Consider the following 288,358-nt stretch of genomic DNA (forward strand, 5'->3'; position numbering starts at 1 on the left):
CAGATGTGATGATGTTCCTTCGAGAGGAAGGTTTTGGACTAGTTCAGTGTTGTCTCTGATTTTTCTGATGAGAAGAATTCCCCAGGATACTTGTGAAAAACAAAAGTCTCTGGGCTCTGTCCTTGACCCCCTGAGTTAGAATCTTCAGGGAGGGGTCTGGGCAGCTGGATTTTCATCAGTGTTTCATGATGCGTTGTATTACGTGTTAGGTGATGTCTGTCTCAGGGAAGAGTGAGAAACACTGGTCTACATTCATGCTACTCAGTGTGGCCTGGGGACCAGCAGTGGTGGCACGAGCACCGGCATCACCTGGGAGCTTGCTAGCAATGCAGGATCTCAGGCCGCACGGCAGACCTGCTGAGTCGAAACGGCGTTTGAAAGGTCCCCGTGCACAGTGCAGTTGGAGAAGCACTGTTCTAGATGACCCTTCTGGTCACTCCCAACTCTAAGTAATTTGGCATGAAGATAGCTCTGAGTCTCTAGAAAATCCTTTTTGTGATAGACCTCTTTGAAAAGTAAAACTTTAGTCAAGGAACACCAGGGCTTTTAACGAACTGACTGAGGCAGAGGCTGAGCCAGGCCTAGAGGAGGCTCGTGGGCGGGAAGAGAGGAGAATGCCCTTGAGGTGGGAAAGGAAGCCAACGCTTACACGAGCCTGGCTTTGTTTGTGAACAGAATGAGGGAGCAGTGAACTCCGTCTTGAACAGATACAGTAGTTGAAGCTTATGATTTAATGGGAAAGATAAGACGTAACTGTAAAAAGATGACTGTCACTTGTTAATCCAACACGTATTCATGGGATGCTAAGTCTGTGCCAAAGTGGGCAAGGCACTTGGGATAACGCAGTGAAGAGCCAGAAACTCTGCCTGACTTCACAGAGCTTCAAGTCTGGTGGGGGAGATGGACGTAAAATCAATGGTCCCACAAATCGCTGGGACAAGGGCGAGGTGACTGAGGCACTTGCCTTGGGTGCATAGTTTAAAGGGGGCACCAAAAAACTCTGTTATCAACGCAGTATTTTAAAAAAATCAAAATTAATGCAAAAATCTATGATGAATAAAATATCAAAATTTTATATAAAGACAGGATTGGTATTACTGATTTTTCATTTTGTTCTTGGCTCCACATGGCATATAATTTTACCAGAAGAATTAAAAGATGTTAAGAATGTATCTAGCAGGGGGAGCTGATATAAACTTGTGTGGGCGGGATAATCCTTGGGAGATTATCCCTGAAGCAATAACGTCTAAACTGGGACCGGAAGCATGGGAAGAAGCTGGGAGAAGAGGAGGAGGGGTAAGCAACAGAATGGGCAAAGCCCAGAGGCAGGGGAGAGCTTTGCACTTTTGAAGGAACTGCAAGATGGCCCCTGTGTCTAGACCCACGCTTCTCAAACTTAGCGCCTATTAGAATTACCTGGAAAGCTTTTAGGTCTCAATAGGCAGGCCTTGCCCCAGACCAAGTAAATGAAAACCTCTAGGGATGGGGCCAAGATAGGTGGTTTTTAAACCTTCTGCAGCAGTTTTAATGTGCAGGCTGGGTGGGCACCTGGTGGAAAATGAACGATGTGGTGGAGGAGGGAGAAGTTGCGGGAGACTTGACTGAGGGCCTTGGGCTTTCTCCAAAGAGCATTGGGAAGTTATTTGAAGGGCTTTAAGCAGGAAAATGACATGATCTGACTCTTTTTTTTTTTTTCAAGATTGCTTTGGCTGCTGTGATGAGAATGGACTGAAAGAGATGGATGCAGCGGGAAGAGTTAGAAAGTGATGGAAACATCCAGGTAAGAGAGAAAGGTGGCTTGGGATAGGATGATGGCAGCAGAGGTGGAGAGATGTAGAAACCTTTAAGAAATATGGGTAGAATTCATGGGATTTGGTGATTGACTGTGAGAGGCCAAAGGGGAGGAAACAGTATGGATGACCCCCAGCGCCTGGCATCGGCAGTTGGCGGGTGGTGATGACATTCGTGAGCTATAGAACGGGGAGCACGGCCGGGGGAGCAGGCTCGGGGTGCAGGGAGGGTGTGGTTGGTTCAGTTTTGAACATTCTGAGGTTGCGAGGCAGCAAAAGGGAAACGGTGGAATGGACAATTGGATATATGGGAGTGCAGCTCAGGGGAGAACGCACAGGGGAGCTATACCGTGGGACTGGTTGGCCCATATGGGTCATAAATAAAGCCATGGGAGGGGGTGAGATTGCTTAAAGAGAGAGAACCGAGTGAGCAGAGAAGGAGGCCTAGGCCGTGCGACTGCCAATCTTGAAAGTTTGAGTAGAGGGCAAGGAGCAGAGAGGGGACCGAGAGGTAGGAGGACAATCAGCAGGGCACGAATCACTGAGGCCCAGAGAGTGGCAGGGAGCAGCACTGACGTCGCAGCCAGCATTCAGAGGAGAGGAAGATCCCTGTGGGCTGGACTGAGCTCCGAAACAACTGGTGAAAATAACCAGGCCTGGATACATAAACAAGACTGAGTTAGGCAGGGAGGGAGGGGGAAATTCTGGAGGAGACAGGAAGAGGAAGGAGGTTTGAGAAAAGGCAGAGATGGGAAGGAATGAGGTGCGTTGGGGGCCGTTCATCATGTACAGGTCATTGGGATTCTAGAAGTGTGTCGTACGAGATAAGGTCAGCAGGCAGACGGTGACTTTCGGGTTTGACTTCTTTGGTCTTCCTCTTGCTTGTCTCTTTATTTCCCATCCCTCTGACTCCCCTCTAATCCAGGCTCTGTGGAGAGCAGGCATTGCACTGGGCAGCCTGGCTTCTTGCTTTGCCATCCAGACATGTGTAACTGCAATCAAAGCTTTCACGATATGTGCGGTACCATCATCCAGGTGACCGCTTAGGACAGTCAGCTCTGCTGTGGAGGACTGTGGAGGATCGGGCATTCATTTTAGCATTGAACAGCGTACTTGTTTCCTTTGCTCCGACTCCACGCACCTCAAAGTGCCCAGCTGCAGTGTCATCGACGCTCCATTTCTTTCCTTGTGCTCTCTTATAAGTAAAATCACAAATAGGCTTTTGCCTAAAGACAAGATGCTAGTGTTATCTTTCCGGAGTGGGCTCGTAAATACAGATTTTTTGGAAAGAGGTGCATATAATCAGTGCACGAGCCAGCATTCTGCATGTGCAATGAACAGATGTGGCTGCATTATTCAGTTTCCCTATTTGACTTCCCTACAAAGATGTACTTCAGAAAATGTGACGTCGATGAACACATCTTCCCAAGTGAAAATAACCCGAGCCAAGAGGAGTTCCAAATGTTCCAGTTAACCATTTGTCGTGTCGGTTGCTTATGGAGTCTCTGCATTTTATGATGTACTGTGTCACTTCAAGTTTTCCTACTAAAGATGAAATAATTTCTAATTATATTTTGTGGGAAACCATATTAGTATTGAAACGCTAATATTACATTATAGTAGAAAAATGTTGGTTTTAACTCTGCCCTTTATTTTCTTGTTTCCTTCGTATTGCAAGATGTGACGTTTGTACCAAAAGTGAGTGCATAAAATATATATGCACAGTTTAAAGAATGGTTATAAAAGTGAACACCTGTGCAACCACCACCCAGAGTGAGAAGTAGAGTCTGGCTGGCACCTGGAACTCTGGAAGCGTGCGCTTCCTCCTTCCTAAAGTTACCGCAGCGTCACTGGTGTGCTAGTGATTTTACTGCTTTTATTTAGAATTTCACCACCTATTTATCCATCCCTAATGACGTAGTTTGGTTTGGCTTGTATCATACTATATATATTTTGTGTGTCTTTGTGCAAATGCACAAACCCATGAGTGCCTCCTTAAATTTTGCCCCTAGAAGCCTCGCCGCCTTCCTCGATAGTCAGCCCTGTTCTCATTGTGTGTGTAGTTTGGTTTACCTTTTTCGCTGCAGTTTAACAACCTCGAGTAAGAATATACCACAGTTCATTTGTGCATCGTCCTGGTGGCCAGTGGGCTGTTTCTGGTTGTAATGATTTCAAGGCTGATAGGAATATTCTTTTCCATGTCTTTGGTATAGATGGTCATAGACTGTCTAGGGTATACAGCAAAGAGTGTTTTCATCCTGTTTTTTAAAAGTGATATTTTAAATTCCTTCTGGATAGTTAGTGATGGAACATGCCAATCCAATGCAAACATGATTTTATTGTAAATCTTAGTGCTTTAGACATAATGGAATATGTCGTTCATTTTAACATCTATCATTTCTAGACACACACTGAAGGTGTGGTCGGATACATCTGCAGGTGAGATGGGCATTCAGGACAGAATGCAACGTTGACCCAGCCATTCTTCCTCCCTGTGCCCTGCCCCACACCCCCATATCCTTTAGTTTCATGGATCTTTCCAAGGGAAATAAAAGTGAATCATGCAAGATAATCTTAAATTAATTTAGTCAGAGGCAGACCTCTCTTCAGGATTTTTGTGTTCGCCAGTCCTGCTTTACCCTGCTCTGGGGAAGAGCATGTGAATTATGAACTGCAGGGAGCTGAGCCAATATGAGTGTCAGGTTAGGTGGTTAAATGTGCACAGCATTTAACTTCTCTGAATGAGTTGAAACACATATGCAAGTGATAACACATCTCGTATTTCCCTCACGTGTTTGTGGTAGAATTTGTTGGTCGAAATATCATTATTTCATGTGTTGGACACTGTAAGATTTAATATCTAACTCTTTGAGACAGAATTCTAAGTTTTCCATTAGCTTTTGTTGCAAGCATTAGCAAAAGAGGAAAATTGTAAACAGTAATTGAATTATTAAAATGACCAACTGTCCAGCTTTCATTTATCATTAGTAGCTTTAGAAAAATTCTACTTCTATTTGTTTGGGTCAGTGAAATAATTGTACAATTTATATGATGGCAACTAACAGTTTAAGTAGAATTTTTCCTCTTTTAGTAGCTGAATTGTTCTTAAAGGGTGTGTACTTTGGGACACATAACCATGACTAATTGGAACTTCACTGTTTTGAAGTGCTAGTTATGTAATAAAGAAGTACTTTTCCAGCATGGTTCAAAAAACTGATCAGAAGGAACTAGCAAAGAAATATGGGAAATCTGACTTAATTGTAAAAGACATTTTAAATTAGAACAACGGGTTTAAAGTGGCTCTTACATTTGTACTTATTTGCATATATTACCATTCAGTCAGACATAAAATTGGGGAATTTTTGGTTAAACTAATATTTGAGTATTGTTACATAATATAGTTTTTAAAAGCTTAGTTTATAATAGTGAAATGTAATCTCCCTATAAATCTAAACTTCATGCAAGATTCTTTATATAACTTTGGTTTCCAAATAAGACAGCCATTTCAGATAAGGAATAAGATCATTTATTCTTTGCACTGGGTCTTCATTAAAGCTCATCTGTTCTTTCGCTTCAGTTTTTTAGAGCTTATTTCACATCTCACAAAGGTTTTCTCCTGGGTTGGGTGAAGCTGTAGATCATCCACGTTTTCTGGGCAAAATGTCGTTCTGAACAGAGAACATAAAGCAAACACAGCGTTAAGTTTTTAGATGGAGCTTACTGAAGTGTTTCATCCTTTGTCAAATACTCAATTGATGTAATGCATGCTATGTTTTTTTAAAAATTAGATTCTTATGTTTGCAAATATTTTCGTAACTTCTGAGTAAAACAAAACCCAAGTCAGTGAAAGCAGTCAGGGGAAGGCTTCCTGGAGCTGCGCTCTGGCGGGGGAGGGGGGGGTCGGGGTCCAGTTCTGTAAGAACCCGAAGTCCCATAGGCAGTCCTCCTTGGTTCTCCCTTGAAACAGCTCCTGGAAGGTTTGAGGGTAACTGTTGTTCGCATTCACTCCATCGCCCGGACTCCAGGGCAAACACTCCCAGTTCCTTCACTATTCCTCACGGGCGGGCTTCTCTCTCTAGCCTTCCTTCTTTGGACACACTCCAATTTGTCAATGCTGTTCTTAAAGGTCCCTGGGCCGGAGGCCACTATCACTAGCCTCTGCCTAGCATAGCCTGGTAAGCCCTGCTCCTTCCTCTTATAGGTGCAGACGCTGTCCAGCCAAAGAGGGCATCACAATTGTTTTGGGTCTCTCTTGGAAACCAACTGTGAGACCGCTTTGACCATTAGCTTGGCCTGAGACACTATTTTGTGTTACTAACTTCAGTCTCATCTATTAGGAAAAAAATTAGCAGTAGTCAGAGAGAATTCTAGTTTATGGCTTCCTTTTTCTTTGAATTGCATCTCGGCCAAGTCTTTACTAAATCAGGCTTTTAAAATTAAAATAGTGTATAAGTCAGACAGAGAAAGACAAATACTGCATGGTATCACTTATATATGAAAGCTAAAAAAAAAAGTCAAACGCATAAAAAGAGTAGAAAAGTGGTTGCCAGGACTGGAAATAGGGAGAGGTTGGTAAAAGGGTACAAACTTTCAGCTATAAGATGAATAAGGTCTGAGGATCTAATGTAAACCACAGTGACTAGTTGATAACACTGAATTGTATAATTGAGATTTACTAAGAGAGCAGAACTTAAATGTTCTTGCAAAAAAAGAAGATAAGCATGTGAGGTAATGGATGTGTTAATTAACTAGAGGGGGGGATCCTTTCACAGTGTATGTGTATATCAAATCACAATGATGTACACTTTAAATATCTTACATTTTATTTGTCTGTTATACCTCAACAAAGCTGAAATAAAAAGTATTATGAGTAATTTTTCAAAGCATTCTTGAAAAATGCAAATAGTAAAGAAATAAATGAAGTCAAATATGTAAGATTCTCTCCACCATCACCATTCACCAGTATCACTCCCCTCCCTGCTTTCATTTGGTTTGGTTTACGTCTTTCCAGACCCATTCCTATGCATTTACATATCTATCAATGTTCATATGCAAACGTGAAGATGTTTTTATAGAAATAGAATTATACTGGATGTATTTTTCTAAAATTTTTCCTTGTTATCAAATAATGTACTTGGAGACCTGTTCATATCAGTACATATAAATCTATTTCATTCTTTTTCACCTGCTGCATGACGTTCCATTGTGTGGGTATACTACAATGCATTTAGCCATTTTCCTATTGATGGACATTGAGATTTTCCCAATGGTTTACTATTGACAAAAAATGTTGAAATAGGTAAACAGTTAGCCATTGATGATTACGTAGCTAGTAACTGAAGTTTTTTTTCCCTTTTTTGCAATTACCGATTATAGCTTTTAGCTGTTTAACCCGCCCATTGTAAACTGTGCTGTTTAGGCAATACGCTGTCTGACTCCCACTGGGTTCCTATAGATAACATCTCCCTGGCACCTGGGTCACCATGGTAATGGGTGTTTGAGCTGTTTTTTCAGGACTTAGGACCCCGTTGTCCAGTTCAGGCCAGTTGAGACCACCAACCCATCAACTGGGCCTCGCAGATGCCCAATAAGTGACCTTTTGACGTCAAGAGGCTAAAAACTCCACCCTCAGGTCATGTTAAGGCCGCCATTTTGTGAACATGTGTCCTGTGAAGAGGCATGAAGTCTGACTATGCTTGCGCAGATTATCAGTTACCTCACCTCTCCTCACCTCCAATAATCTATCTCCACACTTCAGACCACCTTGCTCCCTACCCCATAAATATCCCCAAGTCCCCAGTTTCGGGGAGGCAGATTTGGGCCTTGTTCTCCTGTTTCCTCGCTTGGCTGCCTTGTGATTAAAAACCCTTTCTCTGCTGCAATCTTGTTGTCTTGGTATTTGGCTTTCTGGGCGATGGGCAAAAACGAGCCTGGTTCAGTAACAGTATTGCAACAAACACTTCTTTACATATATATTCTTTGTGGATATTTTGAGTATTCCTCCCAAATAGACACTAGAAGTAAAATTCTGGGCCAAAGTATTATATATGTCTAAAATTTTGATAATATAAGCTCCACGAGACCAAAAGCTTTGTCTCTTCTGTTCACAGCTGTGTACCTGGTGCCCACGACAGTGCCTGGCCTGAGGTATGTGCTCACTCTGTGTTAGCTGTTGAATGAAATTCCCCTGCAGAAGCTGTGTAATTCACATTCCCACAAATAGTTTATGAGAATGCCCATTTCTCCACACCTTTGCCAGCTCTGGATGTTATCTGTCTTTTAATTCCTGACAAACTAATGAGCAACCAGTGATAATTTCATTGATTTTGTTTTGCATTTATATAATTACTGTGGAAATCGAACATCTTCTCATTATGTTTAGCCAATCGGTTTTCCTCCTAAAAGGCCAATATGTTCTGCTATAGGACCAATATTTTCTGGTCTTCCTCTTCACTCTGCCACAAAACCTCTCATCCCTGACTTTCTGCCTTTGGGAAAGAAAATCACCCTCAATGAATTCCTCCCATGGAGGCACAGAGCAAGTTATTCAACTAATTGTTTTCCTTGTAGTTAGTTAGAAAGATTAAGAGCACAAGGTTTAGGGTTCACATCCTGGCTCTGGGATTTTGGTTTGTAGAAGGTACTTAAAAATAGGTATTTGTTATTAGTCTCCTGAGATACGTATTATAATCCCCATTCGTTTCTGAAGAACTGAGTCTCAGAAAGGTGCAGTTATTCTCTGAGGCTACATAGGTGGTAAGCAGTAAGGTCAAAATTTGAGTTTAGGACTGGACGATGCAGTAGTCACTGGTTTTTGCCTACATATTGCTTTGCTTGCTGCCTAGCTCTCTGGGAACGCCTCTTGGCCTCTGCAAAGCCCATTGCACCACAGACCCACCACCAACAACCTGAGCTGATGTCTTTCCTCTTAGGCTTCCTAGACCATGCAAGACTAGACCCTCACTATTCAAAGTGGGGTCCGCAGACCAGCAGCATCAGCAGCACCTGGAGCTTGTTGGAAATGCGGAATCTGAGGCCCCACCCCAACCTACTGAAGCAGAACCTATATTTTGACATGATTCCCAGATGATTCTTGTGCACACTGAGGTTTGAGAAGCTCTGGATGGAGCAGATCTTTAGTAAAATTAATGCATCTTGTTTTCCTAATTAGGTCCTGGATTTTCTCAATGCTAAAGGCCACATCTCAGATTTTTTTTGGTATCCCCCAATGGTGCCTGGTACTGTGAAGACACAGAGGAGGCACAGGGCACTTACAACTTAAAAATCTATAGGTCCCATAGCCCCTCCCCTCTTTTCAGCATGTAGCTCCTACAGCCTCAAGGAAGGGTTTGATGCTCATATATATTAAGGGCCAGCACTGCAACTCTGCTGGATTAGATTAAGGAAAATCAGATTAATGGTGCCAAGACTAACGAGGGAAGGAGCTGTTGGAAATAATCAATGCAAAGGCAACAAACGGGCAATGAGTCAGACCAAGTTGAGTCCAATGTGGGCCCGGACAATCATTAGCAATGTCCCCAAGCTGTGTCACTTCTGTCAGCCTCAGGTCTCTAATCTGTGCAGCCAATAGGGCCCGTTTCAGAGGGCCATTGGGAAGATGATGTGGGATTAATGTTCCAGAGCACGTAGTTCAGTGCCCAGTGCAGTAGGAGCTCTGTAAGAGCCATTCCCTTCCCTCTCCTCTTTCCTTCTTCAGAACCATGTGGGTAAGCACCAGTGGAGAGGTAGCATTGCATTTTATACAGCCTTTCAGGTCAAGTCACATAGAATTGTCATGGTGAACAGCCACAAAAACAGAGGAATTGCTCTCTAGCTGAGAGAAGGCGGGGAGGGTGGTGCTCAGAAGTAGAGCTGCTCTAAGGGGCCAAAAAGTCATGCGAGAATAGCTAAGTGTGTACAAGGAGAGAAGCAGTTTAATTTTCTCAAATTGATCACGTGGAGAAACTGTTGGCAGACTGCAGAGTATGCTCTTAGTAATTGCCGGGGTTTTGTATCCCGGCGAGATAAAATCTCAGAGTGCGGTTGTATAAGGGACTCAGGGGGCATAAATCTGCCATGGGCCTGCTCTTGGCAGTGGAACCCGAGGGGTGAGGGAGGAGTGCAGCTCAGAGGTGAGAGGCCTGCTGTTTTCCATCTCTACTGGGGACAAGCAAGAGAGATAAATGGGCTTCCCAACAAAGGAAGGTGGGAGAGGAGAGACAAGTTTCCTGAATACAGGGGGGAGGAGAGAGGAAAGGATCTGGGGAAGGATGGAGTTCACCTTTCATGGAGAACTGCAGAACTATAGAAAATCATGGTTGCCATGGCAAAAGATGCTGGGCATCCTTTTGCTCTGCCGAGAAGACAGAAGGAGCAGCTGGACCATCCTTTCTTTCCTTTACTCCCTACCCCGCCTCAACCCCTTATTGTCCCTGGGGACTTTGGGGCCAAGGGAGATGTTAAATCACACAGGGCAGGACTTCTTAAGGGTAATCCATTGGTCCACATCAAGATTTCTCAGGGCTCTTATTAACAAGTGTGTGCCCTGGGTCCTTCACAGACCACAATGAATCAGAAACACTGCAGGTGGGTCTGGAATTCTGCACATTTAATAAGCTCCCCAGTGATTCTTTGGTACTCTAAGGTTTGAAAGTCACCCTCACAGAGTGAGATTTTGAGATTGCGATCTGTTAAAAGCATTTCTCTGGGTAAACAACAACAACAAAATGTCACATCCAGGTCCTTGCCACTCAAAGTGTGGTCCTAGGACCAGCAGCACTGACATCACCTGGTGATCCACCTGCATGCCGAAGTTTGGAAAGCACTGGGCTAGTGAGGTGGTTCTCAAACTCCGGAGGCAGGTAGTTGTTAACTACGGGCAGTGGGAAGAGGCTAGCCTGGGAATCAGAAGACCTGGGTGCAAATATTGGTCCTTTCACCTATGGCTGTGTGAACTTGGATGGTCGTTGCACCTTTCCCGGCATCTTTATGCCATCATTAGGATGTAATAATGTCTACTTCATAAGAGACATGCAAGCATTAAATTGTGAAAGTGCTGGCACATGTAGATGTTAGGAGGAGGTTGAATCAGCACTCACCTTTGCTGGGTTTCTCCTGACATAACTCTGATGCTCTTTGGAACAAGGCCTGAGTAGTGGGGCTCTCTGCCCCATGGGATGATGATCTGGACCGTGTTCCAGACGTTGGTCCATACTGCGCTGTTGTCCCACTTGAACTTGATCATGACCAACTCACCGATATCCAAATCCAGTGTGAGGAGAAAGGAATAGGTTTTATTACTAGTAATGCCTTCGCCCCTTGAAGATAGAAAGGAAACCAGACACAGTTTATTTATTTGTACCAGCAAAGTGATGCTGAGGTACGTTCAGGATGCATTAGGTTGCCTGAGTGACTTGGGACGGTGTTTTCTGCTGCATTTCCCAAACTGGTGTTGGACAGACTATTAATCGAGATAGCAATAAGTGTGCTGGGATAAAAAGGATTTTCTAGACCAATACTATTGGGAACACCATACTACTTTCTGTGTCAGCATGTTAAAAAGGCTCCGAGAGGTCTGTAATAATGAATCTACTTAACTTTGTTTAGCTCAGGCATCCTGGTTCCTAGGTTAACAGACAGGAAAACTGCCCCCAAAGAGACAGCGGGGATTTGGCAATGGCCTCTGAGCAGTTCAGCTATCCGTAGTTTGGTTAACACAGTAGAGCCACCCCATGGTTTTCTTTCCCCAGGAATGCTTTTCTTTCTCCCCATGTGAACAGAAACTTCTATTAAAACAACAAAGTATAACAGCGATAGAAAACCACATATAAAAAGGATGCACCAATCTGGGGCAAGATTTAAACACAGATCCTTAGGTATCATTATCAGCTTTACTCACTAATCTCTAAGACATTAAAATGTCCCAACTTTGACAGAGCAGCTCGCTGCCCTTTCCACTATTTAGAACAATCCCCTGGGGAGAGATCTGAGACAGTGTTATCCAGGGGTAACGCTGGATTTAGAGAGACAGATGGATGGAGGTTTCCCTTGTGCGGCTTGTCATAGCTCTTCCCGCAGAATGTTGTAAAGAATCATTTGGAATCCACCAGTCCCCCTGGGGCAGGGGCAGCCTAAGGATAGGGTCCCCTCAACCTCTGGTGCACAGCACCAGCGAATACTTGCTGAATGATTGAGTGGGTGTGACGATCAGAGATCCTCACCTGGGAAGGCGAGGACTGTCCCTGGAGTGGGTGGATGGCTAGTGTCACTTCGCAGGGAGAGCCCATGCTCAGGGTCGAGATGCTGAGAGAAAGCAGCCAATGGGCCTTTTCTGGCCAGTGAAGCTGGGGAGCCTCTGAGAGAGGCGTGTTGTGAGCAGGTGTGTAACAGGGCGAAGGACAGATGGGGAGGGCTGGCAGTGCAGGCTGATTGAGATGGGAAATTTGTGCCAAGTTGAACGATTCCAGTTTTATTTCTGGGTTATGGGTTTCAGAACTCACTGGAAAGGCGCTCAGGGCCTTCCTGTGGACACCTGCTCCAGCCCTCCCCACTCCTCCCTGCTTGGTTCTTCCTACACTGTGGACACGGATGGGGCCACTGGCCCATCACATACACAGGCAGTGCCAACATAAAGCAACCAGAGGGACTGGATGAGGCTGAGGAGGGAAGATGAGGCACAGGACCTGGGTGGATGTCCCCTCTGGCAGGGTGTCTGGGGCAGTCATAAGGGACTGAGAGAGTAAGTTGTGTCTGGCCTGACCCTTAAAAAGTACAGAGTCTATCCCGACCCTTTGAGAAAATTAAGCGTGTCACCATCATAGACAGGGCTGCACCTTGTACTCACAGAGTGATGGGCACTTTCTGCATTTCCTCTTTCGTGCCGAGGAGTGACATGGTAAAAGTTGGTTTTCCTGGTGTCTCCATTTGGTTGATGAACTGGATCTTGAACTGGTAATGATAGGCTAGAGGGGGGTGGGGTGGGAGGGAGAGAGAGAGAATTTAAGCAGGGGTTTTTAATTAAAAATCTCATATTTTTACAATTTAAAAATGCAGGGAGAAAAGTCTGGATGGATAGATATCCTAATTTTTTTCTCCCCTAGGTGGTGGGATGATGAATGCTTTTTATTTTCTTCTTTCTCCTTCACTGTATTTCCTAAACGTCTACACAGGACTCATATTGTGTCTGTAATATAATAATATTATCCAATAAAAGAAGGCAGAATAGGAGCAGAATCTGTCTGGTGTTCGCACCAATTTCTGGATGCAGTCCTGTTGGACTCTTCCATATATTTGGCAAGGGTCCCCTTTCATGAATCAGAAGATAGATGCCCTTTAGGCACCTGACAAAGGCAAGAGAACGCACCGCCATGTTTGTTGACTTTTGCCTCTGTTGGATGGGCTCAGTTTCAGGGTGAGGCAGAGCTCCAGCTAAGTATATGTCCTATTGACCACATCCCTATATTCTGGGACAGGTCCTGGGAAACCAGCTCTGTGGGGTTCAACGAGCACCTTTTCCAATGGAAATAAGACAATGTTAATTCTAGAACTCAGGTCTAAAAGTTTTCCATCTTATCAAATGTCCAGAATGTCCTTCTAATGGGTCGTTTGGAGGAGGGTAACATTTTATTCTTCTTTGCCTAGATACTGTCTATATTTAATTAATAAAAGCGAATGACTTACTATTAGGTACTGTTAAACACTTTACGTTGCATCATCTCATTTATTCATCATCATAACCCTACAAGGGAGGTATTGTTATTATCATCCCCATTTTATTTTATTTTTTAAAGACTGGCACCTGAGCTAACAACTTGCCAATCTTTTTTTTTTTGCTTTTTCTCCCCAAATCCCTCCAGTAGATAGTTGTATATTTTTAGTTGTGGGTCCTTCTAGTTGTGGCATGTGGGATGCCGCCTGAACATGGCCCAACGAGTGGTGCTGTGTCTGTGCCCAGGATCCGAACTGGTGAAACCCTGGGCTGCCGAAGCAGAGCGCATGAACTTAACCACTCGGCCACGAGGCTGGTCCCATCACCATTTTATAAATAAGAAAACCAGGGCTCAGATAGGTAAAGTGACTTGCTCAAGGTCACATAGCAAAGTCTATGCTCTTAGCCTGGACCTATTGCTGAGACTCCTAAGATGGCCTTGGCGTAGCCTGCACTGTCACACCAACCAGCCGTGGGGCTGTTTTCAAAATTATTCCACCTCATTCCATGATGGCTGATGGCTGCTTAGACTTCTTTCTGTTGCTGTCTCCATATTCTCTAAGTACCTGTACTGTTTTACCATCTAGATTGCAATCGGGTTTAATGGCGTGTCAATTCCATTTGATTGGTAGGACTTTCTAGAGCCCTATGTTGAGACGGTGTCTGAGACCATGTCCAGGCTCTTGGGAAGATTGCTGTCTCTTGGGCAAAGGATAGGGGATTTATGGCGCACTTGCTGTGTATCTGCCTTTCCTGTTCTAGAGAAGGATTAATCCACTAATCCTGATACAGTACCTTGCATGTAGTAGGTACTTAAACATTTGTGGGATGAATGAACTGACTATTTGCTTGGGAGTTTCAGGATGTGTATTAACACTTAGCAAGATGAAAATTACCTCTGAGAATTCAAAACCTGAGTTTCAAGTTTTGTTGGGGAAGAATTCCTACTGGAAATCACAGATCATGTAACTAGCCACTTGATCATCCACCCCACACACCCAGCGTGTGGCAATTTATCATCTTCGTGAATCAATCTATTAACTCCCGAATGGTGTATTTCCACTGGAGGTTAGTAGCTGCCCACTAACCTAGCAGCAGCTGTTGCTAACGGAGTGTTGCCAGCACCCCAGCTGCAGTGTCCTGGTATGCCTGTATTGCTGGGTTTCCGGATTATTTACACAGCCCTATATTTTGGCCTAAACAGTCTTCCCATTTGGGTTTCATGGTGGATTTGCTCCGGTGCCCTGTACATACCAGGTGCTCAAACCCTCCAGCCTGGAATAAAGTAGTTTGATGCTCTCAAGACTATGAGACTGTGGGTGAGAAATAAGAGAGGGGCTGTGGGCCCAAATCCAAGGAAGTGTCCCTAAATCCTTAGGTGGCAGTGGTGGAAAGAGGGACTCTGGCTTATCATCCCAGAAGCCTCTGGAGAGGCCTTACACCATTCGGGGTCTGTCTAGGGAACTCCGTAACAAGCGAACAGTGTTAAAAGTTGGACTGAGACAAAAAGGAAAGGACCTCCCGAAGACACAGGCCATCATTAGAGGGGGGTGGCTAAGATGTGGACAGGATGAGGGGGAGGACTGGCCTCTGGTTAACCCCCTCATAAGGAGGCGGGCCATCTTCCAGAGTACGCAAGGAATGCTCAGAGCAACCATTTTAATCCCGTTTAATACGCATTAATTGGAAGTCGACCCAAATGATGTTCGGCCCAGGGCTAAAAGCTGTTGGGGATAAATGAGTAAAAGAACGTGATTGTTGGTATGCATGATAATAACCCAAGCTAATATTTGTTTTGTTTACCTGTGCCAGGTGTTTTGCATCTGTTATCTCATTTGATCCTTACAACAGGTGATACTAGTACTATCTCATTTTAGAGACGAGGAAACTGAAGCACAGAGAGGTTAAGTGACTTTTCCAGGATCACACAGCTAGTAAGTAGCATAGCTGGGATGTAAGCCCAGGCCACCTGGCTCTAGAACTTGTGTTTTTAAATGTCTATACCTGGGACCAATAGCTTTACATACCCTAAGGAAAGCGCTGAAGGGTGGAAAGAGATTTAAGTTCATAAATGTCATAACAGAATTATTTCATTAAAAATAAATCAGAAAAGCCCTAAATATTCACTAATAGAGGAATGACAATGGACTGGTACCGACAATTATGACAGCTACCACTTAGCTCTTCATGACGTCCTAGACGCTGAGCTAATCGTTTCATATAATTATCTCATTTCTCTTTACAGCAGCTTTGGAAGATGTTTAAACTTTATCCTCCCTCTGCATCATTTTACAAACGAAGAAGCTGAAGCTCAGGAAAGTTCAGTCACTTGTCCACTGTCACGCAGCTGAGAGCTGGCGGAGCTGCAATGAGACGGCAGTCTGCTGATTCCCAGTTCGTAGTCCCAACCATGTGATTTACTCGTAGGAAGTCACTAAGGATATTTTGGGAACAATTTCAATGCTTATGAAAGAAGTGGGGAAAAAAATCCCCAAACAACAAACAGGATACAAATTGTATCTCTAACATGAGACTAACCCTGATAAAACAATGCACGGAACGAGGGGCATTCACAAAAATATGAGCAGTGCTCTTTGGAGAGGGGAGACAGGTAATTTTTATTCTCTTCTTTATGCTTTTCTGCAAGTTCCACATTTTCTACAATAAGCATGTATTCTAATTAGAATCTTACCAGAAAAAGAAAAAGCTTTGAAAAGTGTTAAGAAAGAAAATAAGAGAACCAGAATTCCATCTCTTTGAGATCCTACTATGCACCAGCCTGCATACTAAGTATTTTACGTATGTTGCGTACATTTTGGTCCTCATAACAAGACGAAAGAAGGATAACACGCTGGTTAGACTCCATTTGGTACACCCACTCCTGCTTTCCCCATCCACTCCCTGCCCAGCTCTGAGCCCCAGGATGTGACCCCACGGCCTGCCTCTCCTGGGCTCCCTTGCCGGATGGTATCTGGTTGGGACCGACCACCGGGGAGCCGCTGGCAGGAGGTCAGGGCAGAGCAGAGAGAGGTCAGGGTGTTCTCCTCTGCTCCCTCTGGCTTTGGGGCCCGACCTGGAGTAACCCCGCTGTGAATAGCTGCTGTCAGCGGCCTCTCCCCTGCAGCTCCAGTTCTCCAGGCCTCTTCCCTCCCCTGCGGGCCTGGTGTTAGATTGGGGTGCGTCCACACCCTATGATGGTTTCCTTAATACCGCCACTTCTGTAAGGAGTCCTGCCTGCTCTCTTCAGCTGACCTGGGCGAGTGGAATCCTGTTTTCTGCTGAGACCTAGACAGATACGGTGTCAATTATCCTGGTGAATTACAGACAAGGAGGCAGAGATTTGGACATGGGTCCAAGGTCACCAGATAGTTAGAAGTAGAGCAGAATTCGAACTCCGGTGTCTGATTCCAAATGACCTTTCCCTCTTTCTCCTGGGGTTCTGGTTCTAGCAAGCTGAATCCACCCTTTGAAAGCAAATGGCAACTGCTCAGCCCCGAAGAGAAGCTGCGGCCCAAACCTGCCTGGAATGAAGCCACCAAGACAGAGTGCCTGCGGCTCCCACCCGCTGACATCCATCCTGGTCTATCACTTCTCCTGTCTGTGCCCTGAATGTGGAGCCCCTGAGCAGGGATGAATGTTTCACGTCCCTGTCCTGGAGATGGGTTTTTGTCTTCCTTTGTTCTTACATTGTGAGGAGGAGGAGATCGATTGCCGTGTCTCAGATGTCATGGTTCCAGGATTCTGGGGCAAGGTGCTTGCAGAAAACCCGGGGTCGGCTGACATGATGGCAAAGGGCCCCCTAGCTCTCACATCTTAGGAATGAGAATGATCTGTCCCCCTCGCAGTGTCTCCCTTGGGTGGGACCTGTGCAGGGGGTCTGAACCTCGAAAGGTGTGTAAACTGTGAGGGGCCTGAGTGAACTCACAAAAGGTGCCTGGACTGTGGAGGAAGCCCGGAGGTGAGGGCGCAGGGCTGCCGAACTCAGAGCATGTTAATAGTGTGGGGCATCCCATATTACCTGAACTAGGAAAGTGACTTTTTTGGAGAAATCTTGAAAGAAAATTATTTTTTTAAAACAGGAAAGGGCCTTTTGTACTGAGAATTAATTATTCTTCTTTTGGAGCTTTGTGTTTTTCTTGAAAAAAAAGAAAAAAAAAGACAAGTTGCCATCATTCCCTACTCCCCCTCACCCCGCCAGGACAACGATGCTGTTACAAAGATTAAGGGGAAAAGTGTGAGTAATTTTGTCCACTTTATCTTATGACATGTTTAATGAGGATTTTAAAAAATGATTTAGGGAAAATGCTTTTGATCCTGTGACTGCAGAGAAGGCAGCACAACACATTCCTCAGTCCAGGCAGGAGAAATGATTTCAGGTCTGAAAGAAACAATGCACGAGAGAGCGCGTTAACCCTGAGTGAGACCTTGCAAACGCCACCTGAGCAGAGATGTCCCCCTCTGGAGAGCCTCCTCACCAGGCAGTCCTCCTGGGGTTCAGATCCCCAAAAACCCTGGAATCTAATCTCGTGTGGTCCCCACTGGTGGCACTTTAAAAAAAAACAAATTTCTTTTCACAAGGCAGCCACTGTGAGCATCAGGTTGTGGAATTTATGAAGAGAGTATTTTGTTTCTTTTTTTTTTGCCTCCTGGGAAAAGTCATTCTGAATCGTTAGATATTGGCTCTGGGAGATACCATGACTCTTTGCAAACATCACAGGGGCCCCAGGATGGTGAGTTCAGGGGGTTACTGTGCTGCGGGCCTGGCTGAATTGACTCAGAGCAGGCTCAAGGGAGGAAAGAAAGGGGTGAGGGTTTGCAAGCATAGGTTTGTGTGCACGGACGTGCTCACGCTGGTGGGCACGTGTGGGCTTAACAGTACCGCCCCATTAATGTGGTGCCCCATGTCACGAGACTGACTGCTTGCCTCAATGGGTAGTTGCCCCTTCTGCTAGGGAGAGAGATCGAGGAGTGTGTGAGTGTGTGTGTGTGTGTGTGAAGGCCAAGGGGTATTGTGTTGCGTGTGTGTGTGTGAGGGTAAGGAGTATGTGTGTGTGAGATGAAGTGAGTGTCTGAGTGTGTAAGGAGAGGCATGTGTGAGTATGTGAGGGGGAAGGAGTGTGTGTGTGTGCTGAGTAAGGAGAAGTGTTTGTATGCGCGTATGTGAAGGCCAAGGAATGTTGTCTTGTGTGTGAAGAGTAAGGAGTGAGTGCGTGTGTGTCAGTTCGTGTGAGGGGTGAGGAGGGTTGTGTGTGTGTGTGAGTGTGTAAGAGGGAAGGAGTATGTGTATGTGTGTGTGAGGAGTAAGGAGAAGTGTTTGTGTGTGCAAGTGGAGGCCAAGGAATGTTGTTTTGTGTGTGAAGAGCGAGGAGTTAGTGTGTGTGAGTGTGAGGGGTAAGAAGAATGTGTGTGTGAATGTGAGGGGGAAGGAGAGGAGATGTGTGTGTGTGTGTGTGAGGGGGGAGGAGAGGTGTGTGTGTGTGTGAGTGTGTGAGGGGGGAGGAGAGGTGTGTGTGTGTGTGAGTGTGTGAGGGGGGAGGAGAGGTGTGTGTGTGTGTGAGTGTGTGAGGGGGGAGGAGAGGTGTGTGTGTGTGTGAGTGTGTGAGGGGGAGGAGAGGTGTGTGTGTGTGTGAGTGTGTGAGGGGAAAGGAGAGGGGTGTGTGTGTGTGAGGGGGAAGGAGAGAGGTGTGTGTGTGTGTGTGTGTATGTGAGGAGGAAGGAGAGGTGTGTGTGTGTGTGAGTGTGTGAGGGGGAGGAGAGGTGTGTGTGTGTGTGAGTGTGTGAGGGGAAAGGAGAGGGGTGTGTGTGTGTGAGTGTATGTGAGGAGGAAGGAGAGGTGTGTGTGTGTGAGTGTGTGAGGGGGAGGAGAGGTGTGTGTGTGTGTGAGTGTGTGAGGGGGAGGAGAGGTGTGTGTGTGTGTGTGAGTGTGTGAGGGGGGAGGAGAGGTGTGTGTGTGTGTGAGGGGGAAGGAGAGGGGTGTGTGTGTGTATGTGAGGAGGAAGGAGAGGTGTGTGTGTGTGTGAGTGTGTGAGGGGAAAGGAGAGGGGTGTGTGTGTGTGTGAGTGTGTGAGGGGGAGGAGAGGTGTGTGTGTGTGTGAGTGTGTGAGGGGAAAGGAGAGGGGTGTGTGTGTGTGTGTGTATGTGAGGAGGAAGGAGAGGTGTGTGTGTGTGTGAGTGTGTGAGGGGGGAGGAGAGGTGTGTGTGTGTGTGAGGGGGAAGGAGAGGGGTGTGTGTGTGTATGTGAGGAGGAAGGAGAGGTGTGTGTGTGTGTGAGTGTGTGAGGGGGAGGAGAGGTGTGTGTGTGTGTGAGGGGGAAGGAGAGGTGTGTGTGTGTGTGAGGGGGGAGGAGAGGTGTGTGTGTGTGTGAGTGTGTGAGGGGGAGGAGAGGGGTGTGTGTGTGTGTGTGTATGTGAGGAGGAAGGAGAGGTGTGTGTGTGTGTGTGAGTGTGTGAGGGGGGAGGAGAGGTGTGTGTGTGTGTGAGGGGGAAGGAGAGGTGTGTGTGTGTGTGAGGGGGGAGGAGAGGTGTGTGTGTGTGTGAGTGTGTGAGGGGGAGGAGAGGGGTGTGTGTGTGTGTGTGTATGTGAGGAGGAAGGAGAGGTGTGTGTGTGTGTGAGTGTGTGAGGGGGAGGAGAGGTGTGTGTGTGTGTGAGTGTGTGAGGGGGAGGAGAGGTGTGTGTGTGTGTGTGAGTGTGTGAGGGGGAGGAGAGGTGTGTGTGTGTGTGTGTGAGTGTGTGAGGGGGAGGAGAGGTGTGTGTGTGTGTGAGTGTGTGAGGGGGAAGGAGAGGTGTGCTGACTGGCATCCTGCTCCCAGCTGTTTGTGCCGGGGGTGGTCCGTGTGGGACGCAATCAGAGCCCTCAACTGAGAGATGGGAGCGCTAGGTTGGAGTCCAGCAGCTTCCACCACGTGGTCATGAGCCGTTTCTGAGGCTCAATTTCCTCATCTGTAAAAGGGGCATTAAGAGCTCTCCCACAGGGTTGTTGTGAGGATGTGACAAGATGCTATATGTAAAAGCGCCTGGCTTCTAGAAGGTGTCGACTCGGGGACACCTATTCCCTTCCTACCTGCTGGGCTTACCAGGCACAGTTCTGAGCCCCACTCGTGGGGGCCAGTTTTAGTGGTTCCCCCCACACAATCACTTTGTGGTGATGGCTGAAGAAACAGGCCCACATAGGTTTTGTCGCTAGGTCAAGGCCACATAAGTGGTTGGCAGCAAAGCCAAATTCTGGACACTCCCTATCCCAATCCCAAGCCTGTGCTCTCTCTACTATACCTACTGCTTCTTCTGGAAGCCTCCTTGGAAATCAGTGAAAACCTTCCAAAGAAGTAGCTGAGAAAAGCCATAAACAGACAAGGCTCCCCAAGTCACAGATGGACTGGTCATGCCACTAACCAGAAGAAGAGAGTGTGCTAACCAGCTGGAGTAGCAACAAAAGCAAGTCCCAGGGCTGGAGGATGCCCAGAGGGCAGAGAGACAGGGCAGGCCGGGGAGGACGGGGAAAAGAGGAGAGTCCGAAAGGGGGGGACCTACCACCACAAGCAGCCTTGGAGAGGAGGGGACCACAGACAGCTGGTGACAGGAGTGAACAGGCCTGGATCCTACCCGCAAGAGGCCATGTGGAGTGAAGGGAGCCAGGGCAGTGGAATTGGAGAGACCTGGGGTCAAACACTGCATTTGCCACTCACAAACTGTGTGACTTAGGGAAGATGATTTAACCTCTCTGAATCTCATTTATTGGAAAATTAAGCATAATCAATTTCCCCCATCTCTGTTTCTCTCTCTCTGAGTTGCCGTGAGGGTTAAATGATAAATGAGGTCCTTTGTGCCACACATCCAGTATGGTGCGTGGTAGAGGAAGGCCCCATATTGCCACTTCTCTCCCCTCCACCCAGTTACCTCATCCGACTGTTATGAGGCTTAATTAGATAAGGAGCTTGCTAAACTGCACTTACTCAATACAGATTCGTGTCCCTGCCCTCTCTCAAGAAAACGGGCTCCCAAACGGGTGAAGGTTCCTCCTGAGAGAGTGAGAAGGGAAGTGGGCGATGAATCGCCTCCTTTCACTCAGCAAATGTTTCCTCATTCTCTCCTGCTACTGCTGGACTCTCCCAGGGTTTACAGAGTTCTGGCGGACAAGCTTTGAAGAAAATAGATCCTTTGATGGTTTTGTCGAAATATCTTGGGAACCAGAGGAGTGAGGGCCAAGCCAGTGATTCTTTGTGAAACGAAAATCAGGAGGCGATGTTTATCTTGCCCAGCCAGGCCCTGCACTAAAATATATAGTACAATTAGACATCCCTGAAAAATATGGAGTGCGGCTTCTCCGTAACCAGAGCTGGGCAAGTCTGTTCTTCTACGAATCTGCAAGTATTCATCTAAGGCTGGAGGTGCCAGTGAAACAGGCTTCGGGGGCCCACGTCAGAGACGATCATGGCCATGGTGGATGGAGAAGGGTGTAGTTACGGGGCCTAGATTAAAGGCTTCACACCAGCACCATCAATAGAACTTTCTGTGATGTTGGAAATGATCTATTTCTGTGCTCTCTGATATGGCAGCCATGTATATGAGCACTTGAAAGGTGGCCAGCGTGACTGAGGAATCAAATTTTTGATTTTATTTAGTTTTAAGTAATTTAAATAGCCACATATGGTTAGTGGTTACCATATTGTGCGACGTAGCATTGTGCACATTGCAACATCCCATGAGCAGCCCCTTCTGAACAGGCCGAGTCTCACCTGGGCATAATTTCCAGTGATACCCAGGGCAACTTGGTGTGACCACAGGGTGCTACTCCCCACCAGTGAGCGACCTTAGGCCAAGCAGTTCAGGCCTTGGCTCACAGGAAGGACCGAGGCAGCCCTGGGGAGAATTTGGAGGGCCCAGAGAAGGGAGGGTGCAGTGTAGGCCGCTGTCCATCACTGGAACCCGTCAGGGGCTGGAGGCCTGGGCAGTTTCAGGCGGTCCTGCCTCAGAGCCTCCCTATCACTGGCCACGTAGGTCCCATCCTCATCTGACGTCCCTGGAGCGAGAGGAGTAGTTGATAACAAAGATCCAAGTATTGTCTCCAGGGGACACACTGCCTGTCTTCCCGGGACACACAGAGCACATACTTTGTGCCAGGGGGTTGGTTTCCACTGAGCCCCCTGAGGGAGGGACTGCCTACTCTGGCTCAGTTTATGCTTGAAGAAGAAGTGAAGGGATGAGCACATTGGTTTTGGTAGCTGCTGGGTGAGATAATGCTGTCCTTTGGTCTCCTTCACAGGAAAGAGGTCCCTGTGAGTTTGTTACCTAGGGAAGTCCCTAAAACATTCTCCATGTCCAATGCTTTGTTTTTTTTTAAGCAAAGGCTTTTTTTTTTAAAGATTGGCCCTGAGCTAACATCTGTTGCCAATCTTCCTGTTTCTTTTTTTTTCCTCCTTCTCCCCAAAGCCCTCCAGTACATAGTTGTATGTTCTAGTTGTGGGTCCTTCTAGTTGTGGTATGTGGGATGCCACCTCATCATGGCTTGATGAATGGTGCTGGGTCCATGCCAAGGATCCAAACCAGTGAAACCCTGGGCCGCTGAAGCAGAGCTGGAGGACTTACCCACTCAGCCACGGGGCCAGCCATGCTAACGCTTTGTTTTTAAGTTGTACTTGCTTATAGGAACCAAAACAGAACATTCCCAGATGGCCAAACCACAGAACTGGTCCAAACCAGAAAGGTCCAAGACGGCCATGGGGTGCCATGGGCAAAAGGAAATGTGTGCAAAAGGTGCTGTGTGCAAGCAGGGAAGATCTACGCATGCCCCAAATGTCCCCACCCCAAGGGATGACGCAGACACCCTCCCCGTTCCCATCTGGTAAGAACTCTGCTCACCTTCCCCTGGTGGAGGTGTTTTACAGCATGAGCTTTGTCTCCTTCAGTCATTGGTGAATGAATGAAGTTTCTGCTCTGCTATTCCGAACCCATCTTGTTCTACTGGCATGAGTGGCTCCAGGGAAAAGGATCCACTTGTGGGTCACCGACATCTTAGGGGTGAGTAACAAGCTCATGCCAGCAGCATGTGGTGGTTGGCCACCTGGGGTCCTTGGCAAAAGGGAGCGGCTCAGCCTGGCTTGTGCCAACTGCTCTTCCTTCTCTTGATGCTCGCCTCCCTCCCCCATCTGTAAGCCACTAGCAGATGTCCTGGGATGGACCAAGCCCCTCACTTCAGACGCACAGCCCAGCCCTGGAAGGGGACTAATGACCTCCTTTCTTTCCAGCTGATCTCAAGGAGAGAGCAAAACTTTCGCTCTCACCCCTGACAAATAAAAATGGCAAGCAATAGATATATTGGAGAATATGAGGAAGCCATTTGGTATAAACCTAATTCGGCCTGACCTTGTCTTTCCAAAAGGGCCTGACCGTGGCTGTTGAGCATGCATTGCATATCTGCTTTAGACATTCCCTATGGCAAGAGCAAAGGCCCTTGAGATAAAGGTGCAACCTCCCTCCCCCTCCCAACTTTGGCGTCTCCTTAAGGATTAAGCATCTTTCCTTAGGCTAGAAACTGATTGCTGCACTCACCTGTGACCGCCCAGCTCAAGACAATAGACTTGCCTCCTGCTACGCCCATCAAGATAGCAGACCCACTACCTGCTGTGTCCATCAAGCGCTGTGCTGACAGGCAATCTTGTGACTATTGTGGGAGGGACATTTCAATCATATGTGAAACACCCTGTTTGGGGGTATATAACCACTCTGTGCACCCCACTTCTTCAGTGCCCTTTCTTCCTTTGGGGAGAAAGGCCCCGGGCCATGGTCCTCAGATTTCAGCTCAGAATAAACTCACCCAAATTTTCATTTATAGATTGGTTATGGATTATTTTTGTCGACACCCCCCTCTCTCCCTTACCCCTACAAACAGACCAGGGCAGTTATTGAGGTAAAAAATCACTCAAAAAATTTTTGTGTCCCAGGGCAAATGATTTCCCCCATCTGGGCCTCGGTTTCCCCATCTGTGAGCTGGTGGGGTTGAACGGTCTCTTGAAAAGCTAACATTCCAGGATTAAATTAGATCCAGTGAAATGTGATTATCTGAGAGGCTTAATCACTCTGGGTGCCTTTGCCATTTAAAAGAGGAGCTGGTTAACCCAAAGGTGTCTAATTGGCAGCCTGCGGTGGGGGAGCTCCCTTAAGCAGGGGACCCTCCCAATTCCCTCACCTGCTGCAGGATGCTAGGGCTCCTCCGTCCCTAAGGGACAGACAGCGGAGGGGACCCTCTGGCCCCCAGGTGGGAGAGATCCTGCCCTCACTCCAACTGCTCTCAGAAGCTATCAGCATCCCACAAGGCGTTTCTGTTATTCCTGGGCCTCAGAGAAGGGAAGTCTGGCTGGAGAGCAAAAGTTCAGATGAACAGAGGAATCTTGAGCCCCCAAAAAGAAGTCTCCTGGGAGCTTGCCCTTGTGAGTGTGATATTAAAAGGAACGCTGACTGGGAGTTGGGAGGACCTGGGTTCTAGGCCTCCTTCCAGGCTGCGTGGCCCAGGGCAGCTCACCCCACTCAAGTTTTGCTTTCCTTCTCTAAAATGGGGATCATAACAGCCCTGCCGACCTTGCTTGGCTGTCGTGGGAACAACAAGGAGCCCGTGGCTGCATCTGATGTTTTGTATAAAAGGCTGTGCCCACGCCACGTGGTGGTGAGGGTGTGCTCACCTTCTGCACCTGCAGATATCTGCCCGGTAATAATGGAGCAGCTCAGCAGCCAGCTCCTCCCAGCGCCGTGAGCAGGGGCTGTGAAGCAGGAAGATGCTAAATCATGCACGGGCTGGTTTCAGGATTAGGCAGAAATGTTAATGGCAACAGATGTCGGCTTGTTCCCTCCAGGAGGATTGAGGCTTCAGTGGAGTGTTTCTGTGCTGGCTTCAGCCCAAGACCTAGCCACAGCCCTTTCTCTGACCTCCGGTTCAACCCAGAGAGGCTGGTTTCTGCCCTGAGGTTAAGGGTATGACCGGGGAAATGCTGGCAGCTGAACTTCAGCTTGGGAGGGCCTCAACTGGACAATGATATCCTGGAAGATCAGCTGATTCAAACTTTAGGGGAAGTGAAGAGCTGCAACTGTAGCCTGAAGCCCTGTGTTTTCATGGCCGTGAGCAGAGATGAACACAGCAGGTTCTAGTCTCGGGGAGGGAGACGCCTCCAGGTCTCTGTACAATGAGACCTGGGTGGTAGATGTCACCGCTCAGGGCTTTCCGGATCTAACGTCCTAAGGGACTATGAAAATAGACGAAGAGAGGCGGACCCGAGGACTGTTCCAGAAAGTATCAAGTTTTCTCCTTCTAGCATTTGGCAGCAAGGTGGCCACATTCTTGGGAAAAGAGAGGGACTGTGTCAACATCCTCGGAATCTGGGCAGTTTCAGAAACACTAAAATAGCAGAGCCGAAGTCGCTCCAGGAAAAGGCTTCGGGGAGCTTCTGGACCTTCAGACCGGTGGCTGCACGCTGCCCTTCTGAAGGCTCAGGGCCACCCACACTCACCTTTGAACGGGGCCTGGGCTCGCGTCACGAGGAAGAGCTTCCTGCTCTTCTTGCCTCTGTGCTCCTGGCGGACGTGGTAGCCCAGCGTGTTGCAGCGGCCCTTCCTGCAGCTCAGGCACAGGCCCTGGCTGAAGCTGTCCATGTCACTGCACAGGTAGGCTGTGCTCTGCATGCTGGGGTGCAGCAAGGAGTCGATGAAGAGGTGCACCGACCGCACGTGGGCGCATTTGATGGTCTTGGTGATGGCTGGAATACAGGCCAAGAAGGACATTATCCCCCCTTAATCCAAAGTACGCTCAACTCCAAGGGTCGTCTTATTTCTCAGTAGCAGCACATTAGCAAGGAGGGGTGCGGTTGCTGAGAGTGACCCACCAACAACAGTGGGGTGTAACCACGGACACAAAACTACGGGAAGAGTAGATCCCTCTCAGTGATGTAGTGAGAGGCATAGCCCCAGGCACCACGGGGCTCCTGGGGGCTCCCCGCCATTACACTGTGTTATCATAGGTGTTTTCACAGGAACCCCAAGTCGCTAAGAAAATATCGAATTATTTCAGAAAGCAGGACAGTGTAATTCACTTTAGAAATATTTGTATTTCAAATGGTTAAAAGTGCACACGTGCTTAGTGCTTTGGGGATAAGTGAGCTGGAACAGGCTGGTGTGGCATGCCTCTTTTCTTGGTAAAGTTAGGTAAATGAGGGCCGAGGCACTCCTGGGGCTCAGCTAATGGTCAAGTGCGAGCTGAGGCCTCTCCCTCAATGTCCACCTTCTGACCCAAAGCAGCTGTTGCATCCCCTGGGTCACAGGCCTGTAAAGCCAGCCTGGGGTTGGCTTCTAGAAGGACACACTCCAGTGACCAGGTTGGAATGGGCCTACCCCAAAGCAGCAAGCTTAGGAGGTTTATCTATGATGGATTTTTTTTTTTAACTCTCCAAATATTAACCTAATCTTTAGTAAATTATTCTCAAGGAATGTTGAGGAACCACCACAAGATATGTAAAGTAGCTAATGTGAATGCAGAGCACAGGTAACTTTGCCAAAAGCTATTTCCCCAAGTGTCTGAAGGCTGAACGCCAAGACTAGACAGTCCAGTTCTTGGTCTGCGTTTGCTGAGCACCTGCTGTGAGGCAGGGACCGTGCTGAGGGCCTCCACCCGACCCCTCCCTGAACCTTCACCCCGCTCCTTGAGGCAGCTGCCCGAAATGAGAAAACCGGGCCTCAAAGACATTCCCTAACTCACTCACGCTCACCTTGCTAGAGGGGGTGAGGGTTGACAAAAATGGCAAGCAATAGGATATATTGGAGAATATGAGGAAGCCATTTGGTATAAACCTAATTCGGCCTGACCTTGTCTTTCCAAAAGGGCCTGACCGTGGCTGTTGAGCATGCATTGTATATCTGCTTTAGATATTCCCTATGGCAAGAACAAAGGCCCTTGAGATAAAGGTGCAACTTCCCTCCCCCTCCCAAACGTTGGCATCTCCTTAAGGATTAAGTATCTTTCCTTAGGCTAGGAACTGATTGCTGCGCTCACCTGTGGCCACCCAGCTCGAGACAATAGGCTTGCCTCCTGCTACGCCCTCTGAGATAGCAGACCCACTACCTACTGTGTCCATCATGCGCTGTGCCGACAGGGCAATCTTGTGACTATTGTGGGAGGGACATTTCAATCATATGTGAAACACCCTGTTTGGGGGTATATAACCACTCTGTGTACCCCACTTCTTCGGTGCCCTTTCTTCCTTTGGGAAGAAAGGCCCCGGGCCATGGTCCTCAGATTTCAGCTCAGAATAAGCTTACCCAAATTTTCATTTATAGATTGGTTATGGATTATTTTCATCGACAGGGTGGTAGAGCAGTTACCAAGTTACCTTCTGTTCTGGTGTGGTTGGGAGAACCATCCCAGAATGGGATCACTCTTAAAATTAAGGTTGAAGAAAACTGAGAAAAACCACACCAAATTTGGGCAAGCTAAATAAATATATTTGGTTCTGTCACTTTGAAGTTTAGTCCAAAAGAGCCAATAGCACTAATTGGTCAGAGATGCATTTATCAGGCAACTAGTTACTGAACACCATCCCAGAGGTCTGTGTCGAGCTTTGGGAGGGTGTAGATCGCGGGGGAGAGCTGGATGGTCAGCCAGGAACTGCTGGTGACCAGAGGGGCGATGACTCGAGGGGGATGTAAGGAATTATAAGGGAAGTTCCCAGAAGGCTCTCTCAGGCGTGGGTGGGTGGAAAGCTGGGAGTCCAGCCAAAGTGAGAGAATGTCGAGTGTGAAGGTCATTCTGCTACAGGAGAGGGGAAGGTGGTGACGTAATCACAAGAGAGTATTCTCAGCTCGTTTTGGACGGTTGGGGTGAGAAGGTGGTGTGCACGGGTGGGGGTCTCCAGCTGGCATAGAGTAAGTTGGCATGTTTCAATCAGGATGATATTTTATAATAATGAGAAATGTGGAATGCCTGTGGGACATATGGATTTTGCTGACATTTTTCTTCCTTAATCCTGTGCATGTTATCAATGTGCACTGTTAATGGTTCGGTTTTAGGATTTGAGAGAGAAGTGGGATCCGAACCCAGATAAAGCCACATTTGGTTTCTGCTCTGAGATGAAGGAAGTCCCAAGAACATATTTAGTGCTGAACTTCGAATTGGAAGAATCTCAGTAACGTCCTGTAGGATCAGCTGATTAAGCCTCACAGGGGCGGAAGTGTTAGTCCCACTCTTGTGAGACCAAGGATCGAGAAGCCATCATCTATTAAGTGGATCCTCATGTGGTCCAGAAGGAAGCTTCTGGAGAAGGGGGAATAACCACAGGCATCAGGACTCAACTGGCTTGTATCCGGGAAAGACTTTGCTTTGGGACAGCGGGTGGAGATAAGAAGTGGAGGTTCCTGGTGGGGCCCCTGCTCGTCCTCAGAGCTTGGCTCCAATGACCACTGCCTGTTAAGAGGAGGGGCCTGTCAGGGGAACACCAGCCCTTCCCCACTCCCACAAACCCTCTCTCTCTGAGCAGACTTGGTGACCCTACGCCCTGGGCCCCCACCCTTGCCAAACTCTTCCCAGAATCCTGCGGAGCTGGTAGAGTCCACTGGATCCAGAGGCTCCATGCAAGTGTGGGGAGTGTAAGCCCTTGGAGGCTACTGCTCTTGGCCATGTCGTCTTTCTTACCATTTAAGCCGTACTTGGCGATATCTTTGTAGAGCTCCAGGAAGTGGCAGCCAGGCTGGAAGGTGCCCCCATTGGGGTAGAAGTCATAGTGTGCAATGGGCTGTTTGATGCCCACACTCAGGCCCATGTGCTCCCGGGTGAAGGTGTGAATGGCGTCCACAAAGTTGGCATCATCTGGTGAAAGACGTTCGCTGGGGGCAGTGCCCTCAAACAAGGGCCCTGCGGCATCCAGTGCTAACAGGAAAGCAAGGACAAGCGTTAGGTGGGAGAAGGGGAGGGGGAAAAATGCGCCTTCCAGCTTTTCGATGCTGTTACACATTCATGAGCTAGCAGGAAGAAGAAAATCCTAGGGCATAATCTTTCTCTAGAAAATCTCGCTGTAACCTTTTTGGAGTAAAACCACAGTAATTCATGGTGCTGAAAATTAGACACAGGCTGGGTGTTATCTATGGGGAAAAGAGGTTTGCAGGAACTATCCAGTGGTAGAAACAAGGTTATGAGGATACGCTTGATTTATTCAAGCAAATCAATTTTAAATACCTCTCAAGCTACTTTCAAGAGCATCTGTTTGCATACAAAAAACCCCACTGTGCTTATTGTAAGTAGCTCTAACCTACCCATCAAAGAAAGACTTTGTTTGCCTGCATCTTGTCAATAATTTCCCTTAACAAGCTAGCTTTTCTCCTACACTAATGTCATTTTATGGGAATGTCCAGAACAGCCTTGGGACATCACTGTTCCCAGGTGAAAGTGTTGTGAGCAAATAAGACCGCTCAAATCTCTGGTCCTTAAGTGACACGTGTGTCTGCATGAGACAAGTGGCCGCTCCTGGCCCACTGTAGTCGGGGAGTATTTATGCACTCCAGATTTTTTTCCCTCTGTCTTTCTTCCTTTACCGTCTCTGGAGGATGCTTTGATGTTCATGTCAGCCCTGGCTTCCATCCCCGTTGGGGCAAAGGAATTGACAGGGGGCCATGAAAACGTCTGTTCTCCAGCCCTCACCCATAGGTACAAATGAAAGATGTCCTGGTGTGACTTACATTCGTTTCTTCATCAGGCTGACTACAAGATGACAACAGAGTAATTAGCCATCCCGCTGCCTCTGACGTGTATGGGCCTGGCTAATAATGCCTGATGTGGCCCACGACACCAGCCACCGTGGAGAGGGTCCTGGGCCTGAGGCTGCCTCTCTGTGATTCTGGCTCAGCCTCCTAGGCCTGGTTCCTTGGTGATGGGCCTCACTGGCCTTCTGTGGAAGGTCTGCTCACTCCCAGGCTATTGAGGGTAAAGTCACAGGGGTGGGGGCACAAATACTGTGGACCAGGCCTCCCCTGTCACCAGCAAGATGAAAACAAATAAGGTTGAGGAAGTGAGTTCTCAAGATGGCGAATTTATCTTATTTAAATGTCTGCCATTATCTTATCTTTTTCACATTAAAACAAATTTCTTCTTCTGTGAAGTAATGGCAATAGTAAACAGTAGATGCCAAAAATGTTCTTAATTGGTAAAATAAAAGGTCACAACAATGTTGTTCATCTTAAATTCCCTTTGAATTGTTTCAGCCTGTGAAATATTGTGTTAGCCTGCTGGATCTTGACGGTTAAGTAGGAGTTGGTAGGCAGACGAGTGCTGGGTGGATGAGTGGGTAAGGTATTCCAGGCGATGGGAACACTGCACGCCCAGGCCCAGAAGTGCAAGAGGCTATGGCGTGTTTGTAAAGTGGAGAAAAATCTAGTGCCCTGGAAGAGCACTAGAACGACAGGAAGGGAAGAGCAGGAGAAGCTGGAGAGCTCTGAGGACACTACCCTGAGAAGGGCCTTGCCTGCACATGCTGAGTTTTATCCTGTGGGTGTCAGTGGACCTTGGGGACTTGGCTGGGCAACAGTCTGATCAGGTGTATTCTTCCAAACCTAATTCCGGGGCAGCACGGGGACGAGGCTGGTGTCAAGGACACCGGGGAGGAAAGGCCTTCCTGCACATCTCCAGCTCTTCCTGGGTATCCGGGGCCATTTCCGAATTGGTGTAGAGCTCCCTCCCTCCATCCAGAGGGGTTCCAGAGTAAGACCCACGTGTTTCACAAATGTGGAAACTGAGGCACAAACATGGCTGATGTTACCGCAAATTTAGGGTTGTGCTTCTTTAACTCACTCACATTGGTTTTTTAAATCATAGGTTGAAAAGTAAACTCTTTCCTGCTACAAAGCATATGGAAAATCTACTTTTTAGGTTCTATGTGGCGGGACTATGAAGGGCATTTGTTGGAGGAAAGGCAATAGGAATCGAGGCTGCGATTTGCTCTGAATTCTCTCGGAAGAGCAGTCTATGGCAGCCGTCATGCTTGAGATAGCGCTACAAGTCCTCCTCTGAAGACCAATATGGCGCAAAGGAAGCTGGGGGTGTTAACCATGAGACTAATGGAAAAGCAGGTCCTCGCTCTGCGCCCCCATGCAGAGGTGGAGACTACAGTGGTTAGTTACCAGGCGAGGTTACCTGTTATTCTCCCAATCTTGTGCTTTCCGCCCATGTAATTGCCAGCGAAGCCTGAGACGTGCGCGCCCAGGCTGTACCCAATTAGATGAACGTTGCTTGGAGAGAATTGAGCAGATTCCTGGAAGACAGCAGCGAGATGGTTACAGGAGGAGAAGAGCTGCCCGGATTAAAGCCTTTTGTGGGTCCAGCTTGTTCTGGGCTCCCACCCTGTTCTTTGCGCCCCATGGCAAATGAGGTGCTTAATTCACACTCCAGACCCAAACTGGTTTCTCCCCTTGCTGACTCTGTCCTCCTAGAGAAGTGACCCTCCTTTCAGGCTCAGCTACCTGGGATCCTGCTTGACTTCACCTGAACATGAGTGCCCCACAGAAGTGATCCTGTGGTTCATGTGGGGTTGGATGGTTTACGGAGTGTGTCCCTTAGGACATCCAAGGGGGAGAGCATAAGAGGAACAATGGATGGCATAGGGAGATAAGATGGTTCTACAAAATAGGGGTTCAAGCGAGGCATCTGAGAGAGCCCCTGCGTCTGGTCTCCGTCCCTGCCTTCCCATCCCTGTGAGCTTAGCAGAAGTGGTTCTCTGGTCTGTGTTCCTGTTGGAGACCAGCTTCATCCACTCAGTCTTAGAGGAAGGGAGGCTGGGCAGGTCTTACCTCCAGCCACCGGAGAAGAGCTGCGACCTCTTGGCCCACAAGGCGGCTTTTGCGGATGGCGATGGTATACTGCTGGTGGGCCAGGGTGATCCAGTCTGCCAGCACCACATTCACTGGCTGGACCAGCGGAGACTTCAGCGCGTCCACCATCTGCCAGATCCAGTTTTCCAGGAGGCCATCGAACTGTAGGTGGGCCCAAAGGGAAGTCAGCTTCACCAGGAGGGGATGGAGGGGGCTGGTTTCCTCTTTCTTTCTATTCACCCCTTTTTCTTCTCCAACTCTTGGCTGATGCTGGATCTTTCTCTCCAAGAGAAAGGGCTTAAGATGGTTTTTCAACCTTGGCACTATTGACATTTGGGGCCATATGCTTATTTGTTGTGGGGCCCGTCCTTTGCACTGTGGGATGTGTAGCAGCATCTCTGGCCTCTACCCACTAGAAGCCAGCAGGACTCCCCCCACCCCTCCAAGTTGGGAAACCAAAAATGTCTCCAGACTTTGCCAAATGTCCCCTGGGAGCTACCACCAGCCGCCAACTTAGAACCATTGTCTTAACATTTTCCTATTTTAGGACTTTCCAATTCTGAAAACAGTGGAAAAGTCTGTGTAAATCAGGTCCTGAAAGCTGCTGATCCTTTGAGGGTCGGCTCCAGCACCATCTCCTCTGGAAAGCCTGCTCTGCCCCCTCTGCATCCCCCTGCGTTTGCTCTCCTCTCAGCCCTGCGTTCTGCTGGCTTTAGAGGGATGAGCACCCTGAGCTGGAACACAGCAGGAGCTCAATAAATGTTGATGGAGCATTGTCCTGTGTATGCACCTTATTTGAGAACCGTTTACACGGCACACCTGATGGGTTCGCAGAGCAAAGACATTTGTGCTGTGTCTTGAAGGATTAACAGGCATTCACTTAGAAGAATGAGGGGGGCAGGTGAATATGCTGGTGGTGGGGGGTCTAGGGCCTTCCAGGAAGAAGGCAGAGCAAGTGTAGAGGCACAGAATCACAAAAGGGCAGTATGACCTATCTGGGGAGAGGAGAAACGCGGTGCAGTTGAAGACTAGACCACAGCCGTGAAGCTGTCATTCTGGGCAAGATGCATTCATTTGATAAACATTTGCCCAGTGCCTTCTGTGTGGGTGCGGCATCTTGGATTCAAATGCAGACTCTTCCAGTTACTAGCTGAGTGACCTTGGGCAAGTTATTTCACTTTTCTGTGCCCAGTCTCCTCATCTGGAAAGTGAGGGTAATACCTCCAGGATGGTTGTGAAGACGGGATCCGTTAATAGAGGTAAAGCTCTTAGAACAGTGCTTGGGGCCCAGTAAGGACTCAGAAATGTTGGTTATTGCAGCTACTCTCGTCGTCGTTGTTATTGCTAGTAATAGTAGATATGTTCCAGTCTGGACAGGCTTTTGAGAATGAAGAGCTCATTCTTGTAAAAGGACCCTGCTATCTATCCAGGCTGCATTTGTAAATGAGATATTTATTCAATCATTAATTCAGTTAGCAAATATTTTAGGAACACTTAATATATGACGGATACCGTCCCACAGGAGAAGAGGGGAAAGGACCCTCTAGGCAGGAGGCACAGCCTCAGCTGAGGCCAAGGGGAGAGGACTTACATAGTAGGTGGAAGGAGCTACAAGCAGGGGTGAGGGGGAGGAAGAGAGTAGCGGGGGCAGGGGGAATGGGGAGGAGGCAGAAGAAGGTCAGGGGAGGCAGTGTGAGGTGGGGGGAGGCAGGGGAAATGGGGGGGAGGCAGAGGGAGGTGGGGGGGGGCAGGCTGCCCTGCCGCACTGCCAACCTCTCTGACTTCCCTCAGCTCGGGTCCTCACCTGGAGTCATGTCCGGAGTCCGCAGCCCTACCCGTCCAGAGCTCTCCTCCAGAAGCAGTCCCTCCTGCCCACCGTTCTCCCTTTTTCTGGTAGGGGAACGTCCCTTTGGCTAAAGCAGCTGAAGGATAGACTGCTCTTCCCTCACAGTGACTGGCCTCCGTCTAATCCATCCACCCCACTGGGTCCACGGGAGAGCTCTCCAAGTCTGATCTTTAGTTCCCTTTAAAACGGATTTCATCTTCTCAGGGCCCTGCCCTCTGCCTCCTCTTCCATGGTTTTCTTAAGGAAATGCAGATGGAGCTCCTATAGGGCTAGAGAGCTGCAGTGAGGAGACTGCCGCGTGAAGCCCGCTGCGGGATGGGCCCAGTCAACCCACCCTGATGAGGGCTCAGTGAAGCGGAGTCTGAGAGCGTGGGCTTTGGAGCACGAGGATTCTGGTTCTGGATGTCTGTCCACTGAGGGTTGTGTGACTGAGGTAGCTGCTTGACCTCTCTGAGCTGCAGTTTCCTTATCTGAGAGATGAGACTAACTCAACCATCCTCATAAGGAGGTGTGAGGATTGAATAGGCTGATGTGTAAAGGGCCTCAATCTATGTTAGGTCCATTCTCTAGGGCTAGGAAAGCCCCCACCGCCTTCACTGCCAACCCTGTGGGGTGGTGGGACCCCTTTAAATCCTAGGGGGAAGCTGCTGGCAGCCTGCAGGAGCCTCTGTGCTTTTCTGGGATGGCAATATCAGGCACCCCACCTGGCGGCTGCACCCACGTGGCATCACGTGGCTCCCCACTACCCGACACGTCCAGGCCTGGGGTCTGTTCTGTTCCTGCGGAGGCTCTGAGGCCGCACGCAGCAGGCTCTCCCTGAACGCGTGTGGAAGGAGTGGTGGGTGGGTGGGCCCACTGGCCTCTCGAGGGCAGGATGGAGGGGAGTTTCTAGTCTTTTTCAGCTAGATGGCAGAGAAAGGTTTCCAAGTCACAAAATAGATCCCAAATCTCTGGGGGTTTCAAATCGTGAACCAAGCTTTAAATGGACTGAAAACCAGGGAGGCAGAATTCCCTCTTGGAGAGAAGTCCTCACTTAGTTTGACTCCAATTATTGCCCACAATACTCTTTCTCCCTTTCTTCCATAATAGTAGAATTTCTAGTGTCTCTACAAGGTTACACTTTCTCTAAGATGCTACACATCTCAGCCACCTTTCCATCTCGTGTGGCCAATGGATGTAACTGGAAGCATCTCACAGATGCTTCTAAGAGGATAACCTAAAAAAACTCTTTGATACCAAAAGCCATTGAATTGCACACTTTCCATGGGTGAATTGTATGATATGTGAATTATATCTCAAGCTGTTTAAAAAAACTCTACTGTTTGACTCTTATGTGTACATCCGTTACTTCATTGTGCCCTCTGGAATGAAGATGTGATGGCTAGTGCTCTAGCTGCCATCTTGGACTATGAGGATGAGGGCCACACTCAAAGTATGGCAGAGCAGCGAGCTGGAGATGAGTTGGGTCCTTGAGGACTTCATTGATCAAAGCTGTTTATCCAGATCTGGGTTACATATCTCTGGACTATTGTGTGAAATGGAAGCAAACTTCTGTTTTATTTGAACCACTGCCAATTTGAGTTTCTGTTATTTGCAGCTGAATTTAGCTCTTACAGATAAAACATTTCAATGGGAGACTGTTTTCTGGCTTCCCACCTCCTCTTGTGAAACAGCCAGATTCACCTGCACAGGCGGCATTCCCTGTGGGCCCTCACGCACCGTGTGACCTCCTGGAGCCACATTTGATTATCTGAAACATGGGGATAGTTCTACTTTCCCTGCCCTGCTTACTCAGGGAATTGAGACAATCCATGAGATCACGTGTGGGAAGCACTTGGAAAATCAGAATATGCTTTACAAATATTAAGCATGAAGTTGTTATCGCCGGCTCCCTATCTTTTTATTACAATTGAGCACACTAGGGAGAAAAAAGGAAAATATGAAAGCAGAGTGAGAAGAGGCGCGTCAGCGTTTCCTACCGACCAGCCGTGGATTATCATCACCAGGGGCAGGGAGGCATTGAAGCCACACTGCTGTAACGTGTCCACGTGATGGAGCTGAAGCCGACAGCCCTTATCGGTTTTGTCTTCAAAGAGCAGGAATCTGGTCTCTGTCTCCTGCAACGTTTCCCCTGTTTCAACGGCGTGAGATCTTCCAAATGGCTCTGGAAGATAAGGTTGGCCACAGTGCTTACCCTGGCGTCTGTTCCACCTCTGCCAGCTCCGGGAGAGCCCAAAGCTTTCTAAGCGCACCAGCCAATGGGGTTTCCGTCAGGTGCTGGAAGTAGATATGAGCCGCAGCTCCGGGGAACCCAAAAGAGCATGTCCAGCAGAATGGCCATTTGTCTCCTTGGAGATGATGGAGGGCGACCCAGGAGGACCCAACACAGGGGTGGAGGGGGCCAGATCCTCCATCCTGCCGTCCCAGTGGCTCTAGTGTCAGCCACCCAGGCCCTGGAGCAGCTCTAGGACAGCAGGAATATGGGAGAGGCCATTGGGACTGAGGCTCAGAGAGGATAAGTACTTCACCCTAAATCACACTGCCGTTAAGTGGTAGTCAGGATTTGAACCCAGGTCTCTGTGATTCCAATTCTCGACATCCCTATGCTACAGCGAGCGTGAAGAGAGTGCCTTAGTTAGATGACTCTATGCATTCGCTCATGTAGCTCCACCTGTTCTCACTTGCAGATGCATTATATGATGGAGCCAGGTAGGGTTGGGGTGGGAGGATCACAAAGGAGCTGGTAGATTTCACATCATGGGGTGAGGGGCACCCAGGGAGGTCTTTTCAGGCAAAATGCTGCTGATCCTGGCCTTGAAGGATGAGCAAGGGCTTGTGTGCATGTGCATGTGGGTGGGTGGGGGAGGGAGTAGGGTTTTCTGAGTTTAGGGAACAGCAGAGTGAGGGCTCGGAGGCATGGGGTACTTGTAGGCATAAGGAGGCAGGAGACAAGGCTGGGCAGCCAGAGTGTGGGGTCCCTGGGATGCCTGAGGAGTCTGGACTTGATGCTGTAGATGATAGGATGCTGCTAAGGAGCTTTTCAGCAGAAAAGGATAAACGAATATCCATTCGGAATCTTTCAAAGACTCTGGGAAAGTGGGGTAGAGAGAGGAAGACTGTTTTTAAGATTTCACCTCCAGTTGCTGTTCCGAAAGACCTCCTAGCCTCCTTTTTAGGGGAACCTCACCCTGGCCCTGAGCCAGTTTAAAATGGGGGTCAGCAGTCACTCAACTCCGCAAGGCAGCCCCACAGCTGTCAAGGCCACTGTGTCGGCCGAAGGCAGACACCTCTGCTTGGGGGCTGGGTGAAGCCTGTGTTCTCAGGGCTGTGGCATTCCAAGACGGGTGACACCTTTTCTGCCGAGAGTAGGGCTCAGGCCAAGGGCTGGAGGAGGCTGTTCTCCCCGTCCCTTCCGGCTGAGGGTGGGCTCTCCTGTGGCTGAGGGGCAGACACCAGGCCATACCAGCGTTTCTCGTCGGTGAGCTCAATTCAGCCCAATTACCAAGGACCCTGGTCATTCTTTCTGAGCATAAAGTCACTCAAGCTTCTCAAATAATAAGTCTCGGGCTTTTGGTTTCAGGGGACAGCAGGACAGAGAGATGATGGACCTAGAGGTCTTAATGAAACCAATTTTCCTGCCCAAAGGTGATTAATTCAAAAGGTTATGAATTCCCAGCAAAGGGCAATGATTTTTCACTACGATGACAGCATGAAACGCATCATATTTTATTAAAAGGAGATGTGAGCGAGAAGCCGAATAACTTCTCTGAGATAATGAAGAGACTGTATCTGCTGCTCAGTCTGGCTTTCCCAAGCTTAGAGCCTCGCTAAGCTTGTCCTTGTCCCTGGAGGTGTGCTCCCTGCTCAGGGTCCCCATTCCAGTGAGGGCACTGCCCTCCCGGTCTTCTGAGTCAGAAGCTGGGGCGTCACCTTGCACCCCTACACCAGCCTTCCCATCAGTGCAAAGCTTCAGGTTCCCAAATATCCCGCGAAGCCAGCGCCCTAGTTCAGACGCACACTGATCCTTGCTTGGTCTATTCCAACAGCCTCCTGACAGGTCTCTCTCTGGTTAGTCTTGCCATCTTCTCTCACGCTGCTGCTCAAAGAATCTTTCTAGAACAGAAATGACTATTATACCCATTAGTGACTTTAAGTTTCTTGGTACTACAACCAAGGCTACCATGTGAATCATAACCCCTCATTTCCCCAGCTCCCCCCCCTTCATTCTTGTGCTACCCCAGACTGCCGACAGTTCCCCAAAATGCATTTCACACCCCTGCGCCTTTGCGTGCTCGCTTCCCGCTCTGTCTCTGCTGCTCCCTGGTGAACTCTGGAGCAGCTGTTAAAACGGAACCCACACGTCACACCCTCCAGGAAGCCTTCTCATCTAGCCAGAGAGAATACTTCCTCTTGCTGCCAGCACTGCACTGGGTCGCTGGTCCTAATGTACTTGTCATGTGGCCTGGTAACTTATTTGTTTAGGGATGCGGTCTTTCCTCCGCCAGGCTTGTGAACTCGTGGAGGACAGTGCTGGGAGTTGTCTGGTCAACGCTTAGTGAGCGATGTGGGATTCTGTGAGACCCAGGTCTCAGATCAAAGGCCAACTTTTGATCCGTCAGTCATTTATGCTTTGGAGCTAAATGTAACTCATTTTCTTTTATTCGGTGACTGAATAGCTGCATCTTCCTTCATTTCAGGATAGCTGACTCGAATGCTAAGAGGACTGTATGAAAATAAGATGGGGATAGAAATAGTACCTGTCTCATGAAGTTGTTACAAGGATTAAATAAGATGATATTTGTAAAGAACTTAAGACCATGCCAGCCACGTCATTAGCACCTATGTAAGAGTGTGCTGTTAAAATAAGTATGGGTTGGAGCATCCGGCATCTTGCATTTTTGATTTGTGAAATCCTTTCTTTCTGTGAAAATTCATCCCAGTCGCCCTCCCGGGACCAATTCTGTCTGATATATATTTACTCTGCATTTAGCTGGAAGAATAAGCTCTGGCCCTGGTGCCGAGGGCCTCAAGTCTGTTGGGGACAGTCCTATGGCGAAAGAGGTGTCGGAGGGAAAGGCCCACAGGCAACTGAGCTGAACTGGGCCCTCCCTTTTCTCCTGGGCTTGGCTTTCTTTCAGCATGTGTATGAGCGAGGAAGTTGCATATACACATATTCATTTATTCATTTATTTCCTTAATGAATACTTATTATGCATCTATTATTATATTGTGCCCTGGGCCCTGGCTGAGTACCAGTTGGGGGCAATTAGGGCATGATCTCTGTTTTTCAGGATTTCCCAGTCCAGTGGGAGAGGCCAGCATGAGAATCAGCCGTTGCCTGTGGTTGCTGTACATGCTGCAATGGAGGGACACGCAGGGTAGGAGCTCCAGGGAAGACGCCAAGAGAAGATGAGCCATCAGCTGAGTCTAGAAGGATGAAAGATTCTTTAGGAGCTCACATCTAAGGGAAATTGTTGAAGAAAGTGGGGCTCTGGTGCCTAAACAAATAGGATTTAGTGGAGAACATGAACACTGAAGGGCTGCGTGGGGAAGAAGGGTTAGAATTCTTCGTGCAACTCCAGGAGGTGGAAACACACTCAATGGATGAGCACGACATGAAGACAGTTTTTGACTTTACATAGTTTCACAAAAATTGACAGTTGAAGAAATTGAGACAAAGAGAAAACATAGCCAATAAAACAACAAAGATAGAAATGTTAATAGATTAGCACCCTAAAATGCACACTATGTGATCACATGAGGTTGCTGAAGATGGGCCACAGATTTTGTTCTGAGCTTCCTAGTGGCCAAGTCAAAGAGGGAAATAGGAACAGTTATAGGATTCCTGGTGTCCAGTTGCTCACGCTTTCCCGGTCCTAAGCCCGAGATGGTTCCCCTATGGGTTGTTGTAAAAAGAGGCCACTGGGTGAGGCAGTGGCCATTGTCTCAAACACCATTCCTACAAAATACACAGTAGCAAGTTTTATGTGGTTGGCTCTGAGAGAGCTCTGCAGGCCTCAATGGAAGCAGCAACCACAGCGCCAAACAGCATTTAAGCCACAGCAAGTCTCTTCAAGGCTCTTCGCTGTAACCCAGCAGCCGTCCCTGCGAGCGAGGGAGTCAGGGGCCACCGCAGGTCACATTTTGGATGGAAGGAGCAGAGCACCAGAGCCGGAGTGTCTGAGCCTCCGTGGGAGCGGGGTCTGCCCCCTTCACGAAACACACAGAATACTGGAGCATGCTCACTCGAGCCCTGGCTTCACAGACTCCCTGCTGTCGCCCTTAGCATACGTGTACCCAGATCTCCTTCCCGAGCTTGAGCCCCGCACATGGCCGGCTCTGGACTGGGCATCTCTACCCAGGAGTCCTTTTGGCATTGCAAACCCGGTGAGGCCCAACTGAATTTATCATCTTTCCTCTTGACCCATTCTTTTTCTTTCTTTCTATATTTCCTACGGTGGCTTGTAAAACCATCATTCATCCATGCTGCTGCTCAAGCTAGAAAGCTTCGAGCTGTCCTGGAGTGCCCTCTCTGTCCCCTTGGTGACCTACCACGGTCCCTAAATACTATGGACTCACCTTCAGGATCATCTTCTCTGCCCCCTGCCACTGGCCTGGTCTAGGACCTCATGTTTTTTATTTTAGTTTTGGTATTATAATAGATTCTCTTATCTGTTTTACATTTTGTCTATTTGTAGATTAACCACGTTCATTGTATATATACAGTCTGAAAAATGCAGATATAAATAAGGAATCTCATTCCTCAGAGAAAAACCACAAGTCATATTTGGGGTATCTCCTTCTAGCCTTTTCTGATGGAGATATTTGTTCTGTAGATATTTACTTGGAGTGGCCATAATTGAGATTGTATTATGTGAACGGCTTTATATCCCTCTTCACCTGACATGATAATTTTCTTTTAGCATTAAAAATTCTTCAAAAAATGTGTTTTTGAAGAGTGGCAGAGTTGGTTTACTTATTCTGTTATTGTTGAATATTTAGGTTGTTTCTAGATTTCTTTTTTTCCTATTACAAACTATGCTCTGATGACCATCTTTACATACGAATCTTTGTCTGAATCTGTGAGTAGTTTCTTAGTATAGATTCCCAAAAGTAGAATCTTTGGTTCCTTAGGTGTGATATTATTAATATTTCTTTATATATGCATATGTATCTAATTTTTCTTTTTGATGAGGAAGATTGGCCCTGAGTAACATCTGTTGCCAATCTTCCTCTTTTTGCTTGAGGAAGATTGTCTCTGAGCTAACATCTGTGGCCATCTTCCTCCGTTTTGTATGTGGGATGCCGCCACAGCATTGCTTGAGGAGTGGTGTGTAGGTCCACATCTGGGATCCGAACCTGCGAACCCCAGGCTGCCAAAGCCAAACATACTAACTTAACCACTAGGTCACCCTGCCAGCCCCTCTAAATTGATTTTTAGCACTTTTTAAGCTAAGATTTATTGAATGCTCTCTCTGTGCCAGGCGCTTTTCTAACAGTCTTATTTATGTTAACTCATTTAAACCTCACAACAGCTCTGTGAGTAAGTTGTGAGAAAACCCAAGGATTTGGTTATGAGAGAGGAAATTTCTTCCAATTGTATTAGTTAAGAGCAGCTCCTTTCCAGGTGTGTCTTTTGAAAGTGTCATTTTCTCATGGCTTAGAAGAGCTAAAGACACACCAGTGATAAGAATCTGGGGATGAGGCTGTGGTTTCAAGGGGGAGAATTGTAAGCAGTCAAGTCCTCTGAGAGAGTTGGCTCCTGCAACTGGAGAGAGAGCAGACAGGCTGGGGAGGCTTGGGGTTGTCCCCTGCGTGACAGCAAGTTCCAGGGGCAGCGAAACGTCCTCAGAATTAGTCAGAAGTTGAAGCCGGGTGCAGCCATTACATTTCTAATAATAGATTCCTTGCAGCAAGTGATTCTCCATTTCTAAGTCAGCCCCCAGGTTTGAGGGTTCCTAATATTTCATTCATTCACAAATTATTTCATTTTCTTTTGGGTGAGGACATCATTAAGTGGGTGACTGCAGGCGACTGAGCTGGCACAGGAGGGAACAAGGATTCTGCAGTAGGAGGCCCCCGTGGGAGGCAGGACCTGTCTTCTGCCCGTGATGCCTGGGCTGGGTGCTTCTGCTCAGTCCGTGTTTGTGGAGCACTTCCCCTGTGTTGGCTGGTGCTGAGGACAGAAGTACATATGACAGGAGCCACAGGTGTTAAAATGCCCCTCACAGAGTTGTTTGTGAACTATCTTCACGTTCACTATGTTAGTTGTTAACATGCGTGTGTGTGTGTGTGTGTGTGTGTGTGTGTGTGTGTGTGATTTCACTTTGTTAACATGCTCTGCTGAAAATATTCCCAGACCTGGGACTTGTGGGAGGGGTCCTCTGGAAGACGATAATTTCATGATTACCCTGAAAATCTTCCAGGCCATGTCCTCTGCTCAGCATGGACAAACCTATGAGATAAACGTAGCCACAGCTCTGTCCCTGGCTGCTGTGGTCAGGCCTATTTATGATTTGTACATGGGCAACACTGACTTCAGAATTTCTAGGATGACACCCTGTTGGAAAAACTTGAATGAGAATTTAGTTGCTGCTGGGCCTGTATAGAGTCAGCTCTTGGCTGTTGGTGATCTTTGGTGAGAAGCAGATTCTGCCCAAGGCCATGGTGAGGAACGCTTCCCCCATTCCCGCCATCTTGAATTCTGCCCTGACCTGGACATCCCACCCTCCAATTTACTTATTATCTTGAAAATATTTCTCTGCCTCAGTTTCTCAATTTGGATGATATAGTTACTAATCTTTGTAACATCCTCCAGCTCTTGTGACCCGCCAGCATCGCTGCACTATAATATTGAACCTAGATGACCCAAGGCATAAATCCCTTGTAAGGAGGAAGCGAGGTGCTTTATAAAGCTGTGGTAACTTTTCAGGTTTTTAGGACATTGTTTTGAACCTGGCAGAAATTCCTACATTTGTCTTGAATGGATTTATTTTATAGCTGTTCTTTAAAAAAGCTTTGGAACCCAGAGCTACTGGGGTACTTTATTACATTTTGGGGTTGCTATCTCCCATCCCCTTTTGTATTCCTGTTTCACCTGTTCTTTTTTGTTTGCTTTTTGCTCTTCACCATTTTGTTGCCAAATAAGACGATAAGATAAGGGATGCAAGGAAAGTTATTTTCACAAGTCTGATTTATTCTGTTTCCTTTGCCTATTTTGTCCTGATTTTGTAGCTACCCTGTAACGTGAATCTATGAGTTCTCCTTTTGTGGATTCCAGGGAAGCAAGTAACTAGAGGGTGTGTTTTCTTGCTGGAAAGTTTTGTTTTTTCTTCCAAACTTTCTTCTTAGGCTGTACTCCCTGGAAACTCTGACTAAAATCAGAATGATATATTTTTCTTTCAAGAAATCTGATTATGAAAGAGTATGCCATTCAGAAAAGCTTTCCATTTGTATTGGAATACTCTGGGGAAAATGGGGCTTACTTTCCTAAAGTGATTCCAAGGTCATGGGCACATTCTGCCCCAGAAAGGTTCAAGGTAGGGTGACCAACTGTCTTGTCAAATCAGGATGAGCTGGCCACTCTAGTTCAAGGACAGTTGAGTGAATAAGTAGAGAGAGAAGAGATGATAAAATTGCCCTCCCTATTGATGACCATTCTTGAATGAGAATTTAGTTGCTGCTGGGCCTGTATAGAGTCAGCTCTTGGCTGTTGGTGATCTTTGGTGAGAAGCAGATTCTGCCCAAGGCCATGGTGAGGAACGCTTCCCCCATTCCCGCCATCTTGAATTCTTGAGAGTTTTCATCCAACATCCAATGTGTGACATCCCTTCCTGCCCGGTCTTTCCCTTGTGGTTCCCTGGCGCCACCTGCTCTGCTATCTTCCTCTATTTGCCTAGTTAACATCATTCTTTCTCCAATTTTAAACTCAATCTTCCTTTCCTCAGGGAAATTTTCTCTGAATTTCCTGACTTGGTCACATCTCCCTATTATTTGCTCTCTTAGGTATTTTCACAGGTGTAATTTTCTATTTGAATAGTCATTACATAAATTCTATCTCCCCTGTTTGGTGGCAAGCTCCACGAAAGCAGGAGCTAGGGCTAGTTTTGCTCACATTGAGACTTTAGTCAGTAGAACAAGGGGCTGTAAGTGCAGTGGTTAGGCACCCAGAGCAGGAGCTGTGTGGATTGGGTTTGAAGTCCATTTCCATCACTTACTACCTGTGGGACCTTGGGCAAGTTACTTAACCTCTATGTACCTCAATTTTCTCATCGTATCATCTGTAAGATGGACATAATAATAATACTTACCTTAGAGAATTGTTGTGAGTTAGCATTGATAAAATTCTGTAACAGTGTCAGGATTGTAGCATGTGTTATATAACAAATGCTCACTATTATGACAGTTTGTCATAAAAAATATTAGTTGGAGGGATGAAAATTGTGTTGAAGTGGATCACAGACCTAAATTTAGAAGCAAAACCATAAAAATTCTAGAAGAAAATTTTTATGACACGGGGAGGGCAAAGATTTTTTTTAGGACACTAAGAGCACAAAACATGAAAGAAAAAAATTGATAAATGAAATACATCTGCTGTTTGAAAGACCCCATTGAGTAAATGAAAAGCCAAGCCAGATGGGGAGAAAATATTCAAAATACATGTATCTGATAAAGGAATTTTATCTAGAATATATATAGAACACATAATAAGAATAAAAGACGAAAACCTCAATTATAAAATAGGCAAGAGATTTGAACAGCTACGTCTTAGAAGAAGATATACAAATAAAACTCAAGCATGTGAAAAGATGCTCAACATCGTTATTCATGAAAGAGATGCAAACTTAAACCACAACGAGATACCCCCTCTCCCTCTCTAAAATGATTAAAATTAAAAACACTGACAACACCAAGTGCTGATGAGGATGTGGAGCAACTAGAACTCTTCATGGCGGGATTGCTGGTGGGGTTGCAAGATACTGCAGCTGCTCTGGAAAACCTTTTGGCAATTTCTTATAGAGGCAAATGTACATGTACTATGAGAATCAGCAATTTTGAGCCTAGGAGTTTATACAGGAGAAATTAAATCATATGTCCACACAAAAATGCAGATGCCCACAGCAGCTTTATTCATAATAGCCCCAAACTAGCGACAACCCAAATACCTATCACCTGGTAAACAGATAAACTGTGGTGTATCCATGGACTATAACACAACAGAATGCTACTCAGCAATAGAAAGGAACAAATTTCTGATACATGCAACAGCATGGATGAATCTAAAATGCATTACCCTAGGGGGGCTGGCCCCGTGGCCGAGTGGTTAAGTTCCCGCGCTCCGCTGCAGGCGGCCCAGTGTTTCGTTGGTTCGAATCCTGGGCACGGACATGGCACTGCTCATCAGACCACCCCGAGGCAGCGTCCCACATGCCACAACTAGAAGAACCCACAACGAAGAATACACAACTATGTACTGGGGGGCTTTGGGGAGAAAAAGGAAAAAATAAAATCTTTAAAAAAAAAATAAATAAATAAAATGCATTACCCTAATTGCAAGAGGCCCCACTTAAAAGCTTGCATACTGTGTGATTCCACTTATATGACATTCTGGAAAAGGCAAAACTATAGTGGCAGAGAGCAGATTAGTAGTTTCTTGGGGCGAGGGGATGAAAGGGCAAAAGGGAAATTTTTATTTTCCTCCTCTTCTCCTCAAAGGCCTCCAGTACGCAGTTGTATATTCTGGTTGTAGGTCCTTCTGGTTGTGCTGTGTGGGGTGCTGCCTCAGCATGGTCTGATGAATGGTGCCATGTCCACATCTAGGATCCAAACCAGTGAAACCCTGGGCCATTGAAGCGGAGCATGCAAACTTAACCACTTGGCCATGGGGCCAGCCCCAAAAGGTAGATTTTTGAGGGAATGGAATGTTCTATATGTTTGATGGTAATGGTTCCCTAGGTGTACACTTAAAAAAAATTGTTGAAGAAATGAACTACAGCCGCTGTGGTTTCTCCACATCACAAAGGGCCGGGGCCAGGGCACTGTCAGCTGCACAGCAGGCTTTCTGCGTCAGTTACGAGTGCGGGACTAGGCTGGTCTGAGAGGAAAGGATGTTTCTAAGTCCTCTGGGAGTTGGGGTCAGTTGGCAGGAAGAGCTCCAGCCCTGACTTTGAGCCAAATGAGCAGATCAGTCTGGGATGGGTGCAGCCCTCCAGGACCTCAGGGAGACTTGGCATACTTGGAAAGCCCTTCCAGGTTCCTTTGGGCTGGGGATGACCAGAGATACCTAGGGGTCATCCTTGGGAAAGCAAATCATCTGGTTAGAGAGAGTTAGAGATGAAAGGGTCTTGGAGACCTTGCAGTGTCGCGGTGGCCAGCCTGTATACTGCCTGCATTTAATTCTCTCTCTGTGCATCTCAAACAACATGCAATTATTGAGGAGTAACGCATTTTCCTTTTCTTATTAAGTAAGGATATAGATAACACCACCAATCTACTCTTCCAATCCTCTGGAGAGAATCAGCATTCCCAAACCATGTAGATATAATTCCAGCGAAAAGCAGACACTCGACATGTGGTTGTCTTGTGAGGTACAATATCCCTTTACAATTTGTTTGAAAATGGCTCTGTGATGCCCTTCTCCCACCCCCAACCATTGCTCCCTAAGGACCAGAGACCTCTTACTGATAATAATGATCTAGTCCAACTTCCTTATTTTACAGATGAAACAGGACCCAAAAAGACCAACTGACATGTCCCAAACCATGCATTAGTTAACAGCAGAATCAAAAGAACTCAGCTCTTCTGACACTCCAGCCAGCATCTTCCTACTCTGCCAGAGGAGAGGGGCCCCCTCCCACATCCTTGCTGTGTTTTGGGACTCTGTTCCCATCACTGGCATAAAGCTCAGAGGACTCACATTCCGTGCCTTATGCAGGCTGATCTTGCCAACTAAGGCCCCTGGTTATCAAAGAGGAAACGTGTCTTGAAAATGTGCTGGGGCACCGCATTGCCTCCTTCCTAGGAGTAACATGGAAGCTCTGGCCGGGGTCTTTCTTCATGGGGACACGCCAGCCCCTATCCTCTCCCAGTCAGGGAGCTAAGCATCCCTTCTCTTTCTCATCTCCCCTTGGGGAGACCTCGCATTACCTTTTTGTTGAGTTTAGGCTTTCACAAACGGTAGTAACATATGTTCAATTCAAGTGGCTTCTGCTTTCAGCCCTGAAAACACCTCTAAACTAAGGAACGGTGGGGGGGAGGCAATTTAATTCAAAATAATATCTCAATAAATTATTCTGCCATGTAAAGACGAGGAAGCTGATGCTCAGAGAGGCAAACTCACTTACCTAAGCTCACACAGCTAGTTAGGGACAAGGGGGAGATTTGAGTGCAGGGCTCTGCCCCCAGCTCAGCCTCTTCCCACGATACCCTACCTCTTCAGTGGAGACTTGGGCGGTCTCTTCTAGACTGGCTCTGCTTCTGTCCACTACTGATGGTCATACAGGTGGTAAACGTCTGTCAGGTGTTTGCCGTGTGCCAGACTCTGCTAAGCCTTGTACATCCTTTGTCTTACTTTGTGCCTGCTCAGGTCTGCAATGCCTCGTCTACCCTCTTGTTCTCCACCCCACAGCAAGGGCAGATCCAGGATGGCTCTCCAAACAGACCTTGGGCCCGTAGCTTCAATGGAAAAAGAGAACACAAACGCTTCTTGTCTAATTTGGCTTCCCAATGGCACAGCTTAGGTGCTGGTATTGGGGTGGGGATGCTCCCTTCACTCGGTTATTCCCTTATCTACTCATTCATTCCTCTCTCTACCACTACTTCCTGAGTTCCTACTCTGTGCCAGGCATTTCCCCACAAATGAAATTCGGCTTCAGCTAAACTGTTTCTGGAGCAAGCATCAGATTTTCTTTTTTTATTCTTTTAAAAATGTATTTGTTGCATGAAAGTGGAGTGACAGCAGAAAACAACATTTTAAAAAATGTACTCGCATTCTCATCATCCTAATGGATTGACTTTTTATTTCCCTGTGTTTGTATTCTGTATCCAGAAGCAAATATATTTTTCACGTAGCCGTGCAGATATAATTGCTTTTTACTTTTTAAATTTCACATTATGTGATAAACCTCTCCCCATATTCCTATAGTGTTCATACTCATCATTTTTAAAGGCTGAGTAATATTCCACTGAGGGACTGTTTTGTAGTTTATGTATCTATTTCCCTCTCTGGGACAAGCAGTATCTTTCCAATTTTTCACCTTTGTAAACAGAGATGCAATGAACTTCATTCAGGGAGCCTTTCCTTTCCAAGAATTATTTCCACTAGTATGAATTACCTAGTGTGGGATTACTTGGTTAAAGGGTGAGATCATCTTAATGACATGAGGGCTGAAGGAATTTTACAAGGTGTCAGCCACAGGGTGTCGGCCACAATTATTATCAACCCAGGGAACCCCGTAAGACCCTAAACATTCTCATCCACGGTGACGATGGGGTGCTGGGGAGCAGGTCGATCTGGTGAGGCAGGTTGGAAGGCTGTTTACAGGGCTATTACTCACCTTTTGCTGGTAACTCGGAATACCTTATTTTGCCCAATCCTTGTAATACCCCTGTGAGTAGGTGCTAACCCAAAAGGAAACTGGGTCCCAGACAGGATAAGTGTCTTGATCAAAGTCACACAGAAGGTAGTTGAGTTGAGCCTCACACTGTGAGCGACTCCCTAGCAGTCCAGGAAATTAAAGTCACTCACTGGGACAGACCCACAAACCTCCTTTGCCAGGCCTTCAGCACCCCACAGGAGGCTCACTGACCACGAGGTCATTGAAATCAGTCTCCTCACAACTGCACTCCCATGGGTCTGGAGTGTGGCTGTGTTGAATTGCATTTATGTGGTGACTTAGAAGACAGCCCAGAGCCTGAAGGGAAGGCATTTCACATGAGCCAAGCAGCCGAACACGTTCTTTTTTGGGTCCGCTGCATCTGCTTTCATAGACAGTGTGGCTTTGGAACTATTTCACTCATAGTTAGCTACAGGTGGACTACGTGTGATTGTGTGATGGTAGATCTCCATGAGGTTCTAGTTTCTTGTTAACTCATCCTGGTTGACCCTGAGCAAGTCATTTAACTTACTAGGTGTCAGTTTCCTCGTCTGGAAAATAAGGAATTTGGACCCGCCAGCTCTGAGGTCTCCATGGTGGTACAATGAGATGTCCTTGGCTCCTTGAGTTCCAGAACTGTCTTTCCCCCAAACCAACTGGGCCTCAGTTTCCACCTCTGGAAAACCAAGAGGTCGAGAGAAGATCCCAGGGTCTCTCCAGTTCTGAGATGTGTGATTCCCAATACTGTCCCATCTCTGACTTTCAATAAATAAAAGATGCCAGAGAGAATGTTCTCCAGGCCAGAGTTAATCAAGCAAAAAGAATGAGAGTCAGAGCAGCTGTGACCTGGGGCCTCCTGGTTCTGTTCCTGCAGAACTCTCCCCTCTCCTCTGCTGGAATCGGATGCTTTGCAAAGATAAACACTTGCAGCATGAGAAAGGCATTACGCATTAACTTGGGCAAATAGCCCCAAGGGTAGTCTTCAAGGTAAAGGTAAACTGTGGGTGGGGAATGTGAGCTGGAGCATTGGGCCACGATCTCTAGGGGAGGCGTTTGGTGGCCGCCTGGGGAGGAACTGGTCCTGACTCACCCAACCCCTGAGCCACCCTGGTGCTTCCCTGTCTGGTGGCCTGGGGCCAAGAGGACAGGTCATTGGGCCATCTCAGATCTGACGTCTTAGAGATCGAGGACCCACCGCAATCCCATTCGTTCGTATATTCATTTGTTCATTCCACCGCACATTTAGTGAGTACCTGCTATGTGGCAAGGATTATGCTTAATGTTGTGGATACAACAGTAAATAAGACAAACTGTGCTTTCAAGAAGCTCATGGTCATAGGGTGGAGGCAAGTAAATAGACAACTGTTTTGCAGCTTGGTAACTGTTTTGATGGCTGAAGAATAGGAGAGGCATCTATAAGGTGGCTGGTGTGAAGGCAGCAGAGTACCCCATTGGTGGGTAGCGTCAGCCGGTTCCCCAGATAATCTAGGGGATTCCAGTGAAAGGCTGGTCCTGAGGGGAGGAAGGACCATGGAATGTGGAAGGAGAACAAGCCCATGCGTGATCAGTATTGTCACCTCCAGACTCACGGAGCTTGAGGTCACGGTTGTAACCTGCACCCTGGGCCCTTTAGCTTTCCTGAGCCCCTGGGAACCCCCCGTCTCCTTTGAGACTCCTCAGGCCCTGAGGTCTGCAGCACAGCTGTTCCCATTCTCTGCATGTTCATTACCTGATGGAGAAATAAGGAGGGGTTCAGGGACTGGGGCAAGGCCAACAGCTGGCTAAAAAAATCAAACCAGGGCCAGAGTCCCATTTCTCCACCTCTCTCCAGCCTGTTAAGCACCTTTCTATGAATTCTGTGAACCTCCTTTAGACAGCACATTGCATGTCTTGGCAAGAGCACTCAGCCTTTGTGCCAAGAAAAAGAGGCCCCTCTTTGGAGTGGGGATTTCAGCCTCCCCTCTCCCCTTTGTCCAGGCTCTTTTGGGCAGTAGAAGTCTACTGACCTTATGTGGCAGCTCTGGAGCCTACTCAGCTGGGTCTCTGCCTCCGCCAGCTGGAGTGCTCCAGCCATGCCATCTGAATCAGGCAGCTCCAGGACCCGAACTGGGCCACCGGTCAGTGGGGAAATAAAACTCTGATTGCAAAACACACCCAGCCAGGGTTCTGCCTTAAACCATTGCTAAATGAATACCTGTCCTTCCAGGATCCCTTATATTTTACCTAATCTACATTTGAGGGCAGTTGTTCTCAGATATCCACGTGCTTAAGATGCAGACTCCTGAACACCATCCCCAGAGCAGCTGATTCAGTAGGTCTGGGGAGGCCTGAGAATCTGCATTATCCCAAGGTGGCAGATCTTCTGAGAATAACCTGCCTGGTAGTTTAGAATATGACTTTCAATATCCCTGATGGACATAGATGCAAAAGTCCTCAACAAAATACTAGCAAACCAAATTCAACAGCACATTGAAAGGATCACGCTATGATCAAGTGTGATTTATCCCTGGGATGCAAGGATGGTTCAACATATGCAAATTAATTGATTCACCACATTAATGGAAAGAAAGACAAGAATCATAAGATCATCTAAATAGATGCTGAAAAAGCATTTGAAAAAATGCAACATCTTTTCACAATGAAAACTCTCAAGAAATTGGGTATAGAAGGAACATGCCTCAACGTAATAAAGGCCATACATGACAAGCCCATCATTAACATTGTGCTCAATGGTGAAAGGTTGAAAGCTTTCCCTCTAAGAGAAGGAACGAGACAAGGATGCCCGCTCTCACCACTCTTGTTCAGTATAGTACTGGGGTCCTACCTAGAGCAATTAGGCAAGAAAAAGAAGGAAAAGCCGTCCAAATTGGAAGGGAAGAAGTAACGTTTTCTCTGTTTGCTGATGATATGATCTTGTATATAGAAAATCCTAGGACTCTACTAAAAAGCTGCCAGACCTACTAAACGAATTCAGTAAATTTTCAGGATACAAAATCAACATACAAAAATCAGTTGCGTTATACACTAACAATGAACTATCTGAAAAAGAAACAAAGAAAACAATCTCATTCAATGCAATCTCTACCAAAATTCCAGTAACATTTTCCACAGAAATAGAAAAAACCGATCCAAAAATTTGTATGGAATCAGAAAAGACCCTGAATAGCCAAAGCAATCTGGAGAAAGAGCAAAGCTGGAGGCATCACACTTCCTGATTTCAAATTATATTGGAAAGCTATAGTAATCAAAACAGTATGGAATTGGCATAAAAACAGATGCATAGACTAATGGAACAGAATTAAGAGCCCAGAAATAAACCCACACATATATGCCTTCACTGACCTTGGCCCCAGGGGCCCTTGACTTCAGCTGTTGAATAGGTCAGGGGGTCAGGCTCCTTCCCATTGGGTCCTCAGTGACCTGAAAGAGTAAAGGTGACCCCACAGGGAACTTCCCAAGCAAGCAGCTTCCTCTCTGGCAGAACTGGGCCTGGCAGATGGCAAAGTCCTTGGAGCCATGGGGAGCCAAGGTGTGAGAGATTCTATTGAAGGAAGCCGGGCAGTGAGGGCTGTGCTGGGACCCAGCGGTGCCCACTCGGCTGGCTCAGCTTTGGAAGAAGTAGAGGGAGTGAGAGGAGAGCAGGTGCTTCTCAGTCTGGAAGCTTGTGCCCAGGGCCTCTCAGGGCCTTCCAGAGCCTGCTGCTTCTCCAACAGCCAGTCCATCTGGGCTGGCGCTCATGGAGTGCTGGGAGTGGGGATATTTTAGATGTGTCAAAAGTGATGAATGTTGGAAAGTGCCATCGGCATCTCTGGGAACTCACAGTTCACGCTGGCAGCTAAGATGTGCCAGGCTCTTTGGAAGAAATTGAACTCTGGAGGAAACTGGGAAGTCTCTGAAACAGGCAGCTCCTGCTTGCCGACCCAGATGTGGGCGGCAACGAGGCGGGCTCTGCAAGTGGACAAAGAACAGCGAGATCTGTGGAGATGGGGCCTGGCTGCGGCAACGCCTGAGGGCTTGGCAGAAAGAAGTGGCATTCAGAGAGGCCACCAGGAAGGAGCAGGAGTATAGCAAAACAGAAGCTGGCCAGCGGGGGCCTGGAGTCAGCAGAGCTTGTTGCCCGCAGCATCAGGGCTGCAAGCCCGGCCTGTGTAGTGCTCTCCACCAGAATTGAGCGGGGGCAGCAGCCAGAGCCGGTTGGAGGCTGGAGGTGAGCCCGGTCCTTGGCCCAGAGTGAGGCTGAAACAAGGCTCCAGTGTGTCTGGATTTGAAAACGCCCCAGGGAATGTGTTACTAGAATTCAGCATCTTCCCTAGGAGGAGGGTGCTTTGGCATTCTGTTTTCAGCACGGCTTTGTTTTGTCTGTCGTTTTCCTGGTTCTCCGCTTCTGCAGGGAGATGGCTCACCTCAGGCTACGTGGGAGCTGGGGGTTGGGGAAGCTGAAGCAGTGGTCACTCTGGACCATAACCTGTCAGAAGAAGGAGGGTGGATTCACCCCATGAGGGGCTAGGTAAGGCCAGTCTCCGGTGAGTCATGGGGAGGGAGGAGAGTGGCGAGAGGGGTCCTGGATATGGACCACGGGGGTTCTGGGGTGGCGGCGGTGCAGAACCCAGCCGGACCACCTACTCTGTCTTCTGCAGAAGGATGAGTGAGGGGGAAGGTGTCAGGGATGGAGGGAGAAGGTCACATCAGCTCTACCTGCCTCCAGGTGCTCTCCATAGAAGACCCAACAACTCTCTCTTCCGATCATTGTCCTCCTCCTGCTTCCTCCCACAACCAGCAGAGAAAGAAGGAGGAAAGAGAGAGCGTTCATGTCATCTTCATGATTGTCATCATCATCACTATCATCATCAGCGTCAACGCTCGGACTTATGCAAACTGCTTAATTTGTCGAGGAATGAACTTGTCTTTCCTCTTCCTACTTCCAACCAGCTTGTGCTGACTTCCTCATTCTGCTCCCACGTCCCTCTTCTTCCAGGCACCCACTCAGCCCCCTAAGTCAGCTCCCATTCCTCCCTCCTCTTTCTTCCCCTCCCACTATCAGCAACTGCAACTCACTGTAGCAGTAACGTGCACGCCTGCTCCCCGGCATGATCTGTTCTACCTTCTCTGTCCAAACACTCTGCTCCTGCAGGAGCCCTTAGGGGATCCCCCACTGCCCACTCTCTCCTGCCTCCGTGACTTTGTGCTGGCAGTTCCCTCTGCTAGGAGTTCTCTCACCCTTTCCTACACCTCAGCCCTTGACTTGGAAGGAGGGCTGAGAACTTGTGCTTCAGGGTTGAGGCTTCAGGAAACTCTGGACAACTCATGAGGGGAGGGCCCCCTTCTGTGCACACCCCAGGCCCCCGTGCAGACCCTGAGGGTGGGATTCTTCATCTCCTTGCTGACTTCACGACTAGGCTCTAAGCCGTATGTGTCTTATGCATCCGCGTGCTCCCAGCACCTGGCATAAGGCTGGCACGGAGGTGGGTTATTTGCTGAATTAATTAACAAGATAATTTTATTTTCCTGCTCTTCCCAGGGAAAGATTTGTCACAGTGAGCCCATATTGAAAGGAGGAGGTGGGTGGAGGCAGGGACCCGAGCTGTGTCGCTTCGAATATACACAGTCCCCTTCCCGTGGTCATGAGCTGTTGGGCTACTAACACAGCAACCCCTGCCTCTGTCTACTCTCTAGGAATGAGCTGGAAAAAAGGAATCAACAGAGAGGAAGAAAATTCTGGACAGTCTTTGGAATCCTGCGTGGTCCTTTGTTTTGTCCTTGCCTCAAAGTCCTCCAGACCCTAAAACAGCCTCTTTTCCTCTCTTCCCTAAGTCTTTGGTAATTCCTCATTTGTTTTAAGCCTTATAATTCAGTTTTTAAAAATTGCCTTTGTGAAACCTTTTCTGATCTGGAACTGTTTGTTGAGATATTAATAAGAGTTATGGGGAAAAAAGAGTTTTGTTGTCAAATAAATTTGAGAAATGTTGTATTAAGCAACATTAATCAGGCTTCCTACTGGCCAGACAGAGACATTAAGATGCTACTTACTGTGCAGCTAATCTGTTGTAGGGGCAAATGCTATGCAGTGGTCCTCAAACTCAATTACTTTGCAGTAGGCCTGCAAAGTACATTTTTCCTCCCACCTCCCACACCCTTTTGGTGGCTAAGCATTTCTGGGACTGATATCCCCAGGCCCCACTTGAGGAAATCCTGTCCGAGGACAGTTTCCGTCAGGCCTGTGCCCAGGAAAGCTGCACTCACACCATCTCTGTGTGTTTGTGTCTCAATGGCTGGGGCTGCTGGAATGAAGGCCCGGCCTCACGTGCAGGACACAGGCCCGGGTGCTTTGAGAGGTACAAGGGTCTTCTCAGATGTTTCTTACGGGCAGTGATGCAGGAGAGTGAGAGCGACACAGCATCTTGCCACAATCATTGTTGCTGGATTCCCGTCACCCCAAGATGACCACTGTCTTGAACTTTTTGTTGTGTATTTCCTTCCAGTCTTTTTTCATGCAGATACGTGTCATGTAGGATTTTACTTATGGGTTTTCGTAATGTGCAGAGGGTCTGTTGATTAAAACTTACAGAATGAATAGAAATAGGGGCACTTTAGAGCAATATTTTGGCTGGCTAGAAAGAGTTGTTTTTTTTTTTTTTTGCTATGGAAGATTTGCCCTGAGTTAACATCTGTGCCAGTCTTCCTCTATTTTATATGTGAGCTGCCACCACAGCAGGGCCACTGATGAGTGGTGTAGGTCGGTGCCCGGGAACTGAACCCAGGTCACCAAAGCAGAGCACGCTGAACTTAACCACTAGGTCACTGGGACTGGCCCAAGTAAGTGATTTATTTTTAAACAGACAAATTTAATCGTTTTCAAATTGCGCTCTTAGAATCCCAAGCCCAGGGACCCTGTGGAGGTACTTTGGGGGCTGCTGTGGGACTGCAGAGAGGATGCAGCAGCTGAGAGGGCAGGCTGTGACTGCCCACCTCTGTGTCAATCCAAACAGCACTGCTTTCAGGTTTTAATGGCTTCTGTTTGAGATTCTGTTTGCAGGAGGTCTTCCATAGCTGACATATGTTCAAAACCCACAAATCCAGACCAATCGCTCATTTGACAGATGAAAACAAAACTAAACAAAAACTGTGGTGCTGAAAACATCAAACACGCGTTACTCAATCACACCTTTGGATACTGGATCTAGAACCCAGGTTTCCTGACACACCACCAAACGTTTTTCCCCCACACTCTTGAGTTTGTTTATTTCCTTCTGACTCAGCCGATTTCCAAAGAGAAGAATATAAGCCCACAAGGAGCAAATTGCAGTGAAGACACCGTGGTAAATCCGCTGAGAAACAGTTGGGGGAAAGGTACAGCGTAATCCCATCTGTTCCTCATTTCATCTGTCTCACTGCCGTTCTTCTGACGGGAGGCCTTAAAATGTAAAGAAACGTCTGCTAAGAGCAAGGGCTGCTGGTGCCAAGAATAACTCTTAAGGAGACACAGTACAATACCCCAGTCTCCAGTGAAATGGACTGTTTAATCAAAACTGCCGCATTCTGTAAATAGTCAGTCTATTGATGAAGAGCTCTGCAGATAGGGGAACAAGCCTCCTGAGAAATTTGGGAGGAACTAAAGAAGACAGAGAATAGTGGCAGGCACGCCTGGCTTGATTGTGGGGGTGGGGGTACCTCCAGAGAGGGGGTCTAAGTTGAGTCACCAAGTACCTACCACATGCCCACCTGAGTTCAGTGCAGTGGTGGGGTGGGGTGTAGCTTTGCCTGGCTGGTTAGAAGTGTGGTCCCTTTAATTATAAAGATGCTAATACTCATTGTGCACTTCCCATGCCCTGTGCCCCGTACAGTTATCACCACTTACAAAATGCTCTGAGGCAGCCAGAGTCGTCCTCAAATGCAGGTAGCCTAGTTCCAGAGTTGACATTCTTTTTTTTTTTTTTAAGATGATGAAGCTATTTATTTATCTGAAGTACAATTCATGCCCAGGAAGGTGCACAAATCCTAAATGTATAGCTCCGGGAGGGTCTACCTATGTTTACAACTAGTGTAGCCACCAATCAGAGCAAGACAGAGAGCATTTCCATTCCCAGATGGCTCCCCACACCTGCTCCAGGTAATATCACCAAAGATGTAACCTGTATTCTGACTTCCACCACCAGAGATTAGTTTTGCCTGTTCTTGAACTTTACGTGAGTGGGTTCGCACAGAATGTGCTCTTTTGGGCTAGCCGCCTCTCACTCAACAGTATGTGAGGTTCGTCCGCGTTGTTGCATGGACAAAGCCTACATCTTAACTACTACGTCATACTGCCTCTCATCAGGTTAACAAACTTCACATTGCCTTTCGGAAATGTCTCCTCGGAAAGTGGCGTGGGTTATGCAGAGTTGGCTGAGTCTGAAGGGGTGGAGTGAGGACACAAAAGGTTAAGCTCAGGGTGTGGCCAAGAAGAGAAACTTTTAGATAATGCCCGGGTGTTGTGCAATTCTCAGCCACTCACTGCTGAGTTCCACGGTCCTAGACTTATTCCCCTAAGCTAGTTCCTCTTTCGCTTTTGTGTTTCTCCTTTAGCAGAATGAACTTTGTCACTGTCACCTCCTCAAACATGTGGGCTGCATTCTCAGGCATCATTTAGGGCAGTGGTTTTCAACTGATGGTTGATTTTGTCCCCCCTTGCTCCCTTCCTGCATGGCAACATTTGATAATACAGTAACATGTAGAGATGTTTTTGGTTGTCAAGACTTGGGGAGGGGGTGCTATTGGCGTCTAGTAGGTTGAGGCCAGGGATGCTGCTAAATATCCTACAATGCATAGGACAGTATCCTTCCCTGACCCCAACAGAGAATTATCTGGCCCCAAATGTCAATGGATCTGCAGTCAAGAAGCCCTGGTCTAGGGTCAACATGGAATCTGGAAGTTGTTACCTTTTCTGATACAGAAAGAGAAGAAGCAGGGCGTAATGGAAAGAGCTCATGACCTAGAGTTAGAAGAACCCTAGAAGTTCAAGACCCTGCCCTGCCACCAACCATCTGTCTGATCTTGCTCAAATCACTTAACCTCTGTAGGGCTCACTTCGCTCATCTTTCGCTGGGAACTGTGCCACCTGCCTCTCTTACTTACAGACTTGTCAGGATTGAGTGAGAATGTCAATGGAATCGCTTTGAAATGCTTACACATTATTATTTTATTTGACTGTGACAGCAAGTCAAGCTTGTATGGGTGTTTTCGTGTCTAATGTCAGCGCAAGAATATTTTCAGCAGGGTTCCTGTTTGCCTGTGTTCAGTTTCCAGGGTCGTAGCCTCATTCTCACATTTGTGTGGGAAAGAAGCTCGGATACAAAGGGTGTTTCCTGGAACTGTGGGCAGGGCTTCAAATATCCCTGCCATTCTCTCAGGCAGCAGTTCTCAACACGGGAACTTGCAAGTTTAGACATTCTCATTTCAATTCTTGTGAAACCTCCAAAGGGGTTTGCTTCAGAAAAGTAAGGTATTTTTAGTGCTAAATCTTTTTCTCTCTCTCTTTTTTTTTAAAGATTTTATTTTTCCTTTTTCTCCCAAAGCCCCCTGGAACATAGTTGTGTATTTTTAGTCGTGGCTCCTTCTAGTTGTGGCATGTGGGATGCTGCCTCAGCATGGCCTGACACAATGTCCATGCCCAGGATTCGAACTGGTGAAACCCTGGAGCACCGAAGCAGAGAGCATGAACTTCACCACTCGGCCATGGGGCCGGCCCCATAGAGCTAAATCTTGAACTTGATTTTGTCACATGAGAGGCTGAGTGCTATAGCCCCTCCTGGGTGAGGATATGGAATGTTATGACAACATTCATCTGATAGAATACTGTTGATCTCAGTGTGCTATAGTGTAGAAAGGAGCACAGCTCTCTGTGAGCAAGAGGTAGGAGGCTGGTGCTGTGCTAAGCTGGTGCCAAAGAAATGTTAGGCATTTACTAAGACATTAGAGAACTTTGCTTTGTAAGTAAGTAAGAGAATGAGGTGAGGCAGTAAACAGTTCTACTCAAATACAGTGCTAAAGGGAGACACAGTGTGGTAATGGATAGTGTGGGACATGGATATTTTGTCATCATATTGTAAGGATTGATAGCATAAGCCATGTTGTTTGGATTCTTACTACAGGGTTGAGGTGGCTTGAGTCCTTCTAAGTGAGCCACCCCAAATTCTAGTATTCTAAAATGTATAGCAAAGACTTCTACTTCCAGCCAAGATGGAATAGGAGTATTCAGAGTTATCTTCTCTCCTTAAACCACTGGACAAAATATATGAAACAACAGTTTTCAAACATTGGGCAATAAGCAGCATAGGACAGTGATCTTGAGAGGGGGAAACAAATGAGGACAGCTCTACTATTGGCCCAGGTTGCAACCTGGAGAGAGTTTCTAGCTCACAGGCCCCTCCCAGTGGAGGGGAGACAGAGTTGGGAGTGGAGCTCCAAGGCAGCCTGAGCTTACAGAGAAGAGTGCTAGAGAGAGAGCTCCAGGGATCTGCTGAGGGCCCTCTTGAGTCTTCAGCTGAGTGGAGATTAGCACAGGCACTTGAGGCTGGAGAAAGAAGACCCAGAAAGCAGCAAGGGGAATGTTCCCCTGGCACTCACACAGGGCCGGGAAGAGTTTGTGTTCCCACTAGCAGTGTGAAAAAATCTTGTAAACATAGGGCATTGGCTGGAATACTCAAAAGCTTATCCCCTCTTGAGTGGGGCAAATTAGTCCTAGGCTAAAGGTTGCCCTGGTCCCACCTAACAAAGGTTTAAAGCAAGCTGCAGCAGGATCAAACTCTTCTCAAGTAATTTAACTGCACCCCAGAACAAAGCTAAAGAATATTTAAGATAATATGAGAACATCTGGCAATAAAAAGGTAAAATCTCACTGTCTTGTATCTAATCGAAAATTACCAGGTATGCAAAGAAGCAGAAAATGCAACCCATAATGAGGAGAAAAATCAATTGAAACCAACCTAGAAATGATAAGGAAGATAAAATTAGTAGGCAATATTAAAACAGTTGTTATGACTACATTCCATAAGTTCAAGAATGTAGAAGAAAATGTATGTTAAGAAGAAACATGGAAGATAAAAAAAATCTGAATTGAACTTGTAGACATTGAAAAAACAATGTCTGAGATGTACAATACATTGCAGGGGATTAATAATAGATTAGACATTGCAGAAGAAAAGATTAGTGGACTTGAAGGCAGAGCAATGGAAACTATCCAAAATGAAACACAAAGAAAAAAAAGACTGAAAATAAATGAACAGACCATTAGAGAGGTGTGGGGCAATTTTAAATGGCCTTATATTTGTGTAATCAGAGATTCCAAAAGAGAAGAAAGAGAGAGGTGATAGGAAATCATGCTTGAAGAAATAATGGCAGAAAAATGTCTAAATTTGATGAAAACTATAAATACACAGATCCAAGAAGCTCAATGAAACCCAAGCATAAGAAACATGGAAAAAACTACATCAAGGCACAGTATAATCAACTTGCTTAAAACCAGTGATGAGAAAGGATAAAAGGAAGATCTTAAAAGCAGTGAGGTTAAAAAACCACATTACGTATAAAGGAATAGATAAGAATTTCACAGACGTCTCCCCAGAAACCATGCAAGTCAGAAGATAGTGGAGCAACATCTTTAAAGGTCAAAACAGAAGCGTGCAGCCAAACCTATTGCCTTCAGGTCAATGTAAGTTGGTAGGTGTTAGACCAAAAATCATCCCCAAAGATGAATGCTCAGCGTCAGCAGGAAATATAAAGCACTGACAGCAAAACTATGGGGATGGTGAAAAGATCAGTGGGTGCCAGGGGTTGGGAGGAGGGAGGGATGAATAGGCAGAACACAGAGGAATTTTAGGGCAGTGAAACTACTCTGTATGATACTATAATGGTGGATACATGTCAGTGTACAGTTCTTAAAACCCTCAGAAAGTACAGCACCAAGAGTGAAACTAATGTGAGCCATGGACTTTGGGTGATGACGAGGTACCAGTGTAGATTCATTGATTGGAACAAATGTGCCACTCTGGTCGGGGAGGTTATGGGTGTCGGGGTACAGAGAGTATATGGGAATTTGGTGTAATTTCTGCTCAGTTTTACTGTGAACCTAAAACTGCTCTAAAAAGTAGTTTATTAATTAAAAAAAAAGTACTGACATATGGTGATCAGATGAAGATTACAGCCCCATGCCCACACTTACGAGAGAATATGAAGAGAGAAGAGAAAGAGTAATGGACATTTCACAAGGTTGCTAAGCCAGCCCTACAGAAAGAGATCCAAGTTCCAGAACACACGAAATACATTATTTTCCCTAGAAAATAGGTTCCCTTTGCTATATATCCCCAGCTCAGTGAATGACACCCTCAAGCCCTGAACTTTGGGCACCCTTGACTCCTACAACTTTTTAGCCCCATCTCCAGCCAGTTATGAAACCCCACTGGTTTTGTCTTCAAAATGCCTCTCAGTTTGCTTTTCTCCCTCCAGTTCTAACTCAAGCCCTCGTAACCTCTCACAAACTCAGTATGGACATTGGGGATGTCATGTTACTCCTCTGGGTTTGAGTTTGCCCTTTTATAACATAAAAGGATTGGCTAATGGTCTCCCAAGGTCCTTTTCACTTTTAAAGTCTGGGTTTCAGTGATGTTTTAGGAAATATATGTAGAGACCTCTTTTATTTCACACTAACGAAGCTTGATGCTGATGTGGTGATATCTAGAGACGAGCAGCTTCTAAGTTATAAATACGCCCTGCACAAAGTATTTGCTGAACAAATGCACGAAAGAGTTTAAAGCAAAACGAAAGCAAACAAGCAGAAAACCAACCCAAAACCAAGTAGTTTTATTCTGCAGAACAGGATTTAGTCTGTGGTGGGCTAAATAGTGACCCTTCCCCAAAGATGTCCTCCTCCCTACCCCCGAATCTGAGAATATGTTTGCTACCTAATATGGCAAAAGGGACGTTGCAGATGTGATTAAATTAAGGATCTTGAGTTGGGGAGATTATCCTGAATTATGTGGATGGGCCCAATGCAATCACATGGATCCGTGTAGGAGAGCAGCTGTAGAGTTGGAGTCAGAGAATGAGACTGGAAGATGCTACACTGCTGCCTTCGAAGACGTAGGAAGGGATCGTGAACCAAGGAATGCAGGCAGTCTCCGGAAACTGAAAAAGGCGCAGAGACGGATTCTCTCTTGAGAGCTCCCAGAAGGAACACAGTCCTCATTTTTAGGACTTGTAGGACTTTTGACTTCCAGAACTGTAAGGTAATAACTTGTGTTGTTTTAAGCCACTAGATTTGTAATAATTTGTTACTGAAGCAATAGGAAAGTAACGCACAGTTCTTGTTTCCCCACTAACATCTTATGTTTACTGGGAAAGATGTTTAACCTTTCTGGGTCTCTGTTTTACTTGCATCCAAACAGGGTTAAAATGATCTCTCCTCTATGAGGTAAAGGTAAAATAGTACACAATACTAGTTGAAATAACAAGAAAATACTACTTATAATACCAACAGTCCTACCGCTAGTATTACTTGTAATGTTGTGCAAATGCCTTGCAGACGTTCATTCATTCAAACCTCTAAATGATCTTACGAAGTAGAGATTATTATTCGTCTTTAATAGATGGGAAACTGAGGCTCAGAAAGGTCTAGAATGTTGCTCAGGGTCACACCACCGGAAAGCAGAGGAGCTGGAATTCTGTCTTGGGGTCTGTCTGACACAAACAGGTACTCCTGCTCATCTTGTTATCCTGGCAATTATAAATTTTATGTAAATGGGGGCCATTATGATGATTATTATTACTGTCCCACTCTGCTTGTATTCCCTCCTCTTTCCTGGAAGAACATCTGATTGCTCCACTCATCATAGCCCAGCCTGTCACCAGCTTGTCACGGAAGTGATTGAGATGCTACTAATTCAGCATTGCGACTTTCCGGCTGGGTGAAGTTGGCAAAGGCTGAGGAGATGTTTGTTTATCTGAGAGCAATTGGCTCTGGAAACGCCATCGGACCACGCCTGAGAATTGGGGTTGCATGTGGAGAGGACAGTACTCAGCCATTTATGGGTGGAGACAGTACGCAGATGCTGGCTGCCTCGGGGTCTCTCCAGACTTCACAGCTGCACAGAAGTGAACTCAGGGGGCCTTGCTGAGGGGGCTGTGCCATTTGAGCACCTTATCCTTTTAATTTTTTTAAATAAAATGAGGCACACGCTAATTGCAGTCAGTTTTCCAATCCTCCTTGCCCTTCTCTCACTTACCTCCCTCCTCCTCCCTTTCCTTACCTTTGATTTCCTCCCATTGTTCTGGGGTCTGTTTGTTTTTAAGGGATTGGCTTGGCTGATAGGCATGAGGGCCAGAGGGGCTGGCTCTGCATGAGCTGTGCTCCTGGGAGCACGCAGGAACCGTTTGCTTTGAAGGTTGTTGAGGATATTTGGATTAATCATATTCCTTCTAATATTTTCCCTCGTTTCTGATCATCAAAGAGCTCAGAAAGGTTTGAGCTGGTGCAGAGTTTCTTCTAGTTTGTCCTTGGGAGCAAGTGTCTGGAACAGGGTTGATCTAAAAATGTTTTCTGAGTGAAGCCTCGTTAATGGGGCAGGCTGCAAATTCACATCAAGGGAGTGTCATCTTTCAAAACAGCTTCTTGGCAGAAAGGGACGTGGAATTTTAGAGAAATCTGAATCTGCTAAGCTTCCATTAAATGAACTGCTTGATTTCAGACTGCGCCCAGCGGAATCCAGGGTCTGTGGGCTGTGAAAACTTGACTTCTTCAGTGGCGGATGCTTCAGAGGCATCGGGTGGCCTTTGGGATGAAAAAGTCATCAATTTGGAGGAGTTCTTTGTTTTTCTGTGTTCCTCTGTGTCTCCTTTTCTATGGACTTTTGTTTTGGTTGGTGTTTTTGTTTTCTTGTTTGTTAAGGAAGATAAAAGGCCAAAGCTCCAGGGGTCTGTCTGTGGAATGAGCCTCATTGTGCTGTCCTCTATTATGGCCATCTCACTCCCTCTTGTTGACTGGAAGCACCTTGAGGACAGAGGCCATGATTTCACCTTCATCCCTTCCCCCACGTTGTACCCCAAGCAGCAGACGCTCAGCCCATATTTGGGCACGTCCCCAGGCCACGTGCATCTTAAAGGCTCTGACTCCATGACCAGAGGCCAGTTTAAGATGGACGGGACAGGTCCAAGGCTCCATCTGCCTTCCTCAAAGGCTGTTGGATCTAGAGAAGTTACTCCATGGCTTTCGATCCCTGTGGCTTTTCCAAACAATCTGGCTGACTCAGCCTCCTCAGGCCATTCACCATCCTTCCTGACATCTCTCCTGGTCCAAAGGCCCCATACTCGTTTTCCACATCCATCCTTGCCTCTGATGTGGAGGCCTTTTCTCTCTTAAAAAGCAAAATTAAACTAACCAAAAAACCTAAATCAAACTTTTTTAGTTCAAAAAGTAATATATGTTCATTGTGGAAAACTTAAAAAGCAGAGAAAAACACCAAAAGTATAAACAAAATAACCCACCATAATCCCATAATCAAAGATAACCATTGTCCTACGGTTTCTTTCTAGTTTTAAAATGCGACATGTGTTTGCATGTGAATAAATATATATGTATTTCTTATTTAGAGTCCTGATTTTGTAACTTAATGTTTTGTCTTGGACATTTCCCCATGATGTCAAAAATTGCCTTTCGTGGCCACAGAGAATTCCAGTGTGTGGTTGTACCAGAATTATTTGACCAATCTTCTACTGCTGTAATTTAAGTTATATCCGCTGCTTTTTTCCTCAAATGTAAGCAATACTGTGATGCAGTCCTATTCATGGGTCTGTTTCTACACCCTAGACTAATACATTTTGAATTTTAGCAAGAGGAATTTCTAGGTTAAGTGACCTGAACTTTTAAAAGACTCTTCGTATGTATCGTCAGTTGTCTGTTAGCCCCAATCTCGCACTTACTCACGCAAACAAACAACAAGGTGCCCTTGCTCCTGTGGACACAGTGGGTCCCTCCTGCCACAAGTCAGCCATAGTGATAGCTCTCCCCATGGAACCTGCCTGGGGCTAACCCTGGGGAGTGTGGTATTTATTGTCCATGTTCTGGTAGCATCTACCATCGTCACCAGAGAGCCCTATGGTGGATGCAATGGGCTGAGTTACTGCCTACATTTCTTTGAGTCAGGGCCTTGCATTCACGTAGGATTCAGTTGCTCTCCTTTCACTACACTTCCTCCCCAGGGACTAAGAAGGATTCAGGGGAGAGGACTGAGGAAACCTTTGAGCTAGATCAACAGCTGGAAGTCTCAGCTGGAAGCATGCCAGAGTTACATATGAATGTGGATGATTGCTTAATTCGTATTTTGCACCCTTTCATGTAGCGCAGAAGAAAAACACAGCGTGTGGAGGCAGGAGTCCTGGATTCCCGTTTTGGTTCTTCCAGGCATTAGCTGAGTGACCTTGGGAAAGTCTCTCCCTCTATATGAACCCCAGGCTCCTCATCTGTAAAATTCACATAATGATAGTGCTTTCCAGGTGTGGTTGTTGAGATGCTGAAATGAGCCGGTGTGTGTCAGCACTTTGTGTGCTATTGTATATCCAGAGGGAAGCGCGGTTGTCCTCCTGGGCTCCATCTGAAACACTGTTGGCAATGGGGCACTCTGGCAGGACAGCTGCCTCTGGCCTTTGGGCTCTGAGTTTGGACCTGCCTGGTACAGGTCATCAGAAACTGAACTAAAGGACGCAAATGAGGACATCCACTTGTCCAACAGACGCTGTTAGCAGTCATTTCTGCAGACTGTGAGTTTTCTGGCAAGGAAGAATGGTCCCAGGCCTGGTCACCCAGTGGCCTTGTGACCTTTGCTGAATCATGGAACCTCCTCAGAGCCTCAACTTCCTCATCTGTGAAGTGAGTCTGTCAAGTGAACAGGGTCCGGGATTCTGTAGGGTGTGTCCAGACATCCTGCTGAAGGAGGGTCAAGTTAGAAAACAGAACAGTGAGAAAAGCTGTTTCTTGAATGCTGCCTATGTGCCAGGCGTTTTATTAATGTCATTTCCCATCATTCATTGATTCATTCTAGCATATATACATATATTTTCTTTTCTTTCTGTCTTTCTTCTTTCAAGAACTTACTCTGCACTAGGCTGGATGCTGGGAATAAAACAGGAAATAAGAGAGCAGAGGTTAGTGCTCACGGCCCTCTCGCAGTGCTTTATATGAAATAAGAAGTTGGTAAAGTTTTTAGCAAATGGAGCCTGGCACATGGAGGGTTCAGTTTTCTGTTTTGTATACTTGTGTCAATGACTAATTACCCCGAGGAATTCAAAGGAGGTTTTGAAACAGCATTTAACTGTTTCTCCAAATTGTTTCTGTGGTTTTTTTTTTTCTGTTAAGAGATGCACTCACCAACCACCCTGAACCGGACAGAGCCCCCCAGTAAGAGCAGAGCCTTCGAGGATGAGCTGAGAGGCGCCTGCTGAGGCTGCACAAGGGCATACCCCCCTCTCCCTTTTGAATATTCATTCCCCACCCGAAATAAAAGACCCCTGCTTTTCCGTGCTCAGGGACGGCTGTGGCTTTGGAAATGATTCCACGTGGCCTCCTATTTGCTGCAAATAAGCTCTACTTTGTGTAACAACCACTTCTCGTGGAGAGCCTGATTTTAACTCGCCAGGAAGGAAACCCACTCTGGCTCGGTAACGCTTGTAGATTAAAGGGGCGAATGTATCTTTTCTGCAGTCGGATGGTGAGGAGATTCAGGGAAACGTGTGTGGCATTCATCCTTCTCTATGATAACGCTGCTGCAAAAGAGACCACCTTTCTCGTGAAAGCTGTGGTCTCTGCTGGGAAAAGCCTGCCCAAGCCGCAGAGAAGGCCGTGCAACCGTGGTGTAGAGGGAGGTTCCTGTTCTGCTTGCAGAATGTCTCTCACAGCTTGGGATGGTTCTCACACGCTGTGGCCACATCTTCGTGCTACTTGGCTGGCTGGCTCTTTGGCTGGGGGGAAATTTAAAGGTGCCAGCAGGGCCTGTGGTTAAGAAACTGCAGAAGGTTGTGAGCCAAAGAGAACGTGCCCGTCCTTCCTGTGGCCTGTCTGTGCTGTCCTACTGAGGCAGGCCCAGGTTGGAAGACAGCTATAATAAAGCACCCGTTCAGTGAGGGGCGCCGAGAGCCAGGCGCTTTGCCGAGGAATTCCAGTCAATTCCCCAACAGCTGTGCACGGGAGGCACCAGCACTTCGCTGGAACAGATGGAGGAGCAGAGGCTCAGAGACTTGCTCAGTGTCCCACGGCCAGTCACTGGGAGAACGAGGCTTTGAACTCAGGCCTGTCTGATTCCAGTAGAACCTAAGGAGCGAGGCTTCACGGTGTGGCGCCCTTTGGTCTGAGCAGGAGCTGTTCCTTGGGGCACAGCCGAGTCAGTCTGTTTGGGGATGACCACCCAGTTGGTGAATTGGCTGGGAATTTTTTAGCTCCTTATTTCCCTCCTGATGCCCTTTTGGCCATTTCACTACTTGTTATCTCCAACCACGAAGGTCGGGTCCCCTCAGCCCCTTATATAAAACATGCTAGTAAGGGTGGTGCATAGAGCGGGTGGCGAAGCTTAGAGTGCAAACTCCGCATCAGTAAAAACAGTAAACATACAACTCGCTGTGAACACATTGGGTGGAAAAACCAGTGCGCAGACTGGAGAGAGGTCTAGAGTCGCCAGAATCTTTTATGATGAGACGTGATGGAGACTGACACAGCTGGACAGGCTTCCTCCCGCCCTCCCCGCCTCCCTCTCTCTTTCCTTCTCTTTTTCCCACGAAGACTTCTACATGCCTACACTATGCCTGGCCGGGGGCGGGGATACAACAGACATAGGCTAGTCACGATCCTGCCTTGTGGAGCTGATGGTCAGTGCAGACGGCAGAGAAAGCAACAGGCACCAGTACAGTGTGAGGAGCGCTCCGAGAAGGGAGGCACAGTGAGGGCTGCGAGCTCACAGGAAGGCCCCCATCTGGATTTGGGGGAGTCGGGGAAAGCTTCCTGCAGGGAGTGTGGAACGGAAGGATGCGTCAGAATTAGTCAGGCACAGGCGGTGGTGGTGGGGGGGGGGCGGCTGGGGGTGAGTGTAGTTGGAAAACAGTGTTCCCAGCAAAAGTGGAAACACATATAAAGGCCTGGAAATAAGAAAAGGATCTGGGGAGAGTGACTGAGAAGGGAAATGACCTTCTAGGGCCTTCTCCAGCCTTGACGGACTTGAGGGCTAGGACTGAAGAAGAGTGTTTTAGAGATAAGTGGTGGTGCTAATTGTGCTAACTGTGGTGCTGTGACGGGCTAGGAGTGGGGCGGAAGAGGGGTGTAGACAGAGAATAGAGCAGGTGTTTTTAACCATTTTGTTTTGTGAACCCCTTTGGCAGTCTGATGAAGCCTAAGAACTGATTAAATGCATACAATAAAATAGGGTTACAAAGAAAACTAATCATATTCAAATAGGGTATCCAAGGAAAAACAGCGATAGAGCTCCTTCCTCCATGTGGTTGTGGGGATGCGCTGTCCGGATTCCCTTCAAGGAAGGATGTGCTGCTCTGGGCGCTGGGAGTGTGGTCAGCAGGTGGGCTTCAGCTGCCAGTCCTCAGGGTCCGCTTCAGCTGCAGAGAGCAGCTCGCCCAAGGTCATGCCCGCAGCCAGTGACGGTAGAGATGGGAGTAAAATGCCCGGCCACCTCGGCCTGATGTGGGACAATTCTGACAGTCCACTTCAGGTCCAGAGCTTGCTGTAGGGTAGGCCGAGGCTGCTGGGCCTGCACCCTGGCAGGGCTGCTCCCTCTGCCCTCTCCCGCTTCCTTCCCCTCCCTTCCGCACATGTGGATCCCAAAGGCCCTCCCTAATAAACCTCCTGAACGCTGAACTCTGTCTCTCTGTCTGCTTCCTGGGCAATCCAGACCGCATCATGCATTAAATAAGATCCAGCTGCCAATCTAATAATCACTGTAATTTTGAAGTGGTTGTGAGTGTAAATGATATTTCGAGATATTTGCAACAACTGTAATGTGATCTACTGTGCTTGGTTGCCTACATTCATAATCAAAAGAAATGTTCAGTTCCAGTGAGAGGTCAGTGAAGAGAGAATTTTTCCCATTCAAGTTCATGAACTGCCTTGAATTCTGTCCATAGTCACCTGGAGGGTCCATGGACCCTAGCTTAAGCATTCCTGGTTCAGAGGAAATTTGACCAGAAAAGAAAGAAAGGTAACTACACAGACTGGTCCAAAGGCAGAGAATGGTGGGAAGGAAGACAGCCCACATCCATCTGCCCAACTGATAGGGTTTAGCAAAGCAAGAACCAGACACCCAGCTAGATAGGAATTTCAGATAAACGATGGACAGTTTTTTAGTATAAGTATGTCCCATACAATACTTGGGACATACTTACACTAAAACATTATTCATTGTTTATCCAAAATTCAAATTTAATTGGATGTCTTATATGTTATCTGGCAACACTAATTGAACACCCCCCATGGCTCCCTTAGCCAGCCTTGGTGGTCTAGTGGTTAAGATTTGGCGCTCTCACCACCACAGCCTGGGTTCGTTTCCCAGACAGGGAACCACGCTACTTATCCATCATTTGTCACACTGTGGTGGCTGTGTGTTGCTGTGATGCTGAAAGCTATGCCTCCAGTATTTCAAACACCAGCGGGGTCACCCATGGTGGACAGGTTTCAGTGGAGCTTCCAGACTAAGACAGACTAGGAAGAAGGACCTGGCCACCCACTTCTGAAAAAATTGACCATGAAACCCTATGAATAGCAGCGGAGCACTGTCTGATACAGGACCGGAAGGAGAGAGGATGGCAAAAAAAGACCGGGCAGGAATCCGCTCTGCTGTCCACGGGGTTGAGAGGGTCGGAAGTGACTTGAGGGCACTAACAACAACAACAATGGCTCCCTTACTCTTGAGCTCACATGACCAACTTAAGGAAATGAAAGACGCCTGAGTGGGGCTTTGGTCTTTGCTCTGACCAGCTGTGTGGCTTTGGGCAAGTCGCTTGTCCTACCCGAGCTTCAGTTTGCCTGTCTGTCAATGGAGCTTCGTACTTGCATCCTAGAGAGGGTGTGAGGATGAGGCGAGACACTACGTGTAAAAGCTACTTCAGAAAAGGCAGCCGCGCGTGTGGACGGTGGTTATTACTGCCAGCTGGAAGAGGACCCTAAACTCTCGTGAAAGGATTAGCTATTAAAGGGGAGTCCCAGAAGGGCAATCTAGGTGTCTGAATGTAAGTAAACCGATATCGCAGGCCGGTTTGCTACGGGAAATAACCAGTTTATTTATCAGTATACTGGTGAATTTGAGGTTAACTTGCTTCTAAACTCTTGCAAATCTCCTTACCCAAACCACACATTAGTTTGAAGGGATTTATGGTATTTCTGAAAAATGTATGATTGTGAAGGACACCAAGATAAGGACATAAAGCAACTTCAGAGAATAAAATATTCAAGCTAAAGAGGGCAGAGAAGCGAGATTGGCCCTATCTAAATTGGTATTCATTTTCCCCCCTATGGTTATTTACTTCAATTTCTTTGTGCGTGATGACGCCAATGGGCATCACCTTTACCAGAATAATTAGACTATTTTAGACTCCGCATATTTATCAGGATGAGATGTAACGAATGTTTTAAAAATTTCCAAATTATTTTTATTATAATGTTTGCTGTGTGTCAGATTAGCTAGGTGTGGGACTGGCTTGTGGCCTCATACTGTTGTCAAGCAGGCCAGGACTTTATAACCACTGATAAAATCCATCTGGAACAAATGAACCCTTTCCTACCTCAGGGCCTTTGCACTATCAGTTCCCTTTGCCTGTAATGTTCTGCTGCCTGTTTGTAGGGCTGGCTTCCCTGAGACTTCACCTCCTTAGGGAGGCCTTTCTTGACCTCTCTCTATAAACTAGGTGGTTTTGTTATTCCACATCACAGCATCTTGCTTATTGTTTCATAACATTTTCAGGACCTGTAATGATTTTATGTTTTGCTCACTTTATTATAGTATTTCATTGACTCTAACATGCCATAGAGAGTATGATACACTATTGTTTTATACACCACCGGAAAGGAAAAAAGAAAGCTACAAATTAAACTGTGACATGATGCCTTAATGATAGACCTGTGTCGTGCATGGTTTGGTCACAGTAGCTTCTCATTGCTTTGACATTTCTTTCATCTATTTTAAGGGTTTGGCAGTTTCTCCTACCGCCAGTTGCTTTGCTTTGCTTAGAATGTGATGGACAGTCCTTTTGCACACACATCAGTAGAGCACGGCTTCACATGCCGTGATTATCTTTCCATAAGACACTTGTTTGTTATTTTGTAGGAAATTTTGGGATGACGGTCATTTCTCCAATGATAAATATCAAATTTATGCCTTACCATCATCTCCATGCCTTTTTGCATGCCAATCATAAATTAGTCTTTTCAAAAAAATTTTAACTGGCAATTAAGCTTGACCTATGTAGTCCCAGCAATTCACATAACTCAACTGAAGTGATGACAATGGGAGCACTTCTAATCAATCTCACAACCATGACCTAGCCAACAGCATTTATCAGATATATTCCAATTCCAAAGATATTTTAAATATGAAGAAATACGTGCCTTAGAATTGATGAAACAAACTGTTTCCTCTACTAGGAAGCTCAGTTCTTGTCAGTTGTGTCTGCCACCGTGTGCCCAGTACCTACACAATGTCAGCATACAGGAGGTACTCAGATGAATGGAGGAATTAATATAATTCCGTCTTTGTACATTTTTGTTAACTATGGAACTGACTGAAGTCTTATGGAAATAAAATAGTGTATAAATAGCTTCTGCTATTTTCAAAAACTTCTTTATTCTGAATTCGTTCAACTGGTGATACAAATTACAAGGACAAAAATTTTGACTGGTAGATATAATGGTAGATTTCCATGGATAGAATTCTCATTAGCATGTTATGAAGTGCTTTTGGGTATCACTTGTCAGTTTCTAAACACAGACATGCTATCACTGGTGTTAGTGGCAGGAGTCATTCTTGATCATGGCAGTGTGAATTGAGAGCATAGGAGACAGAGCTGCTTCCCAATAAATGATATGGCAAAGCATTGGGAATACATGGGGGGTCCGGGCTTATTGAAGAACTGGCAAGCAATAGTATGGCTGTTATGCTTTAGAAAGACAGGAAAGAACTAGGGCCGTGCAAGTGATGATGGGAAACAAATTTTGAAGGAGCATATATATTTACCAAACATGTATTAGTCTAGCATGTGCTCATTTAATCCTCACCCTCGGATTAGATGGCATTGCTTCATTTTGCAAATGAGGAAACTGATGCTCAGAGAGAAGAACTTGTCTGTAGCTAGTGTATGGCTTCTGTAGGACTCCTATCTGAGTCTTCCTGATTCTACAGCCATTGCTTTTCCAACCACTCTACACCAACTCAGAAAACCTGGGATTTGTGGAATGTCTAATAGGAGTTAGTGGACATCAGGAAGACTTGGGCCAGCACTGGAATTACAATAGAGAACGTGGCTTATCATCTGGAGAGAAGTCAAGGGCTTGGATTTGATAGATCCTGTTCCACCTGAACCATTGGCGGTGGACGGATGTATTTCCCAGACAAAACTGAGAACTTGTGGACTTGGGTACAACAACAAAGAGAGGATTCTGAGAACGTGTCCCCCACCATTCCCTGAAGATCTTCTTTATTGTACTTCATTGGCTTGTTTTTGTTCTCTAGTCCTTTTAGCAGTTGCCAAAAGCATTACAAGGTCTGCTTTGATATAGGACTAGACACAAACGTACTGGGGTATTGTGAATGAGGGCGCACCGGCTACAACTCGTACTCAGAAGAGAGGTGGGGTGAGAAGCTTTGGAGAGAAGGGAGATACAGAGAAGAATGGTGAGAAAAAGGAGCAAGAGCAAAAGGTTACAATGCCCCACGGTCCTTTCACCAAGGTCAGGATACACTGAGTGGTTCTTCACACATGGGGCTGGATGGGGTACAAGAAAGGATGGGGAGAAACAGGCGTCAAAAGAGCTGGGACTAATGAGAACCGCATCGGAATCAACTTCAGCCTTAGAGGACTCTCCCTCAGCACCGCGTTTGGGGTGAATACAGTGTTATTTCAGAGCAAAGCTGATACACTCAAGCATTCTCATGTTAATGAATCCTTGTAGTTCAATCCTAATAAAGGGGGTGGGGTGAGCCTACAGGAGAGGCAAAGAGCTAAGAAAGGCATCTCTATCTCACCCAAGCGAGAGTGTTGAGGATCACCCCACACCACAATGACCACTCTGAAACTCTCTGAGACCTGTGTTCAGGTCACTTGTCATCAAAGGAAGTGGGCTGATTTGGGGACGATTGGCTTCATTTGACCATAAGGTGGCAATGGCTGGTGGGGTCTGAATTTTAAAGTTACTGGCAAATTGCCCTTTCTGCATTCCAGAATTAAAGAAGCTGAAACTCATCCTAGGGGCCATTCTGTCTTTATTTTATGAGGGACCACTTTAGTGAACTCTTTTAGCTATCCAAGCAAGGCAAGTACCCACCATTTTTTTTTGGAAGTGGGGAGACTTGATTCAAAGAAGTAATTCGAACACAGATATGTCACGCGACCTGCATGCAGACAAAGGACCACATTCCAAGAACAGTGATGATCCCGTTTATACATTTGATAATGAGCTAAGTCAAGTCACTTTGTCTTACATTGGTTTCATTTTTTTTTAAAGAGAGAGAAAAAAGAAAATATATTTTTCTCCTGGGTTGAAAGACACCCAAGAAGATAACAGAAAGAAAGAGGAATTCCAGACAGTTTAGCCATTGTGAAAACCAATTCCATTTCTGAGCTATCAGCGCAGGTAAAGTTCTGGCATTCGCCCGGGTGGCCCTGCACACCTGTAGCGTCTTCCCTGGCGGGGCTGGGGCTGGAGGAAGCCAGCAGGGCTTGGGAGTGGGGAAATAGAGCCAGCTTTGAGCACAGCACAGTCTGAGCCTGTGTCTGCAGGGAGAACTCTCATGCTTTATCGGAGGGACTTCTCAGCAGTCACTATTGTCTGGAGAAGGAAAATATTGCTGCCTGCAGGGGCTTCTCAGAAGCTAGGGGTCTGGACTTGGAATCGTGGGCAGAGTTGACTGGGAATGAAAGGGGAGTGGGCATGGGTGCCTGAGCCCCCATTGCTGTGTCTTCTCCTCAGCCCCTACCTTGCTCAAGGACCTGTCCCCTCAGGGGTGGCTGTCCCTGGAACAGCTAGCTGGTCAGTCGTGGCGAAACAACCGCAGCCAGTGCGCCACTCCAAAGCAGGCTGAGTGTGGCTTCCATTTCTGGCCTCTGGCAGAGCTGTGGTTTTAAAGACGTATGAAGGCAGCAGAACACCGACCTTGTCCCCAGTGATGCTACGGACAGTGTGGCTGCCTCCTTCCTGGATGGTCTCTCCTCTCCTGGGCTGAGGAGAGCCCAGGTGTGAGGCACCGGTGCTGGAGTATAGGGTGGGGGTGGGGGGTGTCCCCTACAGATGTCTGTGTGAAACTAGAGCAGGGCAGACAGGTACTATAGAGGGGTCCAAGCACAGCCTAGGTCGGGCGCACCCCACTAGGACAGGGTCAAGGGAGACAAATTGCAGCCAAGGTGGCTGCCATCACCTCAAAGGAAGTCCCCCCAGTTGGCTGGGTAAGGAGGAGACTCCAAGCAGTCAGATTCCTCTACCAGAGGCCCAGGAGGGTGGTGCAAAAGGGGCAACAGCCATCTCCTGTGAGTAGGGAGCTCGAGGGGCTGCGTGGCGCTGGCTCCCCCAGAGCTGACTGGCAGCCTGCAGCCCTGAGAACACCACCTGAAGTCCCCAGAACGGAAGTGGGATGCTCAGCGATGGAGGTGATGGTTTTGGCCTTGCAGTGTTGGTTCGGGTGAGACTGGCTTTAGAGAGGGACATTTAGCAACTTGAGCTTGTTCCAAGGAGAGGGACCTAAGGATGAGGGGACAGGAAACCATGTCACCTGAGGACCAGTTGAAGAGCTATTCAGTCAGAGAAGAGAAAGGCTGGTGTGGGGCTGGCAGAACATGAAAGAAACAGATCTCGGTACAATAAAGGGAGGAACACTGTAGCAGCAGTTGATTAGATCATCTGAACAGACTATCTTTATGCTCGTGAAATGCTTGATCCTCCTCAGCGGAGTCCCACTGGGCTGGCCATCCAACAACGACGACTACTGGGCACTTACTGTGTGCTGGGCCCTGTTCTGAACACTTTTTTGTGTCTTAAATCATCTAGCGCTCACAATAAGCCTATGAAGTACACCAGTCTTTTGTTATTCCACCTTTAAAGATGAGGAAACTGAGGCACAGGGATTATATAACTTGCCTGAGGCCACATGGCCAGTGAGTGGTGGGCTGGGACAGTAGACAGTAGAGGCTCCGGTCAGGATGTGAGCCTGGGTCTGCTCCCGCCAGCCTCACCTCTAGCTCAGCATCCAGAGAGCTTTACTGTGGCCTCCCTACCCGCCCACCCCCCGCCTATTCATGAACTGTTGGCCTCTTCCAGTGCTGTCATGTCAGGTTTCAGATGCCCCAGATAACTGGGGACCTCTGATGCCCACTCTCCGGGGAATTTTCATTCTCTTTGCCTTAGAGGTTACCCTAGCTTCTTCAGGGCTCAGGTTTTGAAGACTGATATGACTGAAAATATTTGACCATGTGAGTTCTGTTCTTTCTCTGGCTGGTTTTTGTTTTTTGGGGTTTTTTTTTTGGTGAGGAAGATTGACCCTGGGCTAACACCTGTTGCCAATCTTACTATTTTTGCTTGAGGAAAATTGTTGCTGAGCTAACCTCTGTGCCCATCTTCCTCTGCTTTATATATGTGAGGCTGCCACAGCATGGCTTGATGAATGGTGTGTAGGTTTGTGCCTGGGATCCAAACCAGTGAACCCCAGCTGCTGAAGTGGAGTGTGTGAACTTAATCACTATGCCACCGGACCGGCCCCTTTCTCTGGCTGTTCTTGGTGTCCCCAGTGCCACACAAGAACCAGCAGATCATTTCTTTGCCACTGGAAGCACAACAGGCCTTATAAAGCAAGTGTCCGGCTCTGCTGGCATTGAGATGACGGGACCATTTGGATTTCCCTGTGCTGGGTGATACTTAGAGATCTGTTACTCTCAGTGTGTTGCTTTCTGGTGAAAAGAACACTGGTATTTGATGGTGGCCTGTTATTTCAGTCTCGTTTCTGACAATAATGGTAGAAATTTCCTTTCTTTTGACACATTTGAGATTGCCGAGAAAAGGAGAAAAAGAGAAAAGAAATCCAAATTTGTTCTTAACAACCAAAAAACCAGAAAATGAGTTGTTGAAAGTGGTGAGGGGAGCAGACCGACCCGGGGCCTCAGGCTGATGGCTAGAACAATGCAGTCCTCTGACCACGCTCTGATTTGCGCCCCCTGCTGCATGCTGTTCCTGACCTCCAGCAAGCCCCCTGCGACCTGTGGGACTTCTGTCTAGAGATAGAAGGGTATGAAATGGGAATTTCTTTATAACTTTGGCTTGAAGAATTGTCTGCTCGAGACTCAGACGCCATTTCTTTTCTGAAAGGTCCGAAGGTGGCCACAGGTCTAAAGAGGAAAAACTTCGAAGGGGCAGCTGTCATCACTTCTGCCCTGGGGTTTCTGACAATGGCATCTTTATTTTCCTCTGCTCTGAGAGGTTATCGCCTCAAATGAGGCTGAAATAACCCTCTATAAAGGAGATGTTCATGCTGGCGGGCCTGGGGCTTTGGTCTAGTCCAGCCGGAGCCCCTCCATCCCAGCTAGGATGCCACGCAGCCCTGCACTCTGGCCTGGTTGTTGGAATAAGATTTCGAAGAGGAGTATGGAATTTTGCAGTACATAGGGTTTTCTGAGAATTTCTTTCCTTTTTTCCATTTGGAAATTATGTTCCATCAGATGCTGAAATGGATCATGGGCTTGGTAGTGTGGCCCAACGGTTTTCTTATGAAAATGCCCACCTGAGGAAACAGGCCTGGGGAGTGTGTGTGTGTCTGTGTGTGTGTGTGTGTGTGTATAAAGTCTGCCCTGGGTTCCCGGTGGTGTGGGTCCTGGAGAGTCACAGGCTGGGGAAGACCCAGCTGACATGCCACCTCTCCGTGGTTTCTGCCACTGCTCTCTCTGCTCAGATGACTTGCTCTGTGCTTGCTCCCTGACAGGTGTGGGGCCTAGTGCTGAGGCTCATAGGGACAGGTGTTGACAGCAGCTCGCATGCCCTTTGCCCTTGTTGGGCACCCAGGGGCTGAGCCCTGCTCCTCGCCCTGCTCTGGAATGATCAGGAGGATTGGAAGCCCTTGCTGGTGACAAGACCCTCACAGGGCAGTGCTTGTTGAAAGGTAGGTAGAGTGATGATGGGCGCCAGGACCAGATGTGAGGCTCCGCCCACACAAACAAAGCGCTGGCTCCTGCCTCCCAGGATCCTGCCAAAGATGCCTTGGTGTCCCCAGCATCCCAGTGACCCCAGGGCCTGTGCTGGCACTAAAGTCCTATCACAAACCACCTTCCCCGACTCCTTCTTCTAGTCTCCGACCTTGGCCCCTTCCCCCCCTTAAGGCTCCCAATCACAGAAGGCAAATCTGGTGACAGATCTGACCAGGGTTTGTAAGGAACACATCACGTTCTGTCATCTCAGGAAAGAAATAAAATCCTGGTTCTTTCACTTAACAGGCTGTGTGACTCTGGGCAAATTACTTGACTTTTCTGAGCCTCAGTTCCCCCATTTTTGTCACAGGACTAGCAATATTGTCTTCATTCAATTTTGAGGATTAAAAGAGATTATCTGTCTGTAAGAATAAATAATTAATTGTCCCTACCTCTTAGAGTTGTTATGAAGATATTAATGTTTACAAAGTGCCTAAATAAATGATTTATAATGTTTATATACCATCTTCAACAGTGCCTGGCACATATAATAGATGTGTTTTTATTTAAAAAAAAAAAAGCCAAGAGAAGCGTTTCAGTGTCTCACGGGCTCATTGAATGCTTGCTGAATGATTAGGAAGGGTCTAGAGGCCGAGAGTGTCTCGGGTGGTCATAACACTGTCTTGTTCATCTTTATGTCCCCAAAGCCCAACATGCTGTCTGGCGTGTGGGAGCGGTCCCAACCTTGTGTATTGAATACGTGAGTGGATAAATGAATATGCCCTACTCATTTTAGACCTCCTCCTCAGCACTGAAAATCTTAGTTTTAGAAAATTCACTTCTGATTTTGGAACACTATACCTGAATGCCCACACATTAGTGACTTGGCGCTAACTGCTTTGACATTTGTGACCCCAAAGCAAGAGTGGCGACAAGCTATATGATGATGGTCTCGCAAAAGAGGGAGAAATTTACGTGGAATGGAATAAAATTGACAAACCCAAGTGTGGGAGCTGAGTAATGATGTACCGTGAATGTTTCTTTTTTTTTTGAGGAAGATTGACCCTAAGGTAACATCTGTGCCCATCTTCCTCTATTTTATATGTGGGATGCTGCCACAGCGTGGCCTGGTAATCGGTGTGCAGGTCTGCGCCCGGTTCTGGGCTGGTGAACCCTGGGCTGCAGAAACGGAGCACACGAACTTAACCGCTACACCACCAGACTGCTCCAGTTTCTTTCTTTTAATGGAATATTTATTTAGCACCTGCTTTGTGTCAGGTAGTGTTCAGGATACGTGGACGAGTGAGTCACAAGCCTGTCGTCCGGGTGAATAGGGTCTGGTGGGGAAGGAGGGTCCTGTGCGTCAGGAGCAGCATAGGAACGCATGAACGCTATGGGAGAGGTGCAGACAGTGCTGTGGGGCTTTAGAGGAGGGAAAGGGCTGAGGGATTTCTGAATGGGGGTGGGGCGTCAGAGGAACAGCAGACAAAGAGAGAAGAAGAAGACGAGAAGATGTGGCATCAGCCCTTTCTTGCTACATTGCAGGAGCTGTATAGTCACTAAGGCCCATACAGGGCTCTAACTCACCAGCCTTGCCCTTGGGTTACTTAGCCAGGCCTCAGGTCCAGCCTGGATCATCTTTGGCTACTGCTTCTCTCTTGGCCCACACATCTCAAGGACCCATTAAATTCTACCCTGCCCAGGAGCGCGGCTGGGCTGGGATTGTGCTGCCACCCGCTACCACGAAGAGAAGAGACGTAACAGATGTCTGCTTTGTCTTTTCATCCTCAGCTTCCCTATCTACTTCACGCTGCAGAAAATTCCTGAAGGGTGGAGAGGCTGCAGAGGCTGCAGAGGCTCGGAATCACAGTGTTAGAGCCAGATGAACTGATTCAGGCTAAGACAGAAATTTTGGGTTTGCTTATTCTAAAAAATCTTGGTAGGATAATTTTCTTGTGAGGAAATTAGCTCCTGCAGAGAGTTTTAAAAATGGTATTGTAAAAATGGGTAAATATATTCATGGCAATTTAACGTACCCTTCCTTCTTGTGATCAGACCCCGTCCAATGTCACATCCCAGTTCAACCAACCCTGATGAAGTTCCTATAAAAGCTAAAGCTAATTAAGTTCCCTTGTTCCTCCCTCTCCACCCCCTGTCACCAACTATGATTTCTTTGTTCACTGATGTGGATGTTAAAAATAAATTGAAAATGTTTTAAAATTCTTTGTCATTTTGGGAGATCTGTCATCACCAAAGAAATATTAGAGTGTAGAAATGAATTAAAAAAAATTAAAAACTTAAGTCACAAAAAGTAGTAAGAATGACTTCCAGGTAATTACACTGGGACAAGGTGGGTGCCTTTGAATATACACACGTTGAGCTGCCTCAAATCTTTTCCAGAGAGAGTCTCGATACTACAAAGGTGAGAAAATCAATTAGGAAGCCAGTGCAGAGGTCTAGGAGATGGTAGAGGCCCTGGGGAGGTGAGTGGCTGTAGACTTGTAGAAGAACGAGATCTATAGGAGGCATCTTGAGGTGTAATTAGCAGGACTCAGAGGCTGACAAATGAGAGGTGAAGGATGGAAACGGACAAATGGACTTGAGCAGCATATTTGATAAGATTTCTCAATATCCTTGTGGAAAGGTAGGAGAAGTATGGACTGGCTGCAAGAATGGTTAGGCTGATGGACAACTAATTGGACCAATGTACCCAAAGTACCAATGAATGGACAGGTGTGTCCTTGAAGGGAGGGTTTCTGTGCTTTGGCTTAGGGTCTAATCCTTGGCTTCATCTTAGCAATTTTGTCATTGTTTGGATAATAATATAGGGTATGAGTTTGTCAAATTTCTGACACCAAGAAGCTAGAAGTGATACCATAAACAAAATCCAAAAATTTTACAAAGGGAGAGAAAGACGAAGAGAGAGAGACCAAAAGATAAAATTTAACAGGGTTACACTTAATCCTAAACCTAACTGCTGCAGAAAGACAGTGAGCCGTGGGTTAGTAACAACCCATGTGGAAAGACCCATGGGTCTGTTTGATTCTAATCTTCAATAGGAGTAAATATGGTACCATCTTCTCTCAGCCCTCATGTGACTGCAGACTGCATTGTCAGAGCCTGTATTGTGGAAAAGGGAAGTGACAGTCCTGTTCAATTCTGTGCTGGTTAAGTGACAGTGAAGCTTTGCATTTGGTGTGGACACAATCTAAGTGCAACATGGAGCCCCTGGAGCATGTACAGAGGAGAGCAAGCATGACGGTGAAGGTACTAGAAGCAGTGTCCTGATCCCACATCGGTCATCACCACAACCTGTGAAGTTGGTGTATCATCCCCATTTTAAATAGGAGGAAACTGAGGCTCGGGGAGGTGGGTAACATGGTTTATGCCTGGTTCCACAATCTGCGTGAGGGAGGATTGATACCCCAAACCCGTGCTCTTTCCACTCCTCTTCACTGCCTCCTAAACTCACCATCTGAGGGACTGTTGGGGGGTCTGGAGATCCCTAAGTTTTGGTTGGAACCAGAGCTGGCCCCGTGCCCTGCCCTTGAGGTCCAACCACCTTTGAAACACTCTCCTCTCCCTGCTCTAGCTGGATCCTACTTCTGCATCTCTTGTAGTGAATCAGACCCCCCTGATCCATGACCCTGACATCCACCTTTGCCAAAAAAGGCTGCTGCTTAGAAGACAGTCGGCCACATCCTTTTTTTCCCCCCAGGACACAGTTGGCCTGGACTGCTTCTGTTACCTGTCCTCTCTTGGGCCTGGGCTGTGTAGTTATGACCATCCAATTTGTCCAACAGGAAGACAGCTTTGGGGCGGAGTGGCTTGTGGGCTGGGCAGCAGGAGCTGGGGCCCAGATGAGAAGTGGAAGTTCCCAGGAGAGACACAGAAGACCAGGTCTCAGGCAGTCAGAGAGCCTGGGGCAGAAAAGGGGACCCGCCTGGGTTGAGCCATAGGGTTTGGTGGCTGCTGGGACATACAGGGCTCAAGTGCCTGGAGCTCAGCAAAGCAAGGCGGTCAACAGGCCCACCCTCCTTGGAAGATGGCTTAACGTGCCGCTCTTGTTACTCAGCTATGCCCTTGTTTTATACACTTCATGCATATCTGCTTTATAATAGAAAGAGTAAGTTTTTTTGGCCCCCCACAAGAAGCACTTTTCACCCCCTTAGGGGCAATGTGGCCTCTGTTGAGAATGCATGGACTCACAGTGGAGTTCTCAGAGTGTGGTCCTCTAACCAGGAGCAGCCGCATCTGGGACCTTGTTAGAAATGCAAATTCTCGGTCCCACCTGGGACCCACTGCACCAGACACTCTGGCGATGGGCCCAGCTGGCTGTGTTTTAACAAGCCCTCCAGGGGGTTCTGCCGTACACCAGCGTTTAGGAATCATTGGACTAGCTGATAGAGTATTCCATTGGTTCTTTTTGGTTCGGTGATAGAAGAAAAATTATTAAAACCTGCCTGAAGGAAATAAAAATCTTCCCCGTCCTGTTACACGCTGGTTCCTAATTAACTGTGATCATAGGTTCCATCGTGGAGGGGGTGGCGTGTGCCTCCTCCTGTGATGGAGGCACACGTGCAGCTGGGCATGGAGTGGGGAGAGCAGTGCCTTCACGTGGAGCCGGGGAGAAGCATCTTGTGGGAGGCATCATTTGGATTTTGGAAGAGGTGCACCTATGGCAAAGAAGGGGAGGGCTCCTATGACGTGGGTGCTGGGGAGAATTATGAGTGAGGGAGGGAGGAACACACAAGGACATTTCCACCTGATGGCTTCATGGTATTTTTCTAGGTTCCATCAAGTGGTTTCATGGTGTTTTCTGTGTGCTCACTGTACCTTCATGAAAACACGGAGAAGAACTGCTCTCCCCTGATTGCCCAGGGAGCCTTATTTGTCCCAAAGGGTGGCAGCTGCATTTCCCCAGAAGGTCTCTGGCCTCAGAGATGCCTTCTCCTTGCTCAATAGCCACAGGCTGACTTCCCACCTTCCTTACCCCTTTCAGAGAATTGGTGGCTGCTGACAGATTGTCCCCCTGTGCCAGGAGTGGCGCATCACCTGCCAGCTCTGACAGGTGAGCCATTTGTCATTTGGTTGGGGGCTGAAGCATGAACTGCACCGTGGTATTTGGCTTCACAGCCCACCGGCCAGCCCCCCGCCGTGGCCCGGCTGCCTTGGAATGAGAGCTGTCGATTATGTCTTCCTCACTGGCAGCCGTAATGACTGCAATTTTCCCAATGGACACCTCTAAGGAGCTGGTTATTTTTAAAAAGGGCAGTGCATTTGTACCTCACTGGCTGCATCACATCCATCGATCAGGACCTACTTTAACAGGGGGAAAATTTCCACAGTGGAGCTTGGGTTCTCCCCTTCACTCACTTTGTTAGTGTTGGCCTGAATTAGGCTGCAGTGCAACGAAGGTATGCAGAGTTAGTCTCTCTGGACAGATACACACGGATTGATTTCACACAATCAATAGTCTTCTGTTTCATGAACAGAGGTCTTGATGTATAGAGTTTGACTTTCTTTGTCCACCAGGAAAGCCTATCTTTTTCTGTAATTCTCTCTCCCTCCCTTCCTCTTTCCCTGTCTTCCTCCCTCATTCAGTGAGTTTTTATTCCATGCCAAGTACTTTGTTGGGCACTGGAACCAAGGATGAATAAGACAAGATGTCCACCTGTAGATGATGACATGTAAATAAACAAGAGTGAAGAGCCTTAGTGGGACTTGGTGAGTCCTATAGAAGGGGTGTCTCAACCTCAGCACTATTGACATTTTGGTCCAGGTCATTCTTCCGGGGCGGGGGGGCGGGCGCTGTCCTGTGCATTGTAGGATGTTGAGCAAAATCCCTGGCGTCTACTCACTTGATGCCAGTAGCAGCCTCTTCCCCAGTTGTGACAGCCAAAAATGTCCCCAGATAATGCCAAATGTCTCAGGAGGTAGGGGGACAAAATCACCCCAGTTGAGGACCCCTGAGAACCACTGTCCTAGACTGAACTCCTGGCAGGGGCCAGGGAGGCTGCGCTCCTGTCCTGGCTCCGCTGTAGTGAGCTGTGTGATCAGAAGCAACTCACGCGGTCTCTTTAGGCTTCCGTTTGCTAATTTGCAAAATGAGAGCTTGGCAAACGCCCCTTCTAAATCCTATGGGTCCATGAAAACTTTGGGTTTGTCTGTTCTAACTCATTAGACCCTCTGCTCTGGAAAGGTAGGGATAGGGTTTATGCTTCACCACACGGTCAAGGCACCTAGGACTGAAGCCTGCAATCAATCTGCAAATACACGTGCTGACTGTGTGTGAAAGAAATAGGGCCAGTGATCAAGAAGTTTCCACTCTTTGTGGAGAAAGAAGTCAGTCTCAAGAAAGCCCACTCTGGTCTCAGACTGCCTGTGTTTGAATCCTGCCTCTGCCTCACACAGGCTGGGTGACTGAATAAGTTGCTTACTCTCTCTGAGCCTCAGTTTCCTCATCTATAAAGTGGAGACGATGATAGTTGTGACCTCACAGCTGTTGTGAGAGTTTAATGATGCAGAACAGTACCTGGCACAGAGTGAGTGCTCAGTAAAGGTTAGCCATGGTGGTCGTGAAGATGAGGCTGAATTACCAGCACAGAGCTGTAATGATTCCACCCCCAGGGCACAACAAGCCAGGTGAGTCCTGCCAAGTGTTCAGGAGGAAAGAAAAACCCACAGGGAGAGAAACAGAACTACGAGGGGGACCTCAGAAGGTTGTACATACTTTGTTTTTAGTGGGGTGCAATGGTGAGGGGGGGCATTGGAGAAGGCTCAGACGTGCTCAATGAATAAGTGGGAGAATCATCGAGTCTTTGATAACCAGATCTAAAGGGCTCAGAGCAGCGAGGAGACCTGCCCAAGGCCACACTGTAGACAACAATCAGAGCCAGGTTAGCACCCCAGGTTCTTGACTCCCATCCAGTGCTCTTGTTGTCTGACCAGCACCACAGGGATTCTAGAAAGACGTATTTCCTGGTGAGAAAGTTCTCGATGTCCTAAATGCGTGGAGTTAAACCAGGTCTGGCTTGAGAGTCCTTAGGGCAGGGTAAGGGGCCGGGAGGGGAGGCTGGTTGGCTGGGTCTCGGTTGAGATCAGTGACTCCAGGGCTGGGTGGTTTGGGACCTGCCAGGTCTCAGAGAGGGTGGGGCTGATGCTCACCTTCGTAACGCCTATTAGATAGAAAAATCAGGGTTGCTGAGTAACCGGGATGAAGGAAGGATATTTAAAAGAAGAGAACAGATCATTTCCAAGCAGGAACCAGCAAGAACTTCAGGCTCCCTGTTTGCATTCAGGTGAAAGGCTAATTATCAGTCAGCTCTAACAGATCGTTAGCGAGGTCCCGCCCACGCTGTGTGTTGCAAAGCTTCCTTATCTGACCTTGGGTGTTGGCGATCTGAAGTACACACTGGCCCTGGGTTATACAGGTGGGGTGGGCCTGAGAGCTCAACAGAGCGGGAGTCCCCAGAACTGTGCACCACTGCTACTGCTAATAACAATCAAAATAACGTTGCCTTATATTTGTAGAACACTTTGTTCAATGTGCTTTCATAGACATTGTTGATCCCCGACAAGCCTGTTACTCTCATTTTATATAAATGCACACCGAGTCTGAGTGAGGTTAACTGATCTGACCAAGGGTGTACAACCTGGACACCTCCAGCTGTGGACCTCACCATGCTCTGTACCTTCCTGGGTAGCCAGCCTCGAAGGTGGCCCCAAAGGTTCCTGCCTCCTGGTATTCATCCCTTGTGTTGCCCCCCGCCCCCCATATTGTACCAGGGTTTGTCTGCATGACCAATAACATACAGAAGTGACGTATGTCACTGCTGGGATTAAATTGTAAAAGACTGGGCCTGCTGTCTTGAATTCTCTCCCTCTCTCCTCCTCCATCACCCTCTCCCTCTCTGTCTCCCTCATCTCTTGCTTTGGGGGAAGCCAGCTGCCATGTCATGAGCAGCTCCATGGAGAGGCCCCCATGGCAAGGAACGGAGACCTCTGCCCAACAGCCAGCAAGGACTGAGGCCTGCCAGTGACCCCCTGAATGAGCTTGTAAGTGACCTGAGCCCCAGTCAAGTCTTGAGATGATACAGCCCTTGCTGACTTGAACCTCACCAGGGACCAGCCCAGAGCTTGAGGGCAGCTTCATAAAAGACTTGAGTCAGAATCTCCCAATGAAGCTGCTCCCAGATGTCTGGTTCTTAGTACCTGTAAGATTGAAAACGTGTATTGTTTTAAGCTGCTAAATTTGGAGGTTATTTGTTACACGGCAATAGCTATTGCTATTGCTATAAGTAACCTTGGGTTGTTCCACGGAACCAAATCTCCCCACTGATGATTCATCCCTTTGGGTTCACCATGACCATCTTCACAGGTCTCTGATAAGGAAAATGCCCCTGGGAAAGGAAGTCACTACCTAAGGAGTATCCTTTTTTAAAATATTTTTCCTTATTTTTATAGGGAGCCATTTATACGTGGCCCTACATTTTTGAAAATTGAGAACCGTAGGGTCTAATGTATGCATACTGGACAAGACTCAACTGTGGATCAAGTGTACGTGGAATCTTTAGTGCTTCTCTGTTTTGCTCACTTCCCTGTGATGCCCCAATTTTGTGACATAATTTTAGTGGAATTAAAGTTGAGCAGCTCAAAATCATACGCTGGATCCCACCACACTAGATGCTAGTCCATGCAAGCAGACGGTAGGCAGGCTGTGGTGGTGTGTCAGGGGAGGAAGTGGCCAGGAGAGACGACCCCCCTTGCCTTGCTGTTCACATGAGCTTCCTAATCACATGAAGTTTATTTTGCTAAGAAATCTCCGATGAGGTTGGAGGGTGCTTTGGGTCTGATGAGGATGTGGGGTATCATGGGACGGATGGGAAGCATCCTTAGTATGAGTTTATTTATTAAACCAGTTTTCTTTATGACAGTGCGAAAGTTCTGGATCACTGGGGGAATGGAAAAGCGTGAGAAATGAGAGACCCATGAAGGGGAAAAAATAAACTTGGATGGGATATTGCAGACCTGCTCAGGGCCCCTCTCTCCTGCTCTCAGTTAGCTGTCTGGAGGAAAGGGCCTCATAAATAAGTCCAACGAAGGCATCTGAGTGTGGATTTCCCTGTTCAAAGGGATATTTGCGTTTCACAAAGGAGGAAGCTTTAAAACCAAGGAACACAAATTTCAGGGATTTCAGGCACCAAGTGAAGACAGAGTGGAAGGACATTTGTGGGGCAGAGCAAATCTCCTAGGCTGTTAGATTTGGTCTTCAAAATTCTGCCACCAGCACAACCAGCTTGAAGGTCGGGCGCCCACATTTACACAGCTGAGTGGCCCAGGACTGAGGTCAGACTGCCTGAGCGGGAATTTGGGTTCCTATGGACTGTGTGGTCTTGGGCAAGTAACTTACCCTCTCTGGATTATCTTCATCTATAAATGGACAGAATGATAATTCCTACCTCATGCGTTTGTGGGAGCTTTAGAATGAGATAATGCTTGGCACAGACCTGCCATATAGGAGGAATAAAGGTTAGCTATTGCAGCTACATTATACATTTATATTATAGCTACATACAGTATAGTAATACTAATTCCAGTGATACTAGTTAATTTTAGTAGTATGAATGTATTACAGCTCTATGATCATATGCTATAAAGTCTCCATGGCCGTATGCAGAGAGCATGTTTTAGGTTTTATCCACTTGCCAGCCTCCTGTCCCTGCCCTTCGCAAGCAGTGGAGCAGACAGACTCGAGGATCCTGCAGGAACTGAGGGCCGAGAGGTCCCCAGGCCACGTGGGTGAGGGTGGTTGTGCTTCCGGGTAGAAGTGTCGGGGAGCCTCTCTCTGCTGCCAGAATCTGGGCAGCACCTCTGGTCTTGGCATGAGCAGTCCCTCTCTGGGGCTGAGAAGAGGGAACAATGGGTGCTCTGTTGCTTGCTGGGACCATGTCAAATTATCCAACTCGGTCAGAAGCGCAGCTATGGAGTGTGGGCTCCCGGCTCTGCGGGCGGAGAGGCCTCGCAGTCTCCAGGTCGGTAGGCACCCCGGGAAGGGCCAACCTGGACACACGCAGCAGGCAGCATTTCTGGCACCAGTGAGCTCTTACTGGGATGAAAAGTTCTGCAGTGGCCCAACCCTCTTGTGATAATGGCTTGAGGTCAGTCCCAGGATGAGGGGGAGGAGCAGCGCTGTGTGTCCCTGGTCAGGCAATGATAGGTTCCCAGGGAAGCCTGGATCTCTGATTCTTGACCCTGTAGTTGTGCCACACACTGAATAATGGGGCAAAGAGGGCAGGACTGTGGAGTTCTGCTGCCTGACAGTGGGTTTCTCAATGTAACCAGCGTTGAGCCGAGATATCACTGTGGAATCCATCAGGAATTTGCTCTCTGGTGTATGGGGGCGAGGTGGAGAGGCACAGATTAAACTAACCTTAGCATCTCTTGTGTTCCAGGTAGTCTGCCAGGCACTTGACATTCATTTAGTCTCTTATACCTCACAATCAAGGTAGTGGTGTAACGATTCCCACTTTACAGGCCAGGAGACTGAGGCTCAGAGAAGTTGAGCGCCTTGCCCAAGATGACACAGCTCATAAGAAGCAGAGTCAGGATTAGAAACTGCGGTTGTGTGGCTCAAACGCCCATGCTCTGACCACTCTTGACTTGCTGTGCTAAGACACTATTGTTTCTCCTTTCGTTGGGGGCGCACTGTCATCTCTTGAAATGCCAGCTTCTCAGCTTCCAGCTTTGGGGCTTTTGGGATGGGGTTGTGTAGACAGGATACCTGTCCTCCTGTGGCCATGGCTGTCAGGAGTTAAGGATTGGGTGTCCCTCCCTCCGGACAGGGCTCCCCTTACATGTTCTTAAAGGATGCTCTTGTTCTCTCACCTCCGGATTTTAGGGGATAAACTTGAGAATGACTTTGGGGCTGCAGCCTAGAAATCCGATCCCCTGAGACTCCCGTCCTTCCCGGCTGGGTAAGGGGAGCGCTCTTTCCTCAGCAGGTGAGCTGCGGTCAGACTCCCACCTGGGTGTAATTACAATCCTCTACCCTTCCCGCTCCAGCTCTCAGAGACCCGAAGTTTTTGCAAGTCCTTCTCCCCTCCCTAATAACTGGTTGGCAGCCGTTCATCAGAGCCCGAAGCGACCAGGGAACGCCTCTCCTCACTGCCTCCCTCTCCCTGTTGCTTTGGAGACCAATCAGGGCTCTACCCGCTCCTGGTCCTGGGTTCAGAGAGCTGGAGATTATGATGGGAAAAACTATTTCTCCATATTTCATTGTTATGTTTTAATTTGTGTTTATCTGGAGAGTGGCAGATTAGAGGTTGTGAAACTATCAGGGAAAAACAGCTTCTAAAAATACAAGCGTTGCTAGCGTGATGGGCCAGATTTGGAAAGAGGGCTTCTTGCATTTTCTCTTGAGGTGAGAAGACCGCAAGGTAATTATCCAATGGATGGGGCCAGCTCTCAGAGGAGCCGCAGTGCCAAATAGTCGTGATGCCTATGCACCCCCTCTGCTACAAAGGGGCATTCGGGAGCCCTGCAGATAATGTTTCCAGATTAGCTGGAGGGGACGTGCTTTTTCAGAAAATGAACAGCATCCACATTCTTTCTTTCTTTCCTGACAGGAACTCCAGTTGTCTTCGTGCAGGTGAGCCGGGCACTTGGAGGCACCGGGTCAGAAGAAGTCATGAAGTGGATTGAGTGTCCCTGGGGCTAGTGCACGCCTCCTGTAGACCTCTATGCCCTGGCAGCTGTCAGTGTGTGACACTGGGCCTGCCACCTTGCCAATCCCCACCTATGCTGAAGGCCTGACCCCATCACTCATGTGGGCCTTTAGCAAGTTTGCTAAACTTTCTGAGGCTCAATTTCCCAGTTTTTAAGATGTATTGAGTAGTCATCCCTGTCTCTCATGCTGGTTTGGGGTGAAAAAAGAATTAAGTATTGCAGAGGGTCTGGGACATGGCAAAGTCCCAATGAATATAACTTTTCTTCATAATAGAATCAGGTAGGTTACAGCTGGCAAAGCCACCTAATAGGGCAGTTGGATGAATCACAAGTAGTTGGATTTCAGGCCATGGGAAGATATTTTGGGGCAGGTGAGACTTTCTGGTGTCAAAGTCTATGGAGACGAGCATCTCTTCAGCTTATTTGTAGGGTCAGCTCTGTGTTGTCAGGAAGTGGATGAAGGCCAAGAGGGACCACAGTTATTGTTTTTGTAGTTTACAGTGCACTTTCAAAGGCACACTCAGCTTTATCAAGTAGCCATCAACGCCACAAGCATTTTGCAGATGACAAAACCAGAAGTCAAGGTTAAGCTCCGTTCTCAAGTGGTAGGATAAGGACTCCTAAATCCCTTTTCCTCCCCTCAAAAAGATGTAATGGGGAATTCATCCCTATGTTGTCAGAAGATGCAGGCTATGGTCCTCACAGAGGGGGTCCCAGGTATTTCCAAAAGGAATTGTTAAGGGGAAGAGCCTTGCTCATCTTTAGAATCTTTTTACTATAAGACTGGATCATGAGAGGCCAAAAAAACAATCCCAGGATTGCTTCTGTCCTGGAACTTCTCCCTCTGCCAAGACCTGGTTCCTTTGTGTTGAAGACCCGCAGCCTGAGCTTCACTCCTCTGACATATTTTGGAGGATGGGGCCCGTCAGAGAGGCAGCCCCTTGCGATTCCAGGCAGACTAGAACTTGGGATACAGTGTTTTCCTTCCAACGAGCCTAATTCTGAAAGCAAGGCATGCCCACAGGTTGTGGCAATAGGACGGATGTAAGAGTGACGATTCCAAACTCCCAGAGCAGTGCCTAGCCCCTAGTAGGGTCTAAAATAGCTGTTGGATGCATGGCATGGAGAGGGAACAGAGGCATTTGGTGGTACGTGTAATTCAGTGACCAACCCAGGCGTGGGTACTGATCTTTGAGAACCATCCAATTCCTGAGCTGGAAGGAGCATTAGAATTGAGCAAGCCTACTTTTTTATTTACTGATGAGGAAACTGAGGCCCAGAGTTGCACAGTGACCTCCCCCAGACCACATGGCTACCCGGGGGCAGAGCTTGGCTTTCCTGACCTCCGGCCTCTCTGCCATGCCCTCATGATGCTCCCAGCAACAGAATTTCCTGATGTCTCCCTGGCGGACACAGATGACCTCAAACCCCACAAATACCTCAGCTGAATTTCCTTAAAATAACTGTTGTGATCAACTTAATGTGTTAGAGGTACTGGGGGCGGGTGGTGGGGGGGAAGAAAATCCTGTTAAACCTGCTAATTGCCCACTTATTTCAGTCCTAGCTCCTGAGAAAGTTGCTTCTGAATGATCGTGTGTGCTCTGGAAATACTATAATTAGCCTGTTTGGGCCACATTGCTCTGGAGCAAGAACTGCCAGGTGGGAAGTAATATGACTGATAACCAAGAAACAAAAATGCAGTCAATTTTAAGTGAAAAATCTCCTGGAAGCTCTTCATTCAGGGATGGTCTTTTTGTTTCAGCAACATGGTGGAATGCCCAGATTGACTCTATGATTTTTCCATTTCTAAAAGTTTTAAGTGCCTGGTCAAAGTAATGCAATAAGGGCTCCTAAAAATACAAACTACTGTTTATCAAGTACTTACTGTGTCCCAGGCACTCTGCTAAGAATGTACATGCGTCCTCTGCATTCAGTCCGTACCACAAGCCTGTGAACCTTGGTAATACCCTCAGCCCCATTTTCACAAGAGCGGAATGGAAGTTCTGCGAGGTTAGGTCATTTACCCATTTGAGATCACTTAGTTACTAAATAGTACAGCGGGGACTCAGATCCAAGGGTGTTTGGCTTTAGGACCCAGCATCTCACTCACCAGGGTTCTAAAGTCAGCAGTGTGTGTGGTCAGAACCACTCTTGAAAATCTCTTAATCACTCAAAGTATGGGGCTCAGCTAGTATTTTTCCCAGCCGATCAACAGATGAAGATATTTCCTTAAGTTTAGGGGCCAGGTTGTGTGAAAAATTAGTGGTTTTGTATGCTAGAATTGTTCTCAAGGCAGCAAGATGCTCACATGACGAGGGTCACGCAGGAGGAAAGTGCACCCCATCTCCCCCTTCACATCCTCCGTGGGCATGTGCTCACCACGTGGCCTGGGGAGAGGAGCCGTCCCCTTGTTTATTATCATTGTTATTTCCCTCTGTTGTGCTTGCTCTCTTCTGGGTTGTTTGCTTGCCAAGCACCTAGAGTTGAATTCTTTCAAGTTAAATGCATCTAGTAAAGGATTTCACTAAATTATCCCCCAAGCTTCCAGCTGGCAAAAGAAACAAACAAATTAAGAGCAAAACAAGTTCTTTGGCTTTCATGGGCCAGAGTTCAGTCTTTCTCAGGCCAGGAATTTTTCTCAGGTGCTTCTTTAGTGGGGTGCCCTCTGACTGCCTTCCTTCCCCGCTCTGACGGCTGGGTGGTAGGCTCCATCCTCTACCACGCCGCCCCTGAATCTGAGCCCCCATCATACATTCGTTCCATAAGTACTGACTACATACAATGCCCAGATCTCGAGGATACAGGGACCTTATCTCAAGGAGGGGACAGAGGAGAGAGCCAGTGAATATACGACAGCTTGGACACTTGCTGGGCTTGCAGTAAACTGAGGCAACCTAGGCGCCTAATGAGGGTAACTGACTATCCTGGTTTACACGGGGCTGCCTGACTTAGCACCAGGAGTCCCACACACCGGGAAATCCTTCGGTCCTGGCAAACTAGGACAACTGGTCAGCCTACACCTAGCCTGAGGAGTTGTGGAATGGATGTTCCAGAAGAGGCTGATCCAAAAAGTAGGGCCTCTCCAGGCACATAAAAGAGAGAGAGAGGAGGAGCCAGGCAGAAGGACTGAAATGAGAAAAGTGACAGTGGCATGACAGAGTGGCATGGTTAGAGTAGAGGATCTGTGTCAAGGAGTGGAAGGAGAGGAGGCACAAAGTTTGTGCTTAGTTATGCTGCGGGTTGTCTGTTCTCTGGAATCTACTTCTAGGAAGAACACGGAAACCTGGGTGCCTGATGCTTGTGAGGTGCTTCACTCAACGAATTCTGGAGACGGACAGAGAAGCACACCAGCTTTGGGTCCAGCAGTCCTCGTCTGGAACCCTCCTCTGATGCCCTCACACACCACCACAGCATGGGCTTCAGAACTTCTCATTGTTCCTCGATTTCACGTCTCTAACCTACGTGGTGAGTAACTTCAATGCCTTTGAGAAGAAGGGGCGCCAGACCAAGCTCACTTTTCCCTCCGAGTCACCAGGAAGGCAGCGTTGGTTGTCTGTGGGCCCTCGCGTTTACCACCTGAATGACTGGCCAACTCTAGATCTTCTCTGATGCTCTGTAATCTGTAAAATGGGGATGGCAATAGCTTCCTTGCAGGGACGTTGTGAGATTCAAATAAGAGAACGTTCACACAAGTATTTGGTAGAGCGTCCAGCACATAACACGTTTATGGAGGAAGTGACGTTCAAGCTGAATCTCCAACGAGGAGTTCTCCAGGTGAAGAAGGTGGGAAAATACACTCAGAGGACTGGGCTCAGCATGGAGCCCTGAAGGACCCTGTGAACCAGGGGAGTGATGAATGATGCCTGTGGCTGTTGTGTGGGAGCTTCTCCCCACCTCACCCTGCAAGCCCGCCCCAACTCCAGTGCCCTCTGACCCTGTTCATACCTAGAATCTTCAGAGCCATCACTGACGCCTCCTCTCACCCCTCACAATCAATCACCATTTCCTCTTGATGCTACCTCCTAAGTCTCTCTTGAATCCACTTTTATCCACTCCCACTTCCATCCAGGGACCATTGCTCTCTCCTGCCTACTACCGCCCTGTGGGTCTCCTTGCTCCCACTCTTGCCCCCTTCCAGTCCATCCTACACACCAGCAGCCAGGGTGATCATCGACTAATGAAAAGCTGATGCTGTCATTCCCCTGCCAATGCTGTTTGCTAGATTCCTATTGTTCGTGGGGAACCCAGCCACAAGACAACCCTTGGCCTATGGGGGAGGGGCAGAATGATAAGGTCCCTGCCCACTTTTCAGCTGCCCTTTGACTACTTCCCTTCTTCTCTCCGTTCTCCTGCCACGATGGTTTTACTCAGGTCCTAGAACACATCTCACTACTTCTCCACCCAGAACCTTGACTTGCAACCCACTTCCCCCGATTAACCTAGTTAATTCCTATTCATCATTTAGGTTTTAGCATAAATGTCACTTCTGCACTGTGTCCTGTGGCATTCTCAGCCAGCATATTCCATTTGCAGCTGATTTTCGTTAGGTATCTTTGAATTTGGAGGAGAAGGTGTTTTGAGAGGCTGTGTAGCCCAATGGTAGGAGCATGAGCTTGGGAAGCCAGAGTGACCTGGCTCAGAACCTGTTGCTGACACTTACTGGCTGTGTGACGTTGAGCAAGTTATCACCCACCTGGTGCCTGAGTTTCCCCATCAGTACAAAGGGATTATAATAGTACCCATCTCAGTGAGTTGTTGTGAGGGTTAAATGAGTTCCTATTGGCAGCACCATGTCTGGCCAATAGTAAGTACTACACCAGCGTTTGTTACATAAATAAAATAAATTCCCCACAAGGATTTTGCTCACACCCCAGTGTGGCATCTATCATGGTGCATTTAGTCAGATGTGCTTGTCCCCTCTTCCCCTCAATCCTAAGGTCCTTTTGAGGGCAGGGACTATGGCTGAGGCATCTCTCTGTATGCTGGTCCCCAGAAGAGTGCCTGGAGCACAGTGGATTATCAACAAACAGGGCTGGAAAAGACTAACACGTGATGAAATGCCAAGGAGAGAACCATATGCTAGAGTCAGGCCTGCATGCTTCACTCTGCCCATCCCCATTAGAATGACAGCCTGAAAGACGGGCCAGAGGGATCGGTCCTCCTGGGGTTTAGTGGCCTGCCCTCTGGGTAGGCTCCACACCGCTAGTAGAGTCACCCACAATTTCCACAGAAATTTTCTCAAACAGCTCAGTCCTCAAGAAGAGATCCCACGTTGGACATAAATTTAAAAAAACAGACAATAAAACTCAAGAAGTGATCTGCAATGGGTGGGAATGTCACTTGAAGATGCCCTTTTTAAGTGTTCAGAGAATTAAGATACTTGATTAATAGATAAATCTCCCTGAGAATAAATTAAAAAGTACTCAGTTTTCTTGCTTCAGTAGCACTTTTGGTAGAGCTATTAAATTACCAATAGTAAGTAGGAAAAAAAGAAGACTCATTAAAAAAATTGATTTAGGACAACTTGCTAAGAGATATTTTTACTTGATGAACATGGTATTATCGGAGGCAGCTGTGCTCTTTAACTCCCCAAATTCACTTAAAAAATAGATGGAGAACTGTCTTTATACTTTACATCTGTGATTTATTTGGGGGAATGGAGTCTGTATGCTGAATGGTGATATGGCAGTGAGAGAGAGACGGTGAAGGGACACAGGTTACCCCCTTCTATCCTGACAGCAGTCTCCTCTTCCATCCCTGCCCACATTTCTAGCGGGGTGTGTGTGTGTGCGTTTCTGGGAAACTTCTGCCAGGTGCCAAATTCCTTCCTACCTTCAGGATCATCGGGGTCACCCTAAATCACAGTACCATGTGTCAATGGCTTATTTGCCAAATACCAGATCAGAGCCCCCTGGAGTTGGAAGGAGTCTTAGAATAGGCCCCCTAACAATTGCCACTTTACTGGTCTGCCAAACTCTTACCAGTGGGCGCTTCGTAACCTGTCATAACCTGGCATTTGACAGAGGGAGTGTTGTGTCTGATGGTCTGCATGGTCCATATGACTTGCATTTCATTTCAGTAGTGATAAAAATGAATGAAAGACAATTTAAAATATTGACTGCCTTTTTGTGGAATTTAGTTACCTAGTTGGCTAGCGTTGAAGAATTTAGTAAATGCTTGCCCTGTACACACACCATTTTGTAAGTAAGGAGATCCTATTTTAGGTGGGAAATCGCGTCCACCCCCTAGAGAATCACTGGCTGAAGGGTTCCCCTATAACGTCCCCTAGGGGAGACGGCGGCCAGCGTCTGAGGGATCATCCACCCAGTCTGTGCAAGGCTCGGGATGAGACGTTAAGCGCTCAAGGAGGCCCAGTTAGGGGTAGAGTCCAGTCTCAAAATGGGCTTCCTGACTCCTAACCCTGAACCCTTTCAAAGTCCCCAAACCCAGGGTGAGGGACTGGTGTTGATCATTAGCACAATGACGCACTGCAAAATTTTTCCACTTGCTGTAGATGATTACCACAGAATGTTACCTCAGGACCACGGGAAGTACTTATCAGGGGGCAGGAGGGGACGTCCAGGGGTCTTGTGGTCTCCTGCTGCCTCCAGGAACCCTGCTCAGTGTGGATGAGCCCAAGCAGGGGAGGAGAGTTGTGCCCAGGGCTCCAGCCGCCGAAGCAGCTCCACGCATCTGCTAAGTGCCCCGCCTGCTTTCCACAAACTGTTGCTCATCCTTACAGCCTAAGAGTCAGGTGTTACTTGCCCATTTTACAGATGAAGCAATGAGGCCCAGAGAGGTCAGGCAACTTACTGAAGACTCAGGTCTACCTGACTCCGAAGCCTGAGGACGCTCTTCCCATGACTCCATACTGTTAGACCACTTTGTCCAAAAGTTGATGTAACCGTGTGAACAGAGGGATAGAGCCTTCGCTGGAGATTATTTAAAGAGAACACCCGCAGTGCATGGGCCACCTCTAAAAGGGGACAGAAGAAAGGGCTCCCATTTGCTGCCTCTGGGGTGGAAACTGGGAGGCTGGGGGCTGGGAGGGAGGTCTTTACCATATACCATTTTGCACCTTTATAATTTCATACATGCGAATGTATTGCTTCATTAAAAATAAATAAAATTTAAATCTAAAAAAGGAAAAGAAGAGAAAGATAGTGAATGCGCTTGCTAAAGAATTTAGTCTGTGCAAATGGGAATACAGAACATGGTGACGTCTCCTTCTCTGATTCCCAGGCCCTCCTGCTGCCCCCCACCCCCAGTAAGCCATTGCTATTGTTCTAGAAACACTTTATGCATATACAAGCACACATGTCCTCTTTTTACATAAGTGAGATTAGGCCATACATTCTGGGTGACATCTTGTTCTTTCTCTTAATGTATCTTGGAGGATATTCCACATCAGTATGTACAGGTCTACCTCATTCATTTTAAAGGCTGCATGGTGTTCTTCTATGTGGATGTCCCAAGATCTATTTATCCAATTCCCTGTTAATAGACGTTGAAACGGTTTCCAGTCGTCTGCTACTATGGATAACCCAACAGTGACTATTCTTAATATGTCTTTTCACACATGTGCAGGTCAATCTGTAAGATAAACTTTTACAAGTGCAATTCCTGGCTCAAAGGATATTCGTGTGTCTTTAATTTTTTTAAATTATATGGTCAGTCTAAAATTTGAGAGCTATTGCCATCCTGTCCCCTGAAGAGGCCATGAATTACCCCTCCACCACAAGGCGTGAGGATGTCGGTTCCTCGCAAACGGGAAGGGTTTTTGCAAAGTGAAACAAATTTGCCGTGGAAGAGAAGTCTTTAGAGGCACAGTGTGTTCCACTGAGAGCTGCAAGGATAGGTGCCACGCCTCTGTGGGGCAGCAGTGGGAACCTGAGCATTTGCCCCTCTCCGTGGGGACGGGGCTTTACCCCATTGTCAATCTGTGGACATTCATGGAGCATCTATTATTTGCCATGCCCTTTACCAGGAGCTGGAGGCGTCACCAGGAATCAAAGACTCTAGACTTGCCCGTGAGACGCTTGTGATCTAACTGGGCAACTAAGAAATCCCTGATGAGGAGAGAAGCAACGATACAAGGCCACGAGCTCAAGTTCTATGTGAGGCTTATGGACAACAAACGTCTTAGGAATTTGAGGGAGTCCGATCACTTTTAGCTGATGTGGTCTTAGAAAGGCTTCTCAGAGGAAGCAGACTTTGATGCCAGCTTTGAAGAATGGGTGAGAGTTTGCTGGGACAAGAGGGAGAAGCTGGGTGTTGAAGGTGGGAGACAGATTCTTAATTTTTAAGCAACAATTAATTTGTGCTGACCACATGATATAGTGTGAGCACTCCTTCATTCATTTGCTCAGGCAACATGTACTGCATGCCTGTTATGGGCCAGACACTGTCCTAGGAGCCTGGGGAAGTTAGATTCTAGGCACTTTCATATTTGTATGCCTCATTCTGCAGAGAAGTGAACTGAGGCCCGGGGAGGTTAAATGACTGGCCCAAGGTCGTTCAGCTAGTGCAGGGCCAACCTGGTGGTTTGACGTTGGTCTTCTGATCCTAATTGTGGTGCTTTCACACATCAACTGCTGGAGAGCACAGGTGAAGAAGGAGAAACGAGCAAGATGCATTTGGGAGACAAAATATAGGTCAGTCTGTGAAAGACAAATCGGGCACCAGACCTGAGGTCTCTTCTAGTTCTCCGAGCCACATACCTTAGTAACAAAACAATTCTGTAAAAAAGGATGACATTTCTGGGGTCTGAAATTTCATGCCTCATGCAACTGGTATTTATTTTTTCCTGCAAATTACAATCTGCATTGACATTATTAAGGAAATCACATGGACCAGCAGAAAATGAAGAATCCAATTGATTATTTTTATTGCTGTAGAAATCCTTTGTAGGCGGGCTGGGCAGAGACCCAATTTCATTTGCTTGTAATATTGCAAACGCTGCTAATTGCCTATCTTTGGTAAAGGATAGAGACAAAGGAACAATAAAAGGTATTTATTAGAAATTTTGTTTGGACAAATTACTTTCACATCTCAGTGGCCTTCATCTCGGTCCAGAACACCCAAACTCCAGGACAAAACTAAATGACGGTCATGACATCACCTTTCCTACTGTTTGTACAGTTGTTTCCGCAATGTTGCTAAAGTACCATAGAACTGATTATTTTCAGGCTGATTTTTTTTTTTTCTGCAGAGGTTGAACTATCAGTGGATTGCCATTCAATTCAATTTAGTAGTTACAACAGTCTGAATAACTGCACTGCATCTTAATATGTGGGTCTCATGCATAAGTCACGTTGTTTGCCAGCAATAATGAGCAGACAAGCTGCCAGGAGACTGAAAATCAGTGCTCAATACACAACTGGGTCTTAGAGCTTGGAGAGTGGGAATTCATGAAACATTTGAGAGTCCAGTGGACCCTGCCTTCAGCTCTGGGGCCCAGAGCCCCTCAGAATGTGGGCCACACGGTTGGTGCTTAATGAATCCTTATGGACACAACATTCTTTTAATGCTTATGAAAGTTGCCTTAACTCTCTAGTCTGATGTACATTTTTCCGTTCATTCGTTGATTCATTTATTCACTCCAGAGAGCTCAGTGCTGTTGAAGGTATGAAGAACCATTCACAGTCTTTGCCCACTGAATTATAACCCTGTAAAGGTTACAAAACACATGCACGCTAATTCTAGTAGCGCAAGGTGGCAGTGGGCTGAGGCATGAAATCAATGCCCTTGGGAGAGGCGCATGCCATGGGCTGAGAACTGGCTCTTGGCTCCTACGACTACCGACTGTGCGACCTTGAGTATTTGCATAACCTCCCTAAGCCCTGGTTTTCTCATCTATGAGATGGGGATAAATCACAGTAATATCTACATGATGGGGTTGTTAGAGGAGTAAATGCAAGAGAGCTTGTGAGTGCCTGGCCCTCAGCTCAGGAAATACAAGCTATAACAATAATAATTACTTCTACCTTGGAGGCAAGGCAGGCGGTGGTAGGAGTTACCAGAGATGGCTTTCCGATGGGCCACGCTTGGGTATACTGAGCTGAGAACATGGGCCCTTAAGGGGCAGGAGCTAAAATCCAGAGCCTGGGTGGATGGATAGAGGGTGGGTGCAGGGTGCACGTCCCTCTGACTAGAGCAGGGGCAGGGATATGAAACTGGAAAAGTAGGTGGATCAGGTCACGGAGGGACTTGTGCACCTCTGCAGACTGGCATGTGGTTCAGTTTTCCTCAAGAATTAGGCCAGTCCTCATATGCTGAGAGGAAGTGACATGGTGAAAATCAGTTGCTTGAGGCCTGGCTCCCCTGGAGATCCAGTATTTTATCCTAAAAATGAAATTCGGTCGCTGCTTAGCTGGGCAATTCCCTAAATTAAAGGAAGCAGACATCACAGGCATTGTCTAATTTGACATCATCCGTCTCTAAGATGCAGGGAGTTTCCAGCAGGGGCAGCTGGGGGGATGGAGACGCATCTTTCACAGACTTCAAGGGAGATGCATGATGGATGATTTTTGAAACTTTTATTTTCCTCTGTGTGGAGTTTTGTGCCCTTTAAGATGACACAGTGAATATTTTTCCCCCCAAAATTATAGCTTTCAAAAGCATTTTGGCCCATAAAATGTCTGTGAGCCCCACTCACATCCCTCTCTCTCAGCCCTTTCCCGTTCTCTCCCCGGGAGCCCGGTCCATGGTGGATGAGCCACCGAGAGGGCTTTCTGGAGAGCTGGGGCCCAGGCCCTGAACCACGGTGGGCGCCTCACCCCTGCTTCCTTCTTTCACTTCTTTCTTCACCTCTGATGGGGCTCGTGGAGCCTCAGAAGGACCTTGCCCTGTCCAAAGATATATCTTGGCAGAGCAAATCAGGGCAGATTTTGTTTCCGAAGGTAGGAGGTGGCCGAGCCCCTTTCCTCCCTGGAAGAAACTGTACAGACAACCTGCTGGCTTCATCACTGACACCTGTAGATGATGGTTGAAGGGAAAATATCTTTAAAAGGAAAACGTGAAGGAGCCTAGTGGGGAAGCTCCTGCTCAGAGCTCAGCAAACACTGACTGAGGTCGCTGTAGGGCAGGACCGACTGTTCGAGACAACGCCGCTCTTGATGGGCACAGACTGAGTGAGAAAAAGCCTGATGGTTGTTGGGGTGCAGGAGGAACCCTGGGCACAGTGCAATCCAACAGAAATGGAAAGGCTACAGAGTTCAAGGCCAAACGAACTTTCCTCTGCTCTAACTGCTCCCAGGCAGCAATTGTAGAACATTTTTACAGCCCCCCAAACATGGGGACACACACCACCCATTTGATTCTGACTGCAGCCCTGAGACGAGGGAGGTCTCAGCCTTGTTTCCTAGGAAACTGAGGCTCAGAGAGGCTAACTGGCTTGTCTAAGATGCCACAGAACTAGCACCTGGCAGAATCGGGGCTTCTGCGGGTCCAACTGCAAACCCTGTGCTCATTCCATGACACGATGCCTCTGTCTTTTGGTATGCAGCCAGTAGAATGGGGACCATGCAGGCTGACGGTCTGACTCCCATGCATTCTAGTTTTAGCTCTGTGTGAAACACTATAACTGTTTGGGCCTCAGTTTACCCAGCTGCATGACAGAGAGGACTGACTCCCACTTACACCTATGATGCTATCCCAGAAGGAGGGCGTAACTACTTGGCACGTACGTAGAACTAGAGAGGAATCAGTCCACATTGCTTCCCGTGAACTGTGTCCCTTGGAGGATGGTAGCTAAAATGTGATATTAGACTAAACGGGACAGAACAGGAAGCCTCCGCGACCACGTGTGTCCCCGGATATCTCATTAGGTTCTGCTCTGAAAGAACCTGACCTGCTTTCTTCTCAGATGAGCTCTGGGGACCACCTGGCACGCTGCGCATCAGAAACAAAGAACCTGGGCACCAGGCAGATGGATCTGGGCTGGAAGCCCGAGTCCGTTACTTCTGTGCTGACCACTTAGCCCTGCTGAGATTCAGTATCTTCATCTGTAAAATGGGGACATAAAGGAATTCCTTCCTCCCAGGGTTGTTGTGAGAATCGAGACAACGCGTGAACTGTGTTTGGCACCCTGCCTGGAATAAGAATTGTCCCCTAAATCATCTGTCACTTTTATTGCTAACGTTTGCTCAGTGCTCACCCTGTGTCAGGCACTGTGCTAACCACTTTCTATAAATTAACTCACTCAATCCTCTTAAATGACATCATGCAAGGAAAGAGCTTTACATAGCTCCTGGTACCTGGAAAGTGCCCAGAGTGGTACCTATTGTTAACACAATGTCTTGCACAGTTACACCTGCCCAGGTCTGGGCCCTGTCCTGGACTACAGCTTTCTTGGGGACCAATGCCATGGCAGCTTATGTGGTCCTTCCACATCTCCCTTTCCTGGGAAACAGGAGGGGGACAGTCACCTCTGCTTTGAGGCCAGGAGGGTCAGGGAAGGTGTGAGGGAGAGAAGATACTTGAATTGGGTCATGAAGGCAAAACAGGAGCTTGTTGGGCAGAGGAGCGGAAGGCGGGCGTCTTCAGGAAGCTGTAGGTCATTGGAGATGGTCCGTAGGCAGGCAGGGGCCTGATGGCGGAGGGCCCTGGCGGCCAGGCTAAGTTGCATTTTCTCTGGAGGCCATGAGGAGCTATTGTGGATTTTAAGCAGGGCAAAAACAGGACTCAATGTGCATCTTTGAAAGATCACTAGGATGGAAGGGTGGAGGCTGCATGGGAGAGGGCGACCTAAGGGCGTAGAGCAGCAGTCCAGGGAAGAGGACAGAAGCAGTGGGGGTGTAGGGGCTGTGAGACACGTAACGGGGTGAGGCTCAAGCAGACCCAGTGGGGGGATAGGTGTGGTACGAGGGAGGGAGAGAAGTCCATGGCGACTTCCAGTGCTCTGCCTCGGCAAGGGCTAGCAAGGGAGGGCTGAGCAGGGCCATCGGAGGTGGCATTTGAGAAATCTTCAGCCCCCTCCACAAGGGGGAGGTTGGTAGACAGAGGTGGGCACTCCTCTGCTTTGGTGGCTGGACTGAGGCCCTGAGTCCACAGGGACCTGGAAGCTGTTCCCTCACACATGTGAGGGTGGCCAGGAGACTCGCCAGCAGGCTCTGGCTGCCCCTGTGAGGGAGTGACTTTGTGTCCGTGAGGGGACGAGGACTGTGTGCTGAGAGGGGAGTTGAGGGACCTGAAGATGTTTAGCCTGGGTCGGGGGTCCCGAGAGGGGCTGAGGAAGCTGTCACCGTCACAGTGACCCTTCATGTCTTCACGGAGGGGATCTAGTTCTCTGTGTCTCAAACACCAAACTCTCACACAGGAGGGAGAGTCAAAAGGTGCTGCATCTGGGCTCAACGTAAGGGAGACTTTGTTTCCTCATCTACAAGATGGTGACAAATTACCTATGTCAGGGGTGGAAGGAAAAATGTGTGTCAAGTGCTCTTTACTGCTCCCGGCATGGAGCATGTGCCCCTGTGGAACTGCCCCCTCCTTCTCCACCTAAGGCCCCCGTGCTCCTCTGCTCCAAGCCCCTGCTGGAACTCTCAGCAGAAGAGGGACAGTTGCTTCATGACTGATGTAGAAGGGCTTTGGATTAAATGGCTGAGGTGTTACCTTCCCATGCCAAGACATTCCTGGCTGAGTAGATGGGTCTGCTGTGGCTCCCATGTGTTTTAGCTGACAGGGAGTCATTAATAAAAAAGACGGCGAATTTCCTTCCACCTGGATTTCCTTCTACACAAGACAAGATAAAGAAGGTAAAATGGCTGTAGTCCCCCAGGAGAACTGGGTGCCTGGCCCTGACTTGTCTAGGTTGGGGATGGTCTGGACCCTTCATCTTTCTGGAGGCACCTTGGTGCACTGGAATGAGTGAGCAATTTAGGGTCAGGAACCTGGGGTGAAGCCCTGTCTTTGTCCCTTACCAGCTCAGTGACCCCTGGCAAGTCACCTAACCTCTAAGACGCACGTTCCTCCCTCTCAGTGTTGTTTAAAGGATCGCAGGATATGATGTATGCAAAGCCCCTCACTGTGCCTGGCATATAGTAAGTACACAGGAAATTTTAGTCAGATCTACAGCTGAACCAGCTGACGTGAGAAAAATATTAACTGGAACAGTTTCTCCTCCTCCTACCTCCCGGCTGCATCTTCGGATGCTGTCCCCAGACATTTCCTCTGGAGTTCTGTCTGTGGGTTGTCATTTTGTCTGCTTGCCTTTCATCCTCCTAAAGTCTCACTCCTCGCACAGGAAGTGGGTGGGTAATGGGCTTCTCTCTTGTTCCACTGGCCTCCCCGTGAGTCTGTTTTGCCTTCCTCACCGCGGGGGCTTCTCACACCCTCTAATGAGTGTTTTCCTTTCAGAAATGGCATATTTTTAGACAAAAGCATTTCCTGTGGTTCATCTCCGACTCTCTGGCAGATCTCTGATTTCTCATCAGTTTTCCCCGCCTCTCTCTGGTCACATCAAACCCACTCCAGCAGCATGCGCACAGGAAATGCAGGAAGCACAGGCTCCCTGTAGCCTCCTCGGCTCTGAGCTGATACCCAGTGCTCAGGGGCAGGGCCCGGACTGGGGCTGGGGTGGGGGATCCTTGAATGGGGCGTTGAGTCTGAGTAGTTGGGACTGCAGTGGATATTTCTTCTGGCCTCTGTCCTGCCCCGCCCTGGTTGTCCAGCTCTCTTCTGCCAGTATTGGAGGATGAGGCTGGTGGTGGTGGTTTCAAAGTTACCCAAAACACTCACTCTCCTTAGTCAAACCCAAATTGAAAGACCCTCCTCCCATCTTATTAACACCGTCGTCAGACAGACCTGTGTTTGAATCATGGCTTCTCCATTGACCACCTTGGTGAGTGACTCAAATGCTCTAAGCCTCAGTGTCTTTGTTTGGGAAATGAGGATACTATTAGTGAACCCCACGGGACCCTTGTAAAGATTATATGAAATACCGTATGTGAGTAAAGTGCTTAGCACCCATACCTGGCACTTAGTTGCTCTTATCATTTCTAATTTAAATAAACACAATTTAGTTATAGTTACATTTTAAATGTATAACATTTATAGTTTTATAATTTATTATTTAATTGTAGTGATTTATGTATGTGCTTGACTCCCCTCACAGACTGTGAGACCCTTGAGGGAAGGGGCTAGATCTTTGTCATCTCTGAATACGAAGGGCAGAGTGAGTACCCAGTAAATGTCTGAGGGGCTGGGGACTGTGGCCCAACACCTTCAGGAGCCCGAAATGCTTAATTGCTTTCATCAAGTATGAAGAGCTCAAGGCCCGTGCAGGGATGCTGTGCAAGGCACGGAGGAAGGGCAGAAGTCCATGCCTGGCCTCTGACCCCGGGGAGCTTCAGTGGGGAGTTGGGCAAGAGTCAGAGGAGCCCAAGGGAATGGCATTCCAAGGAGGGAAAGGGCATGTGGCTGGACCAGCTCAGAGAGCATGGCCACTGAGGACAGCTGTGATTGGGTGAGGGGAGTCTAGGTAGAGGTGAATTTACTCTGCAGCAAATGAAATTTAAATTTTAGACCGCCCCCTCCCCTTACATGACCTCTTTTGTACTTACTTGCCTAATTTTGTATTTGTAATTTTATATTCTTTTATTTATTTATTTTTTTGCAGGGAAGATTTGCCCTGAGCTAACATCTGTTGTCAATCTTCCTCTTGTTTTTTTAGAGATTGGCACCTGAGCTAACATCTATTACCAATCTTTTTTTTTTCTTTTTCTCCTCCCCAAAGCCCCCCAGCACATAGCTGTATATTCTAGTTGTATCTTCCTCTTTTTTTCCTCCCCAAAGCCCCAGTGCATGGTTGTATATCCTAGTTGTAAGTCCTTCTAGCTCTTCTACATGGGCTACATGGCAACTGACAGATGAGTAGTGTGCTTCTGTGACCGGGAAGCGAACCCAGGCCACTGAAACGGTGAGAGCGCTGAACTTGAACCACTAGGCCATCAGGGCTGGCTCTGTAATTTTGTATTCTTAAAGTGAGCATTCCCCCCCATCCCAAACTTATGGGGCTTCAGGTTCCGCCATGTTCAGAGGGGAGCTCTCCTTGGTCTGTACAGTGTCAATGTCCACCAATTCCTCTCTTCTCTTGGGGAAGTTCTGGGAAGGCAGCACCTGCCTTTTTCTCTATCTCTTTCTTGGTCTTCTCTAGGAGCCTTATTTGTGAATAACTAGAATCCACTGGGCCGTGTTTTCACTAGAGAGCAGGGTCAATTGGCTGGATGGAGTCCTTCAAGGGCCAGGGTCTTCCTCTGTTTTAGGCTGTAAACATGGTAGCCAGGCCTCCTGGGGCAGGCCTGGATGTCCCCAATTCTCTCATGCTGTCCATTTGACTGGTGATGGGGTGAGGGAGACAGCCCCAAGCTTCTCAGCCTCCTCACCTGAGCCAGGTGGGCAAGTTGTGGTGGCCCTTTTTTGGAAGCTGCTGATCTTCAATTCAGAGGAGCTGGAGCAGAAGGCCTCGCTACGGCATCAGCCCCAAGCCAGATTCCCCCGTCCACCGTGAGGGGGAGAAAGGCTGACACTGTGTTCTTTCATAGGTAACCAGTACTCTGTGTATGGGTGTGACCCTGGTGGGCCAGGGAGTGAGCGTAGGATCTGTAAGACTCCAACATGCTCACAAAATGATGATCTCTTATACCTTCTAAGTTATAGAATAAAAATAAAAACTATAGTGAGTCAATGTTTAATGCTTATCATACCTTGTCATTACCTTTTCAGATCAAGCAGGATAACCCTGGGTGTGGACAGGGGCGGCAAAGCTGAGATATGTTAAGTAAATAGCATGAATGCTAGTATGCCCACATAAGTGGGCGTGAGAAGGAGGGCTTGACCAGGCAGAGGATCCAAGTTTCACAGGAAGGAAAGAAACCAGTTGACTGGGAGTAGTAGATTATGAACCACACAAACCTTGATGAGGTACAAATATTCCCAGCCTGGGAGAGTTCCATGGTGTCTATATGGGGCAGCTCTGTAGGTCCGTGGTTCTCAATTGGGGCTGTCTTTATAATTGAATGCCAACTGGTCTGGGGTGGGCCTTTGCGTTATTTAAACCTGCCCTAGATGATTGTAATGTGTGTCAAGTGTTAGAACCACTGCCACAGTTAAATGGTGTCAGTAGGTATTATGACGAGTTCCCAACGAGAACAATGCAACAGGGCTGGAAGGGTCAACTCATGCTGGGGATCACACCAGATTTGTGGACCAGCCATCTCAGGAGTTAGATCAAGAGATAAATTATTATTCCATAGAGCAGTGGTTCTCAAACTTGAGTGTGCATCAGAGTCCCCTGGAGGGCTTGCTAAAACCTGATTGCTGGGCCCCATCCCCAGAGTTTCTGATTCATTAGGTCTGACGCCACAACTGACATGTCTGACAAGTTTCCAGGCAATGCTGATGCTGTGGGTCTGAGGACCATACTTTAGGAGCCACTGTTGTAGAGGACACGGATCCTGGCTCTGAGAGACACTGCTGGGGAAGCGGAAAGAGTACAAGTCTAGGAGGCAGAGGACCTGGATTCAGGTCCTGACTTTGTTGTGACTCATGTGTGTGCATAGGGTGAGCCATGTGACCTCTCTGAGCCCAGTGTCTTCATCCATAATCTGGAGGTAAGATGAGCTGCTTTGCCTATCCCCAAGGGTTGAGTGGGATAATTAGTAATAACTCTCTCATCGGGCACTTACCAGGTACTAGGCATTTTCCAAGCATTATTTCAATTAATTTTCTCCACAATTCTATGAAGTAGGTCCTATTATTTTTATTTTCCAGGCTCAGAAACTGAAACCTTGTCAAGAGCATTGTATCAGAGGGGGTTCCGGCTGACCCCAGAGCCCAAGCTGTCAACTGTGGAGCAGTCCCTGACCCTTGGTGGGAGACCCTGTGAACACTGAGATTTGCCAAACAACCATTAGCTGTGGTTTTTCTAAGTGGTGAGCAGGAGGTGATGTAAGGGATAGCTCATGGGCAAATTACACTGCAACAGTGTGCAAACCCCAATTAATTCAAGTCTGGGCAGATCGGGAGGGTTCCAAAAGAAAACACAACAAAACACATCAATCACTCAGTTACTCTGAGAAGCCGCCACTCTGATAAGACGTAGGTATTAATTAGGAGGAAAAGGGAGGAGAGCAAATAGCCAGCAGGAAGACCAGAGGGCTCTGTAAAGGCCCGAGGAAGCCCAGGGAAGCCGCCTCTAGAAAACCTGGCAGCACATCACAGACGCTGCAGCTGATTCATTAAGTCAGAGTGGCCATCTTGGGGAAAGGGCAGCTTTGAAGAAAGAAAAAAGTGCTTACGTGAGGGGACCAGGAAAAGCCACCAAGTGGGACCTGAAATGTGCAAATCAGATATCGTGAGCTCAGGCGTGACTCAGGGGAGCTTACAGAGATGAGAAACCCAGAATCAAACGTTCTGCACCTCAAATCCCCTTGTTTGAGAGACAAGTACCTTCTGGTTACTGGGACAAGGTCCCATGTTCAGGGGTGGGTGGGACAGATGGTCACTGAAGGCCATTGCAGCTCTCAGTTCCAGTGACCCTCTCTAAGCTGGATTCATGCTTCATCGGTCTAGCAGATTTATTTCCACGGGTAAGCAAGCGTTTGTGTGGGAATACAGTGAATGAAAAACATTTTAACTATCAGAAAGAATCTGACGAAATTTCATGCCAAGGTTTATTAGGAAAAAAGTTGTTACAACTATGACACATGAGTAGGAAGGTTGGGTAACAAATGACTTTATAAAAAACAGGATTGTTGTGAGGAATCAGATAAGGCAATGCATGTCCAAAAAGTACTTTGACAACTGGAGTTATTATTCATTAGAATAAAGGCATGGACAAAAATTGAGATAATTTTCTGAATGAAGAGATGTGAAAAGTGACTTTACTTAGTAATTGCAATAACTGCTGGAGAAGAGTTTTATAAGATATGGAAAAAGAAGAAAGAATCCATGTGCAGAGATAAAATACTCAGCTGATGGTGCTGATGGAATGGGGAGAAAAATGGCCTTCAATGTGGACAAGGTCATGATGTGTTTAGCAAAAAGTAACCCAAACAACATATAAAGTGGGTGGCTCTGACCAGGGAAGAATTTCGGTCTTGTAGCCTGTGGCTCACCTGTGATGCTAGTTTGGTGAAGGTAGGTAACGGAGTATTTAAAATAATCTAGATCCTTAGAACTCACAGGAGCCATGGAGGTAATGGAGTCTATTGGTCACTATAATTTTATAGCTGATAAAGCTGAGGCCCAGAAGCTAAGTGGCTTGTTGAAGGTCCCATAACTAATTAGAGACTGCATTGTATACAAGACGGAAAACAGTAGTCTACATCTCCTGAAGCCGAGCTACCTGATAAAGGCCACCTTAAAGAGCGTGGGGAATGTCCAGAGTCTCTTTAGGTTTCTTGAGGTGGAAAGTTGACCAAGTGCTCCTTCAAAATGCCCCATTGCATCGTTATAAAAGACAAATCATTGAGATGGATAGTTAGACACCTCATGACTAGTAAGAGTTTCCAAATAATCTTATATAAGTGATTCCTTACAGATCACACAGACAGGACTTCACAGTACAATCACAAATGAGTTTAGAACCAGCACAATGCTGACAGCCCAAACATCTGTTGGTTTTGGGAGTAAGTCTTCCTATTTTAGAACCGGCATTTAATCATCAGGAGATGGGACGCAATAGAACTTCGAAGGATTTTTGGATACCCGCCAGAAGATCTAACTCCTCGTCCCTGTGTTAACTAGAAGTGACAGACACTAGGGGCGATGATTTTCTCTCTAGTTTCATGAGTACCGATAGCTAGTTTGACCACACACCACAGAAAGTAGAGAAGGTGACAGAGGACAGAGAGCTTTGGCACTCTTCCGATGAGTATTGGTGACGACTGCACTCTCTGACTCTAACTTCCTAGTCCCTGCACCCCCGGACTTGTCCAAGCCTTCTTGCGCTAGCTGATTTCCTAGGCGCATGGGTACCTGACCAAGCTCTTCGCCCCTCCCTCCAGCTTACTGCATGCTCTTTGAACTCCGTCCATTAGCGGTTTGATCTGCGACCCTGCCAGACTCACACCTCCCAGCCGCCCTTAGTTGGACATCTGGTCTTTGCCTCTTCTGCGCAGCCCAGCCCTGCGGGTCAATGATTTCCCATAATCTTTATTTAATTGGGCACCCTAATCTTCCATTTAAAACCTCTTCCATTGGTCCTGTGGAATTTCATAGAATTACCTCTAAAAGTGATTTTTAAACTATTAAATCTGCATTAGGGCTATGTAAGAGCAGAGTCTGGGTCAGAAGCCAGGTGTAAAAAGTGTTGGCATTCATAAGTTAAATGATTGGTAATCATTACCAATTTTAAGTAAATATAATCAATCAGTAAACACACCCTGCTCCAAAGTGCAAGGAGCTGAGGTCAAGGAGGAAGGAAAATGGGGAAATGACCTCTTCCGATTAGAAGGACAGGAGTGACAGGGGCAAACGTGGAGCATATGTGATAATCTTCTTCCTCTGGTTCCTGGAGGGAGAAGAGATGGAAACTCCAAACACCCAGGGAAGTGACAGGGCTGCAATGGCAGGGGTTTTCCTCACTCTACTGCAAACAAGTGACAGGAATATTCTTTTACTTGGAGTTTGAAGGTAAAGCAGAAGAAAGGCCCCACTTGTTCTGATGCCTGGTGAGGCCACCGAAAGTTCTAGAAAAACGAGAAGCCTGGGAGGGACTGACCCCAAGAAGGTGGAAGGTAAGTTAGAAAATTGTGCTCTACTCACATCAGAGAGACTCAAAGACTGGCTTAGGCTGTGAGAAACAGTAAGTAAAGAGCAGCGGTTCAGAGGCTTAATGTTCATATGTCTTTAAATCTTGCTCCAAATAACATCTTTATTGGTACTAGTTAAGTGTTGGTTAACATGTGCTGTTTTAGTGAAAAGCCCTGTTCAGCTCTAGTTGTGTGGGAAAGCAGGCTGGTCTTTGGCTGGGTGGCCGTGTGGATGGGGAGTTGGGTTCTTCGGAGCCTCATTCAGTCACTCAGGTGGCCTCACCCACCCACAGGTGTTCATAGCACTTCCAATACCAGCGTCTATCCTAGGAAGACGCAAACCTGATTCCAGGAGCACCAGCCTGGGAAACTCCAGCCAATAGGATCACAACAAAGGCCACAGTCCTTAAGACGGAAAGGGACAAGTACACAGAAGGATGAAAACTCAAGTAGGTGGCAAGCGTGTGCTTCTTTTATCATGCTCTTTTTAACACAAAACAGTGCTTTTGGCAATTTTTTTCCCCCAAAATGAAAGCTTTGGATTTCAAATGGGATTCTTTGCCTTCCATCTGTGTTTTCTCTACTGTTCTATTTTCTGATCCATTACTTTCATCTTTGAAACCTGTCATTGTGACTCTTGTATCAATGTAACTATCACTCAAAAAGCTTTTTACTTTTTGGGTCAGAAATGTTTAATATAAGGCAATTTGAATCATTTTATTTGTATTGACCTCATATTTGAGAGTCATGCAAGATGTACTGTGAAATCAAATGTTCAAAGATAATAAGTACCTTTATTTGACTTTTTTTCTTCCAGATGAGCACAACAGCTGAGGGTGCCTAAGAGAGTGATGGAAAACTGGAAAAGCTGGCAAGGACCCAATGCTGGGTCCCTGAGGGAGAGGGCAGGAGGGGTTGGAGAGACGGGGCTGGAGAAGATGAATACTTGCTCAACCTCAAGGTGGAGAGGAGACCTGACGGATTTTTCTCTCACTTTCCTGGTGAGAGAAGGAGCCTGGCAGACCCAGGCTGGCGGCAGGGGCTCAGATGGGAGAGAGGAGCTGGTGGCGAGAGGCTGGGAGCTGAGGCTTGAAGGTGAGCAACAGGTGGGAAGTTGGACACCTGGGGTGTCGTATTAGGGATGCAGTACAGCAAGAGAGGGGTGAAGAGGAGTGAGAGAGCGGACGGGGAGAGAGCAGGGCAGATTCTGAAGGCTTGATTTGGTCTGGGTCATCGACTTCTCCAGCGCAAAAGCAATTTTGGCAAAGCTCCCTTGAAAAGACTTTAATCAGCCAATTAAAATATTTGGGGAACTTCCCCTGAGAGTAGCTAGCCAGGTTGTAGGACCCCAGAACATAAGCCTTAGTCTCCCACTGAGCTTGCTGATCTCCTAGTTTGCACAGACTGCTGCCTATGAGACAACTGGCAAGAGAGGATGAGGCGTTAGAATGAGTGTGAAAATTATGGGACGGACCAGGAAAGCCGCATATGCTTTATTGGGATAGCTCCTTTAATCCCAGCTGCAAGCTAGTGTGGTTAGATGAAGAGACTGAAGCTCCGAGAGCACTCCTTAGTACTTCCACCAAGGTTGTCAGTGTGGGGTCCCAAATTCAAACTCAGTTCTGTGGACTGGAAAGCCACTCTCTTCACACATTGCCATGCGGACTTTGAGTCAGAACCCTTGGGTTCGAATCCTGGCTCTGCCAGTTACGAGCTGTGTGATTCTGAGCATGTAATGCAAGCACTTCGAGCCTTAGTTTCCTCCTCTGATGGCTGGAGATCATAGGATTGTTGGGAAACTGAGAGAGAACGATTCACATTTGGGGTTCAGCACGATGTCTGGCACTGTAAGTGCTCAGGACAAGTTAGCTGCAAGGAGCACAGTATTCAGAGAAGCGGGAGGATCAGACGCCCATGGGGGAGGTGAGACCTGAATCAGATCTTAGCAAGTGAGTGAAGCCTGATAGAAATAAGCTCAGAAGAGTGAAGTGGGGCGAGTTCACTGTTTGAAGCAAGTGTTCCTGAAGGAGTAAGAGGAGGAGGGATGGCAAGATGAAATACTAAGGCAGAAAAGGGGTGGTGTCGTGTGGTTGGTTGGTTGGTTGGTTTGAACTCATCCTCAGATCAAATGGTGTAGTGAGGGTGGTGAGGGAATCTGACTGCCCACTGTGAGACGGGGACAGGCTACCGCCCTGATGCAAAATGGCCTCGGCATCCTGGGAGAAAAGGTAAAGGACTGTGGGACTGAGGTCAGGCCCCTGGGACATCGTGTGTGTGTGTGTGTGTGTGTGTGTCCGTGCATCTGTGTAATTGTAACAACCAAAGAAGTAAAGCAGTGTGTGGGGGGTCACGTTTCTGGGCTAGTTCCCACCATGCTTTCACTGGGTTAGAAACAGTAATTACCAGTTTTCCTTACTTTTCTTCACTCCCCTCAAACACAAAACAGGCTGACACAGGGCCTGACCAGACATTAAAAAAATCAAGACTCGTGGTGGTGGCTGGCGTGACTTAGATCTCGGCTTTTAGCCCGCCACCCAGCATCCTGTTTTGTCTGTTTGTTTTGGTTGGGAGGAGGTGCTAGCCCAAGACATGTGGCACTTCCCTTCTCTCTCTCCCTTGGTCCCCAATCCCCTGCCTGAGAGGACCAGTAGTGGCACCTGCTCAGGGCCCACGGGGAACCACAGCTTGGGAGTCTGTTCTTTGCTCTTTGTCTTCCATGGTTAAAGCGGCTGGCAGGCAGCAGGGCAGAAGCAGTCAGGAGGGAGGCCCTTTGCCACAGTGGGTCTCATCTGTCACTGGGGACCTGGCCCTGGCTTCCACTCTCCATAACAGCCAGCTGCCCCAGTGCTGCTCCAGTGGGGTCCTGCTGTGAGGGAAGAGATTGAAATCAACTTCTGGGCTTCTCCTACCATGATTTCAAAAGCGAGGCTGAGTCTGCAGCATTCTTGGGCCCACTTAATCATATAGGAAGAATTCCAGAGCTTGTGCAACTGCAAATGAGTACCAAGAATAACTCCACTGACCTGTCTTGGCAGGCAGGGCCCGGGAGCAGAGCTGGGCTGGTCCTTGAAGGGGTTCTGTGGGCCTGCTCCCTCTGTCTGGGCCTGCAGAGGCCAAAGCTCAGCCAGTGGGTTCCCTTACGGATTGCTTGGGAGGGGAGGATAATCTGGAGAGGCCCCTAGCCAGGGTTATGCCCCTCCCGCCTAGGAGGAGGAAGCCAAGAGCTGCCACGCAGGTGAGAAAAGCAAATTGGTAATTAGCCTGCTCCACTGAGTCTTACTTCTAAGGTGCTGGCTTCAGGTCAGCGAGGTCCCTCTGCCCCGCCGAGTTCTCTCCTCTTGTGCTTAGAATTAATTTGTCTAGGTGGGCACAGAGCAAGGGAGAGATATTTATCTTTTTTTTTTTTTTGAGGAAGATTAGCCCTCAGCTAACTGCTGCCAATCCTCCTCTTTTTGCTGAGGAAGACTGGCCCTGAGCTAACATTCCGTGTCCATCTTCCTCTACTTTATACATGGGACGCCTACCACAGCATGGCTTTTGCCAAGCGGTGCTATGTCTGCACCCGGGATCCAAACTGGCGAACCCCAGGGCGCCAAGAATTGGAACGTGTGCACTTAACCGCTCTGCCACCGGGCCAGCCCCTGATATTTATCTCTTTAGCTTTGGTCTGGGGTCCAGTCAGGGAAGAAGTGTGTGTGTGTATAGGTGTGTGTGTGTCTAAACCAACAGGATGGATTACAGACAAGGCAGAAAGTGGACTAGTGGTACCAACTTTTCAAGAAGGACGTAGAAAGCCTTTATGACAAACACTAAACGTGATTCTGTTTAGTGGGATGGGGTTGGAGCCAGAAGGACCGCTCTCCTGGACCTGGATGTTTATTCATTCATTCACTCAATCAATCATATTAATCCACTCATCAACATTTATCTGGCACCCACTATATTCCATGCCCTGTGTACAGATTGGATGAGGGCCTGGCCTCTTTCTGCCTTCAAAGTGCTCACAGTCCTACCGGGAAGGTGGAAATATGAAGAAGCAGACAAAAATGTATATAATAAATACAGTGTGACACATGCAAGAAATAGGCAGAGATGGTAGAAGCAAAGAAGACGGTGGGCCTAACTCTGGGGGCAGAGAGTGACCTTTGGCATGCGGTTTAGATGAGGAGGTATGGACACCAGATAGGGAGACAAGGGGATGGGGAGCATAATACATTCCAGGACTTCTAGGAGCAGGCCTGGGCTGTGGGGAAACAGTGGGAGGCAGGTGTGGATGAGTGGGCACAGCAGGGCATGGAAGTTTTAAGGAGGAGCTGGAATCTGGAATTTGAGGGGCATTTCAACCAGGGAGAGGAGAAGGCATCCTGTGAAGGCCCACGTGAGTGAAATGCAGAGGCCAGAAGGAAAGTGTTGTTCTTTCCTTCAGCACACAGCTAGGAGGCAGGTAGGAGGCATGGGGATTAAGTACACCCACTCTGCACTGAAGTGGCCTGAGTTCAAATCCTGACTGCTGGCTGCCAGCCCTGTGGCTCCAGGCAAGTTCTTTTGCCTCCCGAAGCTTCATTTTCCTCATCATGGGTGATGATGATAATTATATGAGTGGGGCTGTGGTCAGGATTGGTATTTGAGCACTTGGTGGGGTAACTGGCACAGCCCTCAGTAAACATCATTACTCCAGTCAATTTCTGAGTGCTCCTAGGCTTTCCTCTGAAGTGTTTCTTGTGTCTCGCTTTGACCTCTCTTTTGCAGCAGTGACCACCATGACCTCTGCACCTGAGCATTGCCCTCTTCACCCCACATCTGGATTTCTGCACCTCTGTGAAGCTGGTCTTGCTGGCTGGCTTTCTTCCCCTGTAACCAGCCCGTGGACCAGCCCCAAGCAGATAGCCCTTTGCTCAAAAGCCTTGACACTCCCTATTTCAGAGAAGCACCGGATCCCTTTACAGATGAGAAAACCAAGGGCCAAAGAGCTAAATGACCTGGCCACGTCCCACAGCTACTTGGCCCTGGGGTCTGGGTCTCACGACTCCTCCCCATACGCCTTCCCTCTCACAGGCCGCCCTGTTTCCCCAGCTCCCTGTACTGGTGCCCTATTATTCCCAGCTCCAGAGCTTCTCCAACCCGCCCTGGGAGATACAGAGGCAGGGAGGAGATGACCTGCGTGAGCCCTGCAGTCCTTCACTTTGAGTTTGCAGCCCAGCCCTGCCCCTTTCTAGCGGAGTGATCTTGAACAACAAAGGTGAGTGTCCTGAGTTTCCCAATCACTGACAGGGCTGTATGAGAAGAGCTCCCTGCAGTGTGGGAGTGAGGGTGGTCGACAGGATTCTACCCTCAGGGAAGGGCTTGGTGGAGTGTCTGGCTCTGGGATGTTGATGCCCCTTCTCTCGAGTCAGGTGGGTGGTCACCGGCTCCAAGAGCCCGCCATGACTGTTTGCCACGCTGCCTTCCATTGGCTCTTCCTTCCTTCCCCTTCCGGTTTACATACCCCCAGTCACCCAGACAGTTAGCACCCCTCCCTTCCCCACGAGCTGTTCTCTGGCTCCTGAATTCCCCAGAGCCCTTACCTTACTGCTTCACCTACAGATTTAGAACTCCAGAAAAAAGGCCACAACTTTATTTCAGAACTAGTTTTAAATCTCCTTAAAGACAGAATCCAGGTTGCTGGTGGACCAAGGCTCCGGGAGCTGAGGGGTTTTGGGTATTTTGGAACAGGCTTGAGTGGTGTTCATTAGGAGTTGAAAGGACTTCCAGAGCAGATCCCACAGGACTGTCCTCAGACAGCTACTTGGCGGTTTGGAAGCCGAGAGGCGGGGACCCACACAGCCTTGCACGGAGCCTTCAGGATGACCCCCTAGAGTGGTTTTCCTTTCTTAGGAAAAAGGAGGAGGCCAGTTCACGTCAGGTGTGGGCCAGCTGCACCCACACCTGATTGCTGTTCTGACCTCAGCGGAACCCAGGGGTCCTGTCCTGGGCCTGTGTGCCAAGGAGGAAGCCGCGCTGCTTGCACAGGGCCTGTGATGCCGCGTGATAACTCCGTCCCTCCCCAAAGGGTAAAGAGCTGGAATCTGTTCTAGTTCCGGCGGCCTTGGGTAGAGGGTGTGGATTATCCAGTTCCTTCCTGTGACAGCTGCAGACGCAGCCAGGACACAGTGCACAGAGCCCAGGGCTGGTTTTTTCCTCACTAGGGGCCAAGCCCAATTTGGGGGAATGTTTATTTGTTTTCTTATAAACATAAAAATCTACTTCTGTGACGTGAGGGAATACTAAACACCTGTTTGCGGGTGGACTCTCATCTTGTGTGTTTTTTCCGTTTTCAGGAGTGGTTGGGACTTTCTCCAGAAACTGCTGCTTTCCCAGAAAACTGGACGGAGCCTGTGACTTGTTATGTTGTTTTAGCTTTTGATTTATGCACGCGTGCATTTATTGTTAACTCTCTCAAAGGGATCTCAAAAGGGCAAAACAATGAGGCCAGTTTCCCCGAAGCTTTGAAAAGATGGTTTCACTCAAACTTAGCAAAGGACTAAAATACAACCTCACCAGCAAATATTCACCTCCTTGGTGAGCACTATCCAAAGCAGGGTCTCTAAGAAGATACTTTCTGTTCACTTCCTGTTTGCTGGGAAAGGTCAGAGGTCTAGATTTTGACTAGATTTCCCAGCAGTCTTCTTGTGCTGAGACAGGCCAGGCCCATCTTATGTCCACAAAGCCCTTGGCTGTCAATGACTGAAAGCTGTTTTTGTCCCAGCAGAATTAGAAATACATATCTCACTTAAAACTGTGTAGCGAGTCCCTTCCCTCTGCCTCCTAGGCGTCCATAGCCAGAGGGAGATTTGTAGCCTTCTCAATGATCTATGACATATTAACTTTTCCTGTTAAATATTCATTAGAAAAGTAAAGAAGCCATGGACGTAAGGACCTCAGTGGTGTATTGATGGCAGGCTTTGGGGTTGACCTAATCCACAACTTAAACCATCTCCTAAAGACCAGAGAAACAGTTGGCAAACAGCCTTTTTCAGAAAGGTAACTTCCTTTTTCCCCATTCTCTTGGGAAACTGGCGTCAAGGACAAGGGACAGGAGTGGGACTGGGATAGAGGTGGGTAGTACTCGCTGTGTAATCCCTGGGGCATAAGGATGACCCAGATTCCACTTGGAAGAGCTTGGAAACAGGGAGTCCTTTGGTTTCTGCGCTTTTTCTCCCAGGGAAAGGGGCCACAGAGTGTTATTTGGCTCCGGTGGAAAGCTGGTCTAAAAGCTAAAAGCACCCAAGACAGAGGGTGTAGAGGTGGGAAAGCCTCAAAGGAGACTTCTGCTTTGGAAGGGGTCATCCCAGATGTTTTGACTTGAAGGAAAGAGCCAGGGATGAGGGCAATCTCCCCACTGTAAATGATAACAACAACGTGCACACCAGTATAAAGAACAGTCCTGGTGGTTCTGGTTGCTTGTTTTCATCTGCCTGGATTGGGCACGAGGTGCAGGGACTTGGTGGGGAGGCCCAGCTGTTGGTCTCACCATGGCATCTGTCCACCTCACTCAGGGAAATCCAGTTCCCAGCTTCAAAGGTCAGCTTGTGAACGTCACATTTAATAAGCTCTTCTTGATGACTCTATTTAAGATTTTATTCTTCTTTTAAGAAGCGTGGCACAGTATAGGTGGGCACAAATTTTTCTCCAGAATTGTTCCTGTCTCTGTAGGAGTAAAAAAACTGAACTAGGTGTTTATTTATTTTTTTTAAAGCTCTCCAGCTACTGGGGACAGCAAGGACTTTTGCCATTTAATTTTTCTTATTATCCAGCTCATGAAAATGTATTTCTTAATCCTCTAGCTACAGATGCTCCTGATCAGAAAAAGCATAAACCGATATGTCCCCTCTACTCCAGGAGCGTATAATTTAAGACTAACAACATGGCATATACACAGAGAGACGTGCAGAAAATACTCAAAGAACCAGCATCAGTGGCAGGATGAAGATGCAGGCTCTGACCCAAAAGGGAGAGGAAAGAGAATGGTGTGAATTCCAGAGGCTTCTAGGTATTTAGGCACAAGATGAAAATTCTCATCTTATCCACTTCAGTCAAGTTTATATGGAGAAAATGACCAAGCCAGTGTCGTTAGCCCTTTTGATGCCCAAATGGGATTACCTGGCTGGTTTGGCGAGTCAAGATAATAACAACGAAGGTGACTGATCACAAAATGACATGGCCTTACTCGTAGAAAGGCCTTAAGGAGAAGATGGCTTTGGAGGTCTCACCTGACATGGGGGGCAAGGAAGTGGTCCAATGCACTGAGGGAGATATTCCAGGTGTGTGGTGTATACAGAGGGAAAAAAGCATTGCTGCTCTGGCTCTGCCCTGGAGAAGTGAGTGACATATAATAAGCTGGGTGCCCCGTAAGCATTCTTGCTCTCCATGGGCAATCCTCCTTGAGGGAGGATTAGAATCTTCATGCTCCGCAGCCTAGGGCTGCTCAGCCCACATCACCTGGGATGAGCCCTGGCTTCATGTGACGGTCCTTGGAGGCTGAGAAAGGAAGTGTGACGTCCTGGGTGTCATCTCTGCTGGAGACTAGTTTCTACCTTGCTCTGCACCCTTGGGTATTCCATGTGACCTCCTTAGTTTTTATTTCCTTATTAATAAAAGAAATGAGTTGGACTAACTGTTCTCTGGATCCCTTCTGATTTTCCAATCCTATGAATCAGGTGCACTTTTAAAAAAGTGTACTTCTTTAGTTGGGAAAACAGCAATGACGAAGCCGTAAAAGGACAGAGAAGCTCTTGTTTTTCTCAATTCCTTCTGCCTTTGTGAATGTGGAGGGGGGCACCTTTTCAACCTGTGCTCAGGGGAGAGAGCGAGAGGAGACATCCACCTGAGGCTCAGGGGTGGGGGGAGATCGCCTGTGTGGACAGGGCTGCTTCAGACCATAGGGCTGGCGGGCATCAGGAGTGGTTACCCGTGGACTCCTACAGTCCTCTCTGGAGAGGGGGATCATCCCTGGAGTGCTGGTCTCCACTACCCCCTCCTCAGCACCTCCCTCCAGGGGCCTCTGGGCTGCCTCAGGCCACGTGTGCTGTTCCTGGCTCTGGCTTCAGGTTTATCCCAGTGCTCTAGGGCTGTCTGCTTTTTGCCCTTCCTACCAGAAAAACTTGTTTTTTTTCACGATTATCAAAATACTACAGACAACTTCAGAATAATAGAAAGGTACAGAAAAGTATTAAGAAGCAAGAAAACAAAATCAGCTATACTCCTATCACCCGGAGCTATTTACATTTAAGTGCGTTTTCTTCTAATGTACTTTTTTTCCTTAACACGAATGCACAAATTTTGTAACCTGCTTTTCTTCCTGCTCAGCCTTACAGCATGCTTGCGTGCCATTCAGTGTATCTGGCCCCGCTTCGTCTCCCACTGCTTCCCTGTGCTGGCCCTCTTCTCTCGGCAGCCATGACAAGGTCAGGGTATTCCAGTGTCCACTCCTTTGCCCGTGCTATTTACCTGCCTAAAGGGTAGCCGCTCTGCATTCATTTTTAGTCCTATGACTCTTTAGGGCCCTTTGTCCTCCATGCAGCCTTCCAGGGCCCTCCTGATTGGCTCTCCGTGCCTGACACCCCTCCGCATCCTGGCCTCTGAACCTGCTTCTGGTCCTTAACGTCTGCTGCTCCGGACAGTTAGGTCTCTCTTTATGCGGCTGCCCCTCAGGCAGGAGTGTGATGGGAAATATTTAGCAACTGGCTCCCTGGGAAAAATGTATGCATATATGTGCATACGTAAGTTTATTGTATATTTTATTGATATCAAGGATGTGTGTTATGCAATTTACAAATAATAATAAAATATTTAATACTCTTTATTGTAAACTCCATATAGCCAATTGATTCCTATAGAACGCTCTCAGGGATTTTTGCAGAACCTTTGTATTGCTAGCCTCCTCGTTGTTGCAAATGATAAACCTGTATAATTCTGATATAAATGTGGGTCGATATTTTCATTTACACTAATGAGTAAGATAAAAATGAAACAATGAAGATGTGTGTCAGAACTTCAGTCATTAAACAATGACAGGAACTACTTCTTTGCTGTATCAGATAATTGATTTTGAATCCTGGGAGAATATCACCTCAATTTTTTGTGCTCTTCACAACTGGAACAACTACAGACACAATACACTTTTAAATTTAATCTTCATTATTAACATTTTCTCCCTGGCTTTCTTAAGTCTAGACCAAAGGCTGGCAATTTATGGCCTGCCAAATCTGGCCCACCATCTGTTTTTGTAAATAAAGTTTTATCAGAACACGACCATGTCCATTTGTTTATCTATTGTCTATAGCTGCTTCTGTGCTACAATGGCAGAGTTGTGTAGTTGCAGCAGAGACTGTATGACCTACAAAGGGAAAAATATACACTACCTGACCCTTACAGAAAAGGTTTGCTGACCTTTGCTCTACACAGTGAACAAAACAATAAATCAAGCCCTGATTAATGACATTTATTTATATATATGCATTTATTTATGTAAAATACATTTGTAGTGTTTGCCAGTTTCCACATGTAAATACAATCACCACGGCTGCTATTAAGCTACCAGGGTGATGTCACTAATGGAGAGTTGAGAACTTGTACTTTACCACATCCTTATATAGTATTTCCATCATAAGTGTCAATAAATGTCAATAACCTGAAGAACAGAGATAATAGGAAAATGTAGGAAAATTATGAAAAATCATTTTCATAATTCCTGCAGGGGCACTTACATTTCATAGATGTTTGGTGATCGCAACACCCTGGACCTGAGCAGGTGTTTGGACCCACACACTGTGCAGCAGATGGCAATGGGAAACCATTGCTGTATTTTTCCTTCTTTTTTCTCTCTTTCTTTTAAACTTTTTTTTTTTGAGGAAGATTAGCCCTGAACTAACATCCACCTCCAACCCTCCTCTTTTTTTTTGCTGAGGAAGATTGGCCCTGAGGTAACATCCGTGCCTATCTTCCTCTACTTTATATGTGGGACGCCTGCCAAAGCATGACTTGATAAGTGGTGCATAGGTCTGCACCCGGGATCTGAACTCGCGAACCCCGGGCCACCGAAGCGGAGTGTGCGAACTTAACTGCTGCGCCACCAGGCTGGCCCCTCTTTTAAACTTTTTAACCTTGAAAACCCTATGATGAGACAGTCCAAAATGAAATACGAGATAGTACTGGAAGACAAGACCCCCAAGTCAAAGGCACTCAAACAGGTACTAGGGAAGGGCAAAGAACAGGTACGAATAGCCACTGTTGCTACGGCGAAAGCCCGAAGGACATCTAGGGGCTGAAATGCACAAAGGAGAAAGGAAAGTCCCACGGCGTGCCACACACACAATTGGAGCAGGGAACGTGAGAGGCATGGACTAAGGCAAGCTGGAAATTTTAAGGCAAGAAATGGAATGTTTAAATACTGCAGTGCTGGCGCTGTGAACTAAAATGGCCTGGGACGGGACACTTTCAGACAGCTACAAAATGTTCAACTCTGGAAATGACAAACTCAGAAGAAACGGAGTGGCTCTAATACTGAGCAAGGCTCGATGTATCACAGGCAGTTAGGGGCGCTAATGCAAGGTCTGACCGAATAATATCAATCAGACTTCTGGGAAAACCTATTAACATAACCATCACCCAAGTCTATGCTCTAACTATGGATGCTGAAGAAGATGAAAGTGAACATTTTTACACAAGTATCCAAGAAGAAATTGATCATACACCCAAACAACACATGCTGACAGTTATAGGGGACTGGAATGCATAATTAGAAAATACACTGGAATCAAACATTGTCGGAAAATTTGGACTAGGGGTCAGAAACGAAGTGGGAGACTGGCTTGAGGATTTCTGCAAAGCCAGCAATCTGTTCATTGCAAAACTTGCTATAAAACTTGCTTCAAGCAACCGAACAGACGGCTGTCTACATGGACGTCACCAGATGGCCAAACCTGAAATCAAATAGATTCTGTAATTGGAAGCAGGAGATGGAGAAGCTGTATTTTCTCTGCCAAAACAAGACCAGGAGCAGATTACGGTTCTGACCACGAACTGTTCATATCAAAGCTGAAGCAGAGCACTAAAAGGACGGTAGTGCCAAAATATAATGTAAACGGCATTCCTGATGACTTTAAAGTCCACATAAAAAACACATTTGCATTGTTAAACTTCATTGACCGAGAACCAGAAGAACTATGGACTGAAACCAGAAATATTAAGGAGGAAGGCAAAAAGACAACACTTCAAGTAAAAAGAAAGGAAAAATTGTGGGTCCGCCCAGTGGCGCAGCGGTTAAGTTCGCGTGTTTCGCTTCAGTGGCCCAGGGTTCGCCGGTTCAGATCCCGGGTGCGGACAGGGCACTGCTTGGCAAGCCATGCTGTGGTAGGTGTCCCACATATAAAGTAGAGGAAGATGGGCATGGATGTTAGCTCAGGGCTAATCTTCCTCAAAAAAAAAAAAGAAAAGAAAAATTGTGATGGTTGACAGAGGAAACACTAAAAATTGTTGAGGACAGCTGAGGTGACAAAAAGGAGGGTTAGAATCCTGAATGCAGTTTTTCAGTGACCATCACTTAGAGACAAAGAGAACTACTATAATGACCAATGCAGAGATGGAAGAGAACAACAAAAAAAGTAGGAACAAGAGGTCTCTTCCAGAAAACTCAAGAAATCAAAGGGAAATTTAAACCTTGATTAGGAATGCTGAACGACCAACAGGGAAGCACGCCATCTGATCAGGAGAAAATACTGTGAAGGTGGAAACAGTGTATGAAGATCTAGACAGAAGAGGTGAAAGGATGACAGATGTCTTTGAAGAAGATTCTTATGAGGAAGAACCTGTAATTCTTTTTCTTGTTAGGACAATTAGCCCTGAGCTAACATCTGCTGCCAATCCTCCTCTTTTTGCTGAGGAAGAGTGGCCCTGAGCTAACATCTGTGCCCATCTTCCTCTGCTTTATATATGGGACACCTACCACAGCATGGCCTGATAAGCAGTGCATATGTCTCTACCTGGGATCTGAACCCCACATCAGACATATCCAGCGAACTCCTGGTGGCTGAATTGGAGTGTGTGAACTTAACTGCTATGTCACCTGGCAGGCCCCTAGAACCTGTAATTCCTGAAAGTGAAGTGAAAGCTGTCCTGAAAGTCCTGGGAAGAAATAAGTCACCGGGGTGGATAGGATATCAATAGAATTATTTCAAGCCACAGAGACTGAATTTGTCAAAATCCTAAGAAGAATATGCCAACACATATGGAAAAGAAAACAATGGTATACAGACTGGAAACAGCCAATATATATCCGGATCCTCAAGAAAGGAGATGCCAAGGAGTGCAGTAAATATAGGACAATTGCTCTCATTTCCCAGGCAGGTAAAGTGATGCTTAGGGTGCTGCAACCAAGGCTTTTACCTTTTATGCAACAAGAAATGCCTGCTGGGGCTGGCCCTGTGGCATAGTGGTTAAGTTCATGCGCTCTGCTTCAGCAGCCTGGGCTTTGCCGGTTCGGATCCTAGGCACGGACCTACACACTGCTCATCAGGCCATGCTGAGGTGGTGTCCCGCATAGAAGAACTAGAATGATCTACAACTAGGATATACTGCTATGTACTGGGGCTTGGGGGAGAAAAAAAAAGAAATGCCTGCTATCCAAACTGGATTTGGAAAAGGGAGAGGCACATGAGATCTAATTGCGATTATTCATTGGCTAATGGAGTGCTCCAAAGAGTTTCAGAAGGTTAGTCTATGTTTTATAGACTTCAGTGAAGCCTTTCACTGCATGGATCGTGAAGAGCTGTGGGCTGCTCTGAAAGAAATGGGCGTGCCTTAGCGCTTGATTGTCCTTATGCATCACCTGCATCTTGGACAAGAAGCCACTGTCAGGACAGAATCTCAAGAAGCAGAATGGTTTCCTCTAGGCAAAGGTGTCAGACAAGGATGCATTTTATCTCCCTGTTTAACCTGTACACAGAACATATCATATGAAAGACGGGGCTAGACTTGGATGGAGGCGGCAACATTGGAGGAAGAAATATCAACAATCTAAGATATACAGATGACACCATCTTACCGGCAGAAAGCAGTGATGACTTGAAATGACTTCTGATGAAAGTGAAAGAAGAAAATGCAAAGCATTTGAACATCAATAAGACAAAATCGTGACTACAGAAGAACTATGCAACTTTAACATAGACAGTGAAGACATTGAAATTGTTAAAGATTTTGTTTACCTTGGTTCAGTCATCAATTTTAATGGAGACGGCACCCAAGACATCAAGAAAAGACTGAGACTCGGAAGGGCAGCAATGAAAGAATTAGAAAAGATCATCAATTGTAAGGAAGTGTCATTAGAGAGGAAGGTCAAGACTATCCACACCCTCTCAGTCTCCATTACTATGTACAAGTGCAAAACCTGGACAGTGAAGAAGGATGACAAGAAAAAAATGGATTTATTTGAAATGTGGTGTTGGAGGGGAGCCCTGTCTAGACTGCCAGAGAGACCAATAAGTGAGTCCTAGAGCAAATTAAGCCTGAACTGTCATTGGAAGCAAAAATGATAAAACTGAGGCTGTCCTACTACGGGCACATTGCGAGAAGGCAGGACTCTTTGGCAAAGACAATAATGCTGGGAAAAGTAGAAGGCAGCAGGAAAAGAGGAAGAGCAAATGTGAGGTGGGCTGACTCCATGAAGGAAGCCATCGGCATGATCTACAGGAGCTGAGGAGGGCTGCTGAGGACAGGACACTGTGGACATCACTCATTCATGGGGTCGCCAGGAGTCAGAGTCAACCTGACAGCATGTCAGGCTAGGAAAATAACTAGGAATAGAGGAGTTTTGAGTATTTACTACTGTTATTTTAAACATAATTTATTTAATTATAAGTTTTTATAATTTAACTTTTAAATCATGGCTGGGCTTAACAATCATTTCACAAAATTCTTGGAAATTTAACAACTGGCTCTGTCAAGGGTGATGGCTTTGATCTTTGGTGAAGAAATGAGATCCCAGTCCATCTGGGTGGCTGCTCCCGGAACCCCAGCCCTGGGGGAAGTTCTGCCCAGGACGAGGGCATGCGAGGGCCTCATGCTCATCAGAAGTCTTTACTTAAACTTGAAGAAAGAAGCCTCTTGTGTGCAGCGGGGGCTCCAAGCCCATCTGTCGATTAGAAAATTGCCATGCACTCTGGCCTCTATAGAGAGTATAACCGTGAACCTCCACCCACCATGTGCAGAAATGAGTCATTCCGGACAGAGCCATCCAGAAGGCACAGATGGTGCCCTGACCCCGTATGACCTGGGCAGGCTATTTGGTGGGGCTAGAGCACAGGGTCTGGCCAGTCAGCCCGGTCAGCTCATGCCTAGCTTTCTGCTTTGCAAGGACCAACTTATAGTCCCACCCCACCACATGAAGGCAGGAGGGGCTGGCTGACCGAAGCCAACCTAAGGTTCCCTGGGGTCATGTGGCTTTGGCCTGGGAAGGCAGTGATCAGGACCCATGATCTGAACCAGTTGGTGTTTTCTCTGAAGAAGTCCCGTGAACCAACCCTCCACCGTCAGCTGCTCGGTGGCCTTGGAAACACGCTGTTTTTCTGGTTAGTTGCTTTAAGTTTGCCTAGAGCTGCAAGATAAGTGTCGCTGAGGCATCTGTGTGAAGTAGCAGGGAGAGGACAGGTGCCCAGGAGCTGCAGGGCTGGGTTCCTATCCCACCATTACCACCAGGCTGGGTAACCTTGGGCTTGTCACTTAACCCCTCTGAAACGCCTCACAGGATCATTGTGAAGTCAACTGAGATAATATACGTGCAAACATGTTGCAGATAGTAGGCGTAAGAGGACAGTGAGCAGCACTGGCAACCAGAACCTCTGCTGGAAACGCCAGGTGCTAAGTAACCCATGTTCTCTAAAGAGAGGTGTCAGCAACTGGGGCCAGATTCCTCCAACTCCAGGGCTCCCCAGGAGGCAGGCCTAATTATCATCACCACCCTTCCCCGGTTTCCCATAGGGAGGTAAGTAGGCGAAGGGAGGTGGGAGTAAGCGCGAAAACAAGTCCCTTTGCCCCTCCCGCTGTGACTCTCATCTTGAGGTCCAGTTGGGGGCATGTATCAGAGTCATTTATGGAGATCGGGGGTGAGAGCACCTGCAGGAGGTAGCAAGTGTCTTATGGCTCCAGGCGGGAGCCCTGGGACCCCTGGCCCCATCTGTGGTGGGGATATAGTGATGGAGTGCTGGGGAGAGTTTGCCCTGTATTCATAGGCATTTGTGGGGCTCTGTATGAACATGGAGGCCGTGCCTCCTTCAGCTGTCTGAAGACAGGAGTCTCAGCCAAGAAGGGAGAAGGGACTGGGGGGTCGTATGTCTCCCTTACCTCAGTACTCTTTGGCCCTCAGAGGGTGGGGAAGAAGACCCGGGTGGTTTCTGAGGCTTTGTAAAGGAGGACAGAATGGGAGGGGCATTGACCACTGGAGAAGCCAAAGGGAGTTACAGCTGTCCTCCTTGGTGACAGACAGGCTGGGGTCACACTGACAGGACCCTCAGAAGGCCACACACTCAGAAAGCCTCACAGGACCATCATGCAGCCGAGGCCACCAGAGTGAACAAGAGTGAGCCCAGACAGCCAAGAAGCAGTTAGGATCTCTGTGTCCCCCACTCCTGGCTCCCCCGGAGAGGGAAGGCCCTGCAAAGGGAGGGGAGCAATCCCAGAACCAGGCTGCTCTCCCCCCCAACCCCACGGCATCCCAGTGGGAAGAGGAGAGGAAGCGCAGAACTATCCCCTCCCCAACTGAAGTCCCACCTCCTCCCCAAATCTAGCTCCTGAAGGAGGAGAGGAAGAATGTCAGATGAGACGGGAGATTGACGCTTTAGAATGAAATAAGATAAAAAAAAAAGAGACAATAAAAAGAACTGACCAAAAGTTAGGAGCTCTGCCCAAGAGGCTATTAAGGGATAGAAAAGTATGACTTGATAGGACATGGTGGAAGGCAGGCATGGGAGAAATATAAAACTGTTTCACATTTCTACCCCTCTAAATTCAGACTGATCAATAAACCTGTAACGTATGTCTCAGTCTTAAGTCCCTTTGATCCCGGTGAATTGAATCAAATACATACATAGAGCAGTGGTTCTCCATCTTAGCATGCATCAGGACCACCCAGAGGGCTTGTTAAAATGGACAGTTGGCTCCACACCCAGTTTCTGCTTCAGTAGGCATGGGGTGGGATGGAGAATTTGCATTTCTAGTGAGCTCCCAGGTGAAGTTAATGCTGCTGGTCTGGAGACTAGAATTTGAGAATCACTGTGGCCTAGTTTAGAGCATCCCTGAGGTGTGTATTCAACACAGCCTTGAAAATAGGCCCCTGAACTTCCTAGGAAGCCAGTAACAATGCTGATTTTACTTATTTCATCTACTTTCCCTGGAGGGAACAATGCTTGAAAGTTGCATTGGTGCTCTGATGTGTTAAAAAACTGATTGAAAATCCATTGCCCTACAAAGGGCTGAGTCTGTAAGGTCATCCAGGAGGCCCCCACGCTCATGAGGCCAGCTCTGCCCAGGTACATGAGCTGCTACAGCGCGCCTCTGAGCAGGGGCCCAATGTGCACTGCCAAGGGTGTGTAAGCAGGGACAGGCAATCATTCTGCTTGCCCCTGTGGAAGCAGGAGCCATCCTTGCCTACCCCCTCATCCTCATGCCACACAGCCAATCCTCTGTGGTCTGGCTGGCATTCCCGCTCAGAGGAAGCACCCCTCCCATGTGGATCCTGCTAAGTCAGGTTTGGGTAGAGCTGATCCTACCCAAGGGGTGGGCATGGTCTCCAAACCACACCAATGGGAGATCCCATCCTCCTGGCCCTCGTCATCTATTTAGGGGTGAGCACCTGGCCAAGCAGAGTTCTTTCTGGAATGTTTGCCAGAGGTAGGCAATAACGTATTATAGTCCCTCTAGAATTTTAAGCTCTGAGGACCAAAGAAATCTGGGACTTCCAAGTGCCATGATGGAGGGAGGAAGAGAGGGAGAAGGAAGAAAAAGGAGGAGGAGGAGAGAGAGAGAATTGAGAGACATAGTGACTTTATTAGAGGCATAGCTCCAGCTGTACCCGAAGCCTATACTTTGGACATTTCTGTTAGATGAGTAAACAAATTCCCCTTTTTGTTAAGTTAATTTGGGTTGGATTTCTGTCCTTATGACCACAAGTCCCAACCAGTGCAATTATTGCGTAGTCTTACTTTCCTTTTTCACATCTCCAAATACATTGATTTTCCTCTGTCCCCACTGCGCTACTTATCTTAGTAACAGCCTCCCAACCCTGTGAGAATCAGGACGTTGATTACTCTGGGGACGCCCGTCTCCAAGTAATGAATCCCAAGTGATGACTTGCCCAGTCCACTGAACTTTGAGGGGGAGGGCCTGGGGCAGCCTAGCTTCAGTACACAATGGCTCTTTCTAGCACATTTCCTGCGGCAATTGCAGCCTTATGACTTTTAATGTAAGGTCTCTGATGCAAAAACAAAGTTATCACCCTCCTCCAGCAACTTTCTGGTGTTCGACATGGAGTTTCTGGAGTCTTTAGACTGTGTCTCTTCACTACCCTGGGCCCAGTTTCACTGCAAACTCTGACGACTGCAGGGAAATCTCTTAGGGACCATTGTGTGTGATCCAACACCACAGGTTCTGTTATCAACAGCAGGAACCTCCTTAGAATTGTCACCCAATAAAGTTATCAAAACATCCCAGGAGCCAGACCATGACCTTCCTAGTAATCTAGGTATAGCAGACCACTGGGGGGTGGCCTGGGTCATCCCAGACACATTGGCACTTCAATACATTTCCAGAATAGACCCAAATTTACAGCCGATTAATGGAAAGCGATCTTTAAATGAGGATTTTATAGAAAAGGATTTTTAAAGGATTTATCACACATTGCCCAGCAAAACGGTAAAAATTGCCCTTTAGATGTTGCCCTTCTTTTCCCAGAGTGCCAAACACTGCCAGCAGCCTCATCTCTCCCACTCATCTCCTGTAATACTTCCTGCCCTTATTCTAAGGTGATTCTTCAGGTGCAACCCAGGACCAGCATCAGTATTAGCATCACCTGGAACCTTGTTAGACATGCCAATTCCTGGGCTCTACCCTAGGCCTACTGAACTAGGAAGTCTGGAGCGGGGCCCAGAAATCTGTGTTTTCACAAACTCTCCTGGTGATTCTGAAGCAGGCTCGACTTTGAGAACCACGGTCAAAACCACTGAGCTAAGTGATTCAGCTCCAGTCTCAGTTTCCACACCCTGCCCAGCAAAGCAGGAAAGTCTAGGAGCATTCAAGAGGGGCTCACCTATTGCTCCTCAAGCAAGCTCCTTGGTGGTATCAACTCTGGCCCCAGATCACATATTAGCGGCTTCAGCCCAGGAGACGGGCAATTCCACTATTAAGGTGCTAAGTCTCTTCATATTGTCACACTGGCACCTGGACTGGGGACAGACTGGCCCCTCTTGTCTCTGTCCCAGAGCCTCAGAGACATCACAGTATCCCAGGGGTGGGGGCAGGGTGGGGCTTACACCACCAGACAAAGCAGAGAAGTGGAATAAAAAGTCTGCAAGGGGAGAAACAAACGCACTTTAAAACCCTTTCTCTCCTAGCAACCCGCGTGGATTATAAAGCCACATTTATCTTTCAAAGTAAATAGCAATCAGTCTGGAGGAGCGAGGAGACTCTCGAATAATGGCCGACATGTGTTGATATTGACAGTGACCCATAAATCTCAATTTCTTTGGGAGAAAATGTTGGGCGGCATTTTAACTCCAAGCCGTTGAATGAGAAGGAGAGAGATTTACCTCTGCCGTGGATGTGAGTGGAGCATCCTTGGCATTACAACCCAACGAACCTGGAGTTAAGCACTAATTGATGGCCTCCAACACGCTTCATAACACTCCATTACCCAGATGGGGAGCGGGACAGCTGAAACACGGAGCAGCTGCGCCCGGGCTGCACAGCCATCTCACAAGGACGATGGTCCCTGGGGCTGCCTCTGCCGCCCGAGCCTCCCCCAGCAGAAGTCCCAGCTGCCTCCTCCATCAGAACTCACACTGCCCCTGGAACGTGCTTTGGAGCCCTCTGGAGCCTGCCAAGCCCTTTCTCGAGGGTTATTTCGCTTCTCTCCTCTGCAGTTTTCTCATTATGTGTGGCCTGTCTCAAGCCTGGTCTTTGTCCTCCAGGGGAGACGAGAGGCCTTTCTCTAACTCATCAGTTTGCTGTCTGAGAGTGAGGTTAAGAGGCTTTCACTCTCTGTTCTGCCAGCTAAAAAAGGCATTTTAGTTACCATTTAGTGACTACTTGCTGGACACTCTGCTAAGTGTTTTTGCACACATTATCTCATCTAGTCCTCACTCTGCGTGGCTTTGGGCCAGTCACTTGACCTCTGTAAGCCTCAGTTTCTTCATCTTTAGAATGGGGACAGTAATAGCACCCAGCTCATAGGCAGGCTGGGGGATGAAATGGAATATTTTGGGGAAGCCCTGGCACGTGGGAAGGTGCCCACCTGCCCTGCCTGCCCCTGCCCGCGCTGAGTGAGGTGCTGTCCACCTTTCCTGGGGCCTGAGCCGGGGCCATTCTACTCTACATCTGCAGTCTACTTGGGGTCTCCTTCCTGAGGGAGAGGATGCATCTCATTGCCTTTGCATGCCCAGCCCTGAGCACAGGGTCTGGGGCAGAGGACGTGCTCAATAAACGTGTGCGAAGTGAGGAAGGACAGGAGGAAGTCTGCAGGGTGAGCTCCAGAAACTCCAGGTCCTGAGCTAAGACGTTGGGGCTGGGGGACCAGAAGTGGGGACGCCACAAAGAGGCTTTCACCCTAGCTCAAGAGGAAACTGGAAGAGAGCTTAGAAAGCTTTTGCCAGAGAGGAAAGGACTTAAAGAACTCCCAAGTCCGAGTCCAGGTGAGGGGAGTGATTTATTGAAAGTCACACAGCTATTTGGTGACAAAGTTGGGGACATAATTCACGGCTGAAGTTTGCCAGTGTGGGCAGCATTTGATCCACCACATTAGGGAAATCTATTACTGGAAACGGGGAGAAGACCCTAGGGCAGGTGGCCCTGGGAAACTGGTAGGTCCTAATTCTCTCGTCTGGTGGTGGCTTAGAACTTCCTGCCTACAACCACCCCACCTCCTTCCCAGGGGCTACTGTCACATCAGCTGGCTTCCAGGGCTCTCCCTGTCCTTTTGCCATCAAGTCTGAGGACTTATGAGAAAGGCAACATGACCAGGTGGGAGAGAGGGACATGGGGAAAAACACAGGCCGTGGGGTCAGGTAGACCTCAATTCAAATCTCATTGCATCCTCTTACTAGTTTGGACAAGACAGGCTGTATGAGCCCTAGTTTCCTTACACGTAAAATGAGAATAACAATATATCCTTTATAGGTTATAGGCTGTTGCAAGAATTAAGCCAACTTATGCAAATTCTAGACATAGTAGTTCAGTCTATCCAGCTGGATTTGAGGCAAAGGACTGTCTTAGGCATCTTTATATTTCTTCCCATTTCTCTGTTCCTCCAAGGCCAGCACGCTGCCTTGTGTCTAGTCGTAGGTGGTAATTGCTGGTTCATTGAGGAAATGAGCTATCTTGTGTTCTTTAGAACTTTGCTTCTCAAAGCGTGGTTCAGGGACCAGCCGCATTGGCATCACCTGGACGCTTGTTGAAAGGCAGGATCTTGGAGCCCATCCCAGATGTACTGAAACAAACATTCATTTTATCAAGCTCCCCTGGTGATTCGTGGGCACATTATAGTTTGAGGAGCTCTGCTGTAGGAAGCATCGTCTGAAGCTGGGGGGAGCTTAAAATTCCCACTAAGGTGGTGAGCATTGTGGGGAATTGATAGGCAAGAAAAGGACACAAATATGACACACATATGCTCTTCCTCCTCTTGCTGGTCTAGAAGTGGATTCCTGGTCCCATGGAAACCTAGAGGACTTAGAATCACTTCTGTAAGCTTCATAATGGGAACAGAGCCAGCTTCTACGTGCCCTGTGTGTGTGTGTTTTCCGGCGTTGACTCGTGGTCTGCAGGGCATTTTTCCCTTGCAAATCGATGACTATCACAGATATAGAATGAAACCTCTAGTTAAGAACCCAAGTGACTTCAGAGTCCCCATGTTTTTGGAAGGGGAAGGATGTCAGGACCTGAGCTTGTTCTCCTGTACCTCTGGGATGTTTCCATTATCTCACCAGCAGGGGCATGGAATTTGCCAGATGAAATGACTTAAAACTCACTTCCTTTTAAAAAGTATACGTTACTCAGCCCTTTGGTGAGGACGCATATACTCAGTGGTCATTTGCCATGTGCCTACTCCATGCTGGGGCTGTGCGGGTCATGGGGCTACAATGGTGACTAGCTCACCCCGACCCTTGAGGTGCTCCTAATCCGGGGAGAGAGGGATGCGCCAGCACACAACTAGAGAGTACTGAACCGAATGCCGTGGACCAGACGTCCACAAGAGGCATGGGAGAGTGGGCTCATATACACATGAGAGAAAGAGAGAGGAGACAGATACATGTATTTGTACGTTTATAGAGAGAGACAGAAATCAAATGATTCTGCAATACACATACAAATATGCAGATGTATATATAGAGAGAGTGTAAAAATACTAAAATGTTAACAATGATTGAATTTATCTGGAGGGAAGATGGTAATTCATGGTACTATCCTTTCTACTTTTTCTGTACTTGGAGACTTTTGTAATAAAAAGTGGGGAAAACATTGGGACTAGGACATGGATCAGGCAAGTATTATAATGGTTGGACTACTTGGTAAACTGCACATGCTTACGAGGGTTTGTTTTCTGGCCAGCACTGCATAGTTGCAAAGAGCTTCCACATATCTGATCCCGTTTCATCCTCAGAACAACCTCGTGGGGCCGCTGATAATCACCCCATTCACTACTGACCAGCTGAGGCTGGCGAGGTGGTGAGCTGCCCCGGGTCACCTGCTGGTACGTGATGGAGCCAGGACTGAGACCCAGGTGTTAGACACCACGTCCTGTTCTCTTTTCTCACCCAGAGGCTCCCTCAGAGTCTGGGGTTGATTTCCTGCCTGGGCCAGGAAGCAAGCCACAGACGTGAAGAGGAGCGAGATGTCATCCTCCCGGTCCCCCTCCGTCCCTGGGCACCGGCGATCCTCCGCTCCACCTTTCAGGCTCTGCAAGGGGTGAGGGAGGAGAAGATGGCAGCTGACCTTGGCCCTTTCTCCTTGGCTGAGGCCAGGGTGAGTCTAGGCCACGGCCTGGCTGAAGGCAGCCCGCATGGGAGAATTGCCTCTCGAGGCCAAGAGAGCCTTGTTTGGGCTCACTCCTGGCACACCCCGCCAAAGACCACGGGTCCTCCAGGCACCCTGCCAGAGGGTGAGTTTTATCACTTACCCACAACGTGAGCCAGATAAACGGCTCCTTTTTGGTCTCCTGCCAGTTATTGCTTGTGCTGCCAAAAAGTCTTAATCACGCTGTTGAGAGGGGCTGAGCCCCCGCCCTCCACCAGCAGCCAGCTGGCCCCTGTGCGCCTCAGCTGAACCAGAGCTTCCTATGCCCACACAGCAAAGGCCCCCTTTTTGGACCTGGTTCAGAGGGTGCGGTCTTCATACTGGCTCTCCAATCTCGTGTATATTTACAAGCCTCTTTTTCTAACTCTGAAGCTCCCCTCCCCCCTCCCTGGGGGAGTTGCTGAAGCTCAAACAGAACAGGGATGTATCTTCAGTGTCCACAGTGTCCCAGGGGCCTGGCCCAGGACCTGGGTCAGAGCAGGGTCTTGAAAGTGTTTGCCAGATGTTATGGGCTGAATTGTGTTTCCCCCCACGCCCCCCACCTGCACCACCCCCGATGATATGTGAAGTCCTGACCCTCAGTATGTCAGAATGTGACTGTCCTTGTAGATAAGGTCTTCAAAGAGGTAATCAAAATGAAATGAAGTCATTGGGGTGGGCCCTAATCCCGTATGACTGGTGTCCTTATAAGAAGACAAGATTAGCACACAGACACACACAGAGGGAAGAGAATGCGAAGACAAGAGGAGGACAGCCATCTACAAGCCAGGGAGTGAGGCTTCAGGAGAAAGTAACTGCTGACATCTTAATCTCGGACTTCTAGCCTCTAGAATCAGGAGAAAATAAATTTCTGTTGTTTGAGCTACCCAATCTGTGGCAGTTTGTTATGGCTGCCCGAGCAGATGAATACACTAGGTAAATGTTGAACATGTTAGAGTGCTGGCTCTGGCACAGAGCAGGGGTGTGACTACATCCATGTCCAGACACCATCCTCCGAGTGTGGACTTCCCTGCCCAAACCTATCATTTGGATGTGCCCCCGGTGTGAGTGGATAAGCTGATTCCCACCTTCCCCCATGGGTCTCTTCTCTGATATTCTTGCTTCCATATCATCCATCCTGGTGACGAATCTCAGGGATGGGAGGCCCTATGTGTGGCATGAAGGTGGTGACCAGGGCAGGAACAATAGCACCCAAAGAGGACTTGTCATGGAATGATTACAAGACCTGTGTCTCAGGCAGAAGGAAGTCCCCTGAAAGGAGATTTCCCAGGTGCTGTCTGGATGTCACAAGTCACAAAGAAGCCATGGAGGGTCCAGCTCAGTCTGTGAAAACACCCCTGTACCTAGAGGATTCTTGGGTGAAGAAGAACATTTTAGCCCTTTGAAATACCCTTGGTCTCCTTAACATCGGCCCAAAATTTTCAGGCTTGACCTTAGAAGGCCTCTCCTTTCTGTGGGCTGCCTGGGTTTGTGCTCACCCCTTGTTCCTGAGCTTGACTTTGGAGAAGCAGGGGGTGTTATGGAGGCCGAGATGTGTGAGGGGACCAACACTTCGTCCAAGGATGCGTTTTCTCCTAGGCACTGAGGAGGTGGCCATCACTCATAGTGAGCAAGGTGAGTGCTAACTTCTAGTTAGAAGTGGCCAGGCCAAGAGAGGCTCAGAGGATGTCCCAGGCTCGCCAGCACTGACATCCATAGTGGGATACCTCTAAGGACAAGGTACCTTCTAGGATCTGAGGGGGACACCAGCATCACCAGAAATCAGCATCAAGGAGAAGGGATCTTGGGTAGCTTCTGCCCCTGGGTCCTTCAGGCAAGCCCACATTTGAGCTGACCTAGATCGCTAATGTCTCTGGCTTGCTGGGGTGTGTGGGCTTGGAGTCAGACAGGCCCGGCTGTGAATCTCACCTTGCCACACACTAGCTGAGTTGTCTGGGGCACGTTACTTCATCTCTCTGAGCCACAGTTTCCCCATCTGTAAAGCGGAGATGATGACACTTATTTCACAGGGTGGCTGCATGGCTTAAGTGAAATGAACAGGCAAAGCAGTTGAGACATTCAAAAGTTCTTAAAAATAATAGTTGCTACCATTTTATATGTCTCGGTTCTACTCAATTAAAGCAATGTAAGAGCTTCTTTCCAAAAGGCATCAAACATATATTTTCATTGTTAATACTTGGTCAAAAACGGATGCCTTTCTGGCCATGTGTAAAGCAGCACTGGGAAAGAAAGGGCCTAAAGGGTATTGACTGCTTGGCTCCTTCTTGGTCCTCCTGGTGTTTGGGACTCTCTGAATCGCTCAGGGCAATTGAGTCGCACCAGGCTTGGGGCAGGGGGCGATGTCTCATGCTGAAAGTGGCCAGAACTTTGCTTTCATGTTTCTCTCTCCCGTTAATGCTTAAATAGCTGATACCAGATGAGGCAGCCGTTGAAGGTCTCAGGGCACTGCAGTGACCTCTCTGCGAGCCCTGTTGACAGCCAGGATGTCAGTGCTGGAAGGGACCCCGCACACTCCCAGTGAGAAATCAGAGGTGTGGAAGGGGAATGCGGCCGCCCAAGGCAGTGCAGCCAGCGTGGAGGGGCGGCGAGACCTCAAAGACATCGCTCGGGTTTCTCCGAATGCAAGAAAAAGAAAGCAAAAGACAATGACAAAAACCAGCCTTGCTGGCAGCCCGACCGTGATGTTCTCAACTGAATCTAGACAATGCCCACGGAATAGACATGTCGTGCTACCAGGACTCTCCACCTTTGTGTTTGCAACAAGACAGAGAGGAGGCAACTCTGAAATGGAAAACGTGTCTAAACATACCCCTCCCCCTAACAGGAGTGTCTCCTGCTCCTGTACCAAGGCCACCTCCAGCCCCACCTGCTAGAATGTTATTAAGTTAAGCAATGAGTCAACAGTAATGAATTAATCATTCAGTGATGAAGATACGGATCATTGGATGGCCCCTCCTCCTTTCACAGAATGCTCCCCAGAGTTGCCCCTGCTTCCTATTCCTTCCTTAGCCTCCGCCAGCACAAGCCCGAATCTTCTCAGAAGGCTCTCTGTCAATTCCCCATGCCAGGATGCTCCCAGGTTTCTCTGCAGTGTGTCCTCGCTAGCTGCAGTAAGTCCAATAAACCGAACTCTCGTTTGACTTCAGGTCTGTTCCTGGTGGTCTTTGATTGGTGAACTTTTACATCTGTGAAATGGGCATAATAATACCTGCCCGATATCGTTTACAGGGATATTGTAAGAATCAAGTGATATCACACAGGTGGGAATGAGTTTTTAAAGCTGAAATTGGTTGTTTTCACTGTTTTGATTTCTCTTGGGACAAGGAAGCTGACACATTTTCACTGGGAAGCTTTCATGTCTGGTCAACTGAGGGTCACAAGCTCTGCCCAGCTTTTGGTCATGCTATGGTATGCTTTCGGTATAGGTCTATAAGCTAGCGTGTTGTGGAATTTCCAAATGGTTCTCTTTTCTGACTTAGAGCAAGGTACTTTTTAAATGGAAGATTCCTATTCAAGCTTCTCTTACGTGTTCCTGCCTCGGTTTCGTTGGTGTAAGTCCCTCCTACGATGTAGTGTTAGGAGTAGCAATTAACGAAACTGCTAAGAGACTTGCTGGGGCCCTCCTGGGAGGAAGATCTGAGTGTTTGTGGGTGCTGCCTAGGGCTGTCTGGGGAGGAAGATCTGAGTGTTTGTGGGTGTCGGCTAGGTGAGGTTGCAGAGCTGGTGACTTTTGAGTCCCACCGCTGCCTTTTGCTGCTGATGACATTGCTTTCCATCAGGGAGTGGCTGGGAGATAAAGCCGTTCTCGCAGCAGGAAAGGCAGCCAACAGTCCCTCCCTTATTTAAACACCAGCCTCAATGGTGGCCCCACCAGCTCCAGGATGAGGGCCATGCTCCTTCGCACAGCCTTCGAGGCCCTCACCTCTGGCCGCTTCTTTTTATGTGCACCCCCCCATCATCCCCTGCAACCACAGCAATCATCTCAGAGATTCCTAATTTTGTTATCCATTTTCCAAGTCTCCAAGACTAGTTCGTGCTTTTCCTTCTACGTGCAATGTCCTTGCACTTCTTTTCCTTCAAGACTCAACTCAAATACCACTTCCTCCGTAAAGGTTTCTCAGCTAACCTCTCCTGCCACGAGATGTTTTGCACCTAATTGTGCACTTATCACATTGTGTTGAAATTATGTGTTGAAATTATGCCTCTCCCAATCTCTAATCTACACACACACACACACACACACACACATAGCCATAGGGAGCCGGAGACCCCATCAGCTGGGAAGTTCCTTGATGAATAAAGCCTGCTTTTTCTTTTCTGTATCCTCACGGATACATTTTTGCACTGACCATGGGGGCTGGTACACAGTAGGTAATCAATAAATGCTGTAATTTGCTGCTGTTGACCTTGTTATGTTTCAGTATAAAGCAGTATGTTGTTTTCACTGTTTTGATTTCTCTTGGGACAAGGAAGCTGACACATTTTCACTGGGAAGCTTTCATGTCTGGTCAACTGAGGGTCACAAGCTCTGCCCAGCTTTTGGTCATGCCCGGCTCATCTGAAAAGAATTATCTTGATCCTATTCCAAGGAGTGGTTCAGTGCGTATGGTTAATTAGTTATTGCAACTAGTATTTTTCCACCAATTACAAGTACTGTAAGTCTCAACTTGGGCGTTTTTTTTTTTTTAATTTCAAGAACTACTTTCTTTGCAGCAGGATGATTTATATTTGGTCACAAACATCTTGGGGTTTTAAATTGTTTGGGATATGGCTGCCCCCGAGGGAGGTCAATATCCAGGATGAATAGATGTTGATATCCCTCTCTCTTCCCCAGCAGGAGACTTAGAAAGGAAGCCCTGTTTGCCCTGAAGACTTCCATTGTTTCTGTGGGAAGAGCTGTAATCCTGGGAGTCAGGAGACCTGGGTTCAAGTCAAGTCAATGTTTTGCCATTAATTATTTTTGTTCCTCTAAGGGTTCTCCAGGTATAGCCCCCAGACCTGCAGCAGCACTTGGGAACCTGTTAGAAATGCTAATTCCCACATCTACCCCAGGACCACTGAATTAGAGACTCTGCAGATGGGACCCGGAAATCTTACTTTATTAAGATTTATTTATTCGTCCTTTTCTTTTTGAGGAAGGTTGGCCCTGAGCTAACATTTGTTGCCAATCTTCCTCTTTTTTTTCTCCCCAAAGCCTCAGTACATGGTTGTATCTCCTAGTTGTAGGTCATTCCAGTTCTTCTCTGTGGGATACTGCCACAGCATGGCTTGATGAGCGGTGTGTAGGTCTGTGCCGGGGATCCAAACCAGTGAACCCCAGGCCACCGAAGCAGAGTGCATGAACTTAAGCACTTGGCCATGGGGCCAGCCCCAGTTTTATTTATTTATGTAACAAATTTAATAAAATATATTTATTTTAGAAATAAATAAAGATTTAATAAAATCTTATTTTGTTAAGGTTCTGATGCACACTAAAGTTCAAGAACCTCTGGTCTAGTCAAATCCCTTTTTTTTGTTTTTTGTTTTTTTTGGTGAGGAAGATTGTCCCTGAGCTGACGTCTGTGCCAGTCTTCCTCTATTTTGTATATGGGATGCTGCCACAGCATGGCTTAACTAGTGGTATAGGTTTGCAGCCAGGATCTGAACCTGTGAACCCCAGCTGCCAAAGTGGAGCACTCAAATTGAACTGCTATGCCACCGGGCCAGCCTCATTAAATCCCTTTGTTTTATCATTTTGATGTAAGTTTATTTTTTAATTATTCAAATCATTAAAGTAAACATACTCTCTACATACTATAACATTACATAAAATTTGGCAGAGATAAAAATTTAGATATAAATTTAACTGAAGTAGAAACACTTTCGTATATTTTCTTCTACTATTTTTTCTCCACCACATGTATTTTCACAGAGTTATAATCGCAGGACACACACAATTAGGTATCCTGCTTTTGTCCCACTTAGGAGTGGAACATAAATACTCTTCAGTGCTGCCACCCTCAGGTCTTCAAAAGTACCATTTTTAATGGCCCCACAACACTCCATGGAATAACTGTGCCAAAACTTAGCTCCCCAAGCCCCTGAGTGTGAACTTGCACATGTGCAGGTGAAAATGCTGTGCACAGACAAGGAGACCTCCCCATTGATGCATTTGATCTTTGTCTCTTCACTTCTTCCCACTCTTCCCCCCCTCAATCCCATTGTGGAAAAATCGAAACTATGAGTGTTCCTGGAGATAGAGTCATAAACAGAGAGGAAAGGGAAGTTAGCTGATAGCCCTGAGTTTTCCAGAGTCACCCAGAAACTTGGCTTCTCTTAAAGCAGTAATCCTCTCCTGAGACCCTGAAGCAGCTGGGACGTCACTGCACTCCCTTGTGGCCGTGTTAAGAATTACACCTTGTCTTGAGAAGCATGGCTGGCACCCTGCATCCTCCAGCGCAGACCATCAGAGTTTGTCTTCTTGCCCTAAGCTGGGTGCCGGAGTGTGATGATGTCTACCTTACCTTAGCAACCTCACTCCCCGCAGGACTGCTGGGTGCCCACTCCTTGTTCTGGTTTTCACACTGGGGCTGAAGTCTGGCCATGACCCCCAACCTGCTTGGCAGGGGTCCAGATGTCCTGACTGCCCATGGCCAGCCCCTTTCCCTAGAGGACTGGACCCCAATCCTCAGCTGAGAGGGCTCCCCTGTAAAATGGACACCCTCCTTGGGACCAGTGTACAACCACCTTCCTGGTTATGAGAACTGCTGTGCCCCCTGCCCTGCGTGGACCCCATGGATGTCAGGGACACCCCAGACTGAGGTCAGGATGGTCACATTCCCTTGGAGAAGGTAACTGGGACTGCTCAGCCCTGTCTTGTGGACCAGGCCTAAAACCAGGCAAGCCTCTGGCCTAGCCCAGCCTCTCCTCCCACCTCCCTGCTGACTCCCTGTGAGAACCCAGTGTGCCTTGAAGCATTGTGGCAGCTGGTGTGGAAAACAGGGCAGGGAGACAGCAGCAGGAAGTGGGGATCTTGGTACTGGCCAGTTGGCTTTTGGCTGGGTCACTTGGTAATTCCTGTGTTCCGGCCAGTTTACAGGCCCAGTTCCTTCAGCAATCAGCCCCTCAGCTACTCTCTGAAAATTGGACTATTCCCCTGGCCCAGAATTAAAGAATGTGGGGGAAAGGCAAGCAGGTGGGATAGGCTGCTGTCCTCTCACCTTGGGCTTGTCCTCTTCTGGGTGTGACACCCTCAGGAGGGCTCCAGGCAGGCTCAGTGGTGGGGCCAGGATGTCTGGCAGTGGATGGGAGGGTCTCTAGCTGAGGGCAGATAGGATTTCACTAGGATGCGGGGGGCTGGCCTTCTGCTGATTCTGGTTTCGTGTACCCTCCCAGGAGCATGAGTTCCATCTCCAATACCACCTCAAATATTACTCATGAATGGTGTTCCTGCATATGCAGAGGCCTCTGGGAAATGTGCAGATCCCCCTGGGGCAGTAATTCTGGGCCTGCCTGAGCCTACGAGGACGGGTAGAGGTGGCAGGTCTGAATGGACAGAGCAAGGTCTCTTTCCCAGTGGCCTCTAGGGGCAACAAATCCAGGACCAATCAAAAGGCAGCTTATCAAGGTCTTTTTTTAGTTCTAATTTTTTTCTTTTACATTAAAATACTGAAAAAAGCAACAGTCCATGGCCTTAAAACTCTTTATAGATCTTCAGATATACTTAGAATCCCTAGCAACACACACGCATGTAGATTTTTCAGTGTTGTGATTCAATATGTAGGTTCGTTAGTCCTGTTTTTTCCCCACCTTATTGCTCATACAATTTCTTCACGCTTATTTGTAAAAGCTACAAGACCAGATGTTCTTTCAGCTTTTGGAAGTCACAGGTCCCTTTAATAATTTGTCGAAAGTATGGCCTCTCTCCTCCACTCAGAATGCACACAAAATGCACACAGCCTTGGGTGCCGTGATGGGAGGCATCCAGGCTCTCTGAGACCCGGCCCCATGCTAGGCTGAGACCCCCGGGATTAACCTATGAGTGCCTAGGGGCCAGCAGTAAGCCTTTTATTCCCGATTCCCATCATTAACACTCTCAAAATTTCCTGGAACTTTAGTAGTAGATATTTAAAACAATGCTGGTTTGAAGATGGACTTAGTCATCACTGGTCTCTCCATTCTTGATGGTTTATTGTTGGACACTCGAATTGTTTCCAGTTTGTTGCAGTTGTGGCCCAGTGTTGCTGTCAACTCCTTCCTATGATTTTCTTTTTGTTCTTCCCAGAAGGCCTATTTTTGAAAGGTGTTTGGCCTTGAGAAACACGTGTCTTTATTAGCTCTGTCCCTTGGCTTCTGCACAAAGAAAGCCTCCTTCTCTTTTGCCCAGATTCCACCCGGCAAGACCCTGCCCAAATGCTACCTCCTCCCAGAAGCCTTCCCTGGATGCCACATTTGGAAGTAAACCCTTCTGCATCTCTTCCTGCTCCTTGTCTTAGTTTACTCGGGCCACGGTATCAAATTACCATCGACTGGGTGGCTTGTAACTAACAGAAATTTATTCCCCTCGGTTCTGGAGGCTGGAAGTCCAAGATCTGGTTCTCTGTGAGAACCCTCTTCCAGGCTTCCTCACATGGTGGAGAGAGAGGGAGCTCTCTGGCGCCCCTTTTATCAGGGCGCTCATCGTGTTCATGAGGGCTCCACTCTCATGACGGCATCGCCTCCCCGAAACCCCACCTCCTAATACCACCATATTGGGCGTTAGGATTTCAACGTTTGAATTTTGGGGGGAGGTCAACACTCAGTCCACTGCACTCCTCTCTGGTGGTACTCATCTTGTTCTAGTCGAAAAAATTTTATATACACACCTTATTTCCTTTATTAGACTCAGTGGTACACTTCACGTATTTGAAACCCAGAACGGATCCTTTTAATACCCCTGTGCTCTGTGAGACAAAATTATTTTTGGTAATAATCATGCAAAAATCAGTTATAATCACTATTTTCTTGATTTGGCTTTTAGTTTTAAAGCAATGAACCATTTAAAAAAGGAGAAGACATTTCAACTTTAAAGATCGTCAAATGCGTTAAAAGTATTTCCTGTTAAGAACCAGAATTCTTACTTACTAAACAAAATATTATACCTTACATATTTCCTGTAAGAACCAGAATTCTTGCTTACTAAACAAGATATTATACCTCACTGTTCACTGTAATATCTGTTTCACTGTTTTAAATTTTAAACACAAAACCTCTAAGTGGTCACACAGGACAGCAGAATTGAAATTCCCAGATTCTGTTTCTTTGTCTTTGCGATCACTATGGTGTCATTTCTTGTTTCAAATCCGCTGTTTAAGCGCAGGAACCTGCAGTAAACACCCCAGGACTCGGAGACATGAGGCGACCACAGTGAGCCGGGAGGATACTGAACCTTTAGACACTTCCGCTCGCAATGAGCACATGTCACTGAGTCCATGAGTGTTGAGGCCAATTGCACGACTGGAAGTTCTCTAAAGTAACGTCGACGGAGAACATTTGTTAAAGGGTAAGCCAGAAAAATGTGAGCATTTGAAGTTTACATATGTATTAATAAAACTCAACAGTAACCGTAGCAGTTCTTTTCAACTTGGACCAAAAATCTATTTTGGGTGGGACGAGCTTTATTTCGATCACTGACGTTCTTTAGAATTGTGATAATGAAAAGGAAGACCAACTTTTATCAGGTTCTATTATTGTATTTGTATGCTCTATGGATAATGGCCCCCTTATTGCTGACTTCCAGGACCTATAACTCCCACCTCCCCACCCGGGTGCACCCCTGATTCGACACCAAGCCCGGGGAGGGCAGGACCCAGCCGTACAGTGAGCTGATGTACGGTGTCTACCGCGTGCATGCATCGGTTCTGAGTGTGGGCGGAGGCCCAGCAGGATCTCCCGAGGATGTCCTTTTCCTATGTTTAAGGCTGACTCTCGTCATGTACTTCCAACAAAGCCACATATCACAACAGATCGAATACAGAAACAGATCCAAGAATCCAGCTATCTTCTGTTAAGCCAGATATGAAAGAAATTGGCAAAATTTCTCTGTTAAACGATGTCACTCTTCAGACTCACTTTTTGTTGTTTTTGTTTGGAAAATACAAGTTATTTCTCATAATATTGTGTTATACATGTTGATGTGATAGATTTCTTATTTTTTAATGCATTAAAATTTTTAAAATTTCTCAGTTTTCCTCTCTCATATGGTAAATGTTGAGAGCTGTATGCCATATAAAGAAAGCTCTTTGGCGTTCTAAATGATTTTTAAGAATGCAGTGGTGTCCTGAGAACAGAATGTTTCAGAACCCTTGCACTAATGCATTGTCTTGTAAACGGTAGTGCTCGTGCCCACTTGTTAAGCAAATGAGTGACTCAATGGATGGTCTTCAGCTCTTCTACGACTTGGTGGCTGTGACCTGGCTTGGAGGGAGGGGGCAGGCCCCTGTAGGCAGTGGGGGTGGATACTTGAAAGATGGGGGCTGCCAGGGTCTCAGAGCAGCAGCTTCCATCTGAAGCAGTGTTGGCTCTGCAGGCAACACCAGTGGGGTGGGCCTGGGCCTCGGGCAGTGAGGTCTGGGGATACAGGTGATGATAGCTCTGTGTCCTGGGGCCTCAGGAGGCTCACCATCTCCTGATCCCCTTGGTGCCAAAGCATGGGAACAACTCCCCAAATCTGGCTCCCTGGGAAAGGATCTGAGCAGAACGGCCTTCCTGGGACTTCTGAAAGTCACTGGGTGTGAGCACAATGGAGAGAGAGGCCTGTGGCCTCCGTCAGACGGATTGAGCTCTCCGTGCCTCTCCCTGCTCCGCCCTGGACAGCCAGGGGACCTCCAGCGAGTTGCTTAACTGCTGGCTTACTCAACCATATGGTGAGGGTGGGATGAAATGTTTGTGCAGTGTCTGGCACATTCTGGTGCACAGTACATGAGTGGGCCCATTAGTAAATGCCATTAATAATTATAAAAAAGAAGTAGGCTGGGGGAGGGAGTTAAGGGGGGGTGCCTCACGGGAGTTCTTCCTGGTCCCTGACTAGCGACAGTTGAAGCTTGGTATAGACCAAGGGTTTTCAACCTCAGCACCATCGACAGATAATTATCATTGTAGGGATTGTCCTGTGTGTCATGGGATGTTTAGCAGCATCTCCAGCTTTAACCATTCCATGCCAATAGCATTCTCTCCCCAGCTCTGACAACTGAACATGTCTCTGGACATGGCCAACTGGGGGCAGTTTTGCCCCCGGTTGAGAACCACTGGTGTGGACACTCATCTGACAAGGGCTCCACCGTGGGATGCCGGCCTCCCTGCAGGCCTAGGAAGATGTCACACCAGCCCCAGGCACACACATCTGCTCACTCCTTGCAGAAGGAATTCTGCCAAGAGATTCTGCTCCCAAGGGAACAAGAAGCCTCCTGACTCCGATCCTATTCCCTGAGGAACCATCCCACTGCTCGCAGTCCCTTCCCTCAGCTTTTGGACAAACCAGGACCCTAGGAGAGCAGCAGCTGACCGGCACGAGATTTGCTGAGGGGAATCTGGACAATGCCCAGCAGCCCTGGGAGAGGCCCTCCTGTCCTTTAACCTCCACGTCGGCACTGATGACTTCCAACCCCCGCGTCTCCAGTGAAAAACAGTCTGGGCCAACCAGCGGTAGAACAGGTAAGCCAACGGCGCTCTATTCACACATGGAATGCTCCAGTGACAGAATGAACGAGTCACTACCACATGCAGCCGCGTGGACGCATCTCACCAACAGAACGTTGAGCGCAAGATGTCAGACGCCAAAGAACACCCACTGTACGCTCCCATTAACGGAAAGTTCCAAAAAGAGGCAAAATAATCTATACAAAGGCTCAAGGGTGCACAAGCGAGGCTTCTGGGATGCTGGCTCAGTTTGTGAAAGTTCACTGAACACTTCTGGTAGAGGTACTTTTCTAGGTATATGTTATACTTCAGTAGAAAGTAAACAAACAAAAACAACATTCTGGGTCAAAGGGCAGGACAGGCCCTTCAGCAAAATCCCTGTGAACCCAGGGAATAAAAACCATCAGCAGTTTTACCTGTATGGTCCTAAATTATTATTATCATTTTTGGTCATGGCTGTATAAATAAGAAGATGTATGCAAAATAGTTAGCATAGTGGTTGGCACACAAAATGCTCAGTGGCTGGTCATAATTAATACTACTAGTAAGTTATTAACTGACCTAGGAGACAGAATAATAAATACGAAGAACAGCCCTTTTTCTTAAAGGAGAAAAAACCTTGGAATTTTCAGGTATATCTCTGGTTAGTAAATTCCTGATTCTCAAAGTTTTTGGAGCTCCCCCCAAGCACAATCTATGAGGAAAGAAAAAATCTAAGTCTCTACCTTAGAGTTACTAGCCCCTGACTAGTAACCAGCACAAGAACAAAGTCCCAAATGCCAGTCTTGTTTGGCCGAATTGTTCAGTTCACTTTGTATCTGCCATTTATTGATCCCATGCCCTGTTTAGCTGGGAACCTGGAATCCCCCTGCCTGATAAGCCTTTGGATCTCTTTGGACGTCAATCTAGTTTATGAATTTACAGAACAAACAGGCATGACTCAGTCTCACAGTAAAACTTTGGCAGTAAAACGAGGTCTAGAAAATGTGCAATGATGTCTCTGCTTCAGCCCTTACTGGAAACAGGACTCTTACAAATTCCTCCCTCTTCTGAGAGAGCCAGCAATTAGACAACCTCAGCAAGACTGAGCATTTCGTTGCAAGCAGTGCTCCTCAACTGCAAATTAGATGCCAAATGAACCTCAGAAAGATCCGTAACTCTTTCAGACTATTCTCCGCTGAAAGAGTCTTAGCAGGACTATTTCTGAATCTGATGTGCAAGAGACTTCAGTGCTAGCTGCAAACACTTTTAGAAGTCTTCTACTTCCAGAATGGTTTCCTAAACTTTCAGTCCTGCTTACAAATGGCTACGTGTCCCTGTGACCAGTGAGGCCACTGATAGACCCACCCAGTATGCTGTGAAGAAAGCTCTGTCCCACACAGTCAAGAACTCTTGGATTCTTTGTGACATACATTTAAAAAAGAAAATCCATGCCCATCTCCAGAGAAAAGACAGGCTCTTACCTGGTCCTGGGCTTTGTCCATGGGCACTTGATAGAATAAAGATGCACAAGACCAAGAAAATAGAGACACACAAGGGACTCTCCATTTCTCCTGTCTCCCCCGGGGTCCGAGGTCTTCTCGCTAATATCTGAAGCTAAAGAGACCAGATTGCCTATTGATACTTTGTCAGGGAAGGCTGTCCATTAATTATTAACCTTTAAGCATGTTCTCTGGTGTTCAGACATTTTCTTTGTTACCCTCAACCCAAAATCTAACTACATATAATACAAAAAAGGTGGATTTACAAAAGTGTTTTTTTATCCTGCTACATTTTGAAAATAAAACATCCTGTAATGTAGTCTTACCTTCTTGGACGAAGGTCAAAGTTCCAGATTAATCGATTTAAAGTTAATGTGTCATTTTGGGAATTCTATCAAAGGTCAGGGGTAGGGCCTCTCACCACGTTGCTCCTTCTGACAGTGCTGCAAAAGGCATGCAGGCTCGTGGCTGTGGTATTTCCAATTGCAGACTAAGCCCAGAGAGAAAGAAAAGGGCTCTGCTGGGCAGAGAGCCCCCAGAGAGTCCGTTTTCTGTTGAGTTCAGCAAGATTGCTGGTGCCTGTGGTCAAATTGTGGTGGGCAACATTTCTACAGCTGAAAGGGCGGAAAACCTCTAACCTCAGTGGAAGAAGGAGCTGATGGAGGAGCCAAGATGTGGAACTGGATGCTTTTGCTGGGGGCCCTGTGAGAGCTGACCCTAGAGTCAACACACTCTTTCCAACTCTGTGTCAATTGATGCTCCAGCTGGCTAGAGGATTGGGAAGTAAGGCCACTCAGCAAAATCAGGCAGAGGAAACGCTACTGTGTATGGCTCTTGTAATATTCCTTGGGTCTCCAGTTTTATTTAAACTTTATTGATTTGTTCTACATTTTTTTTTTTTTGCATACCTACTAGATGCCAGGCACCATTCTAGGCACTTGGGATGTACAAGTGAACAAAACAGACCAAGATTCCAGTCTTTGTGAAGTGGATGCACCATTGGAGGTGGGAGGAGTCAGAGAACAGACAACAGACACAATAAATAATAGATTTATGTACATTGGTAGAATGCAATGGGAACTGTGGAAAAAGGGAAAGTATAGCAACGTTAAGGAGGTGGAAGGAGGTAGTGATTTTAAATAGAGTGGTCAGGATGAACTTTGTTGGGAAGTTGAACTCTGAGCAAAGATTTGAGTGAGTTTCCCCTGTGGACGTCTTGAGGAGGAGAGCTTTAGGTAGCCAGAGCAGTCAGTGCAAAGGTCCTGAGGTAGGAGCATGCCTGGTATGTTCAGCAAGGAGGCCAATGATTAGGAAGACACCGTTATAAGAACTTTGGCTTTTATGCTATGAGGCATGGGGGACTATTGTGAGCAGAAGAGTGACATGATTTGTATTTTATTTTTAAAAGATCATTCTGGTTTGCAAGGCTATGATCAGATTATAAGCAAGTGAGTGTGCAAGTGTAGAGATCTTCTCGGAGGCTATTGCAGTGATCTAGCAAGAGGTCATGGCAGCTTGGTCTGGCATGGTAACAATGGAACTGGGGAGTGGTGGATGGGTGCTTGGCTACTTTGAAGGGAGGTACAACAGGATTTCCTGACTATTGGGATGTGGGATGCAAGAGGAAGAAAGGAGTCGAGGATGACTTCAAGGATTTTGGCTTGAACAAGTGGGATAATGGGGTTGATATCAGTTGACTTGGGAAGGCTGTGAGTGGAGCAGATTCAGTGGGGGAAGATTAAGAATTCAGTTTTGGTCCTTTGAAGTTTGAGATGCCTCTGAGACACCCAAGTGAAAATGTTGAATAGGCAGCTAGATAACTTGGTGATCATCACTGGGATGAAACTAACTGAAAGTCGCTTCTGAAGCCACCAGGAGGTTTGGACCATCCTGACCCTAAGCCAGATCCTAACACTGTGCTGTCCCATGGCTGCACCTCCTTCTAGAGGTCTGTGGCTTGAGGACCATCCGGTCAGATGTATGATTTCTGAGCAGAGGCATCTGCCCTTGCTCCCTGGCTGTCTCCATCCTATCTTGCACTGTTAAGCAGAAGCTTCCACTTTACTTCTCTTTTCCCGTAAAGCTAGAACCTAAAACCAGCCTGACTGTCCACCTCGGGTTGCTTTCCCTGGGTCCACCTCATCTCTTCTTCTCGGGTACTGCCAGTAAGGAATCCCTACCTCACTTTGCAGATTCACTCAACAGCGAATCTGAGTGCCTCTGGAACACTATTTCCCCCAACCCCACGATTTCTGCAGAGTGCACTTTCTTACCACCTTCTACAGAGGAAGAGGCCTTCAAAGTTGTTCCAGCTCTTCTAAGTTCTCACTTGCCTCACCAAAAATTCCTCTACCACCATCTCATGCCACTCAAGTTCCGTGAGGCTCTCCTGGATGGGATAAAGAGGAATGAGGTGTGTTCCCTTTTGTGAGAGGGGCGGGGGGAGTGTCTGCTTCCGCCTCTGCCCAGCCTCTGTCTGCCTGTCCCATGGCCTTCCTGTGCTGGTTTTAATGCACAAGCTCTCTTGTGTTCCCTCGGAGCTGACCAGGGAGGCTCCTGGGAGGGAAGAGGGGACGACTTTGCAGAGAATGAGGTTTCCAGAGCCTGAGGATCCTGGGTCTACAGTCTACTAGTTGTGTAAAATGTTACTTAACGTTAATGAGTTCCACCTCCTCACCTATAAAAAGGGATAACATGGCTGGCGATAATATTTGATGTATCAACTTAATATTTTTCTCCCAACATTTCCCCCTTGCTCTCCTTCCCACTTACAAAAGGCAAAGTAGAGAGAAATCTACAAATCTTCTGTCGTCCAAAAACTTAGGACCTAGGGCAAGGGAATTTTAACCAACAAGACAAACAAAAAACGTTTTAAAGGGATGTGAATAAGCGAGAAGGAGCACCCCTACCCTCCCATCACTAGAAAGAGAGTCTCTTGGGCTCTGCAGGTGGGTGGGGCAGGGGGAGATTTGTCTGTGGGTCTGAATGCAGAGGGGACAGTCCCTTCCTTCCCAGAAACTCTGCTGGAAGGTGGTAGGAACCTAGAGAGGAAGTGGCTGTGTGTGTGTCAGCAGCTGGGCAAAAGATGCTCCCGTGCTTGGCGGGGGGTGGGAGCAGCATTGAACCTCTGATGTGACGGGTCATGTAGATGGGGAAGACCATCCCCTCAGTGTCCACCTAGGTGGACAGATGACAGAGTGCCGGGTGCTCACCGCCAACCCCAGGCCTGGGTATTGTATCTGATCCAGAACTGCGGCATAAGTAGTGGTGGGAGTGGGAGGAAGGAATCCAAGAGGGCCTGGAAAATAGGACTTTGCAGTCAGTAGCTCACATGGGAATATAGACATTTCTTGCAAATCAGAATTTGTGAACTGAGATTTGCACCTCTGCAGATACAGGTAAGTCATGAGTGTTAGAGATTTGTACGTGAAGTGCCCAGCCAATTGCCTGGTTCATAGAAGAGGTTCAATAAATTACAGCAACTTATTTTGGAGGCAATATGCTTACTGTTCAAGGGGCCAGGCTTTGTAATCAGACAGATTCCAAAGTTCAAATCACTGTCACCTACTAGTTGGGTGGCCTTGGGCAAGACATTAGTGTCCTGAACTTTAGTTTTCTCCATCTGCGTAGTGGGACTAAGGATGCCTACGGGTCAAGGGAGGCGATGAAAAGGGGTAAAGCCCTTAGACGTCCTGGCAAGTGGGAAGTAAGAAATGGCGGCTATTATTATTTTTACTGTTTTTAATTCACCTAGGGGATCAAGAGGGTGTCCAGGAGGTAGGTAACAGCAGGACCACGGTCATAAAATTTTAGCAAAAAATGAGAAGGGTAGGAAATGAGAAGGGTCTGGGCCAGTGGTTCCAAAATCTGACTGAGCGCTGGAATCAGAGTCAGCCAAAGAACTCACAAAAAGGGTGAGTTATGCGTCCATTCCAAGAACGACTGAATTGAAACTTCTAGGGCTGGGGCCTGGAGAGCCTTCATGCTAAACAAGTTCTCCATGTTATTCTTGGCCACATGAAGTTGGAGAACCATTGCCTCAGAGCAGTGCTTGAGGAATCTACTGAGGGACAAGAAGAAAATCATAGACCTTTCTGATCTTTCTTCTATCATCTGCTATAAGCTGAATGTTTGTGCCCGGCTAAAATTCATATGTTGAAACCCACCTCCCAAGGTGATGGGATTAGGAGGTGGGGCCTTTGGGAGGTGATTACAGCATGAAGGCGGAGCCCCCATGAACAGGTCCCTTATAAGAGGGACCCCAGACAAATCCCTGGCCCCTTTTGCTGTGCAAGGTTAGAACGAGAAGACGGCCATCTATGAGAATGGGGGCTCTCACCAGACACCTTGACACCTTGATCTTAGACTTCTCAGCCTCCAGAACTGTGAGAAATAAATTTCTGTTGTTTATAAGCCACTCAGTCTATGGTATTCTGTTATTGCAGATGGAATGAACGAAGACATCACTTTAGAAAATTTTGTTAGTGTGTATATAGTGTTTATAATATATTCATACTCTATTATTTGTATATAGTACTATGTAATATATTCATGTTATATAACTTATAAGCAAGTAAATATTTTGGGGGGGGCTCAAACTTTTTTAAAACTGATAAAAGCCCTCCATTAAAAAGATATGTATGCCTTTGCTGTAGATGGATAGAATGGCTCCAGGCCTTCATGACCTATTATGTAACTGACTCCATCAATACATCACAACAGTCAATAGATCCATTAGTGGGGTCTTTTTGTGATTTTGATACCCAGGAAAGCCCAGCAGCTTATGGCGAACCCTTTAGATCCCATGAGATGAAAAGGAGGCAGGCCTGAGCCTCCTGGAGGCTGGGGCCTCCAGCAGAGTCATCAGCACCACCCATGGTAGGAGAGCCCTGTGGTGTCTCTCATCTGCAATCCTCGGTCGAAAACAATAAGGGTTTTGTAATGAGATTCTTAAAAGTTACCCAGTTCTTACTCTTTTTAATTTGAAGAGCTCCTTGAAGAAATAGAGATTTTAAGAGATTGGCATTTGATGACCTGAATGTAACCTTTTCCTTTAGCGTCATGTTGATAAGGAAATTAATTGGAAGAAAAGAAATAAATATTTTACAGAGATAAAGAGAGCAAGTCCCAGGAGGGAGAATCCAGGGATCAAGGTGAAGTTCACTGATCAGAGAAACAAGGTGTTATATTCAGAATCAGATTTTCTTGCTTTCATCTTCAGAAACTGGGTATACCTGAGAACAGCAGCCTCTTGGTGGAGTCCGAAGAAAAGAGTAATTGAAACAATAGCTTTTGGATTGGTACTATTATTTCCCTCATTTTACAGTTGAGGTTAAGACTGGGACAAAACCATATCTTAGCCGTAAAAGGCTGAGGAGAGGGGAGATCAGGGCCATGTGAGTCCAGGGTCAGTTTTCTTAACAACAAGCCCTTGGTCCCTACGTATCCGGTTCTCCTCAGAACTGCGCTGGGCTTTCCTTCCTACCCCTCTACCCTCTTCCACTTCCAAGATGAAATTTATGAACTTTCAGATCATGTCATTGGAAAATAACTACCCTCTCTTACTCCTGCTTGGGACCAGGCTGCCACCGGGCAATGATCAAGCGTTTATTGAGTCGTCGATTGATCTGTATGGATATTATCATACCCTGGGAGGATATGGCAAAAGCAAGTAGGGACATTTCTTTAATTTGAGTTGGCTAGGACCATGTCCTCCTTTGGAAAGCTGTTGACTTGGAGTTTAAACTTGTCCTTGTCTATTTTTTTTTTAAAGATCAGTAAACAAATGAAAGCTGAAAGCAAGATCGCAGACAACGTCTTAGACTATGAGAAGGAATGAAGGGTTTCAAGCCTTTCAAGCAGGTGGTTATTCATCCAAGATCATCAGGCCTGCATCGAGTAACCTTTGCAGATTAACCTGTGCATCGGCTGTGATCTTGGGCAAATTATGTACCCTTTCTCAGCCTCAATTTTCTCATCTGTGAAATGTAATTACGAGGTCAAACATTATCACATGGAAAGTGCTTATAAAAACTCCTGGTCCAATCAGAGCTCATTTGATTTTTATAACAAATGAGGTAGGAATTACTTCTGCCATTTAACAGGTGAGAAAACTGAGGCTCCGAGATTCCTTGTCCAAGGTCACATGTCTAATCAATGCAGATTGGACAGAAGGACGTCTAGGTCCCTGTAAGCTCTGATGCTCTCTCATTCCCAGAGTCTAAAGTGAAAAGCTAGTAGCTAGGGAGCAAAGAGTTGAGATCACTTTCTGCACTTATTTTTATGTTGCCTGATCTGTGCTGGCCCACTTACTCTCCCCATCAGAATTTCAGCTGCTGGTTTGTGGAACAGTTAAGAAAGCAAACAAACAAAAAACCAAATACCAGAACAGTCTTTTTGTGACCAGATACAATAGTTCATTTTATGATTTTAATAGTTTCAGTAGAAAGGAAAGTCTTTTTTCCTCTGTTTGCATTATGCTTGGAGGTAAAAGGAAGTAAAGATTTAAGTTGGTTTTGATAGCCAGGTAGACATGGAACATGGCTGGCTCCTTATACTTTGCCAAGGGTTTTCTCCTCTGTGGGAAAGGGGGCAGGTGTGGACTAGACTCTGCCTGCATCCTCCAGCTGCTTGGAGCGTTGGTTGGGCTTGGTGAGGGGTGATAATGCTGGTCTCCTCAGAGATCCCAACCAAGCCATGAACTAAACTGGCTGATTGCAGAAAACCAAGGGCACAGTTTGGCAAGGTGTCACGCTAGCTTTCTTTCTCTGGGTCCCAGTGCTTCTGACTATGGGATACCCAGGGGCACTGTCCTCACCCTGGATATTAGCAGGGCTGGGGCATTGCTCAAGTGGAAATGGCCTGAGCCTCTTTGCAGCAGCTGGTATTCACACCACATCAGATACTCATCTCATAAAAGCTTTCTGGGGTTGGCAAATGAAGTCCTTGGCTGCAAGAAATCAGGAACAGTTCCCAGCGATCTGCTTCAAGTGCTGCCAATGACTCATAACTTTCCTACTGACAGGGGATCTTGCTGATGTGGTTAGTCATTGATTCCTAGACAGGCCTAGAAGTCAGGGGTCAACAGTTCAGGGGCCACCTCCCAAAGACGCCAGCCTCCACGTGGCAGTGAACACCTCACTGAAACCTCAGGAATAATCTTATGGCACAGGTATGATTATTCCCTTTGTACAGAGAAGAAAACTGAGGTTACTGAGTTGCCCACACCCACATTCTAGAAAGTGATGGAATAAGATTTGAATTATGTTTGTGTAACTCCAAAGCCCACACAACAAAAAGTAGTTTGGCCAAGTGTCACAGGAATTGGCTGTGAGATCTTCATGTCTCTCAGATGAAAACAAATGGAGTTGTGTTGTGCTCTTGTACTGCAGATAAGGACATAGGTCATGTGTTTATTGTATTATTATTTTAAAAACAAATGTTCTCAAGGCTTTTCTCAGCTATTTAACGAAGATAGCCTTGAAATAGCCCATGAAATGTAGCACAGGATAGAAGTGATGGAGACATTATGGTGGGATAGAATTGTATAATTTATGTACAGATTAATTTTCTCCAATCAACAGTAAATAAAGACCAGCCCAAATAGGGGACTGGACTTTTGCCCACGAAGCTTTGTCGTGGACAGAACACCGTTTGACAGGAAATTGTCAGGGCGAGGCTGTGCTATGAGTGACGTCCTTTACCCACCACCATTGCTCATCCGGTCCTCCTGAAACCATTGGGTGAGATCATGCCTGGGTCTTCCAGGAAGCAACACTGAGATGCTTTGAGATGCTTTGATACTTCTGTTAAGAAATAACTTGTTTTAAAAGGTAAAATCATGACTCTCATTCAGATATAAAAATGAACATATGGTAAGCATTTTATTTTAACTCATTAATGAGGCAACTGGTCAGAATGTTATAACCAGTTCAAAGGAGAAGCCAAAAATCCCCACAAATTCATATGGATAAAAAAATGTTGAAATGAGGGTGCAAATGGAAGCACAATTAGCTTCTTCCACAGTGTGGGAGGGAGGTCCATGGAACTTCTACAGGACAGGGCAGAATTTGCGTCTTGCTTGGCTGCTAGTGATCTACAGTGTACAGAGTTGTAAGATGCCTCAGGGCAGTGAAGGCTAGAATCAGATAACCCAGGAAGGCCGTGCTGTGTGTACACAATGCATAGTTTTCCACTGAAGCACAGAAGATCCCCTGTAAGTCCTATCCTTAAGAAATGACAAAGGAAGTATTCAGCTACAGAATTCTAAAGATCACAGGATAAGGTCCCTTCCGGAGGAGAGGCTGTCTCCTTCAGTATTTTTGTCCCTAGAGCAGAGGCTTTGTGATAACAGGGAACTGGATTTCCAAGCTGGATTCTCCCTTTTTAGCCCCATTAGCGGGCAAATTATTTAAAATCTTTGTGCCTCAGTTTCCCCACCCTCAAATTGGGACAGTACTACTATTTGCCTCACAGGGTTTGGGGGAAGAATAAATGAGAAAAATCCTTGAGCTGTGCTTAGCCCAGTGCCCAGCACCACACATGTTAGCTATTATTATTTTTATTGATTACCATCTTTCATCGTGCTTTTCATTTCTCCCGTCCCTTACAGGTTCCTTTCCTTTTTCTGCCCATTTAACTGACTATAATAAAGAATAGAAGAACTATTTATAGTGGTCTTGAAAAAAAGTATAGATAGGATTTATGCTTCCTGTCCTTGATTTTGGAATTAACTGTAAAAGTTGTTATGAATTCCATTCTATTTAAAAAACAAAGCACTCTCCAAAAAATATTTGCTTTCTTGTTTTTTGAATAATTTCCATCACCTGTCTTAGACTAGCTAACTCTGAATTTAAGTTAATAAAACATGGTTCCTTTTCTCAGGCTAATGGCCAAGAAAACAGGCTGTAGAGTTGGAAAGGCCCCCAGGGTACCTCCAGGGTAGCTGGGGACAGAACCCCACCGCCTGGAGAGGTGACTCACTGGCGTCAGGACTAGGAACTCGCTGGTGAGTCTATCCCCGGTCTCACTCCTCACGCCCCAGGGATCCTGTCCAAGGGCCAGAGAGTCTGTGCCCCTGGGGGGCCGCATGTACTGGACACCAGAGAACATTGTCCACACAGTTCTGCCCAGAGTAGTTGGTGCAAACCCGCCTTTGGAAAGTTTATTTTTTCCCGTAGGGTCAGGTGGAAGGGGGATCTCTTCAACCCCAAGCAGGAATTCCTGGATGTCTCGGGGTCAGGAGGCCTGAGAGGATGCAACCTCAGCAGCCCCAGTTTCAGTCCTCATGCCTTGAGAAACTGCAGATCATTCAGGTGAACCCACAGGCACTCTCCCCTCTCCGGACCAGCCTGTGATCTGCAGGGAGGAGAAGGCACACGGGCAAGTGTTTGCTGAGTGAGCCAGGCTGCGGAAGGAGCTTTCCTCCAGACAAAGTTCAGGGATGGGAGGACGAAAATATTGCTGTGTCTAGGCTTCCTTTAAATTTATGGCCCCCGGAGTGATACCCTGGAGAGAGCCATTTTTCACTCCACAATTCTATTCCTATCACCTAATCGGACTGTCAGGCTACGCAGAGGACTCGGGAGAGCGGACCATCCTTTCAATGCCTTAGGAAACAGCAAGATTAGATCTCAGAGGTCAGCAGGTGTGTAATTGGGATCTAAGAGCTGGAAGGAGAGCACAGTCAGATTTACACAGGGCTCCTGGCCTCTGGGGACTCCTTCTTTTTGCTATCATATCATCTCAGAGCAAAACTGCTTGTTTTAGCTCTTGATAGAAAAGTAACTTCCCTTGTCCGTTTTTCACAGGCAATAGAAAAGCAAGAAAGAAAATAGTAGGCTGTTAATATGTGTAGCAATACCCACTCTTGGCCAAACTGGGTGCCATGGGAGAGAGACATGGATTTGAGGGCAGAAGATCTGGGTGTGAACCTGGTTCTGCTGGGGTAAGTCATGACCTCACAGTGGGGACAATGAAACCTGTGAGTCTGACCTCAAGAAGTCATGAGAATGAAGAGATGGTTAATGTCCCAAGATCCTTAAGCAATAAAAGGACTCACGTGATGTAGAGACTCCAGACTGGGATGTCAAGTGGACGTGTGTGTTCGTGGAACAGAGGGATCTTGTGAGGCTTGGGGGCCCATGCAGTTCTGCTTCCTGACCTCAGAACAGGATCTATACACTTTGCAGCTCCAAGGGCCCGGGGTGGCCAGCAGCCACCCGCAGAGGGAAAGGCCTGGTTCCCAGCAGGGCAGAGCTCTCCTAGGAGGCATGGAGGGAATGCTGAGGTACCCACCTTAAGTGGGTTGGAAGCATCATCGATGGGGCCAAAACATGAGTGGACTGCCTTACAAAAATAATTCCCTGAGACTTCGGAGGTGGGGGTCGAGGGCAGTTGAAAGCTGGTAACTGAGGTCAAGCTGAGGGCTACTGCAATTGGGGAATTCCTGGGGACCTCACAGATACTCCCTAGAGGATAGAGCCTGGGACGTTTGGTTATTAATGTAAAGGATTACATAATATGATGAGGACGCTCGCTTTTAGGCTTCTCTCTGACTCTCTTGGCTGGCCTCTCTTGTCTTCATTGCCCCTTTGACTGAATTCAGAGCCCTTGCACTGCCGTCAGGATCCCCCTCACGCCCACCCGCAGGGAAATCTCAGCTCTGGTCTGCTGTCTCCCTGGGCACCCAAGGGAGAGGTCTGGGTTTGTGGGTGAAATCCTCTGATGAGTGCACGCGGATGGGAGAGAGGAGGCGTCCAAGGTTGAGCCCTGGGAGTGCCAACATTCAGAAGTCAGGAAGTTGGGAGGAACCATTCTGCTTTTGCCAAATTATTTCTTGAGCATTAATTCTTAGTAGTAACATTCCCTCCTAAAGGGTGGGAACCCTATGGTTGTAAATGAAAGGTATAGGTCAATTTCTGGGCAGTTTCACTATCACTGGATATTAGCATTCATTCTTTTGTGTGTTTTTTTTGGTTCCTTTAGAATACGTAAATTGTCATCTTCAGACTGCTTTCATTTACATTTCTTTGATTTCTAGTGAGAATTCACATTTTTACATTCTGTTTGTCTACTAATTGTATTTCCCTTATGGGAACGGTCCTGTGTTTTACCTATTGATCTTTTGGGATCTTGACATTTATTTTACAAATTTGAATTAGCAATTTATGATAGATCTTAATTCTTTGTAATGGTTGATAGAAATATATTCCCTCTTTTAAAAAATCTTTAGTAATGCTAATTTTTATAGTGCAATCATTTAAATCGCTTCAAAGCTGAGAAAGTTAAAATTCCCCCAGAGAGGTGATAAACAGTTTTTTCAATTTTCTGCAAGTTCTTCCATAATTAGATTTTATATTTGGATCTTTAATCAACCAAAGCTTATTTTAGTGAAATGTTTTATTTTTAATAACTTTTTCTATTATAAAATCAATAAATGTTTATTATTGAAAAATAAGAAAATGAAGAGCAAAAAAAAAAAAAACATGGTGGAGAAGACCCTTAATTTCACCATTCCAGGATAACCACTGTTGATGTTTGGATGTGGATACCTCCAAATTATTTTTCCTGTCTATATATTTATGTTTAAAAATACAACTGTAAACATACTATATAAACTCATTAATAACCTGTCTTAACAATATTTAATGACGTATTTCAGCAGTATTAAATATTCTTTTAAAATATTATTTGAAACAGCTATAGAATATTGCATTCTATAGATATACTGTAATTAACTTAATTCCCTATTGTTTTTTATTAACTTTAATGTCTAAGATATCACTACTATGAACAGTGCTACTATAAACATACTTAAGCATGAATCTTCGTCCACGTTTCTCTCTCTCTCTTTTTTTTTTTTTTGCTGAGGAAGATTAGCCCTGAGCTAACATCTATTGCCAATCTTCCTCTTTTTTTGCTTGAGGAAGATAAGTCTGAGCTAACATCTGTGCCAATCTTCCTCCACTTCATAAGTGGGTTGCTGCCACAGAATGACTGACTAGTGGTGTAGGTCTGCACCTGGGATCTGAACCCACAAACCAGGGCTGCCAATGTGGAATGCTCCAAATTTAACCACTACGCCATGGGGCCAGTCCCTTGGTCCACATTTCTGATCACTTCCTTTGCATAAATTTCCTAAAGTAGAATTGCTGAGGCAAAGGTTAAAAATCTGGGTACAACAATACCATTCACAATCGCAACAAGAAGAATAAAATACCTTGGGGTAAATTTAACTAAGGAAGGGAAGGACCTATATAATGAAAATTACAAGGCCTTTCTGAGAGAATTGGATGATGACATAAGGAGATGGAAAGACATTCCATGTACATGAATTAGAAGAATAAACATAGTTAAAATGTCCGTTCTACCTAAAGCAATCCACAGATTCAACGCCATCCCAATCAGAATCCCAATGACATTCTTTACAGAATTAGAACAAAGAATCCTAAAATTCATATGGGGCAACAAAAGACCCCGAATTTCTAAAGCAATCCTGAGAAAAAAGAACAAAACAGGAGGCATCACAATCCCTGACTTCAAGACATACTACAAAGCTACAGTAATCAAAACAGCATGGTACTGGTACAAAAACAGGTGCACAGATCAATGGAACAGAATTGAAAGCCCAGAAATAAAACCACACATCTATGGACAGCTTATCTTTGACAAAGGAGCTGAGGGCCTACAATGGAGAAAAGAAAGTCTCTTCAACAAATGGTGCTGGGAAAACTGGAAAGCCACATGTAAAAGAATGAAAATTGACCATTCTTTTTCACCATTCACCAAAATAAACTCAAAATGGATCAAAGACCTAAAGGTGAGACCTGAAACCATAAGGCTTCTGGAAGAAAACGTAGGCAGTACACTCTTTGACATCAGTATTAAAAGGATCTTTTCGAACACCATGCCTTCTCAGAGAAGGGAAACAATAGAAAGAACATTCAAATGGGATTTCATCAGACTAAAGAGCTTCTTCAAGGCAAATGAAAACAGGATTGAAACAAAAAAACAATCCACTAACTGGGAAAAAATATTTGCAAGTCATATATCGGACAAAGGCTTAATATCCATAATATATAAAGAACTCTCGCAACTCAACCACAAAACATCAAACAACCCAATCAAAAAATGGGCTGGAGACATGAACAGACATTTCTCCAAAGAAGATATACTGATGGCCAATAGGCACATGAAAAGATGCTCATCATCGCTGATCATCAGGGAAATGCAAATCAAAACTACACTAAGATATCACCTTATACCCGTTAGAATGACAAAAATATCTAAAACTAATAGTAGCAAATGTTGGAGAGGTTGCGGAGAAAAAGGAACCCTCATACACTGCTGGTGGGAATGCAAACTGGTGCAGCCACTATGGAAAACAGTATGGAGATTCCTCAAAAAATTAAAAATAGAACTACCATACGATCCAGCCATCCCACTACTGGGTATTTATCCAAAGAGCTTGAAGTCAGCAATCCCAAAAGTCCTGTGCACCCCAATGTTTATTGCAGCACTGTTTACAATAGCCAAGACGTGGAAACAACCTAAGTGCCCATCAACAGACGAATGGATAAAGAAGATGTGGTACATATATACAATGGAATACTACTCAGCTGTAAAACAACAAAATCATTCCATTTGCAATAACATGGATGGACCTTGAGGGAATTATGTTAAGTGAAATAAGCCAGCGAGAGAAGGATAAGCTGTGTATGACTCCACTCATATGAGGAATTTAAAATTATGGACTAAGAACAGTTTAGTGGATACCAGGGGAAAGGTGGGGTGGGGGGTGGGCACAAAGGGTGAAGTGGTACACCTACAACATGACTGACAAACATTAATGTACAACTGAAATTTCACAAGATTGTAACCTATCATTAACTCAATAAAAAAAAAAAATCTGGGTACATATATATTTTACCTTTTCATATATCCTGCTAAATTAAGTAAATTTGTATCATTTTATGTTCCCATCAATAGTATGGCTATCTCTATGCCCTGAGATTTCTGGTGATTTTTGTTAGTTTGCTTTATTTTTCTACTATGAATGTATAATAAGTGCTCAATAAAGCAATAATAAATATGAAAATGTGAACTTCTTTAGAACATAGTAGGAGATAAATATTAATTATAAAGTAATATTAATATTAATAAACAGTATATAATAATATTATATACTGTTGATAAATAGTAATATATTGAGTGCCCTGTGGGTGGGGGTGGTGGTTGCTGTACACATGCAGTCATTTCAGTTGTTGCCACTGTCATCGTCGTTACCGTAAATTCTAAAACACTTTTGATGTCTCTCTGTCTCTCTATATACACATATATATTATAAATAAAATAAAATATAAATTTGAATAAATTTTTAATTTAAATATAAATTATAAATTTAGATTATATAAATATAAATATATATCATATATAGTATATATTATAGTATATATATGCTAGATAGCCACTGTTAGTATTTAGATGTATATTTTCTAGACTTTTGCTTTCAATCAACAAAACTTCTGGACTTTTTTTACAGTTAAATAAAATATGAGTACATTAAAAATATGGCATCACCCTGTATGACATTTGGTTTAAGCATTCTTTTAAGTCTCCCATCAGGAGAGCAAACGGCTTCTCTGTACCACCCAAGCAATCAATTAAATGGAGAGCGAGGCAGCGATTCCTGACGTGGCTGAATTTTAAGTCCAGCTGTGAAACTCCACAGTGCGGCCAGAAGTAGACAGACAAGTTGAACCGAAACCTAAGGGGCGCTGGACCACTGCCTCTCAGCAATTTTATTGTAAGTTGTTCCCGCTGTCTCAGAGAGAAATTTGAGACGTGGTTAGAGAAAAGCATGCAGCTAATTACCCCCATTTTGAGCATAGATCTTTGTTTTAAGGGACTTGCTTTATAAGCGATTGCCAAGAACCTTGCTTTGAATGATATTTCCAGGCATGCTATTTTTAATAGCAAATAATGGCAGTTACATCTTACAAATAATAGTTTAATATGCTTCTATTCCTGAGTGTTCTTGATCTCATAAAATCTTAACAACAACTCTGTGAGGTTGGTACTCTTCTTAACATGATATTACAGATGAGGAAACTGGGAGCTGCCTCACCGGGTACTTAAGTACCTTACAGGAAGCACACAGCTCGTAGCTGGGAGCCCAGCTCGTGTAGCTACACCGTCTGCATCCCAAAGGAGGCCGGAAACTAGGCCATTCATTTCTCAAAAGACAGATTCTCTTAGTGGATTAACACATAAGACCCAACAATATGTTTGTTTCTTAAAAATAGTTATTTATAACAAAAAGGTGCAGGAAAGCTAAAAATAAAAAGTTTTATTGAGGAAACTCATACAACAAAAAGAAAACAGTTGGTAAAGTTGATATCATATAAAAGAAATTTTGAAGTCACAAAGGTGGAGGGAGGGTACAAAGAGGCTCGTGATTATAATGAAAAATATAAAATCAACAGCGAAGACATGGATTACCAAAGTTCGAAACGCAAAGAGAAAGAATAAATAAGAAACAACCAATTGTAATGGGAGGTGTTAATTCGTTATCAGGCTAAGATGAAAGTTAGACAATTTTAAAAATTAAATAGACAAACAAAAAATTTAGAAGACATTGAAGATGTGACAAAAACAGATATAAATTTGGAAAGTAACATAGAGGTTATGAATACTGTACAATTAATAAGTTAGAACCAGTAGACACACACTGAACTCAAAACAACATAGACTATACATTCTTTCAATGTATAGGGCATTGGTACATATATACTAACTCTCAACTAAGGCCCCAAAAATGAATTAAGAGGAAAACTACATAGATATATTTTCTCACCACTATGCGATAAAACTAAATGTTAATAATATAAGTAAAAACAATGAAAGGAGCCTTGGGCAAAATAGTGACCTAATCTATCACCTTGGAGGCAGAATGTCCAGGGTTTGGATTATAACTCCACCCCTTACTGCTGTGTGACCTAGGCAATTTACTGAACCTCTCTGAACTTTGGATTCTTCATCTAAAAATGTGGCTCTACTTTGCAAAGTTGTTATGAATATGAGCTATAAAGTCTGTAAAATAATATAATACTAAGATAAACTCCAGAATGACGTGGTCTATTTTCAGTTGGACGAGCATCAAATCTCTGGTGGCTTCTATCTGACCACTCAGGGGAGGTGCGGGTTCCTTTCCCACCTGATGCAACAGAGCAAGTGCTGCTCTGACGACAGTCATCATCTCGTCTCTTGTTAAACATATGCTTCCAAGATCCTCCCTGAGATTCTGGCACAGCGGGTCTGAGGTGGGGCCTCCAGTCTGAGTCCTTTACGTTAGAAAAGCTTGGGAAATATCCGATTAGACCCAGGGGATAGTCTGTTTTTAGAATCAGACGGCTCTGGGCTTAAATCCTGGGTCTTTCACTTACTGGTTATTTAGTCCTGCACAAATTACTTAACCTTCCTTCACCTCATCTGAAAAAAAGTGGAGATAAAAAACATCTACCTCAAAGCGTTATTGAGAGGATTAAAAGGACTAAACCCTTTATAGCATCCACTTTTCTGGGTGCCGCTAAATCACTTCTACCTGAGTTAATTTGAAGATTGTGAACTTATTTAGCACACAGGCATCATGTTTTTTTTTTTTAACTTCTCTTTTCCATTAATTCAGCATATATTTGTAAAGCTTTTACTGTGTGCAAGAAACTGGGATTCCCAGAACCCATTAAACACCTCCCTGATGGTAATGACATGTCCCCGTGGCCCACCCCAGGCATTTGAACAGACATGTTAGCGGCTTTCATACAGCAGGCCCCTAATTATTCAGGGAATTCCCTGAGATTGGGAGTGTCATGCCCCCCCTTTTTTTTTAGGAAGATTAGTCCTGAGCTAACATCTGCCATCAATCCTCTTTTTTTTTTTTTTTGCTGAGGAAAACTGGCCCTGAGCCAACATCTGTGCCCATCTTCCTCTACTTTTTATGTGGAACACCTGCCACAGCATGGCTTGACAAGTGGTCCATAGGTCTGCATCCGGGATCCGAATTGGTGAACCCCAGGCCACCCACCAAAGAGGAACATGCAAACTTAACTGCTGCACCCCCCAGGCTGGCCCAGGAGTATCATGTCCTTATCCCTCCCTTGTACCAGAAATTCCAGTTTTCTTGAATCCAATCGTATGTGTATATATATATATATTTTTTTTTCCCCTCTGTAGTTGAGGTATTTTTCCCTCCAGCTTTATTGAGATATTATTGACATATATGTAAGTTTAAGGTATATAATATGATGATTAGATACATGTATACATTGCAAAATGATTATCACAATAAGGTTAGTTAATATCTCCATCTCTCCACATAATTATGATTTTTTGTGTATATGGTGATAACATTCAAGACCTACTGTCTTAAAAACTTTCAAGTATGTTATACAGAATTGTTAATTATAGTCACCATGCTAGACATTAGATCCCTAGATCTTATTTATCTTATATCTGGGACTTTGTACCCTTTGACAACGTCTAAAAATATGGAATGCTTTGTGAATTTGTGTGTCATTCTTTAGCAGGGCCATGCTCATCTTCTCAGTATAGTTCCAATTTTAGTGTATGTGCTGCTGAAGTGAGCACCACGTATATATTTTTTTCTTCAACAGAAAATATACATTTAAATTATTCTACTTGATTTTTACGCAGAATGTTTTCCAGGAGTTTTGCATTATGTGATTTTCCCTTTCGGGACAGAAAAACCCTTGTACTTTTTTCTTCCAACCTAATAGCAAAAATCCAATGGATTTCTGAGGAATATATTTATATTTTCTTTATATTTAGCCTTGCTTCAAAAGGATTTAAGGCACTTTTTAAAGATACAAACAATGCAAGACATATTAAAAAGAAATTTAGGTAGGGTGGGAAAAAGAAGGTGAATTCATGAATGAAGCTATATATCAATTACCTGGTGCATTGTCCTTTTCGCTTTCCAGTTGTGGGCCAGATATTTGGCTCTGAATTCTCAAGCAGTCATTGCAAACCCTCTGCAGATAAAAGAGGAAGGTGACGATGCTCAAACCAATTATTAGGATGATCATCGATACGAGTCCTGAACATTGTTTTAACTTTTCCACTAGCCCAAGACTTTAGGTCCTATTCAACATTAGGGTCATTAAGAATCTAAGAAAGGTCATGAAGTACCATGGAAAACTATGTGCTCTCTAACATTCCAGCCACATACAAAGTGGACTAGGGAAGAAGGAGGCCTCTTGCTGTAGAGGAGATGGTAGCTGGGTAGAAGAGCTGAGCCAATCCCCTGGTCCAGAAGCCGTAACCATGGCAACAATAGTGATGGCAGCTCTACTCCTACCAGCAATGACACCCTTAAGAGGCACAAGCCAACAGAGGAGCCTGTCCTACTTCTGAGCTGGGCTCTTGGTGAGGGAAGTATGTGTAATTTTCATGCATAATCACTGGGAGAAAATAAACAGCCTCTCTCACGTTAACCTTGCAAACACAAATCTACAAAGTAAAAGCAAATGTCCAGCCACACAGCCTGGCTGAGGCCAGGTGTGAGTGTCTTGTGTAGGAAACCTGCAGCCTGCCTCAGATTTGCCTTTTCTTTTCTTTACTTTCTAGTAACAGAGCTGCTCAGGACTTTCAACAAGAAAAGCCCAGAAGAGGGTAGCTGCTTTTGAAGCCACCACTCATGTCTGCCTCATTCATTTCAAACAGAAGTGCTGCTCAAAGAGACGAAGGCCTGTGTACCAACAACAATGCCCATTGCATCCTCTTGCCATCAGGGGCGATGTGGTGGCTTTTGATTCTGCACAGAGGCTGCTTTGTTTCAGAAACTGATTGATGGTTCTTCAGAGTAAAGGAGGCAATGCGAACAAACGAGCGGAGCCCCTGGTAAGGCAAGGTGCTTCAAGAGAAGGGCCTTGAAGGCACTTAAAATAAAGGTAAACACAGGCCTCCATGAAAGCAAAGAAGTCTGGAAGGCGTTGAGCTGATCCTGGTTGATAATTTGTAGTTCTTAAGGATCTCCACGTCCTTGTGCAAACACACATAATCTCCTCAGAGACAGCTGACTTGGGATTTTAGACTTTTTGGTGGAGGAAAAACAAAGTGAAATCCAAATAGAGGTGATAAAGCAGGAAAAACTGATTGAAATAAAATACACATGTGGTCTGCGTTGAGTTTAAGGCAGTGAAACAGAAAACAACGCATTGAAACAGTTGGAATGAGGCATCTCCTAGAGGCGAGGGTATGTGACATGGAAAGGCCTGCAAAGGCTCACCATAAACACGGTGGGCAGTGTTAGGTTCTGCTCTGCACCAGTGAGGAGGGGTGGGCCTCCTCTTCCAGTAAACCCTTGTCCTTCCCCTTTGCATAACAGAAACAAACCAGTTAAAAATCAACATGAGCAATCTACCCACAGTCAATACTTTTATAAGAAAACCCTATCAAACTCCCTGTCAGTCAGCATTCTTCATGAGTCCACGTGGCGAACACGTTGCTGGTTCAGGAGATGATGGGGATAAGGTGGGGGACCGGCCAAGTTAAATGAAGCAGGAATCCTTGTCTTGGTCAGTGGTCCTTACACACCACATTCTCATAAAATATATGTGTGTGTGTGTGTGTGTGTATAAATCCACCTGCTTGATGGTATTCCACTGTGTAACTAAATTAGGGTGAATATCTCAGTTCTACAGAAAAAAAGTTGATCAAATCAGCCAGTCTTGGTTTCCCACTCAGCAGCCATTCTCTCCGTCAGTTTTGTTGTTGCTGAGCCCGGTTTTGATTGGGATTCCTCCTGCCCCTGCTGTGACTGGGAGAAGGGTGACCTATCCTGAACTCCAAGAATAAACCCTGATTTTGTTTTTTAGTGGAAAGTGAGGTAGGCAGAATGTTCGGATGGCTCCCATGATCTTCACCCTCTGGTCTTACACCCGTGGTTATGGCAAAAGGCGGAGAACCTGGGTGGGCTTAATCTAATCACACGGGCCCCTTAAGAGCAGAGTTTTCTTTGGCCGGTGGCGGAAGGGAAAGTCAGAGAGATTGGAAGTGTAAGGATTCAGCACACCTTGCTGGCGTTGACGATGGAGGGAGCCACGTGCAAGGATGGAGAGTGGCCTTGGACTTAAAAGCGACCCTGGTGAACAGCCAGCAAGGCCCTTGAGATCTTAGTCCTACAACAGCAGGGAACTGCGTTCTGCCAACAACGAGCCCGGAAGTGAATTCTCCCTCAGGGCCTCGGGCCCTGGCTACCACCTTCATTCCAGCCTTGTAAGTACCTAAGCAAAGAACCCACTCAGGCCTTCCCGACTTCTGGCATGCAGGACTGTGAGAAAATAAAGCTGCTGAGCCTGTGGTTATTTATAACGCAGCCATAGAAAACTAAGAAAGCTACCCATAGGGAGCATCAAGAGATCTGTATTTCTGCTCAGGAGGAATTCGTTTTCAGCGCTGACCCTGATCAGGAATCAGAAAGTTACCGTGGCAGAGGCTGTTGATTGGCTATCCAGGAGCCACTCCCCCTTTTCCCCTTGTGCCCCCGTCTGTGAGGAAGGTGGCAAATTCCAGATTCTTGCCTTCCCTGCTCCCCTGTGGCTGTGCGGTCCTGTGACCTGGATCTGCCTTTGGACAGAGTCCTGGGAGCACGCAAGACTAGAGCTGGAGCAGCTGTTTTACAGCCAGGAAGTGGCAAGCCTAAGGATGGTAGAGTGGAAGGAAAGAAAGATCTAGGTTTTTTCGGGACAATATATTTTTTTTCTCTTATGACAATTTTGAGCTAAGATGCCAACTCTGGAATTGCCTGCTTTCACGTGTCTTGTTATTTGTCTTTATTGATTGTCATTTTTAGTTTTCTGTTGCTTGAAGCTGAACATGTCCTTACTGATACCTTACCCTTCCTACCAAAAAAGTGTAGGAGGGGGAGCGCAGAGATCTCTGAGGGGGCGGTTGAGGACAGGCTTTTGTCACAGGTAGGAAAAGGTCCATAGCTGTCCAAGGACATGAAGGACAAGTGTTCCCTGAGATTCTTTCCCAATGCAGAAAAGTTTAGCTGGTCATGGGCCTATGCTATATACTAAGTACTAGTCATATAGTCTTGGACCATCCCTCCGAATTTGGTGAGCTTCAGTTTACCCATCTGTGAAGTGGGATAACAACACCTTCGTCACTTGGTTTCATGAGGATCAGATTTGATTGTGCATGTGAACTTGCTTTGGAAACTTTAAAGGGCAGCTCTGGTGTAACGTCAGAGCCTAGCTTGGTGTCGGGCACATAGTAGGTGTGCTCAGTAAATATTCGTTGGGTCGATGGGCGGTGCCCGTTTGTTTGCATCAACGGTTGTTGTTTGCTTTGCGCTGTGAGCTTGGGGGTTGGGCCGCTGTCTGACGAATTGCTCCACAGAGCACCTGCTCCAGACAAAACTTAAAGGAGGCTTTTATTAGATGCTTTCTTCTTGGCGGTGATGTATTAGGTACTGCAGCCTGGATGGAGAATTCAGCTTTTGTTTTCCATGTATTTTCTGCTAAATATGCTGTGACATGGTGTCTGTTTTGGTCAGGGACGCTGTCAATTATTCCTCTCCCATCCCGACTTTCTCTATGATTTAGGGTGTGAAGACATCTGGTGGCTTTAACCTATCCCTGTTGTGTGAGATGCTTTGGCTCCAGTCAACAGGGCTGTGTCCAAGGCAGCCTGGACCCCTGTGAACTCCCAGGCTGCTGAATCAGTCATTTGCCAGGTGACAGGTGGTGTCTTTAAGACATTGTGGAGCAAAAGGAGACAGTCGCACCTGGCACCTTCAAAGCCTCACTAGGCCAGACAAACCAGGAAACTATCTGCTTCCTTCAGGCTTGTCCCCTGTAACATCATCCACTTTTCCTACTCCTTATCCCTGGTTCTTATTTCACGCATCCACTTCTGGATTTAATCGACTCTCCTGGATTTAATCCTGGCTCACCGTGTGTCTCCTTGATTCTCTGACACTAAGCTCTCCCTGCTTTCGTCCTGCTGTGCTCCGTGCCACACTGGATGTGAAACACGCAGAAACACCACTGAGGGCCTACAGGTAGGCATCCAAGAAAGACTAGTTTCAGGTTGCTCCCCAAAAGGAATGATATTGGAATAAGACAGGAGAGAAGAGGAGGTGCTCAGGAGCTAGAAAGCATATGACTAGTGAGACTGGAGCCACTGCAGTCTTGATGGCTTCATGAGTAACAGAGACGTTGAACATATATTTAAAGACCAAGACATAGATTGCGTAACACTGATGAAATAGGATGCGGCAGTGCGGGGCGCAGTGTGTGGCAGCAATGAGAGCACAGCCAAGAGGAAGAGAGGCAAAGAACTTCCTGACGCTGAGGAGGCAAAACCGTGGGCTGGAAACAGTGGGGTCGACTGTAAAGAACAGGCACCAGGCTCAGAAGATAGGAATTTGAGACCTGCTCCGTCTCTTACTCTTTCTGTGGTCCAAAAACCCCTTGTGCCTCAGTCTCCTCATCTGTCAAGGGAGACCCCAGCCCTTCTGGCCTCACGGGGTTATTGCCCATTTTTGATGATCTAAAATGAACATGCAATAGTACAGACAATACTGTAAAAGTATAATGTACATTAAAGCCCTTGGCATCTTTGGTTTCTTTCCGTATGTTTGATATAAACCTTGGCTGAGACGGTTCCTAGGTTCTTCCTTTTCTCCCTCAAGCTGCCACCTCTCCTCCCCTGTGGCAATGATGAGAGTTATGGGCATGGCCTTGAGGAGGACATTCCTTAGTCAGCAGCAGGAATGGTGACAGCTCCTTAGAATGGGTTACAGAGCATCCCACACCCCAAGCGAGGGCTCAGCAGTTCAGTCGTGAACATACACAGCTTTTGAAGAGCTGGATTAAAGACACGGACGGTCTTAATTTACAGGCACAGGTCAGTTTGGAAGAAAAAATGAGCCAGTGAGGAAAACTGGCTTGAAAATAGGTCAGCATCTCATATATTCCTAGAGTTGGGAGGAGACCTAGCAGTTGCCTGATGGATGGCTGCCCGGAGTCTGACGGAACCCTGCAAGTAAGGGGCTCCCGGCCTCAGGACGCAGCACCCCGGCTGGACTGCTGGTTTCTCCCCTCACGCATCCTACTGCCTCATCCTCCGCCTCACCTATTCCCCCACCTCTGTCCTGTGAGACCCACAGCACACGTTTATGCCCTTTTCCACAAGACCATCCATCAAATGTTTCTCTCTCTTTTTTAAATTTTTTTAACATTTCCGGACCTCTCCATTTGTTTCTGTTTAACTACTCTCTTTTAGACATACTCAACATATTCAACTCAACTTGTTCTAACTTAATTTTCTAATGAGACATTTTTTTAAGCACCAGCACTTAATAAATCTTTTTTTTAAAGGTGGGCACCTGAGCTAACATCTGTTGCCAATCTTTTTTTTTTTCTTCTTCCCAAAGCCCTCCAGTACATAGTTGTATATTCTAGTTGTAGGTCCTTCTGGTTGTGCTGTGTGGGACGCCGCCTCAGCATGGCTTGACGAGCAGTGCCATGTCTGCGCCCAGGATCCAAACCGGCAAAACCCTGGGCCGCTGAAGCAGAGCACATGAACTTAACCACTTGGCCACAGGGTGGGCCCCTAATGAAACCTGTCATTTTAAGTGCATTGTATATTCATACACAGTTGTAAGGAATAATACAGAGAGATCCCATGTGCCCTTTACTTAGTTTCCCCTAGTGCCCAGCAGCTGGTAAATATTTGCTGAATAAGCAAATTGACTCCCAGAAACATGAAATTGGCTGCTTGATTCAGGCAGTGTTGTGCTGGGTCCTGCGGCATAATGAGGAGGAACATGAGGGGATGTGAACCACGACAAGAATCGCCCCCTGCCCCGTGCAGATCCAAGGGCCCGACTCTGGGCACGGCCCGGTCCACCTGCTCTTCTCTCTGGGCCTTACCCTCTGGGGTGCCAGGTCCTCTGCAAGTCAGTCCCAGTGGGACCAGCTGGAGTTTTTTCTGTCACAAGCCTGTTTCAGAGGCGAGCCAGAGCATATGAACCCTCCCCTCACCCAACCCAGACACATACACCATTTCCTACATTTCCTAAAGGAAAGCCATTTTTGTACCTGTCAGAGGTGGACGAGAACTATCCACATATTCAAATCCACCTCTCATGACAGTTCTACTTTTCCTGCCTTGGTTTAAAAATATTACTTTTTCATCAAAATTGAAAATAGCAACAAAGGAAACCTGAGAACTAGGTGAGGTTGGGTAGGAGTTAGCAATGCTCCAGAGATGAAAGCAAAATATTTTAATACTGTGGCCAGCAGCTCGTGTGGGCACGCACCCACTTCCTGCCTCCCCACCCCCACCCCCACGTCGCCACCTCATCCTTGCCTCACAAAACTCAGCTGGGTTTTTCCCATGGCTGCTGTGCACAGGACTGGCCCACACGAGCCCAGATGGCTGCCTTTATGATGGCTCCGTGATGCCTCATTACCCGTATTATGTACTAGTATGCGCGTCACATGTTAAATGAACGGTATTGACTGTGCTACGGTAATGGATTGGCTAGTTACTCTCTTTCAGGGCAGTTACTCAGGCTTGCCATCTGGCGAATCTAATAACCAGGTGGTGAACCTAAATAACCTCACTTTGACGAGGGTAGAAGGGACCCCAGTTGGCTCTGTTCATGCCATCTGCAGCCTCCTTCTTTTGGAGCGAGATGTCCAGAGAATCAGAGTCATGTTATTTCTTAATCGAGTAGCTATTTGTATCAGAAACACTCCCACTTCATTTATGCAGACCTCTGCTCTCTGGCATCTTCACCAATTTAGAGTATGTGCAGGAGCAAGGAGGCAAAGCCAAAAAAGGCTGTGTGCAGCGGAGACGCAAGGAGGCCCGAGCCCTAAAGTTCCTGGACCTCCCTCACAAGAAGCTCCCTGGAGCCTCCACTCAGAAAATATTTACTCTTACCACTCAGTGAGAACCACGGAGTTCATGGGATTCCCAAGGATTCAGTATATTGGAAGCTGCAGAGTAGAGGGGAAGGGAAGGGGATAACAGCAGACGCTTTGACAAATAATGAGGAATGCCTCAAGATGCTGAAACTATTGAAAGCAGATCTAAGAACGAAAAATACAGCAAACTGGCGTGGTTTAGGGAGGGGCAAAGTGTGCTACAGCCCTTGACTATTACCCAAGGACGCCACAGTGCAATAATGGATACAACACAATAAACCCGTGTCTTCAGCATTGTTAATTACGATCAGCAGACAGCACTTTAGGGGCAGAGCCCTATGTCATCCATCATGGAGATGTCCTCTTCAAATGGTTACAATAACAATGTTAGATACTTAGGGAATTAAACACGCAGGTCTTTCAGAAAAATCATGGATCCACGAGTAAAGTGAATTCAAATATTACATAAGGTTTTTGCAAAGACCTGTATTTTCATCATCATAAAGTAAGCTTCATTGAAGAAAATTTAGGAAAATATATAAGCAAAAAGAAGAAAATAGAACATAGCTATAACCCTCACCTCCAAGATATAATCAGTGTTAATATTTTGTTTGCTGTCTTATATTTGTATTAAATTTGTATTATATTTCACAGGTATGTCTATATTTGTATCCATTCATCTATCTGTCACCAGCCTGCCTACCTAATTAGTTGGAGCTGATACATAAGAAACTGAATCACACCACTTTGTAACTCGCTTTTACACCCCATTGGTGCGCAGTAAGAAGCTTTTCATGCTGATAAGTAAACCTCTTCAGCATCATTTTCTCGACTGCACTGTATTCCGTGATATGATGGCGATCCAAGGGGGCATGGTAATTTAGTCATGACTCTAAAAAGCATATATTGCACAGCAATATCTGGGAAATAAAAAACTGTGATCCTTATGAACAAGCAGGCGTGGAGACATCCTCTTTAACCCCCGCCAGACCATGCCACTGCTGCGGTAACAGAATTGAAAGCTTCAAAGCTGGGCCTTTTCGTCTTCATGAGACACACCGGCTGCTTACTGCTTGTCAGGGACTTAGAACCTGGTGCCTGTGAGGATGCTATTGGCTGTAAATAACAGAAAACCCAACTCAAAGTAGCTTAAGAAATAAGAAATATTATCTCACATTATAAGAATCCTGGAGATAAGGCTGTTCCACAGCTTATCTCAAAGGTATCACCAAGGATTGTGTTCGTCCGTCTTTTTTTCTCTCCTCAGAGGGTCCTAAAATTTTGGCAGCTGTTCTAGGTGCCACATGAAGACGTGATAATGTCCAGAGACAGAAAAGGGGATGGTCTCTTCTTCGTGTCTCTTTAAAAAATTCTTATTTTTAATTGTGGTAAAACACACATCACTTAAAATTTACCACCTTAACCATTTTTAAGTGTGTAGTTTGGTAGTGTTAAATATATTACATTGTCGTGCAACAGATCTCCAGAACTCTTTTCATCTTGCAAAACTGAAACTCTGCATGCATTAAACAGCGGCTCCCACTTCCTCTGCACCCCCGGCTCTGACACCCACCCTCTGCTTTCTGTCTCTATGACTTTGACTGCTCTAGGCACCTCATGTAAGAGGAATCATACGGTATTTGTCTTTTTGTGACTGGCTTATTTCACTTACCATAATGTCCTAAAATTTCATCCATATCGTGGCACATGTAAGACTTTCCTTCCTCCTTAAGGCTGAATAATATTCCACTGTGTGTATATACCACATTGTGTTTATCCATCCATCAATGGACACTTGGGCTCTTGCCACCTTTTAGCTATTGTAATGCTGTTATGAACACAGGTGTGCAAACATCTCTTTGAAACCCCGCTTTCAGTTCTTTTGGTTCTATATCCAGAAGTGGAATTACTGGATCACATGGTACTCCTGCTTTTAATTTTTTTGAAGCATCTCTGTACTGTTTTCCATAGTGACTATACCATTTTACATTTCCATCAACAGTGCAAAAGGGTTCCCATTTCTCCACATCCTTGCCAATACTTGTTTTCTTTCTTTCTTTCTTTTTTTTTTTGGTGAGGAAGATTGTCCCTAAGCTAACATCTGCTGCCAATCTTCCTCTTTTTGCTTGAGGAAGATTGTCACTGAGCTAACATCTGTGTCAATCTTCCTCTATATTATGTGGGACGCCACCACAGCATGGCCTGATATAACTCATTTGTTTAGACCGAGCAGCACATCCCTGGGCTGGGAGCCGGTCGGCCGGCCCCCACTAAAGCATGGCCACACTGAGAGGGTAGACTGTGGTCCTGTTAGGAAGGAGGAGGCCACATGAGTGAATGTCACGCTCTGACTTCCTTTGACTATGTGGCCTAGTCGAGATGTGGGGCCCATGGTACTTTACCTCCTGAGCTGAAAGTTAGGTAATTTGCCTAAGCAAGGAAGCAGTATAAATCCCATTGTGTTTGTGCGTGTGTCCATGTAGATGTTGCCTAAGCTTAACCAAAAGAGTGCTCTACAATACGATCAATTTGAATAATTTGAGAAAGTGTTTTTCATGTAAATATAAAAGACAAGCAACAAAAAAGCTCTCATACTAAATCACCTCCTTACCTGATGAAGTATAAGAGAGAAGAGGAAAGAGATGGCCCACTCACAAAGAAACCTTTCATGGCCTCAGCATCCTTCCTCCTGGAGGGGTCTCCCCGACCCCATACACGTTTTCGGGACTTCAAATAGGAATGAAATGACTCTACATTGAATGCCACTGTTTGCTCCTCACGGTGAAGAGCAGTGCTTTTTAACTGTTAAACTCTACTGTGCTAACAGCTCACCTGGAGACGTTAAAATGCAGACTCGGGTTCGCCAGGGCTGGGTGGGGCCTGAGAGTCTGCTTTTCTAATCAGCTCCCAGGCGATGCTAATGCGGCTGGACTGAGACCCACAGTGAATAGTGGGCCTCAGTGGAGGGCTTGTAAACACCCAGATTGCTGGGCCCTGACACCAGATCGTCTGATTTCCTAGGTCTGGGCTGGGGCCCAAGGATTTGCATTTCTAACCTAAGTGATGCTGATGCTGTGGGGACCACACTCTGAAAACCACCTGTTTGGAGGACAGTCGCTGGAGCCCGGAGACTAGCTTTGTACCTAGAGGCCCACTGTATCCCTGTGTAACCTCAGCAAGTTGCCTAATCTCTGTACCTCAGTTTCCTTATCTGTAAATCAGGGATGATCGTACCATCTGGGTTGAGAGGTGCTGCCTATGAATTATGTAACGTTAATAGTCGGAATTCGTCATTCTTTTCAACCAGGCCGGATTGAACTGTATATGTTTGCTGCTTTTTGGACAATCTTTCGGGAGGCGAGTACCGCTCTCCCCAGCATATTCTGAGAAGCCCTCTTCTTTCACTTGTTGTGCCCTAGAGCTCAAAAAAGCTCCCCAGAGCTACTTTTTTTCACCACGCTGTTGATTCCTCATTAAGCGCAGGGATGCTGAGCACCGCCAGCCTTTAACCTGGGAGCCCAGGAAATCCTTATAAATAAAGAATGCAGCAAAACCTAATGAGAACAGCATCGTTTCAGGCTGCAGCAACGAGACTGTCTCCCTCGGCTTCCCAGGAGGGCCTGCTCTCTGAAAGCTCAAAGTCGGTTCTGGCTAGCACGGATTAGAAAGAGCCGTTCCCAGCCTCCCAGGCGGCCCTCTGTCTGAGCGCTTTAATCAGAGGCCCGGCTGAAGTAAAGACAGGAAGTGAGCGGACCCCTGCAGCCAGGCTTTTTACCGGCCTGTGCCTTCAGGCTGGGGAGGGAGCTCAGCGGGCTGGCGGGCCTTTCAGGCGGAGCAGCCAGCAAAGGCCAGAGAGAGCAGAGGCAGTAAGGTGTGTGGCACTACCAGCTGAGGCCCAGCGTGGCTGGGATGTGAGGGGGTGACAAGGTGGGGCCCTAGGCAGGGCCAGGTCACAAAGGGACTTGACTACATGCTGGGAGGTGCCCATAGATTGAGGGAGAAGGGCTGTATTAGGATATTTTTGATTGCAAGTAACAGAAACCAGTTTGCCTTAGCCTAAGCTGAAAGGGGACTTTATTCAAGGACTCAGGCTGTTTCACAGAACCCAGGGGCAGGCTGCAGCATCCCTTGGGAAGGGGCTGGAAAGGGAGCAAAAAGACATCCAGACTCATTCTCTCCCACTGCCATCCCCTGCCCCCATGTCAGCGTTCTCTGCTTGTACAGTCCACACGGGGCATCAGAAACATCTCTCCCACAGCACCCATGCTGAACTGTCTGGGATTGAACCATCTCAAGAGAGACTGCCCCTCTCTGAGTCCCAGTTTCAAATTTCTGGGAAGGAAGCTCTGATTGGCCTCGTGGGTCAGGTGCTCAGCACTGGTCTCATCAAATGCCGTGGTGGGGAGCAGAGGGACAGCTGCCCAAAATGGCTGCTGGGGGGTCAAGGGCCTGCAATAAAGGGCTTCTTCGTGAACGAGGCTGACACTCAGAATGGACAACCTCAGAGCAAAGGCAGAGCAGACTTCGAGGTCCCTTCCCACCTGCAGTGCTCTGTGTGGACCCTGGAGTGGAACACCTGCTCTCTCCCAGCCAGCATGGAGGGGAAAGTGGAGCAGAGTGTGTGGGTGTCGGTTTGGGATGAGAGGATGGGGGCCTAGCTCCTGGCGCTTGTGACCTCTTTGAAAACAACATGGAGCTGTGGAAAGTGACACAGTCCAGAAATAGCAAAGAGATCAACCTGGCCACCAGCACCTTGGAAGCTGAGAAAATAAAGGACAAAAAACTACCAGGCAAACAGTTCTGCCATAGAACATGAAGAATGCTTCCCTAAAGATAGTCTTACATATCAGACAAAGGGCCAATTAATGGAAATCAAAATATAAGGCAACTTCACCCGCCCATGAGCTCACTCTGTTTTCTTTGTTCCTTCTTCCAGCTTCGGTTCAAATGCACACAGAATTTTACATAGCTTTGGAGAGTATAAACAACATTTTGTATTCCTTGTTACATAATGAGTAGTTTCCACTCTGCCTTATCATCTTCTTAACTATCTTTGTCGGTATGCCATCCTTCAAATTAAGTATATTATACTTTACTTAGCACATAATTAAGGTCTGATTTAAAATTTGAGAGTGTGGAGCTAGAGGCAGTCTTAGGAAATCATTAAGGCCAAGGAAAATGAAACTGGAGAGGAGAGAGATTTCCCGAAGGTCACCGATCTGTGAGTTCCAGGCCCAAGAGTAGATTTCATTCATTTTCTTCATGTGTATGTTGATAGTTACCCACTTGATGTCAGGTGCCAGTACATGGGTCTCATCTCATTTCAAATCTCTTTTCACCACATTGCATGACCTAATTAACATTTGTTAGATGGGAGCCATTTCGTATTTTTTCTTAACAGAGGAAGGCGTGCTTTTTCATCTCACTGTCAGGAAAATAGAGGCTGTGGAGCTGAAATGAGTAACAGCAATTTTAAATCAGACTGCTTTCGTGACTGGTAGATAAGTCAGCGTGCAAAGACATTTCTGTTTCCCAGATTTGGCTTGCCGTCTCAATGCCCTTTGCAAACTCCGCAGGGATTTTAAGCTTTAAGTCTGGTTATAAGCTTATGCAAGCTGTTAGTCACCTTTTTAGATGAAAAGCACCACAGGATTATGCTGGAAAATGTTCCGTGCTTCACCACGGAGCCCTTCGGAGTAATTCAGCTATAGTATGATTTTGAGGGAGAAGTGATCGAACAAATATATTTCAAAACACATTTGCATTTGAAAATGGGAGTTTATCAGCTAAAAGAACTATTCTTGAAAGGTACACATGCAGGGCAAATTTAGAACAAGCAGAACAATTTAGACATGATAGCTACGAATCGCCCAAAAGCTTAAAATACTGAAGCTCTTGATCACGTGGAATCCTGGACATGGATTGAATCATGAATTTCTGGTGTTTTACTTTGGAAAATGTATTGGAAAAGGAAATCTTGTCACTGCTGTATCTCCACAGATCATTCCAAAACATTCTCAGCATGCATCTACCTGCTTGTAAACACCCATTTGACCAGAAACAAACCAGTGGAGGAGCCTAAGCTTCTGGTGTGGTGGAGAGAGTGGTCTCTGGAGTCAGATTGCTTGGGTTGGTATCTTGGTTCTACCACTTACTGGATGTGTGACCTTGGCTGGGTCTCAGTTGGTGCATCTGCAAAATGGGGAGAATCTTCTTTAGCTCAGAATTGTTGTGTTAAATCGTGTAACACGGCACCTCTCAAACTTGAATGTGCACATGAATCACCTGGGATCATGTTAATCACTGCTGGATCACAGAGAAAGACAGACGCTGTCTGATCTCACTTATATGTGGAATCTAAAAAAGCTGAATCATAGAAGCAGAGAGTAGACAGCGGTTGCCTGGGGCTGGGCGGTGAGGGAGATGTTGGTTAAAGGGCGCGAACTTCCAGTTACAAGAGGAATAAGTTCTGGAGATCTAATATGCAGCATAGTGACTATAGTTAACAATACTGCATTAGATACTTAAAAGTTGCTCAGAGAGTAGATCTTAAATACTCTCACCATAACAACAACAATAACAACAATAAAAGGGTACTTATGTGAGGCGAAGGATGTGTTAACTAACCTTACTGTGGTAATCATTTCCCAACATATATATGCATCAAATCATCACATTGTACACCTTAAATTTACGCAATGTTATATGTCAATTATATCTCAATATAAAGCCGGGGAAAAAAAGATACAGTAGGTCTAGGGTGTGGCCTGCTATTCTGGATTTCTAACGAGCTCCAGATAAGGCCTGCGCTGCTAGTCTCCAGGCCACGCTTGGAGCAGAGGGTATGCAAAGTGTCTGTTCCGTGAGGAACATTCGATAGTGCTGGTTGTTATCTGCTGGATGGATTTCTCCTTGTCTTTCTTTCCTACCACACTGCCATCGTTTCTGCCCGCCCAATCTTCTTATTTGTTCCCTTCTGTTCTTGAGAAGTCTTCCAGACCTTTCTGTTCTAGCTACACCTGTCAGGTTCTCGTACAGACGTACCTGTGGTGTGGATGTGTGTAAGGATGATGGCAGAGATGCTGAAATGGTCACACTCAGATATGGCAAAAGGAGTTCCATCTCGACCATGCCTTACACCATGACCTACACTTGCCAATTAAAGGGAACTCAGTCTTCCCTGGGTTAAAATGGCCTTTGGAGCAATCAGTCAGTCAATTTAAAGTTCAGGCTCACTGTTGGAGCTTTCAGAGGGTCTCCCCTACCTTCTCCAGTCCCCAGTGCCTTCAATCAAGGGCAGCTTCCACATCCTTACATCCTGCAGGGAGAGGCTCCTGTCCGAGCGCTGTGCTTCTCTATCAGCCTCTTCTGACCTCCACTGGCCTCTTTGTAGCCCCAGCCCTGTCCTGTGCACCTACTACTGACACACCCACAATGGGGCAATTCTGGGTTTGCTCTCTTGGTACCTTCAGGGCTTGGTGGTCCCCACTTGTTGACTCGACCGCATCTCAGACCTCACTGGCCTTCTAGATCCTCTGAGTGTCAACCACAGCCTTCATCTGGTCACTTGACTTCTCACAATGGTCCCCTTGCTCTCAATTCTGCATCCTTCTATGTCCCTTAGCAGGTGCAGGCGATAACTTCTGGACACCTCCCATACCATGTATGAGCAGAGGCATTCAGGGGCACCTCATCTGGACCTCTCTCTTCCTGAACATCCCACCTTGTCATTTCTACTTGCCGTGGCCACCCCTTGGTGGCACAGGTGCAGCATGAGGTGGTCTTGTCCAAAATTCAAAACAGAAAGTGCCTGGATCCTGCTCTGGTTCAGATTCTCCTTCTTTCTCCTCAGAGTTTCTCCCTGAGCTAAGGCTCAGAGGTAGGGGTCTCAGGCAGCTACTTCTTCCCAGGTTCATCCTTTCCAGAACTCTCCACTTTCTCCCAGGAAGGGTATCTGCTTTCCCTTCTGTCTGTTGGAAGTTGCTATATGTTGCATCTTTCTTCTTTCCTACTTCATGGACTCTTTGTTCTAGATGGCTCCGTCCTATTGCCCCTTCCCTGAGGCAATAAACCTCATGCTCCAGCCACCATAATGGAAAGGAAATATGGGAAGGGAATTTTTTTGCTTATTGAGAAGGGAAGTTAGATTAAAAGATATTTAAAAAATACTATCCTTATTATATATTATAGCTGTTGCATATACAATGAGTGAAAAATAGACCTCCTTTGCTCCTTTCCTTTGTCCTTAGCAGACATTACCAGTCTATCACGTTACACAGCCTAGGAAACCTTCTTATCCCGGTGTTCCAGGCAGCCAGGAGCAATTGACAAGAGCTGGCCTTGGAGATGTAGACTTTGTTCCATCACCAGTAGGCAGTCCAGCTTGAGGAAGGTAAAGAAAACAAGCAGGATCTAAACCTCACATCCAAATAGGCAATGCACGTTTTAAGTTTGGGAACTAAATAATTGGAAATCACTTTAAAGTGTGGAATCATTACTGCATCCCCACAAAATGATCATTCAGCCTCTGCTCGTAGAACTCTAATGATGAAGAGATCACTGCCCATTAACAGTGAGTTGCATTTTTAGACTATTCTAAGTAGAATTCTAAGTAGTAGAAAGACATTCGGCATGTTGCACTGAAACCTGCTGCTTGCAGCTGTCCCCTACACGTAATGTGTTTAATTCCTGTCCACACGGTTGGCCCTTCAACTATTTGAAGGCAGCCGCTATGGCTCCCATTACTGTCTCTTCTCTAGGTTCAGTCTGCCCAGCCTCCTCACCAGCTTGGTGGCTCCCCTCTGGACCCTTCCCCATTTGATGAGCCATCAAAAGCTAGGGAGGTAACTTTGATGGAGGATCTCCCCACCCGTACTGCGTTTTTGTTTTTGTTTTTGACACAGAAGTTGCATGTAAAGGGTCTGATTGCTGGGGATGTGTAAGGGTCCCTGTCCCCTGCAGCCTGATGCTGTGTTCTCAGAAACTCTGGCTTGTCCTAGGGCACATCCTCTTTTCCTTCCCTTCCCCACCACACACACACACGCACACACACGCATTCTCCTCTCAACCCCCAGATGACCCACACCCCCTTCTAGGAGGCATCATTTCTCAGCTGGCTACTCAAAGTGGCAGCCTGCACGTGCTTATTTTACTACTTGCCTGTCCAAACTACAGGCTTAATGAGGAGGCTATAGAAGAAGATGTTTTCAGCCCAAACAGGGCCATGGAAGTCACTCTGTTTTGAGAGATCCGTGAAAGCATCCTGTTGAAAAGAGTTGGGAAAGTCCTAAAAAGGACTTGCTAATGCCTCCTCAGTTTTGTCACCATCAGACATTTTGACGTGGCTTGTTAGGGTGGGAACCCCACAGAACCTTGTAGGCCGGGGTTAAGGAACCATCACTAAAAAGAACGATAAGAAAAAGAGCCAACAAGATTGAGCACATTCTATGCGCCTGGCCCTGTTCTGCCTGCTTTACATCATGAACTAATTTAATATTCACAAGTTGGGCCTCTTGCCCAAGGTCATGAGCTACTAAGCAGTGGAGCCAGTCCGAGCCACGTGCTCTGGCTCCAGAGCTCCTGCCATAAACAGCACGTGACACCAGGTATTAATGGCATTGTCTCCAATAACGCCCAGACAGGTTAAAAGACATAAGTAAGCAAATTTACTAAGTTGTAAAGCAAAACTTCCCAAACTTATGGTTAATGTCTCCACGTCTCAGTTCTTTCATTTGTGAAATGTGCTAATCTAAATTAGTGGTACCATTTACATAAATATAAATTGTGCTAAAAATAAATTTTTTCTTACTCTGTTTCCCCCAAACACATAATTTCAATTATTTTAGAAACAAAACCACGTCATTCATTCAAATTTGACATTGAGTTCTGTTCTACCAAGATCCCTGTGGTTTCGAGAGTTTCTTTAGGGTTTCAATGGGGTTTCGTCCTGTTGGGTCCCTCGCATGCGCCACACTCATGTGGCTTCTCCCAGTTTAGAATGTCTCCTCTCTCCTCGCTGTCCACCCAAATTCCACGCAGACTTACAAGTTTTCCCCCAGCCCATCTTCTCCATGAATCTCCAGACTGCTCTACCCGCCTCTGAGCTCTCCTGTGTCTTAAAGTGAACACAAGCCAGTTGTATTCCATCAACAAACATTTCTGAGCATTTATTATGTGCCTAGAATGATTCTAAACTAGGATTTCTCAAGCACGGCACTATTGGCATTTTGGGTGGTGTGATGGTTAATTTTATGTGTCAACTTGACTGGGCCATGGGGTGCCCAGAAATTTGGTCAAACGCTACTCTGGGTCTTTCTGAAGGTGTTTTCCAGGAAAGCAGAATGCCCTCAGTAATGGCGTGGGCTGCATCCAACCAGTTGAAGGCTTGACTAGAACAAAGGCCTCACCCTTCCCTGAGTAAGAGAGAATTCTCCTGCTTGATGGCCTTGGAGCTGGGATGTAATGAGCTCTTCCTGGTTCTGTAGCAATCTGCTGACCTTCAGATTTGAACTGGGACATCAGCTCTGCAGATTTTGGACTTGCCAGCTTCCATAAGAGCATGAACCAATTTCTTATGATAAATCTCTTTACTTATATATATATATAAATATGTATGCAATATAAAATTATTATAATATATTTATAATATAAATACTATAAAATATAAATAAATATAAATCATATTATGTATTATTGGTTCTGTTTCTCCGGAGAACATTGTCTATCACAGGTGAGATAATTCTTTGATGTGGGCCTGTCCCGTGCATTGGATGTTTAGCAACATCCTAGCCTCTACTCACTTGATGCCAGTAGCACCCACCACAGCCCAGTTGTGACAATCAAAATGTGTCCAGACACCCCTAAATGTCCCATTGGGGGAGAAAATTGCCTTGGTTGAGAACAGTCTAGGCAGGTGGGAGAACCCAGGTGAAGCTTCTGCTGGCGTCTCTGCTGCTAAGGATCTCACGGTCTACTTAGGAGTCAGCACTGACAGTCAGGAATCAATATGGGGACAATGAAGTGCTAACTTCTGAAACATGTTGTAATCCAACTTCTGGCTAAACTCATGATTTTCTTTTTTGGGAAGGAGTAGAGAGAAACTGAAGCAACCTTCATTTTATTTTATATTTTTGGTGAGGAAGATTCTCCCTGAGCTAACATCCTTTGCTAATCTCCCTCCTTTTTTCTTTTTGGATGTGAGACACCACCACAGCATGGCCACTGACAGATGAGTGGTGTAGGTCCACACCCAGGAACCAAACCCAGGCCACAGAAGCAGAGCTCACCAAACTTAACCACTAGGCCACCGCGGCTGGCCCAAAGCAACCTTATTAGAAAAGGTGGAAGCTTTCTTTCATTGGAGAAGGAGAGGCATGTGGAATATGAAGAAGGAAAAATTGTAGTGCTCTGCCTTGTTTGTCTCAGATAAGTGTAAATTCTTAAGAAGTTATTACTTTTCAAGTATTGAAAGATTAGTTAAGGAGAGGGAAATCACCCACATGTCTCAGCTCCACTGACTAACTCTAGTGAGCCACAAATCTTCTGTCGAATCCACTGATAAATTTCACTCGAGTCTTGATAGTTTAGAGAAATTAAATGATTCTTCAAATGAATCCATAATCCATCATTGCCCTGGACACATTGAATAACAGAATTCTGGGAGCGTAAGTTTAAGAGACAATCCTTCAGTCTTTCCCCAAACAGTTTTATTGCTGAAATGATTCATGCATTGGCAGTCACTGAAATTGATCATTACTAATTTATATTCTTCGCAGACAGAGCTTTGGAGGATCTTTCCCTCAGTTGTTCAACGTCAGTTGTCCAATGCAAGTTGCCAGCTGTTCGATGAAAATTTTGTTCAATTCTCCAAGAAATTCACAGTCTCAAAAACATTCCGAAGCCTGCTGGGAGTTGAGAGGTGACTCTGTATGCTAGTTTAGTGAGCTGTACTTGGTTGAGTATATAATGCTTTAAAGCTAATCTGAGACACAATGGGACAATCAATAGCAATTCACAGTGTGCTGAACAGTAAGATTTAATATTAGCTTAGTCTTGTGACGAGAGGCAAGACACACGTCAAATGCGGTGGGGCACAGCCAGAGGTGAAAGCCTTTCAGCTGCATTCAGCAACAGCATCGTCCTGAACTGGATGCTGGAGCTGGCCTGGGTGCTTGGGCCATGACTCAGACCTGGACTCCAGCACCTCTGCTCTCCTCGTCCATTGTCACTGTGAAGTGGGGCTGATGTAAAAAGAGTTGATTTCTACCCTACCAAGTCACAGAACGGTTGGACTGGAAAGGAGTCGGGGGTCATGTGGTTCAACCCCTCATTTTACAGGTGAGGAGCTGCAAGTCAAGGGTGGTGATATAATAATTATAATTGTAAAGTTCACGTCTATGCAGTGTTATTGTCTGTCAGACACTGGGCCAAGTGCTCTATAGACATCTCGTTTTATCTCTATGAAGTAGACACTGTTATGATCCCATTGTTACAGATGAGGAAACCTAGGGTCACAAAGGGTTGGTCATTTGCCCAGTCACACTAAAGGTTAAAAATTGACAGCATTCAAATCTAGGACTCCTCCCTCAGTAGCCTAGTGCTTATTTTTACTTTGCCACTGGATTTTCTCATCTGTAAAGTCTCTTTCACTCTTTGCTCCGTTTTTACCTCCCTCTCTTCAACACAGGGTGCTGAGCACTTAGACTGGACCAGGCACCACCCCAGGCTCTGAGAAAGCAGTCTCCTCCATTCCTGAGCCATTAGCCAGTCAGGGAGGCCAGACTAGGAGAGGTGGGTGTGGGAGCTAAGGTCTCCTTGTCTAGTCTTTCCCAAAAGCAGCACATGACGAACGGGGCCCTGGACCCACAGGCCTGGGACAGCCATTGGTGACCATGAGGCCTGCCTGAGAGGGTAAAGGGCCAGGCTGCTGGAAGGTGGCTATCACTGGAGTGGGCCCTGTCCCTGTGACTTCTCCTTGGGTGACTGAGAGCCATGGGTGTGGGCAGCTGAGATGACTCTGGGCTGCGGAGAGATGAGTTTAGTTTCTTTGTACACTACAGATAGCCTTTTTGACCTTAAAAAGGGATGAAATGGCAGAGAAGGGGGGCCTCTGGTGGTGCAGCCTTGCGGGGGTAGCTGGGATTTGGCTTTGTCAGGATGCCAGTCTTCCTGCTTTGTAATCGCCTCCTCCCTTGTCCATCTGTCGCAGCAGGCTGGGAGCTATTAGTGAATACAACTGGTGTCTTCTTCCTTTCATCCGAAACGCCAAGATGGTGCCTGGCCTGCCACGCACTCAGTGGCTATTTGTTGAATGATTAGGAGATCCTCCATCTCTCAATGTCCAGAAGTTGGGCTTTGTGAGGTGTAGCTGGAGTTTATCTGGCCCAGGGGAACTGATTGGGGTGAAGCAAACCTGTATGATATGTAAATACAGCAATGGTAGGTCTCAAATTTTGGGGAACAGACCCAGTTTCAAATATTCTCTCCAGTTTTCCCGATAAGTACACTTATATGTGTCAGGACATGTGCTCTGATGTTTTGGTTTAGAAACTATAGACAGTACAGCAGAGCTGCCAGTTTGTCATCTCACAGTGGATGGACTATTGAGGTCTGTTTTCTCCCAGGTATGAAGAGGCTTGAGACCCTGAATAAGCAATGACAAGGCTGTGCGGTGAGCAAGGATACAGCAGAGCTATCGATTTATTTAATTACTATCTTGCTCTGACCTATTTCTGACATGGGGGTACATTAGTCAGGGTTCTTCAGAGACACAGAACCAGTAGGATATGTTTGAAGGAATTTGCTCATGCAGTGGTGGGGGCCGGCAAGTTGAAACTTGTACGGCAGGAAGGCTGGCAACTCTCATGCAGGAGCTAATATTGCAATCCTAAGAGAAAGAGTATTTTCTTCCTCAGGAAACCTTAGGTTTGCTCCTAAGGCCTTTCAACTGATTGGATGAGGCCCACCCACATTACTGGGCAATCTCCTTTACTTAAAGTCAATTGATTGTGGATCTTAACCAAATCTACTAAACGCCTTCACAACAACACCTAGATTAGTGTTTGGTAAAATAACTGGTGCTATAGCCTGGCCAAGTTGACATAACATTAACCAGCGTAGTGGGCAAAATCTGAATTTCCTCCAACTTGTCCCCAAAGGATAATACAAAGGAACAATAGTGGATTGGACATATCTTAGTAAATGTGGGAGCAGGATTATCTGATCAACTGCTGTTCTCCTCCCCAAAGGGGCAGCTGCAAAGAGGTTTGACCTGCTTGTTAAACCCAATGGGTTAAGGGAGCAAAAGTTGAGGGGGTGTCCCCATAAGGGGTCCACTGCTCCATTCCCCAGGAGAGAGAAGTATTGGAATAACACTTCCCTATTCTCTTCACCTTCCTCTTCCGTGGTTGACTGGTGTTGGGAGTGGCAATCTGCTCTGGGCCCTGAGCATCTCTACATGCTCTTCCCATGTGTGCCACGGATGCAGGAGTCTGACTGCTCTTCACCCCGGCCATTTCTCAGGATTGCATTTGCAGCGAGCAACCTTGAAAAAGGAGAGAACGTATCTTCCTGGACAAAGAACAGGCCTGCCTCTACTTGCTCTAAAAGTGGTGAATCACCCAGGCTCAGACTTCCTCTCCTGTAACACAATCCTCTGCATGTGCAGGGTCTATCTAGTACCCCCAGAACCTGGGGGGAGGGCATGGGAAACTGGTGTGAACATCATGCTGACTCTCTGACTATTGCATTTGCTGTAAGTAGTAAAATCCTTTGTCTCTGATCCAGGGAGTCTCATATCTTCTTGCCAGCATCCATGAAACAGTTACAGTTGGCTTGTTAGCTTGCAGGTAGGGTAAAAGTTCAGACCCTCCACAATTCTTGACAGGACAAGGCCTTGACTCCCTGCAGACAACAAGTATTTGTTTCACATCCCTGCCTCACTGCCTCCTCTGTGCAACAAGGGTTTGTCCTGGAGACCAAACTCTCCGTACTCCAGGATCTCATTGCGGGAGGAAATAATAAGAACTGTTTTGGCTTTCCAGCTCTATCATTAAGAAAGCTGATATATTGATTCCCGAGAGGGCTATTCCAAAGTGGTTTGGTATCTGGAGAGGAGAAGAGGGAAACATCTAGGTTCTTCTAGAAACCCCTATGTGCGCCATACGCCAGGCTCAGTGCTAGGAGTTGGGGATGTCATAGTGGAAAAAAAAGGTCCCTGCTCCCTTGAGCTTATAGTTTAATGGAGGGGGGTATGCACAGATATAGAAAGATAATTACAGAGCGCTGAGAGCTACACAAGAAGACTGCTTGCTGACCACCTCTCTTCTTCTAACATCTTTCTTTCTAATGATCTCTCTAAAGTCACATTTTAATCACCTCAATGGATTTAGGTGATTCTTAAGTTAGTAACAGCAACACGTTTACAAAGTAGCTCTTGGGAAGGATTATTGCTGCAGTGGTTAAGCTCATTATTATATGCTGATTTGTACCAAACTCCTTCACACAGGGTGCTTTAGCTCCACGATTTTGGAGTAACTTATGTTCTTACCTACCTTATAAAACTGTGGGGGACTGGAATTGGCCACCCCAAAATGTGTCTCTTTGGCATGAGGATTATTTTGGGCTGGTTACTTTTAAAAACTGCAGACGTGAGAGAAACTCTGAAAAGTAGAATTTACTTACCCTTTGTAAGAGACCTTTACATTTTTAAAGGAAATCTCCATCTGTAAACGTGTCTCCCTCTCTGTACCAGGAAGGAGGGATGACCTTACCTCTAGAAACTCTTAGCAATGCAGAAGGCAAGGACTTAAATCTGCATAATAACCTTACTCTTGTTTACTGTGCTTTTCTGGTAATCTGCCGTAACTGACTTCCCCCACCCCCAACATCCTCCTTTGTCTGTAGCTGAGGATGGTTTTTAAGATGAGAGTGTCCACCATTTTGGCAAGTTGCTCGTTTTTCCTGAGTCTCTCCCATGTATACATGTTATAAAGCTTTGTTTGATTTTCTCCTGTTATTCTGTCTCATGTCAATTTACTTCATTGTCCAGCCAGAAGACTTAGAGTGGGTAGAGGAAATGTGTTCCTCCCCTACACAACTCAGGGAAGCAGACAGAATACAGTATTAAAGCTTAAATTATAATGGGAATATTTAAGTTATTTTAAGTAAATAATGCATATACCAGATCTTTAAGTATAATCCTAAATTCTGCTTTCATCATGTTTTTCAGCAAATATACTCAAAGTAGAGTAGAAACTCAGGAATTCACAGATCCATCGAGGTGTCTATCCACCCATGAAATATCGTCAGTCACTGTACTAGACACTAGGCATACAGGGGTAACTGAGAATAAACTTTTCAAATACCGTCATGCACCACATAATGAAATTTTGGTCAATGATGGTTCGCACATACAGTGGTGGTCCCATAAGATTAGTACCATAGCCTAGCTGTGTAGTAGGCTATACCATCTAGGTTTGTGTAAATACTGTAGGGAAGGAAGAAATTTTCCCCTACCTTTCTAGGTTCTTCTGGCTGGTCCAAGAATTAAATTGACATGAGACAGATCAATAAGAGAAAAACAAACAGAAGTTTAATAGCATGTATACAGGGGAAAAATCCAGGAAAACTGAGTAACTCACCAAAATGGCAGAAGCCCTCCTCTTAAATACCATCCTCAGCTAAAGACAAAAGAAGGTGTTGTGGGTGGGGAGACTCAGGAACTTCAAAGGGAAGGAAGGCAATTCATAGGCAGGTGAAAGGGAGCAAACATTTGGAAAACAAGAGTTTGGCCACACAGAAACAGAAGAACACAGAGGGGAGCCCAGCAAACAGGCTTCTCTGGGTCCCTCCCTGTCTCCCATCTATTCCATGTTATGCTAAGGTAATAGCTCGCTTCGACAGGTTTTTTTATCTGAATTCCCTCAGGCAGTTAAGGGGGAAGTAACAAGAAAAACTCCCTGAGTCTTTTGTTTCTTAAAAATAATCAGCCTAAAATGGTCTTCATGTTCAAGAGACACATTTTGGGGTGGCAGGTTTTGTTCCCCTCCAGTACACTCTGTGATGTTGCACAATGACGAAATCGCCTAACAATGCATTTCTCAGAACATATTCCCATCGTTAAGTGACACATGACTATATGCCAGCCTCCTGAGAGAAGAAATGTAGTTCAATCATGCACATAATGAAAACAGCTAAATTTTACGGAAGTTTGATTAGGACTTAATGCCTAGTTATTAATGCAATAGCCTTCAGGGTTACGAGCCCGTTCTGGAGACTATAGACTTTCTTTCTGACTTTTAAATTCAGGGACAAGCCTCTACATCCTCATGTAGGAGCTAATAATCCAAAAATAACAGACATCCCAGTATTATTTGTATTTTTGCTGTGATCTATACAGATTTCTTAAGTGAAATTGATAAAAGACAACATAATTCAATTTCAAAACACTTACTGAGTTTCTACCACACACAAGGACCTACAGTAGATTCTATAGGGAGCATAAGACAAGATCCATGCCCTTGGAGAATTCACAGTCAAGTGAGGACATCAATTATCGTCATGGATTTATGACTCTACTTGCCAGGCAAGGGTCTACTTTTTCAATGTAATGACTCCTTTATAGCTTCTGGTGATGCTTTTATCAATGGTATGTTGGCTGCAGTGTTTCCATATTAACCCAAATCATAGGTCAAGATATCCGTATTGCAGGAAATGAATGAAAGGCTGCGAGGGAAGGTGCTAAGGAAGTGGGAGAGGAACTATCATTCATGGACGCCTGCTTGATAGTGGGCACTTTGCTACCTAATAAATTCACAGAAGAATCCGGGAAGTAGGTATTACTGCCATTCCCCACCTTTTAGCAGACGACGACAGTAGAGCTCAAAGATGTTAAAACATTTCCCTAAATCCAGACTGAAAGTGGTAGAGCTGGGATTTTTAGGTCCGTTTAACACCAAAGCCCAGGCTTTGTCTGCTACACTATACATACGACCTTCTAAAAATGGGTGGGTGTTTTCAGAAGCAAGCAAGCGAATAAACAAGCGAGCAAGAACGTCCCTAGAAAGCAGTGAGTTTTCTGGCACTGGAGGTATTTACAATAAGCTGAATAACCTTTGGCAGAGATAAGAAGGGGATTAAAGCTTTGAGTGGAGGGGAGGAGAGAATGATATCAAAATCCCTGTCAGTACTGGGACTGGAATTCTATGTAAACATAAGCAGAGTTTGCACACGTTTCCCTCACGGGATCCTCAACCACGTGTACTGTACTATGAATGGAGAGAGTCATCTGGGTAGATAATGGGAAAAACAAGGCCTGTGGGCCACATCACTACAGAGCCCATTAAGGTGTGCAGCAGTTCACCCTGCTGGAAATTTACCTTGTGTTACATGTATATTTCCCATTTATTTTTTCCGTGGAGGGAAGTCCCTGCAAATCAGTCATGTCAGCTTTGGAGGAAAACAGATCACCTTCTGGCTTTGAAGAAGCGCTTTTCCCAAGGGGAAAGAGACAAGCACACTTTTTTTGATTTCACACTCTGTTATGGATTGAATATTTGTGCCCCCATTCAAATCCATCTGCTGGAGCCCTAACCTTTGATGTGGTGGTATTTGGAGATGGGTTTTTGGGAGGTGACTACGTTTAGATGAGATCTTGGGGGCTCTGCCACGGAGATTAGTTCCCTCATAAGAAGAGGAAGAGAGAACAGAGCACTTTCCCTCCACCTGCTATGTGAGAACAGCAAGAAGGCAGCTGTCTGCAAGCCAGTAAGGGGGCCCTCACCAAGAATGGAATCTGCTGGCACCTTGATCTTGGACTTCCCAGCTTCCAGAACTGTGAGAAATAACGTCTTCTCTTTAAGCCACCCAGTCTATGGTATTTGTTACGGCAGCCCAAGCTGACTAAGAAAGACCCCTCGAGGCTATTATAATCTATCTTTAACCTATTATAGTCTATTTTTAAGATTTGGGCTAGTGGTTCTATTTGAGGAAAACCTATTTGGGGAAAGAGGTTGCGACAAGACCCTTTGAATTTCACAGGTTGAAAAGAAGTGTGATTCCTTGGGGACAGAAAGCAGATAGTGAAGTGGGAGAGCAGTGGGGGTCTCTGCCGTAGTGGCCTGGGCAACCGGCTCCTAAGAACGTGGATGTGCGCAGGGCAGAGATGGCTGAGCATGCACAGCGGTGACCTGGGAACCTGACCCGCAGCCTCAGTGGCTGAGCTTACTTCTGCGGGAGTGCCGGCTCCTCCACCAAGTTCAATAGTGTCGCCACGTTCAATAGTGTCACCAAACGGCAGCAAGAAACAACTGACAGGTGGACCAATAGTCCACCAGAGCTCAGCGTGGGACTCGGGGATTAGAAGTCTCTGTCCCCTCTCTGGACTGCATAAATCTTTAGTGTTTGTGCTTTTTCTTTGTTTTTTAAACTGTTCATAGGAAGCAGGAGACCCAGAAGGTGGGACTGGGGCAGGGTAAATTTGAGTAAAAAGTATTTGCTGAGATTTGCAGGAGGAAGTGGTGGAGCAGTTGGTTCCCCGAGGCAGCCAGGGTCCCACTCTCCTAAGTGGAAGAGACAGGCAAAGGCAGAGGGGAGCAGCCACTTCCCGCCACGTCCTGATTCTTTACCGCGGCTGGGCAGCCACAGTCTTTCCAGGAAACTCAGTATCTTTATTTCACTGGGTCTCAGAACTCTCGGACTTGGCATCTCAAGAACAAAAGAAAATTCTGGATGGAAGCCTCATTTATGTTCTGAAGGGTAGATATACTTGGAGGAACAGTGTTCAGATGTTTGGAAATTTGTATATTTGGCACTTAAAAACAGCAGCAGCAGGGGGCTGGCCCCGTGCCCGAGTGGTTAAGTTCATGCACTCCGCTGCAGGCGGCCCTGTGTTTCGTTGGTTTGAATCCTGGGTGCGGACATGGCACTGCTCATCAAACCACGCTGAGGCAGCGTCCCACATGCCGCAACTAGAGGGACCCACATCGAAGAATATACAACTATGTACTGGGGAGCTTTGGGGAGAAAAAGGAAAAAAATAAAAAATCTTTAAAAAACAGCAGCAGCAGTGACAATGACAGGGAAATATAGATCTAAATGTTTAGTGTTGAATATTTGGTGTTTTGCCGTTACACAGATTTACAAAAACAAAAAACAAACACACAACCACCACCACCAAACCCTGGCATGCATGATGTGATTGAGCGGTGGGTCTTTGTGAGCACCAGGGAAATTCTCCTGGAGTCTGAGTCAATGGAATGACTCAGGCCAGGAAGAAATACTGGTGAAGAAGGCCCCTGGCTCCAGACACTGATCCTTGGTGTCCTGCAGTCTTGTTTCTTGAGGACTAAGAGCAAATGGCAAGGAGTAGGGCTGGGGGATATCTATCTTTTCTTCTTACGATTTATTGGTTACTCTCTTCCTCTGGGCCAGACACTGAGTTTCATTCATGTCTGACAAATGCTCAGCAACCCCAGCAAGTGTCTAGAGGAGGACCCTGGATCTTATGCTGTGCCTCCTAGAGGTGCTGTCTTTGCTTTCCAGAACCTTCCTTCACCTTTTCCCTGTGTTCCCTGTGTTTTCTCTCTTGGCTCGAGGACTCACTTCCTGAGACCTGGTGAATCTGACCATCCGCTCTGGAGGTCCCTTCAGGTACAGGAGGGTTTAATTTTACGTCTTTACCAGCCAAGGGGCTCGGGGCAGCTCAGTGAGAGCCTGGTCAGCCTCGGGGAAGGAGGTCTGAGAGGAGCCCTGAAGGTTCTAAGAACAAACGTTTCCTCTTTGTCCTGGTCCTCCCTTTACCTTCTCCAGCGATGTTAGCAGTTCTACCTCAGAAGCCATTGCTTCCTCGCCTTCCCTCTGCCTTCTTCCAGGCCACTCTCATTTCTCACCTGAGTGAATGACAGAGTCGTAACTCACTCCCTGCCTTCAGATTCTTGCTGTTCCAATCCATTCTCTGCACGGCTACGCATGAAATTCTTTCGAAGCACACATCTATTGATGTCACTCTCTTGCTTACAAATTTTCTCTGACTCCCTATCGCCCTCAGGGTACTTTGGATAGTCACTCCCTCTACCTAGAATGCTCATCCCCTCCTTCCTTCCTAGAAAAGGATTCATTTTTTATCGTCTCCTCTCAAAAGCCATCCGGGACCTCTTTGGGTGGAGTTAGTTCCTTTTAGTCACTTCCTTCTCTGTGCTTCCATGGCACATCAACTGAGAGCACTGAAGAGCTAGTAAGCTCTTTCCGAGGGCGAGTGGTCCAAGCACCTTCCATGCACCGTCTCATTTGTCCTCACAAGAGCCTTGTAAATTCTGTACTCTCCTTATCTCCATCTTAGTTGAGGAAATGAGGCATTTAAGTAACTGTGTGTAGGGTTATATGGCTTGACAGAGATGGAGGCAGAATTTGAGCCTGACTAGTTGAGTCCTGCACCCATGTTTTTAATCACCACACCGTTCTGTGCCTGTGTATCTCTGTGAGAGCACTTAGCACATTTTACTGTCATTTATTTACATGTTTCTCTTCCATTAGATGAGCAGCTTGAGGGCAGGTGTACTGTCTCATTCATCCCTGAGACTAGCACATAGTAGGTGCTCAATAAATGCTGGAGGAGGGAAAGGAGGGTGTGTTGCCATGATTATATGAATAGCACATAGAAATAATTCAGTAGAAAGTTCAAATTCCCTGGGGCGAGACGAGACCTATGTTATTAGAACTTTAAGGGAAGACCGTGTTTTCTGAAAAAATCTGAATAATTTTGCTACAAGTGAAAAGCAGATGTTCCAAGAAAGTTTGGACTAAGGTTGGATCAGCACAGAAAAATGATTTTAAAATTGAAAATCACAATCATCGGACCCTTATTTTATCACCAGTTTATTATATTAGTTCAAACATGATCTCTGTGGGTAAGGTCTGGAATCCTGGTGAGAATATTTACAGACAAATGGCTGATTCTAGGTCAGGGATCCCTAAATGTTCACTGACCCCTTTGAGAAGCTGGTGACATCAATGGATTCTTTCCCTAGAGAAATGCACACACCTGTTCTAGGGAACTGACTAATATTTCCAAAGATTCTCATTCTCTGAGCACGGGCAACCGCTGAGGTGGAGCCAAGGCCCAGGAGTGGGTGGGGCACAGCCCCCTGTAGTTTACTTGTTAGATGCCCCCCCAAACCTTCTGGCCAATGCTATTAACACAGTTGGTTCTTTTTTTTTTTTTTTTTTTTTTAAAGATTTTATTTTTTCCTTTTTCTCCCCAAAGCCCCCCGGTAGATAGTTGTGTATTCTTCGTTGTGGGTTCCTCTAGTTGTGGCATGTGGGACGCTGCCTCAGCGTGGTCTGACGAGCAGTGCCATGTCCGTGCCCAGGATTCGAACCGACGAAACACTGGGCCGCCTGCAGCGGAGCACGCGAACTTAACCACTCGGCCACGGGGCCAGCCCCCACAGTTGGTTCTTTTTACGACTCCTTTCTGATGCCCCTTCTTTTTTTATTATTATTTATTTTTTTATTTTTTAAGATTTTATTTTTCCTTTTTCTCCCCAAAGCCCCCTGGTACATAGTTGTGTATTTTTAGTTGTGGGTCCTTCCAGTTGTGGCATGTGGGATGCTACCCCAGCGTGGCCTGACAAGTGGTGCCATGTCCGCACCCAGGACTTGAACCAGTGAAACCCTGGGCCGCCGAAGCGGAGCGCACGAACTTAACCACTTGGCCATGGGGCCAGCCTCTCTGATGCGCCTTCTTGAGTGACTGTCATTGTGGATAGACCAGGATCTATTTGATTCTAAAACTGAATTAAGAAAATATAAAGAGACAACCACCACAAATTATAGAACATTTTTTTGGGGGGGGCGGTGGCTGTTTTATGGGGAAAGGGTTGTTTATAATTACGTAATCTTTTTTTTTTTTTATTAATGTTATGATAGATTACAACCTTGTGAGATTTCAGTTGTACATTTTTGTTAGTCATGTTGTGGGTACACCACTTCCCCCTCCGTGCCCTCCCCCCACCCCCCCTTTTCCCTGGTAACCACCGATCAGATCTCCTTCTCAATATACTAATTTCCACCTATGAGTGGAGTCATATAGAGTTCGTCTTTCTCTGACTGACTTATTTCGCTTAACATAATGCCCTCGAGGTCCATCCACGTTGTTGTGAATGGGCCAATTTCGTCTTTTTTTTTGGCTGAGTAGTATTCCATTGTGTATATATACCACATCTTCTTTATCCAATCATCAGTTTCTGGGCATGTAGGCTGGTTCCACGTCTTGGCTATTGTAAATAATGCTGCAATGAACATAGGGGTGCAACGGACTCTTGAGATATCTGATATCAGGTTCTTAGGATAGATACCCAGTAATGGGATGGCTGGGTCATAGGGTATTTCTATTTTTAACTTTTTGAGAAATCTCCATACTGTTTTCCATAGTGGCTGTACCAGTTTGCATTCCCACCAACAGTGTATGAGGGTTCCTCTTTCTCCACAACCTCTCCAACATTTGTCGTTCTTGGTTTTGGATGTTTTTGCCAATCTAACGGGGGTAAGGTGATATCTTGGTGTAGTTTTGATTTGCATTTCCCTGATGATTAGCGATGATGAACATCTTTTCATGTGTCTATTGGCCATATTCATATCTTCTTTTGAGAAATGTCTGTTCATGTCCTCTGCCCATTTTTTGATCGGGTTGTTTGTTTTTTTGTTGTTAAGCAGTGTGAGTTCTTTGTATATTATGGAGATTAACCCTTTGTCGGATAAGTGGCTTGTAAATATTTTTTCCCAATTAGTGAGCTGTTTTTTTGTTTCAATTCTGTTTTCCCTTGCCTTGAAGAAGCTCTTTAGTCTGATGAAGTCCCATTTGTTTATTCTTTCTATTGTTTCCCTCAACTGAGGAGTTACAGTGTCCGAAAAGATTCTTTTGAAACTGATGTCAAAGAGTGTACTGCCTATATTCTCTTCCAAAAGACTTATTGTCTCAGGCCTAATCTTTAGGTCTTTGATCCATTTTGAGTTTATTTTGGTGTGTGGTGAAAAAGAATGGTCAATTTTCAATCTTTTGCATGTGGCTGTCCAGTTTTCCCAGCACCATTTGTTGAAGAGACTTTCTTTTCTCCATTGTAGGCCCTCTGCTCCTTTGTCGAAGATTAGCTGTCCATAGATGTGTGGTTTTATCTCTGGGCTTTCAATTCTGTTCCATTGATCTGTGGACCTGTTTTTGTACCAGTACCATGCTGTTTTGATCACTGTAGCTTTGTAGTATGTTTTGAAATCGGGGATTGTGATTCCGCCGGCTTTGTTTTTCTTGCTCAGGATTGCTTTAGCAATTCGCGGTCTTTTGTTCCCCCATATGAATTTTAGGATTGTTTGTTCAATTTCTGTGAAGAATGTTCTTGGGATTCTGATTGGGATAGCATTGAATCTTATAATTACGTAATCTTAAATTAATACTTTCCCTATTCAAGTTAAACTGTTTAGCCAATTCATTGAATATTTCTTGAACATCTACTATGTGGTTGGAAGATTCAAAAGAAGCAAAAATTCATGCCCTTGTGTGTTTATGTTTTAAAGAGGGAGACAAACAATAAACATGATAAATAAGTCAAAATCTGTCATACGTTAGATGGTAATAAATGCTAAAGAGAAAAATAAAATGGGAAAGAGGGGTGGGGGTGGGGGTGTTCAATTTTAAACAGGGAAGTCCGGGCAGGCTGCGCTGAGAAGCGAGTTAGAGACCTGAAGGAGATGAAGAGGGGCATGTTAGTTTCCTGTTGATGCTCTGACAAATTACTATAAATTTAGTGGCTTAAACAACACAAATTTATTATCTTACTATTCTGGAGGTCAGACGTCCAGAATTGGTCTCAGGGGCTAAAATCAAGGCGTTGGCTGGGCTGCGTTCCTCCTGGAGGTTCTAGAGGAGAGTGTGTTTCCTCTCCTCCCCGTTGCCAGTTTCCATAGTCAACCTGCACACCTTGGCTTGTAACCGAATTCCTCCATTTTCAAAGCCGGCATCACCAGACCCAGTGCACCTCACGCCGTCTCTTTGGTTCTCTCTCTCTGCCTCCCTCTTCCATTTATAAGGACCCTGTGATTCCATTGGGCCCAGCTGGATAATCCAGGCTAATCTCGTCTCACGGTTAGCTGATGAGCAGCCTGTGTTAGTTTGCTGGGGCTACCGTCACAAAGGACCACAGACTGCGTGGCTTAAACAGCAGAAATTTATTTTCTCACAATTCTGGAGGTGAGAAGTTTGGAACCAAGGTGTCAGCAGAGTTGGTTTCTTCTAATGCCTCGCTCCTTGGTTTGTGGGTGGCTGTCTTCTCCCTGTGTCTTCACCTCGTCTTCTCTGTGTGTGTCTGTGTCCTGATCTCTTCTGATTAGGACACCAGTTATTAGAACCCACCCGCAATGACCTCATTTTACCTCTTTAAAGACTCTGTCCCCAAACACAGTAACTTTCTGAAGTTCTGGGGGTTAGGACTCCAATATAGGAGTTTTGAGGGGACACAGTTCAGCCCATAACACAAACTCCATCTATTGCTCTAATTCTCCTCTGCCATGAACCCTAATGTATTCACAGGTTCCAAGGATTAGGACATAGATATCTTCAGGGGGCCATTATTCTGCGTAGCCCAGAGCACGCTGACATCTAGGAAAGAGTCTTCCAGGCAGAGGAACAGCTAGAGCAGAGGCCCAGAGGTGGACGAGCCTGGAGCTGGGTAAGCGAGAAGAGCCTATGGTGAGATGAGGTCATGGTGGAGACAAAGAGCCTGTTCGCACTGTCATGTAGACCACAGTGAAGACTCTGGCCTTCACGCTGAGGGGTTTGAGTGGAGGGGCGACATGACCTGACTGTTTTAACAGGAGCTTCCTGGCTGCTGAGTTGAGACTAGATTAGAGGGGGCTGAGGTGACAGCAGGGGGACCAGAAGGAGGTGATTGCAATAATCCAGGAGAGAGAGGATGATGGCTTGGAAGGATGATGGATGGCTTAAGGGGAAGCCTTAAGACATGGTTGGACTCCAAATATCTTTTGAAGGAAAAGCCATTGGGATTTTCTCCTGGACTGGTGTGAGTGAAAGAGAGGGGTCAAGGATAACGAAAGTTTTTTGGCCTGTGCAACTGGAAGAGTAGAGTTGACACGTATTGAGATGGGAGACTGTGGGGACATTAATGGCTCCGCTCAGGACATGTGTGAGATGCCTGGTTGGTCAAAGTTCAAATGCGAAAGGCTGTGTTTCTTTATGCAATTAAAGTCAACTGTCAGATCTTTTTATTTGTACATCTAACAATTCCTGTAAAAAATAAAAACAAACACTTTCACTTGTTCATTGATTTTCAATTAACTCACGGCCACCGATTAAAATTAGTCCCATTTACAAACTTAATTATGTTCCCTTAAACATCTACAACCGCATTTATAAATTTAATATGTTTACTTTTTAAGCACTTCAAATGCCTGGCAGGGTATACTTACAATATTAATAGGCAAAACTCTCTTAAGCATTTAAATTACTCTTGTATCCTATAAACGTGTAATTATAGTATATATATATCTAACTATAATTAAACATGCCACAACCCTTTATAAACTTAAAATTCTCTTATACTTTTCAGCTAAAAATCAAAATAGAAAGTGTCAGATTTTTTTTTTTTTTTTTTGAGGAAGATTAGCCCTGAGCCAACTGCTGCCAATCCTCCTTTTTTGGCTGAGGAAGGCTGGCTCTGAGCTAACATCCATGCCCATCTTCCTCTACTTCATATGTGGGACGCCTACCACAGCATGGCTTGCCATACGGTGCCATGTCCACACCTGGGATCCGAACCAGCGAACCCTGGGCCATTGAAGCGGAACGTGTGCACTTAACCGCTGCACCACCGGGCCGGCCACAGTGTTAGATTTTCTTAAACATGACAAATACTTTAAGTTTTTTTTTAACTGTTGGGGAAGGAAATGATACTTGCTTTCTATGCTTAGCTTAGAAGGATGTTGTGAAGACAACACAAGAAATAGTGTTTTGACAGCATAAACAAGCTGTGAAAACTTAAGGTGTTGTTTTCATTCCAGGAGAAAGCTAACCCTTGCCAAGGACACACTTGACCTTGTCTTCAAAGGTGAGGAGGCATTTTGTTTTCCTTCCAGAAGTAAAAAACTGACTCTGAAAATGAGTACATAATTAAAGTGAGGTGTAAATGACCAAGAGAGACCCCTGTGCCTTCTCCTCCAGAGACAGAATATTGACATCGTCCCAAAGGGTCTCTTCTAATCGTGAAATTCACCAGTCCACTGGAGGAGGTGAGGAGCAGTGGGCATTCTAGGCGTGGAGCCTGGCACATCCTACGACACTTGATGTTTGCTGGACAATAGAATGAAATCACAGCAAACAGGCAGCCACCCACTTTGCCAAGGCTGTGCCAGCTTTTCTTGCACGGTCCACACATAAGGTGGAGAAAGAGTCAGGACAGCAGTAGCAGCAGTTAACAGTGCCCGTGTCTAGTGAGGGGCTGCAGGGTATGGATGCTTTGCAGAGCCCCCAGTGTGTCACCTGTTGGATCCTGGGGAGGAAGAGCAGAGTGCCCTCCCGGGGATCCTGACAAAGTGCTGGTAGGGGCACCTTGGGGAGCTGCCTTCAGACAGTCCTGCTTCCCAAGAGAGCAGTGTCACCCTCCCCTCCGCAGTTTGGGCAAGGTCGGTTCATCCTGAAGCGTCTGTTCATGGTGTCTGCCAGACAGTGGTTTCCACTGGGCCAGCTCAGCCAGCAGCCCCCTCTCTTGGAAGCAGTTGAAACCCTCCTATGATGTATGATGTGGGCCCAGATTCATGAAAGACCTTGACAGCCCTAGGACCACAATGGCTGGAGGCATGCCTGCACTGTCAGCTGCTGCTTCTCTGGCAGTTTATTGACTTGGGTAGAGTTGCTGTGCACACAGGTCTGGCTTCTGGACAGAAGGGCCAGTGGCTCATGGATTTGGTGATGGCAATCCCTTGGCATGACCGAGACTCCCTAACTGAGCATGCCTGGCTTTTGATTTCAGCCCCTGTGGCTGGCCTGCTGGCCAAGGTGAGGAGTCCCGCCCTTTCCTTCCTTCCCCTCTGCTCCAGGTTCTGGGGTAATTACACTGCCCATGGGACCATGTTGCTGTGGCTGGGCTCCGTTCTAAATCAGGGCACATCTGCACCTGCAGACTTAGACAACCTCAGCTCATTGAACACCAAGCCTGTGCCCTCAGCCTGTCTAATTGACCTGCATTGCAGGAGGATCACCGAACCCTGAGCTACAAATAAGGAGGCCGAGAGCTGTAGTTGTCAAGGAGTGAGCTCTGGGTTGTGCAGCAAATTCACTTTGCAGATGTGAACCTGGAAGTGGAATCCACGTCTTTTTTGTTCCTGAGTTTTTTTCCTCTGTACTACCTGTGTCTCTACCAATCTACCATCCACAAATAGCCACAGGGGTCTGCCGGATGCCCATCACAGTGCTAGACCCTTGGGGGATATACACTGAGGACTAGAAAAGAAAAGGACCAGTTCACAGTAGGATGAGGAGGCTCCTAGTCACAGCTCTAGACCAGCGCTACGTGTTCAGGGTGGACGGAGAGAGAGAGAGAGAGACACACACACACACACACAAACAACGAGAGAGAGTGAAGAGAGGGAGAGACAGACAGACAGACAGACAGACACACACACACATACAGAACGAGACAGAGATACACACACATGCAGACACAGAGACAGACAGATGGACAGACACACACAAAGAGAGAGAGAAAGAGACATATGCACAGGAAGAGATGGAGACAGATACAGAGAAAGAGAGAGAGAGGGAGGGAGAGAGCTGCTTGCCCACTAGGGTGGTCACAGAGGGTCTGGGAGTTTTAGATGGTCATTCAGACAGGCAGCAAGGATGTGGTGAGCCAGGACCTGGCTGGGTGCTGGAAAGAAAGGCACATCCTACCTTTGCTCACGGCCTAACTGGGGAGACAGACAGTGAACGATGCTAACAGTGAGCCTGGCAAGTACTGTGGGGTGAAGCATGGGGTGCAGTGGGCCCAGAGAGAGGTGACTGATCCACCTGGGGGGAGCAGGAGGAAGATCAAGTGGCAGAGGTGTGATGGTGCCTGGGGGCAGGCAGGCCTGGGGGAGGTTACCCTGAGGGTCCCTGCGAGCTGGAAAGAGGCTTGGAGAGCAGCAGGGCTGGGAGCTGGGAGGGAGGGGCCTCAGAGACCATGTGCTGTATAGAGCCCGGCTGTGCTTCACTGTTTCCTCGACTTTCTTTAAAAATGCAGGTTCTCTCTTTTTACCCTAAGATTCTGATTTTCAGTAGGTGGAGGGGGTGGGGTGGGCTCGAGGTGTCTGCATTTTAAATGCGTCTCAGGTTCACTCTGGCTCACTTACAGGTATTTAGGAACCAATGGTTTAAACTAAATCTAATGATTGTCATTCTTTTAAAGTCAGTGGCTTTTCTTCTATTTGGGTATTTATAGAAGTTTTGTGACAAGGCTTGTTCCTGGCGGCTGGTGCCTCTGCTTTTTCATATCAAAAGATGCTGTTTTTTTGAAGGGGACAAACCAGAACCAATAATGTTGTCCCTCTGAGGCCTGAGACAAGGAAGACTGAGCCCATCAGTCTGTGAACCGCTGGAGCTGAATCCTGGGGGGAACACGGTAATTTCAGATACTAAAAATGAATGGTGTTATAGAGTGACTGTTAACATACCCTGCAAGATGTTCATGATTCCCTGGGGCCAAATAAGTAAACATTCTTCCAACTTAAGCTGCAGGAGACAGGCAATTTCACAAGGAGATGCTTTCTCCATTTGTATGAGATGACTATGTGCAAAAGAGGAAATAAAGGGTGCGGGGTGTGAAACCTTCTGCCAAAGGCCTGAGCAGGAGTGCTTGCCTTGAGCACTGTGTTTCTTGGTCAGGTGGCCTGAGTCAGAGACCAGGCAAAGGGAGCTAGGGCTGTGACCTGAGCCCCTGCTGGGGCATCATACAGCCCCTCCTTTGAGACAGAGAAAGGTCAATGTCAAGGTCTTTTACCTTCTTGAAGGCAGAGAGGAGAGAGACAGAGATGGTTCTTGGAGATGGCCTCTAGCGTGCTGGATCCACCCAATTCTAGGAGATTCAACTGGATGAGAAGGAGGCCTGTCTGGAATCAAATCAACTCAGAAATCAAATGGGGCTGAGAGAGGGGATGGAAGGAGGCACTGTTATGGGTTGAATTGTGTCCCCTTAGAAAAAGATGTTGAAGTCCTAACTCTCAGCACCTCAGAATGTGACCTTATTTGGAAATAGGGTCTTTACAGAGGTAATCAAGTTAAAATGAGGTCATTAGGAAGGGCCCTAATCCTAAATGACTAGAGTGCTTATAAAAAGGGGAAATTTGGACAGACAGACAGATAGACACACACACACACACACACACACACAGGGAGAGCACCATGTGAAGATGGAGGCAGAGATGGGAGTGACGCATCTACAAGGCAAGGAATACCAAACATTGCCAGCAAGCCACCAGAAGTGGGAGAGAGGTGTGGGAAAGCCTTCAGAGGAACCAACCCTGCTGACACCTTGATCTTGGACCTCAGGCCTCCAGAACTGGGAGACAATAAATTTCTGTCGGTTAAGCCACTCAGTTTGTGGTAGTTTCTCACGGCAGCCCTAGCAAACTAGTACAGGCACTTTACCTCTTTTATTATGGATCCAAGTTCCATGAGGACAGGGACTTTGTCCTGTTGGTGGTGTAGTTCCACCTGGCACAGAGTAAGTGCTCAGCAAGTATTTGGCTGAATAAACGGGGACGTAGGTTATTTGACTGAGGGCACACAGAGAGTGATCACACTAGCCACTGTATTCTAAGCACCTACTATGCAGGCATGGTGCTTGGTGTTTGTGAAAGCCATCACTAGTCCGCAGTGTAGCCTGAGAGGTAGGTCTCACTTTCTTCATGTTACACATGTGGAAATCGAGGCTTAGAGACGTGAAGGGAATTGTCCAAGATAACACAGCTCGGAAGGAGTAGACTTGGGATTGTAGCTCAGGCCTGTCTGACTCCAAGCCCTTCCTCTCATCACTAGCCAGGGCATCAGTGGGGAGCAGGAAGGCAGCTGGGGCCAGAGTCACCTGGGGAGCAGGCCCCAATCAGCAGCTCAGGGCCAGGACTCCAGACCTTGGGTTGGGTTAGTGACGGAGCCCACTCATCAGGGCTTGCTGCCAGAGCAGGCACTCCAGGCAGAAACCTAACTAATCCAAATGGGGCGGGAGGGTGGGCATGCGGCTGGGGGAGGAGGAACAGTGGAGGACTGTGCAGGAGCCCTTGGTGGGTGCAGCAGCAGAGTGTGTGTATGTGTGTGTGTGTGTGTGTGCATGCACGCGCATGCTGTAGGAGTTTCCATGAGGTTGCCTAAGGCTTAGGGCTTGATGCAGGTGCATAGATTTGGGGGGGACCTGCCCTGAACTCTGGGGAAGACAAGGGTCAAGAGATTGTCTGTGTCTCAGGATGGCTGCTCCTGCTCTGTGGCTGGCAGGTTGGCAGGAATGGGCACATCTGGGCTTCTTCACTGGCAGCCATTCCCTAAGTGATTTCCCATGGAAGGTTGATGTGACACAGAAGGTCAAGAGACACATTTCTGGGGCCATTTTAAGAACCTGTTCCCTAGTGTCCCCTTCAGGTCTACCCTGGAGAGAAGCTCCCTCCTTTTCCGCCTCCTATCTGGGAAGAAGGAATTCTTCTGCCTAAATCTTAAGGCTTTTCCCACCTGAGCTCTAATCTGCAGGATAGATGAGCAATTCTCAGCCTCCTCTTTATGGAGACCCAAGTTTAGATGCCATGCCAATTTTTTTCATCCTCATATCACTGGTACCTAGCACCATGCCTGGCGCAGAGCTCCTTCAATAGATGTTTGTGGCATCAATAAAATGAGAGGCATGTTTGGGCTGGACCTACCTGGACTGTTCATACCATGGGAAGAGCTCCAGTAGACTGACCTTGTGTTGTTATAAGGACGGAAGGTCAGGGGACATCTATGAGTCAGTGGGCTTCCTGGTTGAGGGAATGACCTCGTTAGAAAGAGGGAACCTCAGGGGCTTGTGGCTGGGGACAGAGAGTTCTCTCCTGGTTTGCTCAGAACTGCTGAGGCAGCTCTTGCTAAGTTCCTAAGTGGGAGGAGATGAGTGTCTGGGGCTATGCAGATTTACCTCTCCTCGGTATTGTAGTTGTTATTATTATTATTATTGTTATGGTCTCAGTGCTGTATGAACCAGCTGTACTTCTAGAACATTATCAGGTTTGCGATCTCCTGGAGAGTCTTTAAAATGCAGGTTCCTAGGCTTTTCCACTGCGAATCTTGATTCAGTGAATCTGGGTAAGGACCTACAGAATCTGCCCACAGGTGATTCAGACGCAGCTGGTCAGAAAATCACGTTTGGAGAAATGGATCCCTAAGTTTCTTCATCTGTGGAAGGATGAAGTTAGATCAGCTCTTGAGTATCTTTCAGGTCTAGAATTTTTTCCAATGGTGCAAAATAGAAGCACAAGAAGCTTGCGTTCCTGATGTTAAAGGTTTGACTCTGGTGCCTGAACTTGACTGTTACTGTGCTTCAGGAAGTCAGACATTTCCCTGGTCCTGACATTTACCTGGTTTCCAGGCACATCCGAGACTCACACCCCCAAAGCAGGAAGGAAGATGATGAGCTAAAGGACGCCCCCACAGTCTAGTTCAGTGTGCCTCCTTCTGCTGTCCTCATAGATCAAAGGGATGCTAATGAAAGGGACGCTAATGTAAGGGACCGTGCATATTTTGCAGACTTCAGCTCCCCAGGTGGGGGCTTTCTTTTATGTCATGGAATAACATGAAAGAGGAAGCCTGTGGCTTTGTATTGGCCTCCTGCTGTGGAAAGTCCCAGAGATGTGAAGTTGCATGCTCCGCCCTCCCACTGTGTGACATGAGATGAAAGAAGGATTGGACACGAGGTGCTGGCCCCTCGTGGAAGGACATTTGATACTGAAGGTGACCAGGTACCTTGGGCTGTGTTACCCACAAAAGGCTCCTGCACCTTAGGGTGTGACCATAGGCTAAATGGTACCATGGAAAGTAGGCTTGTGGGTACTTTTGGAAGCCTGAGGCTTTGATCACCTGTCACAAAGAAGTGCGGATGTGCTGTAGGACCTCCATGAATAACATAACTATAGCTTGTCCCCCTGGGGCTGACATCTGTGGAACAAGCCTCGAACTTGTTCTGGGTGACTTAACAAGCTTGACTCCGCAAGGGTTCTCAAAGCAATGAGCCACATATGGGCGGCTGTCAGAGGCTTTGTGCAGAGTGTTTGTGGTGTGTGTGTGGTATGTGAGTGGTGTGTGTGGTGCGCAGTGTGTTGGGCAAGGGAAAGAGTTCCAGCCCCGGGTCCTGGGACTTAAGAGAGACCCCAGAACCTCAGCGGGGACTCACGTTTGTAGGACAAACCCCTTATTATAACCTATAACGTCATTCTGAATTTGCTCTCCCGTCCTCATTTCCAGCATAATTTCCCGCTACCTTGCTGTAGCCCGCCCTTGTGTGTAGGATTTGGGGGCTGTGCTTAAAGCCTTACTTGTGTAATTTTTCCTTTCTCAGAGCCCCAGGAGGGTGTACTGTCATCTCACTCCTGTCCCAGGTTAAAGAGAGCTCGCAAGCCTTTATACTTGTCGTTACTGCCCAGGATAATCTCCAGTCTGCATGGAGAATAGAAGGCAAGATGCAATAGTGCCAGATTTTATAGTGTGTACCCACCATTTGTCCCCATAAATTACTATCTCTGATACCAATACCAATGTGGACACCAATATGATTCTGGGTACTAATACGAATACCAATACTAATGTGCATGTGAATGCAAACATAAGCATTCAAACGAATAGCAGTAGTAATTCTAATACAAATACCAGTAGGAATGTGAACTTGAGTACTCATCCTAGCGTTTCCATTTATTCCTCAGGGTACTTAAGGCTTAGGTGGGCCAGTCTTTGCAGAAGCAGTGTAATATTGAGGTCTCCTTAACATCTCAGAGGACTTCTTTGATGAGCACCCTGCGTAAATCCTTGAGTGCCCACCTTTCTCTTCCTAGTAGAAGCCAGTTCCTAAGAGAAGGAATGGAGCTTTGGAGCTAGAAGAGGCAGGAAAAAACAGCGAGACGATCCTGAAAAGTGGAAGCCCCATCTTCTGGCTCCTGTTGGATGGAGAGGAAATCCCCCTTCTTGCCCACATGAGGTTGGGGCTGCCTCAGAGTCCCTTATCCCCCACCGCCATCTTCTGGAGTGGGTGAGGTTGGGGAGGGTTGCTGGGCCTGAGGTGAGGAGCTAGAGGGGCATCCTTCCTAGCTCCCCAGCTCCTGCAGAAGAGGGCAGGCCAGCACTGGGATCTGGCTCAAGCACCTCACATGGATACAGCTTCTCAGACCCCTCACAGCCACACACTGCATCTGCTCTTGGTAGGAGATGCCTGCCAGACCAGGTTCTTCCCACTTGTTGGAAGAGAGAAAAACACGGCGCCAGGCAAACGTGGCGTCTTAGTTCAGTCATCAATTTGTATGGAGACGGCAGCCAGGAAATCAAGAGAAGACTGAGGCTCGGAAGGGCAACAATGGGAGAGTTAGGAAAGATCATCAGTGTAAGGAAGGGTCGTTAGACACGAAGGCCAAGACTCTCCACACCCTCATATTCCCAGTTACTATGTACGGGTGTGAAGGCTGGATGGTGAAGAAGGCTGACAGGAAAAAAACGCATTCATTTGAAATATGGTGTTGGAGGAGAGCTCTGCGGAAACCCTGGACTGCCAGAGAGATGAACAAGTGGGTCCTAGAGTAGATGAAAGCTGGACTATCGCTGGAATTGAAAATGGTAAAACTGAGGCTGTCCTCCCTTGGGCACATTGTGAGAAGACAGAACTCTTTGGCAAAGATAATAATGCTCGGAAAAGTAGAAGGCAGCAGGAAAAGCGGAAGAGCAAATGTAAGATGGACTGACTCCATGAAGGAAGCCGTGCTTCGCTTGATATGAGGCTGTGAAGCTCTCATCAGGAGCCCCCCACCTTGCTCTCCAGGGCATCACATTCTGCCACAGGCCCCTGCCCACGGGCCTTTGCCTGTCCTGGCTGGGTGGCCCAGGCAGCTTGCTGCTGGCCTACGGAAGAGGCTCCACTGGGCAGGGCAGCCTGGTGTGCGGCCAGAGACCAGCAGGGGCAGAGCGGCCTCCCTGTGCCCACCAGTGCTCACTCTCCATCGCTGGAAGCTGGAGAGGGCTCAAATATCAACAACCCCCAAGTTTTGGGTTCTGCTATAGCCACTTATCAACTCCTCTCGGCTTTACATTCCTTGTCCATAAAGCAGAGCCAATAACACTCGCTTATCTTCCTTAGTGAGTGATGTTGGGGAATCAAGGAGATGATGGATATGAACGCACATGTAAATAGGAAAGTGTCTTGGAAAATGATAGCTCTTACTCTTGTGATGATGATTTTCTGTCTAAGCAACGGTTTCTGTTCAGTGGACCTGTCCTTTCAGCTTGCGCTGACCCTCCCCACTCTGTAATCCCTCTAAAAATACCACTTCTCCGGGGTGGCGAGCAGAGGCAAGGCTCCACATGTTTCTGACTGGGGCTGAGAATTCACAGAACAGGAAGTGAGTTCTATTTAGGGTGTCCTGGGAATTTCCTGGACCCTCTTTCAAGTACAGGCAAGCGTGGGGATCTCAGAGCGGAGAGCGGGAAGAGGATCCTTAGGGAACAGTGATGAGATGGAAGCCTGAAGGGAGAGCAGAGCTGGGGGCGACCCTGCCCAGTGGCTGGTGACAGTCATGGGAGACATCAGTAGCTGGGCTTCACTCCTGAAGAGGCAGGTGCCTCGGGACATTGCTGAGGGCGGGGGAGGGTCCTTGAAGGTAGGCAGGGGGAACGAGTGGGTGGACAGCAGGGGAGGCAGCTCCCCGGCAGCACCTTGTCCACTGTCTGTCCCTGGGAGCGGGGGCACCAGTGAGGATGGAAATTTGGGGGTGGGTGGGGAGGAATGGCTCAGTCTTGCTCTCCAGGGGCTATAACATGGCTGACCGATGAGGGGGAGGGTAGACGTATTGGGGAGCATGGTCTAGCCACTTCTCTCTTCCCTGAGCTTCTCGGAATGAAGATGTAGGCGCTTAGAGTTGGCCTCAGGTGTGCCTAAATAAATCACTCAGGATAACGTTTCCTTCGCTTTGCAGGTAGCCCTTAAAGGAGCAGTATATTTTCTCCATCCAACAAAAGTGAGATGAACAATTCTGCAGTTTTCTTCATAGGCTCATAAAGCAGAAGCGCTTCTCTGAAAATCTCTGCTAGAGTATCCTTTGAGCTTCTTTTGTCCGGGAGCCTGGCTGAATTTCTCCCAGTATGTCAGAATTTGCTTCCCAAGGGCCCGCTTCGTGGATGATGGAGTGGAAGGTAATTCCTGAGGGCTCAGAGGTCTGCATGCTATGGGGTAGAGCCTCAGATCAACTTGTAAACCCTAAAGAAATTTTCCCACCTAGTGTTCTACAACAGTCCCCTCCACCTTTCAAAACCCTAGGCACACACACAAATGTGTTCTCAGCCAGCCAAAGTCGCCCTCTCTAGTGATGTGACAACGCCAGAAAAATAGCTCTTCTATCATATTGCTTTAAGGCATGCCTTTTAAAAAGTGACAAGGAATAAATCAATGCATTACCACCCCTTGCTCTTCATCCCCCATGGACATCAAAATTTGTTTAGAGAGGAGGGACTAGGAAAATCTGATTTTTAGATTTTCTAAAGCATAATAAATGCTGATATTTCGAAGACAATTTCCTCTCTTTAAGTGCTTTCACATCCATTATCTTTTTGTCCTCTCACGATCACTCTTGGCTCTGTTTTATAGTTGAGGAAAGAAAGGTGAGAGGTCTAAATAGTTTGTCCAAATCAGATGGCTGCTAGGTGGGGAAAGCGAAGATCAAATTCAGAACTCTGGCTCCAGGGCCATCCCACCACACTGCTTTTAGGTGATTCGGGTTGGGTTGTGGTGTCTGGGGTCCCGCCAGCTTCTGAGTAGTGGAAATAGCATGCTCTGTTGGAAGTCAGCCTGGCGGGTTCCTCTCCACCCACCAGAGACTCCCAGGGGTGAGCAGCACATGGCCTAACCCATTGAGCCATACACACACACACTGCAGTCTTTAAGCCCCCAGTGCCGAGTGGGCTACTGTAGGATGAAACTCTACAGGAAAAATGTGGGGGCTGCATGCCAGGCTCCTGGTGTCAAGGAAACCGTAGCAATGACCAACAGCTAGTCATAAAAGCAAAGTGGTAAAAACTATAAAGCTATGTCATTATGTAAAATCCTAAAACTACATTCCAAATCCCGACTGGACATTCATGTACTTCCAGTATCGATTATAGGAAAGGTCCCAGGGCCCTGGAGGATGTTTATGAGACTGTAATAGAACAGCGCATCTCGCTGGCTGCATCGTTTCACCGCTTCCCCCACACACGCTGACTTACAATTCTGTTGAAGATTTGTTTCACTCCTTCTCATGTTATACTTGATCAATTAGTGCTCAATGTTCTCTCAGACCCTTCACTCTTTGACAGCAGGACCCTGGTCAATGTTATCCACCTCCCTCTAGTGCCTGAAATAGTCACTTGTAAGCAGTAGGTATAATAAATGCTTACTTGATGGCGATACCCCGAGACATTGCCTGGGACCACCAATGCCAGGACTAACTTTGGGTGTGATGTTTTCACTGTAATATTTCTCTTCAGATGTAAAACACTGGTTTGCAAATGACTCCTGAAAAGCAAACTGAGATATGTAACAAGGGCGTTTACACGTTTTTTTGCTTTTTACTCATTTCCACTCTTGAGAGTGTATTTAAGGAAATAATCTGAAATACAAACAGATATTTCTGCATAGGAAGCTCATCATAGTATTATTTGTAATAGTGGGAGATTGGAAATGATCCACATGTCTAACACTTCTTAAGGGATTACATCGAATGATGGTTTATCCATTCGCTAAACTATTATGTAGCCATTTAGATGATCATTAAGGCTTTTAATGACTTGCGGAAATGCTTAGGATATAATAGTACAGTCATGCATCGCTTAGCAATGGGGATACGTTCTGAGAAATTGGTCATTAGTCAATTTTGTCATTGTGTGAACATCATAGAATCTACTTACACAAACCTAGATGGTGTAGCCTACTACACACCCAGGCATACAGTACTAATCTACGGGACCACCGTTGTATATGTGGTCCATTGCTGACCACAGTGTCATTCTGTGGCGCATGACTGTATATGAGAAAACAAGAATTCAAATTATGTATAAAGTCTGATATAAGATTATCTCAATTATGAAAACTGGGCATGGAAAAATTGCAAGGAAAAGTGAAAAATTTCAAAATAATTCTCTAAGTGGAGAAATTTTAAGTGATTATTACTGCTATTGAGTGAATGTTTGTGTTTCTGCTCCACCCACCAAATTCATATGTTGGAACCTAATCCTCAATGTTATGGTATTAGGAGTTGGAGCCTTTGGGAGGTAATTAGGTCATGAGGGTGAAGCCCTAATGAATGAGATTAGTGCCCTTATAAAGAGGATCCTGGCGAGATCCCTTGCCCTTTGGCCCTGTGAGAACACAGCAAAAAGATGACTGTCTAGGAGCCTCGAAGCAGGCCCTCCACAGACACCGAGTCTGCTGGTGCCCTGATCTAGGACCTCCCAGCTGCCAGGACTGTGAGAAATAAATTCCTGTTGTTTATCAGCCACCCAGTCAATGGTATTCAGTTAGAGCTGCCCAAATGGACTAAGACAGTTACTTCCTTCCTTATATGCTTCTGTATACATATATTTTTAAAACCCAAACTCAAATAACCCTCCAAAACCAACACATAAAGTGTTATCTTTGAAAGTGATGAAAGTCACCATCAAAAAAAGCCAAAAAAGCAACATATATCCAAAATGTATTACCAATTATTATGAAAAAGACAAGTGAAACAAAAAGAAAAATGGGCAAAAGTATGTAAATAGATAATTCACAGAAGAGGAAACTACCTGGCTAATAAACACCTGTGGACATTCCCCACCTCACTAGCTGGGGATGCCAATCAAAAGAACAAAGCAATAACCAATTTTCACCTGAAGATTGGCAAAACCAAAGGAGTTCTGGTGAATTGTTTACCTCTCCCGAGTTTCTTTTAGAGTAATGATGAGCGACACAATCCTTGGGAATGAATAATTATCGTCTCATAAATATGGATGCCTCTCTATAAAGATACAGGTATAAATGTGTTGGTTCTTCATCTGTGGGAGGTGTTCAAAAGTGAAATCAGCCTGCCAAAATCAAAAGAACTTTATGTCATGAATTCCCTAAGTTAGAAACTCTGAGTGAATACTCTGTGTGAGTTTCTTTTAAAATGTATAGCTCGCTTCTGGGTTCTCTGGGAAGCAGACCCTGAGACAGAGATCAGAACTCAGGAAGTTGACTAGGGACATCCTTGGGAAGGGAGCAGGAGACCGCAGAGGGAGAAGTCCAGTGGGGTGGAGTCAAGGCAGGCTGCAGCCGTGACCTTCGGGCAGTTCAAAAACAGACGACCCTTTGGAACCGTCCCCAGCTGAGACAAGAGAGCTGGGTATTTACATCCCTGTATCAATCAGGAATGTGACGTGACCTCAGGGAAGGGACTGTCATTCAGCTGGGGCAGTTCCCAAGCAGCCAACTGCTGAGGGCTGTCCTCTGTGCCATTCCCAGCAGCTGAGAGAAGAGAGCCTCCGTTCCTGAAGGAGGGACTGGCGGGTACATCAGAATGTCCACCACAAAATGTGCACTTAAATCACTTTTTTAAAAAAGATAATTTTTTTAGAGCAGTTTGGGGTTCACAGCAAAATTGAGAGGAAGGAGCAGAGATTTCCCATATAGCCCCTGCCCCCAGGACAAGCGTAGCCTCCCTCCTTGTCAACGTCTCCCACCAGAGTGGTGCCTTCGTTACAGGTGACACGTCTGCAGTGATGCTGCCTTATCGCCCAAAGGCCATAGTCATACTACGGTTCACTCTTGGTGCCGTACCTTCTATACTGGACAAATGTTTAATGATGGGGGAATCTGACGTGCTGAGGGCTGAGGTGAAGAGGTGATCTGCTCTCTTATTTTTCCCTGACTGCATGTTCTTTAGAAAACAGCAAAAGTCACAATAAAAAGAGATTCCTGGTGAAGCGGTGGGAAGATGGACATTTTCATATTTTGCATTTGGGCAGGTGGATTTCTAATTTTGGGAAGTAATTTGGTAATATCTGTTTTAAAAAGAACACATCCACATGTCCAAGCAATTCCTTTTGTTGATGTTTTCTTCGGAAATAAAAGATCCATTTGTAAGGATATATCTAAGAAGATGTTTAATGCAGTAGTAATGGGTGTAGTGGCCCAAAGAAAAATCAAACAAATAAACCAAAAACACCAGAAAATAGTTTGAATATTCATTAAATTGGAAACAATAGAATAAACTGTCTCCGTTCACACTATGGACTCTGATGCAGCTGTTTAAAAGAATTATGTCTGTATGCGTTGACCTGCAGGAGTGTTCGTGATATATTGTTCAATGCAAAATGTAAGGTGCAAAGTAATATGTGTAGATAATCCTATTTTTAAGGAAACAAACAAACCTACCTCCCATATATGTTTAAGGAAGGATATATATCAACATTGGCTTCAGTTGTTACAACGAGCGTGAATTACTTTACTGATTAAAAAATTGATAAGAAAAATTTGAAAGGAAAAAGCTGGAACCCTTGGTCTCTTCACCAAAATAAAGGGACCCATCAATCCAGGCTTTGGCCCTGGAGCTCTGAAGAGGTCGGCATTTGACCCTGAGTGTCAGGTGTATTTGGAGCAGAGGCCGGCCTGCACAGCCTGACGTTGCTGGCAGCCGGGGCCTGCGGCTGGCTCTGCTGTGGCTTTGCCTTCTCCTCGCCTCTGATGAGAAAATTCTCACCCCTCCAAAAAGCCCCACTCATCAACATCAGGAAGCTATCCTTGACTGTAGTTGTACCATTTTTACACAGAATCAAGTTGAGAAAAATTTTTAAAGAAGGGAAAAAATGCTTGGCATTATATTCCCCTCGCGTGATCTCAGTTGCTTTTCCTTTAGCACCAGCTACTTTATCCTGAATCATTTAGTAAAGTCGATCTCATTTGAAAACGACTCAGCCCACTTCTTCTTGCCTCACCCCGCTCCATCATCTTGCTTGTGTTTAGAGCCTCAAGTGGACAGAAGGCCTTGGCTTGACTTAAAGGATGGATGACACAGAGCTTGACCGCCATCGATTCAAGTAGGGGGTGTCCCCCTGAGAGCACTAAGCGTGCTTCCTACCACTGCATAGCATTCACTGAAGCGGCACCCAGGGTTCCTTCAAGATCTCTGGCCTTTTCTTGGCCAGGTTCACCAGCATAAGGTTTATCATATGGAGGTTAATATAGAAGATAGCAGTTTTCCTGGTTCCTCTCCACAGGAATCTTTTGTGTGATCACTGTTTTCTGCTCTCAGCCAGTGAGGGCGGGAGCCTGGGAATTCCTCCCTGCAGCCAGAGCAGAGACAGCGAGGGTGACGTGCCCACAGCTCTCCTCTGGCTTCATCATTCCACTGAGGAAATAACTCAGGGAGTGGAGAAGGAGGCAGCTAGCAGCAGGTATTCAGTAGGGAGCAGCAGGAAATGTGAATTTAGAGGGTATAGGAGGCCTGGGTTAGAATCTGGGCAAGGGAAGAAAGCACAATGTAGAAATCTTAAGAGTACAACCCTGGAGCAAGAGGAACCCCATGAGCATGAAGGATCCCGATTACTCAATGGAGGCAAGTCAGGCAGGACTCTCAATTGTCTTGGGGGTCAACTTAGCATGATACCTCCAAGGGGGCAGCCAAGCCCTCTCCCACGCTGCAGCCTGTGAATGAACGGGAAAGAGACAGCAACAGCAGCATTGCCAGCACTGTGGCCCAGCCCCTTACCCTTTGCACCTCCATCCCTACCCTCTGGCCTGCCTTACATCCTGTGGGAAAGCTCCCTCCTCACACTATGGGCTTCGGATTTCTGTGGCTCAGCTATGGCCCCTCACCCTCCCTACTCCCCTCTGTGTTTCTGTCGCTAACCCTTTGCTGAGGACATGGCTTCTAGGTCCCCTTCCTTTGAGTCCCACTGCTGAGGGTCGGCTCACCTTCTCCTGTGCTCAGCTTCGGCTCCTGAGATCCCAGTCTTGCCTGGGAATTCAAGTTCTTGAAGTCGTACCTTGAGTATTTTCCAACACTGATTAATTAATTTACTCGAAAGCATTCAGGGCACCGACTCTGTGACTCGTACCAGAGACTGAGGACACACAAATGACAAGCACATTTCTCTGGCCTCACGTCTTATAGTTGCTTACCACCTCGTAGGTTGTTGACAGAGGAAAAAATCACTGCAATTTAAACAGCAGATATTTATTTGGGCAATTAGAACTGCAATTTGGGAGAAACAGATTTAGGTAGAAACTCAAAAAGTGTTCCACTAGGCACTAAAAATCAGGAGCTTTTAAAGGCAAAGAAGGGAGGTTGTATTACAAAGAATTTTAATTGGAGTTGGAGGCAGACAGCTAGTCTTGGTTAAACATTGATTGGCTATTGATTCCATCTTCAGAAAGTCCACAACCCTCGGTCTTTGTGATCAGAATGTCTGTTCTCCTGCTGACTTCTCAAACAATTGCTTGTAAAACAATTGCCATTCTGGTCCTCTCCAAAGGTTTGGCCCAGTCCGAGGTTTAAGACAGCCAAGCAATTTCTCTGGACAGGCAGCTCTGACTCCATTTTAAAATGACTCCTCTATAGTCAATTTTGTGAAGGTCATGGTCAAAGAGATGGATTAGGGAAACTTCCCTACTCCAGGGCCAGTGTACCTTCTGTCATGTCCTTGTGGAAGCTCCAAGACAACCCTTGGCACAACCTGAACCCTCTGCCAGTGGCCACTCCAGTCTAACTGGTTCCTGTCCTCAGATGTTAGCTCCATGAAGACTCTCCACTCTCTCTGGAAGGACCCGAGACATGGCAACCTTTTTTTTCTGCTAGAGTTGGTCATGTTTCCAGTAAATAGAATTACAAAATTCCAGCCCTGCTCAGTGCCCTGTTCAGTCTCTCCTTTGTTTCAATCCCCTAATTTCATATAAATAAAAACCCTAGCTTTGCTTTTGCTCATGCTGAGAGCCATGTTGACTGTAGGTTTGGAATCTCTTCAATCATGAAATGCATTTACTGAGGTTACACCCAAATGATTGTGGGAACAGTCTGGGATGAACTTCTAGGAGGGGAAAACAGATAACAAAGCAGAACCACAGTTCATGGGAAGGACTGGGAATTCCCAGAGTTGGAGGAGAAGGCTGGAATTCTGAGCTTGTGTGGACATTACATCATCCTATTCCAATCAAGCATCTGTTTATTCGGGTACTCATTCATTCAACAAACATATTTTGAACACCTCTTTTGGGCTACTTATCGCAGCTGAAACTGCCACTCCTCAGAGATAGGAAATTACTTAAGGAAAATGCTGTGAGTAGTTTCACTCTCCTCATATTAAAAACTTGGGAAAATATGCAGAGGTTGATTCATTTTTATATTGCTTATATAATGCTTTCTATGTGCCAAGGGCTATTCTAATGCTTTACCCATTAACTCATTTAATCATTGGAACGACCCTTTAAGGCCGGTCTATTATTATCCCCATTTTACACATGAGGCGACTGAGGCACTAAGAAATCAAGAAGCCTTCCTGAGCTCACAGAGCTAGAGAGTGGTGGATTTGGGATTTAAATTCACTCAATTTGGCTCCAGGGTTCATTCTTTTAGCTACTAAGCTTGCATCCTCCACTGTGTCAATGAAGCTCTGCTACAACGACAGGGCTCCCGGGCACAGCCACAGCAGGAGCGGGAGGGAAGTGTGGGGCTGTAACTCAGAACCAGGAGCTTCAACAGGGTCGCGGTGGCTGAAAGGAAACGCTAAAGGCTGTATTCCTTCACTTGTGATTGTGTCTAGACTGCAGGGTTTGCTTATGGTTTCATGATGGGCTACTTCCTCATTAAAACATGCTGTGTGTGCATTTGTGTGTGTGTATGATCCTTAGGGAAAGGATTTCATAGGGCTGAAAAAACCATAGCCCACTGTTTCTTAAACTCTAATGTGAGCACGAATCATCTGGAGTGGAGCCTGAGAACCTGCATTTCCAACCAGCTCTCAGGTGATGCCAATGCTAAATCCACCACTTTGAGAAGCAAGGGAATAGAGGACCAAAGGTTTCAAAGACTTAAAAAAACCCAAACACTGGAACACTTTCTTCCAACCAAATCTTATATGAAGATTCAATAAGTAAAAGATACGATTGGAGCCATCTTGCTTGAAGTGAAGCAGGCAGCCAAGAGCCGCGCCCCAAAACATTTTATTCCCCTCCAAAGTTATGAAACCTCAAGGAAACAAATGTAAGGCAGCTGTGAAGAAGTCTGGTGATCTGGACACCACGCCCTCCGCCTCGGCCTTCCACGACGCCTTCTCTGTCTAATACGAGTCACATATGGCTACTGTACACTTGAAATGTGGCCAGGATGACTGAGGAAAGGAACCGTTAATTTAATTTAAATTAACCTAAATTAAAAGCTTTAACTGTATAAAATATTTTTCTGTTCAACACAACTTTACTGTTTCGGTAGGACATTTCATTACATTGCATATGATCTTACTGTAGTCTACACATGAACACTTCACCCATCTAGTCAGTGTCAGGCAGTCAACTCAGTTTGATTTTCAAAATATGCATCTGATGTAACTTGTGTTTATTTGAATATTTAATGCAGGCAATGTGAGTTGGAGTGATATCTACGTGAGTGATAGCCATTACATTTATTACAATTTTTTACATGATTGCATTTTAGTTTAATCGTAATATTAATAAATTATTTTTCTAGTTTAAAAAATAAGTATGGGCAAACATTTAAATTTAAAACGAAGGCACACTACTGCTGCAGAATCAAGTGGAGATTCCGAAGCTAGTACTGTGACCGGAACAGTAAAGAAGAAAAGAGACTGGTGCAAATTTCAGGATGAAAGGCAGTTGCAATTTACTGTGGCAGAGCAAAACAATAAAGCTATTGATTGTGTAAAATATTTCAAAGATAATAAAGTGGATAATATTAAGAGACATTTTCAGGAAATACATAGTGAATTGGATAAGAACTTTCCTCTGAATAGTCAAAAAAGAATAAACACCTAAAATAAGAATTAATGTCCGATAAAATTTGTTAAACTGCTTTTTCATTTATTTATATATTTTTAGATAAAAATTGTATGTATTTAAGGTGTACAGCATGATAATTCAATATGCATATACACGGTGAAATGATCACTAGTGAAGCTAATTAACATATCATCTCCTCACATAGTTACCATTTCTTTGTGCGTGGTGAGTGCACCTGAAGTGTACTCTCTTAGAGTGTTTCCAGTGTTCAATAGAGTGTTATTAAGTATAGTCATCATCCTTGTCCATTAGCTCTCTAGATTTACTCATCATCCTTAACTGCTGCTTTGAACCCGTTGACCAACATCTCCCATTGCCTTAAACTACTTTTAACATTGTCTGAGCAAGTGACTTTGGCTAGCTGTAGAATGGCTTTGATTCTTGCACAATAAGGAAAATTATTTTTAGATGGACAAAGAGTAAAATAAATTATTTCAGTTATGGAAATTTGTTAGAAGATTATAAAGGAAAAGACTAAAAATGATACTTCATAAAAGGTGAAAGATCTTCAATTAAGCCCCCAAACAATTGTTAGTAGGATACAACACCTTTCTAATAATATCAAAGATAAATTGATTCGCATTTGAAAAACTTCAAGACTTTTCTTTAGCTTTAGAGAAGTTGTGAGACATAAAAGACACTCCCCAATCAACACTTAGATATGTTTTTTCTCTCAAAGGACTTTCACACATGCAAAGAAGTGTCAATTTGTGGCTTAGAAAGTTGAACTCAAGGCATGAATATTTATCAAAGAATTTCAGCTAGATATGAAAAAATTTGTTTCTATCATGATGTACTGTGATCCAGCTATATCAGTTTAAAAATCCAGATTTATTGGAGTTTTGCAATAGAAGACTGATGTTTCCCTTTTTGCTTCATCCCACTGAACTATTTGAGCTCAGTTTTCTGAAGGAGACACTGTGAAAAGTGTCGTGGATGGAATTGCTAATATTGCTCATAAGGATGTGCAAATGCTATGAATCGTCCCCAGTTTATGGAACTGTTGAAAGAAATGGAAGACAAAGGATTTAATGAATTGAAAGTTCTTTGCCAATACTCATTGTTTGAGTTGTAGGAGAGTTTTGCAAAGATTTACTGCAAAGTCCAATTTTTTCTTGAAACGAGGAATATTTGCCAAATGCTCAATAATCAAAGACTCAAAATGGCAATGTAATTTATGTTTTCTGATATTATACTGCATATGAAGAAGCTAAATTTGAAGTTCCAAGTAAAGGAAAAGCTTATTTGTGACCTAGCTAGATAGGCACAAGAATTGATGTTGAAATCAAAACTTTTCAAAATCCAAATCAATAATAACAATTTTATACCTTTTTTCTTTTCTTTTTTTTTTGGTCAACATGGAGGCAAATATTAAAGAAAATTATTTTTGATATTCAACTAATTATTAGGAAACCTTTAAGCATGTTTGGAACAAATTGTTATGTCAATCTACTTTTTTAATGGTAAATTTTATGAAATCTAAATCCAGATCTAGTATTTCTGATGAAAATTTGTTGTTCAAATTGAGATGTGCTATAGGTGTAAAACACACACTGGATTTTGCAGATTTAGTATTAAAACAATGGAAAATATTTTATCAGTTTCTCATGTTGATTATACGCTGACATTATATTTTGGCTATATTGGGCTAAATAAACTGTATTATTAAAGGTGATTTCTCTTATCTCTTTTATTTTTTAAGGTAGCTACTAGACAACTTAAATTATGTACATGGCTTTCACTATCCATTCCTCCTTTGCACTCCTAGGATATTTGCACATGAAACATCTCCACGAAAGCAAGGATCACCTTTGTCCTTTTATTCTTTTTTCCACTGCTGAATTCTTGTTATTAGACCTGTGCTTAACACATAGAAAGTACTCAATAAATGTTTCCTAAATGACTGAAAAATTCTGGGTGTTTATTTATTTATTTATTTTGCTATCGTGGATATTTCTGTCATAAATGTCTCTGCACACGTTGATGTGTGCATCTGTATTTTATTTATTTCCTTAGAAGAAATTCCAATATCATTGTATGAAAGGGCATGGAACATTTTATAACTTGTTAAACATGGCCAAGTTAATCTCAGAGAAGATTGAATCGATTTACAATGTCATCAGTAGTGTAGATTGGTCCAGGATATCGGTCTCCCAGGCCAAATTTGAGGGAATATAGGAAGACTAGCAATGTGGCATTGAGTTACTTACTTAGCTTTCTGAAACTCAATTTCTTTAAACTGTAAAATGAAGATAATAATATAAGGTTGAAAATTAAGTGAGCGAATGCATAAACAGATACACAATATTTGCCTCCTGTGAAGTTGGTATTAAATTATAATTGCAGTTTTAAAAAATTGGATTATCATAGTGCTTTTAAAATAGCAGAAAAGGGTGTGGTGGAGGGTCTCTGCTGGGATGTAAATTGCCAGGGGAGGTGGGACACGGCTACTTTGGGGACAGGGGCAGAAGAAATCAGAGTCACATAGTAAGAACTGCCGGAGCTAGCACTGCTGGAATCAGACCTGTTGGGGAGGAGGAAATAACCTCATTTTCTGTGCACTTGATTCCCTAGCTACAAAGACTTATTTAAAATAATTGTGGGAGCCGATAGCTCATATGCGCCTTGAACTCAATCCCAGGAACATTTTACTTCAAAATGAGTATTTTCTATTTCCTAGAAAACCAAAAAAAGTTCTGAACGCAAATCCCCTTGGGTGATGATTTGACAAATTCCACAAAGGGGTGGGGGTGGGTGGGGATCTATAACCAGTTTAGAGGCACACTAAGAAAAACAGCTTGTCAGCTGTTCCATGTTCAAATACTATTTCTCAGGCTCGGGAGTGCCTGGGCCTGCACTGCCCAATATGGTGACCACTAGCCATATGTGGCTATTGAGCACTTGAAATGTGACACATCTAAAGGCATAGTGTGAAAAACATGTAAACTATCTCATCAATAATGTTTAAATATAATTACATGGTGGTATGGTAATATTTTGGATGTATTGGGTTAAATAAAGCATATTATTAAAATTAATTTTAACTGTTTCTTTTTCCTTTTTCAAATGTGGGTACTAGAAAATTTAAAATTACATATGAGGCTCACATTATATTTCTATTAGATAGCGCTGGTTCGGACCCCTACATCTGCCCAGAGCACTCCCAGCAGCCTTCTGTAACCACTTAGATCCTTTTGAATATGCATTGACAGCTCTGATTAGCTCTGAGCTTGGAATTCACAGCCTGGGAAGAAAGCCCGAAGTGTTCGCCTTAGACAAGGACCTGTGAAAACAGATTGGAAACTGCTAAGAAAAAAGCCTCTTGCCAGAACTCAGGACAAAACTTCACCTCGGTTGACACCAGTAAAATTCTAGAATTTCCCTGTATGTTTTTGTTAAAATGGACTATTAATGAGGCCAAAGGTCTGACACTGATAACTGAGAAAAAACATTTTTTTCTTTTTCTCTTGTTTTTTCAAGTCCAGAAAGACAAAGATATAATAAACTGATAATGTAGGCCTTCTAGAAAGAAGTAAAACAAAACTATTTAGATTAAAATTATGTCAGTGTGGATCCTCTGGGAAGCAGATACCAAGATGAGCCTAGACATGCAAGAGATTTATTGGGAGAAGTGTCTGCGAAGGAGAAAAGGGGAGGTGGCAGGAGATGGCATGGACAGCCTTCAGACCATAATGCAGGTCTGACACCTGTGAAAGGAGAGAGAGAAGGAAGAACTGGGGAGAAAAAGCCTGAGAGCAGTGCATTTCTGAGACAGTCTCCACCAGGCCAATAAGAGTCCTGGGGCTCAAAGGCTGCCTGTTGGAGGCAGCTTGTGTCAAGAAGGATGAGCCACCACTGTACCCCAACAGTTGTGCTCAGCCATTGGCCAGGAACAGCCTAGGGGAAATGTGGACTTGATGCCAACAGGGAGGTGGGTCCACAGAGCACTAACTGAGGCTATCAGGCCACCATGATCCCCCTGGGAGGTTGTCTTGAAGAACAGCTAAGTGGCACACTGCCACACTGCCACAGAGATATTGATCTTCAATACCACATATTGTGCTGATATGAAGGGAAATTTACAAGCCCAAGCGTTCTGTAGTTTTTTCTATACCACGTGTTTCAGTGAAGAAAAGTCCTGACAACTTCCTTTAGAAACAGGGCACTTCTGCACACTGATGTCCTAAGTCTGGACCCCAGATTCTATTAGTCTTGGCTCTGCCACACTCTAGATCCTTCACTTCTTGCAGCCTCAGTTTCTCCATCTGTAACATTGTCGTGAATGATAATATCTACCTTGTGGGGTTGTTGTAATTATTAAAAGGGATAACATGGGAGGGAGCTCTTCACAAAGGTAAGATTGTTTGATCACTTCATTCATATACTGATGGTCCCACCTACTGGAAATCAAGTTCTGGATGCTAAAGACTTCTAAATACAGGTAACGTCATGTTGAATTTTTTCAGCTATTGGCAAAATTTGGCTTGAAAATTATTTCTGTCTATGAAAAGTCAGTTGAAACTCATTCTAGTTGATCCCAGCTGATCCACTTCGATCAGGGATTTCTTGCAACTCTTTCATCTCAGAACACTTCCCCCAGATATTCCCAGGGAGGGATCCATTCCTCCACTCTGGTCTCTGCTCGAATGTCACCTCCCAGGCCTGTCCTCACTCCCTCATCCCCAACAGCAGCTCCATCACCTTTTGTCCCTTACATTGCTGTTTTCCCTTGTGGTGTATGTCAGTTCCTGACGTCATATTATAATGTTTAACTATTAGTTTACCATTGTCTTCTAGAACATATACTTCACAGGGTCAGGAACTGTGTTTCATTCACTGTTATATCCACTGGATGCTGCCTGGCATATAGTAGGTAATTGACTTTTTGATTGGGTGAAATTTGCATGGGGTTTCCAAAGGGAATGAAGTGACAAGTGAGGAATTTAGAAGAACAATAATACTTTTCTTGAATACCCTGGTCTACTTGAATGGAAGGGGAAGAGGAAGAGGCTGGCTGCAGAGCACAGGCGCCCCTGCATCTCACCTGGGACAGGTGCAACCTCCTCCTCAGTCACACCTCTCACCAGAATTGCTAGCAAAAAGCAAATGGACAGGTCTAGCATTTATCTTTTTTTCTTACTCAATTTCTCCAGGGGAGGTGGGCAAGATTTTTTTTAACTAATAGAAATCAGATGCGTACAGAAAATTAAGAGCTCTGCCTAACCCGCCAAACGGACGTTCAGTCTTTGGAGGATGAAGATCAGCTATGTCTGTTGTTGGCTTGTACCTATAAGTCATGAGCAAAGACACAGCCATAGTCCAGAGAAGGGAAAACGCTTGCTTGCTTGCTCTGGGTCAGCCTAAAGGGCAAAAAGAGCATGTCAGAGTGGCTGACGCCAATCAGGGCTAGAAAGTCATCTCTATTGCTTGGGTCTGTCCAGCAGCAGAGGGATGGTGAGAGAGGGAGGATGACTTGTTCATCCTGAGAAGTGTTGAAGCTGATGGTGGTGTCCATCTGGCACGTGGTGGAGGGGGTTCTTGGACTGAGGGTAGCAGGGGCAGACTAGAGGAACTTTGTGGCCTCTTTTCATTTATTGAGTCCATGAGTTCGAGTCTCCCCTGAGCTAACAGACTGTTTAACCAGAAGGTCAATAGAGAGGAAAAGTCAAATGGGGTCATTTAGCAGCCAGATGGAATGCAATAAACTCTCACTGATTGCTGTTGGGTGGCCAAGAAATAGTCTGCAGATCACCCTCATTTTGCACCTTGCTGTGAGTGACACATCACTCCAGAGAGAGAGGATGCTGAGCCCAGCTCCCCAAGGACTGCAGGGATCCCCGCAAGCTAGAAAGAGGCAATCTGCCGAACAGAGAACCCCATCTGAGAGAGGACCAAAGGACAAAGCTGAAATGCCAGCAAAGTCATCTCCCCTGAAAGGTTAGCACCTCTTGCCCATGTTCAAGGAGGAAAGTGTCAGCCTCCACTCACTCCGGAGCCTATAATACTGTGGTGAGTAGACAGAGCACAGGGCCGAGAGACAAAAGACCCAGGTTCTCATCCCAACTCTACCACAACTCACTTTGTGACCTTGGTCAGATCAAGTTGCTTGACCTCTCTGGGCCTCAAATTCTTTTCCATAAAATAGGAAGATTGAGTTAAATGATCTCTAAGGCTTTTTTTAACTTCTTTTTTCCTTCCAGTGCTAATGTTTTGTGAATACGTGTTTGGTTGGATCCAAGGAGGGCTTCTGGAGCTCTCTCTGAAAGGCAGTTTAGCATTTGGCACTGGGGGTAGGAAATAACACAGAGAAGCAGCCTTAAGACGTGGCAGACCTGTGGGTTGCCGGTCCTGTCTCCGTCCCAGGGCTCTGGGGTGGCCCTTTCATATCTAGGGGTAGCTGGCTCACAAAAGAAGGCAGAAGGCCTGGAGCTGCATGTGTTGTCAGCTGGTTCCCCTGCCTCCCGCCTCCACTGACCTCGAAGTGGTGAGTCACGCTTTGTCCCCAAAAGTGCCTGGCAGCAGGCTCCACAGAACTTCTTGAGCTTGTCAACACCCAGGATAGAATAAATCATCAGAGGCTCATTTATAGCCAAGAGTGAAAAATGAAGCCGCCAGGAGGTGCCAATTAGGGATGCAGATGGGAGGCGAGGGCTGGTTGAAGGGCAGGGCCGTCTTCCCGGGGAGCCAATCCTGGGAAGGCTTCAGGCCTTGGACTTGCGGGCCTCAGCCTCACGGCGTCTAAGGAGCAGGGCTCTAAGAGGCCCGCAGCTGGAGGGAGGAACCAGGACAGACGCTCCCCACCCTTTCCCGCTTTGAAAATCACGTCCACCAGCAGAGCGATCTTAGCATCTTCTTGCTCCAGGAAATAGGTCCTTGCTATCTTGAATCATAAAATCACAGAGAGTTAGGAAGGAGACGCTGAATCCTCTGAGCCAGTGACTTTCCAGTCTTTTGTTCTGTCTTATTTTAGGAGCAGAAGGAAGAGGCAGGGGAGGATTTGCAGCCTGTGTGCTCCGCCTCCCTTCCTCTTTTCTCTCCTACTCTGGGCTGGACTCATTCTTCTCGAAGGTTCTTCCACTTCTACCATTCTGTACTTCATTACTAGATTTGAAAATAACATATTCCAATGGCACTGGAGCATGTGTGCAAATTGCTGATATTTAAAAGATGAAACAACACCTTTTCAGTAAAAAGAAAAAAAATTTCCAGTTCTGTTACTTTTATTAGCTGTTGGATCCTGGTCAAGTTACTTAACTTCCTGCCTCTGCTTCCTCATCCGTAAATTGGAGAAAATAATAATATCTCCCTCAGAAGGTCTTTGGGAGGTTTAAATAAGATGAAAATGATCAGAGCTTGCTCCACACAGCACCTGTCAATAAATGCAGGCCATAGTGTGGCTAAGTGGAAACCAAAAGCTGGTGGGGCTTGAGCTGTCTTAGGGAGACAGTGGGAGCTGGGTGCTGTTTCAAAGTCTAGGTGTCTATTCTGTCCTCTCTTGGTCTCCTGAAGGGACAAGGTGAGTTCTGGACAGATCTCACAGGAACTAATGTTTCCTCTGGGCTTGCTTGTCTAGTCACTTCCTCTCACACCCTTATCTATACCCCAAATGAGGAGGGAGGGGTGATGGCCTCAGAGAATGCACTAGGACCCGGAGAAGGAAGTACCAACTCATTCATTCATTCATGCATCCAACAAAGACTCTGCACCCCTCTGTGCCTGGCAGTGCACCAGGCCGGGGGGACTCAGAGGCCTCTGGGATTTGGGCCTTTCCTTCCACAGCCGTGGAGAGGGCCAGCATTCTTGGGACTCAGCTTCCCTCTGGACCCCACCATTCTTCTCCCTTTCCCGTCAATCAGGCTTGGGCCCTGGTCATTCTAATTTGAAAATGAACTTATATCCGTGGGCCTCTTCCTCTTGGGAGCGCTAGTTGAAACCCCAGGAGTGGATGAGATTGTCAAAGGACAGTATATCCAGAGAGGAGAATTTACATCAGGATGAAATCTTGGGAAATATGTACATTTGGGGGTGAAAGGTATAGGAAAAAAAGGCCATGGAGGGGGCAGGCACTGGTGGATGGGGGTGTTGGGTAAAGGATGGCTTCCCAGTTGAGGCTGCTGGAAGGATGGGTGGCCTGTGAGCAGCACACAGAAGCCAGTACGTTTGCGATTCTAGGAGAAAGGGGTAGTCCCAGCAGGCAGTCAGCCTCCGGCTACAATCAGGGTAGCGGGCAGTGAGCAGGGGCCAGTGGGCAGCAATTCTCAGGCCCAGGTGATTCTCAGAAGTCCATTCTGGGCAGCACTGTCAGATTCAGGCTCCTGCCTCTGCCCAGATTCCAGTCCTTGCACTGAGGTGGGGACCTGCCCCAAACAAGGCAGTTTCTAGTCCCAAAGGGTTGGAACAGGGTAATGATTCCATTTCCTGCACAAGGCATTCAGTCAGGGCCAGCTGGCAGAGAAGGGGCTGGGCCTGCTGGTAGGGATCAGGTGGCCCCAGCTCAGTGGAGAACAGGTCTGGCAGAGCCCTGGAGCTGGTCCGGGTCTGATGTTTCCAAAGAAAGGTAACCATGAGGAAGTGGTCTGAGGTGGAAGTGATTAACTGGGCTGGTCTAGATTCCTGGGAAGGTTATGAACTCTGCCTTTAAGATGATCGCCGGCCAATCATAGATGGTCGTCTATATCTGTGATTCACCTGGTCCTCACCACAACCCCGGGCACTCGGAGGAGGAAGTCACATTTTCTCATTTTGCAGTCTCAGTCAGTGACTGGGACTTGCCCCAGGAGGCAGCAGTTGGCGAGGGGCCTGGACACACATCCAGGGCCAGCTCAGGTTCAGCTCCCCGCACCCTCTCCTGCCTTGTTTATTTTGGTGGAAGGAGGATGGTGGCTGGATTTCAGGTCCAAATCCCGGCTCTACCCCTTACTGACTTGTGTGATCTTGGACCAATTGCTTAATCTCTCAGAGTCTCCTCTTCCTTGTTTATAAAATGGGCCAGTAGTGCCAACCTTTTCTATTCTTGACGTCAATTTGCCAGGAATTTCCCAGGGCTCAGTCCTAGGTTCTCTCCTTTTCTCAAAACAATCAGCTCCTCCAGCTTCTCATTCACCCACATCACACCTATTACTCAAGTGTAGACTGAAAGTCTGTGCTTTCATGTATCTCCAGCTTGAGACACGCTTATCAGCTCTGGATCTATATTTTCAACCTCCAATCCAACTTTCACATTTGGATCTTGCAGGCATCTTAAACTCAATATGTCCAACACGGAATTCCATCCTCTTCCCCAACCCAACCTCCTCCCTCCCCAGAGGCTGTCTTTTCTGATGTTCCCTAGCTCACTAAGTGACATCACTAGCCACTCAGCTGTTCATGTTAAGATCGGTCAGTTACCATTGATATTTTTCTTTTCTTCAACTTCCACACTTCATCACTTACCAAGTTCTATGGATCTGAACTCCTCAATATCACTGCAATCCACCCGTCTCTGTCTCTTCTGCTTTCTCAAGTCACCTCATCTCTAGTTAGGTCTAGTCAATCAGCCTCATCTCCCACCTGGACTGTGGCAACATCTTCCCAGGAGACGTCACTGGATTCACTCTTGCACACTTCCCATTCATTCTTTCCACAAAAGTCAGAGCCATCTTTAAAAAAACTTGTTTCATTTATAACACAGAACATAAAATTTGCCGTCTTAACCATTTTTAAGTACGGCATACATTTTAGTAATATTAAATGTATTCACATTGTTGTGAAATCTCCAGACCTTTTTCATCTTGCAAAATGGAAACTTTATACCATTAAATAACTTCCATTACTCCTTACCCCAGCCCTTGGCAACCATCATTCTACTTTCTGTCAGTATGAATTTGACTATTCTATTTACCTCATAAAAGGGGAATTAAACAATATTTATCTTTTCATGACTGGCTTATTTCACTTAGCATAATGTCCTTATGGTTCATGCATGTTGTGGCATGTGTTAGAATGTCCGTCCTTTTTAAGACAGAGTAATATTCCATTGTATGTATATATATATATATATATATGTATACCACATTTTTTTTATCCGTTTATCCGATGGGCACTTGGGTTGCTTTCACCTTTTGGCTATTGTGAATAGTGCCGCTATGGACATGGGTCTACAAATATTCCCTTGAGATGCTGCTTTCAATTCTTTTGAGTATCCAACCAGAAGTGGAATTGATAGATCATATGCTAGCTCTATGTTTAATTTTTTGAGGAACCGTCATACTGTTTTACATAGCAACTGCACCATTTTACAATCCCACCAACACTGCACAAAGCTTCCAAATTCCCCACCTCCTCACCAACACTTGTTAGTTTTCATTTTTTTGATAGTAGCCATAGTGAGTGTGAAGTGGTATCTCATTGTGGTTTTGATTTGCATTTTTCTAATAATTAGTGATGTTGAGCATCTTTTCATATAGTCATTGGCCATTTGTATATTTTTCTGAGGAGAAATGTCTATTCAAGACATTTGCCCACTTGTAAGTTTGGGTTTTCTTTGTTGTTGAGTCATAAAAGTTTTCATATATCCTGGGTATTAACCTCTTATCGGACATACAATTTGCAAATATCTTCCCCCATTCTGCAGGTTGCCTGTTCACTCTGTTAATTGCACCCTTGATGTACTTCAGTGGGTTCTTACTACTCCTAAAGTAAATGGTCAAAATCCTACATAACTCAGCTCTAGCTTACCTCTCTAGTCTCACGGAGCACTATTTTGATTATTAGGCTGCAACCACTCGCCTTCTTTTAGTTCCTCTAAGACACTGAGCTCCTTTCCTATTCTGTTTGCTTTTCCCTTTGCCTAGAACACCTGTGACTGGCCCTGATGGTCTGGTAGTGAAGATTCAGTGCTCTCACGGCTGCGGCCTGGGTTCATTTCTCAGTCAGGGAACCACGTCACCTGTCTGATTGTTGTCCTACTATGGCAGCTGTGTGTTGCTGTGATGCTGAAAGCTGTGCCCTCAGTATTTCAGATATCACCAGGGTCACCCATGGACAGGTTTCAGCAGAACTTCCAGACTAGACAGACTAGGAAGAAGGACCTGGCCACCCACTTCTGAAAAATTCGGCCATGAAAATCCTATGAATAGCAGAGGAGCATTGTCTGATACAGCACTGGAAGGTGAGAGGATGGTGAGAAAAGACCGGGCAGGGTTCCACTCTGCGGTACACAGGGTCACTTAGGAGAGTTAGAATCGACTCTATGGTACAAACAATAAATGTCAACCCTACGTACAGAGAAAAGAGACATTGATTTTGATTTAAGTTTTGTATTCGGTATGAAGTATAAACTAAAAATTTATTTATTTTATTTATATACAGATAATCGATTTTCCCAGCACAGTTTGTTAAAAAGCCTATCCTTTCTCCACTGCATTTCCTTTGTGCCTTTGTCAAAATCAGTTGTTCATATATGTGTGGGTTTATTCCTGAATTCTATCCTGTTCCAGGGACCTATTTGTCTATCATTATGTGTACTGCACCGTTTTGATTGCTATAGCTTCGTAATAATTTTTCAAATCAGGTAGCATTAGTCATTCAACTTTGCTCTTTTTCAGATTCCTTTTGGTTATTCTAGGTCCTTTAGAACCAGCTTGTTAATTTCTTTAAAGTGGTCATCTAGGATTTTTAACTGGGGCAGCTTTGAATTTTTCGATCAATTTGGGGGAAATTGACATCTTAAGTCCCTCTTTCCTGGTTTTATCATCCTCTCTGAATTCCTGGCCACAGCTCACGTGGTGGCCCCACCTAGAATACACCACCCTGAGTTACTAGGCATAGGGACATTGACAAAGAGGGCAAAGGAAATGATTCTGACTACATGGATTTATGGTAAATGCAAGCTAACCCCCCCGCCTCCCTCCCCCCAAAATTAAAAGCCAACTAGGAGTAAATGTCTATCACAAATGTGGTAAAGAAGGAGTTAATAGCCTTAGTCTTCAAAGAGTTGCTACTTTGATAAGAAAAACACTAAACATCAATATAGGAAAGTGGGTAGGGGACACAAACGGACAGTTTACAATAAGGATGTAAAAAAAGCTTACAAATGTATGGGAAAATATTCAGCTTTACCAGTAATCACAGAAATGCAAGTCACAATAAAATCCTATTTCCCTTGCATCAGGCGAGATTAAGACTATGACACTATTCAAGGCTGGGGAGGGTGTGGGGAGAAGAGGGCGGTTCCCACACTGTTCAGGAAAGCAATTTGGCAATAGGTTCTAAAGAGCCTTAAAATATTCATACTCTTTACCCAGTAGTTCCTCTTCCAGGAATCTTCTACAGAAATAATCAGAAATGCAGACAAAAATGTATGGGCACAGATGTTAATCACAGTGTTATTTCTTATTGCGTAAGCAACCTAAATGCCCAGTCCTGTGGAAGTGTGTGAATTATAGTGCATTCAAACAATGCAATAGAAGGCAGTAACTTAAAAATGATATTGACCGCGATGTTTTAATGACATGGGAAAATGTTTTTTTATGTACATTTTTAAAAAACTGAAATTGCATATTAAGTTTGATCTCAGCTATATAAACTTTGCAGGAAAAAAAGGCCATAAGATAATGAAAAAAGTGTTAGTAAATTATCTTTTGTTGGTGTGGTTTTGGGTGATGGTCATTGTCTTATTTATACATTTTTAAGGTAAAATTTACATACACTAAAATGCACAAATCTTAACTGTACAATTTTGACAATAAACATACCCACACATCTCACGCTCCATCACAATATAGAACACCTCCATCTCTCTAGGAAGTTCCTTTGTGACCCTTTCCAGTCACTATCCTTCCTGCAAAAGGCAACTTCTATTTTCATTTTCCTCTCCTCAGGCGTGTTTTGCTTGTTCTAGAATCTCATATAAATAGACTCATAAAGTATACTCTTCTGTGTCCAGCTTCTTTTGGTCAGCATTATGTCTGTGAGTTTTATGTCTATTTTAATTTTCTAAATTTCGCATGTTGCGCCTGCCCTATTCCAAGAATTTTAAGAAACCGTTTATTAAAAGCAGAGTTCTCATTCTTCGTCGGCCCACATTTGGTCTGCGTCCACTCATGTGAGGCCCCATCTGTCCAACTCTTTGCCCCCTGGTCCCATTGACCTCCCTTTGCGAAGCTTCTGTGCAGCTTGGAAGCTGTGCTGCTCGTTCTGACACCTCTCTGTCTCCTCTTATTAAATGTCCTTGTAGGGGAACAGCTCTGGAGGGCACCCTGAAAACCCTGCACATAGCCACATAGGCCATTCAGGCAAGGCTTGAACTACAGCTGATCTGCGTCTCAGCAGAAAAGGGAGGGGCACTCATGAGGAGCTGCTATAAGGGTACATCTCGTTCGCTTCTCTATTTACGAGGAGGCTGTCATGAGCCAGCTTCTCATCTCCTCCCGGGAGGTATGGGAGGTGTCCACAGCAGTCCTCAGGATGCGGCTGCAGGATGCTGGCTCCTCAGCAACAGGTGTCCCATTTTTTGCGTTTCCGGTATTTGGCTTTCTTTTTGTTTTGGTCTTACCCACACATGGGCCACAGGGAGCTGCACCTTTGGTTGCTCATCCTTTCACTGTCCAGGTAAGTAAGACACTGAATCTAAAAAGAGTTGGTTGTTTCTTTACCAGCCGAATCTTCAATTAGGCCTTGGTCTTGCCTTGTGTTTGACAGTTTCAAGTACATGTCATTATCAATTGCTGTAACAAAGTACCACAAACCCAGGGGCTTAAACAACAGAAATTTATGGTTTCCCAGTTCTGGAGGCTGGAAGTCGGCAGGGTTAGCTCCTTCCGAGGGGTGTGAAGGAAGGATCTGTTCAGGTTGCTCTCCTTGGCTTGTACACGGCCTTCTCCCTCTGTCTCTTCATGTGGCATTCTCCCTGTGTGCGTGTCTGTGTCCAAACTAATCCCATCCAAATAAACCTTTTTTAAAAGGACACCAGTCATATTGGATCAGGGCCCACGCTAATGACCTCATCCTAACTAATTACATCCACTACAATCCTGTTTCCAAAAAAGGTCACATTCTGAGTCCTGGGGGTTAGACTTTATCTTATGAATTTGAGGGGGTGACACAATTCAACCCTTAACAACATCTTTGTCCCTAGCTAGAATGTAAACTCCTGGGCCGGGAGGGCCTCTGTATGTACTTGGCGGGTACATGGTAGGTAACAGAGAGAACAGAGTGAACTAAATGAGGAGTGGTCAGGAGGGGCCTGCAGGAGGACCTGCAGGAGGTAAGGGGTGGTCTTACTCTGGTGATATTCCCTCAGCCTTGTCAGTGACCCTGAACTGGCAGCGCTCAAGAAGATGAAGATGGATGTGAGTTGTAAACCAGACTGCCGGCTTACTAATTTACTAGTTTACAAGGATGTTCTTTTTAGGAACAGGAAGACTCCTTTCTCCCACTCATGGTACTCATTGCCTTCTCAGGGGCTGGGTTCCTGGGATGCCACACAGGTCACCCCAGCTTTCTGCGAGAGCCTCAGGTGAGGGCCAAGGGAGGCTCCTTGAGGGAGTGTTCGCCCAGGTCCTGGGGAAGCCTGAGGAGAAACTCAGAGATGGTATCACCCATTCCCCTGATGTTACAGGTGAGGAAACTGAGGCCAAGAGGCTGAGTGAGTCACTCTTGGTGATAGAGTGACAAAGCTGAGACAAGAACCCAGGTGACTTCCTGTTGAGTACTTTGACCCCATGAAGCATTTCAGTCAGCAGTTCATCTTCTCTCGGACTCTCTGTCCTCAGTGCAATGTAGGAAATGCTTTTGTTCTCCTGCCGCACAGAGTGCCACCTTGAAGCCCACAGCCCGGGAGGAGGAGAGCAGTCTTAAGGAGCTGGTCAAAGAGGAATGTCCCAAACATCTTGTTCTTCAGCAGACTCTCCTTGCCCTAGACCTGAGAGGATTTCCTACCACTGTTCACGTTCAAGCACAGAATTTATTTATGGCCCTTGCACACCTAGTGCCAGATTCCAATCTAGAGGCTGGGACTGGCTACATCTATACTCAGCACCACCCCTTATGCTTTGTTTAAGATTTTAAAAAAATAAAATCAATGTACATGTCCATAAATAGAGTGTAAGCTCCTTTCAGGGCCTTGCCCTTCATCTTTGCATTCTGATTCCTCTCCTCCAGTTCCTGGGTTGTATAGATGCTCAACAAGGAGATAGATAAACAGGCCAAGTGAGTTTATGGGAGAAGCCCCTACCTGCAGAGGTGCTGGGATGCAAATGAGAGGAGTCAGAATTGGTGAGTCCATTTCTTTTCCCTTCTACCAAAGTCTGCTCTCAGGTGTACTTTTGGAATGCCTTTCTGCCTCTCCTGCCCTGCCCTCCCCTCAGCTTCCAGACAGTGGGCCTTGAAAGAGGGCTTTTCTTTAGGGAAGAGTGTTCATACTCCCAAAGGGTTGTCAGGTTTTTTTTTCTCTGTTGAGGAATATCAGGAGTTTCATTTTAAATTTTATTTTAAATCACCATGCCAAGCCAGCCCATAAAAAGAAGCAGCAGGAGAGGAAGTGAAGAAATGAAACCCAATCAAATCTTCAATGTGAAAAACTAAGCCCAGTTTTCCTTACTGGAATGCCAAGGCAGACACCATCAGAAATGGTGCCCTTTGAAAGAGCTCGTTGTGCATCTGGGAATTCCCAGTGGAAATTTCAGGGAATCAGAGGCTTCTGGGAAATGCATGATTCATAAGAAAGGGATCCACCATTTTCTTGCTGAAGGACAATTCTATAAAGTCATGACATAATCTCCAGGTCATAGGTTAGTCTCACACTTTTCAAGACCCAGCAGATATTAACGGCCACTCTCCTGGGCCTCCAACTCTTGATTTGAGCCTTTAAGGAACATTTGTGCTCTATCCAGGACTGCACCTAGCATGTGTCTCTACCATACTCTCTTCTTTTATAGAATCTGAAGACAGAGTTGGAATAAACAGTGGGGATCATCTGAACCCATCCATCTGTAGTATCATTTCACATACTACCTCCCCATGAGGTCTTTCCTAACTCAGCAGCCAAACTAATTACTCCTTGGTCTGAGCTCCCATGCACCGTGCACAAGCATGAGTTACAGCTTTTCCCAGAGTGCATTGTAATTATTTGTTTGCATGTCTGTGTCCTGGGTTGTGGGCTCCTGAGAGCCAACATTGTGTCTTACTCAGGCTTGGTTTCCATCCTAGCTCCCAGCAGAGTTCCTGGCAAATGATAGCTGTTCAACCAATGTTTGTTAAATGAATAAAGAAGGGCCCACTTTCTACAGCCAATAAAGCTGGGGATGCACCGAGAGATGAGGTGCCGTGGGTAAGGGAAAGATCTTTATCACTACTTACTTTTTCTGCAGTTATTTATGAAAGAGATTGTCCTTGCATGTTGCATGATCATCCAATTTAATGTGGTTTACTCTTGGTTTGGTTAATGATGGAAAGCTGCGCTCGTTCCCCTGCTCTTTGCCCCCAAAGGGACAGGAATTTCTTGCTCAAACCTCGGACTTGTTTGGGCTGCTTTTTGTATTACAGGAAAATGTAGTTGGGTGGGAAGTATGAGATCATTTCCTGATTTTTTTTTTCTTTCTTAGTATCTCTTGTTCCCTGGACGGCCCAAGGAATTCACCTGCCTGCGTACTTGCTACATTTGGGCACAAAACATGTTTAGACCTCAAAGTCCTGAGCTGTCTCTTGCAAAAACTGAGCAAAGGTCCCATGTTCGCTCTTGGCATTTCAAGTCAGTGTTAGCACAGTGAACAGGTGGGGTAAGTGTTTTCAGCTTTATGTAACTTATGCCCAGAAAACTGTCTGCCCCTCATTTTCTTTTTGACTTTGCCCACATGTACTAAGGTATTGTGAAAAGGGAACTGAGCATTGAAACTGCCTGGGATGATCTTCAAGATATTTAACAACGTTTCTGGCAGACCATTCCAACTCTGGGGGTTGGGGGGACCAGGGAACCTGGACAAGGATGGGGAGTAACAGGGGAGGACAGGGACTTGAGTTGGCAGTCGGACACCAACTGATATAAAATTAGTTCAAAATTTATACAATTTGAATGACCACACGGATATGTCCCAGCGGAAGATCTGCCCCGAGAATAAGAAAGAACTGGGGCAATGAACACCTCCACCAACTGCTCTCTGACAGCGGTTCCCAGATCTCCGTGGAGTAGACTCCTCAGAGGATCTTTTAAAAATGTCAGACTTTGGGCTACATGTCCAGGGTGGGACCCAGTGTCTTTGAAGCTGCCAGGTGATTCCGAGGTGCACACAGTTGAGAACCCTGCTCTATGGCATTAAGTTATTTTGACTTTCGAGCATTGGTTTCCTTCTCTGTAAACAGTGGAACAACAATGTTGGGAAACTCGAATACACATGGTGCCTGACATGGAGTGGGTGTTCACTATTTATTTCCCTTCTCTTTTCCCTCTGGAATTCTTTATTTTCCTTTGTCACTTGTTCTGACGTGTCACCGTGTCACCGTGTGGATAAACACAGCCACTTTTTGAAATGGAAATACTCCGGGAGGGTTTGGGCCTATTAGTCATTTAAATCCTAGGGTGGGTTATTTAAGATGATGTCTCTTCAAAACCAGCTGGAGTGAGGCAAACTAAGGAGGTGGCGATTTAAATTGCAAGAATTAAATGAGCCTGAGAAGTCACGAGTGGTCCCCTGTGCTCATGATGCCACTGTGGAGTAACAGCTGCCTCAGCTTCTTGGGAACGTAACTTCAAACTCGTGGCTGCCTCGTTCTTCTCCAAGACCCAGCTGAAAGACAATGTTTATGAAAGGTGGGCTGAAGGATGCGCTCTCCATCCATTCCTCTGGGTTAGGCGTTCTCAATTCGGATCCCACAAACTCTAGTAGATCTGTGATTGGGGTTCAGGCATCTGGGAACTGGGATCCGGGGCAGCATTTTGTATGTTTGTGCAAATTGCCCACTTCCTCCCAAGGAAACATTTCCTAGCGTTCTTCAGATTATGGAAGGGACTCTCGACACCCCACCCACCCTCAAATTTAAGAATTATTACTTTAACACTTTCTTGGATGAAGCCGCCCCTCTGGGCAAGGCCTCCCTAAATGGGCCTCTGTGGAGTTGTTTTGCTTAATTGTTCTTTAGCCCAAGAGTAAACTTATATTGAGGAGCAACTGAAGAAATAACCCCTGGAACTCTTGCTGATTTGTGGATTGCATTATACTGTGTGCATTTGTAAAGGAACTGTGAGAGAAACTTCTTCCAAGCCACTGGGTAGTTGTTTTAATCTCATGGACACTTTCTTCTTGCCTTCGGCATCCAGAAAGCTTGGAGCATAAGGAAGACTAGAAATAATTTTTCACTGGTGAAATATGTGTGATGTTCAAGATGCGTGAGTAGCCAGAAAAACATGCAAAGTCACCTCTGCCCTTGGTGAACGGGTCACAAGAATCCGTGAGCTTCAGATCTTTGGAGGAACGCCTTTGCTCTAGCACTAGGATTGCTAATCATGGAATCCTCAACACTGGGCACACAGTAGGTGCTACATAAATGTTTTGTGGAATGAGTGCTGTGTTCTACAGAGCTCTTGAAGCTGTGTTTCCTGCGAAAGTAGGAAGACTCCCTGGTCTACCACTGTGTTTCACTGTTATTTGGATCTCAAGATGGGCTGTCTTGTGACCCCAACTCTGTAGAGAGATCCCTGGAGGAAAAGCTCTTACATTTTTCACTCCTGACTCCTCTCTCCCCACCCCTTCTCCTTCCCTGGGCTTCAGGCCTGGAGTGTGGTCTGAGGGACAGGCCAGGGCTGAGCTGGCAGACTTCTGCCTTCAGCAGAGGTGTTATTCCTGCATCCAGTCAGGACTCCTTATTTTCTCTTCCTTGAGGGCTTTTCTCATGCAGATCAATCCTGAGGCCTCCGTCCCATCTGGGCAAGTCAGAGCCTGGGTTCTGTGGTTAATTCACTCAACTACCATCCAGTTCTCCATTCTAGCTCTGCCATGGCACCTGCAAGACTTGGGGCACATTATTGACCTTCTCTAAGCCTCGGTTTCCCCATCTGTAATACACGGACAGCAACAATACTTTCCATATAGGGTTGTTAGGAGACCCCATTAGGTGTGGAGACTCAGGCAAAAAACAAACAGAACCCACCACAGATCAGAGTTCAAATATTATTTGAACTAGGTCTTCATTGATGGTTTCTTGAGGACACTGAGGAAGGAGGTTACATGGCCCTACACACACTAGAACTTTCTTAAAATTCTCTATAGACATTTCCCCCTCTTAGCCAAGTTCCATCCTCACAGCAGCTCCCTTTTCTCTCTCTCCGGGAGCTGCCCAGTCCCTGACATCATTTTCCCTCACGGCTCCATGCTCTTTTGTGTAGAAAGAGGTCCCATTTCACCACCAGCTTCTGCATTTCTAATATCCCTTCAGCCACCAAAGGCTCTTCCTCATGATTCATTCTTTTTTTTTTTTTTTTTAGTGGGAGAAGTAGCCAATGCAATGGCTGGTCTTTACTGGAAAGAAGAAACTTTATAGCACATTTTGAGTAAGTTAGTGCAGATGCTCCGTGGGCCAACTGAGGAGGCACAGCTTGTAATGGGTTCAACAGCTGGAGCACTGCTGGGTCTCGCCTTTGTGCAGCCAGAACCAGATGAGAGCACTGTTGTCCTCTTCACAGGTGCAGCCCACTATCGGCTTGTTGGAGATGGAGGGGACTAAATTAGGGTCTTCCTTGGTGCCTGAAGCTGTCTTTGGGGCTAGCATATTGTGTAGGTCCAGTCCCTTCCATACAGCTCCTAGGACCTCCCTCTCCAGCCCAGTCATCTCCTCGTCATAGGAACACCACCTCCAGATGCCATAGAGCGCACCACGGCAACTCCGCGGGCACCACGGGCCCTCAGGGCCTGCACAGCCAGCACTCCAGCTCTGCGAAGTAACCTTGAAGCCATCATGCCCGCTACAGACTCATGACCTATTCTTTTCAGAGAAATTATATATAATTTTAACATTTTTGTTCCTGTCATAAATTCAAAGCATTATTTTGCCAAAATCCTAAAGCTGATATCCCTTTAAAACAGCTTTCTGCTTTTGCTTGTTTGTGGTTCTCAAGCTTCGCTGCAACAGAGGATCACCTGGAGAGCTTCAGAAACAACCTGAGGGCCCAGGCTGTACCCCAGACCCATTGAATTTTCAATGTGTAGGCAAGGTGGAAAAGCACCGCTCTAGGCCCTTGCTCCTTAAGAGGCGGTACACAGACCAGCAGCTTGGGCATCGTGTGGGGCCTAGTGAAACGCAGAAGCTCAGGCCCTATCCATATCAATCAGAATCTGCATTTTAACAAGATCCTGGGTAATCTATATGCATGTTTGAGAAGCACTACTTTAGGCCTTACCCTGTAGGTGAGCTGAGAGCTGCCAGCAGCGGATGTAGACACTTTCTTGGAGACCCGGGCACCAGGGTCAATGGCTGACTGCATGATAAACTTCCAGAGATTCTGGGGCAGAAGGTCTGAGGAGCGTCCACACATCTGTAGGTTCACCAGGCTCCTAGGGGCCAAATGTGAGTACACTGCCTGTGGGAGAGGGTTCTCAGCCTTGGCTGCACATTGGAATCCCCTGGGGGACTTTAAAAAAATCCCTATGCCCAAGACTGCGGCCCAGACCAATGAAATTAGAACCGGTGGAGGTGAGACCCAAGAATCAGAAGTTTAAAACTCTAGTCCGTAGGCTGGCCCAGTGGCACAGTGGTTAAGTGCGCATGTTCTGCATTGGTGGCCCAGGTTTTGCCAGTTTGGATCCTGGGAACAGACATGGCACCGCTTGTCATGCCATTCTGTGGCAGGCATCTCACAAAAAATAGAGGAAGATGGGCATGGATATTAGCTCGGGGCCAATCTTCCTCAGCAAAAAGAGGAGGATTGGCAGGAGATGTTAGCTCAGGGCTAATCTTCCTAAAAAAAAAAAAACTCTAGTCCATTGATTTCAATGGGCAGGCAATCCTGAGAACCATCGCTAGGATTTTCTCACCCTTGTCCAACCTGTCAGCGAATAAGAATATTATCTGAGCATTACACTTCTAGGAGAATTTACTTTTTATTAAAGTAAAACCTTAAAATAAAGGAATACATCATTAGCTGCTGCTGGTGGGAAAGGTCCAAATCCGGATGGAGTAGCCTTCTCTTTAGCATCCCTGTCTAAACCTCCTGTCGTTTGCCAATGTCCTATCTCTTCTATTCCTATATTAAACCTAAAATGGCCTATCCTTTTGGAAATCGCTGTGTTGGGTGCGAATGGCTTTCAGTAAAATCTGTTCTCACGTCTGGCCTCCCCTGAATGTGCCCCGCAGCCAAACATCTGCATAAGGAGAAGGATGGTGGGAGGGAGGGGGCAGTGGTTTCGTGGCCACCATATTTTTCTCCCTTTTGCATTGGACTCTGACCTCAGGCCCTCCCACTCTATAACCCCAATCTGCTTGTTTCCCTGGGGAATGTGCTGACGAGCCTGCCCTTTGGTGTTGAATTCCCAGAGAAGGACAAGCTGAGCATTTGGGGGTGGAATTCCAGAAACGGGTAGTGGCCAGTTCTGTCCCCACCCGCTAGGTCACAGGGGTGCTCCCACCAGGGACAGAGATGCTTCCAGAGTCCTGGTCTTTGTTTTCTCCCTCATGACTGCTAGAGGCGGTAGTGAAGTCTGAGACGGTGCCCTTGGCTGGTCTTTGCACAGGAACAACCACTGGTTGGACCATGGGGAGGTTGCCTGACTCCACCACAACCAATCCCCACGGTGGCCTTAACATGGCCTGGTATGAAAAAAATGGCCTGAATCAATACAATTTTTTCTCTTCAAAATCCGAACTGAATGTACAAAAAGAGTGTGCCGCGTGGGAGTAGAAGAGACTGCACGGAGGTGGCTGAGTCACATTAATGTCTGGGTACTAGTAGATCTAGAACAATCCTTTGTTCTTGGCTTCATGAGTCCATGGTGGCTCCTGTTCCTGGATATGCATGTATGGTGGTTAGTTTTATGTCCAGTTGGCTAGGACATACTACCCAGTTATTTTATCAAACGCTAATCTAGGTTTTGCGGTGAAGGCATTTTGTAGAAGTAGTTAATTTCTACAATCAGTTGTCTTTGAGTAAAGGGGTTTCCCACTGATAATGTGGGTGGGCCTCATCCAATCAGTTGGAGATCTTAAGAGCAAAAACTGAGGTTTCCCAGAGAAGAAGAAATTCTGCCTCAAAACTGCCTACAACAACACCTGCCTGAGTTTCCAGCCTACAGGCCTGTCCTCCAGGTTTCAGACTCATGACTGCAGCATTAACTCCTGCCTCCTATTGCTTCTATTTCTCTGGAGAACCCGGACTGATACACCATGAGCGTCTGCCTCCTTCATCACTCTATGGCGTTGCTACCAAGGAGCCCTGCCCCCTGACCTTGTTCCTTAAAATAAAAAGAACCTGGAACAATGAACTCATTGGTGTCCAGTATTTTCACAAAACCATGGTTCCTAGTGGTGGGAGACAGTCATTCAGTCTACGGTAAATGGTTGGAGCACATACGGACTCTCAGACTCTTGAAACACCTTTGGTCTCCGGGGATTGGAAAGCACAGGTTGACCTGCTCTGGCTTGGGCATCAGATTTCATTAGCTGCCTTTGCCTGTGCAACAGAAGAGTAGGAAAAGGATGCAAGTGCAGGGAAGCAGGCCTGTTCTTCCAGGCCTATTTAGGGAAACTTGCTTGACCTTGTACGGACTTGTTAAGAGAAAGAGCAGCCTGACCCATGGTAGAACAGACAGGGTTCAATATGGTACAACATGTAGGCTCCCCAAAGATACTCCCGTTCTGAATTCTCCCTTCTACCCCTGCCACCTATGGGAGATGCTTCTCCCATTGGAGACACACATGCTGCCCTTTCTGACTAAACCTCAACCTCTGCCCTTCACTATACTCTGCCTTGGTCTGTAATTGCCTGTGCTGCCCAGATCAGTCCTTTGTTGCGTGTGGCCCCTTCTCTGGTTTTCATGCATGCACAGAATGCAGGGAACCGCCATCATGGATGGCAGGCTCGCAGGCTGAGGGGAGAGAGACGCGGCAGGGCGTGGGATGATAGTCTGTGTGGGGATCAAGCACCAGGCGCCAGTCCTTCCGGTAGAGCGATGCAGGTAGATGCTGGAGTGGTGGGAGCAAGAGCCATCAGACTAGGGAGGTCCAGGAAGACAAATGTCACCTAATTTATTCCCCTCTTTGGGCTTTCAAGAGGCCAGAGCATAGTTTTATGTTCAATGACAATAACGATGATGATTATGGTGTTTGGCATTTGGCCTTTTTTTACTCATAGTTCCTATTAATCCCTTCTTCAAATGTTGTTTTATTAGTCCTTTTAAGGAACGAATGCATTGGGAAGCTTGCCATTTTGTAGGGGAGTTAAGACAGCCTGGAATAGTAGAGAGGGTGCAGGTTTTAGAGCTGGACTCATTCGTATTTGAATCCAGACTCTGCCACTGGCTGTGTGACAGCGCACAAGTTATTTAACTTCTCTGAACTTCTGTTTCTTCGTCTATAAAATTGTGGTAACAATAGCACCTACCCTGCAGGAACTTTATTGGGATTCATGGGGAATATGCGCAGAGCAGTTCCTGTGCTGCCTGGAAGACCCGCCCCCTGCCCAGCACGCTGCACTACAGCCCAGGTGAGGCAGGCCCTTGCCATGCTCGGGGTAATACAGGCAGCACCTTGGCTCATTTGATACAGAAGCAGGTCCTCTAGGCCTCCATGCCCCCGCCGCTCTCCCCCAATTCCCTGTCCAGAGGCTAAGGAACCTCTGGAGTTTAAAACCCACTGCTGTGAGGGCAGCAGAATAAAGGCCTGACCCCTCTCCTTAGGAACTGGTGTCCTGTCTGAGGCCTCACCTGAGCTTTCCAGAGGCAGCCACAGGAGGCCTGGGATGTCCAGGAGACAGGGACAGCCTTGGTTGGTGACCCAGAGACAGGTTCAGGGCCAGTGGGGATGCCGGCTCACCTCTCAGGGGAGTCCCACTGGAAGTGAGGGAAGTGGAGTTATGCATAGGGGCCCAGGGCTGGTCAGGGGTCCTCAGAGAGCTCAGCGTATTCCCCTGGCACCTTTCTAACTGCAGCTGGAGTGACCCCTGCCCCTGTCCCCTGAGGACCCGTGTTCACTATGAGTGAACAGAGGCAGGGCCATGAAGCCCTCCAAGACGCATGGTGGAGAGCACTCAGGAGGACGTCTCGGCTCAGCCCTGTGTAATTTGGTTCCCCCGTGGGAGGGATCCAGGGTAGACAGGAGGGCTCAGGTCGGAAGCACTGAAAGGAAGGACTAAATTGTTGATGCAAACCTGGGCCAGACCCAGCCGGGGAGGGAGAGCTGTCATCTTGGTCCTGAGAAGTCAGGTGTTCGGTTGCCAAGGAACATCTGTGCTGGAATTTTACATGCAGGCCCAACAAAGCCAAATTCCTTAAAAGCAGCTTCCTTCTGTCCAGATGGCTTCAGCAGCCTTGACAGAGCGGGTGCGTATGTGGAGGTGGGTGGCATTCTCAAGCTGGGCCTCCCCTTCTTTTTTTAGGACTTTGTCCCTTAGTGACTCTTCCCCAGTTAAACTGCGCTTCTTGCTGTTCTTAAGCACTTAACTGGGAAGGAGAGAGCCAGGGCCTTCAGTGAGGGTTCTCTGTGTTGAGACCACTCAGGATCACTTAGGTGGCAGCATCTGTAGCGACTCTCACTCCCAAATATCCACGCATATGGAGTGATGGATATATGAAATCCATCAATAATCCCCATGCCTAATTTAACTCAGAGCTGCCCCCCTCCCAGCCCTGACCTGCTGATACACAATGCTGATCCAGAAGAGATTGGGTTTATTCAATGACCACGCTGAAACCCAAGAGTCTTAATTGCCTGAGGACATTCAGATGGTGACTAGTGAAATGACAACTCTCTTTCTTGGCCAACGTCCATTTTCCCAGGAAGCTGAGACGTGGTAAAGTGTAATAATATGTGAACAAAGGGAGAGAGGAAGCTATCCGTCCTGGTAGCCCACAGAGGAGTGGTTCTAATCAAGGGTTCACCAGACTGCCTGGGGAGATTTGACAAGATAGATGTTCAGGCCCCACCCCACACCAACTAAATCAGGATCTCTACTTGACAACCCTCCCTGGCTTCTTCTGATGGGCTGCTCAGGTTAAGAACCATGGAGCTGGAGGAATCATTGCCCCTGACCTCTCTGATATGGGCCCTATTTCTCTGGCAGTTAGTTTTTCACTGATTGCTGTTCTTCTCACAGAGATAGTGTAACAGCAAGGCTAAGAGCAAGTGCTGTGGAGCCCAAAGGCCTCCTATTTCCATCATGTTCTTTGGGCAAATTTCTTAACCATTTTGCTCTTCAGTTTCCTTATCTGTGAAATGGAAATAATAATACCTACCTCAGAGGATTGTGAAAATTGAGGCAATACATATAACACATCCAGTGTTTGGGAAATGATAATAAGCCTACCCCAGTGAGCATCAGCCACTATTATTAGTACATTGGACATGATAGTTTCAAATAGAGGTTAGAGTCATCGTTTCTGAGAGCCCCAGGGCCAGGTAGACTGCCACGCTATTTGTTTTTCTCCAACAGAAGTCCATTGGTTAACCTCTTTGGATGTTCTTTTTAGTTAGAAAAGGAAGGCACATTCATGCAAATCGGTTCAGGTTCACAGGTGCAGAGTGATCTGGAAATTAGGCTTGGCCAAAAATAAACCAGCCTGATCATTTCTGTTTCCAGGAATAGAACAGATTAGATAGCCAGAACAATTTTCCCATCCAGGACAACTGAAATACTGGATAAAGTATATTTTTAAAATCTTTAAAAATGTGTCTCTGAGCTGACATGGAAGTAGGAAATCTTCTCAGCTCCCAAACAAACTGAAACCAAACACAGAGGGACGTAAATGAACACCAAAGCTTGCTTCACCCTGGAACTTTCTCCCAAATGCTAGAGGCTTGGGCTTCTGCCTTGGAGATTCTGTGGGGATGGGAGACAGGAATTTAAGTCCTGGTCTTGACCAAGGTGGGGTACCTCATAGGAGATACTTAAATAAAACCAGGGTCCTAAAAAAGGACTACACATCTTTCATAGTGAACACAGAAAGAGAAGAAAGAAAAGTTGTGCATCTCAACCCAGACAATCACTTTGGCCTGGCACAAACTGACTCTCACTTGCATTTGCAGTTCAAATTCATACCACATGGGTGGTCCTACATATCTAAGTCTGAAAATGTAATGTGTTCTCAGTTTGGTACTACCTTACATGACCAGTGAATAAACACAAATATATTCTGGGGGAATCCTGCTTCAATGCAGGCCTCTCAGAGTTTCCACAAATAATTGTGCAAGGAAAATGAGCAGCTTATAGTAGAAAATCACAAAACACACAAGGAAACAAAGCATAATGATTCAGAGAACCAGCAGAAAAGCAACCACACGTATAGTAGAAATAGATCAGCAAGAGCTTCACATACTGGATTTATTGAACATCGGGAGTAAAATAGCTGTGCAAAAATGTGTAAAGATATGAGAGAGAAGCTTGAAAATTTCAGCAGAGACCAAGCAGACTTGAAAAAGAACCAACCAAACTTAACTTCTAAAAATGAAAAACGGAACAATTGAAATTAAAACTTCAATGGATGGAGTAACCAGAAATTAGATACAGTTAGAAATAATGAAGATGGATGCAATGGCATTATCATGGATATAAATTGGGGATATAAGTTTAAAAATACAAGAAAAAAAAGCACACAAAAAACAAGAGAGGACAAAGGGAGAAGTTTCAGTCAGATATGGGGAGGGGATTTTATCCTAACAAATAATGGCTGAGAATTTTCCAGAACTCTAACTGACACTAGTCTTCAACAAATCTGAGGGAGGATAAATAAAAGGAAACACACTTCTAGGCACATCAGATTAACTACAGAATAAAGAAAAAGAGATGATCTTAAAACCAGCCAGAGAGGAAAGATGAACCCTCTCCAAAAGAAAGGCAATTAGTGTTACTGCTGACTTCTTGTCCACAGTCAGGAAAGCCAGAGGGCATAAGGTGCTGGGAGAAAATAACTGTTAACAAAAACTCTATATTCAGCCAAACGATTTTTTAAAAATGAGGACAAAGTAAAGATATTTCAGATAAAAGAAATAAAGAAACAGATAATTTATCACTAGAAGTTCCCCACTAAATGAAATTCTACACAATATACTGCAGGTATGAGAAAAATGGTCCAAGAGGGAAGATTTGAGCTACAAAAAGGAACGATGAGCAAATGTGTTATAAATATGTGGATACATCTGAATAAATCTTAATTTAAATCTAAATAAATCTTAACTCGATAATGTGATTATAATGTCAAATTTTCAGGGGAAAAACCCTATTATAAATAAAATATCAGACAACATGAACATTGGATTAGGTGGGAGGATAACTGGAATTAAAAAAAAATTTAAGGACCTTGAATTTTTCAGCAGGAGGTTAAAGATATTAATTTTAGAATTATTAAAAATGCATCTTGGGGCTGGCCCCGTGGCCGAGTGGTTAAGTTCGCGCGCTCCGCTGCAGGCGGCCCAGTGTTTCGTTGGTTGGAATCCTGGGCGCGGACATGGCACTGCTCATCAAAACCACGCTGAGGCAGCGTCCCACATACCACAACTAGAAGAATCCACAACGAAGAATATACAACTATGTACCGGGGGGCTTTGGGGAGAAAAAGGAAATAATAAAATCTTTAAAAAAAAAATGCATCTTAAAAATTTTAGGGCAATTACAAAAAGGAACGATATGGAGAATATAACTTCCAAAAAAATAGAAGCCAATGGAGGGAGAAAATGATGAAATAAAAACAAAAAAACCTACTTTACAAGAAAGGGCTGTGGAAGAACAGAAAAAGGGAGACACATATAAAACACATAGTAGGATGGCAGAAATAAATTTAAATATATTAGTAATGACTATAACTATGACAGGACTAAACTTCCCAGTTAAAAGACAAAAACTGAGAGCCTGGGTAAAGAAATATAATCTAGCATATGCTATTTACATGAGACACATTTCAAACATAAGGATGTAGAAATATTGAAAGTTAAAGGATGGAAAAAGACACAACAGGCAAATAGCAGTCAAAAGAAAGCTGGAAAAATATGTTAATGTCAGAAAAAAACAGACTTTAAGGCAAACAGCTTTATGAGTGATAAAGAGGTCACCACACAATGGTAAGATGCTTAATTTCACACAAATATATAACAATTCTAGACTTGTAACATTATCTATATATATCTCCTCAAAATACATAAAGTAAACAATTGCAGCACTAAGAGGGAAGATAGATCCACTGTGCCAGTGGGAGATTTTTAACATTTCTCTTGGCAATTCAGAGATTAAGCAACTAAAAGTCAGTGAGGATGTAAAAGACGTGAACACATTAATAAACTTGATAAAATGGCATATAGAGAACGTGGCACTCAGCAGTTGGAGATTATTGCCTCTTTTTAAACAATTATGGAATTTTCTATGAATAAATATCAAAAGTAATTGTTAGAAATCAATGACAAAAAACATTAATTAAAAAAAGCCTTACATTTGGAAATGAAAAACATACTTTAAACAATTCATAGATCAAAGAAAACATATAATGGAAATTTAAAAATACATAGAACTGAATATGATGAAAAGATTATGTTTTAAAACTTCTGGAATGCAACTAAAGCAAACTAGGAATAGAAGAGATATTCGTTAATCTGAAAAACCTTCAGCAAACATCATTATTAACAGTCAAAAGTTGAAGTTCACGGGATAAGATAGAGATGCATCCTCTCAATATTCCCATTTGACAATGTAGTGGAGGTCATTGCTAAGGTGGTAAAACGGGGGGAAAAAAAAGAAAAAGTATGAGAATTGGAAAGGAAGAAACAAAACTGTCATGATTTGCAGACATAGAAATTCTAAAATCATCTATATATGAACTATTAAAGTTAACAAGGGTCGGGGGAGAGTGAAAGGCGTGATTAGGCACACGTGTGGTGATGGATTGTAATTGATTTTCGGGTGGTGAACATGGTGTAATCTACGCAGAATTCAAAATAGATTATGATGAACACCTGAAAGTTATATAATGTTATAGTCCAATGTTACTGCAATTAAAAAAAATAATTAATTAAAAAAAGAATCTCAAAAAAATAAAAATGAAAAAATAAAACCAATGAGAAATTGGTAAAAAATAATAAAGTTAATGAGTTTAGTAAGATGTCTGCATAATAAAACAAATATAAAAAATCAATTGCATTTCTATATACCAGAGGCAATTAGTTAGAAAAATGTAATTTTAAAAGATACTGCTCATATTAGCAATAAAAAATATGAATTGCTTACTAACACATTTTCAAAAGAGGCATAAGTTTCTATAGATAAAGCTCTAAACCTTTATGAAAGACTTTAAATTAGTCCTAAAACCATGCAGACATATACCATATTTACCATATTTTTGAATAGGAAGACAGTATAATAAAGATATGAATTCCTGCCCTTTTGACCTATAGATTGAATGACATTCCAGTGGAAGTTTGTTTCTTTGGTAGAACATGACAAGCAGATTCTTAAATTTATTGTGGTGGTTGTTACGTGCCATCAAGTCAACTCCGACTCCTGGTGACCCCATGAATGAGTGATGTCCACAGTGTCCTGTCCTCTACAGCCCTACTCGGCTCCTGTAGATCATGCCTATGGCTCCCTTTATGGAGTCAGCCCATCTCACATTTGCTCTTCCTCTTTTCTTACTGCCTTCTATTTTTCCCAGCATTATTGTCTTTGCCAAAGAGTCCTGTCTTCTCACAATGTGCCCACAGTAGGACAGCCTCAGTTTTATCATTTTTGCCTCCAGCGATAATTCACACTTAATTTGCTCTAGGACCCACTTGTTCCTCTTTCTGGCAGTCCAGAACGGGCTCCCCTCCAACACCACATTTCAAATAAATCAATTCTTTTCTTGTCATCCTTCTTCACTGTCCAGCCTTCACACCGTACATAGTAATGGAGAATAAGAGCGTGTGGGTAGTCTTGGCCTTCGCCTCTAACGACACTTCCTTACACTTGATGATCTTTCCTAATTCTTTCTTTGCTGTGCTTCTGAGTCTCAGTCTTCTCTTGACGTCTTGGCTGCCATCTCCATTAAAAATGATGACTGAACCGAGGTAAACAAAATCTTTAACAATTTCAATGTCTTCACCGCCTACGTTACAGTTGTGTAGTTCTTCTGTCATCGTGACTTAAATTTATACAGAAGGTCAAAAGGCCAAGCCTAGTCAAAACAACCCTGAAGAAGCTGCAGAAGGTGGTAGGATGGTAGGACTGTCCCTACTACAGATCAAAACTTCTTATACATCACTGTAAATTCAACTAAGTTCAACTTGAGAACGTTTTTATCAGAAGATACCTTTAAGAGAGTGAACAGAGGATACAAATGCAGAGAGAAATTTGCAATATATAACCACAAAGGACTTCCAGAATATGTAACAATTCTTATGAAGCAATAAGAATGAAACAGACGACTCAACAGAATAGCGGGCCAAAGACATGAAAGGGCAATCTACAGAAGAGGAATACACACATGACTCATAATCGTATGAAAAGATGCCCAATCTCATTGTTAACCAGGGAATTACCAATTAAAACTGCAATGAGAAAACATTGTGCACTAACGAATTAGCAAAAACAGCAACCAAGTTGATGATTTATAGTGTTTTTCAGGATGTACGAGGAACTCCTATTAACTGCTACTGGGAATATAAATTGGTACGACCACTTTGAAAAACAGCACAGCGTTATCTGGTATTACCTAGTAAAGTGGAAAATCCATACGCTTTGTGATCCTGCAATTCCACTCCTTCCTGAAGAAACTCATATACGCGTGTGCTGGGAGACACACGCATGAACATTCATAGCTGCATTGTTCTTAATGGCTCTAAACTGGGAACAACCGAAATGCCAATCAAATGTAGAATGAATATATAGATTGTGGCATATTTGATTCAGAATATGAAGAAATACGACACAGCAGTGAAAATGAAAGAACTACACACAGCTGCCCTCAAAAACATGAAGCAATCTTAAAAACACAAAATTGAGCACAGGAAGCAAGTCACAGATAACTCATAACAGTGTGACTGCATTGATATAAATGTCAAAAATGACATTAATCCATATATTTTAAGAGGCACATTTATGGCAACAAGAAAAGGTGCGAGAGAATCATTAACACAAAAATCAGGCTAGTAAGGTGGGCTCTGTGTGGGGCAGGAGGAGAAAGTGATCTGAACGAGGCACATGGGATGCTAAGGGTTGGTCACATTCTATTTTTACTCCTGAATGGTGAATACACTGGTGTTCATGTTGTTATTAGTTTCTAAACCATTCATAGGCTTTTTACACCCTTCTTTGTGTATGATATAGTTCACAATTAAAACAAAACAAAAAAGCCATTGGGCAGATACAACTGAAATTGTCAGCTGAACAAAAATTGTGGGGAAAATATAAAGGAGAACCTCAGGCTGAACTTGCAGCCTTGTGTCTCCCATGAGACACTGCCTCCCCCCGCCCGGAGTCAGATTTATAGGCGAGTCCTCTCTGACACACCCTGGCTCCTGCCTGATCCTCCTCACCCTGGCAAGGAAAAGAAAGGGGCCTTTTCTGTCACTCTCTTTCCTTCTGTGTTAATGAGATTGCAAGTCTGGGTCAACTACTTTGTCCAAGGTCACACAGCTACTGAAGGTTCCCAGTCCACGTTCATTTCACCTATTATTATGCAGCGTTTTATTTTATCCTTCCCGGGAGGGCCTGGGAGAGGAGAATATTAAAAGGCTACAGTAATTAGCCTCACATTGTAACACCCTTGACTCCAGGCTAGCTCCTTCCGCAGAGGAGGGAGAAGTTTCATTCTGCCCTTCTCAGATGGGTCTGAGATTCTGGCTGGAAAGCGGGAGAGGATTTCCTGAAGATGCTTACCGGTGTCTGGAGTCAAGTTGGGTCACTATTGCTCCCAGTGGTCTTTGAGCAGTACCTGTGGACCCAACAGAGGGCAAAGCATCAGGTTTCATCTGGGGGGTGTCCGTTGTGTGGGCAACTTGGAATAGACTGGACAGATTTCCAGTGTTGTGCAATTGCTCATTCTATCCTGAAAAACTGACTCGTTTCTTGATGTCAGCCTCTGACCTGCAGAGCAGAGCTACAGGGCAGCAGGCAAGTGTGGCAGGGTAGCAGGTGAGAGCTGCACTGGGGCATCTGGGGGCTCCTTCCATCGCCCAAGACTCCACCCTCCTGTCTGTGCAGCTATTTTAGGAAAACCGTCTTGTAAGCCTCTGGAACAAGTAGTCCCTTTCTGTTCAAACACTTACAAAGTAGCAAGAGGTATAAAGTGTAACCCCACCCGCGTCTTGGATACTTCTGGGGGTTAGCAGGCTCGTTAAGATGAAACTTCAGAATAGTCAGTCCTTTGTTGCCTACAGGGCGTGGGGGAGTGGGGATTGCTTTTCCCTGGTGATCCACCCCCAACCAAAGATGGTTTCTGCTCTTCTTTGGTTGACTCTCAAGATCCTCACTTGAGAACTTGACAATGATTCAAAGATTGGGCAAGTCGGAAGGGAAGGGAGGAAGAGAAAGTGTACAGTACCTGCATTGTGTCTTGACAAACCTTGTAGATGTTTGCTCCGCCGGGTTGGATGCTGGCCCTCTTCCACCTGGCTAAGTGCTGTCATCCGGGACATGCCCCAGTGCAGGCACAACCCTGGGGAACCTGGTCCTCCCACTGCACTTGCCTTAAAAAGCTCAGTGTCTGTGAATGCGACTCCTCTTATTCCAGGTTTTCTGCTATTGGCCAGAAAAGGTGTCCTCGCAGCCCTAAGAAAAACTAACCGACATTAGAGGAGCATCTGGGCTTTGTAGAAGACCTATACTTGTTTCACCTCAAAAGACAAAGGGAGAATTGTACATGTAAAAATGGTTAAGGGAGTGGGGCCGGCCGGTGCCACAGTGGTTAAGTGCACACGTTCCGCTTTGGCGGCCCAGGGTTTGCTGCTTTGGGTTCCAGGTTCGGACGTGGCACCACTTGGCAAGCCATGCTGTGGCAGGCGTCCCATGTATAAAGTAGAAGAAGGTGGGCATGGATGTTAGCTCAGGGCCAGTCTTCCTTAGCCAAAAAAGGAGGATTGGCAGCAGATGTTACCTCAGGGCTAATCTTCCTCAAAAAAAAAAAAAAAGAAAGAAAGAAAATGGTTAAGGAAGTAGATTTTATGTTATGTTTACCACAATAAAAGACTTGGAAAAAAATGGCGAAGGAAATTTTGTCCTCACATAAAGATACCTGATGCATTGAATTTAATAAATGAAATTATTTTTGGTAAATGAAAAGCACATGACTTTAAAATGCTTGAACACTCCCCTGAGTTTTCTTGTGTATGTTTGAAAAGACTCAGTTGGGGGTGAGGGAGCCACTGCAGCATGGTGGTGAAGGTTTTGGTCCCCAAAGCTTTGGAGCAGACAGACCTGCCTCGGTTCCATTCCTGTTTCTGCCACCACAGGTGTCTTTCCTCTCCTTCCTCTGCCTTAACTCACAGGGTGCTTCTGAGGATTAAATGAGATAATGCATGTGGAGCATGCCTGGCATTAGTAAGTCTATACATAAGATTGCCCAGCTAATGCTCAAAGTTACAGCAGTTTCCGGGTTTGATTGGATATTCAAAAGAACCTCAAAAGGCATCCCGAGGGATGCAGACTATAGCAAATGAATCTAAACACATTGCAAAGTGTGATGTTCGGTTTCCTGTGTCAGTTTGGCTAGGCCATAGTCCCTAGTTATTCAATCAAACACTAATCTAGATGTGGTTGTAAAGGTAGTTAGTAGATGTGATTAAAGTCCATAATCAGTTTATTTTAAATAAAGAAGATTATCCTTTATAATCTGGGTGGGCCTGACTCAATCAGTTGAAAGGCCTTAGAGTAGAGCTGAGGCTTCCTTGGAGTAGAAATTCTGCCTGAAGACAGCAGCTCCCTGAGCGTCCAGCCTGCCCTTTCTAATGGCCTGCCCTGTGGCTTTCAGACGTGCCTAGTGATGGGTTGAACTGTGACCCCCAAAAGATGGTGGTGTCCTCACACCTAGTATCTGTTAATGTAAACTTCTTTGGAAGTAGGATCTTTGCAGATGATCAAGATGAAGTTATTAGGATGGGCCCTAGACCAATATGACTATGTCCTTATAAAGGGGGAAATTTGGACACAGAGAAACAGCCATAGAAGGAAGAGGATGTGCAGACTCAGGGAGAAGACAGCTACAGTGAAGGAACACCGTACACGCATCCGTCTCCACATCCTGCTGTGACTGCTTCCCTGGTAGACCCCTGACTGATGCACAGTACCAAAAGGGGCACCACTCTGGATGGCACCCCGGATTTGGTCTTGGAACAGAAAGAGGACACTAGTGGAAAATTGGTGAAACCCACATGAGGCCTGGGGTTCAGTTGATAATAATGTGCCAATGCTGGTTTCTTCATTTTGCCAAATGTACCATGGTTATATAAGACGTTACCAATGAGGGAAGCTGGGTAATGGATGATGGGAACTCTCTGTACTATCTTTGCAACTTTTCTGTAAATTAAACATTATTCCAAAATAAAATGTTTCTTTTAAAAAAGGCAGTCTAGATCCAACACTTAGAAGCTGTGTGACCTCAGGAAAGTCACTTAATCTTTAGAGGCTCAATCCTGTCCTTTGTAAAATGGGGGTTAAACATAAAATATGCCTGTAGGGTTGTTGTAAGGATTAAATGAGTTAAAACACAAAAACTGCTTAGAACAATGCCTGGTGCAAGGTAAGTGCTTAACAAATGTTGACTCTAATTATAATATTTTTGTTTTATTTATATATGACTTATTCTCCACAGCTGCTTGCTCAGCATGTGATAATCCTCCCCACAGACCAGTGTTCTCCTAAGTGGGGTGTGGCTGGGATGGCACAAGACTACCCGTTGGAGGGTGAGAAGAAAAAGTAGAACTTCTGCTTACATACTGTATTTATTTCATCCTTTTAAGTTTTCTTTTTTTCTATAAGTGCTGTTATGCATATTTTAATCCAGTATATCAGAATATAATTTATAGATACATATATAAGGGAGAAGAGTGCACTCCACCTTTTTTTCTTGGTAGAAGAGATGATGAAGAAGACATGGGGACCAGTGCTGTGCTCCAGAGGCAGGCAGGCACGTGCTGGCATCCGTGTGACCTTCTTTGGGCTCAAAGACACAGACACTTAGGCAAACTAATTTTGCATTAAGCCCTAATGCCTAAGCTGTTTAAATCCGCATAAAAATAATATTTTAGTCCCGAAAGCTGAAAATGTTAAGGCTGATTCAATATATATTTACTACCCAGTGTTCCTTTGGCCTGGATTATTTCAATTTGTTCTATTACTAGACAAAATCTCTCCACTTACTTTTGAGAATCTAAATTTTCCCTCTGGCTTCCACCAGACCTTATTCATTACTTTACAATAGCTCTTCAAGTTATTTCAGGTATTGCATGTTTATGAGTCTAAAGCCTTTTGGATCTGGATGATGACACTTGTAGCAAGATAGAATGCTATTTTTTCAGGCATGGAACAACAGAACTGACATTCGTTTTAAGTTTTGTGTCCATTTGTTTGTTCACAATCATTCATTCAAACACTGATTTAGTTTTTCTTTAAAAAGCCCAAGGTCTTAAAGACAGAATTAGATTTAAAGCCTGCTGGTTTTCAGAACCTGGGTTCACATCCTGCCGTTAACCAGTTGTGTGTCCTTGGACAATTTCTTTTTCTGAACTCCCCTACATCCACGTCCTCACTGGACAGATAGAATGTTTACCTTGCGGGGTGAGGTAAGGAACAGCCATGTTTACGTGAAGCCCTTGCACAGGGTCTGGGGCATGGAAGGTGCTTAACAAATAGATGATTTTACTATTATTCTTGTTATTGTGCCAACTATGAGGATGGACGTAGGAAAACCAAGACGGGTAAGATATGGTTCTTACCTGCAAGGCAAACACACACACATACACACACACAGGTAAATCCACGCTCTCCTGGCCCCCTTCCCCCAAGCCCTCGTCCCGTTCTCCGAAGGGAAACTTTATTAGCTGTTTCTCTTTTTTTCATTCTTCTGTGGTTTATTCTATAATTCAAAATAATCAGCTCATATCATTGTTTCCTAATTTCATCAGCTTTAGAACGTCCTATTGACTCCTTGTTATGCTAATAAGGAGGTTACAATTTAGGTCACGTGGCCCTGTACTTCTGCCCCTTCTCTTCCTGGTGTGTGATAATTATCCCGTTTTCTAACAATTCCTCAATTGCTGATATTTTTTACTTTACTATGCTTCAACCTCTATTTCTTGTTCTATCAGCTTCAGTCAGTGCTTTACTCTCTCTAGGAAAGATAAGGTTATCCCTCTTTCTCTTTCATCTCTTACCTTCTGTAAGACATAGCCAAATTCTTTAAAATGCAATTTGATGAATGACAAATTTGCTGAATTTACCGAATTTGGGCTTTTGGCATTTCATGTTGCTGTGATTGCTTTGGAGTCCTCCACAGTAGTTCCATTCTTGTGGAGGATGTGAGAGGACTCCCCGGGCTCATTCAGAGCCTCTCTTGTCAGTTACACCTCGGCTTTCGTGTTGTCAACATGCGAAAGATTTGTGTTCAGTTCTGTAGTAAAGGCTTCCCTGCTTTCTCTGTGGCCGATTTAAAAAGTTATAACCCCCACAAAAGGCATTTGCGTTATTATGAGCAGTTAATCATTGTCCCCTGCAGGGAGGGACAGTATGCCAAGATTACATGTCCCTGTCTATGTCCAATATCAGGAGCTATGGGCAACTTCCAAGGCAGGAGGTACAACAACATCAAGCTCAAATGGCTTTTCTTTTCTTTCACTCTATCGTTGCTTAAAATGATGTCTCATTTACTTGGCTTTGTATTTGGATTACCACCTTCACCTACAGACTTTGGCCTTCCTGACATTTCTCGTCTTTTATCTTTCTTCCTCCCTTCCTCCCTTTTCTCTTTCCTTTCCGACAAAAAAAAAAAAAAGCCTCAAGTTTACTAAGCCTTTCAGACGTAGCAACTCTTGCAGAGTCCTTGTCTTTCTCCCTGTCTTATGTTCTCCTACTGAGCTTGGACTTGTTGCTCTCTTCCGTATAGCTGTCCTTCCGGATTTTTCTGTACAGTCATGTGTTGCTTAATGATGGGGACACGGTCCGAGAATGCACTGTCAGGTGGTCTCAACAGTGTGCCAACATCATAGAGTGCATGTACTGCACAAACCTAGATGGTATAGCCTACTGCACACCCAGGCTATATGATACTGATCTTATGGGACCAACATTGTATATGCCTTGCGTCGTTGACCAAAACATCGTTATGTGGTGCGTGACTGCATAACCTTCCTAGGTCAGATCCACTGTTTCCTGGATCCTGTGTCTTTCCCTTTCTGGTTTGTTCTCATTCACTGATGATGTATATCCCTAAATAACTTCTTAAGAAAGGCAGAAGTAGTTTTGTGAGGCATTGTTTGTCTGAAAGTGTCTTTATTTAGATCAATTACGTTTGATTGATAGCTTGCCTGGGTAAACAATTCTGTCTTCAAAAATCATTTTCCCTCCACTTTCTTCTGACATCCAGTATTGCTTATGAGAAGGCCGATGTCAGCATTTTCCTTATCTTTTGCTGGTAATTACAGTGCCCCCACTCAACATCATAGATGCTTTTTATATTTCCTTATTATTATTATTATTATTATTTTTTTGGTGAGGAAGATTGTCACTGAGCTAACATCTGTGCCAATCTTCCTCTTTTTGCTTGAGGAAGATTGTCACTGAGCTAACATCTGTGCCAGTCTTCCTCTATTTTGTATGTGGGAGGCCTGCCAGAGCATGTCTTGATGAGCAGTGTGTAGGTCCATCCCCGGCGTCTGAACCCGTGAACCCCGGGCTGCCAAAGCGGAGCGTGTGAACTTAATCACTTTGCCATGGGGCAGGCCCCGCATATTTCCTTATTCCTGATATCATGTGTCCATTTGTGGATCTTTCAGAAATTTTCTGTGTTGGGCAAGAGTCATTCTCTGATAACTTGGAATTTTAATTCTGGGGAAATTTTTTCTATTATTTTGAGTAAGTTCCTTCTCTCCACTTTCCTCATTTTTCTGTGACACCCGTTAATTGGATAATGGCCTCCTAGATTGATAGATAGTCTCTTTCTATGTCTCATCTTTTCTGTCATATTTCTTATCTATGGGTTTAGCTTTCTCTTATAAAAGACTTACTTATACTTTATGTTTAGCCCTGCTATTGCATTTTTAATCTATCTTTCTAAAATTTCAAACTTTCTTCTTTTTGACTCTTCCTAATATATGTATATGTAACAATAACATAAGACAAAACCCTGAGTTTATATACATGCTAGTAATATTCTGTATAACTAATATGTATTATATGTATAAAGCTTATATATAATATATATTTTCCTATTTCCCTTTATATATAAGATGGTTTTGTCTTATGTTATTGCTAGCTTTCTTGCTTGCTTCTGATTTGATACTTTCTGTTCATTGAATTACCTGTTTCCTCAAATCAAGTTTTCTTGTAGTTTTATGTTTTTCATTTTTTCATGCTGTTGGTTTTCTTATAGGTATTTCTGTCGATTCTTCAAGCTTTCTGATGCGCTGCCAATATAATCCCTTTCTGCTTGAGTTCGTGAGTCTGCTTTAGTTCTGGGCAAGGAAGAGCTCCGATTACTATTCTCTTTCATTTATCCCACTTCACAAGGCGATTATGTTGAGGGGGGACCTGAACGGTTTGAAAAGAACTGCAAGGCTGCTCTCAAAGTTATTCTTAATGCCAACATATAAAACGTTACATGTTCAGACTGGATAGAAGAAAGCCTAGCCTGAATTACTCAGGGATGCTTTAAAATATTGTTTTATTATTTTCAATTTTTATGAGGAGATTTACCTCAGCTAAGAAAATGTTGCAGGTAAAACCCACTGGAGAGTGAACAGATGAGAATATGTTTCTATTTAAATGATGCCTCTAATACACTTGAGCACTCTCTAATGTTTCATGTGGGGAAAACATGAATTTCACAGTTTTACAGCATTTCCATTCATTACCTCTCTGATGGGAAGGTAGAAACTTAAACTTTAGCCCAAAACCTTGATCAGAATTGGATTTAGTGAGAATAAAAGCTGTCACAAACCTTGTATTTCCAATGAGAAGGCATGAGATGGTCCATTTTATATTCACATATATACGATATAGACAGCTTAATATTCAGCAGAGATATACCAAATGACAATAATAACACGCTTATTAGATCAGTGTCAGATTCAAAAGGGAACTAATATTATATAAATCAATTTTCCTTTGAAACCAGCAGAAAGATGCACTGAATTAGATTCCATTTTGGAATTGCTTTACCAGTGTCAACGCTTCACATAATTTCTTCAGAAAGAAACCAATTTGATCTGAGAACACCTGCAAGTCTCTGGAACATTTACCCTGGCACCTGACTCTAAGTTTATAATAAGTTCAGACGTTCTCACAGATTGTGACATATCTTCGTTATTATGAGCAAATAGCGTCTGTGTATTTAGAATCCAATTGAAAGGGAAGCCCAGGAGCTCTGCGAACATCCCCTCAACAGTCCGTGAGGTCAGGGAGGGACAAGGATGCTCGGTCCAGGGCCTGTAGGATTTCAGTAGATTTCCCTCCGTGCTGGAGGAAGAGAATAAGGCTCTGAGGCAGTGAGTTCACTGCTGAAGGATTCACGGACGTCTCAATTTACTGCAGGGCTCTCAAGTGACCACGTCAGGTCATCTGCCAAAGTCCCACAGCTGAGGAGCAGCATTGTGGGGATTCAAATATCTACACCATACCCACACATGGAGACATGGCGTGTTTGGATGTGCCCATGGGATCTGCGCAACTGAGGGAAGAGGTAGTGTTAATAGGGCAATGGGACCCTAAAGAGGTTTGACAGAGATCTAGAGAGAAATCCAGTTTTCACTGTGCCCAGGGCCAGACCCCGTCTGGTCTCGAGCTCTGTCCTCAGGGTTGCAGAGTTGTACTTCCCACGCACCTCCCTTGCTGACGCTTTCCCGGTAAATGATTAGACGAGGAGTATTGATGTTTTCCTGAACCATGTCGCCTCTCCAATCATTAACGTGGCCCTTTAGCTCCTCTCTTGTCACCCAAACTTCTTCCCTTTGAAGCCAGTTGTGAAAGAGATAAAGTCCCAAGAATTATATCTCAATCCTAGGTCTTTCCCAGAACGCGGTGAGTCATCTGTTTGAAAGGCAACCACCCTCCCACCCTCTGTACATCTCGTCCATCCTCACCAGCCTGTGGCCCCTCTCCCACCTCTGACCCAGTCACTTCCCTGTGCAACTCCTTCACAGCTCCCCACAGAGCAAGGTTTGGTTTCTTGCTCTGGCCCCCCCAGTTACCCCCATCTGCCCTTCCAGATGGAGCTCTCGCGCCCTCCTCGGCCAGTCAAACGGAAAGCTTAGTGGCTCCCTCCACACTGTTTTCCTGTGTTGGGCCTTTCTCTTGCCCCCAGCTGGGATGCCCTGGCTTGCCCATCTCTGCATATCTAAATTCTCCTCATTTTCAAGTCCAGATGGAAAGCCAACACCTTCCCCCAGCCTCCCTGGTCTGACAGCTGCGGCCTCCCTAATAATACCAATAAGGCTAATAAGGCTACTGGTGGGGAGCTAAGCACCCTCTGAGAGCTTTATGTGGGGGACCTCATTTCATCCTCACAACCTGTGACACAGGGACTGGTTTCAGGTGACAAAACCGAGGCTTAAGGAGGTTAACTTGCCTAAGGATCTCAAGCTCTGAGTGCTGGACCAGGGAAGGGAGTGCAGGCATGCCTGAGCTCAGAGCCTGGCTTTCCACCATTCTGGGATGCTCCAAGGGCCTGAGTTATTGACGTAACTGGGGTCTTTCCCACTGTCAAAGGCTCTAATGTCCTGGGGAGGAGGACGATGTCCAATTCACCTTTGCTTCCCTGCCTAATTCTACTATGGACTGGGTGCTGAATAAAAGTACAAGGAGAAGGTGAGGCTCTTCTATATGGATGGGCAGCAGCACTTGCCACTGGGGCTCCCCTGAGGCCTGCTGGGTTGTCGGACTGTTCCCTCACTCCTTCTCAGGTGCCCAGAGTGCTTCCCATTTCTCACCACTCCATCCTGTCTTCTCTCCCTTGTCCTTCTGTCTGCCCAGCTGCCACAGGGGGAGACCATAGAGCCCTCCTCCCACTTCTCCCCTTCCGCTCAAGCTGGTTTGATGTCCTTCCCACCTCCATGTGTCTTTCCTTTTCTGGGCTCTCCGGAGCTGAAATATTCACCTTCCCTCTTGTGGTACTATGTCTTTGTTGTGTCCTGATTAGAAATAAAGCCCAGGGGCCAGCCCGGTGGCACAGCCGTTAAGTGCGCACATTCCACTTCAGCGGCCCAAGGTTCACAGGTTCAAATCCTGGGTGTGGACATGGCACAACTTGGCAAGCCATGCTGATGTGGTAGGTGTCCCACATATAAAGTAGAGGAAGATGGGCACGGATGTTAGCTCAGGGCCAGTCTTCCTCACCAAAAAAGAGGAGGATTGGCAGATGTTAGCTCAGAGCTAGTCTTCCTCAAAAAAAAAAAAAAAGAAAGAAAGAAAGAAAGCCCAGCCTCAGTGCCTTACCTGAGTACAATCGGCTCCTCTGATCGCCGCTTCTTGGATGCCTCCAGCACTCACAATCGGAACTGTGTCCAGGCTCTGAATTACGGACTGCCAGGTAATTGATCCATCTCTCCATTAACATGTATTTATCAAGGTCTTATTATGTGTGGGGTCCTGATGAGGCTGCAATGAACAGAGTCATTGTCCCTGCCTGCATGGGCCCTTAAAGTTTAGCGTAATGTATTATAATTGGTTTGTGGAAGTCATCTTGTCTCCTCACCTAGACTATTAATTCCTTGCTGGCAGGAACCTTATTTTCTGGTCCTCTTGTGGCCTCCACACAGCCTAATACAGTGCTGGGCATGACATAGAAACAGTAGCAATGGATAATGTATAGTGAGTTATAAAACATTTACAGTTTAAGAAGCATTTTTCACGTATATGATCACATTTTTAAATTGAATCATTAGTCCCATGAGGTCGGCAGGGCAAAACTGAGGAATGTTGGTTCTAAGTAGTTTAATGATTTTACAGTTCTTAAAATCCATATTCAGTAAATATGGTTCAGCATTTATTAAATGAGCACGGGGAAACTACCTTTCCAGTTTTTCTGTTCAGAGCAAGAGATTTATATGCATTGAACCTTATATAACAGTAGGAATGTTAATTTTTATAAAACATGATGTATTTAAAAAAATAATATTGGAAGAGCTTAGAATGAAAACTCTTGTCCCCACTCTTTCTTCCCCCTGTTCTACTTCCCAGAGACAGTCAATTGGACCTTTCTGTTTTTGTTTCCTCTGCATGAGAGAGAAATGTAAATAATTGTAGGCAGAGGGCAGACGGTAGTAGATTGCAAATGGGTCCACAGATTTCTCCTATTCTGTTATGTTCACTCCTTTGCAATCTGACTTTGCAGCTCCCTCCATCAAGAGACAGAATCTGTTCCCCGACCCCTTGAATTGGGGCTGGCCCTGGGACTTCCTGTGTCCAGTACGTAAGGCAGAAATGATAGTTTGCAAAATCTCAGGCTAGGCCTTAATGGGCCTTGTAGCTTCTGCTTTTGAACTTTTGGAATGCTGTCCTGTGGCTGTCGTTTAAGGAAACCAGGCTAGCTACAGAAGAGTGAGAGGCCACATGGAGGAGACCTGAAGTACCCCAGTGGACAGCGAGCATTACAGCCAGATGTGCAAGGAAGCCCACCTTGGTCTGTCCAGTCCAGCCACCTCTCTGGGGAATGCAGCCCACAGGTGAGCCCCAGCGAAACCAACGGAGGAACTGCCCAGCAAGTCCACAGAAATATGAGAAATAACGAGTAGTTGCTGTTTTAGGATACTTTCTTTTTTTGTCTATTTTTGGCATTATCCTTTAATTTCCTGCTATGACAAATGAGGACTTAGTTCGTTACTTCACCCCGCTTCTGCCACACACCCTTATTTTGTAATATTATCAATAATCTTGGCTTCTCTCTGCATCACCTTTGCAACCTCAAAATAGTTAAGCCTTCATTTCTTCTTCCATAAATAACAATATCTACTGACTCCCCACTTTTTAACTTGAAAACCTTATTGCTCCGGCCCTTCTTGCACCTGTGTCATCTCCTTTCACCTCTCAGTTTCTTTAGGCTCTGCCTCCAGCTTGCAGAGCTGTCACCAACATTTGCCTCTGAAGCAGTCTTGCCTTTTGTGTCATTAAAATCTCTTCTGTTTTGATTGTAATGGGTAAATTTATATATTCAAGATAAATAAGCAAAGGAATAAAATCGCCAAAACTAGAAATTGTGCTAGCCTATCCACAGTTTTTCACATTTTGACTATGCTTGAGCCAAACATCAGATTAAAAAAAGAAAGCCAGTCTGCTGAACACAGTGTTTCACAGAAGGCTACACAACAGACACACACACTCACACACATGCATGCACAGACACAAGTGCACACACATCCTTCAACTTTTTTCTCTTTCCTTGATTTATTCATACAAGCTACAAGTATGTACCCAAAGCTCATGCATTCTTTTTAATATAAATATTTAAGACAGCATTCCAAACACAAGTAAGCCTTCTGGTTATATGAATCCAAGTAGTGAATGAAAAAAGAAAGCCTTAAACTGTTGAGGGGAAGATTGGAATTACAATTTTAAGAGAAATGAGTGAACGTGTGATATCCCAGAAACAAAGGAGTCCACGTTGCATTCCATCAGAGACAACAGTATGAAAATAAGGAAAGAGAGGAGGGATAGACAGACCCCAGGTATCATCTGTGCTAATTGGAGTGGGGAAGTGTTTGCAAGGGATTGGAGCTAATGACCGCGCTGCTCAGAGCAGCGGGGTGACCTCTGTGTCTGGCCGCATCTGGAGCTGCATTTACATCTTCTTCATGAAAGAAGGAAACTAGGAAACAACAAAGGTAGGGTTTCTATTTTAAGCGGGAGCAAAAGAAAGAAAAACAGATAATGAGCTATAACCCGCCAGCTCTGGTGGCACATTTCAGCCTAAGAATGAGGTTGTCCATCCTTCCACCTCTTCTCCACGACTCAGAAGCTACAAGAGTTCACCACAGCAAGCAAACTTGTATGTTTGTCTGTGATCACTGACGTATTTATTTATTAGAAAGTGAAAACAGCAGTAGCATTTATATACGTATTTATTTACTTTTATTATTATATTTCAGTAAATTTCTTAAGAAACTGTATAGATTTGGAGTGTTTTCCCTAATCCTAGCTTTCCTGTATATCCTGTTCATTTTATGACACAAAATTCCATAGCTTGGTGGTTTTACCCACACATCCGTGGCATGAAGGATGAAGTTACGTTATACCGGTCACTGCTCCCTCCTTTGGGTCTGGCTCAGTTATCTTTTATCTTTCTCTGCTTCTCCCCCTCCCTTTTTCTCTCCCTCCTCTCCTCCTCTATTCCTCTTTCTTTGACTTTTGGCGTTTAGGGCCTTCCCTTACCTTCTTGTGATCTCAGCAATGCATTTAAAATTATGTTTGTTGTAACTGGTGAAGGACTTCGTTTTCAGCAACAAGGTCCTTCAGAATATTCAACCCACTATGCTCCCAGAATGAAAGTCTGTATCCACTTTTCATCTTGCATCAGTGTGTTGAAATCTCTCATCCATCTATAGCCCCTTCTGATTCTCTTCACTGTTGTTGACTTTGTCCTTTTTTATTCTTCTAGCTTCATCTTAATGTAGTCTCTGGGGAAAGAGGAGATAAATGTGTGTGTGTTCATGCATTATTCTTAGCCGCAAACCAGAGTCGTTTTTTTCCAACTTCATATTTAAATATGCTCTGCTTTGTTCTTCAGTGGTTTTAATTGCACACCAAAAAGACAGATTAAAAATAAATAGAAATGTCGATCTAAGTTCTAAGGAAAACAAAATTACCATTTAGCTAGTAACCTTCAAAGTGATGAAAAAATATTTAATACTTTGAGAAAGTAATTTACGGAGATTTTCAAGGCTTTTTTCAAAAGTAAGTCTAACGTGTACCTAGGGTGTCATTGTCTACATATTTATTTAAAATATTTTATTTGTTTGAATAAGTGATGTGATAAGGTAGCACTTTACCTTGGGATGATCTGTGGGTTTTTGTAATGTTAATTACTCTCATTCACTGAGGCTATCAGTTACTCACATGGCCATAGTTACAAAGCCTTCTTAAAAATAAGTTTAAACGTTGCTCTTTTATGATTTTAATGTCTGACAAGACTATATTTTGAGCAGTGTCCTTTGCAGTTGATAATAACACCTGGATTCATTTGACAGGGACATTTAGAAATATACTTTTAAAAAAATTCACAAAAATAGGATTCTCCCCCAGCAGTATTTGTATAATTCATTACTGTAGAAAAATAGTGTTTACAGGAATCTCTTGGATAAACATGCTAGTTTCTTTCTGCACATAGACCTCGGCAGGAGACGGCCGTCATTGTTCGAGCGAGGAGGCATCCAGGTGCCTTCCTTGCAGTGGCCCAAATTACTTTCCGAGCGACGGCTCTCCTGAATATGTGCAGAGCAATCAATCACTGGCACGCTCTTCCCTTTGGAACCTTAAGGCTCTGTCTGTCGGATGCAAGTCCAAACCCTGGTGGCAGACAAGAAGGCTACCACTTATGCTTAGCTACCAAGTGTCTCACTCTCTCTCTGTCTGTCTCTCTCTCTCATACACACATACACACTTGGGACTTTGAATTTGTACTGGAGTGTCACAAGGATGAGATAAATGATTGAAGTCATTGAGTTAATCCGTGGTCTGCCAAGGCGTTTGAGCTGTTCCTGCCACTAAAATCTCTGAAGATGTCTGTTTCTGCCTCTTCCCTGCTTGGCTTCTTCAGTCTCCTTTTCAGTCCTGTGAGTTTCCTTCCCATACATTCTCTTTCCACCTGAACTATCTAGTTACTTTTCGTTGTTGGCTAACAATTCACCTTAGTGTGATTCACCTTATAACACAATATGATTGAGGGTCACAGGCCACCAAGCAATACTGCAGTGGATGATGTTGGGAACATCAGTCCAACCTGCTTAACTCCCCAAGCTGGGACTGTGGTATTCAGCAGACAAGCGGACTATCTTCACCCCTGCTGGTGTCAGAACCATAAAAGGAACTATCTGACACAGCAGGATTGAACACAACTCCACTCTGATTTCTTTTTCAAACTTGAAATAGGAATCAGATTTTGCACAAGAAACTTCTCAGAAACAGACGGAACGACATCGACACAGCCATGGCTTCCCTTCAGCCAGCCTGAACTGAGTAGAGAGCCTGGATTCATTCGGTAAAATTGTTTCTACTTTCCTATCTTTTCTGTTACCTCTTTAAATGTTAAAATAATTTTAATTATGAGACATTTCAACATATAGAAAATAATATAATAGAATCCATATACCAAAGCGTTACATAGGACTAGGTTCAGGAAATTGTAACAGAAAAAATGAAAAAAGGGGCTTTAAAAAGTTTATTTTCCTGCCATGACAAGAAGTTTGGAGTTTGGCGGTCCAAGCTGATGTGGTATCTTAGAGACGCCCGCGAGGCCAGGCTTCCCTCTTTCTTCTTCTCTACCCTCAGCACCAACTTAGGTGGCTTCCATCCTCATGATCTGAAGATGGCTTCTTTTCTTTTCCAGGCAGAAAGAAGACAGAAAAGGGTCTTCTCCAAACACAGAACCTTGTTGTTTTTGTTTTATTGCCTCAGGAAGCCCTTCCCTGGGACTTTTGCCTACCTCTCTTTGGCCAGAACTGTATCCTATGGCCATTCCAGGCTACAAGAGACTTTGGGAAGGTGACATTACCAACCTCATAAAAATCAGGGTTCTATTAACGAGACAGAAAAAAGAGAATGGACATTGGGTAAGCAACCCACCAATGTCTGCTGCCACCTACTACCAGGGTTTAACAGATGTTAATATTCCACCAATTTGCTTCAGATCTTTTATTTTCTTTTAAAGATACAAATCATTACAAATAAAGCTAAAGGCCCATCTTGATCTCTTTTTCCACCTTCCACCCCAAAGGGAACCTTTAACCTTAAGTTGGTGTGTGTAACTCCCAGATAATTTCTATACTTTTATCATTTATCGTGGTTTGGTTTCTGATAATGTTGGGCTAGATAACTCAAGCCTTTCCTTGGCATAAATATATGTAAATGCTATCTCAAGTATATACAGAGATTTTTTTTCCTAAACTATATTTTAAAATCGAGTAAAAGTCTTATGGAAATGACAAGATCATAAAGAACTATTAGGCCCGAGTTTAAGGAGAAGGGACTAGGGAGGCAAGTTGAAGCCCAGCTGTGCTGGCACCGCCCTTACTTAGTGCCCTGGGGGTGGATTGGAGCAGATTCACTTCTGGTCTACCTTCCCCTGAGGGTGTGGTCTTCCGGGACCAGCTCGATATGGAAGAGGGTTTCCTACTGGAGTCCCAGTCTCAGGGTGAGCTCTCGGCCATGACTTCTTTTTCTCTCGCTTCACAGCGCTACCAAAACTGAAGCCCAGGTTTGCCTAGATCAACAACAGCCCTCAAGGCCAAAGTTGTGTCAATGCTCAGGGGTCTGTCGTACCTGCAAAGATGAGCTCTCCACGAAGGCAAGGACAAATGAGCACTACAAAAGTATTAATAGTTGCAATTTCTCAGGCATGTTTTTACTAATCTTATGATCTCCTTCCTTCTATGTTCTTTGAATTTACTCTGTTTTGTCTAATTTTTTATCTAATTTCTTAGCTCATTGATTTTTTTCTTTATTAATAAAGCAAAGTCATAATTTTCTTTTCTATAAATACTACTTTATCTACATCCCAAAAGTTTTGATATACAGTGCTTCATTGTGATTTATTTCTAAAACATTTCTAGTTTCTTTGACCTACAAATTATGTATTTAATATACATTTTTATAAATATATATGAAATATATGATGCATTCAGGAAAGAGCATAATCATAAAAGGATAGCTATATAAATGTTCACAGAATGAACATATCCATGTAAACACCATCCAAATCAGAAATGAAACAAAGATCTTACAATCTGTCTGCTTTTCTTTTTGGTGAGGAAGATTGGCCCTGAGCTAACATCTGTTACCAATCTTCCTCTTTTTGCTTGAGGAAGATTGTACCTGAGTTAACATCTGTGCCAATCATCCTCTATCTTGTATGTGGGACATGGCCACAGCATGGCTTGACAAGTAGTGTGTAGGTCCACACCTGGGATCTGAACGTGTGAACCCTGAGCCACTGGAGCAGAGCCTGCAAACTCGACTGCTACACCACTAGGCCACCCCATAATCTTTGTCTTTTAACTGAATTGTTCAGTCCCTTTACATTTAAGGTAATTTCTTCTAAGTTATCAATTTTCTTTTAAGTATACTAATAATCTTTTCTTTTTGATTGTTTTATTTTCAGAAGTTATTGCAGTTCTAAGCCCCATAATTATTATATTTGACAACACTTCCTCATTGAGGATTACTTCTTCGTGAGTTTTAAAATTTTGGATTGTGAATTCATATTCAGCAAGCTTTTTCTGTGAGAATGCCATGCAAACGGGCTGAGGAAACAGTCCTTCACAATGTTTTTGTGCTTACTCCTGTTAGGTCATGTGGATTTGAACCCTTAATAAGTCATAGGCCAGGGATTTTGTGCTTCCAGTTGTATTAGTCTGAGTCTAATCAGGAGACAGAAACCACACAATACTTTAAATAGGTTAGTGAGAAGAGAGTAGCTAAAAAGATAGGAAGAGAATGCTAAAAGGAAGGACAAGCTTGGAATGGGGCCTCCCTAAGGCTGGGGTCCAGACCTTGTTGGTGACGGCGTGGTTAAGCTCACAGGAAGGCAGACAAGCGTACTCGGCTGCCCAGACTCAAGTGGATCCACAGTTGCTGGGCAGGCAGGAAACAACTTCTGGGGTGCCCGCATGCCAAGGCTATTACGTGGGTGCACGCAGGGACTGGAGAAGCCATTGTAGGCATGAAATGGAGCATGTGACATCTGTGTCAGGAGGGCCATGGAAAAGGTGGTGACCAGGCTTGGGCTGGGGCATTGAGGTCCCTGAGGGACTGTGCAGAACACCACTGGGTGTGCCCACACACCCACACTGCTGACCAAACATGCAGCAAGAGCGAGAAAAAGCCAAAGCCCCACGAGGAACCAGGAGGAGAAGCCCCCTTCCTCCTGTAATGTCCCTCCAGTGCCCTCTGCTGACAAGGCATAGTATCAGGCTTCAGGCGTCCAATCCACTATGTATCAGAGACCAGATACTAAAAGGTGAACTGGTAACTGAGAGGCAATAAATTGATAAATTCCCCGCTAGGAATGACATTTTTCCTTATCCAGACCGTGGGTGAAGACACACTTCCTTGATCTATGTGCCAGTGGGTATGTTAATATTCGTCTACTATTCTCTGAAGGTGCTGCCCTCTGAGACTAGCTTTACTCAGGAGTCTTCTTCCCGCTCTCACCTCAGGTGGACTCAAGGACTCCTTTCCTGTTCCCGCATGGGCATTAACCCCAAACTCCATGGAAGCTGATGTCAATATCACCTTATCCCATTGAACAGCTGCTCGGTCAGCCCATCACTTAATACTTTCCTTTCATGTTTTCTCTTCATCGTAATCACTTGGGAACTTCCCTTTTTGCTTGTGAACTCAGTTGTGTGCTAAAAACAAAGAGGAGTATGTTACACCCAGCATTTCTAAGTGGTCTTAGAGAGAGGGTTTTCAGTCTGTATTACTCTGGCAGCTTCACAAGACCTGGTCTTGCTCTTTCTTCAGTTTTCTTTTGCAACTTTTGGGACCTGGTGACTTCTTGAAAGACACGCTAGAAGGTTTTAGACGTAAATAAAATAACCTTGACTGCAAATTGCACGACTCTGCTTTAGTCTATCAGCAGACTATGGCCGCTAATGTCAGGTGGCTGATGAACTAGACTCTCTCGGGCTTGGTGGAGCGGCTTGTACAGTGGTTGTCCCATGTGATTTTCATGTGTGCGTTTTAAAAACACTCCAGAGATGGATTCATGCTAGCAAGGAGGGGTTTTAATTTCCACCTGAGGGCTCTGCATACTTTGGTGGGCGGGTAACCAATTTCCGTTTCATTAGTTATGTAAAATGTCACTTATCTCATTCTTAATGACTGGAACCACATTTCTGATTTATTTCAGCAATGGATTAACACAACATATAGGTCGTGCTATAAATTGGCCTTCTCCTTAGTGTAATTTTGGAGGTTGGTATGTTACTTTACTGGAGAAACTGATGCTCTGTAAATTTAAGGAGATCCTCCTCCGAGCTCCTGACATTTTTGTACATATCTAGACTACATCGCCGATCAATTGTATTGTAAGTTTTGTTTACTTGTCTCACATTTCCTCTGTAATGGGGGATCTGTGAGGATGGGATTTTGTTATCTGCCCCAGGGCCTAGCACCGCTCCAGAAGGGAGGTGATAATTAAATATTTGTTGAATAAATACATTTTTGCCTGGGATCGTACAGCTAAGAGTAACTCGCATTAACTTATTTGGGGAATCATTATACTCAAGCAGTTAGCTAGAGCAAAAGGCTGTGAGGGAACTGTGGCTGTGGAGGGAAGCGGAACCCAGATCTTGAATGTCTTGGATGCCATGCTAGGGTTTGAGAATTTTCTTAAGGATGCAGGGAAACATTCAGAAGGTTCTGTCTGAAGGGAGACATAATCAGACATGCATTTTGAAAAGATCACTCAGTTACTTTTATATGGATTATGTCGTTATACAAATGGCTCTCATTAAATACTGGTGGAATGAGAATAGATGAAAGAAGAAATTAGGGAGGTGCTCTGAGACTTTCTATAAATGAGCTTTCCTTTGGTTTTACTGTCTGAGACAGAGTGCCTGCTTGGAGGGTGTTATGGGTTAAATTGTGGCTCCTCACTCCCCCAATTCATATTCTGAAGCTCTAAGGCCCAGAACGTCAGAAGGTGACTGTATTCGGAGATGGGGCCTTTAAAGAGGTAATTAAGTTAAAAGAAGGGCCTTAGGGTAGGCCCTGATCCAATCTGACTCGTGTCCTTCTAAGAAGAGACCAGGACACAGGGAGAGACACCAGAGACTGCAGAGGGTCAACTGCGCGAGGAGGGGTGAGAAGGCAGCCGTCTGAAGGCAAGGAGAGAGGCCTCAGAGGAAACCCACCCTGGTGACCCATTGATCTTGGACTTCCGGAGTCCAGAGCTGCGAGAAAATACATTTCTGTTGTTTAAGTCAGCCAGTCTGGGTGTTTTATTTGGCAGCCCAGGCGGAAGAACAGAGGAGGACTCAAAGGCTGGCCCGGGCTGGGCGTCCCTGCCTACTTTGTTATATTTTAAGGTCATTGTAGGAGTGGCGGTGAAGGGCTTTTCTCTTTCCACTGATTGGAGGATTAGAGAGAACTGGTAAAATGCATTAGGACACATTTACCTTAGGCCTAAAAGCACTTCCTCAAGTGTAGGAGATGAAGTAGTAGCATGTCTGCCCAGTGGCTTCTCAGGTTTAAGGAAACGATTGATCAGATTTCAGTAGATCCTGCCTGAAAGTGAAGGAATCCATTAAGTGGCACCGTGAGATGCTTTCCAGCCTTCTGGGTCTTCACTAATTATTTAAGTTATTTATTCAGCATTTTTTTCAGGCTATTTATTTATTTTTGAGGAAGATTAGCCCTGAGCTAACATCTGCTGCCAATCTTCCACTTTTTGCTGAGGAAGATTGGTCCTGAACTAACAACTGTGCCCATATTCCTCTACTTTATATCTAGGATGCCTGTCACAGCATGACTCGATAAGCGGTGTATAGGTCTGTGCTCAGGATCCGAACCTTTGAACCCCAGGCCGCAGAAGTGGAGCATGCCAACTTAACAGCTATGCCACTGGGCTGGCCTTATTCAGCATTTATTAACCATGCAAATGTACCAGGCACTGTACTCTGCACTGGGACAAATAACTAGAGCCTACCTTTTAGGTTAATTTGAATAACTCAATTAACTAATTAAGATTAATTAGACACAGACCTTGCTCTCTGCAAGGTAACCATGCAGTGAAAAAGACAGACATGAAAACAGATAATTAATAACACAATCAGGGCTATAGTAGAGATATTACCTGGGGGCTGTGGGAACACAGTGTGCCTGAAGAATAGGGAAAGACTTCACACAGGAGGTGACGTGTAACAGGGTCTTGAAGGGTGTATAGGAGTTCGTTAGACTGATGAAGGCACCAGGAGAGAGAAGAGCATTCTAGGCCATGGGAAGAAATCCTGTGCAAAGGCTCTGAGGCATGAGGGCCATGGTGTGTTTGGGAATCAGTGAGGACTGCACTGGGGCAGGGTGCATGAAGGCGAGAGCACAGAGCCATGGCAGGTGAGACTGGAAAAGTAGGCTACTGCCAGATGTGGTGGACCTAGCATTCCATGCTTGGGGACTTGACACTGATTTCGCAGGCAACAGAGATTTAGTGGTTCGGACAAGATCACTGCAGCCACTGTGCAGAGACCCAGTTCTTCACTGGATCATCTTTGCCACCCCAGTGGCCACTTCTGTTATGACCATAGCAGATGCTGTGTGCCTTTCTGCTTGCTTTCCCTGCTGCCTTGCCTCTCTGGTTTCTACCTCTTTTCTGAGTTTGTCTTTCCAGTTTTTCTATCAGTCCAAGAGAGCTACCCAATGTCCTGCCAATTGTCCTAGTCGAGCGAATCAGGTTTGGTCCCTGTCCTGGGAATAAGAGCATAATTAGAAGGAAGATTACTGTAAATGCTTTTGTTAAACTATCTCTCATATTTTTTTATTTCAGCTTTATTGAGGTATACTTGACAAATAAAATTGTAAGATATTTTTGTGTACATTGCAGTGATATGATATGCATATACATTGAGAAAAGATCTCCCCCATCTAGTTAATTAACACATCTATCACCGCACACGTTTATCTTTTTTTTGGTGAGAACATTGAAGTCCTACTCTCTTAGCAAATTTCAATTATACAATACGGTGTCGTCAATGATAGTCACCATGTTATACCTTAGACCCTCTCATATGTTAATACTCAATGTTCAACAATAAAAAGAATTTTTAAGTATCATTGGCATATCAATCATGTCAGCCAGATCCTAATGTATGTAATAACAATAAAAAATGAAAGATATTCTTGTAACTGAGGAGCTTATGATTCCTAAAAATTCACAAATATAACGCTCTGCTGGACACCTGCCTCCCCATCTGGGCCTGGCCACTCACATCACCTGATACTGACTCACTCAAAGATCTCAGACTACATGGGGCCTCCCTCCTTCCCTCCGTCCCACAGTTCTGGTCAGTTCACTCTCCACTCTTCCCAGACTACTGACCTGGGGGGACGGCTCAGGCCACTAGCCTCCTTCCGACAACGCATCATCTCTCTCCTGCAGGCATCTCCATATTCTGTACCACTTCCTTGTCTTTACTCCCCCACCCCATGCTGCTTAAAGCCCAAAGCCCGTTCCCTTAAATACTTTCTTGCGAATGAATCTCAACATCCTTGCTCTTGTCCCGTTTGCTCTACCCACGTGGTCAACCCTGTTGCTAGATAAATTCAACTCTACCTCTGGGCTGCTGAGTGGGGCTGAAAGAAAAACAGTTACAGTAGTCCCCCCTTATCTGAAGTTTCGCTTTCTGTGGTTTCAGTCACCCGAGGTCAACAGCAGTCCGAAAATGTTAAATGGAAAATTCCAGAAATAAACAATTCATAAGTTTTAAATTGCATGCTGTTCTGAGTAGCGTGATGAAATCTTGCACCATCCCGCTCCCTCCCACCTGGGACGTGGATCCTCCCTTCGCCCAGCGTGTACATTACCAGTGCTTTATTCACTTAATAGCCGTCCGGGTTATCAGATCGACTGCTGTGGTATCGCAGTGCTTGTGTTCAAGTCACCCTTATTTTACTTAATAAAGTCCCCAAAGCACAAGAGTAGTGATGTTGGCAATTCGGATATGCCAAAGAGAAGCTGTAAAGTGCTTCCTTTAAGTGAAAAATTGGAAGTTCTCAACTCAACAAGAAAAAAATCATATGCTGAAGTTGCTAAGACTATGTTAACCTTTATTACAGTATATTGCTATAATTGTTCTATTTTATTATTAATTACTGTTAATCTCTTACTGTGCCTAATTTATAAATTAAACTTTTCCATAGGTATGTACATATGGAAAAACACAGAGTACATATATACACGGTTTGGTACTATCTGAGGTTTTAGGCATCCACTGGGGGTCTTGGAAAGTATCCCCGTGGATAAGGGGGGACTGCTGTGCTCAACCACAGATCCTTGCCCCTATTACATGAGCCCCATCTTCATCCTTGTCTTCATCACTGAGGACAAACCGCTCCATTTTCTGGTCAGCTCTCTCCACTTCATCAGAGGGGCCTTCTCAAACCCCATCCACGCTCCCCAATCGAAGACACCATTGCTGCCCCTCCCTGCCCTTAAATCTCAGGAGATGACTTCAGCTCCCACTTCAGCAACAACTCGTGTTTATTGAGTACCTACTCCTATTTGTACAGGGAGCAAGTGATGTGTTTATCTGAGGGAAGGAAAAGTAAGCAAAGCCTCTACAATGGAACAAGCTAGGTGTGTGTGAAAAACAGGGAGGAGATGGGGTGGCTGGCATAGTGCGGGAAGGAGAGTAACAGGAGACCAGATCACCAGGTGGGGAGGGAGTCATACGTAGGGTCAAGGCGGCCATTGTGAAGATTTAGCTTTTTATCTGAGTGACTTGGGAACCATTGGAGGACTTTGGGCAGAAGAGTGACAAGATCTGTTTTAAGTTTTAAAAGGATCATTCTGGTTGCTGGGTGGAGAAGTGACTGGAGTTATAAGAACAGAAGAAGGCGTTTCAAGGATGCCAGAATTGTGGTGTCCCTTTGGGGAGGAGATGAGTCTATTTTTGGTTGCACAAAGGAGAACAACAGTGGTGGAAGCACAGGGGCGGGGTTGGGAGTGACAAGGAGGTTTAAGTAAGGGAAGAAGGGCACGTGCGGATGATGGGAAGCCTACGGAGAGCCATTAGGGTAGACCGTTCTTGCTTGCTTTGCTACCCAGCGTGGAATTATCTCCCTGCTGGGGAGACGAGAGTTGTTGTTGGAATGTGGGGCTGGGGATTCCCTTTAAAGAACTCCTGGCAGCTAGAGAATGGGCTGGGGACCTAGGCTCAGCCAACTGAATGCTCACACCCTGGACCTTCAATCTTGCTGGAATGATGCACAGAAGACATTCCATCAGCTGAGAAATTCTTCATGATGGCTGCAGCAAGTTGAGAGTCCTGCTGGTGGCAATGGTACCAGAGATGGTATCTCAAGCAGAGTCCTCCCACTCGGGGGCAAGCAGTCCTCGGTTGGGCTTCCTCTCTCACGTCCTGTTCTGTGCAGGCCCTGTTTTCCTGGCCTTCAGAGTCATTTCTGTTGCTTCCAACCAAGAACCCTGCAGATGCAATGGCACAAGATTTTTATCACCCAAGAATTTTGCAAAGTATTACTTTCTAAAGAAAGTCTATTCTCATTCAAGCAGCCCTCACTCTAGTTGCAGGGTGAGAAAGGTCACAGAAGCTATTCAGAATGAAGTGGTATTTAGAAAAGAGAAGAGTGGGGTGAGAACAAAGACAGGCAAAAGTGAAGATGAGATGAAACAAATTAAAATGCTTTATGAGATCAATTTGAATATCACAGAATAAAATCAACACATTTTGGCAACTTTTTTCTTTTAAAATTGTTTTAACAATTCTTTTGATGAGAGCTGCTGATTAAATTTTAATTCTGTTCTTGAGAAGACTTAGTTGGGTATTCTGATTAGGTAAGAGATTGTTTCCTACGGACCAGGGAAGGTTGAGCACTCTGTGTTTTTTTGCATTTCATAAGCTCTCCTAAGTTGAAGAAGCCTAATTTTATATCAACTAGAAACTTCACTTCCAAATCATCAGCCTGGATAAAACAGTGGCCTCGGAGTCAGGAGTTACAACTGTGAAAACTCAGTTTCTCTTTGCTCAAGCAAGGAATAGAGAGAGAATAATCTCAAAAGCTTCGTGCAGCCCTAAAATTTTGATTCTACCTTAAACTGTTAAAAACTTTTGAAGACATTTTAAAAACACAGAAAATTGAGTAACAGACAGATATATCTATCATGTAGCTTTAACAGATCTTAACATTTTGCAATATTTTCTTCATATTTTTAGTTTTTTAAAAGTTACTATGCAATAAAATTGGCTTTTTAAAAAAATTCTTTTGATGTACAGTCCTATGATTTTTTTTTCACTTTTTTTTTCTTTGTGAGGAAGATTGGTCCGGAGCTAACATCTGTTGCTGATCATTCTCTCTTTTTTGTTTTTCCTCCTCAAAGCCCCAGTACATAGTTGTATATCCTAGATGTAAGTCATTGTTTCTCTTACGTGGGCTGCTGCCACAGCATGATTTGATGAGCTGTGTGCATGTGCGTGCCCAGGGTCCAGACTAGCACACTCTGGGCCGCCGAAGGGGAGCACATGAACTTAACCACTTGGCAACGGGGCCAGCCCCTTTGTTCACTTTTCTTAAATTGTGATAAAAGATGTATAACAAAAGTTACCATTTTCACCATTTTTAAGTGTACAGTTCAACGCTTTAAACACATTCGCATTGTTTTGCAACCATCACCACCATCCATCTCCAGAACTTTTCTCATCTTCTCAAACTGAAACTCTCTACCCATTAACAGTGATTCTCGTATCTGCCTCCCCGCAGCCCCTGGCAACCACCATTCACCACCACCTTTGTGAATTTCAGTCCTATGAATTTCAACACCTTGTAGATTAGATGTTACTGTCATCACCATCAGGACAAGAAGAGTCCCATCAACTCCCAAACTCCCTTTATAACAACACTGTCCTCTGATCAACTGCTCATCTGCTCTCATTACCGTCGTTTCTTCTTTTCACTGTTGTCATAAATGGAATCATAAACGATGTCACCTTTCAACACTGGCTTCTCACCCGCAGCATGATGCCTTCGAGGTTCCCCTAAGTCTGTTCCTCTTTATTGCCCGTCTACCCCTCTCCCCTCTCCAAGGGTAAACTAAGGGCCTTAAGTCGGGGTGTTTGAGTCTCATGAATATTTTTATAGTTTTAGTGTGTATGTGTTTAGCCACGAAACAATATATACCTTTTGTTTCCTATAGTTTAACACTTAAATAACTGGTATCATAACATGCATGCCATGCTTTAAGTTGCTTTCATAAGTTATCCATGTTGGTGCCACGTTAATGGTGGGTTATTAAATTTCACTATAATATTCTGTTGTATGAATACATATGTATAACATGAATTTGTCCATTTGCCTATGCATGGACATTTTTTTCCCAGTCTATCTCTCTCTTAACCCCACCCTGATTAGCAGTGTTAGGCCCCCTAACCCAGTCCCACAGCAGACCTTACAGATGGTCAGAAATGCCCACTTAGAGGTCAGAATGGGGAAATCTGAGATCTTGTCTCCAGGCTGGTTGCTTGCATGGCCAAATACCAGGACACAGTTTGTGTCTGGATCCTCTGACCCCTACTTGACCCAAAGTTTCAGCGAGGTCTCAATCTTGGGCCTGTGTTAGAATCCCCAAGGGAAACTTTAAGAAAAGGAAGAGAAAGAGAGAGAGAGAAAACTTAAAAATTAAATCAGCATTTCCAGGGCGATGATATTTTTTCAAAAGTCCCCAGGTGATTTTAAGATGCAGCTAGGGTAACAAACCCCTGATTGAAGAAAAGCTCAGCAGGTGGGGAGCTGGCTTCCAGCCCTGGTCCCAGCACTGAGAGCTACTCTGCACTCCCCACCAGCTCCTCACCTCTTTTAGTCCCTGTGGCCTTCCTGGAGCTGCCTTTTCCTGCTTCTAAAACCTGATCCCCAAGGTCCTGGCCTCAGCCCTGCTCCTTGACGGGGTTTCTCTGCTGCTTCTGGTGCACAGCGACATTTATCTCGTTTCTGTGCCTGGCTACAGTTTGTAAATTTCCTTGACTTGTGTTTTATCTAATGTTTCTATAAATTGGAACAAAGGTGTCGCCTGAGAGCATAAACTCCTGGAAATGGCTTCTATCTCAGACTCCAGAAAGCACGCTTACCTGCTGAAGGGTCGCTCCTGTGACTTCAAAGGAACACACGCTGCCCCCTTATAAACAGCCCTTTTTTGGGGTTTTACCTTTTTAAAGTGAAAATGATTGCCTTTTCTCATTACAAAAGTAAATCATGCTCGAGGTCAAAAGTTAAAATGTTGTGGAAATGTCTGCCTTAGAAAGTAAAGGTCTCCCATAATTATTCCCCTGCAGATGATTACTGCAAATAATTTTGAGTATATTTTTACTATGCACATATTAATTTTTAAAAAATAAAAATGGAATTATATTGGTGAGTGTGGGAGTTTTACACTTAGTGGATCACGGCAAACTGTCTGTACTCAGATACTCACCTCATTATTTTCAGAGGACACATAGTCTTCCTTTATCTGGTTGTACTGTGGTTCATTTAGTGATGGCCGTTTGGGACGTCTTGATCCTGGGCATCACAGACGGTGTTGAAATAAACATTCTCACATGTCCATCCTTGTGCATTTGTGTGAGGTCAAAAACTGCCTTAGCTCCTTGGAACCCACATTTCCTACCAAAGCCCGGAGTCAGTGCATTCCCAGGGGGAAGGAAAAACAGCCTGGGGAGTGTGGAGGAGGTTGGTAGCTGCCCCCACTGTCAGAACACAGTGGACACTCGGTGCTCCCTTCAGAGGCTCAGCCGTGTTAGAATCAGCTTCCTGAGTCTCTAAACTCTCCATGTTGTGCATGATGGGACAGTCTCTTCGCTCCACCTTCTCCCTGACCTGCCCGGATACCAAGCACCAGCTTCTAGAAAGTCAGTTTGAAAAAGTTTAGTGCTGTGTTTTTCAAACTGCAGGGATGTGACCCATTAGTGGGCTATGAAATCAAATTAGAGGGTCACAAATGAGTAATTTAAAAAATCAAACGGAATAGAATAGTACAGAAAATGTCAGATGACATCACATGAAGTGTAAGTGTTGTTTGCTGAAATTTTATTTCAGGAGTGTGTGTGAGTGTGTGTGTGTGTTGGGTAGTGTCTTAAGTCAGGTTCTCCAGAAGCAGAGCTCAAGAAAAGAATTTGGGGGTGTGTGATCTCTTTAGGGAGTGCTCTCGGAAAAAACGAGAGTGAGGGGAACTGGACGGGGCAGGGGAGGAGTAAGAAAGGGTCAGCCCTCATGCCTGATCCCGTGGGGAGCTCTGAAACTGTAGCAGAGTTGGTGCTGCCTGAGACAAAAGGGTTTCCTCATGAACCCCAGTGTCAACAACCAATCATTGGCTATAGGCTGCTCTGAGGAAGAGAGATGTGTAACCTTCTGGAAAGGCAGCTCCTACTCAGCCAAGAGCAATTCTCCAGCGGAGGAGGCAGCTGTGATCTTCAGCAGCCAAGGGTCTCAGCAGCTGGGGACGGGGGCACCAGCCTGTACAGAGTTACCAACAGAGTCTGTTACAGGAAGTGATACAAAATGTACTTCTTAGCGTGGATCACTGTAAAAAATGTTTGAGAACACTGGTTTAGAAGATTTTAGTCCATCAACCTGTGGGAAAGAAAACGAGGCCTTTATCACCACCCTTTCCTTATTCATTAGACAAAGGCAAATTCCCACGTATAACAGGAATTTTATTCCCATCAGAGAAAAAGAGTCATCAACAGAAAGAAAAGCAAACACATACCGCCCTGGGGATTTGGGAATGGATGGGCTGTTCGAATGACCTAGAAACCATGAGATACACATGACACATGTTCAGGAAGCATTAATTTTACTCACTTAAGGATTTTTAAACTTTTTCCTTACTTCCATGGATATAGTACGGAACAAATATAAAATTCACATGAGCTTTTAGATGAAGAATAAAATTACAAAGATTTCTGATTACGGACGCCACCTTGGACTGCGCTCCCAGACTCCCAGAGGTTCTAGTTCATTTGCCTCTGCAGTTAGATGCTTAAGAGAAAATTATGAAAAGCAGCAGTTAGAGTAACTATTCTTCCCCTTTCAGGAGGGTCCAGTTAACATGGAAAGCCGGGCCCAAGTCCTCCAGGATCCGAGCAGTTGGCAGGGAGCTGATGTTTACCCAAGGAACGGTCTTGCTCCCCAGTCTTAATCCACCAGAACTGTTCAGTCAGTCAGCAGACACTTAGTAAGCACCAACTATGGTGAACAAGACAGACCTTCCTGCCCTGATGGGCCCTTCTGCTCAGGGGAGACAGACAAAACCAAATAAATAATGTGAGAGTCATTAGAGCTGCTCACCAAACCTTTCCATCTGTCTGCCCATGTTTGGAGTGCAGGGGTAGAGGTCCCTTGTGGGTGGGTGGGGACACTGATGAGTTCTGGCCAACGAATCATGACTGGAAGTGATTTGTGTCCCTTCTGGGCTGAATAGTTAATGTGAAGCTCCCTGGGGCTCTGTTTGCCCTCTGGCACAATGACCAGCAAAGTGCTCCATTTGGTGGCTGTTCGGTCAGCCTGGTCCCTGAGCTGAGCCTCCCAACCAACCCTCAACAGACATGTGGAGTGGGAAAGCAACAAACCCTTATTTCAAGCTCATGAGATTTTGGGGGTTTTATTCCTGAAACATGATCTAGACTATCCTGACAGATATAAACAATAAAGTAAAATATTAGAGCATAAATTGTGATAACTGCTGTGAATAAAGTGAACGAGTTGCTAATAGAACATGACAGCATGGCTGGCCCGGTGACATAGTGCTTAAGTTCACACACTATGCTTTGGTGGCCTAGGGTTCGCAGGTTCAGATCCCAGGTGCAGACTGAGCACAATTCGTCAAGCCACGCTGTGGCAGCATCCCACATAAAATAGAGGAAGATTGGCACAGATGTTAGCTCAGTGACAATCTTCCTCAAGCAAAAAGAGGAAGATTGGCAACAGATGTTAGCTCAGGATCCACTTTCCTCACACACGTGAAAAAGGATGTGACAGAGGCTGGTCTACATAGTCAGGGAGTGCTTCTGTGAAGACAGGAAATTTAAGCTAGGATCTAATAGGTGGAGGTAATGCATGTTTCCTTGATTAGGTCAGGCCCTCTATAGTAGGGCCAAGACTAAGGCAAGGCCAGTGAGGTACCGAGGATGCAACACAGAAGGGCCCCACTCTCTGGGCCTACCCTACACTTATGTGTCCCTGAGAGTGTGTGCCTCCTTAAAGACTGGGCCCTTAGGGGCTCACACTTAAGGTGACACTCTTTCTCGGGATCATGCAAGCACAGAGTTGACCCTTGGAAGTAAGGGCCTCCTTAAACATTGCACCCTAAGCACCTCACTTGCGTCACTCTCGTCCCAGCTCTGCTCTGCACCCTGTTCTCAGTAAAAATAACATACAGGCACGTAGCATTTGGACTACTATGTCTGTGTCCTTGGCATTCTGGGTGTATCGGCAGATCTAGTCTGAAATAACACTACGCTTATTGGGACTATGTGACAGAGAGCATGGCATTTCAAGATGGGAAAGTGAAGAATTTTCAGGCTGCCGAAAACTGGCTTCTTTCCAGAGTCTTTGGTGGGTAACCAAGCAAGGAGAACAGGGAGTCTGGGCCCGGGCCAGGGCCTGGCCCCCTCCTCAGCATGATGAGGTTGATTTGATTATGCCCACTTTATGGAGAAAGAAACTCCCAGATTCTAAGGCATTGCCTATCTGCACACAGGTCTACTAGCTCTTACCCGCAGAGGACAAGGGGTAACAGAAAGGATAAGATGTGGGGGCCAGAGTGCTGTTTGGAGGAGAGGACGGATGACAGAAGACAAAGCCGTCTGCTTTACAAGATCATCTTAACCCGGGCCACCCCTGATTCGACCTAAACTTTCACAAATCCACCACCTCCTGGGTCATTGTTCTCAGGCATTTTCTTGCTAGATTGATGAACAAGTGGGTGTATATTCAACAAGACCCCAAATTTATACAGACTTTCAGGGACATGGAGAATCTCCATTTTGCCACATCTCAATTTTTTCATTTTTACCAAGGTGTAATTTACAAACCATGGAATTCGCCTGCTATAAGAGTAGAGTTGATGATTCTTAGTGAATTTATACAATTTTAAAGCCATTGCCACTTCTCTCATCCCCAAGTTTCCTGTCGTGACTATTTATGGTCATTCCCCATTCCTATCCCTAGTTCTAGGTAATCATTGTCTACTCTCTATATCTATGGTTTTGCCTTTACTAGAGATTTCACATAAATGTGCATTTGGTTCTCTCACATAGCATAGTGCGTTTGAGATTCACTCATGTTATTACCTGTATCAATATTATTCCTTTACATTGCTGAGTGTTATTACGTTGTGTGGATATACATTTCATTTATCCATTCACCGGTTGATGGACATTTGGATTGTTTCCAGTGTTGGAATATTGTTAATAATGCTGCTATGAACATTCACATACAAGTTTTTGTTTTGACAGATGTTTTCATTTCTCTTGGGTACATAACTGGGAGAGGAATTGCTGGGTTGTACGGTATGTTCAGGTTTTTAAGAAACCACCTAATTTTTTTCCAGAGTGGCTGTAATCATTTTACATTCCCACCAACAGTATATGAATGTTCCAATTTCTCCACTTCCTTGCAAATACTTGTTATCATCAGACTTCTTGGTTATAGCCATTTTAGTGGATATGTGGTGATATCTTTTTGTGGTTTTAATTTGCATTTTCCTAATGTCCAATGTTGTTGACATCTTTTCATGTGTACATTAGCCATTCAAAAATCATCTTTGGTGAAATATTTATTCAAATCTTGTCTCATTATTGAATTTTGAGAGTTCTTTATGTATTTTGGATACAAGCTTTTATCAGTTATATAAATTACAAATATATTCTCTCAGTCCTTGGCTTATATTTTAGGTTTCTTAATAGTGTCTTTTGAACAGTGTAAGTTTCCTAGCTTTGAAGAAGTCCAATTTAACAATTTTTTTCTTTTATGGATCACGCTTTTGGTGTCATATCTAAAAAGTCTTTGTCAAATTCAAGGTCATAAAATTTTTTTCTAGGTTTTCTTCTTGTTTTGTAACTTTAGCTCTTACGTTTAGTCCTATGATGCATTTAGAGTTATTTGTTTATTTATTTATTTTTTTGCAGGGAAAGATTTGCCCTGAGCTAAGATCTGTTGCCTGTCTTCCTCTTTTTCTTTTCTTTTTTTCCTCCCCAAAGTCCCAGTGCATGGTTGTATATCTAGTTGTAAGTCCTTCTATTTCTTCTACGTGAGCGACCACCACAGCACGGCAACTGACAGATGGGAGGTGTGGTTCCACAACCAGGAAATGAACCCAAGTTGCCGAAGTGGTGAGAGCGCTGAACTTTGACAACTAGGCCATCAAGCCTGGCTCCATTTTGAGTTAATTTTGTGTAGGTACATCTTTTGAACCCTCCTCTTGACAAATGTGGAAACCGAAGCAAAGGGAGTTAGCTCAGGTTCTGAAGCAAACTAGTGCCAGAGCTACAATAGATTGTTAGGGTCCCTTACCGACAGCGTTTGCCCTGATGGGGCATATTTGAGTCCACATCTTCTAGCTTTGAGGCTGCATGATTGTTACCTCTAACCTCACTTGTTAAAAAGTCCTTCTGAATGTCTGAGCCAGGTGTTTTTTATGAGCTCAGGTCCGCTCTGTCTGCTCCTGGACTCAGTAGAAGCACAACTGTTGAGCATCATTGTTTATACACTTGGAGCCAGCTGAGCCCATCTCACCCACGTTTCTTCCAGCTAAATAGCTTTGGCTTCTTTTCCTCCCAGGGGCTGTCTCGGCCCCTCCCAGCCCTTGCACTGCTTCCCGACACTAATGTCCTATACATGGCGCTTGCCACTTAGTGTTGAATGTTACAGCTTTGAAAGCAAGGGGAGGCTGGGAACATGCAGTTGGGTGGATTTCCCAGAGGATGCTGGAGGGAAAACAGCTGCCGACTTCCAGCCCAATTAATCAAGCAAGACAGCTGAGATTATTAGGCCTTTCAATTTCCTGGGCTCTCTTGGAGGGAAGGAAGACCAGGGCAGAGAGACCTGTGAGTAAAGGCTGGTCCAAGGGAACCCAAGAATCATACATGTCACTCAAACACTTACAGAGTTGGTGGTCTATCTTCTCATAGTTTTTATCCAACTGTAATGTCTGTTCTTTTCACCTGATCTTAGAAAGACTGCATCAGCAATTATCTGCTTCTTGATGAAACAAAGTTTTAAATTCTATTTAGGTGGTGGTTTGACAGCAGTGAGTTGGGAGCAACATAGATGTTCATCTTTACAGGAATGGAAAAGGGGTATCTGGTGGAGGCATGCTACAGAGTGTTCTGCAGGAGATGGATGCATTAAACCAGGTGTGCATGTACACACAAGTGTGGAAAGACCTTAAATATATAGAGTTGAGTACAAAAAAGAAAGAAAAAGATATAGAGCACAACATGAATAATATTGATCAAAACCACGTACACCCTCAAAACAACACTTCATGTTTTGCAAGTATGCATACTTTTATCAGGACATACCTCAATCACCTAAGAGCAGTTGTCTAGTGTGGGGAGCGAAATGATGGTGGGGGTCTGTATTAGTTTCCTGTGGCTGCTGTAACAAATTAGCACAAACTGGGTAGCTTGAAGCAACAGAAATGTGTTCTCTCAAGTTCTGGAGGTGAGGAGTCCACAAGCAGTATCACTGTGCTGAAATCAAGGCATTAATCCCTCTGGAGGCTGTAGGGGAGAAGCCACTCCCTGCCTCTTCCAGCTTCTGGTGGCTGCTGGCTTGTGGCCACACCACCCCCCGCCTTCAACGCCAGCATCTTCAAACCTCTCTGCTCCATCTTTACCTCACCTTCACCTGTGTGTCAGGTCTCCCTCTGCCTCCCTCTTATAAGGACACATGTGATTGCCTTTAGGGCCCCCCAGATAATCCAGGATGTAATCTCCCCATTTAAACTCCTTAATTGCATCTGCAAAGACACTGTTTTTTTGCCATGTAAGGAAACATTCACAGGTTCCTGCGATTAGGATGTGGATGTCTTCTGGGGAGCCATTTTTCAGCTTACCACAGGGTCCTTTACTCCTTTTCTTGGACACCTGCCACGAGATCTCTCTGCAATTCACATTGGCTCAACTTTCAAACGTATCAAGAATTGACCAACTTCCGCCACCTCCGTGGCTCCCAGCCATCCTAGGTGAAGCCACCATCACGTCTCACTGGCCTCTTACCTTACCTGCTTGTCTCCCCACAATGCATTGTCTACACAGCAGCCAGAGTATTTCTTTTCAAACCTCAGTTAGATCACATTAATCTTCTGCTTTTCATTCTTTTACTCTGCTTTATTTTCTCTTTACAGCATTTATTCACCAGTTGTCATATATTTATTTACTTGTTTATTGTCTATCTCCTCGACCAAAATAAGCTCTCCAGGAGCAAACACTTTGTTTTATTCTCAGCAGAAAAAAAACAGTGCCTAATACATCATAGACACTCTAAATAGTTGTTGAATGAATAATGGAAAAAAGAAATAAGTATAAAGAGAGAGGGGCTCTGCATAGACTCATAGTGAAGATGTGTCATAAACGAAGGAGTACAATTTACTCTGCTGTTCTACTGTCCAAGGAAAATATGAGTAACTGTAGAGCCTTAAGGTTACATAGCAGGATAGATGGCTTCACCTTCAGGCCACACTAGAGTCCTGTGGTCAGTTAGTGGACATGCCCCAGGAGTAATTCCTCTGGAGACCGGAGTGGATTTTCCATGGGAAAATCATTGCTCTTTGTGTACTACGCTACTGGCCAATAAAAAAGGTCAGTTAGTGGACACATTTGGATCAAGTCAGGCATCTCAATATCTGGAAAGTCATGTCTGTCCCACCCCTATGAGAGGGGCTCCCTCCCTCTATACTTTGAGAGCACTGCCAGCTCCCCTCTGGCATGGCCCTTGCCATACCCTGTTGTACTGGCCTATATAACCGTCTCTGTGCCACACCAGAATTCTGTGTGGAAAGGTATGATGTTTTAGTCATCTTTATACACTGACTGTTGAATGGATAAATAATATGAACATACATTTCATTTCACTCATTCAATTCAGTGAACATTGATTGATGCCATGTGTCTCGTTGTGTTGGTCTAGGGATTGTGTGTTATACCCTCTGTGTGGATAGAACCTCCAGACTTCTGCTGGGGCAGGAGAGGAGCAGTTGCCAGGCAATCAATGGGACAGACAAGATCTGGGGCTCTAATTGCTCCTCATAAAGACCCTCACCAATCCTCCTGTTGTTAGCCTTTTCTTCACTTCTGCTTCTGGATCTACCCAGCACCACTAATTTCTGGGCCTTTGGGGGTGCTGCAGGATAAATTGAGGTGCTTCTTATCTTCACTATAAGGGCTTACGATTCAGCTTTCTCAGGACGGCTCGGTCAGGAACCACCCATCCATTTGCTTTCTAGCTTCAAGAAATCTGTTGCTCTTTTCTCCTCTTCTCTGGACTTCGTCTTTGTGAGTTCATACCCCCTTGTGCCTCCATCTTTTTGGTGGGATTTGAGTAGGAAAGGCTACTGTGTTTGTTGAGAGTGCATCTGTGTTGATTTCCTATTGCTGCATAACAAATTACCACAAATGCAACGGCTTAAAACAAATTTATTATCTTATAGTTCTGAAGGTTGAAGGTCCAACATGAGTCTCACTGGGCTAAATCAAGAGTTTGGCAGGGTTGCATTCCTTTCTAGAGGCTCTGGATGAAACTCTGTTTTATTGCCTTTTCCAGCTTCTAGAAGCTGCGTACATTCCTTGGCTTTTGTCTGCTTCCTCCATCTTTAAAGTCAGTGACAGTGGGTCAAGTCTTTCCACACTGCGTCACTCTGACCTCCTCTTCCTTCTCCCTCTTCCATCTTTCGGGACTCTTGTGATTACATTGGGCCCAACCTGGATAATCCAGAATAATCTCCTTATCCTAAAGTTAGCTAGTTACCAACTCTACCTGCAACCTTAACTCCTTTTGTCACGTAAAGTAACATATGCCCAGGTTCCAGAGACTAGGACATGGACATCTTGGTGGGAGGAGCATTATTCTGCCTATGGCAGCATCATTAAGTGGAATTTAGAAATATGAAATTGAGTTTTCAAAATTACCAGAATAAGTTCATTTGCCACCATCTTCTCTCAAGACTTAAAATGACTCCAGGCTCCAAAGAAACTTGAATTTTTTGTACAATCCACACTTCTTAAATTTTGCATAGGAGTTTCCAAAGATGTATAGAAAATGAGCAATACTTTCTCTGAAATCATTTCATTCCTGCAAGGAAGTAGTAGATAAGCTTTTGTTTTAAGAACTTCAAGTAACTGTAGTGGACTGAATAGTGTCTCCCCAAAAGAGAAGTCTGAGTCCTAAGCCCCAATAGCTGTGGATGTCAACCTCTTTGGAAAGGAGGTCTTGGCAGATGCAGTTAAGGATCTCACGATGAGATAATCCTGGATTTAGGGTAGACCGTAAATCCAATGACTGGTATTCTTGTAATAGAAAGAAGAAGGAAATTTGAGACACACAGACACAGAAGAAAGGCTGTGTAAAGATGGAGGCAGAGGTTGGAGAATAGCCACAAGCCAAGGAATGCCAGGATTGCCAGCAACCACCAGAAGCTTGGAGAGACAAGGAATATGTTCTCTCTCACAGCCTCCAGAAGGAACCCGCGCTGCCGACACCTTGATTTTGGACTTCTGGTCTTCACAACTATGAGAGAATAGATTTCTGTTTTTTTTTTTTTTTTAAAGATTTTATTTTTTCCTTTTTCTCCCCAAAGCCCCCCGGTACATAGTTGTGTATTCCTCGTTGTGGGTTCTTCTAGTTGTGGCATGTGGGACGCTGCCTCAGCGTGGTCTGATGAGCAGTGCCATGTCCGCGCCCAGGATTCGAACTAACGAAACACTGGGCCGCCTGCAGTGGAGCGCGCGAACTTAACCACTCGGCCACGGGGCCAGCCCCATAGATTTCTGTTTTTTGAAGCCACCTAGTTTGTGGTAAATTGTTGTGGCAGGCCTAGGAATCAAGTATAGTAATCCTTTAGCCAATTTCTCCTGTCAAGTAATAAATACACACGTTGTGTTAACTTCATTTTACTCAGAGAGGCTATTCGTCCACTGTGAGAGCTGCCCCTGTAACCTTCAGAATGTGTAGAGGCCATTTCTATAAAGGCAAAATCAAATGGAAATGTGCAATAACCGTCTGGTTCATATAGGAAAGACAACCTAAGATTTATTGAGGCAGGCTCTGTGTTAAATGTTTTACAGTCATTATTTTATGCAATCCTCATAATATCTCTATGAGGGGGTTACTATAATAATGTCTTTGTTATGGGCTTGGAAACTGTAGCAGAGAAAGGTTAAGCAACAGAAAAAAGATTCTAATCTAGGTCTTTCAAAACCCTAAGTATTTATGCCTAAAGAGCCTAATTGGCAGTTGAAACTGATCAAATCTTCTAAACAATTGTTCATATTTCCCCTTTCCATCATCTATATAGAAAAAGCTAGAAAGTTCAAGGGTTCCTGGAGCCAACTCTGAAAGTTAAAAAAAAAAAATGATGAGTTGAATAAATCCAGAATATTCCTTCATTTTCATATCAGACCCAAAGGCTTTCTCCTAAGAGAAGCTGCTAAAGAGTCAAGTCATTAAAAAATACGTTAGAAGCTGCTGCATAGATCTCACTGATACTCATTTGATTAAGAAAATATTATCTTTCCCCACAGCTAGGTTTTTGTCAGAGATGGGAAAAGATAACTGAACTGGCAGGTCAAAGGCTCAGAGAATTCATTACTAAGATAATAGAAAAAAGGGGAACTTCGAGAGGCCCTTTGCGACTTACCAGAGTTTGCAGGGCGATCGTTCTTTCCAGGGTCTCCACAGACCCTTGTTCAGCTCAGAAAGTAAAGACCAGTTGATAAGCCTGGTGCACAGTAGGTGACCCCATGGATTATCTTCGTGGCAAACACCTTGAGCAGCTTCCCTTTCACTTTATGGCAAGTTGGTTTAAACAAAATTAAAACGAAAGCCAGTCAGTGGCTGTAACCGCAATCCCAGGGTCACAGCTGCGTGACTAGTTTGAGTAGAAAATAAGCTCCCATCTCTTTTATCTTTCAGTATTGAGATTACGTCTTTTTTGCTGCCAGAATCCCCCATTCTGGTGATAAGTCTCAGGGTTTACTCATTCTATGATAGTAATCCTGGTTACAATCTCTTTGTGGAGAGAAAACCCAAAATTCAGATCCTTCCATCCTGCCTCCTGCTGCCACATGCTGCTCCTGTCACAGCCCAGGCCGACGGCTGCTCTAGAGCTGGCCTTGACTGGTCTGGTTGCAGGAAGGCTGGGAGCTCAGAAGCTGGGGCCTGGGCCATGCCCCCTCTCTTCTTGGTGTCACTGCCATGGTGGTGTCATGTGTGGAGGGGAGCGTGCTGATGGAGGAGGTGGGAAAGGTGCAGAGCCCTGGGGTATCCTCGCCCAGGCTTGTCTCCAGAGGCCTGCGGCCCTTCCCCTCCAGTCTCAGGATCACTTCCTATAGCTTCACCCCCAGTCCCCCAACCCCATCACCCAGAAGTTCTTCCTCTTCCACTGCCAAGGACTTCCCCTGGGCTGGCATCTGTGCTGACACCAGCACTTTTCCCAGAGTGTTGGTTGGGTCAGAATAATCCAAGGTATAGGATGTGTGCTGTCACCAGGGCAGTGGTAGAAAATAAAATTGGATAGCCAAGGTGCAGCCAGACCGTGGTGGACCTGGGATGATTGGCCAAGGGATCCTTGGAGGATTTTGAACTGGAAGGGAATCACCTGCCTGAAATCCCACCTCCACTTCCAGCCACTGCAGCCTATGTCTCAAAGATGTTGATTTTTCAGTAGTGTGCCTGGGTACCTGAGGCAGGAAGATGGTGAGAGGTGACTTACTGTGCCCACCCCTCCCGGCTCATCCTGGGGAGCCTTCCTTGGGATCTCTTCCCTCAGTCATTGTCCTCTCTATTTCTGATTCTGTGAGTGAGCTGGAGACTTGAGACCTCTCAGCACCTAAATTATGTTTGAGACGCTCTCCCCATTTCCTGAGTCAGCTGCTGACTCCATCTCCTTGACTCTCTTCTCTTCCTTCAGCCGCTGTTCCAACCAAGGCTGTGTATTAGTGAAAGAAGGTGTTTGGAAGGAATGCTACATCAAGGACTTCCTTTCCTTTCAAGGCAGGGTGGGAGGGCAGGGAGTGGAGGGAAACAGGCACCAGACTGGGTGCTCAGAGCCCCGAGTGTGGGGTTGGGCTCTGCTGACCAGCCTTGGCACGTCCCCTTGCCAAGACTCAGTTTTTCCATCTGTGAAACAAAGGAGTTAATCAAGATGACTCCTAGAGGTACATCCAACTCTCATCTGATGACTCAGTTTTGAAACCCTGCTTACTCATTTTCTATTATTTTCTGAACACTTGACACTCCGGTTGCAGTTCCCTCTCCTCTCTGTACTCTGTCGGCACAGAATGGCATTCTAATCACCTTGGCACTGATATATTTCACAGCATTTTTTTATCTCAGAGAATCTTGAGAGTGATATAGACAAGCACAAATTTGATACAAACTAATTTTTAATGTGGCTCTTCCCTCCCTCCCTCCCGCTCTGTCTCTACCATTTATCAGGGTGTCTGTTTACACCTGTCTCGGGTGCATTTGTTTGCTTAAAGCTCAAGGGATGCAGAGATACAGCACTTTTGAGATTGCTGGAAGCTTCTGGAAATGGGCTGCCACTTTTTCTGTTACTTCAGAGGGAAGGGCAGGGAGAGGAGTCCCTGCTCAGACCCTGACAACCTTGCTTCTCGTTTCTTGAGCCCAAGATCTCTTGGGAGCTGGCTCTACCGCTAATTCACCTGGTGACCTTGGGCAAGTTATCGGACTTCACGGAGCCTCAGTCTCCTCCCTGTAAAATGGGGATCATAACTGCGTCCACCGTGTTAGGTGGTTGGAGACTTCCTGCTTCAGAACCGCCTGAAGTACTTGTCCCAAATCCAGGTTCCCGGGCCCCAGGTCAAACCTACTGAATTGGCATCTCTGGAGTTGGGGCTCAGAATCTGTGCTTTCAACAGCTTTCCCAAGAGACACTTTCGTAGGCTAAAGTTTGAGGACCCGTCCCTTAAATGTATGATGCTTCCTAGCTCATCCAGCATTTTAACCCGCATCCACTCTCTCAAACATCACTGTGACTCTGAGAGGTAAACAAGGTGGCCTCCCTTCCTCTTTATACGTGGAAAACTGCTGTCCATGGCCACACAGTGTCCCCAAACCCCAACACCCAACATCCCCTTCCATTTTTCTCTCCCGTGGCTGAACCTTCTTGCAGGAAAGGATGCTGGGATGCAGCCCGTCCCAGAATTTGGCTTGACTTCTTTTCATATCTTTGTGTTCAGTGGGTGAGTTTCCTTGCTCCTGTTTGGCAGATAGCCATCATCTCCCTCTATAAACGTTTTTATCTGCTGCTGCTTTTATCTTATCAGACCCTCAGTATGTCTTCATCTTTCTGCTCCTAAAGATAATTCTTGCTTTGCTTTATGTCATACGTGTCATCTCAGTCTTGGCTCAAAATAACGAATAGATTTGTTTCCAGTGAGGAAAGAAAGCTGGCAGCTCTCTGCTTAGATGGAGCGAGAGTTCTGAGCTTTCACCTTCTGCTCCCCGCCATGCCCTTTCAGGGACTTGGCTGTACACTTCG

The 288,358-nt window shown here is 45.8% G+C and overlaps 1 protein-coding gene, 8 long non-coding RNA genes and 1 other non-coding gene across 11 annotated transcripts; 8 read left to right on the forward strand and 2 right to left on the reverse strand.

Annotated features, from left to right (window-relative positions):
• Nucleotides 1-1,697: 1,697 nt before the first annotated feature.
• Nucleotides 1,698-17,635, forward strand: LOC106830045 (uncharacterized). The gene is made up of 4 exons (XR_006523285.2): nucleotides 1,698-1,780; nucleotides 7,901-7,937; nucleotides 15,743-16,108; nucleotides 16,947-17,635. It is a non-coding gene; the product is annotated as an uncharacterized lncRNA (long non-coding RNA).
• LIPC (lipase C, hepatic type) lies at nucleotides 5,301-146,607 on the reverse strand. 2 transcript variants are annotated; one of them, XM_044764809.2, is made up of 10 exons: nucleotides 146,410-146,607; nucleotides 146,066-146,198; nucleotides 36,151-36,335; nucleotides 32,305-32,487; nucleotides 31,652-31,769; nucleotides 29,162-29,395; nucleotides 25,992-26,237; nucleotides 12,634-12,751; nucleotides 10,889-11,107; nucleotides 5,301-5,458 (listed from the first exon to the last, which is right to left on the reverse strand). In XM_044764809.2, the coding sequence occupies exons 2-10, from the start codon at nucleotides 146,148-146,150 to the stop codon at nucleotides 5,347-5,349; spliced, it is 1,500 nt and encodes a 499-aa protein (XP_044620744.1). In that variant the 5' UTR covers nucleotides 146,151-146,198; nucleotides 146,410-146,607; the 3' UTR covers nucleotides 5,301-5,346. The 2 variants fall into 2 exon arrangements, with proteins under 2 accessions (XP_044620744.1, XP_014694929.1); XM_014839443.3 differs by lacking the exon at nucleotides 146,410-146,607 and having other exon boundaries at nucleotides 146,066-146,291.
• LOC123282926 (uncharacterized) lies at nucleotides 52,613-54,735 on the forward strand. Its single transcript, XR_006523284.2, has 3 exons — nucleotides 52,613-52,972; nucleotides 53,156-53,272; nucleotides 54,439-54,735. It is a non-coding gene; the product is annotated as an uncharacterized lncRNA (long non-coding RNA).
• On the forward strand, nucleotides 88,700-92,289 carry LOC139042401 (uncharacterized). The gene is made up of 3 exons (XR_011499129.1): nucleotides 88,700-88,807; nucleotides 90,443-90,543; nucleotides 92,153-92,289. It is a non-coding gene; the product is annotated as an uncharacterized lncRNA (long non-coding RNA).
• Nucleotides 110,466-120,309, forward strand: LOC139042402 (uncharacterized). Its single transcript, XR_011499130.1, has 3 exons — nucleotides 110,466-111,865; nucleotides 114,711-114,876; nucleotides 115,955-120,309. It is a non-coding gene; the product is annotated as an uncharacterized lncRNA (long non-coding RNA).
• LOC123282927 (uncharacterized) lies at nucleotides 135,924-143,146 on the forward strand. The gene is made up of 3 exons (XR_011499203.1): nucleotides 135,924-136,057; nucleotides 142,280-142,467; nucleotides 142,705-143,146. It is a non-coding gene; the product is annotated as an uncharacterized lncRNA (long non-coding RNA).
• Nucleotides 146,608-163,623: 17,016 nt separating the features above from the next.
• LOC123283705 (U6 spliceosomal RNA) lies at nucleotides 163,624-163,729 on the reverse strand. The gene has a single exon (XR_006524371.2). It is a non-coding gene; the product is annotated as a U6 spliceosomal RNA (small nuclear RNA).
• Nucleotides 163,730-206,773: 43,044 nt separating this feature from the next.
• On the forward strand, nucleotides 206,774-219,833 carry LOC139042473 (uncharacterized). The gene is made up of 3 exons (XR_011499204.1): nucleotides 206,774-206,919; nucleotides 207,281-207,392; nucleotides 211,237-219,833. It is a non-coding gene; the product is annotated as an uncharacterized lncRNA (long non-coding RNA).
• Nucleotides 219,834-231,502: 11,669 nt separating this feature from the next.
• On the forward strand, nucleotides 231,503-234,152 carry LOC139046261 (uncharacterized). Its single transcript, XR_011506101.1, has 3 exons — nucleotides 231,503-231,617; nucleotides 232,551-232,671; nucleotides 232,946-234,152. It is a non-coding gene; the product is annotated as an uncharacterized lncRNA (long non-coding RNA).
• Nucleotides 234,153-258,034: 23,882 nt separating this feature from the next.
• LOC123283479 (uncharacterized) lies at nucleotides 258,035-264,523 on the forward strand. The gene is made up of 4 exons (XR_006524147.2): nucleotides 258,035-258,232; nucleotides 259,220-259,367; nucleotides 262,786-262,894; nucleotides 264,088-264,523. It is a non-coding gene; the product is annotated as an uncharacterized lncRNA (long non-coding RNA).
• The last annotated feature ends 23,835 nt before the right edge of the window (nucleotides 264,524-288,358 follow it).

The sequence above is a fragment of the Equus asinus genome, chromosome 2 (genome assembly GCF_041296235.1).
Source record: "Equus asinus isolate D_3611 breed Donkey chromosome 2, EquAss-T2T_v2, whole genome shotgun sequence".
Classification (NCBI taxonomy): Eukaryota; Metazoa; Chordata; class Mammalia; order Perissodactyla; family Equidae; genus Equus; species Equus asinus.

Coding starts and splice junctions, on each gene's coding strand:
- LIPC (XM_044764809.2), bottom strand. CDS start 146,150: ATGGAGAGTCCCTTGTGTGTCTCTATTTTCTTGGTCTTGTGCATCTTT. Junction 32,488..36,150: donor TGATAATCCACGGCTGGTCG/GTAGGAAACGCT, acceptor GCCCACCTACAG/TTCGATGGCCTCCTGGAAAA. Junction 26,238..29,161: donor CGCCAAGTACGGCTTAAATG/GTAAGAAAGACG, acceptor CCTGTATTCCAG/CCATCACCAAGACCATCAAA.